This window comes from Serinus canaria, chromosome 1, assembly GCF_022539315.1.
Source record: "Serinus canaria isolate serCan28SL12 chromosome 1, serCan2020, whole genome shotgun sequence".
NCBI classification, from domain to species: domain Eukaryota; kingdom Metazoa; phylum Chordata; class Aves; order Passeriformes; family Fringillidae; genus Serinus; species Serinus canaria.
Window position 1 is genome coordinate 32,082,314 of NC_066313.1, and position 288,358 is coordinate 32,370,671.

Below are 288,358 nucleotides of genomic sequence, written 5' to 3' on the forward strand. Positions count from 1 at the left end.
TCATAAATATATCCATGGTCACCTCTTCAAACAAGGAATATAATATGAGTAGCCCCTAGATGACAATTTTACAGAAAATAATACAACTTGTTTTTCTTATTACATAAGCAAGAGTTTAGTTTCGGTAATTTTTTTTTTTTTTTGTATTGAAGTGTGTTTTATGATGCTCTTCCTTTGGAAGAGTCATGGTAAGTAATAAGAGCATTTGTTCTCTCCTTTAATCCTTCTCCCCAGAACAGATCTGGAGATAGAATTGCTTCTGGCATTTGTGTCAGAATAGGCAACACTGTCCCCACCATCACTGCCAAGCCTATATAACACATGATTTCAGGGGAAATGCTGTAGGTTACCAAGCTGCCAGGACTGGAGTGTTGCCTGCTATTTGGTATTGCCATGCTGAGTATTGCAGTTTCTACTCTAAACTTTTGGCTACTCTGTGTTAACTCTTGGCTGTGATGAACATGGGTGGAGTAATTACTGATTTTTCTCATCTCTGCCCTCTGATGGTATTTTACTTCTCTTGGACAGCTTAACTATTCAAAGGCTCATTCAAGTCCAACTTTCTGTCTCCTGATTCTTCCTGATTCATTTTATTGATGGATTTAGAGTACTATAAAGTAAGGCTGAGACATAAATTTCCATTTCAAAAGATGTCTAAGGGTTTGTCATATTGGTATCATCTTTCTAGCGTGTCATTCCACTTTGAATTATGGCTTAACCAGTGTCTCAGACACCAAAGCATGGTTTCACTATTAGCTATGTATATCAGCCCTCTCTGGGGGGCACAGTTTCAGGCTGTGAGCTGTTACCTTCCTCTAGATTCAGCTTGACGCTGGAAGAAGTTATCACTCCCAAATTTTCTCTGTTTCCTCTCCTCCATGTATTCCTGACCCCTCACATCTGTCAGATGAGTTGTCTATGTAGGCAAACCCATCCAAACCCATCTCTCTGGCAAAGTGACCTAGATTTTGAAAATGAATTATTTAAACTTTTTAAGCTAAATTGTCCCTTTTTCACTTAAGTGAGTCAGAGAGTATTCCCACTGCTTCATCCGGAGAAACCCAAGGAGTTGGTATTTTAAAAGAGAAGAAAGAATAGCCAGTTTGGTGGAGAGACGTGATGACACAGGCAGCAGTGGCCGCTTCTTCCACCACCAGCTGGCTCTGGCAGAGAATATTTTTCTACTTCTGCTTTCAGCATGCAGAGCATCTGCTCCAGAAAGATTACAGTGGATAAGACTGGGAACATCTCTATGTGGATTTGCCAGTATGAATCAGCACTTCCTAAAGGATGATCTACACTGTGCTCATCTGCACGATACAGACATTCAGGAGGGAGAGAGGGAGCTAGAAGAGCTTCATCTAAATCCAGCCAGGATCTTCCACTAGAGCAACCACTGGGCTGTTTTACACCTAAGAGAGCACTGAAAGTTAAATGAAGAACATACTGCTGATGTTCCTTTTCAGAGACCAGCACTGAAGTTTCCAGACATAAAATAAACTTTAATTCCCCTGTCCTCTCAATACTAAAACACTGGATGAGCATTCAAGTGTGCTATATAGTTTTATTGGTGTTTCACTGAATCTTAAACTCTTTCAAATCTCTGCGGTGACTATACACAGTTTTTCAGTCATGCTACCATTTATTCTACGTTCCTGTAACTTCCTTCCTTAACCTGTGCTGATAACCTCATTTTTTATCCCATTCTCTGCATTTCCCAGCATATTTTCAGAAGGAAACTGATGCTAAAAAATAACCTTCTTTCTCTGCACTGTCTTCTCATCCTTTAACATTCCACCCATTCCCTAACTGAGCCATGAACAGGATTCACAGGCAATTTACCATTACATTTCCTATATGTCCTATGCAAAACATATCTATGTAGGCTGAAAAGCTAAGCAGATGCTTGATGGAAGGTTGTCCTAATTTCTTCTCCCTGTATATTGCACATGTAGAACCATTGTGAAACTTCACCTATCTGCTTGACTGCTCAGGCTGCTTGAGCTATAGGGACAAACTATATTCATTGGCAGTACAAAGAGGCAATTGTCCTACAGCAACTGTCATCATGCATACTCTGTGCTGGAACACAGTAACTTGAGTGCTTTCAGGTATTTTCAGGCAAGTTAGATTCTCCCCAGTGCCCCATGTCCACAGCAGAGGTGACTGTCTCAGCTCATCCCCTTAGGGTCCATGTGCAGTCAGTGGAGGAGGCAGCACCATCTATCCACTCTGGTTTAGACATTTAATTTAGGATGGCCTGATTTTGGTCCTATGTGCCTGGCTATGAATGTTGTAAAGGGATGCAATGCAATCCAAGACTAATCTAAAAATTGTAAAAGGAAAAAAAAGAGAAAAGGTTAACTGAGGGCTCAATATTACAGTCTTTAGCATCTCTCAGGCTACTTTCATACTTGATGTGAACAGACCCCTGTTGAGTGGATCCTATTAAATAAAGATTGAAAGTTTCAAGTATAAATTGAAAAAGATTTGCCTTTTGGAACACTGCTGTGTTACATAAAGGTGGCAAATTTAATAGTGTTGCACAGACACTGTATCAAATCAAGACCTTGTTGTAGAGAAGGGAAGTGGCAGTCCTGGAGCTGTAATAGAGAAAGACATGCACAGATGTTGCCAAAATGTCAGGATCAACAGACTTGAAGCAGCAGCAATCTCTGCAACCAGGGTCTCCTCACAGACAAAATAATGGGTAGAGCTGGTGCTGAGCACTATTAAACACTTACCTTGTCCGTGAGAAAAGGAGGGTTATTTCCACTGCACTAGATACTCTCCTCCCTTTTTCTTGAGAATTGATATTCTTGCATCTGCAGCCCTTTCTTTATCAGAACAAAACATTCCTGCCCATCTGCAAAACCTTTCAGGCACCATGCCAGATCAACAGCATTTCCCAGCACACAAGGCATGTTTAGCACAGAGCAGAAAACAGTTATCCAGAGGAACAGGACACACAAGATAAGGCAAAGTTGTTGAGGTGCCTCAGAAAGCTTGGCAGGTTTCAGAAGGACTGCTGACTGATTCCACTGAGACAGCGCCTTGCACAATCTTTTATTCCTGATGAAACACCCATAGCCATCTATATTCTATTCTGGGCAGCTCCCTTCAGCCAGCCTGTGTGGCCAAAGGCATAAATTAGTGCTTAATGGTGACAGGCACATGAGATAGTTCCCCACATGAATGGTCTTTCATCCTGACAGTGACTAGCTTTCATACATTTTGGAAAAACAAGTTCAATGAATTCATAATTCTTGTGTCTCAGGGATTTACATTATTATTAATTACTGACATGCAGTAGTTTAATTCTTCCACCTGTTATCACCTGACTGAGATTTCACTGGCGATAACACAGAAAGGAGACACCACACAAAGCAGAAGACCTGAAGAAACTGTATCTCTGTTAATGACACTCTGGTTTCAAAGGAGAGGGCTGTTTGAGGGAAGGATAGGAGGTCTAGAAGAACATTTTCAAAGAAGGATATTTATGTCCTAAGACTGCAATCACAGCTGTAACTGCTCTCTGTGGATTCCAGGCAAGGATAGCTCTTGTCAGCTACTCCACAGAACCATTGGAGGTTTTCTTTCTGTTCTGAAGTAATTTCTTATTAGATGTTTAAACACCTATTTTCAAACACTCCATCTATTTAAATAAAATGGTATCCTTTGGTTAAAAAAAAAATACAGCATTATTGATATAGCATTGATTTTGCTCTTTCTAGATCAAGTGAGATGGTATCTCAGGTCTTGGCTGTATATTACAGCCTCTCTTACTGTGTTTTACCTGTTTCTTGTTTCTATGGCATGAGGTATATTAGACATTTTATATACATTAAGTTTTGGGACATACAAAGGGTTTATATTTTTGAAAACTGTCTAACTTTTCAAACTATACCAGCTGATCCAACAAAAGACTATCAATAAATCTTGTGTCACCAATGTTCACTTGAAGCACAACCCTTTCTGTCTCAGCAGCAGATGGTAGAAACCTGCTACAGCCTGGAATTTTTTTGCCTTACTTGAGCAAAATTATGGTGATCTTTTAATCTAAAGCATGGTATTTTACAGACAAAAACAAAATACAAGAACTTTGCCAAAGAACTGCATGCATGCAACAGTGCTGGCTTCAGAACCTAGCTGAAGATTTTTAACTTAAAAGTATGAAAGAATCAAAACAAGAAGAATAAAGTTTTTCTAACAAAGGAAGCACAGTGTTAGTGTTTGTGAAAGAGGATAGTGCAAATCTCCACTGGAAAGCTTTTGTGAAATTTTATTTACCCTTAAGTTTTCAAATTTTTTTCTCAGTGTTATTATTTTCTTTACTAATACCTTAATATTTCTATGCTATGGTGGCTCAGCAGAAGTTGAGGTCAGCACTGTATACATATGGGCAAATAGCTTTAGAATCTAAATCCAAGACAAAATACAAAAGACCTAGATGGAGAGTGAGGAAGCGATGCAAGTGCATTAGCCAGCCAGACAGCATGGATTGCCAAGAATTTTCTAGGCATGATGGCCAAGGAGAGCTGCAAGAAGGAATCTGAATTAGAACAATGAATGGGTCTGAGAGATCATTAATAGGAATACTTTTTTTTTTTTGACATGGCAAATATGTGGCAGAAGCAGGAGTCACTCTCTCAGAATGCATTATAGAAAGAGAGGATAGAGAAGCTGTTAACCTGAGAGAAGAGATACAGCTGAGTTTTGATGAACACAGAAGGGGAAATCAGTAAAATCATACAGATGTGGCAATACAAGTAGAGTATGGATTGTACATAAGAACTGCACAGCTAAGAGTTATCCATATTCTGAGTAAAATTTCATACTCTTTAAGTAGTTTAATTTTAGACAATTTCTGCATCCTGATCATGCATAAGACCTAAAACTTGCACACAATTTTTGCTGATGAGATGTGTAGGAAGGGCTTTATCTTAGGGGAACCTAAACAATTGAATCTGTATTCAAATGAATTCAAAAGAGATTAAAGTCAAAACTGATATCCAGCATATGGGTCTGACTGAAAAGGTCATGTACAGTACACAGTTATGAAAAGAGTGAAAATCAGCTTTTGGTAGTGAAGGCTGGAACATCTTCCTTGGTCAGATGGAATATAAACCCATTACACATCACTGAAGATGTCAAATCAAGATGAGGTTTTAATTTGAACAGAAAGGACAAGGCTCTGATGCCTCTATAACATATATATATATATATATATATATATATAAAAATCCAGGCCAGTCACCCAAGCTTCCTTCATGGATGGTAAAAATCTACTAAATGGATTTTAAGACAAAATCCATTTCATCTAGGTTAAATATCTAACACAGGCTAGTTTTGAATAAAAAGATCCCTAATGTTGGTCCCTGGAAGTGCCTTTTTCTGTCCAGTGACTACGAAAAGCAATTCAGATGCCTGGTTTAGCTGTAGACATCTATGCTACAGATGCCTAATGTTAGGTGAGATGACTCAGCCATGGAGGCAGATGTGGAGTAGTGACTGTAAGCCTCAAGAACAGAGATGGTAGATTATTATACATGTGAGTGTGAGGCTTCTCAGGCATAAAGTGCAAAGAGAACAAAACTCTGTGTTTTTGTATATAAGTGCTGCTCATCAATCTATTATGTATGGAATTGTCGCTTTCAGAAGTGACAGCAGGAAACCTTCCTGCTCTGGAGGAGGAGGAGGCTAGAGGTTCAAACTGCATAGCACATTGGCTATGCTAGCATAAGGAAAGCAACAAAGTGATCTCTCTCCCTAATGATTACAGTTAAGTCTAGTTCCAAGAATACTGTCTGTGTATCCAGCAAACTCTCTTGGACATGTACATTTCCTCTGGCTCTAAAGTACTAGGCTACAAAATACCATATAAGTGCATGAAATTTCCAGACTTTTTTTTTCCATGAAAAGAAAGCTTTCAGCATTGCAAAGCCAAGTGCAGACATTACTATACATCTTTTTTACTGCTGGCAAAGACCAGGTGGGAATTCTGTGCACATGGCATATCTGCAAATAAAGCAGGTCTGGCATGCACTTCTAAGTTGTCTCTTATTTCCCACCGAGATATCTTGCAGCTGCAAATGAAGGATATTTGGTGATAAGCATGTTTGGAAAATAATTCTTTGATAAAGAAAGCCAAAGCTCAGCATTTGAATTAGAATCTCACCACTGCAACAAACTGAATTGTGCCAGGATGATCCTTTGAATGGATAAATAGGAATTCTGTGGATAAATAAAATAATAAATGCTGCAAGGCAATGAATTTAAACTCTGTGGTCACATGGTAAATCACTGTATTGTGCCTATATGCAGGGAAATGATAGAAAACACTTTGTGACATGACATTTGGCCTCCACAAATAAATATTCATAAGTTACAAGCACAGGGGAGAAACAAGAAACAAACAAACAAAAAAGAGATTGTAGCTGCTCTAATTCCTGTGGTTAGAAAGTATTTGGATAATGATGGGAAGTCAATAATAACCAGGAAGCAGAACAACAAACAACATAAAAAAGCAAACTCAAAGGCAGTCAGCCCAGAGTTTTCCATCACAGTCAGCTCAAAAAAAAAAAAAAAAAAAAAAGACAGATTTTAAATAACTATTGTGGATGAACTCACCACTGTGTTTCTACAGGCTGATGACATGATGACTGCTTTGATTTCAATGTGATGTAAAGCCAAACCAGCACACTGTTGACATAGACCCATTGTCTCATACTAACAGAAACACTGTTCAGTTAATGGGTCAGGTCCTGACTGATTCAGACCAGAATCTGAGACTGGAATAAACCAATTGAAGCAGATTATTTGATCCTAGTGGAGAACTTTTATCCTCTCTCATCCCCAGGCCATAGATAAAACAATTGTCAAGCAGCCCAGTGAAGGACCAGAGCAATGAGTGGCACATGAAGGTTGTAGTGAAATCCCTGAGGTCCACAGAATTTTCCCTTGTGCAGGGTCCATATATGTAAGTCCTGCAGGATCTGTCCTGTAAGGTCATAAGGTTAAATTTGTGCTGATGACAATGTGGGGCCAGGGTGAAGAAATGTGCTATAGCAGTTGAATGTGCAGATCATGTAGCTCCTGTGGGGATGGCAACACATGATAATGCGGACAGAGACAATAGATGGTATCTGGGCAAGAGATCCCCTGTGCCAAGACTCATGTCAGTGATGTCACACCCTTGGCAGAGAGAGCTATGCAGCATCTCTCAAATGTCTGTTTGGGAATGCAGACCACAGCTTTGGCCTGAATCGCCTTCAGTTTCACAGGGTCATGAAAATGCCTTCAGACAAAAGAGGTGTTTCATTGCAGCACAGGAGCTGCCCATCTCCACCCAAGAGGGTGCTGTATAGCAGTAGCCCTTCTTATGTCACATCCCTTCATCAGCTTCTTGAAACAGAAAAGCCCCACATACTCACAAATTAATGTATTTATTCTGTTAGAATAGCAGATCCTCCTCTGGCTTATACTTTAGCAACTACCTATGAATTTGGAAAAATCATAGCAATCTGCCTATACATGAAATCCTACCAAACAAGGGTTTCTTGTTGCATTACTATTGGTCATCTCTGCCCCTAGGCAGGAAGCTTGAAGACATTCAATTCAATACAACAATTTGTCTACTCTTCTTCTATCAAGGCCATTAGCAGGCTCTATAAGTACCCAAGTGAAGCTCATGAGCAGTTTTAGCATATTACTGAATTAAAATTAAGTAAAGTATATTTTGCCTTTGACTGCAATAGCCCGACATCAGAAATAGGATGTTTCTCCCTGTGAATACTAGGAAAGTGCTAGGTCCCTTTCAGAAAGGAAATCTAAATTCATCCTGAGCATCATTTGGACGTCTGAGAAAAGGTTTAGTAACATGTCTAGCCAAGCCACAGAACTTTTTCACATCTGGATGTGTCCCATGTGCTAAACTGCTTCAGTCTGTGAACAATTCCAAAATACACTTGGCTTTATTATTGTAAAAGAATGTAATGTTATATAACCAAACGTGAAAGCACATATTGTGGAATATTTCAGAAAGAACAACATGTTAAAATTGCACTTTTAAAACAAGGTTTGAATTTAATGGAGAAAATGGCCTCAACTGGTCTGCATATGTCAATAGTTTACTTTACGTAATCGGCTGAAGGCAGAGAAGCCTGCCAGGAAAACTGCTTTTAAAAATAAAATCACACTGGTGAAATGGGCTTTCTTCAGAGCACAGGTGGGCCTCAGCTGCAAATATCATATCTGGCTTGTTCAGAAGTTTGAAGCACTTAAATTCCAAGGTATTGCCCCATATGTCTTTGAAACATATTAAGAAGTTATCTTCAATTAAGAATTAAGAATTAAAAATGTGCCTCTTTTTATACTATGCAAAGAAATTCTGAAAGGTTATAAAAATAAGATTTTGGGATGAGGTGGTTTTCCTATTAAATATTAGCAATATCAAGATGGACATTTTCCTGGTTTTACTGAATGGCCCTTTAGGGTCAGAAAATTATCCCAAGTTCTTCTTCATCTTTTATTTAGTTGTGGACTGCCAAAGTAACAACCAAGCTCATTCCAGGCCCAGAGATGTAGCTGTGCTAAGAAGGAGACTGTGGTACAGTGGAAAAATGCCAGCCCAGACTTTCTAGAGACCCTTAGGAAAGGCCTGTCTCAGATTCCTGCCTATAAAAGAGTAAACTTCAGAACAGCCTGTGGGAATATGTGAGAAATATGCCTTTGCTTGCAAATGGCACCACCACAAGGCACTATAGCAGAGAAAGATGTTAAAGATATTTTTACTTGTGGATACACAAAAGGTTTAATGTAAAAGAGAGGAGTGGAACTCCAGAGTGGATTTCTTTTTAATTCTTCAAGATTACTTTTACATATCATAAAGATGGGTCACCTACAGTTTGTTTGTTCCTCTGGAGTTTTTTGTCTTTTATTATGCTGCAGAATTGCTGAGTTTCATCAGCTAATCATGATCCTCTCTGTCACTTCTAAGGCTTGATAAAAATAACCTGTGTTTTCTGGGTAAGGAATGGACAATGAACAATGCTCAGGATAACACCACTCCCTATTTGTGCACTGCTGTCATCCAAGGAGGGCAACAGCATGCTTAATAAACTGGGGGCAAAGTCTGCCTCCTGGATATGCAGCTTCTCTTGAGTGCCTCCAAGAGTGTGGATGCAGTTCACCTTGTGCACATATCCCTCACTAGCTGCATTTTAGCAGCAGGCGATCTCTGTAGGGGAAACACAGCAGTCTTTTCCATTCTGTGCCACCAGGATTACACAAAGGAAGGGAAGTGAGGAATACGTCATCCAGCTGAAACTACAGAGAAAATCCAGGAAGAAAGAAAAACATCTGAGCTGGAACATTGCCACGTCTCAGAGGTTAACACCCTACTTCTGTGAAAAGAGCCGTAGTCATAACGATAAAAAAGTGGTCATGTCCTCATGTTTCATACAAAGGGAGGTTTTACAATTCAATTTCCATTTTAAAGACCCAAAATTCAGAGCAATGCTATTCTTTCTAGGCACTCTAAAGTTCTGGGTAAAATCTGCCACAAATAGGATGCCTTTTTTGTTAGGAAATCTTAAAAAATGTGGTGTGTGTCAGAATCCAGTGAGTAAAACAATTAATAACTCTCAGTCTATGGCTTATTTGTGAATCATTTCTTTGCATACTTTACTTATCCATTACTCATACTGTGTGGTCGATTCCTTAAGGCTTTATCTTTACTGCAAAAGGGATTCATTCTTCACTACAGGCTACCTGGGCCAGATCAGCTTGTCTGTCTGCAGCTGTATTTTTCTTTGAGTTGACAGAGACAGAAACTGCTGAACTTCACTTCCATTAGGATTTAAACTGGGATAGCCAGTTGGAGAAAGACAGCAATTTTAATGGAAAAAAACCACTGAGCTTGTTTTGGGGTTTGTTTGCTTTGCAGCAAACATGTCATTTTTGTCCAAGACATTGTTTCAGCTCCCTAATTGAATGACGGAAATTTTTTAAGCAGAACAATGAAATGGCCTTCTTGTGAAAAAAATTCTGGTTGCCATCCAACTACTTGCGAATAATTCCAATTGTAGAAGTCAGAGTAAAACAAACTCTTTAACTTATTTGTGAATACATTTGTATTTTGTATTTTTTCAATAGATTCTGCTTACTGCCACACTTGGGCATTGCTTTGTGAAGAGAAGAGGATCTTATTTCCTGTCCAGCATCACCAATTTCTCACCCATTGGATCCTACTCAGTATATAAAGTCATGCACCACAGCAGCTCAGCTTTTCTTCACCTTATGCTCCATGAAGCTTTAACTCATTCCGATAAGAAACAAGATATCTAGAAATAATCAGGAGGGCCTAGTTAAAAATATAACTGAATTAAAAGCTTGCTTTATGAATGCCTTTTTTGTTGCTTAAGATCTGCCTGTCAAGTGAGGTGACATTCAGCATGAACTGGATCTCAGAATCTCAGCCTTAGTCATTTCTGCTTAATGCAATAACATTTTGAATGAAATAGTTTATTTCCTGGCAAAGGGCTTAACAGCAAAATTAGACTGTGTTCTGGCATGGCACTTAAATTGGCTTCCAGAAAGCTTGTGATTATCTTCTGAAGCTGGCTGAGCCAAGGGTCTGTTCTTTATCAGTGCTTCTTGGTCTGTTCTGTCCTTTTCATTCAAGGTACAGCCTCACCAGTGCTAAGTAGAGGAGGACAATCCCTGCCCTGCTCCTGCTGGCCACACTGTTGCTGATACAGGCCAGGATGCCATTGGCCTTCTTGGCCACCCGGGCACACTCTGGTTCAGGGTCAGCTGCTGCTGACAAACACCCCCAGGTCCTTTTCTGCTAGGCAGCTTTCCAGCCATTCTTCCCCAAGGAAGTAGCACTGCCTGGGGTTGTTGTGACCCAAGGGCAGGACTGAGCACTTTGTTTTATTGAACCTCTTACAACTGGCCTTGGCCCATCAATCCAGCCTGTCCAGATCCCTCTGCAGAGCTTTCCTGCCCTCCAGCAAATCAACACTCCCACCCAACTTGGTGTCTGCAAACTGACTGAGGGTGCACTCAATCCCCATGTCTATCTAGATCATTGATAAAGATGTTAAAAAGGACTGGCCCCAACACTGAGCCCTGGGGAACACAACTGGTGACTGGCTGCCAACTGCATGTAACTCCATTCCCCACCACTCTCTGGGCCATCCAGACAGTTTTTAACCTACAGTGCACCTATCCAAGCCATTTCTCCAGGAGATTGCTGTGGGAAAGGGTGTCAAAGGCCTTACTAAAGTATCAGTGCGATGGAAGAGATGTTAAATCTTCTGTTGCTGCAGTCCTTGTTTCTACAATGCCAAAAAAGACTCATTCTGTAAACATGAGCTTACGAGATCGACATCTTAAAAAATCTGAGTTTACAGGTCCACAGATGTAAAAGAGAAGACAACTTTCATTATCAAGATAATAAATCAGTCACAAAGACCTATAAAATGACTTTCTTCTGCCTTGAGACAAATCCTCCACACGTAAAAGGGTAGGTCATCTCCACACCATTCATTCTTTAGTCCATTATCTTGGAAATGTGCATAGAAATGTTTATAGAAAACACCATGTGGTCTGAGGTTTGTGACAGACATTCCCATGTAGGTCAATGGGAATACAAATGTGAAACATTCTTCAGTGTGCCACTGGCCAGTCTTGAAATCATTACAACCTGCAGCCTAGAAGTGAATCCTTAGGAGGTGAATAACTTCAAATCCCTTTTTATTATTCCTTTGAGATGATCATGCCCTTTTCTCTCTTGGGTATGAATGAAAAAATTAATTTTCCAGAATGCTCTAAACAACATCAAAGTATTTTGTATACACAGGCTAAACCTGTAAAACCATTAAAGAAAGAACAGAGAGGTCCAGAAGTATGTGAGCTATTTAAACGTAGGAAGTTTGCTAGAGAACCTTTCTCTGCTTTGTTCCACACTCCTGGTGATCTCTACAACAAGAATACCAAGCTGTTTCATTCTGGGGAATGATCAATATGGGACAAAGTTCATACAAAATTTTGTTCAGTTGATTAGAATAATGGAATTGTCTAGGTTGGAAAAGACCTCTAAAATCGTGGTATCCAACCATTAACCCACTATCACCATGTTCACCATGAAATGTTGTCCCCAGTGCCACATCCACATGCCTTTTGAATACTTCCAGGGACAGATATTCCACCACTTCCCTGGGCAGCCTGTTTAAATGGATTAACACAGGATTAACAACAGGCTACTGAGTTAAGGGAAGAAAATGTCAGGAACTGCTGCTCGTATGGTGTCATAAGAAAGACGCTTCAATTTTGATCTGAATTGCTGACAACTCTGAAAACATTCATGCATCGCTGGTTCCAAAGCTGAAGTTGACAGAGAAGTTACTGGCAGTGTGCCAGGAACTTGATCTCCTTTCCCTTGCTCTCCAGCCACTAAATTGCTTTAAAGGAGAACATAACAATACATCAAATTCTTCCTGATAAATTATATTCCACATACACCATTTCTGTATTTGCTATAGGACTGTTATGAGAGTGAAATGCTCTACCAGCCACTCACTCTCTGCTAAGGTGCCTAGCACATAATGACTGTGTTTGAGAGTCTGGGATTTAAATGTCAGTACATCCAAAGCAGAGGAAACCCATAGAACTTCATAGCTCTAACTGGGATGTGGGAAAGCTTCCTGGTTTAAAAAAGTAATAATAATAAAAAAGCCTGTGAAAACTGGTAGCTTTATGCCTGGTGTTATGTGATCCTTCCTCCCTTTGAGGTACAGAGGATACCTTGTTCTACCTTTGGAAAATATCCGGCTCAGTGGAAGGAGGATGTTTGTTCTGTTCTTCTGAAGAAGTTGGACACAGAGGCCAGTCTGGGGCCCCTGATGAAAGGTTTCATGATGCCACACTCCCCTGAGGAGATTTTGAAGGAACCTAATTTGCTGTGAGATACAAATGAAACCGTTTACAACGAACAAGTTTTTCCCTTTTATGTGTAATGCAATACTCCTTTTAAGCTGGTGGATTCCTGTCATCCAGTTTTGCTGAGGCACACACTGACTTGTTATGCATATCCAGTTATAATGCTAAAAATATTGAGAGCCCCAACTAGCATGGCTGGGTTATTTGCAATTACAAATGACCACAATTCTCAAATCTGGTGGGGAAAATTTTGGTTTTAGGAAGATGTTTCTCAGGTGATAATCTAGGAAGAGATTTTTAAGCCTGATGCCATTATTTGTTTCTTCATGATAACTGCAAAAGATTTAAAAAGAGTTTGTCTGGTTTGCATTTATCCTGGAAAAGGGATTGGAGAATTTGCATAAGTCTTAAACGAAGTCTTAAACAAAAAATGGGTCTTAACCCATTTTTAAAGCATTTTGTCCACCATTTAAGGTAGAATTTTCATTTATTTCTGTTGTTGCTACACATTAACTCCAACTTCTGACACAATCCTGAAGAAAATCATATCTGTTCAAGATGCCATGCCATATATTTATTTTGATGAAACTGATGAAAAATTCTCTGCTGCAAGAAAGAAGAAAGCTGATTTCCAGATTTTTAAAAGATAAAAACAATCAAACAAATTCCCAAACAAATAGAATGTGATGCCTCTAAAAATACACAAGTTAAACCATCTCTGTCTCAGATGCCAGGTTCCTGTACTGTTATAACCATGACAGTTTGTCTTTCTATGCTGCACCACTGTGAGAAGCAAGCGGTGCTGTGTGTGTATCAAATTCCTCCAAAACCGCAACCTTGTCTTCTTTATCTAATAACCAGAGAGCTGAGGCCATGCTTGGCTGCTGTTGACAATAGTGATTCTGCTGAAGGAACTAAATAAACAGTTAAATGCCAAAAAGTGCTCACCCATGGAAAATCACCCAACAGTCAGAACTACTTCAGCTTTACCACAGCAGAAACAGGGTCAGAAACTTTTCCCATATCATTCTCATCCTGCTAATGATGAGTTCACTGAAGATGACAGCTTCTGACTCTAAATGAAGAATAGAAATAAAACAGATATGTAGACTCCCAAGGTTTTTGCAGACTGTGTTTGGTTTGTAGTGATGGTTCTCATATCTGTACTCCACTGTGCTAAGACCACACCTGGAGTACTGTGCCCAGCCCTGGCGTCATCAGTGGAGGAAAGGCACGGACTTGTTGGAGCAGGTCAAGAGAAAGGCCACAAAAGTTGTCAGAGGGCTGGAGTACATCTCCTGTGAGGAAAGGCTGAGAGAAGAGGTTTTTCAGCCTGGATAAGACAAGACTTCAAAAAGACCTTATTACAGCCTTCCAGTAAAAGGGGGCTTATGAGAAAGCTTGAGAGAGACTTTTGACAAGGGCATTTAGTACAGCACAAGAAGAAATGGAGTTTCTGAAGTAGGGCAGGCTTAGTTTAGATATTAGGAAGAAATAATTTACTGTGAGGGTGTTGAGACACTGGCACAGAGAAGTGGTAGATTTCCTATCCCTAGAAACTTTCAAGGGCAGGCTGGGTGGGGCTGGAAGCTGGAGGGAAAGAAGGACAGGAGGATGTCCCTGCTCATGGCAGGGAGGCTGGAATAAGGTGATCTTTGAAGGTCCCTTCCCACCCATTCTATGATTCCATGTTTCCATACATGATCAGCAGGCGCCAGACTCACTGCCTAGAAAAAAGTCAAACTGTTAACATGCTCCACCAGCACAGCCTGCTCCTGTAAAGCCACTTTAGAGCAATATTGTATTTACCACACAGCTAAAAAGGCTTAAGAGCATTTTTATCAACCAAAATCCTTGTTTGTGAACTAGAAAATGAAGTGGACCAGATTGTTTTGATTCCAGCTCCAGTGGGTACAGCGGTTGTTTGAGCTTGGCATGTTCTTTTCAAGCCTGGCTGTGTCAGGGTGGTGACTTCTTTTTGTTTATTTGCAAAGAGCACTTTTGAATATCCACTGCTTTATATGTGTGTAATTTCACAATGTTTTAACACCTTAGTTTTTTATCCTTCTCTCACTGCAGAATGGGAAGCTACAGAAAGCTAGCTTCACTACTGGCATATCAAGCAGGAACGGTTCACATCTGGGTCTGACTTCTTTTGATGACATTCAAGAAATTCCATTGCTCAGGGAGTTCTGTGAGGAAGACAAAAGTCATCATTTCACAATGCCTTTGTCTGGATGTCTTGGACCAGGGGACCTATTCAAAAACACTGCCCTTGATACACACAACATACTCAGAGCCCCTGAGCTCCACTGAATTTTGGACTGATAAGGGTGACACAGGTGCATCTCCTCTAAAAATCTCAAGCCCAAAAGCAATTACAGCCAGTTTGGCTTTAAAAATAGTATAAATCAAAGCAAACTCAGAGAGACATCAGCTCTGCTGGTTATTACTGCATCAATACAACCTTAGAAGCAAATTTCAATTTAAAAGAGTATTTATAAAGAGCTTAATCGCATTCAAGTGGTGTAAGAACATCTTGATAATAGCCTCTATACATTCTATAGGATGAAAACACCTTACATAAACATGCTCCTGGCTTTGTGGCTTATCCATTGCAGTACTGAAAGAAATGCTATGCAAAAATTCACTTTAAATATTTCATTAACCTTCTTAACCTGACCCAGAATCATGATACATGCTGAGAAACTAACAATGTATTTTACATAGCAAATGTATGTCTCTGTACCAGTAATTTCTGAGCAGAGAATAAATAAATGTCGATTTTCCAGCTGTACCAGCTGAGGAAATTATAGACCCTCCTCAGTAAAACACTTAGCATCTTGTTAATTTGAATAGTTCTGAAGGAAAGCTTTAAGCAGAATAAATGACCCTTTCCCTTAACAAGAAGTAAGGGGCAGCAAATGAGCAAATTTGCATATGGAAAATACTTACTATTCACCAGCATTAAATGTTTTCTGTTCAAACTGGCAACAGAGAAGAATCTAATTCTCTAGAACATTTTATTGAGGAACTAGAAAGTTAATGGAAGGGGGAAGATACTACTCATGTTTACCTCAGGAAATAAGCTAAAGTCAGCATTGATAATTCTGCTGAAGTGCTCCCAATTTCCATATTAAAGAGGTTCTTATTTGCTTGCTTAAATCCACATCTAAATAAGATAGGTCTGTTGAGGCTTCAGGATTAATGCTCATAGATTCTAATAATTCAAACAAATTTTCAGGGTCTTTTAAACATGCATAATAACTATAAGGTCAAAGAATAACTCAGCCAAGATTTTTAAGTGTCTGTGATTTTTGTTACTGCCCATTTACCTTGTGACAACTGAGAAAGGGTCAATTTCACAGAAGAGAAGCACAGTTTTTCCAACAACAGACTTTCTGTGATATTTTGTGGTGGCCACTCAGATATTAGAGATATTAGTGCATTCACGTAATCTGTATCTTTGGAAAATCTTAGCCACAAGGGAACTGGCTTCTCAGCAATGTTGCAAGCTGCATGAGATAACCAGCTTGGCTTTAGTTTTCTGGCTAGCTCATAATCCAGCCCCTTCTGAAAACAAGCTATGAAAACACAGTCTGCTTGAAGTATTGCAAGAGGCTGTACCATTGGGGAAGCAGAAAAACCTTATATTCCCCTCACTGCATGACAAATTCCAACTGATAATGCTCAGATGTCCTTTATAAGTTACCTAAGAGAAGCTGCCTCACCATTTTGGCAGCCATCCAGAGTGTGTATTTTGTGTCCAGAGTTGGGGGGGAAAAAAGACATAGAGGCAAATGATTTTGCAGGAAGACTGACACACAAAAAAAGCAGTTGGAGTATTTTTAACAGAAGCAAATGTTTCACACTGTTTTACCTTCAAAGGCCTGACTGTGGCTCTTGTTTTGTTTCTTTTGTACTTGGCTGGATCCCAATGTATGATTTGCAGAACATAATCTGCCTTTTCTGTACCTATGGGTTTTTTGGTAGCTCCAGATTAGCATCGACTGAAAAAAGCATTTTGGAGATCTCAAGGCACCATATTTAACTGCACTCACCAAAATCTATGTTAACAAGATCAATAGCAGTGTGGGGGTTGTATGACCCAGGGAACAGCTCATCTTGGGCACCTCATCAGTCATTAGCAGTCACTGGAAAAGTCATAGGATTCCAACAGTGACTGCAGGTAGATATCAAATTTAATTGCAGACAGAATCAAGTGTTTCAGGTTGGCAGGCTTTTCTCTAAACATCTCTGTAAATGGCATAAGACTGGCCCATTACAGCTACATAGCTGTTTCACATGGAGCACTGCATGTAAAAAATACCATAAAGGAAACCTTATCACTCTCTACAACTGAAAAAAAGTTGTAGTGAGGTAGGGACAAGTCCCTTCTCCCAGGTAGCAAGTGACAGGATGAAATGGCCTCAAGTTGTCCCAGAGGAGGGTTAGGATTATTATTATTATCGGATATTAGGAATTTTTTTTTAATCTAAAGGTTTAAAAAGACATATAGTTGGCAAGTGGCAAGTGGCACTTGTGGATGTGGTTTAGTGTTGGGCTTGGCAGTTCTGGGTTAATGGGTGGACTCATTGATTTTCCCCACCCTAGTGACTCTATGATTCTGTAAAAGTAAATTCTCTTCCTCTCAGCTGCTCACGTTCCCTCCAGACTGCATGTTGGCTGCCCTATTCCAGTGATGCACAGCAGCCACAAATCTGCTGGAATGACCAATGCAACATGAACAGCAAGCACAAGGCAGCAAGAATGTTTTGTCTGAAAGCATGACTCAGAAAAAGAGGACATATATGCATGTATAAGGGATGTGAAGAGAGTTTGTGTAAATGCTGTGCATTTAAATATGCAGAGAAAACATCTCTGCGTATTTACATGCAGAGTTGTGTAAGGAGCTGGAAATTCCACTATCACTACATCATCACTGTTCCATCTGCGTCAGCAGAAGCATCCCACTGCACTGGACAGACAGTAAGGCCTTGGTGGGTAGAGAGGTGGAGAAGAACAAAACTGTGAATGGAGTGCAGAGACAAAGAAAATATCTTCTGCAGAGACAAAGAAAATATCTTCATGTCATCCACACCTCTGATTTTTATTTGAGTATTGTTTTTATCCCCTTCCTGCATTCCACAAAATCTTCATATTTTTGTGCTCTCAGCAAGGGAGCTGTTCTACACTGACTATCCAGCCTAAATCCAACAAGGCCTGACAGTTCCCCAAAGCCTGCCTACAGTTTCTGTGTGACACCAAACAGACAAACTCTTTAGGCCACTGTCCCTTTGAGTGCAAGAGCATGGGCCATGAGATGAAGTTAGGAGAGGCCAAGTGTGAAACAAACAACAGGAGATGGATCTTCATTTAATAGTGTGGCCACTGTCCCTTTTGTCCCTGTGTCTTAGGGATGGGGATTAGTCCAACTCTGAAACACCATCAAAGCACTCCCTCAGAAACTAAGAAGGGATGAAAAAAGAGAGAAGTCAGAGAAAAGGAGAAGCCAAAGGAGTGGAGGAAACAGTGGCTGAAAAGAAAGACAAATGGTTAAAAACTTAAAAATAAGGAACTGCAGAGTGACAAAGAGCAAACAACTCCCAACACTTCCAGCACTCTGGTGAGCTGCTGGAATAGCAGTGCTGTTCTGTCTATGGTCAGAAGGACAAATGAAAAGAAGCTGCATGAATTTAGAGATCAGTGAAGCTCAACCTGTTAATGCAACTGACTGACTTGGCCAAGGCCAGAAGGAGGTAGGTGAGGAGGTCCAACACTGTGGTGGGAGTCTCATTTGAGACAAAGGTAAATAAAAGCTGAGAGGAAAAGTACAGCCGCAGGGAGAAATTCTATGGGAGCAAAAAGAAGGAATACCAATTGACAAGCCTTATCTGTGTCATCTTACAGAAAAGATATAATTCTTCTTATGAGCTGCTCTATAAACTTATTTCTGTAATAGAACCATAGAATAATAAAATGGTTTGTGTTGGAAGGGACCTTTGAAGAATCTCTAGTCTAAACCACCTGCCATGGGCAGGGACATGTCCCACTAGACCAGGTTGCTAAAAGCCCTGTCCCACCTGGCCTTAAACACTTCCAGAGATGGGGCATCCACAGACTCTCTGAACAATCTGTTCCAGTGCCTCACCACACTTACTGTAAAAAATGCACTGCCTGAGTGGGATTTTTCCACTTTTTGTCCACAGTGATCAGAGACCTTAGATCAGAATATAAACTGAAAGATTGGATACCAGGTTAAATAAAATCAGTGAAGAAAACAGGAAGAGAGAAAGAAATATCATTCTCAGGACAGAACATTTGGGCTAATGACTCTCCTGCATATATGGAGTGGAGGCACAGAACTGCGTGAATGATGACTGGACTCTCTTTGCATCTGTTTTCAACAGAGCTTGACACTGTTACCATTACAATTCTGGGAGTGCTGAGAATTCAGGGATCAGGGTTGGGATCAGGGCTGTCTGTGCTGTATATGCCAGCAGGTTTTATTTCTCTAGTCTGAACAAAAGAAACAAGAAGAGACAGAAAGAGACAGCAGCACTTTAAAAGAAAATGGTAGGTTAAGAAGGAACACCAATCTATCTTGTCACTGACATTTAGAAGACATCTATCACCCTTTTTTCTAAATTCCAAACAAATTTACAGAATTAGAGAGTTCAGAGGAACCACGTATTTCTCTCTGCTCTTCTGGAATTACAGTGGTAGGTCAACTGAGTCTTAAATAGATAATATATAGAGGCATCTACTTCCTTTTCCAGAATTTAGAGCCCTTACTGAGACAGTCAGCTGGATGGAGGAACACTAGTTCATGGCATAAATTGAAGTGCAAGAACACAGACTTTCTCCCATGTATCAGTTAGACGCTTTTTCAGTTGTTTTTTTAAGTACAGGAGTTCCTCATCTAACATAGAATTCACAATTCTCCTGGGGACTCCTGTCCAGATCTCATACGGAATGTATTGTCCTAAGTGGGTGGGGACAATACCTCTCTATTGCTCTGACATTCCCACTAGGATAAAAGTTAGAGGTCCTGTTTTGGCCCCCACCATATTTGAATAGCATATCTTATTCACTGGGAGTTGGAGTCTTTGCAAATGCATTCCAAATTCTCCTTGATTTAATCAGTGAAATTTTCTCTTTCCTAATGGATTGGCCTTTCCCTCTGCAAGCAAGGAAAAATTTAGCTGTAGCAAGAGCAGGAAGGGCTCACTGGTATCACAGCAAACCTCCCACCATCCTGCTTTTCATGATGTTTGTTCCCAATATCTTAACAGCAGCCCCTCCTCTCAAGGTCCACTCGAGCTCAGTGAACTTGATGCCCTGTCACTTCTCACAGCCTCCTCACAGTTCTTGTAAATACAGGCTCCTTATAAACTTTCTGCCTCTGCAGTGACAAACTGCAACCTTCAACTCAGACTGATGGAAAATTTATATCATCACAAAGCTCCCTCTTACCTCTTTTTGTCATCTCCAGGACCTCCCAGAGACCTCGTCTTCAAAGGTTGTGGCAGAACTGCTTTTCAAAGGCTTCAAGGAATGGGAGGAGTTTGTCCCAGACCAGTCCCCACATTGACTTTCTGCCCTCATTCTCAGCTAGAATTTAATAAATTTGGCTCTTTTCCAAGAACAAAAACAGAAGAGAGAATATTGCCTTTAATCTCCATGTCTTGCTTTCATTGTCAGTAAAGGAAGGATAATAAAACACATTTGCATGGCTCTGAGGGGGATTGTGAGGGATAAATTAGTCTGTAACGTATCTGTAATTGCTCAAAATGCTATAACGAAAAGTGTGAACAGCATGTGAAAAAGGGATCACCTTTAGAGCCCAAGTGATGCTGAGCTGAAGCCTTGCAGCAAGAATCATTTTAAGAATAAGAGTGCTGTGTACTGAGCTCACTTCTAATGCTGATGAGAACACTGCATTGAGAAAAGAAGGGAAAAGCCACTCCTGTGAAGTGTGCCATTCACATTGGCCTAAAGGTCTTCCTTTACTTGGAAGGAAAATAACTAATTGTGGAGGTGCAAGCATGCCTACCTGACATGGCTTTTGAGATGTAAGCAGGTATCAGGGAACCTGTTGTACTACTATTAAACAACACAAATTGTGCACTGGGTCTATGACCAGATGTGAAAGAGTCTGTGGGACTATGCAAAAGACATTAAAATAGGACTATCAGCAGCCCAGATCTTAAAATAACATGACTCATATTTCATTACCATGAAATTTGCTTAAAAATATCACCATTTCCTATAGGTAGCAATTATGGACAGGGGTTCCCCTTCCTCCTAACTTCTGAGCCCTGAAGTCCTTTCTTCACAAATCTGAACACTAGAAACCTTCCAAAGAAATAAACAAAATTTGAATTTCTCACATAACCACTAAATTCCAGAAGCTGGGCTTTAATGTAAAATGCAAAGAATTAAAAATGTTAACAACAGAGCTATCAGCTTGGCAAACTATCCTCTGTTCTTGGCAAAGGCTTCCTACAGGTGGCAAGTTTGAACTCTGCTCTGTCTGTGTCTCACAAGGCACAGAAAAGGACAGGTTGAGGGAAGGGCACCTGTCACAACATGATCCTTCAGGTTCACCAAGGATTATTGCTAAGGTATAAAGGCTGCATCAACCTGTACTGATTTGCTGAGCAAGTGACTTCAGAAATGGGTATGGCTTCTATCTATCCTCACATTTTTGAGTCATTACACTGTAAGGCTGTGAATCAGTTACTTTTGTGCTACTTGGAGAGCAATATTTACAGCACCCAGAAAGAGACTGAGGAGGGGAGACACCCCATCAGTATGAAAGGCAAAGAGCTTAGCTACTTCCATAACTATAGTTTTAAGTACAGTCACATCTGGAGAGCAAAGAAGGATATGTATTCTCCTCCCCCTTCCTCCTCCTTTCCATGTGAAAGGTATGGCACTATGATGTACTGTCCAAGGGCTAAGGTCATGTTTGCTTTGATCTGATAACAAATTGTATAATAACAGCTGATTGGCATTCAAGGAAAAACCTGCTTGTTTTAACTTGTGGTTTATCATCAGAAGTGGAAACAAGGATTACTTCTTTCAGGGAAACACCAAATGAAGGACAGTTTGCAGGAGACAAATTCCAGAGAACTGGTCCATTGTGCAGACACAACTTAATAAACTCCAGCTTTTTATACAGCTTCCAGCTACCTCTCAGACAGGAAATTCTGATAGTTGTGAGGTGGCATGGGCTTGAATGCCAGCAAGACTCAGTATCTATTCTTACTTCTGCTACAAATTTGCTTCTCAATGGCTTACTAGTTTCTAGAGGGAAACTGAAGAGCTTAAGCATACTTAGAATAAATTCCAGTGCATATCACCTTTAGCAAGCTTCTTTATGGAGATAATAGTGTTTACTCCTTAGCTTTATGAGGGTATTTGAGATGCTATTACAACTGCAGTACTTTGACCATGTAAATGCTACGTTGTCATAATATTCTCTCCTTCGCTCTGTTATGTCTAGAACAGGACTTTGAGATTTATAGGTGTCTCACTCATCCTTCTTTCCTGGGTGTCAAAGACATCAGGAAATCATGCTCGCCTGTGACAAAGGCTTGTGAGTCAATGTTAAATACAGCTAAGAGTTTGACTCCTTGTTATTACATCACTAGGAGAACAGGTAATGTAGCTAGAAGCCATAGATCAAGTGTACATAATATATCACCTGCTCTTTGGGTACCAATGGCACTCACAGAATCATCTTCTTGGAAAAGCTGGCCCTCTGACACTGTTGAGTATATTTCAAAGCCAATGTTATGAACAAACCATTATTTCCTCTTTCAAATGCAGATTTTTACTGCAAATAAATATGCTTTGAATTGTGTCATCTTCAGATTGTAACTCATATTTTACTGCTTGGGGAAAAAAAGGGTTATTTTCAGCATTAATAACTTAACTAAGTCAAAGTGTTCATTTATGTTTTGACTAAAAAATCTCTCCAATGCCATTATATAGAACTATGCAACCCCTTGGATATGGTCAGAAATTCTGATATATATATAAAAAAATTCAATTAAAAGCTTGCTTAGGAATCCTGGTTTTTAAATGTTTCAAGTCTTTCTCACTGTTTGAAATTTTCTAAAGCCTTAAATCTAGATCACTCTCCTTCTTCCTGAGCAGAAGTCCTGCTACCATTTTTAGTAATTTTGAAAGGATGAATTCTCACAATTCCATTTTAAATGGAGGAAAAAGCAGTGGAGTATTCTGTTTTGCATTTTTGAAATATGTAAGTGATATTTCAGCCACTGGGGATGAAGGAGGGCTGGCAGATAAATTGTAGTGGAAATTCAGTAACTGTGTTTCCCTTTTAAAATAGGTTTGCTATAGTTTCAAAAGTCATTGTTTATAGAGTACCATATGCAGTAAGAGTTTAACAGGCAAGGCAGACAGAAGGTATCAGTCCAAAAATAGGGTTTGATATTCAGTCACTGGACACCAAAGACCCATGGTTTTCATATCCCTGAACTCCCACTCTCACCTGAACATTCCCACCTCTCATTGCCTTTACTCTGCTGAAAGACTTTGGAGCCACATCACAAACTGGAACAGGGAACTCTGATCCAACTGAAAAAGTAACACTGCAAAAAAGGCCAGATAAACATCAGCCATATTTTTCAGTCAGGTAAGTTCCCTGGTCAGATTCATTGCCCAGCAGCACAAGAGCTGCAAGAGCAAGGGTGGTGTAGGAGGATGAGGTGGCGATAGTGGGAGAAGAAGAGGAGGCTCACAGTGTCTGTTTAAGCAATGCAAACAGGATAATTACTAAACTGGTCCTCTGGTGCCTTCACCCTAGTGGTTTGAAGGCAGGCTTCACTTTGGATATCCCAAATCACTCCCTTTGCTAAATGGCACTATTCACAGCAAAGACAGTCTAAGGTTGTCCCCTGTTCTTGTGATCTTGTGGGAGCCTGGAGTCATGTTAGCCATGTGAGAATCTCAGCATCCCTTTGGAAAGGTCAATTTAACTTGAATACCTCCTGACTGTGGAGGAAAAAGGCATGAAAGTCATATCATAACAGCTTAAAATGTTGAAAGCAAAGAGAAGAATCTCAGACCCATAACAGCAAAAATGTAAGGGCTCCATAGCCCTTGTTATGCCAAATTATATGATAATGCTCAGATATCTTCTTTAAGTAACCTAAGGGAAGCTGCCTTACCATTTTGGAATCATAGCTAGATATTTACATGTTCCACATAATCAGTGGAACTGTTTAATTACACAGAGTTGCTTCACCATGATGCTGTGCAAACTTCACTTACAATCATCAAAGCTTGTTCTGTTCCTGCGCTACAGCAAATGCCCTTGCTGCTTCTTAGTACTCAGAGAAGTGTCAGCAGAGCTCTAAGGCAGAGCATGTGACTCCTGAGACTTGTGTCCTGCATGGAATCAAAGTTCTGTCAAAAGCCCTTGTACTCATGGGAAATCCTCTTCATAATTAACATTTATGTAATGACCCTTTGAGAGCCAAACATGTGTTTACATTCCTCCAGTCTGTTTTTTTTAAGAGACAGTGTTGGCCAGATGTTTTTGCTAGAGCACTGGAATTATGTCTTTGTTTTTAGATCTGCTTCATCTACCCATGCAATGTCTCTAAGTCTCTAAGGGGACAAATGCTCCCACACATCCCTTTGTTTACCAAAGAGCATGGATGCCTTCTGCTTTTCTTGAGAATATGTATCAGGGAGAAGTGACAGAGAGCCTGTGGAGTGAGTGAGTCATCCTAACTCCCCCACCAAAGGAGTATGGGTTTGGTGTAGAAAAGAGATCCAAGGATCTTTGAGGAACGATGCCCAAAAATCGTGTCTCACCTAAAGAGGTCTCAGCTCTTTGGAGGGTACTGCAAAGTGAATCAGTGGCCCTGACTTGAGGAAAAGCAAGATTTCTGCCTCACCCTCTAATCTGCAGGACCTTTCTTGTCTTTGTGCCTCCTGTCTTGGTGTTTATTGTCTGTAAAATGGATGAGCCATTATAATCCTCACCCATTGTGACTATAGAATACATCTCACAGACATCTGAAAGATGGAAGCTGGTAAAAGAGTAAGGTGCAGTCCAATTGGCTTTTGAGTAACTCTTCATTGCAAGTTCTCCTTCAGACTGGCTCACAGCCCCAGGACGATAACTTAATTTTGGTCAGAACTTTTTTGGGAACTGTTGCCTAAGGGAGCTCATGGTATATTGTGGTTTCTGAACGCAGGTTTTTTAACAGGCAAACCACCCATGCAAGGGAAACTCAGTCCTCTGAGAGGATGAGCTGTATTTTCTAGGAAACAAAGTGATCTGGACTAGAGAAACACCAAGGGATGTAGCAATTTAGACAATTCTGCAGGTAGATGTTTCTTCCAAAACCATGAAATGTTATATCTGGGAATGAGGCAGTCTTCAAAATAAAATTCTTGAAGAAAAATAAAATTTCTAAAGACAGAAAATGCCACTAAAAGTAAATTTGGTAGCTGTCTGCACACAGTCCTCTCATACAGGGGCCAGTGTTACCCAAGTTGAGCTGGGCTGTCTACAGAAAAGTGAATGGAGAGAGCAGCTGCCACATGAACTAATTTAATGAATATCCCCCTAACCTTACCAGCAGGAATTTGAACTGCAATTTAAAACACTAAAGCTTTGCAGGGAGAGTAGCAATGTCCTTCCTTAAGAAATTTCTCTGGATTCAGTCCTCACTGCCGCAGAGAAACTGAAAAATCAGTTTTACCTTTCTGTAATAGGACTGTTTCAGAAGCCACATATGATTTCATCAGAGGTTTTCTAATTGGGCTTTTCATAAGTTTTTCATGAGAGTTTTTTTGCTTAAGGATGCACATCTGAGAACGACAGAATTCTGCTCTAAAATTTCGACAAGGAAGTATCTGCTTAGGAAGACACTGAAGTTCATTCACAGACAGCTACTACATCTAGTCTAGACTTTGTAAGCACTAATGATGTTTACTCAGTTGATGTTTGCTTCTGTTTAATAAAGAATTTATCCCCATCATAACACCTCTAACCTAATCAAAACCTTTTTTTAGACAACTGAGCACACAGAAATTAAAAGCTGGTGGCTTTTAACATCTTGAAAATGGAAAATGTTCACTCCAGTTGAAACACTTGAGATTGTATTTGCCATAAAATACTGAATTCCCAAATGAACAGAACTGTTCATAGGGGATGATATTAATCTCTGTCAGTAAGAACACCAGAGTTTGGCTGAAGGACCTCACTGATTTCAATATGTAAGCAGTATTCTTCAAAATTTTCATGTCACTGATAATCACTTTCTCTAGATTTTGTTTCTTTCAGTAACCTACAACTTTAAAATTGTGCTCTTCTGTTCTGTTAAAACATGTGTGCTAATCTCTGGTAAACCACCATATTTGATTTAGTTGAATATGTTTTGGTAACATTTTAAGTTAGCACAGTTAGTTCATGTGCCAAGTATTACATTTTTTCATTCCCCACAAAATCAGGACAAACTGTACGTCTCCTGCTGTGTCCGAAGCTGATTTGGCTAACTTTCAGCTATGTTAATTAAAGAATTCAGCAATCCTATTTTTATCTGATTTTAAAATACTACAGATACCCTGCTGGCAATTTTGCTTGTTTTGATGCAAAATTCCTTCAAAACAAAAAAAGTTCAGTAGTTCATTTTATGCTATTCATTTTCACATCCATGCACAGATACCTGCTATAATGCTATAATCAATGACAAAGATTAATCAAACCCACTTTCAGGATAAGGTTTAAGAATATAGATTTGGATAAACTTCCATAAAGCCAATATCATACAACAGAGGAGGAGGTAAAAAGAAAGAGAATACAAATGAGAAGGTTCAAAGGTCTTTCTTGAGCAAAACTGGCTGCAATATCAAAACGCTCTGGCTTGAAAAGAATGTTTCTAATGCTTTTGAAAATATGGGTTAGCTATGTAAAAAACTATTTACCAAATAAAGTTTATTAGCAGTAATCACTTCAACCGATGGACTGTAAAATACTGTGGACCAAAAACCCCAATCATTGATATAATATTCCAAGAGTAAAAGGCTTTTGTCAATTTAAAAATAAAAGGATTAAGATCAGGCAGGCACTAAATTTCCAGGACCAATTCCCTACTCTTCACCTATTCTGCATTAGTGTTGCTGGCCATACTCATAGCTTAGAGGGACAAAACTTATTCTGGTTGAAGTCAGCAGGCATTTTGCCATAGATTCAATAGGAACAGAATATGGCATCAGAAAGTATACTGCCATGTGATGAAATATGGACCTGCAAAGTATTTGATTTGTGGCTTTAACTCCCCATGTTACTGTTTTCTTTACAACTGTTCTTAGCAAAATATTCTTTTAGGCATCTGATCTTTCAGGTCAACAAGATGTCGCACAAACTACTTATTCTCTCCCCTTTCCTCCAACTGTGTTATCATCTAATCTGAAAAAGTTCAATTCATGTGCTATCCATTTTTGCTCTTTATCATTCACTGCTTTTTTGGTTATGAGGGTTAAAAAACACAGGTGCCCAGAATCATCAGCATCTTGCTTTTGTTGTTATTCCTAGGTTTCAGCTGCTATTGCAATGCACAAAGTCTTTAGCAATGCACAGGCTCTCTTGAAGAATATTAGAAGTGAATACCAACACATGCAGGGCTACTGTTTGACTTGAGAATATCCCAGTGCTATTTGAGAGACTGTAATACTTTCTTTTGGATCATTATTCCTTCTTTACTCCTCTGGTAGTAAGTGCTGCCAACATGTCTGGATTTCCATTGAAAAGGGATGTTACATGAAAGGCAAAGGCAGGCTTAACTGATTACTGAAAGCATATGGAAGTGGTACAAAGAGAAGAACCAGGAAGGTGGATGCACCAAAACCACAGATCCTCTACTACCCTTTATTCCTGCCTTCAGAAAAAAAAGTGACCAGTAAAAACTGTGGCGATTTTGTGATCCATAGAAAGTGAGTTTGTTGGCCTGCAGCCAGTTGCCAGGGGAGAGATCCACATCAAACAGCTTTCAACACAGTGGGTGACTTATGATCTGAAGTCATAGAAGTTTGTTGCCAGATTCACTTGTAGCTTTAAACTGATACGGATTTATTGGGAGGTTACCAAGGAAATTTTACCCTTCTTGTAGCCCCTCTACTACTGCACTGGAGTAGTGCTAGCAATTCCCTTGTTCCCAGAGGGGATATCATCTCATCCCCTCTCTGGCACCTCAACACTAGCCACAAGTAGTGGGAAGTTGTAGAGAAAGCACAGCTTGAGTCAGGACTGTGACTATGCATTCTCCTTCATTTGGCCCTCCATTGTGGGATCTCCTCAAGGCCACTGAGCTGTCAGAAATGCGGGTGCCTAACACAGAGTTGTGAAGGGAGTGCTGTGTCCCTGATATTAACATCTGGCCTGCATCTGTCCCTGGCTTCAGTGGAGAAGACAAGCAAAACATATAAACCAATCACTTCTAGACAAGGCTCATGGCTGAAGCATGTTATCTAGACAAACCTGCTGTGCCACTACTACTAAGAAAGAATTTCTTTTTGAGTTCTAAGAAACAAATCTAGGAAACACAGGATGACAGAGAATGTGAGAACATTCATTCCGATATTACTCACAATTCTTTGCTTCTCAGATCTTGAAAAAGAAAGCAATTTTAAATTGCCATTAACTTTTTTTTAATGCATTTCCTCCAATTTACTAAACAGAAAGCACTTTCATTTATGTACTTGTGTTTACTGGAATGAATTAGGACAAATCCTCTATGGATTTTAAGATTTAGAATAGCTTATAAACCATCAGAATGTTAGGAGGCATTTAGTTAATGTTCTTTTCAGTGCAGTAGTTTGATTTAATCAGCATGAAGTCTTGCCCATGTGTAAATGCAGTCACTGACCCCTGAAGCACAGAGCCAAACACCGATAGCCTGACTCAGTCCAGTGGGCAAGACTCGGATCTCACATAAAGACCAGAGAGTGGAACCTACTCACACAGGGCTTGAAACCAACTCATTGGCATAAATGAATTTATTTGCTTGAGGAAGAAAATCAGGATTCACTTTTACTGCACAGACCTGATAATGAGAATACTTTTCACATGTAGGTTTTCTTCTGGGTGAGAAGCCCCATTCAAGTCAGCATTGGCAGGCCCCAGCTATTTACTCTCTATAGTTGGCATTGCCAGCATCAACATTTTTGTTTCAGCTCCACATCAAAATTCATGTGGGTGTAAAGCTTTCCCAGACACAGAGCGTGAGCACATGATCCTCAACATTAATGAGGGAATTGATTAAGCTCTGCTGCACGTATATGTGTGCAAGAGTGTGAGCATAAGTACCAATTTTAACTTGGCAGCAGTGGCTGTTCCATTGATACCCTGCCTGTTTGTTTGCTTATATCTTTCCTTAAAAACATTCCTTTGGGGCTGAAGTATGTTCTGCTTGCTTTTGGCACAAAGGTGACTGAAGGAAATGATAGGGGCTGCTTCCAAGTTACAGGAGCCCAAAAGGAATGCAGTTCCTCCTGTACTTGCCCTGCTGGCTTGGTGTTTGTGAACTGGCAGGGGAGTGAAATGAATGACAGTGCCCTCTCAGAAGTGCCCAGAGAAGGATTCTTATCAAATGCTGTCTCCTGCCAAGTCTCACAAACACTGCCAGCCTGCAATGATGGGGAGAAGCATTTGGCAGTAAGGCCCTAGGTTTTCAACATCAAACTAGGAAGAAGTGATGAGGACAAGTGTCACTAGCAGGGACAGGGCCACTTTTATTTTTCCTGTATGACAGATGGTCTACAGAAATTTTTGGTAAGTGTATAGGTGCACTTACCAGACTGGTGAGGCTGTGTTGTAAGGTTTGCTTTTCCTTGTTCAGTATCTGAGTGAGTTACTGTGAGAGTGCCCGCTGCCAAGAAAGGATGTGTAAAAAACCACAGTAGGAAAGAGAGCAGCAGGAGTGCATTAGCAATGTTTGCTGATGGGCAATGCATGGCAGGTGCAGAGGACAGTAAGCCTCTTGCTCTTCAGAGGTGTCAGTGTTTGACACATCCACTGGGAAGTGTGAACAAAATGTAAGGGAGCTTGTTTCCTTTCTCTCTCACACTCAAATACATTTACTATGTGCATTTGTCAGCCAGGTAGGAATCCTACTTACAGCGTTAATGACATGATCAATCTTGCAGTGTGCAAGTTTCATGTCAGGACAAGGAGAGAAGGGTGTTAGAACACACAAGAGGATTCAGAAGCATCATATTTGTTGTCGGCCTCTACTTAGATACTCTCATGAGGGCCAGGAGCTCCTACACAGATATCCTGCTCCTAAGTGAAAAAAATTAGTTCTGATTGCTCCCCTCCTGTGCAATGGTACTGACTCACTTTTGTCCCTTTCTACGTGCTTTTATCATGTCAAAATCACATTAGCTTTTGGACAGCTGCTTTCTTTATTGACAAAGTCAGCTTCTTTTCAGGGAGAAGCACTGCAAGGGACATTGACTACTAGATAACTGGAGCTGCATGAGAAGATGCCACAAGCTGCAGAGGTTAGAATACTGTGTATGAGGAAGGAAGTTGGATATTTGCCTTACAGAGAGGCACAAAAGAGGAAATGTAAAAGGAACAAAATAAACATGAAAGCTGTCACTATTTCCAGAAAGAGGGAAGAGAATTGGGAAAGAGATCTCTGATTCACTATGCACTTGAGGAAGTTTTCTTTGCAAGGAGTGAGCTGGAATAGATTTGAGGATTGATAGATTTGGAATAGATGTGAGGACAGTGTGGAGCTTGAAGAAACACAGGTGATACAAGAGGAATGCAGAGCAAGAGCTGAATGTCACTGTCAGCAGGAAAATTCTGGATAGACTCACGGTGGGCATTTGGACAGATAAGGGTGATGTATTTGAAACAGGAATTAACACAAAATAATGATCATTATGAAAGGAAGGAGCTGAGTACTAAAAATATGAAGGACCAGAAACTGGACACAAGTGAAGCAAAAGGAAAACCTGTGGACACTTTGAGTAGTGAAGAGGCATATCACTTTAAAAAATATCCTAACTCCACTGTGTTTCATGACTATTTTAAAATATTCCAGATTGCACTGATAAAGGATCTTGTTGCCTCCTTCCCTCCTAGCAAAGCAACGTGGCCACCTTGCCTACCACTGTTGGCTTCTGGTCTTGATGGCAGCATGAATGAGTAACAAGAACCATACTCCTGGACTACTTCATTTCATCGTTCCACTAACAAGCATTATTTTAACCATAATTTTTCTTTACTCCAGTTTAATTTTCTTTATCTTCTTAGAGGCATTGATGGAAAAAAGTTTAATATTGTCCATAAAATTATTTGCTAAGTTGCTATGGTGATGCAAGTTATATTGAATTCTTGCTATAGTCACAGAAAAACAACATTGCGTAAATCTTTGCCAAATTCTTTGAACATGGTTTTGAAATTAATACACTGGAGTTAAACTGGCACAGTTCTACTAGGCTGGGCAAAATTAGGCTACTCAAAAGTACATCACTAACTAGATTTCTGCATATGGTCAGTGAGTGGCCTGGTTCTAGCTGTGCAGCTGCTCTGGAGTTCTCTGTTGCCAGAGGTGTACAAGAAGTGGGACCACATAGTGGCCACAGACATGGACAAATATCATAGAGAGCTACATTTGGGAAGCTGATGTTTTCTATTTCTTTCAGTCTATTCTACATATTATGTCTGCTCAAATGGATGCTGAATTCCTGGAGCTGACATCAAAATCACCTTCCCTGAAAAGCTGGGGAAAATACTATAACCCTTAACAGCAAATGAAACTGCAGTGAACCCTAAATGGGTCATGCGAAACGTCTGGATAGTAACTTATTTCCAAATAGTTTATACAACACTGATATGGCATTTCCCAACCTTACACAGGTGGCTCTGCTGCCTTTGCTTTTCCTCCCCATTGCTTCCTTGCCCCATCACTCTCACCATTTCCCTTCAGTTGTTCCAATGCCCAAGCCTATTTCAAACTCATTCCCTCTCTTTAACTTCTCTTTACTAGACCCCTTAGCTTCCCGAATTATGGTTGATAGGGGTTTTTTGTTGCTGTTAGCAGATATGGCCTCAAATCCTTGGTAATGAGCCTGCAACAGTTTATCAGCATATGCTTAGCTTTGCTCCTCACTAGTTTTGTGGCTCAGATGGGCTGATTTCTGATAGACCTGAAATTCAGCCAAAACACCTGGCTTAGATCTGAAGCTAATTAATAGTGCCCCCAACCCATGGGTCTCCTAATAGTGCTTTCATGAAGCAAGGAGGAAGAGCATGGATGCCAGCAGCACTGGGAACAGCAAATCACCCTTGTGGACTGCAGGCATTACAGCGTGACAGGCACCTCACCGAGTGGAAATGACATTGTTGCAAGAATATGATATACATAATAAATTGCAGAGGTCATGCTGAGGTTCGGTTTTCTGTACTATACAATACATATGGGAAGAAGAAGATCTGTTAGCTTGTTTGTCCTTTCAGGATAGCTGAATACCAGCTAAATACCATCAGTTTTGGGGAGCTTGTGAATGCATGATACAGCACTTTCACAAGCACTAGATCCAGATTCTGGAAGAACTTTTCACAAGAGAAAAGAATGTTGTTTAGGTTAGCTGCTTCACTAAACACAGGACTCCTATCTCTGGAGTAGTTTCTCTTTAGATATGTACTCCTTCCTCCTTTCAATCTCAAGCACACCCAGGCACACAAACAAAAACAAATGAGTTACAAGCTAATCAAACTTGTTTTCTCCTGGTTGAAAAGGAAAAGAGATAGTATTTTGATTTCAATTTCCAAATCTTTGGGAGGTGCTCAGATATTATCTATCATAGTGCTTCAAGCTTCTTGCTGTAATGGCATCAAGTGTCTCCCAAGCAATTAAAAAGCAACGAACAATTATCAAAATACATTTTGCCATCAGTTCTCTCATCCATTTCTGCTTATGAACAAGCAGAATTTTTAACTGTGGAGTAAAACTGTGAGCTTTCTGTGAACGAGAAGAACTGTAAAAAAGGCAAAATTTATTTTTAGTTTTGGACCTTTAAGATCGAGGTCACTTTTTGTTCCCTTAGGAATGAGATATTTTGTCCAAATCTGGTCTCAGTAACTCCTAGAATCACAAGCCTTCTCTGTTTGGATAGTTTCACTGCTGCTGGAGAAAGTGACAGGCATCATCTAAGAAGAACTGATGAAGCCTTATTTACTCAGGTCAATTCCATGGAATTTCTCCAATAAGCAGCTTGAAATGGGGTGTTGAAATCCAGGTCCTAGCTGAAGTTAGCATAAAAAATACCAATGTGCATTGGTGTATCAGTAGCCTATAGCAGCCCCTGTGCTTCCACAGTGCGAAGCTTTATGCTAAAGCTGTCTTATGCCAGAGTCTGCTGCTGTATACATCAGTGATTAATTTCCCCCGGCTTGGATGTTTGAGAGTCCTAAAGCAGTTCAGGAGGAGCTAAGAAACACAAATACAGCAATATCCTCAAAGAGCTGGGCATTATGATGAAAGCAAGTTCTACATGTTGCCAGCCTTCCTTACACACACACAGACACAAATGGCATTATTTGGGTTCAGCTTTCACCAGATGTTCTTCCTCTGACACCAGTTTTCCTTTTGCATTATAAACAGATAATCCTACTTACACATCCTGTCAAGCAGACAGAGCTGAGTATCGTTTGTATACTGCTTCTCTTTAAGTTGCCCAATAAATATTTCAGTGGCTTCATGGATGGGGGACACTTACAAGACAGCTCCTCAGGAGGCACTTCTGGGAGAGGAAGAACTTTGTCTGCTGGAATCCTGTGGTTTTGCCTTGTTATTCACGGCTGTGTGTTTGGGGACGAGGAGAGGAGCGCTGTTGCAAGGAGCAATGGAAGCTGCAGGGAGCTGGGAGGCTGGATCGGCACTTGGGCAAGGGGAGGTGGGAGCTAAGGACGACAAGCAGCTGCTCCTCACTGTCACTGCCTGTCACACAGTTTTCTGTAGCCAGGTTTACAGCTGTAGGTACCAGGCTGGGAGAAGGCACCTTAAGGATTTTTTCTGATTTTTATGAACAGAAACCGACTAACTTCGTACAAAATCCCAGGCTGACAAGGACAGAGCCACCGAATAGGTGAAGCATTAGCTGACTAGCAGAACAGTGGGAGGCTAATAATGAAAGACTTGAAGACCACCAGTGTTTTTATGCTAGCCGTGATGTTCATTCGAGAAATTTTTGGCGAGCTTTCAAGTAAAAATAACTACGAAGAGAAGTCCGATCGCAGCAACCAGCCGGCTCCGAACCCTTCGCTGCCTAAGAAGAGATTTTTTTCCCTTTGAGCTTTCCCTAGCCTAAGGTGACACCAAAGGAGTTCCCACAAAAACTTTGCAGGCTGAGAAATACAAAACGACTTCCTTCAGGGACGGAGACACCCCCTACTCGCTCCACGGAGACTTTACCCGGCGCTGAACCCGAACAGGGGCTCACCGAATCTCCCGAGGGCAGCCTGCCCAGAGGCACGGGAGCCTCCCTAAGGGGAAGGGCGGCCAGGGGCAGAGGAGGCTACCCAGGACCCGGGGCTCCCGGGAGAAGCGATCCCGGCCCGAGGAGCGGCTCCCGCCCCCTGCCCCCGCCCGCGGCGCTGAGGGGGGCGGTGCGTGTCACGCGGGCGGGGCGCCGGGCGGTCACGTGACGCGGGAGAGGCCCGGCAAGGCCCGAGGAGGAGCTCGGCCGCCGCCATTTTCCTGCGGCGCCCAGTGCGTGTCCCTGTCCCCGGCCGGGCGGGCGCGCAGGGGGAGGGGACGGCGGCCGGGGGAGGGGGGTGGGAGGAGGAGGAGGAGGGGTCCCTGCTCGGGTGACAGGTCCGTCCCTGAGGGCGGAGCGGGGGCCGCCTGCGGCACGGCGGGGTGAGGAGCCCGCGCAGCTCCGTCCCCCCGGCGACTCCTCCCGTCCCGGCCCCTGAGGAGGGAGCGGAGCCGCGCTCGGTTCCAGCGCCGCCAACGAACCCGCCATGTCCGGCCAAAGCCTCACCGACCGCATCACGGCGGCGCAGCACAGCGTGACCGGCTCGGCCGTCTCGAAAACCGTGTGCAAGGCCACGACCCACGAGGTCATGGGCCCCAAGAAGAAGCACCTGGACTGTGAGTACCGGCAGGGGACGGCGGCCCGAGGGATCTCTCCGAGCGTCCCTCCGAGGAGCGGGATTGCCCGGCCTGTCCCGGGGTCCCCCTGCGGGGCTGCCGCCCATCCCACCGGCCTCGTGGGGACGAGAAGCCTCCTCAGGCGGAGGAGCTCGGGGCTTCAGCATAGGGCATAGCCCGAGGGCGGGGGCGTAGGGTCGGGGACGTGGCGATGGAAAGCCTGGGAGAGGCTGTTCAGTATATCTGTTCTCCAAAAGGGGCCTTGTCAGTCTTCCTTATGCATAGGGCCCCGGACAATGTGACTCCTGAAGGGCAGGACCTGCCCCATACCCCTTTCTTAGGGAGAGAGAGAACCACGGAGGCCAGGCAGAGGAATGGGCTGCAATTTCCTTTCTAATTGATCTCATTTGCGTCGTGCTAGGGCAGCACTCCCCCATTCTCTAGAGGAGGTGCAGGAGTTTCAGGAAGGAATAGCTCATCAGTTACCTTAATTATTTTCCAGGTAATCTACCAGGGGAAAAAAAATTCCTTCTGTAACAATCACGTAAATCTTCCATCTAGGAAAATATGTGAAACGACTGTTTGAGGGGCAAATCTCTCTCAGTGAGGATGTTCTTAGTCTTCTTTCTACTCTGTCTCATTCACTTGGACAGATGTATGTAAGAGGAGTTCTTTGGAACTTCAGTACCTGGTCTTAACATACCATACAGGGTCTGGCCATTTTTCAGCTTCTGTTAAGAACAGATCAAAGGTGGGAAGTCTCAAAAGGTTTTCTGTCAACTGTGATCCGTCCAGGTGATTATTAAGAGAATGATGAGCACCAAAGTTCACATTAGTGTTTCTCCACTAAGCTGTAAGGTCACAGGACTGAGGAAGTTCTTGGTCTGAATATCTGATTGTCTTGCATCTGTTTATTCTAGGCCTTTTAAGGACAGCCTCCCCCCCTACCCCTTTCACTTTCCCAAATATATAATAAACTGAAGGATTTGTGTGTCTATGCCTTCTCTATGTCTGCTTTCTCCCTTCCTCCCACCCACGTCTGCAGGAGAAGGTTGAGTCTTCACGAGTCTTGAATTTCCTTCAAATTCAAGTGCCTTCTGAATTGCTCTGTATCCAAATGAGAACACCAGATGATAGTAGTAGGATTAATTGTACTGTAGTTCTTTCTTCTTTCCACCAAAACGTGTGTGTTAAAGGTTTAAGAAATTCTTGTTCTGCAAGTACCTGAGAGCAGTGTGATTAATTTTTTAGGGTAGTCCCAGAACAGCTGCGTCTGACTCTTTTTAGTGTGCCCTCATCCATTTCATCTTTTGGCTGAACATGATAGTAACTGGGTGGTCTTGTTATATTTGGTTAGCTTAGGGTGTCAGAACACTGAGGAAATCTTTGGGCTTTGAGTAACTTATTGGCAGGTAGAGAAAACACCTTGTTATATGGCATATGTCTGAAATTGTGGTGTTACTGGATTTCATACAGCAGAAGTGAGGCTTTCTGGAAAACAAACTTTGTCAGGTTTAGCCTGTAATTGTGCTAAAAGTATGGTTTCCATAATGAGGCATTTAGGAGCTGAATTATTTTGTGGTATAAGCTTTGTTGAAAAGAATATAAAGCAGGCCAGAAAACTGCTCTTCAGGTGGAGCTATGTGTGTGTAAAAGGGTGATGTTCTGGATAGGGCTGCTAGGCAACAACCTAATGGAGACTTCCAGGGTGCTGCTTCAGAAGGTTGCGTGGACTTCCTTAGAAAGCTGTCTGGTAGTTGCTGGATGAGAAGACCAATTCTGTGTTTCCTTTTTCTACTCTAGACTGTCAGGGGTTTTAGTTTCTGCATCTCTGTGAGTTTTTATTAAAGTAAAGAAAACTTGGTTTTTTAATTAGTCCCTCTTTTTAGTGGTTAAAGTAGAGCGTGGCTAGATGTTTTGTACCCTAATATATTTATTAGGAGTCTCTGTTCCTGAGGAAATGACACACGGTCTTGTATTTTGAACTTTTTCTTTGTTCATACCCTTTATGGTTGTATGCTTTAAAATAAATATTTTTAACACAAGCTGTGACTCAAGCCCCACTTCTGAACAATTTGTACATATCTTCCTTTTACAACAAACAGTTTAACTTGGTAAGGCCTATGAACTGACTTCTCATTGTAAATGACAGTATTATATATCTGTCTTCATAGGCAGCATGCTGCCTTAATATTGTTCTGATTATTGATTATTATGATAATACAGGTAAAACTTACTATAGGTTGTATCCTGGTGAGCGGATAAGTTGAGTTTTCCTATACTGTCCTGTAATGAAGTCTTAGTTTTGTAGCATGTTCTGTGACCATGACATACATTCTTGTTACTGTATTTCTTGTGCAGATCTTGAGATTTCTGGCTGTCCTGTTAGTGAAATTCTTTTTTCATTAAGCTTGAGCTGTCACTAACAGATTTAACTAGCTCAGCCTCATGTTAACTCATAAAAATGGGGGGAAGTCCAACATAGATACTCGTGAACTTAATTATTCCTATTCTTATTTATCTTGCTTCTGACAGTGTGTGGAGTTTGAAAACTGAAGCGCTCTCCATCCTAGGTTACCTCTATTTCCCTGAGTGATGGTTATCTTTATCAAGGAAATTAAAAAGGAATTTTTTCCTTAGCTCATGGTGGTTAAAATGTAATATACTTCAAAGAATGCTTTCTCTCCCATTACAAAGCTTAGTTGTTTGGTTTGAGGGAGAAAGACTTCTAATTTACAAGTGGACATGGCTTGTGATAGGGAGTAACATCATCTTGAGGCTGTATACTTGAATCCATGATACTGTTTTTTATTTCTGTTTTGAAGGTCCAGCCTTAGAGCTGGGTTAAGGATTCTGTTTGGTAATCTGAATGCTGCTTTTGTTGTGATGGATTACTTGTTTTACAAAAATCAGTTTTAATAGCCTTGGAACCTTCAAAGCTTAGTTCATTAATTTCTTTTATGGAAAACCTAGTTTCACTAGGACTTTATCTCCATTTTTACACCTATCTGAGCAGTGGGAGCTCTAAACTGGTTTGTGGGTTTAACTTGCACACAGAGATTGGTACAACCCTTTCTTTCTAGGTACCTTTTTGGTCCCCACGTTGAGTATTGGATAGTGATGCTAAGAATAAGTGTTTAAGGTTGTTTGAGTATAAATGGTGCTGGGAAACTTGTTGCCAGATTTCACTCTTTCTTTATGTGATTCTGAGAGGGAGGTGTACTTGTGTTGTATGTGTGATGGACAATTAATATTAGGAATACCTGAAGTTAATGCCTAGTAAATTTCACTGGGTTGGTTCAGTGAAGCTGCCATAGCAGCGATAGCTCAGTAGCATAGAAATGTTGTGTACATGTGTGTGTTGTGGAGTGTACTTAAAACAGCTTTGTTGTGATACACATTTAGGGTTGGCCTCATGAATGAGTGTGGCATAGTAACTCTATCTGCTTGTAGCTAATGGAGTAGCCCTCTTTAAATGAGAATGTGGAAGGATGACTTGGAAGGAAGTTGTGATACTGTAATTACCCATTCTTAACAGGAAATATCTCTATAATTAAGCCAGAGTGTAATTTCCTTGATTTCTTATTGTGAAAGAAAACATGTGTTTTTAAGGAAGACAGTAAACCAGAACCCTGCCCTGTGTTGAGTAGATGTCTATGAGAAGCTGTGTAAGGGAAAGTAAACTTGAAGGAGCTTGTTGGGAACTTAATTCCTAAGTCGCTAGAGTCGGCTGCTTTGGTTTTATCTAGAGGCTACTACTGGGATAGAGAGAAGCCCAGCAAAAGACTTGCTTCATGTCTGTACTGGGGACAGCTTCTATTTCAAACTGAGATGGTATAGAAAGGGTAACTTGGAGAACTGAGGAACAAGGATCATTGCTTTTCACTGGATCACCCAAGAGATTTGTAGAAAAGCTGGGAAAACCAGCATTGTAAGGGTTCACTTGGCTTTATATGCTAAAGTGTAACTGGGTGATGAGGTGAATTAACTCCTAGTTCCATGAATACTTCTGTGTTCTCGAGTAGACGCAGATTATCCTTTTACAGTATTTTAGTGCTTCAACTAACTCATATTTTGTCTCTGGTTTTGGCAGAATCACCTGAGGTTTCTTGCAGCTTTGCTTCCCTTTCTGTAATTGACTTAAATTTCTGGAGGCAATCTGTTGTTATTTTTGCTTAGAAATGTTCTTTGTTACTGTAATTATTTCAAATACAGATAATTGCATTATTACAACTTTCTTTTGAAGTATTCAGTTTCTTTCTGAGTTTTTTCTTTGATTCCTTCATAGTTTCTTTCTTTAGCCAAATTACTTACTTTTTACTGGAATTCCTTTGGAATATTTGTTCGTGCCTTTTAGTAGAGTATGAGAACTATCATGCTCCTCCTGGCTGCCAGAGGGACAATTTTCTACTACAGCTGCTCATTTGCAGAAAGAATAGCTGTGTAGTTGTGCAGCTGTTGTTTTATTTTACTTAGCCTGAAGCAGTATTCTGCTTCAGATGAAGTAAGAGGCAAGAGCTAAGGAGGAGAAGCTGTAGGACACCTGCAATCAGCTTCCTGTGAATCTTCATACCACCATTGTTTCCCAGTAGCAGTGATTATTCAGGTCTCATGTAACTTTAGGCTATAGCTCTCGTTGAGATTTTTCTTAATTATTTTTTTAATGGTGCTGTCATATCTTGCATTTTCTAAAAGGGACACTTGGGAGAAAAACAAGAAACATTCTTTTGCTGTTCAGCCTGTGACCTAATGATCTATTACAGTCTTCAGTTCCTAATCCTAAAATCAGTTTTTGATTTATAGATGTGAAAATTTTAAGTTGTCCCTAATGACTTGTCTCACAAAGTAATGGTAGTTTGCATAATAATACAAGAGATGACTTATCCAGTGTGGAATTCAAAGCTTCCTGACTTTTGCATTTGTTGCCTCATGTATAAGTACATGATTTGTTGTTAATGGTAGAATTCTGGGAAAGTTTACTTAAAAAACATTACTAGTTTCTCACTCCCTCTGGAAAATCCAACATTATTTCTGAAGTCGAGATACCTTTTGTATTTGAAAGCTTAATTTATTCAACAACTTTCTTAAATTGAAATTTCTCACTACTGTTAAAACTTTTCCACTCAAAACATCTCCCACATCAATTAATGCTTTAAAAATAACACATAGTAGCTTTGCTGCTGGTGGTAGAATATGTCCACTTCTCGTTATACTGAAGATGCTGTTTCTCAACCATGATAGTAGAAATCAGGTAAGAATTGTAAATGACTTATGTATAAATTCTTGAAGCCCTCTACTGGGGCAGTTATTTCATATTTTCAAGTAGTTTCCAATACAAGTTTAAAGCAATAATCTCAAGTATGTGTCCTTTTGAGTATTTTAGCAAACTCCTCTGCTGCAAACTTTGCTTTTTATTCATGACTATGTGAATTTAACCATTTAGATTTCCTGCGGGTCAAAGTCTTAACTCTGGAAGTAGTTGCAATTTGGAGCTTAATGTTATCTTGCAAAGACTTGGGTATAAGAGAGATTTTATTGCTGATTGTATCTGCAGCTGAATAAAAGTACCAAGAATTAACTAACAGAAAAGAATGCAATAGAGTGGAAAGAAGCTTGTGTTGCTATGAAGTTATTTGACTTGGTGTTTTCCTTGCTCTTCTGGCCATTTTCTCCATTGTGAAGTATGATCATGAATGGGCAGATTATGAACTCTTAGTAAATTCAAAGTAATAATATCCCTCAAAACGTGAAGGAGAAATATTGTTCTACTTTGTATTTTACCCCTAGTTTATATCAGAGCTTTATCAATTGACTGGTACTTTCTAAACTTAAAAATAATGTTAGTAAATTCAGTGCTAAGGTGTGGTAGTGTCAAATCTACTAACAGTAAATCCAAGTTATAAGTAATATGTCACAAATCGGGTATTGGGATTTTAGAAATTAGGGAACTAAACTGTATTTAACTGTGTGAGAATAACTTAATGAAGGTAAGAATTTCATACAGATTTAGCAAATAAGCTGGATTTTCTGATTGTGACTAAAAATCTCCTGTGTTATTTTGCTAAAGGAGCTTTATTAAAGTAATGCTTATCTGGATCATTTGCAATATTATACAAGGGTAAATTAGAATTTTATAAGTTTTACCTCAGAAGAGAGGGTGAAAATGAACAAGATCTACATCAAAATTTGACTTGGGCATGTTAATTCACAGAATGAAGCGTAAGAGAATTTACTGGAGTGAGCAGTGGTGGCATAAAGGGAAATCTTGAGACTTTTATGCAGGTCATGACATAAGTAGTCTAAATTAAAATAAATTTTAAAAACCTCCAAAAGTGGGGATTATACTCCTTCTGAGCTCTCCTATATACTTTCATTAATACTGATGTTAATTTGCTGAGCTCTCCTAATCAACTCCTTTTTGCCTTTTCTCCTGAAAAGACACTTTTGAAATCTTTACTTGCTGTCCTTTATTGCTTCCTCCTAAACAAGCAGGTCTTCAGTCACAACATTCATATGCTCCAGCAGCGGTGCCATTCTAGCAGGAGTGATTCTTTTGCTGATGTGGGAAGTGAGAAGTTTGCATGGGTTGAAACTGCTCTGGCATTTCACATATTTACTCTAAATATGGTGCTTGCAGTAGCTCAGCTATTCCAGTTGCTGGCTGTGTGTTATGACATCGACAAAGTGCCTGTATTGTTTGTAACGTTTCTTGATTTTTTGAATATTTAAGTTAATAAAATTTAAAGCATAAATTAAGAATCCTTAATAACACTGTGTCCTAGTTAAATAATTAGTATATAAACAAATTGTCCATGTTAACAACTTTAAAAAAATACATTCTTTTATCCATTTACAAAAAGGTGATAATGAGGTTCATACCATTCCTTAATTACTTTTGGCCCAAAAAAAAGAAAAATAAACCCAACAGAACCAAGCCAACCCGCTTGTATTCATCTGCAAAACATAAGTTTCTAAAGTTGCCACAGTCAACTAGATTTCTGACTCAAAGTGTATAGCATAGAAAGTTTTAAATTAAACTCAGGCTACAAAGCTGTAGGCCAAGTTAAGCATGTTTTAAATACTTATTTTTAATTAAAAAAAAAAGTTTTTGCCTTCACCTGGCAGTAAATCCACTCAGAGCAGCGCTGGTTGTTTGCAATTTGTTACTCTGCCAGATGAGAAGGTTGAATGTCCAAAGGTAGACATTGGTGTCTTCGTGTTCCTAGGTCTTCTTAAGGGCTGCTTGTAACTTGCTTTGCTGTTGGTAGTATTTGGGCTTTTCTGGAGTGGATGCTGATCTGTAAAGTGACCTGAAGTGTTTCTGTACCTCTCTTTTGCAGTTCAAGTGTGCGCTTTTTATCTTGGGTTTAGTTTTGTTATGTAGCACGTCCCTCTCTTCCCCACTTCTACATTTGCCTGCAGTTGCACTTGGTTTATTTGGCTGGTACCTCCACTCTTGCTGACCAATGGATCCATATTTAATTGGAAATGGGGTCATGTCGCCCTGGTTTTCTAGGATTTTCTAAGCCTTCTGATGTTTACCTCCTTGTGGAGAACTTTATCACACACTGTCTGGAGATAACACATTGTTTTGCACTCCTTTATGGAGGAGGAGAGACTTGATGGACTGTTGGTTTGCCCAGTGGCATTGGAGAGGTGGCACTGTCACCCTCCAATCCACTGTCACTTTTGGAAAACTATAAATGTTGGAGTCAGAAAATAAACTTCCTTTTTTTGTTCTTCACCTTGGAGCAGCGGTGTGCGTCTGGTTCTTTTGTGTTCGCTAGCGACAGGGTCACACTTGAATTTGCTTTATCTCCTTTCCTTGTCTCTCTGCCCAGTATTATCATAGTAGTTTCAGCTATCATTGCAGCCTGTTTCAAACATTATGAATTTTTCTGATCAGTGACTCTGTATTCTGGATCTGACCTTATTTTTTATATGAAGTGTAAAACCTTGTTTGAGCTGTTATGATGGTTAAGTCTCCACACAGGGGAATTGTGGTGTTATTTGATCAGGTTTAATTCTGTCCCCTTTTCGATTTGCCAGAAGCCATTGGTGTTCATAATTTGGCATGTATACTGTTATGGAGAGATTAAAAATAACTTTCAGTTAAAAATCAGTTTGTTAGGAGTATTTACTTGATTATGTATTGCAGCCTCATGCAGTTGTAGTTCCTAAAGCAAATTCTTCATTTCTGGGTTGATGTAAATCTGGTTTCATCGAGTCTTGCTTACTCATAAAATGCCTCATTCTTCTGTCTCACAAGGGGCACTTGAATTTAATATTTATGTAAGCAGTTAAGCCAGTTTGTAAGTTTTAGGCCCGAACTTCAGGTATTTTACTTGCAATTACTTTTTATTCATCACGAACCGTAACTAGTTCAAATCCTAGTTGCAGATAAAAAAGAAAAAGGTATTTTTGAAAAACATCCTTGTGTTCTTTTATTCTCTTGAGAAGTGAAGTTTCTTTACTGTTTAGAAATATACTGGAATCCTTAGGTAGATTTCAGTTTTGAATTAATTCTCTGAATGTCCATGTCCCTTAGCTTTCATTGATATAGCCATGATCGGATCAGCTGGATTTTATTCAAATGACTGAATTTGGATTTATTATCCTTTAAATCAGTTTTTCTGTAATATATTAATGACCTAATGTCTTAACTTCATTGGAGATTATTTCTCCCTAGAGTGTTTGCATTTCAATCAGGAGTGTTACAGTGCAGCAATGCAGAATAAGATTTAGAGTATCAAAAATAATGTGAAGTGAATTTTAATCATAGGAAAAAAAGAACCCAAATATGAACACCTCTGCATTTGTGGACTGTAGTTATTTCTAATAATGATATTTTATGCTTAGTAAGTTGTCACATTTGATTAGCAGATGAATGGAAAAGCGCAGGATGCGTAACTCTTAGCTGTAAGCTGTTTGATACACAGGGACTAGTACATTATTTGTTGGGCTTTGAGGAAAAAATGTTTGTCTGGATACAGACTTTTATTTTTAGCTTCTTGGTAGTTAATAAGGAGATAGCTGAAGCTTTTTTCCTGATCTGTTCAGTTGCCACTATGTAGCATCATTTAAGCCTATCAAATGTAACATAAATTAAGTCAATTTCCAAGCAGGTTACTTTGCATTAAAAGTCTGAAATATATGAAGATCGTTTCAGTGCTGAATTTGGTGTGTAAGCGGATGGAAATCCAAAGAAGTTTTTGTGTTAGTTCTCAAATATTAGAGAGCAGCACAGTTAGTACAACTTCTGAAATTTGGAATTTCATTGTTATGAATTTGAATTTAATATGCTTGGGATTTCATTGTTATGTGTTTGAAGCCGGATTTTTCTAGGGCCTGATTTTTCTCTCTTGTTTTGCTGGTTTTTTTTTGCTTTTTGTTTACACATAGTTTATGAGGAGATTTGCTTTATATTTAGTGATCTGTAAGTAAAATACAGTGAGTTGGTGGAGATGCTTTTGTCCTTATTTTAAACTTAATGAGGAGTCTTTGTAGACAGGAATGTGGTCAGTCTCTTGGTATATACTAGAGGTGACACAAGATGTCTTAACACATAGTTTTACCAGAGCTGCATATTTGTTTTAGCTCTGAGGTTTTAACCAATGAACAACCTTACTTTGAAGTAAATGGAATAACTAATACTTTTATTTTTTGAACTTTTCTTACGAAACAGTTTAATTTTAAGGATAGAATCTGGCTGAAGGTTTCTTTCCTTTTACTGAAAACCAAAAGACAGATGTTATTTACTACTTCTCTTGGCTTTAGTTTATCTTAGAGGCTGTTTGTGATAGGGACATGTCTTTGTTCATGGTAAACAGAGAAATTCCCAGCTGAAAGCTGTAGATTCTGAGGAGCTCTTTCTATATACAATTTCCTTTACCCAACCAGTTTCAGACTAAAAGTTTGAAACTCTGTATTCGCTCTGAAGCTTTGTGAAATTTGATGACACCGTGGTCACTAATGAAGGGCTCAGGACCAGTCTCTAAAAGTGAGGTGTGAGGGAAAGAACTGATTTGGATTTATGAAACTCAGACATAACAGTGTTGCTGTAAAGAGGATATGTTCCCCTTGGTAATATCCTCTGCTTTATCTACTGAGAATTGGTAAAGCTTAGTGTATGGTCCTGGAAAAACTCAGCTTCCTTTTTACTCTGCATGTTAAATGAAGTTTGTTCCTGCACCATCCTAACCTCTTATCACAGTATGTTCTGAAATTTTTACTCTGAGCAGCTTGGACATGCTCTGTAAGGGATGGTTTTGTTGTGCCCTTATAAAAAAGAGTGCTATTCAAATGTGCATTGAAGATGTGCTTGGGACAAGCCAGGGTGAGTCTTGTTTGGCCAGAGAGCTCCAAATTTCTCGTGGGAGATGTTAGTCTAAATTGGAAAAGGAAGTAAAAGCTAAATTAGGCAGGCATTTCCAACATCTCTATTAATAGAATGGAAGAATTTAGCTGTACTTTTGCTTGACTGCCTCCCTTCATGGAAGAGCTTCACAGTCACAGTAGATGAGTTGAAAAAATTTTGTTGTGATACCTCTGTTTTTATAGGCAGAGTAGAGAGGTTGTTTTGGGTTGTTGTGGTGGTTTTTCTCCAGTTCTTGTGCCCTGCTTCATCCAGTTTTCTAACAGTTCATGTCCAAGTCTGATCTGGTTTTAGTCAAAAGAAAAGGTATGAAAGTGGCTGCCAGTAACAGATCTCCTTTAATGAGTTCACCTACTTTTAAGTGCAAAATGTGAAGTAGATTGTATGGAATTGATGGAGCTTGTGTTAAAGTGACTGCAGAAGTGCTCTAAATCCATGTATTATGAACTTTCCTTGTTGCTTAAAAAATGGTAGTTTTTCAAATAGTGACAGTTTTTTAACCAAAATGACAGAATTTTGCACGTCACCAAATATATTGACATGGAAGGAGTAGTTTCTTGGGTTTTGTTATGCTTCTTTTTCTTATTCCTAATGGGAAAAATTAAGATTAGTCCCACTTAGGAATTAGACAGAAGTCATATAAAAATGTCAGATGTGCAGAGTTTGTGTTTTTTTTTTTTTTAGTATAGAGAAAGATAAATCTCAGCCACATTCTGCACAAAGTTTTCATATAACACCAGGGAGTACAACATTTGGCCTATTTGATCTCTGAGACACCAGCTCAAGTACCCAACTGTGTAAACCTTTGCTGGCCTGTGCGATTTTCTGCTAGTCTCTTTGTAGGAGAAGGATGATGCTTGATTTTCACTGAATAATAAATACTTGAAGTTTGAGAATTTGCTGCTTTGATCATTCAGATAATTCAGATACTTTGTCAGGAGGTTTTTTTTTTTTTTTCTTTAAGAAAATTCATTATATGATATAATAGGCAACTAGTCTAAACTGATTTCCTCCTTAGTCTGTTAACTGAAATTTGTGGGGACATTTTTACAGCAAATGCAAAAAAAGTGCACTTCGGCAAGTGTTTATAATCTTGAGGGTTACTATTTTGAGCTTGACCAGCTTCTTCTATTGAAACTTCAATAAAAAAGTATTCCTCATCAAACCTCCTTCATGAAATCTGTTTTGTTTGTCACTTATTAGCCCCATGATTCAATTGTCTTCGCCTTATTTTCCCCTCTTTTCAGGTTTTTCCACATTTGTTGGGATGCTTAGGTTATTGTTTATAAGCCTTTAAATCAGAGCAGCATTGAGACCTGTTAAGCTTTGTTTAGTCAGCTAAAAGAGTAAGTGATTATCTGGCAGGACAGTGCTCTATGTATTTCCTGAGAGACCCACAGAAAAGTAAGATACGTACGTTATCCATAAAATAGGAAATACTGCATAGCTGGATTGTGGTATGATATTCATACCACAAGTTTATTCATAGTAAAAATCTGTTTTAGAGCTATCATCTGAGGAGGTTTTCTCCAGTAGCTGGGCATTGTGCTCTTTATAAGGAAAATAATTTGCACTGTTTTGTATTAAATAGTACTAATTTTTAAAATCTAAGTAATTTGTACTGCTTCTATTTATTTTATGCTAGAAAAGCACCATTTGCAGTAATTTTATATATCGGGCTTTTGATGCCTACTGTATTAAAACAAATCCAAATGAGTAATTTTTGCATCTCTGTGATGTTGAAGAACATGATGTAGTAATCAAACCATATTAGAATATGGCTTAAACCTTTTTGGTCTTGGATGCAAGAATTTCCCAGGTTTTTTTTCCCTTTATCAGGCTAATTTTGAAAATCTGTGTAAATATATGAAAAGCAATAAAATGTGGAATGTCGTTTTTTAACCAGTATACTACAGTGGCAAAAGAGCCTGTAATAGATGCTGATACACCTTTAGACTCCCTTGACAGCATAACTGTTTTGTACAACATATTAGCACGGACTCTTGACAAAAGGAAACCTATTTCCACACAAGTTGAAGGTTTTTTCCAGTGGTTAACCAGGAAGCCCAGTTTTTTCCACGAGTTAACCAGAAGCTGTAGAGGGTGGTATCTACCAAGAGATGCATCCTACCATGCATCAGATACACACATCTTCACTGGCAGTTTCAGCACTGATGGAGGAAGGCAAATACAGAGGCATAACTCCTTTAACTTACATACATGCTTCCTGACAGCTCCCAAAGGCATTCAGGAAAAAAATGTGCTATTCATGCTCAGAGTTAGATTTTGTCCAGAAGGAAATCTAATTTCCAAAATCTTGGTTTAAATGGGAGAGAATGACACATATTCCAAACAACTTTGCTCGAGTAAGACCTTTGAGCTTCTGAAACGAGGCAAGTATTGAAGTAAGAAAACCTCAGGTCAGATGGATTTGGTTTTCTCTTATCTTTGGTTTTGTCTATTAAACTGTCTAATTAAAGATGGTGCACTGCTGATCAAAGAGAAAAGAATGTGAATTAGATGTGTGTGATTGATTACAAAGCAGCAAAGGTCTTTGGATTTCTTTGGCTTGAAGATCCATTCAGTGGAATGTGGTGGCAGGAGGTCAGGTTGGTGTTAGCACTCACTGGTTTCAGTTTCACTGTACTCTACTGTGATGGTACATCAATACTACAAAATTGCTTTCTGCTGCATCTTTTAGAATAAAGGGATGTGTAAGGTAAGCATCCATAAAACACCTAAATTGCACTTGTGTGGATACTCTATATTTAGAAGATACATATATTTAGATTCAGAAAGTGTGCTAGCAGTGTTTACTGCCAAAACATGCTGTGTGCGAAGTCTGCCTTTTTCTGTTTGCTCCTCGGTAATGCAGGACTAAGGAAGTCACAGATGATGGAAGCTGGCATGGGCTGAGAAAGCTGGAGTTGTTCAGTATGGATACAAGAAGGCTTTGGGGAGACCTCTCTGTAGCCTTCCAGTAGCTGGAGGGGGCTTGTAAAGAGGAGGGAGACTTTTCATATGGGTCGGTAATGACAGGACAAGGTGAAATGGCTTTAAACTGACAGAGGGAGAAATTCTTTACTAAGAGGCTTGTGGATCACTGGAACACATTGTCCAGGGAAGTTCTAGATGCCCCATCCCTTCAAGTATTCTATGCCAGATTTGATGGAGCTTTCAGCAGCCTGATCATCAGTGACATCCCTGCTGTGGTGGGGGTGTTGGAACTAGATGACCTTTAAGGTTCTTTCCAACGTAAACCAATCTATGGTTCTGTGATAGGTACTTTGACAGTCTTTGGGTATATTTTTTGACAGATATCATCAGAATGCCATGTAACCAGGTGAGCTAAAATTGAGATTAGGGGTTCCTTGCAGGATTGAGGAGGGTTAGATACTGAAGCAAACCCTTGTTACATTAAAGGCTTACCTTCTTGAAAAGATAGAAGTTGTCTTGCTGCAGAACTACTGTAGAGTTGTGCTCACTGAGGATTTTTTGTTCAGTGGTGTCTGCTATTAACAAAATTGTTTCCCTGTTCCAGTGGGCTGGGCTACGGTAATGTCACTGTACCACTGCTAGCAAGCTGCCAGGTAAGGCATTTGTTGGTACTATGCCTGTATCCAGGAGGTATCTGCAATATGAAAGGATTGGTTATGAACTATTGGCAGTACAACAGCAGCTTGTACATGTGTTTACAGGCCTTGTTCTAAAAACATGTCTGTTAGCACAACTTGTTTTTTATTGTATGGAGGTGCAATAGCTGTAGAACATTTGCCAGTTCTTTGGAGCAGAAAGAGAGGGCTGTAAGTACAAAAATTTACTGTATGCAAAGGCCGATGGCTTGGGCACTATTCCTGTCAGGGACAGAGAACAGTGTGGTAACATTCAGTGTGTACGTGCTGATGAAGGACCTGAGGATTAGTATCTCTGGCATCACATACTGATCTCTCAGCTATCTATAAACCATGTTATGTGCCTTCTCTATGTATCTTAAGGTGAAATCATAGGATAAACTCAAATATATGCGGGCTGCTTGAAATACCTTCATGTTTTTAGTAGGATATAAAAGCAGTGTTTAAGCTATGCAATTTTCAAAGTAATTAGTCTTCATCAAAGTTAATGTAGTTCATCGTGCTTCCATTCATCACACTGTGTGACCATTCACCCTGTAAATATTATATTGGATGCTTAAGTATTATTATAAATTATCCTAATATTTAATATAGTAATTTAATATTAGACGCTAATATAGTAAATATTGATTTCAATATAAAATCAATGTCTGTCATTCAAAATCAAAGCCTGCCCAACTACCTGTCCTAATGTATTCTTAATCAGCTGTGCTCATATGGAACCCTTAGGGTACATACCTGCTTTCTTACTAATCAGAACCTGAAATGGGTGCATCCTCAAGTGTTTGCAGCCATGCACTCTGGAAATACTGACAATCTTGAACAAAGAACATAATTTTATTCATGAATGCATTGAAATTAGCATGTGATTAGTGAAAAAGAATATTGATTTTTCCCTGGTTTAATTAGGCCAGTGGGTTAAATATTCAAATTGAATTTACAGCTTATGCAAGAATTGTCATGTTAGTTGGCTGATAGATACAGACATTTTTCATCTTTTTATCAAGAAGCATCTTTAGAATATGATTCACAGGTTTGTTATTAAGCATGTTTGTAAAGCTAGGATCAAGGCTCTAAGTTTACAGATACTTTTCAGTGGGAATAACGTACTAGTGTAGTGTGGGAGCTTATAATTATTTTGAACTAGATTTCATGATGAAATGCTTTTAAAGGGTATGTAGGAACTGAATGCAGAGCAAAAGTTTTCAGTAGTTTTGGTATGTCTTGCATATTTCTTAGTATTAGGGAGCTGAAACAATTGTTGATCTGTTTTGAGGAAGAATTTAGTCTTAAGAATGGGTGGCAGCTGGAAAATTAATCCTTAGAAAGGTAACTAATATATTTTAGATACTTTTGTACTGAATAGTATTTTAAGATTTTAACAAAGATAGTTTTCTCCTGTTATAACAACTGATAGGTACAGGAAACAGCCATGGGTTGTAGTTTGTTTTTTCTTTGATTTTCAAACTTAGTGGACCCAGAGAGTGCTGCTTTAGTACAGACTACTTACATCACTTTGCCCACAACTGGAGAATACTTAAAGTCTATATCTAGTTCTAATGATGTTTATTGTTAGTAACTGTATATTGGTACACATTGTGTATCAACAGAGAATTACATTGTCCTGGGGATGTGTGCAGAAGCTCTTCAGGCCGAGATTAGAAGATGAAATTGCACTGATAAATTGGTGTAGTGCTCTATGAATGGTTGCAGAGGTCTAAACGTGTAAGGAAGGTGAAAAACTTAAGTCTAGAAGGATTATCTGAACGTACAGGAACGGTGCAAGAAGGTTTGGCTCACTTAATTTTCATTATAAACCACCAACATAAAAATGTAGGAAAGATGGGCATCCTTGGAACTGTAGAGATGTACAGTAACCACAGAAGGCCAAGGCAGACATTTTGGAAGAACAGAGGATGACTCTAGTGGGGTGGTTGAGTAGCAGTCACTCACTGGTGCCAAAAGTGGAAAGACTTGTCCACTTCCCTTTTTCCTCTTTCTTCTTACCTTTGCATGTCATCATCTCCTGTTCTTGTTGTGGCTTTCATCTGTTTTGGTATTTTGTGAGCCATTTTTTTATCTGGTAGGATAAAGAAAAAACTGTGCTGTGTTGTGTCACCTCATGTGTCATCCCCATGATACCATCCAACCCCACTGAGGTCAGGGGTTTTGTGTGGTTAGCTTGGTTCAGAGAAGCACACTAACGCTGACATGACATAAGCAGTGGAAGTGTGTCAATGTTTGCAGGTAGAGACAGGAATGGGACCACCCGGATTTGTCATGAGTTATCATGGAAACATATCCTGTGAGTTATATATCTTATGCATTTGTGTTGGTCTAAAATAATGAACTTCTGCCATGTGTTAAACTTGGATGAAGATCTAGGTGAGTTAAGCTGTGGTTTGTGTTCAGCTTGAATGTATTTGAGATGAGAGTGTTATATTTACAATCTGTGGCTGGAGCTGTTGAGGTAATATTGAGCAGTATTTTCATGTTAGTCTTTAAAATGTGATGGGGGTATTTGGCAAGTTTAGATGAAAGTGATGTTTAAGTCTGTCTTGAGAAATCAATTCTCCAAAGGAAACATAGCCACACTTGTCTTTTCCACAATATTCATAACTGTAGAAGTTTGAATAATCATTATGAATATTAAATGAAGTGTTAATGTGGTACATTATATATTTAGGAATTGAGATAAAGAAAAGATAAAGGAAGATTGTGTACATAATGGTTTTAATTGTTCTTCCCTTATTTTTAACTTTTTGGTGTTTCATTTACCAATGCTTTGTTTGTTGAGGAGTTTTGTTAGACACTACAAATGTTTTTCTGAGACTTCTTCATTGAAACTAGTTGTTCAACTGAAGAAATTTTTACTCTATTTTTTGCAGAAAGTATATTAATTAGTTTTTGCAGTTCTCAAACAGAAGTACTAAGTTGCTCGAAGTGTTTCCATATGATAAAAATGCAGAGTTTAAAGATACCTGAGGCAGTAATGCTGAGTTCACAGGGTTACTGATAGAGATTTAAAGTAATTTCTAAGAATTCCAATTAGAAACAGTGCTTTTAAGTAGGAGAGAGAACATGATAGTCTCATTTGAGTTGGAAGAAAAAGGCAAGATGTAGCTTGATGAAATGAAAATATAAACCTGTGGCTATAGAGCAAGTTATTCAACATTATAATAAATCTTCTTTATGCATTTTTTATCCTGCTTATCTAATATAAATTAGATTAAATCATAGTTCTTTTTAAACATGGAAAGCTCAGAATAGAATGAGACTTCTCAGATTTCTTTAACTCTTTCGTAAATTGTTCCCCGAGTCAGTGCATGTAGCTGTTAAGATGCTGTTTATATGCAGAGAAAGAATTCTCAGTGGGAATTTTAATTCTTAATTTAAAAATGTGTGGTCCAGATTTCCCTGTCCACTTTCTCAAGGGGACTTTGAAGACATGGGGCAATCTGATGTAGTAAACTACTTCTACTAAAGTGGTTTGGTACAAATGGGTTTATTCAGAAGATAAACCTAAATTTAGGACAAATAGTGTTTATGGCATATTTTATTTTAAACTGAAAACGTAGGTATTTTCTGTTAATTAGGAAAATGCTGAAATATTCATTCAGTTTTCAAATACATGCTTGTTATATAATATTCTTCATATTAAATTCAGCAGATTAAATTTCCTTTTGTGTGTGGCTTAGAATGAAATTTACTGTCGCTATGTTCATTTGATCACTCCAGTATGTCATTTGGGGTAAACTACTTTTTGTGCAAGCTAAATTGTTGGTTACAAATGTATTGTTTAAAAATTACAATTTTACCTGTTTGCATTAATGTTCAGAATTATTCTGAGTATTATTTTTAGACAAATTGCTTGCTTCTCTAATGAAAGTACTTATTTACTTCCAGGAACATTCTAATCCTATTTCCCAAATTTAAATAAGGACATCACCTGTGGAAGAAATGGGAAATTATTTAGAAAGTTACCATATACTTACATTAAGTTATTTAAATAAGGATATCACCTGTGGAAGAAATGGGAAGATATTTAGAAAGTTACCGTATACTTACATGAAGTTACCTACTTTTAAAATGTCAGTTGGAACGTGTAGAATCAGGTCTGAATGTGTCAGGGTTTGTAGTTATCAGAACTGTTAATCTGTAGAAGTAGATTTTAATTATAGATTTTACAGAAAACCTTTTTCTTTTGTTCTTATTTTTGTATTTCTGATTTCTTGAAGTTTTTATAAGTGTCCTTTCATGGTGCAGTTAAGTCCTCCAAGTATTTAAATATTAGAGAACCCTGTCTGTATATGTTCTAGAAATGTTTTCAAAACACTTTGCTAGAATAAAACTGCTATGTATTTGAGAAGTCATTTAAATTTTTTTAATTTTGTAACTGCATAAAATTAGAGCACACTCTTCACAGTCATTATGTCAAGGTGAATGGAAAAAATAACCTCCATAATCCAAAAGATCTGCTGTCATCTGTGGCCAGTTGAAAAACTCTAGTTGATACTTTTTATTGAATTTTTAAAAATAAGCGACTACCTTGACTTGCCAGTTATTCAACAAATGAAGTTGATCTGTTTTAGAAATTTGAAGAAAAAAAAAATAGAACTGGGAAGAATATCTACTATTCAGATATTAGTTATTTCTAATATTTTATGTTACATTTCATGCAAACCACTCTGGTTAAAAAGAGACCCCTAGTTCAGTAAATAACAAAATAAAAATGGACGGTGAAAAACTTTGTTGCTGCTAATTCAGTTTCTCCTTCATTTAAAATCTGCTGACAAATGTTACTTTACTGTAATTGGAACATGCTTATTTCTTTAATTCCCCCCCCTCAATAAACCATATTATTTAAAATCTATATTGCCACATAGATCATGAACTCTTGAGGGGTAAGCTGGGGAATGTTGATCTTAAACCTATAAAATTTGTTTAGAAATAGTAAAAGCTTGGTATAACTGTATTCCAAACAAAAAATCAAAGGAAGTAATTTTTTTCTAGTGGCTGATTTCTCAATGGCATAAACCGAATCATTTTTCATATCATTAATCAATTTGATGTGAACTTGCTGGCTTCTGATCTTTGAAATTTTTCACCAAGAGTTCCTGAAGTTGTCAGTGTTTGCTGCTGCTGCTGCTACACAGTGTGTCATTGCGTGGGAAATAGTCACATTGCTGCTTTCTCACCTATCCTTTGGAAATATTTTAGTTTTAGCTGTTTAATGGACTTTTAGATTAAGCCATTTGCATTTTGGTTAAGATTTCTGACCAAATGAGGGAGCAGCTCTGTTCTAGTGATCAAATATTTGTGTAGAACAAGAAGAAAATGAGGCCCTGACATAGAGGAAACTGGTATAATTTGAAAATCATTATAGGAATTGAAATCTAGGTAGCCAGGAAAGGAATTTTACTTGAGTATTGACAGTGTAGATAACCATGTTTTTTCATTAGTATTTTATTTTTGTTTCAGCATTTGTGTTGAGACACCAATATTTTTCCCACTCAATTCCAAAAGTATGATAAAATGAAAGTGTGTCAGCTTTGAAGGTTTTGTCTTGTTTAGAAAATGGTCCCTTAGAGGAAAGCAAAATAGCCCTATATCAATAATTATTAAATTTTTTGCTCAAATCTAAGAATTACTTTGTATGGCCTTGGGTGAAAGAGGAATTGATCATAAGCAGGTGCACACTCTTAAATAAAGTTATCTTAAGGATAGAAACTGTCCTATATTCCAACATTGTGAGTAGCCACAAGTGTTCCCTCGAGAGTAGAGTGTCAGTCACCAGCATGTTTTCTCTTCAGTTTGAAAATTAAATGTGTTCTGTTGAACTATGTGGGCATAAGTTGTGTGAATATTAATTCATGCAATAAACGTTTTATATTTCCTTTTGTATTTAAAAAAAGAAACAAGTTTGCTGTGTTGACTTCAATTTTAAATTTACCAGTTGAGTAAACGTAATCTGATGTGTACTGGCTTGTGCTTTGGATCCACCAATATGCATTTAAATATTCTTTTATTATTCTTGTATTTTTTAACTGACGAATGTAATGTGTTTAGCTCTTGGCACTATCTGTCTACTCATGTTGGATGATCAATAGTTCAATTTCTTGCTGAAAGGATACTGTCTCTCCCATTATATATATATTTTTAAATGGTCCAACTATCCATAGCTTGCAGGATATAACCAATTACTTGCTTATTCTAGGTAGTGTCTGTGGTGTAAAAGATGAAAAAGCAATAGCTAACAAGATGGAGATCTGTCACAGTTGCTTGACCTGTTTTGAAGTAACTGGGGTGTGGGGCCTACTTTCTGGCCTGGAAGATCTTACTCTCGTACGTTTTTTCAGACTGATACTTTACAAATAAAAATATTGTTCAAAATGAGAGATACAGGTGAACCATTGGAAATAATCAAGTACCGCATGTACATGGAGGATGCAAATCTGGCTTATGTTCAGTCTGCCTGTCAAGTTACAAATGACACAGTAAACTGAAACTGTAGCTGAAACTAAAACCGTTAACAAAAGCTATTCTCAACCCGGTTCTTTATAATCTTACTGTGAATTCATGAGTAAGATTCTGGGAAAAGAAATCATAAACACTCATTGAGGATACCTTGTGGTTCTTTCTTTGTGTGGAAGGAAACCAGTTTTTTATAATTTTGTCTTAGCTGGCTGCCTGGTGCAGAATGAGGTGCTGCACAAAGAGTTAGGTCATGGGCACATTCTGAAAGCACATGCATTCTCTGGGGTAATTTTGGACAGGTGCCTTTGCTTTATTATCCAGCCTGACTTCCTCATGTTTGCCTTGGGTCAAGACTCATGATCTCTTGCCATGAGTTGGCTAATCCTCATCTACATGCCTAGTGTGGAGCAGACAGCATACTTTATCATCATAGCCTTGTAATCACTGCTTTGTGTAGGTGTTTGCTTCTTCTTTCTTGCGTAGGAATCTTCAGTCTTGCTCTGCTTTTACTCTACTTCGCACCTTTATACTTCTTTCACCTGGTAACCATGAATAGCATAAGGCAATGAATCAGTTGGCTTTCCTGTAATGAAGGCTGAACAGTTGAAAGGCAGTAGAACTCTTGGTTGGGAGTTGCAAGTATATTATTTTTCTAAGTCTGAGTATTGTACAGTATGGTACTGTATGTTTTGCAGTAGTTAAACTTGAACAGGGTTAGGCAATATGCTTACTTTGGTACAGGTGCAATTGCAAATCTTCAGGTGTTGCTGAAATGTCTGTTGGCCAGACCTCTGTTATGATTCCTTGCAAAACCCTTGCTTTGGTGGAAAGAGACCCAAACAGAACTGAATTATGTGAAAGTTGCTTGGTGGTGAAAGCTTTAACTGTTACAACAAAAATAAAATCTAAAGGCTATTTAAAAACAAGCTACAAGTGTTTTCTTGGAAAATCTAGTTTTGCCTCTGAAAACTCTGCCGAGGAAAGAGTTTTCCTTTCTGTAGCTAGGAAAGTGGTGTTCTCAAAACATGTTTTGTCAGTCACAAAAATCTAAGGTTTTTGATCTTAGACCTGTTGGCCTACTCTTTCTGACTTCAGCATACTTTGTAAGTCACTTCTCTGTTTTTGCCTGCCTATATTCTCTCTCTCTGTATATGTTGCATAGATTTGTAAATTGCTTTAGATTAGAAGGGATCTCAGGTTTTGGAATGAACTCAGCATGGTTTAAAAGCCATGCTGAACATTAATAGGTCTGGCTGTTTACAGGCTCTGGTGCCTGACTGTTTTCTTTTGCTTTTTATCCTTTTTCTGTGAACCTCCAAGAAATACCCGATTGAAGGTAGTCTTTTTATTCTCCCTCTCTGCCTCCAGCCTTCTGTTTTGCTGGTGGAATAAACCCACCTCCTTCAACCCCTTCTTGTGCATTGTGTGCTTTACACCCTGGGCAACCTGGTAGCGTTTCCCTTGGCTGTCCCAGCCACATCCATGGATATGACTGTGCATTTCTTGCTGTCTAAGCTTCCCTCATATAAGTCTCCCAGCCAGCTGCAAGCTTAAGATTCTTGTTGCTAACTGCTGACTTTGAAACAAGGAATGATATTTGTTATCTAACACCTGTATGCTGTGGGTCTCATGCTGTGAAAGTTTTAACAGATTTTAGAATTGCGGAATTCTATGATTTTTGGTGGTTTATTTCCCAGGAGAGTATTTCCTTTTCTGCTTTGAGGTATTCTTTGAGGGGCTTAATGCAGAAGGTTGACGCATTAAGTGATTTTCCTTTCTGTAGTGTTGATGGTCGTAGCTATTAAATCTTTCTCCTTAACTCCCATGACAAGATGATCTCCTTAACTCCCATGACAAGATGATCTATCTTTCACCAAGGGTTATCCTTTGTTTTCTTGATTATTTTGTTTGTTTCTATTTTTGCTCTAAGATGAAAGCTGTTCTCGTTAGTGCTGTACCCTTTGGTTATACACCTGCCTGTGGTACTGCTCATAGCATTTCCAGTAAGTAGCAGTCTAGAGATATGTTGCTTTGGGGCCCTTAGGTTTCCAAACACATAGCTAGTATTTTCATAGGTGGGTGTGAGACAAGTTGTGTTAAGCGTAGGATGTGAAAATAACTATATATTTGTTCCTCTCATTTAATGAAGGGTGTTTGTGTGAATAGGATAAATAAGAACACTGTATATGTAGTGTGGGATGTAGTGCAGGAGTGTGGGAGGAAGGATACCATCTTCTGCTGTCTCTACTACACTGCCTTTAGTATAGTTAGCACCAAAATTGCTGTTCTAATTTGGGTGTAACTCTGCAAATATTTCTTTACCTATTTAGCATTGCTTATGAAAATACTTTGAAAAGAACTTTCAGAGAGATGTGACTTTTCTGAAATGTGTATTAATACATACCAGATTGTTGTGCATCTGTTCAATCAGGATTTTGGAGAGAGAGAAATTTCATGTTTTAGTAAATTTAGTTTGTAGTAACTGTAGTATTGTAGTGACTCCCGTGTTTGCATTTGCAAATTTACTTCCACTGGAGTTGCCTCTGTACTTTGCTTCTTGCCTGTGTTCTCTCCCAGTTGGTCACTGGTTCCTCATAATGTTCTGGCAATCTCTGCTCTGCCCCTCCCCACCTCCAGGTTCATTCATGTGCTTTTCACAGAAACTCATCAGTCCTGTGAGGGATGATTTTCTGAGGGTTACAGAGCCTGTTTTCTTTTATACGCTGCAACAGATGATGATTTCAAAGTTCAGTGGCATTTCAGAAACCATTTCTCCCAGCACAAAATATCATCCACACTGGATATTTATTTGGGGTAGGGTTTTTTAATGTTTTTGGATAGTGAATTTTCAAGTCCCACCCCTTTTGTATTTTTATTACTGTTGATTTGCTGGCAGATGTTGCACTTAAGAATAGAAATTCTCACTTTCTAATATGCACTTCCACCTCTTATGCCAAAATTTATGACTTGACATCCAGTGATGTGTGTACCTTTGTATTTAATGTATGTTCCTGCCGGATAGCTTTGCACAAAACTGCTTGTGTTATTATTTAGGAGGGAAGACCTGAAGGTGAAGAAGCTGCAGGGCTTGGTTTTGATGATCCAGTTCAGAGCACATCTCTTGCTGAGTAATATCCTGGCATTGTCTTAACAGCTCCAAATCATCATCCAGTAATAGATAACCGTGACTTAAAAATGAGGTCATGAATGCCTGTAGTCATCACAATTTTACTTGTAGATAAAAGAATGTTTATCTCTTCATCTCATTGCATTTATGAATGTGGAAATCATTTCCTGCTCGCTTCCTTCAATACTTAAGCATGTAAATGCCAGCTTTTTCAGCTCTGACCATACTAGTTCAGAGTGTGTGGTAGCTGTGCTTACCTGCTGCTCTGGCTGAAGGAAGGTCCTGTCTTTCAGGAGTCCTTCAAGGTGGATGATTGTTCATAGGAAGATATAAAACTGTCTTCAAAAGTGAAATGTTTGCTTTCAGATTAAATGGGTGTTTCCAGTATGCCTTAGTAGTCCTTAGACAGGAAGGCATAGGACATTCTGAAGTCTTGATTTTTATTGAGCTACAGCTACAGCCCTTTGGCGGGGCTGCCAGTTTGAGTGAAAATTGCTGTTTTGTTTTTGGAGTGCTAATAATAAAATTTCATCACTACTATGTTGCATTAAGCTTTGTATTAAATATTTGCAAGCTGTATTATCATATAGTTGTTTCTGTTGTATTTGTCAACATAGTGTCATGATCTTAAGTCATCCCTTCCTTCATTGGCCTTTGGAAATAAATTACTGGATGATGAGACATTGTTCTGTTGGTTCTACTTGAAAGTATAGCTCCCCATGTTTACACAGGTGGGACAGTAGTCCAGGCTGAACAGAGATTGGAAAACTTTGTTTTAGCTAGCCAACTCAGGTCTTGTGCTCCTAACCATCTTTTTGGTTAATGATCCAACTTTGTTTGAACTAAATTAATCTGTCAGCTTCTGGCATTGTTGCTTGAGGCTCCGTTTTCCACTCAACATTTCCTCTGTCCTTTTGAAGGTGCTGATTGCATTGTATCAAGACTAAGTAGTATTTGAATGTTTTATTACTCATTTTGAACCAGTGCTGGAAAGTATTTACTGATCCATTAAGAGGCCAGAAATCTGAGATTACAGTTAATTCTAGTCATAATCTTCCAGTAAAACTTAATTAAGTGGTACCATGTAATAATTATTTTGCTATTTAATGGTTTAGGTGTTTGAAAGCTGAGAGTTGTTAGTCAGAGGTAGTTTAAGTCATTATGGTACTTCTGTTCCAGGGCCTTCTAAGGCAGCTGCAAAAGCAGTTGAATCTTGGCAGTGAGCAGAGTGAGCTTTGTATTATTAAGTTCTGATAGACCAGAGCCATGCTGCTTTTTGATATTTATTTTGCTGGAAAGCCCCTCAGTTTTCATCAAAACTATTACTACATAAAATGAATGTACTGATTTTTTTGGGGAGCATTATTGATCTTCCTTTACGGAACTGATATTAACAACAGAAATTTTTGTATTGCAGATTTAATCCAGTGCACGAATGAGATGAATGTGAACATCCCACAACTGGCAGATAGTTTATTTGAAAGAACTACCAACAGTAGCTGGGTAGTGGTCTTCAAATCTCTTATCACAACCCATCATCTAATGGTGTATGGAAATGAGGTAATACAAAAATGATGTATTATTTTGAGTTGCAGTCCATCATTCCTGTAAATGTCATCTAAATGCTTCCAGTAATTCTTTTGGTAAGACAATCTTCGGGGTTTGCCTCTTTGGATCCTACTCTGAATGAACACAGGCCTCATTTTCTGTTTGTTTGCATTGTTTCTACTTCAAAGTGTGCAATTCCAGTGTAAAAAGTAAATGTCCCAAATGCTGAGGGTACTTTTTTCCTATGTTCATATTCTAATGATGAAAGAAAAAAACCCAAGGAAAACTAACTCGCATGGGATTCTACAAGCTGAAAATAGAAGCATTTTTGCCTTCATGCTGTAGCTAACCCTCTGGTCTTTTCTCCTAGATAACTTCATTCTAAATTAATTTCTACCATCACACCCTAATCTTTTACAGTGCAAACAAATGTGTGCCTATGAGTTGGCTTTAAAGGTTACCCTAGGAAAGGGTGAAATAACACCAAAATGTTAACAGTTGAACAATTTAACAAACATAACCCCAGGTTACACAAAAAGGAATAAACCTGTTTTGTCTCAAAATTTTAATTCCTATGGGGCCTTATTGTTTGGAATACGAAGCCAAGCATAGCAGCAGCTTGAATGTTTTGCCTTTAAAAAAACCAAAAAAATATGTTTCTAAGGCTTTCATAGGAAATGTTTGTAAGCATTCCTTTTTACTGCAGAATAAGGTAAACCATATGAACTTTGGAACTGAGATAGTTTTAGCAAATTACCAAACTTTTCATTTGAGTTTGCATTCAGAGGAATTGCTTACTCTGACTTGTGTGGGTTGGAGGGGGAGGTTAAGTTTTTAAACATATACTGGTTTCACTTGCAGGTTATTGCTGGTCTGGGTGAAAATCTATTCTGTGAAGCTAACTAAGCCACAAGAGGGCAAACTTCTGTTCTTGGCTTGAAGCTTAACCTTTTACATTGGGACAATTGACACTTTTCAAAACACAATCTATACACATTGCACTTTGAGTCATATGATACCAAAATAGTTCATAGCAATTAAAAATATTTCATGGGACCACTGTCTGAAATACTTTCCATTGAGAATATAGTTTACAAACAAATTTTGCTTGACAAATATATTACAGGGGTATGAGGGTAAGATTGCTGCTCAAAATGACATTTTTCACAATTGGAAATATTACTTGAACAATGAGAGTGCAAACTGATTGTAGCACCATTTAGATTGCAAAGGACCTTTAAAATCAAATCCAGCTGCTAACCCAGCACTGCAAGCCCACCACTAGCCCATATCCTCAGATGCCATATTTGTGTGTCTTTTAAATACCTCCGGGGACGGTGCCTCCAACTTTGGCTTAATTCCTTTATAACTAGGTAATGAGTGCCTTTACTCTTCCCCAGTCTTTTTTCTTTGTAACCTCTGTAAGCTAATGAAAGTAATGAAGTAGTACACATTACACTAATCAACACTGGTTTTGTCTTTTGTTAAAATGTTTCTTGCAACTGAATGATTGGCTTATTTTTGTAGCAGTTCTGTACAAGTTTTTTTCCTGTTGTGTCAACAATCTTAAATATGTCTTTACAAGATGAAAATAGCATCATTCACCTTGTGAAATATAATTTGAAATTAAGTATAATTAGAAGAATTGTGATACAGTGTTAATGCTTTATATGAATTCTTATGTTTTATATTTGTTTTATAAGCAAACTAACATTTCCATCACCTATTTTCATATTTAAGCTAAGTACCATTACAATTGTATGCTGAACAAAGATGACTTGGCTAATTAGGAATATTAAATCAGTTGTTATAAAATTGAAGTCAGTGGAACGACTATGAGCATGTAAAATGAGAATGTATTTGAAGGGATTTTTTCAGAAGTTCAGAGTTCCATATTCTGGTTTAAAATAAACTCTGACTAAATGAGGCCTTCATACAAAATGCTACTTGTATTTTCTCACAGATTTATGCATTAAAAAAAATTAGCTTATTTGGTAGCTTAGCTGGTTTTGCAATAGTTTCCAGATTTGAAGTCAGTCTTAAGGCATAAAAGCTGAATTTTGTAACCTGGATAAAAAGTTTCTAGTGTTGTTACTGCAATTCCTTCTCCTTGGTAACACAGTGAAAGTATTCAATTTTTTTCTCTTTCATCTAGCGTTTTATCCAGTATCTGGCGTCCAGAAATACATTGTTTAATTTGAGCAACTTCCTAGACAAAAGTGGATTGCAAGGTAAGGTGTCTTTTATTCATTTCAAGTTAGTAATGTGCTGAGGAACAGCAAAGACAACTTGGTTACTCTAATGAACCCTGTCATTTAGGAAGTAACTTTTCTGTCCATTTTACCCCAGGCTGCATTTCTTTTATAAAATGTTTTAATGGTGTGACAGGAGCTGTCTGCTGGAGGACCATGTTGAATCTTTTCTAACAGGCCTACTTAAAGGCTTCTGACTTCCTTAGACATACAGATCTCAGTATCCCTCTATTTCTATAGAGATAGACCTCTCCAAATGAGGCAATTTTTAATATTAATTTTTTAAAAATGCATCATATGTACATACATCATGTCAGTGAGAAAAGAACCATATCTAAAAAAAATTAAATTCCTTTTTTTGGAAATTGATCAAAGACCATTCCATTTATCTTTGAGACTAATTCAGTGGGCAAATAACTGTTTCCCTGGTTCAGATTTTTCAACTGAAATAGTCTTCCAAACTGTTATGCTGCAGTTCAGTGCAGTTCTGATGATACCTGTAGCTGTGGCATTATATACTTCTGATCTTTGCCATAAGGGTACTTAGAAAGAAAGAACAGGCAGCCAAAATGGTTGCCTGAGGACAGAAACCTTCTCAGTTATAAGCAAGGCTCTACCAAATTGTCATTTTTTTGAGTTTTAACTTCTGTGGTCTCAGCATAGACTATGAACAGATCTTCTTAGTCTATACCCTTAGATTGACAGTTAATCAAAATATTTCCTATCACTGCTATCTTAACAGAGAAGAACTTCTGTCATTTTGTGGTGTTTCCATCAAAGCCTTTTTTTTCTGTTCAGTTGCAAACGAGACAATGTGTTGCTGAGCTGATGTGAATGCCTTTGTGAATGCATCATTTAATTTTTTTGATAGTAATTTCTATTGTAGTATAAAAGAACTTGAATAAAAATTACTTCATTTTGCTTGTGGAAGTGATTCCCTTAGGAAGTGAAGTGTAAACTTTTACATACTTGAGGTTGTCTAGATATTTGTGGTATTGTCTGTTTGATTTACATGGTGAATACAATGACGTGCAGAGTTATTTTCAGATTGTATTTTTGCACAATTTTTTATAGTCAATGGAGCTGTCTTGTGCTAATATTTTACACTTTATTTTGAATAACATTCTTGTTCTTTGATTAGGTAAGTAATAAACCCCTGAAACTTATTTTTTAGGTTATGACATGTCAACGTTTATCAGGCGGTATAGCAGGTATTTGAATGAAAAGGCAGTTTCCTATAGACAAGTGGCTTTTGACTTCACAAAAGTAAAAAGAGGGTAAGGACTGCATTTTGTTCTACTGATCTTGAGGTGTTGTCATATGTCCTGTAATTCTAGTGAAAAATATTGATGTTAGCTGAGGCTTAATACAGAGAATAATGACTCCTTGTCTCTTCTGAATATCTCCCATGACACACCAAGGCCCAACTGTCTGATAGCGTATAGCAAAAGGTTTTTTATTTCAGTTGTTGTAATTTTTTATCTTTAAGCATTAACAGTTTAATATAAAGAAATGAAAGATGGTATGCATAGAAGTATATATAAAAAAGTAGACGTTTGAACAAATCTTTCACAATAGATTATATACTTTGCCTTTTATGTAATATAGTGGACCATGCAATTTATTTGTGCTTGTAGCTCTGGAAGGCTTAAATGACAGGTGAAACAACCTTGCAGTCCTTCTTGGTGTTTCTCTGTTCTTGTCACAAAATAGCTGTGTGAAGTTTGCTACCTTTGTGAAAGTAGTGTAAATTTGTACTTAGAATAGTAGGTTGCAGCAGATGCTATCCTGATTTGGTCAGCAGGAATTAAAATTTTCCCTGGAAGGTGTGCTCATTTAAGACAAGTGAGCTATTTTGAGGCTAGGTACCTGTTTACATGTAAAATAGCCCAGTGCAGAGCACCAGTAGTTTGGTAAATTACATGTTATAGTGAATGATGGAATTAATCTGGAGCTCTTCTTTGGGAAGACTAGAGAGAAGGTACCAATCACTGGAGTCTTTCCATCTTTGTCCATTATCTTATTTTATAGTGCTTTTTAAGGTTTAAAAACATAATAGTAGTTTTACATTTGGGTGTCTTATATCATCCATATGGGTGAATTTATATTGAAACTAAAAACTTAATGTTTAATCCACAGAAATCTGAATTTAATACTATTGAATGAATTCATTGTAGTAAAGGGCTTCTAATGATATTTTGCATTAATGTTGTAAAGGCATTTGGAGTAGGCCTCAGAACACTGTCCAAATCCCTTCTGCCTCCTTGCTAAGACTGTAGAGTCCATTTTGGTTTGAGCTGTGACAGTAGAGTGAAAGGAGGATGCCTGGGCTCCTTTTGCTCATTCTACCTTTGAAGTTGCTTGGATTGCCAACAACACAAGTATTTTCCACACCTAAGATCTATGTGTGGTAAGGTGACTGCAACTGCTCTAGAGAGATATACAGTTGTTTTATCAGGTTTTTTAGGTCTAATGAGGTGAATTATTTAGCCTGCACCATGTGCCTGGAGATCCTTCTGTGAGCCAATAGGAATAACTGTTCTGATGGCAGCAATCTGCCTTTTCTACTCCATTTATCTCAGCCCTCACACCCATGCTCTGCCCCATTCAGTTTCTTGCATTTTCTGTTTGCTGTTAGGAGTAAACATACAGCACAAGTAGAGAGCTGGAAGCAGCATGCTCCCCACTGCTTTCCAACCTGGAGAACAGCCACAAACTGTTCTGTGAAGATGGACTATGAGATCTGCACTTGCAGGAAGCATTTGGTTTGCTCTGTGCATGCTGATGAACTGCAAGGCTGTCTGATTTCTCTTACAGAAAGCAGTTGTTTCATGTCACTGAGGGGGTTTAGTGTCTTCCTCAGCTGTTGCTTTTCTTGGATATTTTTGGCATTCATTTGATGGGTTTTTCAAATGTGCAGCCAATCTTAGTCTATTCAAACTGAGCAATAAATAACCAAATATTGGTGGTCAACCATTAAAAGGAAATTTCATGTAGTTTCTAGAATCTTTCTGAAAAAGCTTGAAAAAACATACTGCTGCATGTTTTTATTCTTTCTTACCTCTTTAAGTTGAAAAGAATCTAAACTGACACAAAATAATAATTGGGTTATTGGAAAAAGAATACATTAAAAATTGCTTAAAAAATCATTTTTGGAGCTTTTTTTTGTTACCCGATACATCATAGCTCTTCTATATTTCTAAACACTATCAGTTTCATTTTCTCTGAGTAAAAATTCATCTTGAAGTCATATTTTAACCAAATAAGTTGTTGTCTTTCTGCGCTGCAGTTATTATGGTTATATTGGCTAGACACCATTCCTAAACACCACGAAGGATGGCTTTGTATGGCAAAGACTTAAATGGTTTCTCTAAAGACCTGATATATTTTCTGTTGTTTCTTACTAACAATTGCCTTCAAAATTCTTGTGAAGAATTTTCTTTGTTTTTTTTTCTCCCAACAGGGCTGATGGAGTGATGAGAACAATGAGCACAGAAAAACTCTTAAAAACTGTACCAATTATACAAAATCAAATGGATGCGCTTCTTGACTTTAATGTAAGTTTAGCAGCATGTACATTTCTAACATACTGTCATCTTGTTGTATAAACACATAAAATGGGTCAAGATTAAATGTCTTGCACTTGGTTCCATGTTATCTGCATAGCTTAAAGAGCATAAATCATTTTGTTCATTGGTATACCTCCAAGAAATCAGAAAAAATAGATGCAATGCTCACTGGAGAGAATGCTTAGTGCTAAATTACTGTGGTTTTATTGTGTACCTTATGTAAGAATTGCTTGCTTGTTGAAAAGCTGATTATTTATGCCCTCTGTCTTTTAGTTATGTTGGTTAGCATTAGCATTGGTTAACAAAAATGTCTGCCAAAATGATTTAATTCTGAGATGAGAGAAACTGTTGGTTAGTTCTGGTGCTGCTTCTGCTAATAGCCAGTGAGATGAGTGGACAGCATGCCATGAGATAGCGTGCTGAAGATTAACTAGAAGTTTTCCAGTAAGAGATCAATCCAGTTCAATTAACTTTTTCTCTGATCTTCCTAGGTTAATAGCAATGAACTTACAAATGGTGTAATTAATGCTGCCTTCATGCTCCTCTTCAAAGATGCCATTAGACTGTTTGCGGCATATAACGAAGGGATTATTAACCTCTTGGGTAAATACAACTTTGCTTTCTGCAATGCTCAGCTCTGGGGGGGAACTCAGTGAATGATTCACAAGAGCTGCTCTCTTGAGAAACTGAAACAGTCTTACTGTAAAACATCAAAATTTTATTATTTCCAGTGTCTGTCTCTGCAGTTGCATTTGACATTGCTTTGTACCCAAGGATAGGTAAAATCTGAAAGCAAAGTCCATCCAAGATTTTATTTGCCTAATTTTTTTTCTTGCACTGCTTTGTTGGCAATTTTAGTGTGCCTTGGTTTTGGGTTTGCTTTTTTTTATTTTGTCTTATTGAGCTGCATGGCAGACCTGAATTATAATATTGATGTTGGTTGGGGATTTTCTTTAGAAACAGTTTGTGTTTCCTAGTAAGGGAATCAGTTATGGTCAGTTGCAAATCTTCAGTCACAACATCAGTGATCGCTTGGCTATTGAAACTTCAGTGTTGCTTTGTTTCCATGATTGGTTGTCTTATGTTCCTGGAGCATATCTTAATAAATAAGGAGAATTAAAAATTCAGGGATAAGGCCCTTTCACTTGCACATACTGGAGACGACTTTTCCTAATTTAGGAAAGAATTAAGTTGAAAGTAATCAGTTGACTTCCTTGATTTTGTTGTATGCTGTGATTAGATGAAGTTACCTGATTGCTGTCATTACCTAGTGCTTACAAAATGAAAAGTAAAATCCAGAATAAGTCAGTAAGTGACAATCTGAAGTCAGTCAGTCTTCCAGTGTGACACCTCTGTCAGCTTCCTTTCCCTTGGTAAGAAGTAATATGCACTTGCTTTCAACTTACGCTTTGAGTGAAATTTAATAAAAAAGAAGAAACAGGCCTTGAAAGGGCTTTTTGAAAGAGGAGTGGCACCCTCTTGCTTTCAGCACTGGTGTGTTCTAATCAGTTGTACTTCACTGCCCCAGACCATAGTAAGAGGCATAGTAGTGTCAGTTTATCAGAGAAGATCAAAATCTTGCCTGATATCTGGCCACTGGAATAGAGTAGATATTTGACTGTCAGATTGTAAAACTGCCCCTTTTTTGTTTGTTTGTTCTTCTTCTTCCCAAGAGGATGAATTTACATTTGTTTGAATGACCTGTTCTTAAACTTGATTGTCCTCTTCAAGGTGGTTATACTTTTGTGGTATCTAATACCTGCAAGGTAAGGTGTAATTTCATGCGTGGAAACAATAGCTCACATTTGACACAGCTTTTGTCATTTGGTGCGAGTTAGGCATAGTGACTTCTGCAGTTATCATAATAACAGATCTGCAGGTTTTTTCTGTTTGTCTTGTCCTTAATTGATGTCCTTACTTTGCATATCCTTTGCAAATCTTCATTTCTTATTTAATGCAAATATCCTTACTGTTTCTAGAAAAATACTTCGATATGAAAAAGAACCAATGCAAAGAAGGCCTTGATATATATAAGAAGTTCCTCACTAGAATGACACGGATCTCAGAGTTCCTTAAAGTTGCAGAGGTAAACTTAAGCCAGTCAACTTAGCTGTTTATTTGAAAGAGCTTGTAAAGTGCTTATTTTATCATAAAAAAGATGCTTCTTCCTTCTTGCTTATTTGCCATTCTCTCAAGGGTCATCTTGTTCATCTCTATCCTGATGATTAGTTCATTTGAGAACAATATTGGAAAACCTGACTGTGGAGTACTTATTGATTTATCTTTTACTTGAGGAGAGTGTATTAATGTGCGTTTTAGAATTTCCTTGGTTATGGAATACTTTTGAGCTTTCTTTAAAGAATAGGATTGCTTTAAACAAAAAAAAGGAACCTCATGATGATCTGCTTTCTATGATTCTAGCTGTATTCTAGTTTGAAACCCACAATTCTACCAGAAGTTTTAGATGAAATAACAGCTTCAGAAATAAGCAAATGAGACAAACATATGAACATGGGTTTTCTTTAAGAATTTTTGCTGTAGGTGTGCTCATAGAGGGAAAAGCAAATTACCTTGCAAAATGTTAGTTTGTGGGGTTTTAAAATAAATGCTTAGTCTGTTGCCTTCTTATTTCTAGAGCACTGCTAAATTGATGTCCTAATATTATGGAATTCCTCAGTTGAGGTGTGCTCCTCTTCTTGTTTTTATTTCCTTGGTATTCATACCTCTCTTAACAAAATAATTCAAGCTTGGCTTGCTGTCTGTCCTGACAGTGTCTCTGTCAGAGATACTGTCTTCAGCTGATAAGACCATCAATTGAAGTTGAGAGTATTGATCTTTGCTGTAACAGTATATGTCCTGCTGCAAACATCCTAAATTTCATCTGCATTTTAGAAAAATGTTTCTTTACAAAAGTTCATTGATGCTTTGTTTCATCAAATATATCCTGTGTATCAGTAGGTCTGAGAGTTTGCCACGTAAATTGTGAGATAGGCAAACTTCTTCAGGTTATAAAACACTCTTACTCTCTTGTTTCTAAGGTTCTATCTCGTGAAATGTCTGTGTAACACACCTACTTCAATGTGTATGCATTTAACAAGAATTTATTACAACCAACCATTACAGAGTACAGACGCTGGAGATGTAGAATTTATATTGAACAGGTTTTTGCTTTTTGCATTACTTCATGTTAACATTGTTTACTTTCTGAGCATCTCTGCCTTCAGCAAAAGCAAACAGGTTCTAAAGCTCATTTGTTTTCTTACAGCAAGTTGGAATTGACAGAGGAGACATACCAGATCTCTCACAGGTAGATAAACCTATTATGTGTTTGCCAGTGCACGTATCTGTATTTTTAGGGTTGCATGATCAGAAATGCCATTATGGTACTCACTTAGGCATTATTGTATACGTTGTCACCAAGTTATTTCTAAGTTTGTGATTAAATCCAAGCTCTGTCAGAGTCTGGCTTTTATATTCAGTGATCCTGTTGTAAAATATTTATAACATTTCTGTCATTCTGTAATTGAATTTTAAGATAGCCTTATTTCCATCATGCTTGAAGACACACTTTTTATCTGTGAGGTCATATAATGAAAGTCTTAAATGATATTATGAAGCTGTGGTTTTTAGCAGCCTTGCTTTTGGCCATATGCCTATTGAAGTTAATGTGAAGGCTTGCAGAACATGCACAGAGAAATTACTTTAGGTACAATTTCCTTCTTAGTGTCTCTTAAAACACTGACTGCTTCTGATTATATGCCTGCTGTTTCCTAATGGTTAAAATTAACATTTCTTGACTTATTTAATTCCTTGCTGATAAATCATTGTGATGGAATAATGTAGTGAGTAGAATACATCACCTTATACTTGAAGTCATTAAATGTGTACAGAATGCCAAGAGGGGGTAAAAGTATTCAGAGCTGTTGTACCAGTTGCCCTACAGTTGCATTCTGTGAAAATATTGAAACTGTTGGTTTCTTCAGATGTATTCCCCAATGTCTCTCTTTGCAGGCACCGAGTAGCCTTCTTGATGCTTTGGAACAGCATTTAGCTTCTCTAGAGGGGAAGAAAATCAAAGATTCCACAGCTGCAAGCAGGTGCTTACATGCTTGTCCTTTTGGACAATTGTCAAATTGAGTGTTAAATCAGTTTTTTTTCAATTTCATTGTAAATTAAGATTTGAAGAGGCTTCCTTAAAGGTGCTGTATGCGCAATAATGGATTAGCAAGTTGTCATATCTTAAAAAAGCTTCTTCCAGGTCAGTAGAACTAGAATCTAAGGACCTGTGAGGATGTCCTCTAGCATCCTTACTTGCACTTTTAGCATTTGATCCTAAACTTCGGAAGAGAAACTAAGTTTTTTTCACATACTACCTGCAAATGTTCATTTTATATTAATTAGAATTCTGCAAGGTATGCAGCATGAATAAATACATGTCCTTAGACTTTTATATCTCAGCTTTAGTTCTTGGTTTGTCAAAAGCAAGGAAATGCTTCCAGGAAGTCCTTACATTAAGAATGAAATTTGAAAGTAATTGCAAATGAAAGCCATAATGCTTATGGTGCAAGGCATTAAATTATTGTGAGTGCTTTCCAAAATACAACAATATAGAGAAGTCCCCTCTACATGACAAATTTCATTGTTCAAATTTAACAAAGCATAATCTTGGGGGTAAGACTTGTAAAATTAAATAGCATTTCTTTATTGCATGTTCAAAAACTGAGGCAATAATATTTTATGAGTTCATTATGGCAGTGACTGTTAGGGCACTGTTTTGTTAGGGCACTAATTTTAGTATATTTGCTTTCTTTTGTAAGATTACTCTGTTAAAATTTAAGTATTTGTTTTAAATCTTTTTGCATATTGTTAAACATAATGATAAATTAAAAAATTCCTTTGGGATATATTAAAAGTATTGATAGTTTGTTTACTAAGCCTGTTAAATTAACAACAATTTGAAGTGGAGGCCAGATGATGGGAGATTGCTGTGTGCCTACAAATAATGTCATTTTAGGCAAACAGGAAAAGAGCAAAGGCTTCAAATGTGAGTTTTGTGATGCAGTTTGGACGGGAAGCATTTAAGGTGGAAAATCCAAAAGCCAGTAGAGTAAGGCTGCAAGATTTCTGGGCATTTTTAATTTTGCATTTCATATGATGTATTTTATGTAAACTTTTCATTTGTTCAGTGTAAGATTTAGCCAGTGTTACGGAGAGCTGAGAAGGAGACTGGGTGGAGGAAGGAAGTGTTCTTCAGACACTGCTATCACGTGTTGTCTGTTAACAGCCAGCTTTTCTCCTGTCCAATTACTTTAGGGCTACCACCCTTTCCAATGCAGTCTCTTCCCTTGCAAGCACTGGCCTGTCCCTCACTAAAGTGGATGAAAGGGAAAAACAAGCTGCATTAGAGGAAGAGCAGGCTCTCTTAAAAGCTTTAAAGGTAGGCATACATAATTTTTAATTGAAAATACTTTTCCTGTGTTCTTTTTGATAGCTTATTAGGATTCTTAAAGAAGCAAAGGGGGAAACAGGCTTATTAATACTGAACATGTACTGTTGGCAAAGTGCTGGAAGTAGAATTATGTGTACTTTGGTGGTACAGCTTGTGGAGGGTTTGTTAAAATAGTTTTCTGAAGCATTTGTGGCACACTGACTCTTGTAATTACAAGTGGCTAACCCTAGTGTGTGGAATAAATAATTTAGTTCTGCTTTATTTACCTCCAGTGTCATATGCACAAATGTTCAGATTTTTTATACCAGCTCATTTTCCCAACAGGAGCAACGTCTAAAAGAACTTGCAAAGAAGCCTCATACCTCTTTAACCACAGCAGCTTCTCCTGTGTCAACTGCAGCAGGAAGCATAATGACTACACCAGCCATTGATATTTTTTCTACCCCTAGCTCCTCTAACAGGTATGCTGAATCCTCCACTGGGAGATGTGCTGCAGCAAGGGCTTCCTCTAAACTTCTGCCACAGAGTGTATATTGCACTAGATTGTTTGGGTGTAGAGTACATTAGCAATGTGATAAGAAATTATAGTGAAGCTGTTGGGAAAATAGCCTATTGTAATAAATAACATAAAGCTGTGTTCTCATCTGTTTGCAGAAGTTTCTGGTATAAACTGGCTGCTGACAGCCCTTGTAGCTGTTATTAGTCCATAAGCCAGACAGCTGGAACTGTAAAACACACAGACATGCTTTGTCCCCAAGGAACATTACAAGTAAATTTGAGAAAAGTCAAATAAAAATTCTGTTTGAGAAGTCATAAAGAAAATGCATTTCTAGATCTTTAAAGGTAGAGTGGCAAATATTCTGGCTAGTTTTTTTCAGAAAAAGAAAACCCTGAAACACAGCTTGAAATGAGAGGCAGGTTTTGCAGTCTTGTGTTGCATCTGGAACATTTCTGCAAGGACCTGTGAAGAAAGTGCAAGAGTGCTCACTGCCTGCTAATCCTGGTCTTTGACTAACAGGAGCTGTTGATATGAGCCAGTGTGTGATCTTCATTCTGTAAAATACATGTCAAACTAAGCAGCAGCAGAAGGTACAGTGCTTTTATCAGTACAGAAGGAATCCACACTCTGAAGTCATATTTTTTGCTTTGAGCCTGATCGTAAACCTGAAGGGATTGCTTAGTTGTTCTGTTAGAGTTCACATAAGAATCTATTGCTCTTTTGACAGCTTTCTTTCCCATCAGAAAGCTCTTGTAGGAAATTACTTGACACCAAATATGCGGTAAATAGCTGAGTCACGTATAAGAAGCTAGAGAATCTGTCAGTGTTAGTAACTGAAAGACTTCCTGGTAAAGAGATTTTTTTCAAATTGATTTTTAGAGGGCAGAAAACTTGAAATGGGTGTGTGCTTTGAACTTGAGTATCTGATCTTCCTTCTTAAGAGGTCTGAAACATAGAAACATCTGATAAATCTTGTTTAAAAAGACAGAAGTGTTGCATAGTGAGGACAAGAGTTTTCTTGTAAAAAACCCCCAAATCCTAGTTTTTCTTGTTCAAATTTCCTTGCTGGCAGAATGAATGCTATGAGCAAAGAACAGATTTTAAAGCAGGAGTTGTCATGAAGGGGATATGAAGTCGCTGGGTCAGAAGTTCAGCGCCTTGCTATTGTGTCTGGTTAATCCCTGTCATTATCTTGAACAAGCTTTACCTTGAAAATTATCTTTGTTCAGCTGCTCACATTACAGGGCAGTGCCAGACCATGCTGCTTTTTAATAGAAGCAATAGTGGCAAAATGTGTTTTCAATCACTGCTGAAATGAATTATGCAATACCGAAAACTGTGAATTATACAAGTGATTGGGTGAGCAAGAAAATATACAGAGATCTAGGATGTCACTACTAGCCATTAAACTCTTGTGCTGGTCTCATTTAGAGAGGTGTTTGGATGTCACAGTGATTCAGCTTCTATGTGTAGTAGAAGACGTGCAGATTTGGTTTCATTTCATGTCCTCAAAGTTTCTGGGAGAAGTCCAGTACTCTTTTTATTTTTTTTTTCTTTTCTTTTTTCCCTAAGGCTTATTTAAAGTGTGAAATGAACTCTCTGCAAGAGGATGAATTTTACTGTTCTTGTCTGACTCTTTAACAGAAGTTGTATATAAGCCTTCACTCTTAATTTCCATGTGATGTTATAAGATCTCAATTTGGTTTTGAATGGTCTAAAATGTGCATTTAAATATGTTTTCTTTCACATGCCTGATGTGTGATCAAGTGTTTCAAGGCCTCTGACGTTTTGCTTTCCCCAAAGGTCTTTAATAGCTCATTGTGACATAGTTTCTCAGCAGTGATTATAGTGGAAAGATCGGAGTTGTGGAATTTAGAGTAATACTTTGGTGGTGCAGCCCATTAGAGTTCATTTTGTCAGTCTTTTTTTGTTGTATCATAGAGTTTTCATGAGGTGAACTTTAAAAGTTGATGAGGAGTTCTGAATGTAAGATCTCCTAGCTTGACATTGGACTGTGAGGACACCTGTCTTTATCTTGGACACCTTTGACAAAAGTCCCTTGGCATAACATACAACTTACCTTGCTATATTAACATTTTTTTACAGAATTGAAAATATGGAGCTCACCAGCGCTTCTGATTTTGGCTCAATTTTATCCATTTTGTAATAACCATTTTGTAACAAAGCTTTCGTTACTGTTGACAGTGGCTATTATTTGCCTATATTGAAAACTGTGATGTAGTTCAAACAGTTGTATTAATTTATCTTTGTAGCACTTCAAAGCTGCCAAATGATCTGCTTGATTTGCAGCCAACTTTTCATCCGTCTGTACATCCTATATCAGCTGCTCCACAAGTAGGAAATACCTGGGGAGGTAAGAATTCTGAGTTGGATTAAGGTTCTAATTGCTATGGCCATGTTCCTGTACATGTCGCCCCTAGTCTGGGGGCTATTTCTTCCTTAAAGAGAGAGATCTTAAGACATTACAAGTGAATAAAAGGATGTGAAAAAGGAAAATATGTATATAGATTAAAATAATGTAGCAGTGTGTGGTGATTCTAAATTTTTTAAATGTTTTCTTATTAGCAAAGCTACTTTAATTGTTGATGCGATCTGCCAGCCTCAGAACTGCTCTCTTCAAGATTCACATAGCCAGCGGCAGAAACTTAGCTGTTTAGAAGTCAGTTCAGTGAAGATGTCTAAGAGGTAGACTGTGCTGCAAACACAGGAACCTGAATGCAAAATAATTTTAATACATATTCCATATTTTGTCTAATATTAAATCAAATTTGCTGGTGATGATAATGCAGAACTTGGATGAAGCCTGAGAGGAGACACTTGTGACAGCTGTGCATAGAAAGAAAGGCCAGAGTTAGTTATTGAAATAATAATAAGGCTTCTCTGCCTTATTACATTCTCTGCTGTATTTCATTTAACTATAACAGCAAATCAGCAAAAAGCTGTGGTTGGACCTCTTAAGTGAAGAGACAAAATTTATATTCTTCCCTCTGAAATGTGCTCCAGAACACCCAAATTTTCACTCTGCCCAGTTTCTAGGATGGAATGAATAAGTTGAAATGACCTTATTAGTCAAGTCCTCAAACAAGGGGTCAAGAAAGAGAGTTTTAGAAAATAATGAATTTTCCTTCAAGTTTGGTTTGAGTGCTGGAGTATTTTGATATTTACTCAAAGTTCTTGGCTGCTTTGCAGTGTTCCAGAATAATTCAGATACAGTATTGCCAATATAACTGTTGGTTATACTGGTGGAAGATTAAAGAGCTTTATGACAGAGGGAGAGGGAGGTAGTGTTGGTTTATTTTTCTACATAAATGATGCTTAATGAAATAGTAAACTCCTGAACTATGTGGCTATTTCCAGATTATTTTTTTCTAAACTAGATGCTTGCAAAAATGTTTTATTTTATGATGTGAAAAATTGGGAATTGCTGCTTCAGGAAGTTCATAGGCATGAGAACAACCCTGTTCTAAATTTTTACTTCCCCGTTTATTTTTATGAGCTATAGCTCTTCTTAACATCTTTCCAGCTATCTAATGTATCTTCTTAATAAGCTGTGCATGTATTCTGCCTTCCTATTTACTTTTTGCTGTGTACTTTGTTTTCTATACCTTCTCACATTTGTTTGTAGGGAAATTTTTGAGTGAGGAAGGCACTACTAATATATGTGGCAGTTTCTAAAATAAATGAGTAGTTTACTTGTTCTTTAGTTCTGCTGAGCAAAGCATCTTTTGAGAAAGATGTAGTGAGGAGTGTATGGAGTTAGGCATACAAATTCCAGTGCTATAATAGGCTTAGAGTTTAGAAATGGAGAAAAATGGTTTGGCTCATCTTGGTTGCTTTCTGCACAGTACCTTCTGTTTCAGCTTGTCCTGTTTGTTTCATGTGTGACATATAAAAGGGGAACTGTTTGCCTCTCAAAGGTCACATCACAATTTAGCATTTCTTCATGAACCTGAAAGTTGAGCCTGAAAGTCTGTGTTTGTTCAATGTTGTGTTGCTCGTGGTATGAGTCTTCAGTACTAGTCATTGATATTTCTGCTTACTATTGACACATTTCTAAATACTTATAAGACTTAATTAACTGTGAAGATTTTGGATTGTCTGCTAAAGTTTTAGGCTATAATTCTGGGATCACCATTTTTTGTGTTACCTTTCATCAAAAAGTCCCCAACTCTTCAGCTTTACAGACATAAACACTCACTTCACACAGGTGAGGTAGATAAGAAGTGCTTTCCACATTTTACAGATGGGGAAATCTGAGCAGTTAACTGACTTGTCTGAAGTCATACGGCAAGTCAGTGGCAGAGCCAAGAATGGAACCTGAACTATTTCCAGTCCTGTGCTCTAATCACTGCACAGCATCCCTCCCTTAGGTAATTGTCTGACATGATGATCTTTGTATTTGGTGTATATGGTGGCTTTGAGAAGAGAACCAGGTCAGCTAAAATCATTTACTGTTAAAAATTTTATGCAGAAGCTCTTAGGTGTGTAATAAAACAATAAATTGTTACAGAAGTGTTGTATTTGGGTCGCTGCCTCTAGTTTTGTGCTTCCAAAAATATAAAAACTAACAAGGGTAAACTCTGGGGAATGGGTTCTGTGATTGTATGTTTTCAGTTTACTTATTTCAGACTGTAAAAGATGCCATTAAAAATCCTTTGTCACTGTTTTTTTTGGACAAAATGCTTCTAATTGGAAAACTTAAAGGTAGAAATTTGCAAATTTCAAACTACTCTTTTAAATGCACTTAAATCATTAATACCTAATGATAGCATGCAGGTGCAGAATGATTCCATTGACATAAACAGATGTCATTTGTATTCAAGGATGAAATTGGGCTTTAGAAACATTGAGGTGTTGCTGTCAGAACTGACAGCAATTTTAAAAACTTGAATATACAGGGATATAAATTAGGATATAAAACCCAATTAATTTTTGGTTACTTCTGTTACTAGTATTTGCAAGTTCTGAGACTTGGACAAGACTGGACATGCTGGATAGAGTTAGAATGGCGTCACCAAGCAGAGAGTCTGAGAAAGGGTTAAATTTCTGAGCAAATCTTGATAATCTAAAGTTGGATTATATTGTCTTAACTAGTCAAAACACAGGAAGTTCCATATACAACCTTGGGAATTGGGAACAGAAGGTAGTTTTTTGGTTATTTTCTGGATGAGTGCATGTGTAAAATAATTTTAGTGGATGGTAGATTCACACAAATACAGTTAAAAACTTGTGCTTCTTAATTTCTTCCATATTCTTTTATCTGCACTATTTATTGGGGTTCTTTGGAGATGATTCCAGCTGTTTCTGGTATATTTGCCAGCTATCAATTTGTACCTAAACTTCAAAAGCAAAACAAATGTATCAGTGTGGAATTGAACATTTTGACCCATCTGTTTGATTTTTTTCTGCTTATATAATTATATATAAAGAGGACCAAAAAATAAGCAGAACATGAAGCAGCATCAGAAATAGCGAGGAGGAACCGATGAACAGATAATCTGCCCCATTTTTATTGACAGATTTGTTTGTTCTACATCTTTTAAAATGACATTCAAAGCAGAAAGCAGTTTTAAGGAGTAGCTGCAACAAGGACTCTGCTTCGGGCAACTGGCTGATTGGCTTGTCCTGTATATAAAACATACCTGAGACAATATGTAATTTTGTAATCGTGTTACATATTACAAATATTTGCTTATTCAGTGTTGGACACTGTAATTTTGCTGACTGAATGATTTAGGAAAAGGTCTTTTAAGGTATTTCACTCATTCTTGCAACATAGCCAAGCAATTTGGGGAAAAGTCAGGTCTTACCTAATAACATATCTTGAGCTTGCAGCAAATCAGAGCATGCATTAAGCTTGCAAAGAATAATGTAGTTATTTTGCTTCCATTAGGGCTTTTGTACAACTGAGCATATTATGAAGCTGTGTGGGACTTAGAGCAAAGAATCAGGAGGTCATATTCAGGGAGAGAAAATAATTTCCACTTCAAAACTGCTTCATGCAGCACGATAGTATTTACAAGAGTTATGGATAAATGCATAAACTGGCCAGATTAAAAAAAAAAAAGGCCAAGAACTGAAGTATTTAACACATCTTTCCTGTAATTATTACTCAGAAATTTCTCTGTAGTGGTGTTGTCTAGAGGAGTAAGCTGCAGTTCTAGGCACAATAATAAGTAGGACTAGATACAACCCTCGCTGATCTTACCTAGTGAGTTCTTGAGTTTTCCATCAAGTGTTCATGGGCTCTGAAACCAGACAGCTAAATCACAATTCCTTCAGACAACAAGTGTTATAGCTGCCTTCTCTATCCTGTTCAGGATCTGTCTCTGTCAGATTCTGAACTAGAGGAATACTTGAGCTTGGCAACTGCATCCATTCTCAGGAAACTTTGAAACTATGTGCCTTGGGAAGTCGCTTGTTTAGATCCATGTTTCCTTCATTGCAATAAAGTCTGACAGTTTTTTTTTTTTTTTTAGTAAGGAACATTTTCCTCATTATGGCTTAGTGTCTGTTGTCTGTAAAAGCAGAGCAGTCCTTTGCTTGCTTTCAGGTAACAGCATACCCACAACAAGCTGCTGTTCCTGATGCCCCAGGTACCAAGGAAAGTGCTTATGTGCTGTTATGTTACCTTGGTATAATCATAGCTCTTGAAAATTTTGTGATGCTCAGTAAGAGAAAAATCCATAAACACACTTTGGAGAAAGAGAATTTCAGCTTAGTTGGTTTTGTTCAGGTTTTTAAAGTTGTCTTGGGGATGTTATTGCGTTGAATCCTCTCATAGCGCCTTGGGTTCTGTAGTGCTGACAGGCATCCTCTGCTCCAGAGACTTTGTTGCGAATGTCAGGACATGACTGTGACAAACAAAAAGTGATTGTGTTTAAAGAGGAATAACATAGTTTCAGTCTAAAACACGTTCAGGAAGAAGCACGTTTTATAAGGTGATGTTATTAATTTAAAAATCAAAAAAGAGGAAATTAGTAGCTAGTATCTGCAGTCCTGGACAACTTGAAAATGAGATAAATAGCTAGGTCATCCCAAGCTTTAGAGATGTCAGGAGAAAACTAAATCCGTCTCCCTTTTCTTCTTTCTCTCACTCTCTGGAATTGAACAGATCCTTTTTCTGCTACTGTTGATAGTGTTGATGATGCCATTCCAAACCTAAATCCTTTCCTTACAAAAACTAACGATGCTGCTCATCTGTCTGTGTCTTCTGATGTATCTACTTTCACCAGTAGGACACCCACACATGAAATATTTGTTGGTAAAGTACCATTTTAAACTAATTTCCTATAAATTCTAACATTATTTTAGTTTCAAAAATATATTTTTGCAGCTTTTAGAAAATAAAAGCTGGTCATTTGGGGCTGGTTTTGTGCTATGTTAGAATTTGATTTAGTAGCTCTACAATAAAATGGTGTTAAAATCCTTTCTTGCCTAGATGGGATTCTAACCTGATATAAAGAGACAGAGTAGTTGCTTGAGTGCAGTTTTACAGTCTCTTGTACTTGGAAATTTTAAGGTAAAATGCTGCATATGCCTTAGAAGGAAAAGCAAATGCTGTTACTTTCTTCCTCAAGTTGAAATGCTCCTTTTAAACAAAGGAGTCTAATCTGATTGCTTTTAATAGTTAATGTTTTTGCCCCAGTCATGTAGTCATTAACAAAGCTGATAATGTCGTGCACATATTGATGGATAATCTACTCCGACTATGGGGCAATACCTATGGGGCAGTAAATTAATAACTCGCCTGTTAAAAGCTGTTCATATTTTACTTTGGAGATGGTGCAGCATGGTTGTCTCACTAGAAATCCTTCCAACATTTGTGTTGGTGCAGCTCTAGAGTAATTATTTTTCAGTATGAAGATTTAGTTTGTTTTCATAGATGAAAAAATCACTTAACTACATTTCAGTTCTGTTAAACAAAGCAAGTTTAAAGACAGCTGTACACCACAGGCTGTATTTATGCTGGTTGAACCTCACTAGAATTGGTCAAAGAAAAATGCAGACTATTAGAGCAAAGAGGGGTTTTTAATACCTTTGCTACTTGTTAACAGAGGTAAAACAAAGGGATTATAGGTAGTATGAGTATCTTTAAAGATAGTCATACTACCTATATTTTGTCAACTTAACTAACTAGTTTCCTAGCCTGTCTTTAATGGAAAGACAAAACAGGAAAGATAAATATATCTTTAAATATATATAAAATACCCTTAGTTGGTACTGCTGTGTGATAATCTGTCTTTTCCATGCTTCAATGAAATTGTTATGGTTCATGTAAATATAGAATGATTATTTCAAATACAGCTTTTTTTTTTTTTTTTTTTTTTTTAATGGGATGGTTATTTAGTCAGGTTAGTTTTCTCTGTCTAACTTGTTCTGCAGTCACATGAAAAGTTTCAGCAATGCAGAGCTGTGAACAAGGACCCTGGTGGGCTTTTGTGGCTCTTGCTGGTCTTTGCAGTATTTATTACATGACTGCTCTGAAGTCACTGGAAATGGATGGCATTACATGTAATGGATATTACATTCCATTCCAGTGTCTCATGCTCTAAGGATATATCTAGAACCAGAGGGTGGCCTCCTTACAGATTGATGTGGGACATGTAGATGCAGTTTTAGATGTAGCGTGATCAAGGTGCTACGATAATGTGAATGTGGATTTAAAATAACTCTTTCTGGTTCTTTAGATCATTACAATCCATTTACTCAACTAAATCCATTTGTGGCAAGCAAATATGAATATACTTCAGGTATAAGAAAAATGCCTTGAAGCTTTTACACTCATTTCCTCTGAAGGTGTAAAACATGGCATTTGATTGAAAAAAAAAGATCCTAACATAGCTGTTCCTTGGAAACTGTGCTTTCCCCTTTTGTGTTAGAGATTGTGTAAACTTGTTTCTTACAGTCTGTCTGATGTGTATTGATTTCATTCCATTGGTTCTATGTTATTAGACTATATGTGGATTTATAGACTGATGTGAAATTAAAGTTTTGAATAGCAGTGTATCTTGGTTCTCTTTCTGTAACTCTCCCTCTTCTCCTTTCCTGGCTTTCTCTCTTGTGTGATACTCCTTATCAGATTCTTTTTGTGGTCCTCAAGCTTATCCTAACGCTTCTCATTTCCGCAATGAGCCTTCTTCTGTAGCTGGTCTATTTGGAGGTAGGTAATGGGATACAGCCTTACCACACACACAGAAATTTGAATGTGTTGTGTGCCTAGAACTAGTAGGCATGTTGCTGACTACAGAAGTGCCTTGCTGTAGTGGCTCCAACTATAATTCATGTGCTTGTGCCAGATGTGTGGTCACGAATGGTATGAATTTTTTCAGTTTCTGCCAAACTAAGGCTTATTTAGTCTAAACATGAAATGAGTATCTCCCCATTTCAGGATCTCTCGTAGTTTACTTGTTGCTACATACCACACAAAAGACATGCATGTTTTTAAGTAGCTTCTCATCTTGCTCTACCTCATTTTTTTTAAGATAAAGGGATTGGGATGTTCGTGCTGCTTATGGCAGTTTTGTTGATATATTACTCTTAAACAGTGCACTAAACTAGTGTTAAGCTTTGCAACAGAACAGGAGAAAGACGTCTCTGCTGCACTGAAGTACTGGCTAATCATTTGTGCAGCTGTGTTACATTTGTGTAGTAACTCCATACTGGTGCTGATTCTGGAACACCATCCTGATAGTTGCTAGAGAGACTGTGGGCTGTGACAGGTTATAATCTGTCCAAACCAGGTTGAGCAGGGTGTGTAAACATTGCTGCAGTGCAAGTCTTAGGAATACCTTCAGTAAATGGCTTGTGAAAGGCTTAGTTCTTAAAAGCCCAATAAAGTCACATTTTGGTTTAGTATCTTTGCATAAAAATCAGTGAGCGTCATTTAACAGAAGTTAAATGCTACAAATTATTGTGTTCCCTTTGTTCCCTATTAAAAAGCAGGATTATTAGTTTCTTTCAAGTCTTGATGCTCAAATAAGATCCATTAAAATACAGACCTTTGCACCTTTCAAAATATCCTTGTTAAACAAACTGTCCTGAGTTGGTGGTTGATATCAAGAGTAGGATTTGATCTTTCTCAGGGGCTGATTCAAAGGAGTCCTGTGTATTGTTTTGTCTTGGAGATGGTCTTATCTTAGTTTCATAAAACTTGAAACTTCTAATGTGAGAGAAGGAAACTCAGTTTCTTTTGGTTGAGGCTGATTTCTAAAGCAAAATATGAGCTATTGTAAGTCAAGTTTTCTATTGGTACAGGCACGGTTTTAAGAGTTGCAGGACATCCCATCAAAGGAATTCCTATCTGAAGTTCAGAGTCTCTGAAATGGCTTGTTACAACTTGATGGTATACATGTCATAAAGATACTCATTTTGGTTTGTTGATTATTTACTCTCTTTTCCCACATTACTGCTTCCCGTGTTTTGCTGTATGCAGTTTACTTTATTATAAATGAAAATTACATTGTCTAAATTTTAGTAATGAAGTTAGGAGTCTTATGCTCCTTTAAGACAAAAGAAACAGATAATCCAAATTTGCTTTTTTTTTCTCTGAAGCTTATGTTCAAAAATAACAACCTGTAGTTACTAATGTTTTTAGGTGAAATGTGACTTATTTTAGAAAAACAGTAAGATTGAAATGAGGTGCTGTCCCAGCAAGCAAAATGAAATCCAAGAAGTTTTTTCTTTGTCAGTTATTTTTACCCACTGCGGTGTTTTACTGCTGAAGTAGTTGAGATCCTTTCATTTCTCCATGTCATGCTACTTTTTTAGAAACCAGAAGAGCTAATTTTCAAGGTGGCATTGCTTTTTCTTTTTTGGTGCTTTTCATGTAAAGCAATGATTACTTCTGTTATTGGCTGAATACCAAGGTGTTGCACATGCATGTGCTTCTGTGTGATCATCTATAACATTAAAAAATACAACAAACAAGTGGCTATTACGTTCTGTATTACTGATTTACTGACTTAATGCTGCTGAACATCATATGCAATGCTTCATGCTGCAATAAATTTTCAGTGTTGTAAAATAATTGTGTATTTGTAGAACACTACAGACACAAGGAAGACAAATGAAGTAAGTTTAGACAGCACTAGGAGTTGAAATGTGCCTGTACCTCCCCATATCTTTCCATAATTTCTAGAAGTTTGACTGAAGAACATGGCCAACTGCAAAATGTGTGTCCACAAGTAACTAAGAGCTATGAAAATAATTTGTATTAAGTGTGTCTAATCAAAGGCATTACCAGTTTAGGCACCTTGGGATGATTTGGATCTTGTTCCAGTTGTATCTGCAAGAATTACTGGATGAATATAAACCACAGAGGAATAATCTTCAGTCAAAAAATCTTGAAACAAATTCCACGCTAGCCAGCTTCTTTTCCTGGAGAAGCATGGTGACTTTTTCCTCAGTAATTTTATTGTAGAATAATAAAGAAGGTGTGCAGAGATTAAGCAATTGCAGGGAGACTGTCTTTTATGGCCTGTCTGCTCAGTTTTTTAGACAAAATCTTTCTTTGGAGGAGTAACTTATAATAAAGACCAAATAAACTGCTCAGTGTCAGGGTGTAATCTGGACTTTTGAGGTATTCCTGGTCTTTCTGCAGTGCTAAAATATTTATTTGGCTTGCATAAAGGTAGATTTATGGGAAATGCTGTATAAAAACATAAAAATTCTTTCTTTTTTTCCCCACAGGGTTCACTCCATCTCCTGTTGCTCAACCACAGCCATCAGCTGGCCTTAATGTTGACTTTGAGTCTGTGTTTGGAAACAAATCTTCTAATGTTGTCCCAGATTCTGGTGGTAAGACACTTGCTAAAATAAATAACATATGTCCTTTCCTTTAATTTATTTTATTCTTGAGGTATAAATCTCTTAATATGTATTTACTTAGACTACTGGGACAGAGTTTCAGATGAAGAAAAGAAAGCTGATTCTAAAAGGTCAATAACAGCATTAATCAAATAATTTTTCTTTACAGACTATTTCTACAATCTGCTGAAATGTTTACACTGATTTCCCTCACTTAAATATTTTGCACATTAAAACTTCACACAGTGAACAGCCTTCATTTTTATAAGTTGTAAGCTGAAATTAAGTCTGTATTTGTAGAGTATGGTTGGAAGAGGTAAAATTTCATCTTCTTTTTATGTATCAGCAACATGGTTTTTGGCACTCCTTTGCCTCCTCTTGACATTAAGATTGCTTCAGAAAATGATCAGTCAATACAGTTAATTTGGATTGAGATCTTTTGCATTAGACTCTTGACATCAGATTTTTTTTTCTAAGCCATTGATTTGCTAAAACCAAATAGATATTTTTGTAAGATTGAAACACTTTCTATATTTTTTCTATGTTTTACGTTTTGACTGCTTTACAGTCACTGTGAATCCATTCCATGTAAAATTGTCCCAAAGGTTAAGCCACTGAACTGAAATCTTATTTCCATAATAAATATCTTTTTTATCAGGAGGCATAATAAGTTTTGTCCTTCCTGTATAGGGTAGCATCACCAGGTTAAATTTTGTATTTTAGCCGTTGTGTTGACTTTGCTGTCTAATTGAATGTCATGACATTTGTGGGAGGCCTGTGATTCAAATCACTTATGTTTCTCATTCCAAGGCTTTGATGAACTAGGTGGTCTCCTAAAACCAACAGTGGCCTCTCAAAACCAGAGTCTTCCAGTTGCCAAAGTACCGCCTAATAAATTAGTGTCAGATGATCTGGATTCATCTTTAGCCAATCTTGTAGGCAGTAAGTATGGAACCACTAATGTGTAAATACTTACTGATTTCTTTTAAACAAACAGAATTTCAGTAGTTTCTTTTTCTCCCTTGTGACAGATTTGGGCATTGGAAATGGAACTACTAAAAAGTGAGTATGTTTAAACAGAAGTTGAGCATTTGGATTTTCATGATAGTAAATTTCCGTGTATGTACATGTTGAAACCTGTGCATACCAACGTATAATGTTAGCCTTCAGGGCACATGTGGGATTGTACAAGGTGTAATGAATTGTTGAGAGCTATTGGAAGGTGACTGTGAGAATGATAGCAGCAGGCAAGGTGTCCTGTCTCTGATTCCTTTCAGACTTAAGGAATATATTAAAAAACAAATAGTTTATCAAAATGTTTCTTTGTAGTTGTTGCTGGTAGTCATAGCACTTCTGAAATACTTGGTGTCACCTGAGTGTGAGCAGAGCAGTTTTAAAGATTATGAAACTGCAACCTTGGTCTTGAGGCTGACCTTTAGACAAGTGAATTCTGAAGCAGGGTGTGTGTATTCAAGGGTAGTGAACATCTGCTCTAGCAGCAAAGCTGAGAAATGGAATTGGCAAATTTCAAGTTTATTGGGACCATCTGTGCCAACTCTGAAATAATTCAGAAATCTAATATGCTGTCTTGAAATCTTACTCAAATGTCTTGCCCTGAGTCAGATACACTAACTTACCTATTCTGGGAAACTTGACTGAGATGCTGAGGGGGCTCATGCTGAGCATCTTTTCTTACTTTTCTGAGCCAAAACATGTTGTCACAAAATTTTTTATCAACTCCTTTGCTAAATCAGCTTCATTAATAAAAGAAGCCTCATTCTCGAGTGGAAATGGTGTTTACCTGAGAAAGTTTTATAAGGAAGTCCAATGTTTTCTAACAATTTTAAAAAAAATTTATTTGAAGTGATGTAAACTGGACTCAGCCAGGTGAAAAGAAACTAACAGGTGGTTCCAACTGGCAACCCAAGATTGCACCTACAACTGCGTGGAACGCTCCGACGTTGGTAAGCAAATGCTCATTTTAAAATAGTGAGTTTCCTGCAATTTAGGTCTGCAGGGTGATGTATAATGGATGAATTTGAAAATGGTCTATAGTTGCAGTAAAAGGGTAATAGAAAATTGAAAAAGTGGTCAGCTGGAGCTGTCTGCTACTGGGATTTGTTTTTCTTGGGTGTATGATTCTAGTAAACAGTTTATGATGTGACATGCAGGTTTAGCAAACACTTCAGTAGGGTTTGAGAGCCTCTCTCTTGGGAGGTAGGGCTTTCTGGGTTTTGTTCAGTGGACTTTCAAGTGCATATGGAGAAAGGACAAGGGGCAGTGGCTGTGAACTGACAGAGGTCAGGTTTAGATTAGATACTAGGAAGAAATTCTTTACTGTGAAGGTGCTGAGGCACTGGCACAGGTTTCCCAGAGAAGCTGTGAATGCCCCAATCCCTGGAAGTGTTCAAGGCCAGGCTGGATGGGGCTTTGAAAAGCCTGGTCTAATGGAAGGTGTCCCTGTCCACAGCAAGGGGGTTCAAACTAGGTCATCATCAAAGTACTTTCCAATGCAAAGCATTCTATGAGTTTATGACATAAAACTCTGAATTCCAAGGATTGAGGAGGCATTTGGCAGTCCAGGAAAATGTGTGAAAGTGTCCTTCGGGTGCACTTACAGGTCGTGCATCATTACATTGTAACTTGGCCTGCTCTGGGGGTGGGAACTGGCCTCATGATACTTGCACAGGTGTCTGTGGCTACAGCTTTATTAATACAGTACATAACTACTGCTTTCCTGGCCTGGTGTGTGCACTTGCTTTTAATCCATGTCAGTTTTAATGAGCAAGTTCATGTCTGTTTTAACAGGTAGTATTGGCAAGGATTTTGGGGTATCAGTGTAGGGGGAGGGCTTTTAATTTCATGTTAAGGCTTTACAGAAGTAGTTTTCACAATGTTCACAGAACATTTTTGCATGTGAATCCTACTCACCCTTTCACCAATGACCTGGAGAGCTGTACATGGACAGAGCAGGTAACAAACTGCCCCCAAGGATTTATTGCATCTGACTCTGACAGGGGGAGGTTGAATCTGCAGTGCAGTAATGCAGCATTGTGGACTTGGAAAGGTGGAACCTGTAGAAATATGTTTGTGGGTCTTACTGGAGGATGTGCAGATATTGAAGAAATTGTAACTACTTACCTGCATTAATGACTGGTGGTTTGAGTTTACCTGTGTGCTTGAATCTATTTAATAACTCATGTCTTATATCTACATCTTGTGATGATAAGTCATTACATTCAACAGCTTTTATTATTGAGAGATACTGTTGAGACACTTCTTGTGAAACTGTTCTATAAACATAAAAAACTTGAAATAACATGGGGGGAAAAAAAGCTTTGTTTTCCTCTGCTGGTCCATTTATTGTGGAGTTGCTGCTGCTTGCTAAATAAATATGCTTTTAAAAATCTTTGGTGAAAAAGGCATATACCAAATAAATGGGCTATGCAAACCAATGTGAAACCTAATACCAAAGACAGTATCACAGGTGTGTTGTCTCAGTGAATGACTTGAATTACAAGAATGTGTTGGAGTAAACATTTAATGTATTTGTGAACTAAAATGCTATCTGTGTATATTCTGTTGTGTAAGTATTTGCTTCTAATCCAGTGTTATTGCATTATGTAATTGTTCTCCCTGGGAAATACAGAATGGCATGCATTTTCCACAATACGTAAGTGAAAAAACCCACAGCCTTTTTGCAATCAACTGGCATGCTGATATTAACCACTGCTGTTGCAGAATCTCATAACCTCCTCGCTATTTACACATTTCTCATTTGAAAATCTTTGGTGTGCCAAAAATTCAGCTTTTCCTAGCATACACAAACTTCATAGGTGGTGTGCAGGCTCTTGAATCGAATGATGGCATGGGAAATACCAAGATTATTTTTCCTTGCTTTAAACTGTACCATCTGCTGCCAGAGAGCTGGGGTGTGTGTCTGTGCTGCCTTTAATGCATTTGGTGAATTCTGAATGAAGATAAAAATATTGTGTTTGAATAACTGCATGAAACCTCACAGGCTTCTGTTATATGTGGCACTTGATCCACATTTATGGTAGATTTTGATTTTTAATTTTTTTTATGTGGGGAGAGACCAATATGTCATGAATACTCATATGAAGAAAGAAAATGAATGCAGATAGTTTACAGAGGGCAAGAAATAACCTGTGCTTGCTGTCTGAGGAATGCAGGCTTTCATTTCAAAGGACTTTTTTCTTTATGTCAAAAGTAATATTGGTCTTTCCCTGTAATTTGTTTTAATTCCAGGGTAACTAAAGGGTGGTAGGTCCATATTTGAGCACTCAACAATAAGTTTATTCAGCATGTTTGTGTAGGTATGTGTACACAAGCAAAACAAAACAAAAAAAACCTTGTAGTTTTCAGGATAGCTTTGCCTGCTGTGTGAACTATATGGCAGATATGCTGTCCAGATGATTTTCTGTCTGTTCTCATGGCAATTGAAATGCCAGTTGCACTGGCTCTACTATATAAGAAAAAGCAGCTGATACCTTAGAACTGAATTCAGAAACAGCTTTCCTGATGTTCTATTCCTGATGAAACAATTTATCTGCTTTAATTAATCCAGTATGATTAATGGTTTATGATTTGCCTCTTTTCTGTAGCAGTAATGTCTGTGTACCAAGAAATGCTTATGGTGTTTGTCTTGAACAGAAATCCTCACAGCAAAAACATGAAAATTACTGATTTTTTTTCTAAAAGGGTAGACTAACAGGAGGTGGAGTGGATAGACAGCAAGCTATCTAAATATCTGTGAGCACCAGTTTAGTCTGAAAAAAATCCAACTTTTTTGTCCTTATAATAGTAAATGCTAATTTCGAAAATGGATAAAAAAACTGTAGAATAAAGAATATGGCTAAGAGATGAAGAACTGTCTTTATTTAAATTTCTAAGAGTTATCAGCTGTTTTTCTACATATATATTGCCAAGCTGTTTACAAAACAGAAGTTTGCTGCAGTTTTGACAGCAGTTGGGCTGTACCTTCATAAAAGTACAGGAAGCGTATCAGGGTAATATAAATGTATCTGCCATATGAAAGTACTAAGAGGACTTTTAGCAAGTTCAAAGTCAATGAATGGAATAAGTGAGGGAGAGGGAGTGCAAACTGTCTATTCCTGTGAGAGTCTAATTTATATCAGAGCCTGCTAGGAGAATCCCCATAATGTGTTCAACCTGGCTAAAGAGAATTCCTGTTAAGTGTCAGCAGAAGCAAGGGTAATTTGGTCTTTTGGTCTTTCAGTTTCTCTCTTAAGACTTTGTGTGTACCATTACTTTTCATACTGAAATATAATTATATACTTCATGGGATTAAAAAAGTGCTTCTGCTTTGTAAATATTTTCTCTCAAACTTCTCTGAGTCTTGTACTGTGTTCTCTAAACAGGATGTTGAGAGAGTGGTACTTGCAGTTTAGTTCAAACAGCCAGAATCCTAACATAATAGAAGCAAGTACATTATTAGAGATTAGCCAAGGTGGCCCATAAACTTTAGCTAAGGTATTGTACTCCATCTGAAATAATTAGGAATACACTCTTAACACCGGACTGCAAATCCTATTTATTCTTTGCTATGTTCATAATAAGCTGAATGCTGCAGTTGATCCTTAGAAAGCAATGTTTTAGAGTATGCAGCTGATCTCTTTTCCTCTCAGCTCACCACTGTTTCTCACACCAGGCACCCCCTGTAATGGCCTATCCTGCCACAACACCAACAGGAATGATGGGCTATGTGATGGTGAGTGGAATTCCTACAACTCCAACCAGGCACATGTTGTATGTTGTTTGATTGCTTATAGTTTGGTAGATCTTGTTTTCCTGAACTATTCTACTGAAGACTGAATTTCAACTCTCATTCATTTATTCCTCAAGAGATTATTAACTTTTGTTTTTCTGAACCACTTTCATGCTGTTTGTCTGAACTTAAGTCTTTCCTTCCTTACTTCACTTGTTTAATTCATAAACTTCTTAAAATGGAACTAGATCATGTTTAAGGTCCCTTCCATCCAAACCATTCTGTGATTCTATGAAAATTACACAGTGTCCGTTCTTGGTGATCTTAATTGGTACGGAAATAAGCTTAGCATAGAAGTAAGTTTATTGCATCAACATAAATACCTGCTTTCAGAACAGAAACGTTTTCTTGGTGAAGTGAAGCCTTCCTTAAATACCTTCTGCTGAGGTTTGGGAGCAAGCATATGTGATGATTAATGCTACAGAAGTGCAAGTTTGTGACACTGCAATATGGTGTGGATTCAGTTGAGAATTGGATCTGTTAGTGACACGCCAGCGCCTCAAGGCTTTTGACATAAACCTGACCTTCCTGCTTTTTGCTTTAAAAATTTTTGTTCTTATCTTAAATTTTAAAATATTTCTGAAATTATATGCCTTAGCTCTTTTTAATATGATTTTAATGCAGCACAGATTTCCTGGGTGAATGAAAGGCAAGAAAACTTCCTTCAAGCAGTTATTCTATTAAATGCCTCACAGATTAAAGGAAAAAAAATTGAAACATTTCATCATACACCCAAATTAGTTTAATGACTTATAGCTTATATACACTCGGTAAGTGAACTGCAGAAGTGTCCAACTATATTTTTGAGGGCCTCTTGGGAGAGTATCATATATCGTCATATTCCCTATTATCTATCCATGAACTCCCATATTCTTGGTCAAAGCTGTTATGCTTAAACTAAGATTAGTATGGATTCAAACTTGATCTACACAACTTTTCTCTTATGGTACCAGCAGCATTTTTGTAGTTCTTTTGAGTCAGCAGCAGGGGAAGGCAACATATGTAGTGTATGAGAAGGAATCTTGCTTGTTAGGTTATGTTTAATTGTGGGGTTTAAATGCCAGTATGAAATTAAGGAGACATAACTCTGTTACCCTGAGTTGCTGCTGCTTGTTCAAACATGTCCAGAATCTGAGCAGGTGGGTGAGGTGGGCCATTACAGAATGACCAGTGGGCTCCATAGCACATCCTGAAATCTGCCCTGGCTCATTCAGACTTTACTCAGGACATTTACCATCAGGAATCTCTGAAATGTTGACTCAATTTACAGCCCTTGCTGTTAAACTTTGTAGTTTTTCATAAAAGAAATAGTGAGGACCAGAGTTCTGAGGATGGTCCTGTCTAAGTGCAGGCTTTTCCCTTATGTTCCCATATGTTGCAAGCTTGCTGGGACAGGCAGCTTGTTTAGTCCTGTAGCACTGTGCCTGGGCGTTCCCTTACTGCTGCTTCCTGTGTCTTGGGCCAGCAGTTGTTCTTATATTTTTTTATAGGGTGTTTTCATTAGGGTCAGTTTATTGAATGGGTCCACCCTATATGCCAACAGCTGGTTGGCATGTAGGAAGAGTTCCACCACCACCAGGATTAGTCAGGGAAAAGCTGCTTAGTGTGGGCATTGCTTCAGTAACTGCTGGCTGTCAACCCAAGCCTGAGGGGAATGCCAAAAGCAGTACCAGAGATGGGCATCTGTGTTAAATATAACCTGACTTGTAAGACCATTAATACCCATTAAACTTGTAATTTGGCTCAGCTGGAGTGTCGGTAACACTTTGACTCTGATTGCATAATGACTTAACATTAATTGCACATACAGCTCTCAGTTTTCAGTTTTGTCCTGAGCTCTGTCAGTTCTGCACTGCTGTCTGCAAAACTGTGCTTGTGCTGTCAGAGGCAGGTCAGGGAGGTGCTGTCAGGCCTCGCGTTTGGGAGGAGAAGGACCAGCACAAATGCTTGTCTAACAAGTGTTTTAGTGGCTCAGATCTTTGCAAAAAGAGATTGAATGGGCTCAGCTGTTATTGAGAAAAATTCCTTGGAAAGGCTCTAATGTTCCTTTCTGGTAACCTTTATTTGCAGAATATTGTAGAAGGATCTCACATGGTTGCATATCTCAAATAAGACCAAGACTTTACACCCATTTGCCATTTTCCTTTATCTCCTTAAATACTTGAAATGTAATAATGTTGTGTGTGATTTGATGCTGTCTGGGTTTTTTCAGCCATCACAGATGGGAGGCATACCAGTAATGACCCAGCCAACTTTGATATACAGTCAGCCAGTCATGAGACCACCAAACCCCTTTGGCCCTGTACCGGGAGCACAGGTGTGTATATTCAAATTGTTGGTGCTGGGAATGAATTACATGAGACAGTTTCTTTAGAAGTATATACATAGATATAATTAATATTTCTTATTTGTATTGGGCAAATTATTGTACAAGTTCATGGAAAGTTCATGGAAGGCTTGCTTCCTATCTGCTTGTATCCATGTTGACAGCAGCAGGTTTGTGTTACCAAACCAAAGAGGATAGGTCTTTTTCAGGCATTGTTTTTCTGGGAACGTGACAATGACAAAGAATAGCAAAAGCTGATGTCTGTGTCCTTTGCTGAAGATGAGCTTTTTCCCCAAAGTCATATTCCATGCTGCTTTACCCTCAGAGGATGTTTGTAATATTGGCTATTACAGCTTTTTCCTGAGTATATGTGTCACTGTTCTTTCCCCTGTTACATTTGAAAGTATTAGATTGTAAAGTACCCAAAGTGCAAGGTGTGTGCTTGTATCACAGCATTTTGCACGGGCCAGACAGGGTGTGTGTAGCCTTTTGTGCCCATGACTGCATTAGATGGGTTTGAAAGAATTGTGGCATCAAACTTGGTGAAAACTCAACCCACCACCCCATTGTTGGTCCTGACCACCTCAGTGGGAGGCATGTGGCACATCCATCTAGTTTGAACCATGGTAGTCCTCAGTGGGTTTTGTGTTCCTTCATGGTTTTGCAGGAGACTGCATTTGCAGCATAGTGAAGATGTGCAATAGCAATACTGATCTACCTGGCCTTTCCCTGTTAAATGCCATCTTAGGTGGTGCCATCTTAAATCCCCTGGTTACCTGTTTCTCAGGATGTGTTGTGTCCAGATTAATCATCTAACAAAGGGCTACTCTAAACTAACTGCATCAATACTGGAGTTTAAATACATACCTGTTATTTATTTGTTTTACTGTTTGTTTTACAAGTGTCTGTCACTGGGAAATTTCTATCTGAACTCACTTTTATAACCCAATAGGTATCTTAAGAGAGGGGTTTTTTTTATAGTAAGAAAACATTTTAAAAAGTAAAGGAAGAGGGGATGGATAACCCTGACCACCTTCATACTATTTTTGGAAAATTGTGCTATCATTAAGACTTTGTATTTGTGAACTGCAGTTAGAGGCAGAGCCAAGTTTAACTGGCATATTGAAGCTCCAGGATTAAGTGTGGTTTTACTCACCTCTCAGATGTCTCTTTTTCCAAGTTCACTCTGTACATCAGACTTCTGTTAGAAAAATGAAATATATTGTGCCTGTATTTTGATCTTACTATAAAGAGCTCTGTTTCTATAGATGAATGTTTAAAAGCATTTATGTATAACTTCACCCAGGTATAGGTTGGTGTAACTGCAGTGTTTGGACTTGACTGTGGAGGGAAGAGAATTCACCAGTAAACTGGAACTAAAAAGAGCCTCAAACATTTTCCAGTGACTCAGTCTGATTCTTTTATAAGAAGGGTTCTGCTGTGTACTCCCAGTGGGCTGTATGCCCATTGTCTTCTTCAAAATACAGCCTTATGAATAGGGTTTTTTTCTAAATGTTTTATTTTAAATGCTTTATCTGAAAGGGATGCTGTTAGATTTCTTTAGCTAGAAATGCAGTTCTCAACTGGCTTTGTCTTAGACTTCTGAGAGCTGCTTTGCACCTTCACTGTCACATAAGTGATCTGGTATTTTTCACATGGATTTTATACCATTTCAAAAGGACAAATAATGTTTATGACAATTTTTAAATATTGACCAAGTAAAAGGATCCTCAAGGATAGGAGTTTTCTCTACATTAAAAAACAAAATCGAAATGATCCTTAAACCCCAAAACTGCCTACCTGCCTGATTCAGTTATGAACAGGTAGATGGGCCTGAATAGTTCAGTGAGCCTTTCTGCTTCATTTGACATTGCGGGACATGGCCTAGGTTGAATCCCAGCTGGCTGCCCGGGCAGGAGAAAGAGGAATTAGTCACAAGTGAGGTGTGTGGAACTATATTTATTCTCTTACCTGACAGTGTTTGGCTCCTGTGAGAATTAATTTCATTGAAAACACACCCTTTGAGTCAGCATTTGCTGTGACCAAGAAAGGTTTTCCCTGAGACACACAATCTTTGTTGCTGAAAGCTGTCAAGTTTTCAGAAGCCTGATATCAGTAAAGCATCTTAAAAGAAACAAGGGCTGCATGTGAGAGCTTCCCCATACACAGCAGAGTTTATTAATGTATAGCCACAGAGGGGAATTACACTTTTATCACACTGAATTTACTGTGTGCTGAGTTCTGAGGCTCTTCTGAGAGCATATTTTGCACTTCAAATTTAATTAATGCTTTGTTGTGCCAGAAATAGAAAAAGGAAAGTAAAAGAAACAGAAACTTGTGTTCTTGGGGTCAGTAAACAGATCTTAAAGAATAAATAATGGTTATCTGAAAGGCACACAGCTCAAACTGCCTGCATGGATCACTGTAAACACCATTATTCTAATACTGGTTTTGTCCATGGCATCACCACTTGCCAAAAACTAAATTGTTTTTCATATTTAATTTAAAGCACCAGATTATATCACCTCCAGTCTCCTGATAGATCTTGGGTGTTGTCTACAGTAAAGAAAGCTAAAGGTACTTAAAAGCATGATGACAGATATGAAGTTGTTGCCAAAAATTTTATTGCCAAGTTGTAGTGAGTTGAGAACACACTGGGAAAATAGGCATTTTAATGTTGTGTAGTTTCCATATAAATTAAGCTGTTGTTCAGAACTTGATACTCTCAAGGATTAGTCTTAATACATAAGTTTTTTCTATCTCTAGACATACATTTTTTGCTTCTCTTCCAAGTGTTCTCTTTACATGCTCGCAACTTTTTTCCTAATTATTGCAGTCAAAAGCAAAGGTAGTTTGGTTTTTAAGGGCAAAATAATTTTAAATAATTGAGAATGAAACTAGAACAGTCACTTCCTTGGAAGTCTGAGCGCAGAAGGCATTTATAGTTTTGAAAGGTGTGTAATTTTTCTTTGAAAATATTTATCTTGCAGTATTTCCCACCTGAGAAAGAAAATAAGTTTTCATCATTATAAAATAGTGGGCATTAACCACTGCAACTTTATTACATTGTGCTACCCAGAACAGTGAGAATGGTTGGAGTTGTTTGATGACATTGTAGCTGGTGAGGGGTGTGTGCGTGTGTGCGTGTGTGTGTGTGTGTTGTGTCTGAGGAGGGGGCAGGTTGGATCAGTGCTTCAAGCAGAGGGTTGGCAGATGTGATGCAGTGCAGCAAATGCCAAATGTCCCAAACAAGCTAGATCTGACTGATGGACAGGGGCTGGAATGTGTCTGCCCATCACAAGGCCAGAGTATCCCAATGGTTGTTAAACCAACAATGTGTTGTGTTGGCCAATATAAAATGGTACAATTAGGACAAATCCGTGTGCCTTCACACATCATGTGTTCTGGTGTGATGTCCCCCGAAAGACATAGCCTTAGGAGGGGGAAGCAGATGGGTAGTGCAAAATTTAAGATTTAAAATAGAATAAAGAAATTACTCCACCCACTGCCAACATCTATGTAAATTGTAACACACAGCCAATTGTACATGGCAAGTAGCAGGAGTGATCACCTGGGTGATCAAAAGAGTAAATTGGTTTGGTGGATCTGTTATGTTGTTGGTTTTTGGCTGGGTGTAGGGGAGGGGGTTTTGAGGGGTGTTTGAAACTGTAAGAACAGGGTAGGAAGTTAAGGACAGACTTAAACCAGAAAGTAGACCTTAGAGATGCTTGCTTTGGCACATTACCCCTAAAATATATGGTAAAACAGCCGGACAGACTTGTTTCATGAATGTAGCTAATGGTGGCAATCAGCCCGGTCCTCGCTTTTGGACAGGTTCTTAGGTTTTACTGTGACTCCAGGGAGCTTTGTCTTTGTTGGAGGCAGTGAGAGTTGCTGGCTGATGCTGGAGGTGAGACTAAGATGTCTGAGCAGTGCAGGGTGGGGCATTTCACATCACACTAGCTCTGGGCAGCAGGGGCACTAAATCCACAGCTCCAGTTAGATCAGCTGCAGAGAAACTGATGGCCAGCACTGTTGTTTTAAATGCTTCTCCTTAGAAACTGCTAGAAGTGGTCCTGATGTTCAGATCTATTTATAAACTGGAGTAATCTGCAGAGGCACAACATAGGAAACTGACTATACTTCCCATGTATTTTTTTTTGTCTCCTTTTAATAATTAGAGGAGTTTTGTTAAAATGCATATTTATTGCAAGTCTTGTCTGAATTTAATTATGGCATCTAGGTAATTTAGGTTTTTTCCTCAGATTTTAACCTGAACAGGCTTCCTGAAATTTCTTGTGTTTTGTTATGTGCTGATGTTGCACAACTGGCCCAAACCTACCAGTCTTCCACACTGCTTTCAAACTGGGATGTTCCTTTGGACTTGATATGGGCTGGAGATTTGCCAGCTTAGTTTGATAGAAAGGTATGTGACTTCAAAGCATTTGACCATGAAGAAGAATGTTTCCTGAAATGAAGTGGCAGCAGGCATTCCTTGCTGAAGTTAGGACTCTGTTGGACCATATCACTAGTTTGCCTATGGCTTTCCAAAGGAAAGAACCAAGTTTAAGAGGGGAAATTTTGACATCCTGAAACTGCTTCTCAAGCATTTCCCATTCTCTCTCATGACTTTTGCATAATTTATTTACGGTTACTGGATCTGAGTACCCCATTGGGAGTGGGGTTTCAGGAGGAGGTGAAGATTCCAATGCAGATTAAGTGTGTACTGATCCTGAAGGAAGTCCTCCTTCTCATATGGTTTCAGAGATAGACATTAATGTGAAAAATTTAAATGTGCAGTGGCAATATTTACACTCAGCACTTCTGCAAGCAATTCCCAGAAGCAGATTTCCTGTCATGCATAGGTTGGAAGGTGCCTGGCATTTCCAGTGGAAAAGGTCTTCATGCAATGTTTTGTGCCATGGGCACGGAGTGCAAGTGACTCGGTTCTGAACAAACTGTTCCAGTGAGGAACCCAAATTGGAGGATGCTGACTTTGATTTATAACTGCAGAAACATGCATTTTCTACCCAGGGGGAGGGAAAATAGGATTTAATAAAACACCATTTGTAACAGGAAAAGTACTAACACAGAAGGAAAAATAAATCAACAAATAGCAGATACTCCTGCAAGTACAGCCTGCAGATTATTGGTCCTTCCCAGCAGCAGCAGTTGGAATGCCAATATTACCCACCTCTAAGTTATGTGCTTTATATGACTGAGTTTGTGGTGTGCTGCTTTAGGTACATAACTGTAGGATGCAATTTTTGAGTGTACAGACTATCAGTCACAGTCTTCACTTCTCACCTAAAATGGCCACAGTAGCAGTTGAAACTCTCATCTTTTTTCCTTTTTTTATTTTTTCTCCTATTCACAGAATATATCTCGTGTTCTCCTTCTAGGTCCCAAATTGAGAAATTAAAAATTATCTATTCTCTGCTATCCAACTTCTTTTTATATGCATCTTATTTTGACAAGAAAAGATGCTGAGAGCTTTTCCTTCTGGAGAAACCATCTGGAAAGCTGCCATACTCTGGCCAAACCCCAGCATCATCTCTCCCTGCCAGGCTGTAGTTTTCCCAGTAAAGCAGGGAGAGGACTAACCTGTTTCACAGAAGTCAGGCTGAATGTTTTGTATCTTCCTTTGAAGAAAACTGCTGTGAAAGTGTGTATCTGCTTGTTTGGCAAATGCCACTGGCGTTTCCTTCCTGGAGAGTCATGTCCGGCTTGTTCCTACATTACACCAATCATTGAAGAGGCTTTGTTTTCCATATGACCAAACACCTTATTTTAATAGTTGCCTTCTGCCAAGTGTGCCTCTTAACCTCCCCTTGTCCTTTCATTACACGTTTAGCTTTCATATTCTGTCATTCTGAGACCTTGTTTTCTTTTTCTTTCCCTTTCTCTGTCGTCTTTCTTACTAGCTGTCTGCAGCATCCAGCCCTTCCAGTCAGAGTCCTCACAGAGCCTCAGGAAAGGATCCCTTTGCAGAGCTCTCTCTCCAGGATTTCTTGTAGAACAACTTAGGTATTGTCTGTAATTCTGGGGAGATGCTGGTGTTTGTGATATGAAACAAAAAAGTTCTAATTCGAGTTTTATTAACATGGCTAGAACTGTTTCTGAAGGAAATGAAACCAAATCTTGTAGAGTTGGAAGCACTGTGGAAGTGACTTGGAAACTCTTTGTATCTAATTTCAGCAGTTCGCAGGCTGATTGAGTGCTTTTGCCTCAGTCCATTGGAAATAGAACCAGCTCATGTGGTCCTTGCAGCAGTTAGGTGCTACCTGGTATTTACCATCTCATCAGGAAAATGTTCAGAGTTGCCCATTAGCAGCAGAGCCCTGAGTGCTCCTGGCAGAGTGCTCATGTGCTTCCCTGTGGCTTGACCAGAGAGTTCCCTTCGTGCAGGAGGAGGTGCTTGTTTCACATGTGCCAAGGATCCATTTTGGTACAGAGGTACAGCGGAGGAGTTGTGTTGTTTTTGACCAGTCAGGGGCAGGTGGGAACTAAATAGTAAAATGAGTGAAAACGTGAAAAAGAAATTTGAGAATTCATAGTATAAAGAGAGAGTAGGCTTATTGCACACAGCAGCTGCTTTTCTTTGTGCAATTCCTCTGGTTCAACATGAAAAATGGCCCTGACTTCTCTTCATAATGGTGTTGGTCTGTGTTATGCTGCCACTGGTGACAATATTGCATGGATAACTAGGTGGGTTTTATTTTTAATGCAGAGCTATTCCAAAGGCTGGTGTCGTTGGAAGAACATCCTGATGGCTTTTGGTTGTTTCCTGGCCCTGATTTTTTAAAAATATTTTATTTCTGTTCAAAACTTCAGATCACGGGGTAGCTTGGGCATCAGAAGAATGGAAATTTTTGAAGAAAAAAGGTTTAGAGTGAAGTCCTACTTCTGTTGCATGTTAACCCAAAGGTTTTTCATCTTTCTAGATTCAGTTTATGTAACTGTGTTAAATGGAAGAGAAAGGAACGTTTCCAAAAAGATGTGCTCAGCAGTAAACTCCCACTTCCAGGAAAAAAATGAACTTCAGTCCCTCAAACTCTCCTCTTCCATTAAGTGATGCAGTGAAATGATGAAGACCAATGAAGGAAGCTGGGACACCTCTATAGGAAGACATCAGTACACAACACAAAGCCAAGAATTGCCATGAATTAAGACCAAGACCTATTTTTGTCCTGGTGACTAACACATCAATACTCTCAGCTTCTAATAATATCCTTAATTGGTAACGTACGCAGAGAAGCCTTTATTCTGGAAATTGATATTGGTGTTTGGAAATGCTGTCTGGATTGGAGATGTGTCCTTTACCGTAACTCAAAACAAGATTCTGGGCAGGGGAGGGTCAAATCCTAACTCTTAATTCTGCAGTTACCTTTTCAGTCCTCACAAATGTAGGCACAGCAGTAATGGAAATTAACTTTTTTTAAAAATTATATATTCAGTTTGCAGTAGACATTCCTTATGTATTATTGTTTGTATTTATTTATGATTATCAATTTAACGTTAATATTGTATCAAAAAAAAAACTCCTTATGAAAATGAGTATGGATGTATACAGTATGTCTGATTTTTATCCTCAAAGAATGAATCTGATTCAGAATGCTTTTCAGCTGACATACAGAGCACTAAATATTTTAAAGGTCTGAATCTAATGAATTCTCAGTATAAATGGGAATTAGGGAAGAGCTGTAAAACGCATAAATCCTTATAGTCAATTCTGTGCCTAGGATTTTGCAAGGGAACAGTTAACTGACTAGAAGAAGCACTACATTTTTAATTCAGCATTAGTGCATTGGGAAGGAACTTTATTGCTTTGTGCTTGGCATGTCATTATTTTTACATTTGACATTATAAGGCCTTTCCAAGATGAATGTGAGGAATTGCTTTCATTTTTAAGACTTTCCTTCTTTTCTGTAAAAAAAAATAAATTGAAGTGTTGTGTGTTGGGAGGGGGGAAAGCCTTTTCATTGGGCTCGTTCATGATCATGTACCTTTTAAAAGTAAAAAAGGGGAAGTAGCTTCCTTACATATGTCTAGTGGGTATTTAGTTCACGAGGAATTAAAGTAGCGCTGTTGATCGGTGCTTTGTGTAAATACACCATAACTTTTGGGTGGAGTGGGGCCTTCAGAAGGATAGTCAATGATACGAAAGCAATTCTGTACATGAATTAAGCATACTTGCTGCATTGTCTCTGCAGATTCTATTTTTGTTTAAAATATTAAAATGTATGTTAGCAAAAATGGGTGGATTTTCAAATAAAATGCAGCTTCCACAGAACTTTTGTTACGGTATGAAAGTCTGAGATGCTTCTTTTCTTTTTGCTGCTTAAAATGTGCACTGATAATTGCGTTGTTTACTTAATAAAATACAAATGTATTTCATATGTGCATATTGTATTGCAGGAAGTGCAGCACTCTGAACCTGTGGCTGATGTGATCCATGCAGCCTCTTCCCTGGGCTGGCATCACAGACAGCCTCAGTGGACACCTCAGTGACAAGGTGTCTCCTTCTTCCTGACCTAATGTAATATTTCACCACCCTCTTAATTTTTCAAACTATTCATGGCAATAAACCCGTACTGTTTATAACTGAGCAAGAAGCATAAATATGTCCCCAAAAATTGTTATTATCTTCCCTAATCTTACAGCAGAAGGTAGTGCTGGGAAAGCTATGAACAGTTTGCTGAGACCATCTTCTGTAATTAGACACAGGAAGAGTTGATAGAAGTGGAACTTTCCTCCTGACAACAACTTGAGGCTTGTCCTGGTGGCCAGGGTATCATAAACTGAGCAGTACAGGTCAGTAGATTTAAAATTTCTTTCTCAAAGCATGAATTTTAAAAAACCCTGAACCTTTTACAGAGTATGTAATACACACACCCAGATCTGGGGAGTTTCTTACACATTTACTAAAATTTTGCCTTCCTACCACTGGGCTTTCAGTGTGGGTCAGTTTGCTTGTGGTCAGAATATAAAAAATATGAGTTGTTTGAATTGGGGGCCAGCTGGAAAAAGGGTGCACATCTGTGACCTGTTACCTACCTCAGTAAGTACTAGGGTACAGATTATTCAGACCTTGTGTGAAGGAAGAGAGTTGACCTTCATCCTCCTCCAGAGCCTGATGAGCTGGGTTATGATAAAACAGATGCTAACCTTCTTCTTAGACTCTGCAGAGAGCAGCAGAGACCTAACTTGAGGCTTTTGGCTGAGGATAGATGTGTTCCTAAATCTCTTTGATCCCTTGGACTCTTTGTGTGGCTGTGGACTTAAGGCTCCAAATCATGAAAGTACCAAAGAATTGTGAACACCCAAACCAAGTCTTCTGCAGGATGCTGAATTCCTGTTTCCCTTTACTGCTCGCTCCTTGTTGCTCTGTGGTCCTTGAAACAGCTGCTGTGCAGATTAGGCCTTCTTGCTGAAGGCTTTGCTAGAAACCCTTGCTCTTCGGTTTACTCTTCAGAGACAAACTGGCTTGAGAATTTTCCTGAGTAGTATTTTTCATGTGCTTTGTTCCCGTGTTTGCTTTCAGTATCACTGAAATAACACTCAATTTAGCTTAATTTAAAAAGCACAGCACGCAGACATATTTTGTTTTTTAATTACTGGCATTTTTCAATAATGGGGGCAGTGAAAACCTGATTCTCTTCAGGATTGAGTTGAAAGGCTGTTTAATCTACAGGAGCGAACTGTGTAGAGAAGCTGCCTGCCCTTACCAAGCAGAGGATGATGGAGTGCTTTGTTAAAGGGATGCGGTTCCTCTTGAAGCTTTGTGTAGGGAACTGGTGTGTCAGAATAACCACAATCTTTTTATTTTTTTTAGATCAGGGAATTATATAATGAAAACAACTGGATTTACCTCTTGAGACAATTATTTTTGCCAGAACAAGAACTTGAACAGCTCCTGAGTTTTCCAACAGCACAAATGTGGAGTCTTCATGTGAAGAGAGATCTAAATTCCTTTGCTGCTTCTCTTCTTTGTTTCAAAGTCACAAACTAAACTGAGCTGGTACCTCAGGACATGTTTAAAGTCTGTCTTTGCATGACATTTTGACATCAGAGGTTCCATTCAGCCAAATAGTCACAGAGTAAGTCACAGACGTTCCCAGCTGCCAAACAGCCCTTCAGCAAGAAAAAGGGAAAGGGTGAAACCCTGCATCTTTCATTAGACAAAAAGTGCCCATTTCCAGAGCCTGACACAAATTTTATAGCAACATAAATGAATTGCAACTTAAAGGCCATGACATAATTGAGATAAAGATTGTGGCAGAGAAATGAGAATTAAGTGCTAAAAACGCTGGGAATGATAGTAAATGCTGATGGGAGCAGAAGATTGACAAGATAATGTGAGGGGCAGTGAAAAAATGTGCTGAATACAGACAAAAGAGCAGTGCTAATGGCAGCATATGTAAACTGAACAAGAGCTTGCTCCTTGGCCTGTTGTCAATTGCTTGACTTGACCTTTGGAGCTCTCACATGACAGTGGAGAGAGCAGAAACAAGCTTGACATCTTCCACTGAGTTTGCCCAACAAGAAAAATCTGTGAGATGCTGCTGTTTTCCAAGTTCAAACTGGAGAGCAAAGGGACTTAGCTGATTGTTCAGCTGCATCCTGGCTGGATCAGGAGAATTTAGTGAGGAGGAAAAAACCCTGGGCAGCTTCCCTGAAGCAGTAACATTGCTGCCACCTACTCAGCACCTTTTGTACCAGAAGGTTGGGTAATATGATGAGATGGCCTCCCCAAGATAACTGATCAGTCTAGGAGTGAGTAAAACACATTTAATTATTTTCTTGCTTCTCTGATGATGAAATTTCCTGAAGCAAAGATCAAAAAGCCTTGGAACAAAGAGCCATCTTGCTCAAATTTCTATGTGAGGTGATAATGGGTTCAGAGAATGTGTTGGATGCAAGCATAGTGCTTTGGATAGCCAGCAGCTGCAGTACACAAGGAGCACTGGGGTCTTGGGTTTATTTTCATAGCATGGATCTCTGCTTTGTTCTTGGCAGTAACTGCTGAACTTCCTTGTGCCAGCTACAGCAATTGCCCAAGTGCTGGAGTTTTTTAGAAAAGCAGTATTTGATACAATTTTAGCTTCTTGTTTTACTTTAATCACTAAGTGAGCAAAGATCCAGCACCACGTTACATCCTAGTTTTCAGTATGGCTCAGTGTTCAGTTGTCAACATATGGGAACAGTTGTTGGCATCTTGTTGCCATATCCTAAAACAATATGGTGTTTGTGGGAGACTGCAGAACACGAGCTCTGAAATGTAGTATTGCAAAATACATCCTTACTTTCACAGTTGACTCAAAATCCAAGGAAAAGCCTTTTTTTGGAGGAACATCCAGCTTCAAAACATCAGTGGCTAAAGATGCTAACACCAATAGATTCTCTGTTCTGTGCTTGTCACTATAGTGTAACTTTTCAGCCCATTACCTTCTGACTTGACCTTATTCTGGCAAACTCCTTTTAGCCCACAGAAGCAGAGTGTTTAATAACTTCTCTCTCAGAAAGCAGCCAAACAAGAACAAATGCTGTAGAACAAGTCTCTTAACCCCCCTTTCCCAAAACATGCAGGTCTGAACCTGTGGAAAGATTGCCTTGTTATATAACCTCGCTGCAGTGGAGGCTGCAAACCTCGTAAAAACCAGACCAACAGTGAAATCACCCACATTCCCTACAGCTCAGGCTCAGGGAGATCATACTAGCACAGCCAGACTATAAAGCAGTACAAGCTAGTCACTCAGAGATGGTTCAAGCCAGCAGACTACTGAGGTAAGCAGCTCCTTTCATCACTGGAATGGATACAGGCTCTCAGCACACCTCTCCCCATTGTGCTTTTTAAACATTCCATGGATTGATGTTTCTCACTTCCAGCTCATGGACCTCAGTTCTATTAAAATAGTTTTTATTTCCACGCAACTTGAGTGATGCTTGTATTTCTTTAATTTTGAATCCCAAGGAATACTTGTTGGGTTTTTTCTTCCTGTTGAAACTTCAAATTTCTTTGAGCTTTGTTGTAGCTAAACATGTAACTCCAGCTCAGCTGAACCTTAGATTGGATTATAACTGGGGAGACAGCAGGACCCTTGCTTGCATGCTAGAGTTGTCTTGTGCAGCAGTAACACAGTAAAGGTATTTCATAATGCTGGGAATACAAGGGTGAATCCCATAAGTTTGGTCCTAACTGGAGTAGTAAACTCCAAGTGGGGTTTGGAAGCACTGTCTGTGCTGCCAGAAAGTGACTGATCAGCCCCCATTTTACAACATGCTGCTCATTTCTCAGATTTTGCTAGTAACAAATTTATCAAATCCAGATGCCTTGGGCTGAAGACCCAGCTTTCTCCATATGAAAGCCCTGCAGTGGCCTTAATGCTAATCCTGTAAAATCAAGGGGATTTGGGACACTTCACTAAATATGTTTTCCTGAAGGCTGTTGCTTCTGGCTTGTGCAGGCTGCCTGTGGCTTATACCCTAATTAGCATGTTTGGGATTTCTTTTTAACTCCATTTTACCCACACAGGCTGTTATGGGAAAAGGGCAAACTGACTGGAGGAAGCAAGGGTTCTTTTTTCCAAGGTGCAGGTTGATGTTGTCTTGCCATATGTCCTGCACATGGTGTTATGCATTATGGGCATAAGCCAAGAGAAGCCTAAAGATGGGACCTACATTTACAGCACTAGAAAATGTAAATCCCCTCTCGGAAGTGGTGGGAAAAAGGAGAGGCCTTTCTTTAACAGAAAAGCCATTCACCATAAGCCACATTGTAATTCTGCATCTAAAGGAGAAGCTAAACTAATCACTGAGCAGAACTAATCTCTCTTTCAAGTCAGCCATTTCATGAGGCCTGCACTGCAGTCAAAGCAAGGCAGGGGAGCCGAGGGGAGGTGTCTCTTGGGCTGCAGACACAGCCCAAGTGCAGATCCCCATTCCATGGACACTCAAGAGATAGGAATCACCTCAGCCTTCACAAGTCACTCCAATGGGTTACAGCAGGGGCACATCCAAACTGGCTTTACTATCATGTGGCAGTGAAGTGAGAGTCATTGTGAGAGTCTACCTTTACCTGGAGTCTGCCACCTTTACGTGTCTGCTTGTGATCCCAGCCTCAGAGGAGCTTGGTCAGTGGAGCCCAGAGACCAGTGGAACTCACCTGCAGCCCAAGGAGACACCTGCTGGCAAGGAACAGCTGAGCGTGCTTGGAAAACCAAAAGTGTTTGCACTGAAGTACAGATACACTGAGATACAGAGGTACTGCACAGAGATACAGGTTGTTTAAAAAGTAAGTTTTTAAAAAAGCTTTATTCCAAACAGCTGATTAACCTGTCAAGGATTTAAACTGATTATTCAATGCTGTCATAAGTTTCTAATGAGGAAATTATGGGTCAGAGCCTACGTGTGGGAAGGACCTGTTGTGTGCTGCTGAGAGGGTGTCCAGAGGGAGCCCCCCCTCCCAATTGCATCAATGCACTGAGATAAATGTTCAAAGGGACCACCCACAAACCAAGGATAAGGGCTTACACAATATATTTGGCCAAGCCAATTCTAAACAAAGTATTTCACACCTTAGAGATTTTTATGCTGGTTTTAAATTGGTTTTAAATTAACTTTTGTTTATTTCAGTGTATTTAAGTAGGGGTCTTGTGAAGGCAGATAAAAAAGCATTCAGACACTCAATTTATAGCAGTAGTTGAATTATGCTTGCAAAAATTAATTCTGCTTTAGCAGAGCATTATGTATTTTGTAACAGTTCTGTGTTTTATGGCAGCGTGCATTTACCCATTCACTGTCTGATCAAGAGGGAATTCCACATCTACAAGTGGAGACCACAGAAACTAAATATTAGCTCAGACCTTTTAGTAGATATATGTGCTGCTATGTGGACTGAATACCCCAAAGAGTGCACAAAACCTCTCTCAGCAGTAAGGAAAGGAACCTTTCAATTAGCCTCTGCACACAGACATACCTCTCATGAAACTTATAATCATGATTCAGGCTCTAAAATAGTTTCCTGGAAGCCCCATGCCACACAGAAGAGATCAAATATTTAATGAACTGAGAATGTTACATTTCTGTGTAAACAGCACAGCTTGTCTAGTTTTCATCAACATTTTCCTTAAATAAGGCCTTGATCATCTCAGCTGTGATATGCCCATCTGATTTACCAACAGTGCCCTCTTCTCTGTAGCTCCCACTTGGCATTTCTTCTGTTTCCTTACAAGTAGGTACACCTTTTCCAACCACAAGCAGCTTTCTCTTCAGAGGTCCCAGTTTTGAGTATGCCTTAAGAAGAAAAAGAATATGGTTCCTTTGCAATTTCAAAGAAAAGCAATCATTCTTCAAAAAAACAAAACAAAACAAACAAAAAAAAAAAAAAACAAACAAACAAACAAAAAAAAAAACCCACCAAAACCAGCAACTTTTATTTTTAAAGCAACTGTAGAGGTGCTTCTCTGGGGCTGTGTTTGATAATGTCAGTAATAATGGACTTCTTTTGCAAGCCAACTCATTTTAGGAGGCTACAGCCCTGTTGCCCTCTTCTCTCTGTTTTCACCAGTATCATCTTCTCCATAAACCAACTTCTAATCTCAAATTCAGTTCTGTGAGAAGAATTTAACTGATGCAACAGCTTGCTCCTTCCAAAAAGAGAGAGGTCCAAGCCCAGCCATGTGCTTCTGCCACATCTGCACTGGCTCTGGTCTTCTCCAAACCTCTGAGTCTGCTGGGCTAGAGTCCATCAGCTACAGCAAAGACCAATGTGCACTGTTTCCTCAACCCCATAGTTTGCACCCAGGAACACCTTCATCTTGGCTTTCTGTTGAAGGAATATTGATCCTTTAATGCTACTGTGCAACACAGATTCTAAAGAACCTCTTCACTGCCATCCAAGCCAAGTAATCTCTCATTAGGTGACATTCAGAATTCTTTCTAGGGGAATTTCATCCTGACACTCCATGGGATGATTCCTAGGACACCATTCAATTGCCAGTGCACATGCCTCATGGTATCAGAGATGCCTGAAAGCATCCAAAACTTCCACATGAGGCTGGTCCTTAGAAGAGAGAACCTGTGCTCTTTTGGCCTAGCATCTGAATGGCCTGGACCTAACTGTCCCAAACAGCACCAGAAGACTACAGTCCATCTGAATTGCCCAGCAGGTAAAGGACAGTGGATGCCATAACCATTGGATATAGAAGGGTCCTTGACAGTAGCTCATGCTCCCCACTGGAAGTGTGAAAGTGTGTTTGGGTCAGTGGAAGACCTGATAACTCTCATACCTGGTACTCTTCTTCATCTTCACACAACAGTCTGTCCAGGGCTGGAGTGAAGAATTTTTTCTGCAATTTTTCATCACTGTCTGGAGGCTTCTTATCCTTTGTTTTAGACCGAATCTTTGGAAAGGCACTTCTGAGGCTCTTTCCATCTGTCTTTGCTTTTTAAAGAGAAGAAAAAGGAAGTGTATGTAATAGTCAAGCCTTATGGAAGTCAGAATCAGTACTTGATATGAGCATTGCCTCCAATCTTTAATATGGCTTAGCCCCTGCAATGCAAAGAACAGCTTGGTAGCATTTTTAATTGGCAATTCAAGCCAAATGCTCATTTACATTGGGGTTTTTTATGTGTTTTTTGTTCACAATTTCTGATAAAGACCCAGGGACTGAAATTGACTGGAAGTTAGAAGCTATGGATCTGTAGGAGGGGGCGAGGAAAAAATGATCAGTTCAACTTAAATCCTGCAGAGCTCTGAAGTTAAAAAGAATAAGAAAGGCAGCAAAACCAAGTATAAACTTCTTCTATACCCATGTTTGTGTATCTATAGGTACATAACTACAAGTTCCTGAAACACAGTCTACTTATAACTCTCCTAAAGAGATCACATCGGTAGCTGACTCATTCTCAGGATGATAGAGGATTTTGGACATGGGCTGCCAAGTTACAGGTTAGCCTGTGACTGTGAGCCAGCTTACTGGAACAAAGCCTTCTCCACCAGGTATCTATTGCAAAAGTCTAGCAAAGGTGTTCAAAGTAAACGTGTGTTTAATACAGAAGTCTTTGTCAACATGTTTGCTGGTGCCTGATGATTTCAAAAGGCCCACCTATGGCTGGGACAGATCAGAACTTCAACAAACTTCTTCATGTATCTATAACTGTATGACTTCCATTTTTCTAACGTATCTCTTTAATTTTAATTAAAGAGCTGTGTTAGAATCATCTTCTACTTTTTCCATCCTCTTTCTTCTACTCACACAAAGATGTAAAATAACATTTGTGATACTGAGGAATCCACAGAGATTGTCCAAAACAGATAAGCACATGCTCATGCTCCTTCTTGCTTAATGATATATCCTTTCCCTGGCCACACCTACCAGAAGGGATGGAGATTCAGCCCAAAATTCAGTACTGCTTACCAAAATTTTCAGTTCGGGTTGAGCTCCATGTAGCTTCATCTGCTCTTGCTAGGGATTTAGTTATAATTGAACTCTGGTGTACTGGATGAATGACTGCCAAGTGCATGTACACTTAAAGTGAAAGTGTACATGGAGTTTAAGAGTGCTCTCTCAGGGACAAGCTATAATGAAGTTACGATATGGATCAGTAAGAACTGCTTAAGATATGATTCATATCTTCTTAAGAGATGGCCAATCCTGTAAACTGTATCCCAGGGCAGCTCTAGATGAGTAATCATATTCCACAATCTAAAACCAATTTAAATTTAAAAACTGTATTTCAGATAGATTGCGATTTTGTCTCCTTATGCAAATTACAATCTATCATGGCTGTGGTGGCTGCAATCAAGAGGGAAAATAAGGTGTTCTCCATGTCAAACAGGTGGTTTGAATAAAAAGTTTCAGATATAAAAAGTCTGTAAATGTTCAGTAACTTAGCACTTATGAGCTTCTGACATTTGCATTACCTGCATATTTTCTGTTTTCCCTTTTCATTTCATCCTTAGGAAGTTCTTGCAAGCCAGCTCCCTTTGTAGGAAACAAATGCCTATGGAGTAAAAAATATAAAGTGAAACCCATAACAGGGGTCTGAATTTTCTCTCTAAATTGTCCTGTGCAATGATTTGGGGTGAGGGGGAGGCCACCCTTTCTGAGAGCCACTGCTGCTTAACCACAGAGGCAGAATAGCGCAATGGTTCAAAAATGCAATGAAGGCAGCCAGGTAGCTTAGTGGCTAATAAGCTGCTCTTTTTTTATTCTTAGTGCCTTAGTTCAACTATGTCCATGAGACTAAAAGAAAACAAATGTTATAGTCTCCAGTCAGTCCAAGATTTAGACCACAGCTGGCAGCTCACATTTCAAAGAAATCCAAAGTTTGGAAAGGAGAGAAAAATGGTCACTTTTTAGGACTTGAACTTTTTGTGCAATATGGCTAAAATCACTGAGCTGGGACTGGAAACTGAAGATGGAGCTCTCAACATTGTTGGACTGTGTTTTTGATACCATTGGTGTTGACAATTTGTAGCTAAATTAATCTTTCTCCAGGGAAAAAGTTAAATTATTTCAACACAAAAGAAGCCAATACTACAGACACCTCTGCAGACAGACATTTCCCAAGGTCTCTTCCTCTCTCAGTGTCAGATCATTTGTTTCACTCGAGATTGCAAACCCCCTATATATTTGCAAATTAATCTTCACATCCTTAAACATTTTACAAACAGTAAAGAAAAAAAATCTATTATTCAGCACTTAGTCTCAGCCCCAGCTTTTCAGACTATCTAATTGCAACACAAAGAAATTATTTCCAAGCCTAAGTGATATACCAAGTGAGTAGTGTTAGGTCTTAGTAGGATTAATTAAGGACCCAGTTTCTTCCCTGAAATTCAGTACTTGAGGAGTCAAAATCTTATTGTCATCCTTCAGAGATACTGCTCTCATGTATACTCAGTCAAAGCCTGTCTTTCCTCAACTAGGAAACTACTAGAGGCAGACAGTAGCATTATCTTAAAAAAAAAATAAACCACTTTTGAGTCCATGAAAGCATTATTTTACCCTGATACTCTGAGATGCTGAACTTTGATATCAATCAGTTTTGCCACTAAACTGGTATTTTCTTCTTCCAGGAGCTGGACAGAAGCTTTCAAATCCCTTTCTTCCTTTCGGTAGATCTTAACCTTTTGACAATTAAAAAAAAGAATAAAAGAAAGTCTTAGAATTTTGGAAAGCTTTGATAGCAACTATCTTACCTGCACATACCTAGGAAAAATGCAGCTGTATCAGCAAGATTGCACATTTGGAGGGGAAACATAATGACACATCTTCAAACAAAAGTAAGGACTCTCTGGTTCTTTCACACCTTTCTTAGAACCCTTTTAACTGTCACAGCACACGTGTGTCAATCACAGCCACACATTTGGGCTATGCAACCCTGACAGCAAAACCTTCTTGTATAGTCAAACAAGTCTGCTAGACAGCTCTGGATTTTTCCTTTTTGCTTTCACATCAGAGCTTTGAGAGAGGAAAAGCTTCTTTGCAGAGGTAAAGTCAGAGTCTTACTCAGCAAGTGTTGTTTTTTTAATTCCTTCCTATACGCGAAACCTTCTTACCCAAAATTAGTGAAGTTTTCAATCTAAGTTACCACAACACTTCTTCCCTCAGAGGGTGGTGGTGGGGCTCTGGAACAGGCTCCGCTGGGTCACAGCCCCAAGTCTGACAGAGCTCAAGGTGCCTTTGGACAACACTCTCAATGGGGCTTGTCAGGACCAGGACTTGGACTCAATGATCCTTGTGGGCCCTTTCCAGCTCAGGATGTTCTATGGTTCTGTGACATTGGCTAAGCCCCAGGTACTATTTTCTTTCAGACTGGTAATTGCCCCTTATCACTGTGGAGATATACTCACCAAAGGATGCTGGTTATTCAGTTCCCACAATTCCTCTCACTTCTGCTTAAATACCAGCAAGTTCTTACCCCCTTCACAGGGGAGGGGAATGTACTATGGAAAGATTTTCCCAGAAAGCTTAGGCATATGCACATGTTGAAGAGAAGTACCAAGCAATCTGAAAGCATCCATTCTCACCAAAACCAAATTAACCCAGCTATAATCATCCAAATTTGCAGTTAAAACTAGTTCCAACTTCTCCCAAGGATTACAAAGGTGAAAATGACTGGAAATTAACCAGTAACAGGATGTGGCTTGGCACAGTGAGGTGATGTAGCTTTGCACTATCTTGGTGTGACACAGTAACCATGGAAAAATGTGACTGAAGTCTCCAAATCTGTTTTAATTTTGGAGGTAACTAATCTAGAGCTATTTTGGGAAGTCATTTTTCAGTTCAGTGGCCAAACTTGGAAAAAAAAAAGAACTGAGACAAAACTAAAGTTTCTGGTTTATCATCCCCAAAGGAAATACTGAAACAGTCTGTCAGCTACATATAAACATTAGTCTGAGACAAAATATTTCATCCATGTAAGAAAAGCAGGGAAAATGAATGGGTGAATTCAGAGGACTGGAGAAGTTAGTGATAATAGTTTTGTTTTCCCCCAAAATTCAAAGCAGTAATTCATAACATAGGAAAGTAGCAACACAGGAAAGTAACTCATAACATAGGAAACTTCTACTTGAGAGGAAAGAAATCCAAATCCCTCAGCTAAGAGGTGAAGGCCTGTCAGGACATAAGAGTACTCCAAAGTGCTCTCCTGTTGGCACTGCTAATGTGTGTAAAAGCTGTAGGTGTTCAGTGAGACAGGGAGAAGGGGAGTATCTATACATACTCAATCAGTATGTATAGATTTGAGCTCCTGTTTGTTTATACAGAATAAAACATTAATTCTTTCCCATTTATTTTCCTTACCCTCACTGCTTCAGAAGTTGTGGTTTGGACACCTTCCCTGGAAAGTTAAAGATGCATGCTCAGAGCTCATTAAGGGGAAGAAGGAAAGCTGTGTCCCTGCATACTGGCAAGTACCTTAAATTAGTAACTAAAATTAAGAATCTCTGCCAGGTTTGTTGATGTGGCATGGAAAAGTAAGAAGAACATTTATTAACTTTCCAAAAAGCTCTGCTCAGTTCTCAGCTGTGAGGCTGTAAAAGTGAGGAAAGGCATTTCACCCACCAATCTCATGCTCAGATTTGATTGAAACAAAGAACCTATATTGACTGGAATAAACAAAATCAAACTTTGACTATGGAAAAAGTTAGTTTCCTAAATCTGGCACACAAAAATATTTTCTTTTCAAGAAAATTACGGCTATTTAATATATAGCTCTAAATTGTCATTAAAGGTCAGTATAAAAGCTCTCAAGCAATTGATTACAACCATATATGATTTTGATTTTCCTCTCTTCAGTGTAGAGTCCCCATGGTTTCTTTATGGTCTTCCATTTAATGTAATCTCAAGCCATTTCTCAGAACATCTTTCTAACATTTATATCCATTTTCTTTCAATACAACAGCACTAGAACTTTAATGCAATTCAAACCTCCCCTCTTCAGCTACTTACCTGGTTGATCCTTTATAGCATCCCAGTCTCCACAGATAAAAATCCTTAATTCTATGGAACATTGTAGTCCTTCCTGTAACAGCTTGGGCAGGAAAGGGGGTCCTCCATTTGTGAAAGCAGATGTTCACCTCTTACCTTTATTCACCACATTGCACTGCTTTCTGCTCAGGATTAGAGATTAATTACTGGAAAATTGCTCTCCTTTGCCAACAGAAGTCTCCTGAGGCCCATGACTGGAAACAGTTCTGACCACAGGCCACCATATTTCAAACATAAATTGCCATGATAAACTGCAGGCAAGCGATTCTCTTACCTCTTCTTTTAGCCACTCGTTCTCTTCAACCTCTCTGCGACAGTTTTTGTCTAAGTATCCCACAGCATTCTGAGAAAACACAATTTAAAATAATCTCATCGGAGAGCAACACTTTGACAGTCCTGCACACTATAAAGAACTGTCTGCTCTTTAGCAGGAAATAATTAAGATACATCCACACAACAGACTGCAGCATCCCCTGAGGGATTACAAGGGGATTTACTTCACAAGGCCAGATGTTTCTCCTCTATCATCCTGCCTAAAGCAGATTATATGTCAAGCAATTTACCAATATTTCTTGATTTCCCATATTAAAATAGGACATTTTCCTTTTTGCCTAATAAATTCTTCTGTGTTCCAATACTGCTCAAGTCTTACTGCTTTCAGAAAATCAAACCTTCAGCTATTAAGAACCCCAAGTAAAATGCCAAATGAGGCAGTACTGCTCTACAACAAGTGACCTAAGCATGTAGAGGTCTGTGCTAATGACCCAAGGCCACAATTTAATTATTGATATCAGTGAAGTGGAAAGGAAGAAGTGGGGGGGAAGATGCCCCAGTAGATCACCATAAACACAGTCCTCTGGATTATGTTCTCACATGACTGGAAATTCCAGCACTGAAGTCAGGGAATTTAAACACCTAATAGGCCTAGTGGTTTATACTGAAGTATACTTTGTATTTTGTGAAAGTAAGAAGTTGTCACTAGAACTATTTGTAAACCATGTTTTCAAATCAGAGCTGGCAGAGATGACAAAATCATAGTAAATCAATAAAACTGTATTTTCCTGAGACTGCACTATTGTGACATTTTAAAAATATTGTACTTTACAAGTACAATGAAACCCTTTTTTTTCAAATTGATGTTTATTTTCATGCAAATTTTTTGTATGTTACTGCTTTTTGAAATCTGTGTAAATGTCAAAATCAAGGCCATAGCAAAAGCAACGTGTTCTCAAACAAGCCTTGTCAGTGCATGGTGCCCCAGTTTCCCGTGCATTTTTGTAAAATGCCCTCACAACTGCCCATTTTTATTCTGGTGAAAAGAAAAAAAAAAAGGTACATGTATGTATAGCAGTAACAAAATCCATATGTACCAGGATTTGCATGGTTATTTTACTTGTAACTTATTAAAAAAGTTTGAAGTCTTAATATGAGTTAAAATAATTAATAATGCAGAGTACATGTATCCCAACTGTAACACAGTTGGGAGTTTTTAAAAAAAGCAAAAGAATACCTTAAGAGCTTCTTCACTGAGTAATTTCATGTGCCTGTCAAACATTTTCTGATTTTCTTCTCTCACAACTTTCAAAGCTTCGCTATAATATTCTTCAAAACAAAAAGCCAGGGAAATCAGAAATCATTATTTGCCATCAATTTTTCCTGATAACAGATAGATAACTGACATGTCATTACTAAACTGCAACTTATCAGTGAGTGTCACCTGCACAGATGCTCCACAGGAAAGGATTCAAATATCCTTTTCCAAAGAAATTGTCCTTCTAAACCCAAAGAACAGTAGTGTTAATGACAAAACTAGAAATTGGAAGTGGAACAGAAATTACATGTTTCTGTTCACTACTGCAACAGCTGAGCAATTCACTGCTAACTGAGCAGTGATCTAAGCAATTCTCTGCTAAAATATTGGCATCTTAACATTAAATTTTGTCTCTATCAATAGCAGAGCTCCTGGAGCCATATGAGAGATTTGCTTAGAAAATTTATTTTTTTTACATAGAATCATACTGGATCTCCTTATACACATGACATTTTTTCAGATAGTTATTATAATGTGCCTAATAAATTTTCTGACTTATTTAAGACTCTGAGGTTCTAATTTGACAGCAGGACAAAATGGAGAATGTGATTTGCTTCTACCATTACTTGTGGTCCTTATTTAGAAGAGGTGTCTTACATTGAACTGAATAGGTTTGGCTTCATGTTCTAGTCACTTGCTATTTAATTATTTCATCCTTCCCTTTAGTTCTTTTTTTGCTCTTCTAAATATCTCATGTCTGCTTCATATTTCCTCCTTCTAAAGGAATGAATGAGATTATAGTAATTTTCTATCAAGGAAGGCACAGCACACTTATTCCAAAGGGGTGAAATTCAGTCTTTCACTGCACTTGTGTTGCAGACAGCCTGTTTCTGATTTAGCTGTAAACAAATATCTGCTCATGGAGAGAGAGTGGAGTCAAAGGCCATCAAGTACGAAAGGTGTATTAGAAGTGCATTAATTATTCATTTAAAACTGTGGAAGCTGGACTCCACCATCTCGACTCAGCAGAATGAAAAGGAAGTACTTCCATACTATAATGAACTTACTCCTCCATTATTTCAAATAGCTAAATACTTGGAGAATGAAAAAGGAGAAACTGTGTGTCTGAACAGTTCCTAAAGAGGCTATCTTCCCTAATCCTCTCACTGCAACACTGTTTTCCCCACACATCACCTGAATGTGTGGCTCTCTTTTGCTTCCTCTCCTCTCCAGCTGTTTTGCTTAAAATGTCACCACCAGAAAACATGAATTGTGCCAGTTCCAAGCCCTTCAGTGGTACACACAGAGACAGAAACCTGTTCACCTATGCTTATTCTCTAAGCCTGTTACACATTCAAGGTGTGAACAAGCCAAATTTGTTGCTGCCTTGCTCTGAAAGCTTGATAGACTGAAAGATTTCTGCTGGAAGGCTGTACTCTCCAGGCACTTTCTAGGTTCAGTTTTAGGGAGTTAAGCAAAATAGTATGATAAACATCCAGTACTGTCAGCATCATTTTCCAGTATGTTATGCAGGTCACTTACATGACCTGCATAACATGACATATATGTACCACTATAACATGACTTTCAATAAATACACTTCTGTTGGACCATGATTTTTTGTTAAACCACGACATTCTGCACCCTGTGGCATGTAGGAGATGAGACTGCCTGTCCCTGCTGGCATTCTATATAACAGCCCATTCTCTTTTTCATTTCATATTTCAGCAGCAATATAGAGAAGTTTTAAATCAATTAAGAACACGGAAAATGCGTAATGAAAAAACCCCAACCTCTCCTGAATACAGACATGGATATCTGACAAGCTATCTGGACATGCAGAAATCACAGAGCAGATCTTAATGGTGGTAAAATATGTTTTGAGAGACAAAAAGATAGCTTATTCACAGTAGCTGATGCCTGGTAATGGCTGGCACAGAATATACAGAGACCCTTAGAGCAGTGTCACTGCCTGTTACTACCAGCTGCTTGGCTGCGGTCACGCATACTGAGAGGGACATAAAGAAAGAAAACCAGGACATCCTTCTCCTGGATTATATAACAGCAAAATATTTAAATTATTTTAAAATAATGCAGTAATAAAGAAATCTTTGTAAAGCACTGAGCACTACAAAATATAAGCTCTCAAATGAATTCTACTGCTGTGACAGTGGTGAAACAGTTCTCAGTATGTGTCTGTGTGTCTATGGGTGACTTTGCAGGGCCTCACACTGTGTAACGAGGAGGAAAGGCCCAGACCACTGGCTAAAGAGCTCCCTCTAGTCCTGCATGGAAACCAGTGCGCTCCACAGAAAAGACTGTTCAAGAATGAGCTCATACTACTTTCCTGTCAAAGGAGCCTTCAATATGTGAAGTGCTTGTAGATGATAAGAACTAACAGCAGCAGAGTCAGCATTTTCAAGTGTGACTGCTAAGGGAGCCCTCTGAGTAGGTGACCTAAATATGTGTAGACTTATTTTTACAAAAAACTGCTATCCTTCTCAGTAACATTTTTTTAAAATGGGTTACCTGTATTTTACAAGAAAACTATCAGAAGACCAGCTTATCAGTTTCCTGAGGTGTCATCACTTCGGGAAACTTTGTCAATTTCTTTAATAAAGGAACTTTTACAGAGAGAGAAATAAGAAAAGGGAGTCCTAATATTTTTCAGGATTATGCAGCCCATCTTAGGTGCACTTAGAAAAGTTCATGCAAATTACTAGAAAAGTTGATATAAGTTACTAGAACTTGATCTAAAATTAATTTTATCATTTAATTCCTGCAGGCAATATGCAAAGACCCTGTAAAACTTGCATCACACCAGCTGTAAACTGACCTTCAGTTCTTTCAAGTTCATATTTGACATCTGCAATGTCTTTTTCCAGACTGCTAATCCTCGCAGCATGTATTTTACTTCCGACATTTTTGTACTCCAACCAATAATCTCTCTCACGCTGCTTTTCTACAATTTTTTTCTTTGTTTCTTCAATTTGGGAGCGCAGATCTATGAAAATAAGAATGTCAAAAGACAAGTTCATTAGTGATTTATTGAATTGATAATTCTTACAATGTCAGCTTGTTTAAGAAAGGTCCTTTCTCAGGGAATGGAAAAGGAAGGGGGATTCTTCCACACTATAGTACATTGCAACCTGATGGCCTTACATAGTTTCAAGGGCCACCATCATTGCTGAAAACAGCTTGATCTTATTCTTCCAAAGAGAGACAACTGTTCTCACCAAAATGTTGTAACCAAGGCCACGTGTCTCCCACAGAAAATCACAGGGATGACAGCTGGAACTTTCAACACTCAAAACTGGTCTTTTTTCCTGCCATCAATAATTTTTTATTTTTAATCTTCAGTAGAGGCAGTGCTTAGGACTTGCATGAGTTTCATAGAAGAGGAAGCCTCTGTACTGGCACAATACATCACTTGATTTATAAGCCCTCCACAATCTCACACTAAACTGAGAGAGCCCAATTTTGGGAGAGGAATAGTTTTATACTTTTTATACAACAAAGAAGTTGAATCTCTACCTAAATTGCAAAACAACAACAACATGTACTTAACCCCAAGTGTGTAAACTGCAAACCACACTAACCCAGCACACAACATACCTTGAAGAAGTTGTTCTTTGTCCTTCACAAACTGAAAAACTGCTTTCAGTGACTCTTCCACATCATCCCTGGTTACAACCTCCTTCTCATCTCTTTTTTTCTCCTTTTCTTCTATTTGCCTTACTAAGCGCCTGATAAGCACCTTCTGTTCTTCATTCAGAACAACATTCTAAGATAGAAGACACAGATGATATTAAAATGCTTTCAGAATGACAAATTTAAGCAAAAAAGGAACATTGGCCTAGTGACAGATGAAATGAAAGAATACCCAGCTGAACACCTGGTCTTCATATTCTGAAAGGTTAGAGCAGAGGGGAGAATTTGTAAGGCTCAGATATTTCCTCAGTAACTTCAAGATCACTGGAAAGAAATGAGAGACAAATGACAGCTGTACTTGGTACATCCCACCAATAATCCTCCATTACCTGGAAATAAAGGTGCTTGTAGATAATTTAATAACAGCGTTTCTATGTAGGAGCTATTTGCTTCATGTCGACATTCCACATGAAAATGTACTATCTTCATATAGAAAAATCATGAGACAATCAGGTCACGTACATATGACCACAGCAAAGAGTCTTGTCACAGCTGAAGTTAGTAACACATCCTGATTCCACAACTGTGATCATTACCTTTGGCCATCACCCTCTCTGGTGACACTCAGACTGTTTGAAATTACTGATTGTGTATGTTTGTTCCCAAAGGGTACCATACAGGAGCAAACAAGTAGTAAGTAAGTAACAGTGAGTAGGCAGTAGAAAGAGTCTCAAGCATTCCTCACTTCTAGTATTAACTCTAAACTGCTCAGAAACATTAAGCATGAAATAAAGAATGGAGCTCAAAGCACTGTTAAAACATTATTAAATTAAAACAATAGCACTTCACCCATGCCTTAAAATACCCTGCTCAATCGAAAATAAGGAGTCCTTGAAAGACCATGAACTAGTAGCAAATTGGGGGAATAACTGTAGAAAGATAGCTGGGGGTAAAATTAGAGGAAACTGGGAAGTTGTACTCACATCCTAACAGAAGTTGTAGTAGTATGGAAGTTATAGAGTAAAATGCAGCTGCTACTGTCTGAATGGAATGTAGTTTGCATGCTCAAAACCAATTCCATGACACCCTAAAATCTGCAACCACAGCCCCTGCTAAGGGGAATGGAACAGAGGGTGGAACAGAATGAAGACACTGGCCAGGCTGCATAGAAATCTTTGCAGGGAGGGGAGCTCAATGGCGCTCTGTAGCTGACAAACTGCACAGCACCTGTCAGCCAGGGGAGAGCGGAGAAGATGAATGACTAGAGTCACTCAAGCTCCACCTAAACATAAAGAAATAGTATGAAAGTAAGTTAGGAATGGGGAGAAGTTTGGGAAATCCATCATAACTGCTGGGATCAGTCATGAGGCTGAACCTGTCTCTCTCCTATAGGAACACCTGTTGGGTTAGAACCATGCTCTGTGAGCACTGAATACTTGGGATTAGAGCTTGTCTGTGTGTTACTTTGAATATGCTTTTGCAGAGAGATACTATCACTGAAAATCCTCAAAACTTAATCTGTCACAACTTTATGTTAATTAAGTGCATTATTCCATAAACTTTATTAAGTGAACATTCCATAAACAAAGGGCCAGTGTGAGTCCTTCACTTGCACTGGCTGTCAGTAACACACTCAAACAAACTAGGGAGACTCACTGAGGGGTCACAAAGTGGGGAGACCCACTGAGGGTCTCCCCCTATGCTGTTGCTCTGTGTCTCTGAACAAGGCAGTCAAACCGCCCTTCGATCCAGCAGTATAACCACAAGAGACATAAGACCCAACAATAATCATAAAAGCCTTCAGATGCCTGCACAAAGAAGAGCAATTGCCACTTCAAGTGATAGTCAAGCCACCAATCAAACACCATCCAGGCTTCAAGACTGAAAGAAGTACCACAGAAAGCCAAACAGATGGATGCTTATAAAAGCAGGGCAAGCATCAGCATAGGAAAGAAAAAGAGGTGTTGTTTTAATGTTTCACTGCTATGAAGTGCAGGCTGCAACATGATGCAGAATCAGGATTTTTTGAGCATTTTCAATTTATTTCAATATGTGACTCTCTAATATCTATTTTCAATGTTCACTGCTCACAGTATGGCTGTTTATATACAGCTCATATGCACCGTTCTTTAAAGTGTCACTCAGGTGAGATCAGTAGCTACACAACCTTCTTCTAAAAATTACCCAAAACAATTCTTAATCCATGAGAACGTGTCCTCATCAATCAGTGCTAGAAATCACAGCTAGCAAATAGCGTGATGATCTTTCTCCTTTATTAAAATTTTATTGTAACTAAGCTTGCAGTAATAATTAGATTCTCACAGAAACCTGTGCAATTCCATTACTTCAGAAGCGATTCAAAGAAGCTCAGCAATTCTAAGTGCTTGGTTAGGTCTGCTAATACTACTAAAAAATTAAATTTATACCATTTATTCTTCCTGCATTGAAATACTGAGGAATATTTGTAAGACTGGTTAAAAGGTATATCTGAATGTACTGCAGGAAAAGGGGCTTGCTGTCCTGCGCTTGCTGCAGAGAAAAATGCCAAAGAACGGAAACAAAGTCAATAAAAGGACTAAAGCACAAGTCTGATGTGGAGCAGCTGAGGATGTTTAGTCTGGAGAAAAGGAAGCTCAGGTGGCACCTTATCTCTCTCTACAACCACCTGGAATGACTTTGTAGCCAGGTAGAGGTTGGTCTCTCCTCTGATGTAACAAGTAACAGGGCAAGATGAAAAGGAAGTTGTGCCAAGTTTAGACTGGATATTAGGGAAAATTTCTTTACTGAAAGGGTGGTGAGATATTGGAACAGATTGCCCAGGAAAGTGGTGGAATCACTATCCCTGGAAGTGTTCAAAAGACACATGGATGTGGCACTTGTTGACCTGGTTTAGTGATGAACACAGTGGTGCTGGGTTAAACAGCTGGACTTGATAATCTGAGAAGTCTTTCCTATCCTTAACAATTCTGTGATTCCATTAAACATGTAGGTGGTTATACGGATCTCTTGTGCATTGGAAAGCACCTGCACTGAACTCACTTTACCTTAATGCTCTGTCCTATTCTGTAATGTTCTGCTCCTGCAGCTTCTTTTTAGCATGTTATATTTAGGACATTTATGCTATATGTCACATTTAATTCAGATAACACTTTAACTGTCAGCACATAAAGTGACTCACTAACTCTAGTTTCATTGACTGTAACAAATTCACTGAAATAACTAATTTTAAAGTATGTAGTATTCAAATGGAAAGAATAAAACTTAATCTATGAGTAAGAATACCACAAATGAAATTTGCTGCATAGTCACTTACCTTTTTAATATTTTCTTTGATCTTTTCTTCCAATTCTTCCAGATGAAACAAAACCCGTGCAATTGCTGCTTCTTTTGCTGCAATGCTATGAAGAGAGAGTAAAGAAATAGACATTCTTACAAAAACATTAGAGAAAGGATTGCTATTTAAGCTAGATTAGATGTAAATACTACCAAAATGTTTATTTTCATATCATATTGCTAGACTCATTTGGGTAAATACCACTGTCTGCTTATTACTCATAAAGAAATTACTTCCCACATATATCGGGGCCTGCATGTTAGTCTGGATTTCATACCCCTACAGAGCAGCAGACTCCCTGGTTAAATTGTTCCTGTGTAGCCTCCTGAGAAGCTGGAGCTGGTTTCTTCATTCTCCATGAGGTTTAGCTGAGCTCTTACACAAGTCACTTTCAGCATAAGATAATTTGTGCTCAAAAAAATATTACTGTAGTATTCTGCACCTGTTCCCAACATTCATTCATCACATGGTGCAATAGAGATGAGTATTACAATTATCACAAAGTCTTTTATTCTTTTAACAGTTCTTCTTCCTTCAGTTTTTAGTTTTGGAGTTTGAGGTGCTTTTTTGTGGTTTTGGGAGTTTTTCCCTTCTCTATTGCTTTCAGCTGTTTCAAAAGATGATAATATATTTCCTAGTTAATTTGCTAAGTTTGGATCACTGAATCATGCAAATTGCAGGTTACTAAATTTGCATCCTCTGGTGTCATTGTGCTCCAAGGTATTCTTCAAGTTTTCTATTAAGTAGAAGGATATTAGTTAGAGACTAGACCAGAGATATGGGGGTACAGTGGTCATGGCCACAGCAAAAGCACATCATAAGATTGTTGTTTCTAGGAAATGCTGAAATTGAGAACATTAATGAAAATGCAAAATAACAAACTCCCTAGGAACAGTGACCATTCTTCAATGAAAGGAAATAAAAAACAGGAATGGAAGTTAAATAAATACTACACACTTGATAAATCCTAAAGTGGAATGTGACAGCTATTCACTTGTATGATTATCCACCTTTGATCAGTCAAGTAGTACAGAGAAGTTACAGACTGCAGAGGTGAAAAGAAAGAACAGGAGAGCAAGAGGGACAGAGAGTGGGAGAAAGATAAAAACAGCAAGATGAATACTTTTGTTCCCTTTTCCCCCTACTGTTGCTGTAGAAACTACATATTCAATTTCAGTGAAGTACCTATTTCAGTGGAAAACTCTCCAGACAAATGAGTCATTTGCTTAGATATTAGCATATGCATAACAATAATTTTATCAGAAAGTGGTAGTTTTCTTCTCAGCCCAGTAATACAGTTTCCTTATTCCTTCACAAAATAGGTGAGTTAGTTTTGGACTTTTCAGAAGGTATTTGTTTGTGATATGATTCAGCTAAATCTAGGCTACTGCACTATGGAAAACTGTACTCTGTGCTCTGTAAAATGAAACAGGAAAATCCCGCATAAACCCTGTGAACTCATACAGCTGTCACTACAACTATAGGAGCATACTTTTTAGTTTGCTTCTTTCACTTGTCTTTTCCACACCAAGGCATTACTCCGTGCTCCTTAAATGCTGATAATTGTTGGATATTGGGTGTTCCTGATGTACTTCCCTTTCAATTTCTGTCTCTTAGATAAAATTCATGAAGCTTACTTTTTCTCCTTTTAATCATTTACTCAAGAGACTAGAAATCAAATAAGTTGGACAGAAATATCTGAAGCAGTATCTAAATGCTTCAGATATTTCCCCCTTGGCTCTTATTTTCCTCTGCTTGATTTTAAGAGACCTTTCATTTATCCATCTCTTACTTTCAAAATAAAACACTTTGGGCTCTGCTCTCAGCTGCACCAAGGAAGACAGCAAACTGTAGGTCTTGAGATTCTGGCTAGTGACAACAAACCTCCACAAACACCAAGGAATCCTAAAAAATACAGTCAAATGTGATCTTGCAACTTCAGCATATGCTGATCAAAAGCTTGCTACCAACAGAAAAAAAATGTCAGGGTTTTTTGGTTTAAAATTTTTTTCCCAAGTTATAGGCTAATGGCATAAACTTTCTGACCCATTTAATTGCTTTCTTACAGCTACAGTTTAAAAAGTGTACCTTTCTTAAACAGCCTCAAAGCCTCAAAACAATCAGCTCAGGCTCTAAATTGTGTAAGTTGTCTTTGTTATCTGCTTTCTTTATTCACATATTCTGTATGAGTGAAAAGTTAAAATATTTTAAACCTACTGATATTCTAGTAAGGCTTCTGGTAAATCAGATTCAGGGTCTTGAATTTGCTCTTCTGGTTTCTTCTTTTTCTTACTCTCTTCCATTTTTTTTTTTTTTTGGGTTTTTTTTTTTTTTAATACTTGTGCTAGAAGTGAAAAAAAAAAGTTTAGAGATGAATAATTTACAAAACATTGTGTATTCACTGGCATTTGTCACTTGTGACAAGCTTGTAACAGTTCTGAAATAAAAAAAAAACAAGCTGGGTTTTTGGCAGCAACAATCCGGCCTGGGGTAGCACTCAGGCCCGCATCTACACATACATATGTGTGTGTATATATACATATATATATGTAATGTATATATATATGTAATGTATACTTGGGTAGATACAATGGCCTCTATCACCATTACTGACTGCATCCCTTGCTACAGGTTGTCTTTTACATTCTTGCAAATCAAACCAGAAGTTGCTCCTTTTCCAGTCCTTTGTTTCTTTATGATGCTTGTTTTATCAAGTCCACTTGTTCACATGCCTCTCTTTCCCTGTCCTTCTGTTCTCCTAGCACTATGAATAATCTCCCTTTCACCACAACTCTGATACCAGTTTTCACTGTCAGAGCTGGAAAAAAAAGCACTTTCTGAAGGGATATGCATGTCAGCAATATTCCCTGGGCATGCTGTCACAACCACCAACCTCAGAATTTGACTGACAATGAATAGTTCTGCAATGGAACTGGTAGCATATATTATACAAAATTAAAAATATCACAAGAAAGGGCACTTATTCCTTGCTTTTAGCAGTCCCATAATCAAATTTTCCAAACCAAAATAGTTTATATAATATGGAATGTTTTATTACTGAATGAGTAGAGACATTGTATATAACCTGGTTTTGTATAAAACTGCTTCTCTGAATTTAAATTCTGAATTTTACAATAATATGTGAACTTGATTAAAACTTGTTCTGTGACTAAATAGAGCAGGCTGGATACTTTTTCCTGTTAAAATCAGCACAAGTAAACAGGAAAAAATCTCAGTAAAAAGCCACATAAGCAAGACTGTAAAATCAATGGAATGAAGTGAAACTAACTTATTGACAGATAGACTGCAATCCCAACACTGTCCTATGCCTTCTCACCACACTCCCCATACCCTGAAGCAAGGCCATGTCAGCTTTCTGTATACAAAATAACTTTCTATCCTATTTCACATACAACCTTTGCAGTTTCCAATTCAGTACAATATTTTTTCATGAAACTTATGAAACTTCCAAAAATCCTAAAGACATGGCTGTTGTATGACTTGAGATTTAAAAGAAACCCAAATAAACAAGTGAATTAAGAAAAAAATCTCACTGAGGCTGGGAGTTAGGTACTTTGCTCCTCCTTGACCCCTCTGATGTTTCCAAAACAAATGCACAAGTGCAGGATACACTTGTTAAGCATAAAAAAGAATCCATCACACTTCTTCATTGCAGAATTAACTGGACTGCTATTGATTCCATTTCCACTTGAACATTTATTTGACTGGTTTTCCTCAGAAAGTGAAGATCACCAGAGCACTCCCTAAGGTTTTCTTTAAATTGTTTCTGTCCCTTTCACTAAATGGAGAATCAAATTCCCTGCTTAAAACTGGATATAAACCAGAAAATTTTAGAAGTACTTTGAAAAGGCTTAAGGTGTTTTTTTTTTAACTACAGACCCAGATGATCTCCAGTGATATATTTATGAAATTGTTCCCAAGTAGAGAGGAACAAGAAAGCCTCCAAGGCTTAAGAGGTGAAAAAACACATACTACAATAAAGGATTTTGCAAACCATAGAAAATACTCACACATGAGAGAAAGAGGAACATATTTAAGGGGACTGAGGACTGACTGCACATTTGAAATGCACAGGAGAACATTTACAGAAGGAAATATCTATTTCTTCTCCCAAATAAAATTGGCCAACCCCCTTTATAAGCACCAGCACTGTCTCAAGCAAGAACTTCACTGCCATTGCATCCTTAAAAGGGCAGGCAGTTTCCTGACACAGCAACCCAACTACGGTGACTTTCCAGACACTTTTTACAGAGACTACCTGTACACAGCTCACCAGCTCACCACTCTCATGAGTCCAATCATTATCATTAAAAGCATCCAAACTAGCATTTGCACTCACATAATTATCCCCATTTATTGAGCAGCTGCACTACCAGAAGCCTCCACTCCCTCAGTCCCCAGCATTTATAGACTCATAGAATACACTGAGTTTGAAGGGACCTGTCAAAATCATTGAGTCCAACTTCTGGCCCTATCCAAGACATTCCAAGAATCACACCATGTGCCTGACAGCATTGTCCAAACATGCCTTGAACTCAGCTTTAGGCCATCCATCCCCTCAGGTCCTCTCACTGTTTACTAGAGAGGAGATTGGTACCAGCCCCCCTCATGAGGAAGCTGCAGACTTCGATAAGGTCTCCCCTCAAGTCTCCTTTTCTCCAGGCTGAACAGACCGATGACCTTTAGCCACTCCTCATATGGCTTCCTCTTAGGACCCTTCACCATGGTTGTGGCCCTCCGTAGGAGGCTCTCCAATAGCTTGATCTCTTTCCTGTGACACACAAAACTGCACAGAATATCCAAGGTGAGGCTGCCCCAGTGCAGAGCAGAGCAGAGGGGACAATCCTCTCCCTTGCCCGGCTGGCCATGCTGTGCCTGATGCACCCCAGAACCCACTTGGCCCTCCTGGCTGCCAGGGCACTACTGACACATGCTCAGCTTGCCATCGACCAAGACCCCGAGGTCCCTTTCCACTGCCTGCTGTCCATCCTCTCACTCCCCATTCTGTCCGTACACCCGGGCTTGCCATGTCCCAGGGGCAGAATATGGAAAATCTATTACCTCAGTCACGCTACAACATCACGCACACTGTAACCCCTTCCCAATCTCCAAAGCAGCCTAACAATTCCCTTTGCCCTCAATCCGTCCCTGGCTAACACTTTCCCCATACCTCTTACACTATTCCTCCCAGCCCTCTGCACATCGCAGCGGACAAAGCTGGGCCACCCTCACCGAGGCCAGCGCCTCGCTGCCCGCAGGCACCAAATCCCGCTGGCACTGTCACCCTGTACCTCAGCCCCCGCCACCCTTCCCTCCACGGCCGGAGAGCCCCCTGAGGCACCTCCCCCGGCCCTGCCCGCACCCCGACCCGCGTCCCCCCTCACGGTGCCCGCGCCCCGGCACCCGGCCCGCACCGCGCGCTGTCTCGGCCCCGGCCCCGCCGCGGGCCCACGGGCACGGCCGGGCCCTGCCGCGCGCGCGCCCCGCCCGCCGGTCGCCATCGCGACGGGGCCGGGCGCCGTGGGGGCCGCCGGCGCCCGCTGCCCCGGGAAACGAGAAGTACGGGAAAGAAAGGCTGGTGGGACGGGCTGGGTTTCGCCCAAATGCGGTGCCAGGCTGAAATCCTCAAGTTGTAGCTCTCGTCAAGAAAGAGAGCGTGTCCCAGCTCCGTACTGCGACAGTCCCACAGCGAATGTGAGCAGGCCACCCAACACCGCCGAGCTGCTTTCTCAGGAACCGGCTCCCTCAGTGCGACTGAGCCTTGGGGGGCTCCTGTACTGCAGTAACAACAGCCAAACTCTGTGGCCTGTGTCCCCTTTGCTCCACATCAGAGCAAAAGGCCATGGCCAGCATGGGGACAGGGCTCATGAAGGTGGAAAGGAAGGCTGGAGTCTGAGCCTAAATACTTCTGCTTCTCTCCTCCTGGCCAGTGGACTGCAGTAGATTTTGGATAGGCTCTGGTCATTTCCTTCCTTCATAGGATATCAGTGCCTGAGCCACGTAACCCTGGGAGCCATACTCAACCACAGAAATAAATTATCAATCACTAAAGTGCTGCTGTCTGCATTCATGGGCAACATAGAATCATAGAAAGGCTTGTTGGAAGGGACCTTAAAAATCATCTCACCTCCCCTGCCATGGGCAGAGATATCATGACTAGTTCAGTTTGCTCAGGGCCCCATCCATCCTGCCCTTGAAAACTTTTAGGGATAGGACATCCACAACTTCTCTGGGCTCTCCTCTCTTAGTTTAAAACCATTCACCCTCATCCCATAACTATCTGCCTGTATAAAAAAAAGTCACTCTCCCTCTTTTTGATAAGCCCCCTCTATGGACTGGAAGGCTGCAGTGAGGTCTCTCCATAGCTGCTTTTTCTCCATGATGAACATTCACATTTACTTACTTTGTTAATAATTCTTGGCCATCCTGTGGGAATTTGTGTTTTCCTTTGACAAGTCCCATTTGACATAGTAGAGTAGTCTCTGTAATTAAGGCATGTTCATTAAAGTAAGAGCAAAATGCTTTTAGTCCTACAGGCAGCGATCTGTAGCCATACTGCATAAGACAGTAAATTTAAAGATGCCCTGGTCACTGGCAGAAGGATTAAATTTGTTTTGTTTGGGAGCAAAATAGAAGGAAAATGATCAGGCCCTAGTAATGCACATTTGATCTTTGAAGCCATTCCTTTCATGAAAATTATTATCAAGCCAGTCTTTTTCTTACCACAGAGAGCACCATATAGAGTAATATAAATTATTCACACTCTTTCCTTTTGCAGTTTGCACTTCTGGTATATATTTTGTTGTAATATTTAAAAATAAATTCTAAATAATTATAAAATATTTTTAAGGCTTACTTTTTTAAGACGATGCATTCCTTCATGTGTGAAGAGAGGGACCTTTGATGGGCTGAGAGTTCCTGCGGTGGACTTGGGGGCAGCCAGGCAGGGTATTTCTCAAGCTACTCCACTCACCATTATTACTCTGCCTTCCTTTGTGCATGTAGAGAACTTTTAATGGCATAACCTAAGAGCATGGAAGATTTTAAAAGAAAAAAAGTTACCTTGATGCCCAGGAACCAACTGAAGGATGAAAAGCAAGGGATGATGTGGTCAAAGCCACCTGGGAAATGTCACTACAGCCATTAAATGAACAACATCAGAGTTAGCTGTGATTTGCATTAGTTCATCACTGTCAAAGGCAGTTGAGTGACAGGAGGAAACTGGAGGAAGGAAAGCATTATCAGCTCAGTTTGCTTCAATGGAAGCTACTATCTCTTCAACTAATACCTGTCATTTTGTAACCACACTAATTTTTGCATTATTGGAAAAAGATGGCATGACTTCCTTTTTACTTTCGGAAATCACTAGAGAGACATGCTGAATAAAGGGGTGAAGGAAGAAAGGTGATCTGCCTTCTGAATGTGATAGCAATACTACTATGCAAGGATACCTGCAGTCTTCACTAGTTTGGGACTTTTTCCTGAAGGTGCTATAACACTCTTTGTTGCTCTGCAATCATGCTTAAATCTTTTGATTGTGCTGAGAACTTAACAACTCTGTGACTGTGTCTGGGGAACAAGAGAGGAAGGTCGGCAGAGTATACCCTTCTGTGACTAATTTTTGTTCTCTTGCTGCCACCTTGAGAGTGTTCAGGCGCAATTCACTTGAAAAAACAGCTGTTCTGCACTTACATAAAATGAGTAGATTCTTCAAATCTGCTGAACAGCTGCAGAGTAGCTGTGGGAACAGGCTGGTCACTGGGTGCAGACTTTTTCCATCTGCTGTTACTGAGGAATGAGTCTGAGGGTCCTTCAGGTATTCCATGTTCTGAAGGTCATCCAGATATTTTCAGTTTCTTCTTTATGAAGATATCAACTGGCAACTGGTCTGAGCTGGGACAGTCCTTAGACACATAATCCCACAGATTTAATCTGAATCCATTTTAAGAACACATCACTAAATTAAATTTGAGCAGGAGAGCTCACCTATGTATTTTAACAGACACAGCACACACCACCATACACAGTTTCTCAGCAGTCACTTCTCACGGTGCTGGAGACCTCTGCCATTTAGCAGCAAGGAGCTGCTTTTTCCTAAGTTTAGGTCCAAAGTCCTTGATTAGAGGGGGAATTGTTGTGGGCAGTAGGTGCACCAGACCCATCAGTTCCAAGTCCATCCAGCAGGGGTCAAGCGCACTCACAGCTGCCAGCTGATACAGCGTGCCTGGTCCTGAACCACTGTTATATCCTCCTTCTTCTTCGGGACTGCTGCGAGAGGGGGGAAAGAGGTATTTAACACGCGAGAAAAGTATGCTCCATCTAGGAAGACTGTCAAAAGAGCTTGGCATCACTTCGATCTGCACTGAAAAACACTTTAGTGTGGGTTTGAAGAGACAGAGCTTAGTATGCTGCATTGGGGTGAGTAAACAGGATATGTAGATGAGAGGTGATTGAATGAAAATTATTGAGGGGAGCAAACGACTTTTAGTCTTTCACAAGGTCTCCGATTCACTCTGATCCTTGTGAGCTGAATGTAAGCCTTACTAAAGGCTTATAAAGCCAGAATTTTACTGCATAGTGCATGAAAAGCATGTTCTAGTCCCTTATTTTGTCATCGAAAAGGAAGAGCCGCGTATCAAATGAAATTGAAAAGACATATAACTGACCAAGACTTTACACCAATGCTATGAACACTAAATTTTCTCTAAAAATTGGTTCACCATATCTAAGTTTGAGAAGGAAGTGAAACATAAGAATTTATTGTTAGCAGGAAGCCTGGGCTGATGGTGTAGGATTTGGGGAGTGAATGGACTCAGGCTGGGAACACAGTGGGGGTATAATTTAAACCAGAGCTGCTGCGAGCGAGAGCCGAGCCAGCGCTCCGGGCGGCAGACGTGGGCAGGTGGCAACGGGCTGCCCTCAGGGCACAGGGTCCCACTACCGGACACTCCAGAGGCTGAAATCCTTCAACTGCCCCAAACTAGAATTAAACCAGTTAGATCAAGCATTATGAGAAGTACGTGCGTAAGAGGAAAATACCAGCACACCAGCTCTCCCCATGCCAGGGTCGGTGCTTTCACCCTGCTCGCAGAGGCACTCCCGCTTCAGAAATAGCCGTGGTGCCTGGGGGCTGAGGGGAAGGTCCTGCTGAAACACCCCATGAAATGGCGGCATGTGTATTTTGTGCCCCTAATTAAACAGAAAACCACTTAGAGCGCCTTCCTGAACAAACAGATGACTGCAACCTCTGTTATCGCGGCCCGTATCTTTACTCAAACAAGGGCGTGTGTTCACACTTCTCGGGCCAGGTAAAGTGAAATACTGATCATTGTCCCTCAAGGCAGCTCGTCAAGTCAAGCCGACGCTGCCTGCGTGGGCTTCTTGGGAAGCAGGCACTGTCCGCTGTGGAGCCTCAGAGCAGTGCCCGCTGACACCGACCCGAGGCTACCCCGGCCCGCGGGCAGTGCCACCGCCCACCCGGTCAGGGCCCCGCCGGGCACACCCGGGGCTGCCACAGGTGACACGGGCGGGAGGGCGGGGAGAGCCGCCCTGCTCAGAGGGGCGGGCGCCGGCATTGGCCCAGGGCGGCGGGACGGGCTCGGCCTCGCCCCGCTCCTCCGTCTCGCTGCCCTCAGACAAGCGGGGCGGAGGCGCGGAACAGCGGCTACCCTCCGGGACCGGCGAGCCGGTGCTGTCTCTGGCCAGAGGGAACGAAGGGGGAGCCGCGGAGGGGACGGAAGGAGAGGTGAGGCTGACCTAGAAAGGGCTCTGGGGTTGGGGAAGGGGGGGGGGGTCTTATTAATGGAGTGACTCGGAGTCAAAAAGTGTTGTAGAAGTCACCCGCGCTCGCAGTGCTGGGACAGCGTGCGAGCGAGCCCGCTGGCCGCTGAGGAGCCCGGGCTGCCAGCCTTGGCCAGCCGGGCTGCTCCGCAGGGCTCGGCCGGGTGGGCTGCGCTGGCAGGGCCCGCTGCCCTGAGCACGGCACAGCGCTCACAGGTGTCTCGCCGGCCCGGCCCCTGTTGTTGAGGCCGCAGGGAAGCGGCGCTTGTCAGCGCCTTTCCTCAGAAGCGCTCTCGAGAGCACCGTGCCCGGGGAGCCGAACGCCGGGACATCCCCGCTGCTGCCGCCTCTGTCCGGGGTGAGAGCTGCGTATCTGCCAGAACTTTGCTGCACAGAGCTCTTGAGTCCGCGGGGATGGGAGAACACTCTTCATTTAAATGAGGTGCTTAGATCTCAGCTGAGAGATGTTAATGACCTTTTCGTAAACACTTTTAATCTCAAAACAGTGAATTAGTCTCATTATCCACGCCGTCTCTGGAATGACTGGCAAGATTGGACCTGGCCCTAAAATCTAATGCAGCCAGTTGTGTCTTTCCTGTGTGAGCGGGAAAATCTGTGCGAGCAGAAGACTCTGCTTAGAAGATCGCCAGGATGAAGGTCACTTAAATCTGGGGACAGATTGTTAAATGACGAGTATTTTTGAACTTTTTGAGAAAGTGTAAAGGGAAAGGACTTAGAACATGTTGTGGTGATGCGTCCCCCCGCACTCATTCACAACATATGCTTAACAGGATGTTGTGAGAAGAAACTTGATCTTATTAGCTGAAAGAACTGATCAAAGTGTTGCACCAAAACATTTGCATGTTTCCTCACAGATTGAAGCTCTCAGTGATGGATTGTTTAAAAGACTAATGAATCAAAGCACTTTATTAAATTTGTATACAGCAACAATGCAGCTTTCCGGTCATTAGTTCTTAATTACCATTAGTCGTTATTATCTCTTTTCCAAACGGTTCTTAACAATCACATATGTAAGTGGTAATAAACCTGGAGTATACAAGCCCTGGAGCTGGTGCCCTGTATCTAGCACTGATGTCTGTGCCTCTTGATGGCTTGTTTCAGTTGCAGGAGTCACAGTAAAGTGCTTGAGAGCTCCTTGGCAAGAGAAGTTGGAATCAAAGTAAGATTTCTTGTGATTTTCAGAAGTCATCATCCTTCTTTTCTAGTTGTTAATGTATTGTTCACCTTGCTTCCTCCCTGGAAGAAAAGGGGGTGATCTCAGATGATGTAGTCCGTATTATTTGAGGGAATAAGCATACCGTAATGTTACTCGGCATTTTATTTGTTTTGCAGGATTATTCTGGTTCCATCAGACACGTCTCCTCTTTGTTCTGCAATCTTATTTTAGTTTCATCTGGCACCTTTCCTGACCACTCTACATGCTCTGTTCTTATCTTGCAGATTTTACTATTTGCCTATGCTTTCCTGTGCCGTGTTTGGGCAAGTATACTGCAAGTCTCTGTTCATTTGCAGTTGTGTGTTATTCATACTAAGTTATAAAATACTACTAAAACTGTTGCTGTGTTACAAAATGCTTATAGACTGCTACCAATTACATACCTTAGTGTGTTTATGTCTAGGTCTAAGGCAAGGAAATAATAAGCATCCTAGGCTGCTTCTACCTTACATGTGCAGCCGTTCTCTGCTTTGGTTGTAAGGCATGTTTTTGAATTTCTTGAAGCTGTCATTGGGCCTGTCTCTTGTTAAACAAATTTCCTTCCAGCATTTCTTGCATCCCAAAATAGTATATTATCAGTTTCACTGTCAGACTTTTAAAATTCAGTGAAATAGGTCTTCATGTTCTTGTTTTCCAATTCTGACAAAGGCCAGAATAAACAAGATTCTCTTGCCCCCCAAAAATGGATGACAGAAAAATGAATTTGTCATTTCCATTAGGAGCCAGTGCTTTAGAACACTGGGTAGCACTCCAGGAGTACTCTGGAGACCATGTGCAGGTATTCTCTGGAGTAAATTCCTCTTATTCTGCAGGATATGCTTGCCAGATTCTCAAGTGAAAATACTGCTTCAGTTTAGTATATGGAAAAAATCTCTGATAGTTTCATCTGGAAAAAAGGCTTAACCAGGAAAGCTCTTGGATGAGGTTGAAGAAATGACTTCTTTTCTATTCTGTATTGTTTCCTGTGCTCATGAGAGAAAGGGATGAAACAGACTTAAATGAAAAATCTAATAAGAAAACATTATTTACAAGGAAATATAAAGATCTTTTGTAGTCTTTCACTAGGAAAAAGTGTTTATTTTTCTTTTTCTTTTGTTAAAAGTGATGCTCCTGTCCTTTGGAATTCACCCTTTATTCAAGAGTGACTTGTTTTAAACCATAGTAAAGAATTCTTTCCTCTGCACAGAAAGTGCTTTTCACCTGGGATTGCTGACTAATGGATGACTGCTAAAAGTAGTAGGTACCTTTCTAGTGCTTGAAGTCCATCACCTGTTGCATTTAAAGGCAGCTTATTTAGGTTGATCACAAGTCAATTTAAGGAGGATTCATAGTTTGATCTTCCAATTCCAAAACACTTATGCCAAAATGTGTACGATCAGTGATGTTGCATTTGCATCAGCAGTCTCCAATTTTTTAACTTATTTGGGCATAACTTGAGAGTGACAGTTGATTTCAGCAGATTTATTTATGATTCATTCTTGTGGTAGGGAGTCATTCCAATTCATCAGGGTACAGCAACTGGCTATGCTAGATTCTTACTTCATGTTATAAGGTTTCCTTGCTATATGTAATTTGACTCTGCTTATTACATCAAGAGGGCAGAGGGAAGAGATGTAATGTACGTGTGAGGAGGAGGAAAAGATTACTTCTTCCCCTTCTTTATTTTATAGCTCCTTTTCTGGGTGATAATGCCATAGTATTTTTGACCTGAAAGCCACTCAGTGTCCTGTGACTATACATCAAATTAATGAGCAACTTAACAATTTGTTGCCCAGAGAGGCTGGAGACTTGCCATCCCTGAAAGTGTTCTAGGCCAGGCTGGATGTGGCTCTGAGTAACCTGGACAAGTGGAAGGTGTCCCTGCCCATGGGGTTGGATCTAGATGGTCTTTAAGGTCTCTTCCAACCCAAACCATGCTATGATCCCATTTTTTCCCTTACATCTTGGTATGTTCTTTTTTTTTTCCTGAAATATTAATCTTCTAAAAATAATTTTTTCTATTTCTTTGTCCCAGTCAAGGAAATTTTGCATTTCATCTCTGTTTAAATGTATTTGAGTATAAGTAAGAAGAAAGGTGAGAAGAAAGGGGATACTTATCTGTGGAGTAATTAGCAGAACGATATCCTAGATTCACTGCAAAATGGTTTTGTTCTACAAAAGCATCAAACAATACAGGTAAATTCTGTATAAAATTTCCTGCCCAGTGTGTAATTCTGGCTGACTGATAAATGACAGAGATTTTGCTGTGTACGGACTGGATGGACTACAGTCAGACTATGTGATCTCAGCCATGTAGCAAGAGCTCCAAAACTAGATCAGTGTATTTGAGAATGCCTGGGTTAGGAATTATTTCTATGCCATTAGCTTGTAGATGTTAAGACCTGCCACCATGCTTTTCTTCTCTAATGAATTTAAATGGCTAATGTGATTTAAAAATAGCATTTAAAAATAGAGCATCTGTTATGAAAAATTAAGGGTGAGGTCTGAAAACTCTCTGGAATTGCACTTGAAGCACTGTAAGCAAAAGGTATGTATCTAGGTCCTGGGCAAAAATCTGTCAAACAAGCAGAAGCAGCAAGCCCTTAACCTTCTATTCTGGTCCTGCCTACATAACTTGTTTTTTAATCCTAGGGTGGCTTATGTTAGTGTAAATGTCATTAATTTAACCTTGCTTCATAGTGATTACATTAATCCAAGTCTCTTAACCTCCAGAGAAGTAAAAATGAATGTCCTCAGGTTACTGTCCTGTTCCCTCTGCTCTGTTAGAACTGGACTCCTCTTTAGCCCAGAATGCAGGTCTGTCTGGATCAGGAGAGAAGTTAGGACAGACCTTGATTTTTTTTTACAGTGGCCTGACTGAGCAAAAGTGTACCTGGCTTCCTCTTTCTGCCTGCAAGGTTGTGGTATCACTTTAGTAATGATTCTGTGAGGTTTAATCCTTGGTAGTTCAGGCCTGAGCTGGGGGGGGGGGGTGTCAAGAGAGAGCCAAGCAAACCCTTCAGAGATTATAATATGTTTTGGTGAACAATGGGATGTGCATTTGAATCTTCTTGGGTTAAGTGGTCATGGGGGTCTGGATTTGGCTGCTTCCTGGGTATGTAGCTGTAGCTATTGGGCAAGTGAGCTAACACCTTGCATAGCTATGTTTGTAAAGAATGAGCCACTCCTGCAAGACTAAATACCTGTTCAGGGACAGGCCTGACACTCCAAAGCCCAGCCTCACAAACTCTGAACTCCTGATTTAGCTGCCTGTGTGTGAGAAACAATTCCTGTCACAGTCTTTTGCTCCTTCTTTCCTGTTCCTGGGCTATTAAGCAGCATTTGTAGGGCAAATCTTTTTCACGCAGTGCAAATTTACACCTCACCTCATCCAGTGCAACTGATGGCTGCTCCAGAAACTGTTCCCTGCTACATGCTTCTCATGAGTAGCAGTTTGGTTTAGCTCTTGCCATGGCTTTTTATCTTTCTTTCACCACAGCACACCTCATTTTTCAATGTCAGAGTTCTCTGCTCACATCTGGCCATAAGTGTTCAGGGAAACTGGTACCAGTCAGGGAGAAGACAATTTTGCATGACACAGCCCAGCAATACAATCTCGTGAGTGAAGTTTTCATGGCTGATAGGCTTCCTGTTTTTCTTGCAATTCAATATCAGTGTTAAGGAAGATACCATTGCTGCTGGCTGGTTTCAACTTAGCCAGAACGACCCCAATAGCATACAAAATTTTCATGTAATGGGGCTGTCTGTTAAAACATTATGCTTGGGAGGGCAAGTTATTTTCCTCTAAATAGGGAGCTATCATGGGCTTTTAAAATGTATCTATTAAAAAAAGATAACAACGAAACAAGTAAACAAAAACCCAATAACCCTGAAATAAAAACTTCATTGCGAAGTTTAAGTTAATTTTGGTGACTGAGAAGGGACCTGTGGTCTATGTGCAGACTGCATGGTAGCTTTTTTAACCATTCTGAATGCTACCTTTTTAAACCATTTTGATTTTTAACTTACCAGGGAACTTTGATGTAATGCATTTTCTTGCAACTCGTTCTTTGGCTTACTTATTGTTTCTGTGACTGCTGGACTCCTAAAGAATATTTTCTTTCGTCTAGCACCTGATTTGTGTGAGGCCCTGTTTTCAAGTAGGTGTGGGCTTTAGTTATGGTAGCAAGGACCTGATTAGTTGACATAAACTTTCTTAGTATCCTTCAGGTTATGTAATTTATTAGGTAGATAATTTTAACCTTCAAAACTTGCACTACTGAGTGTCTAAGGTAGTGCAAGTGAGTGTCTAGGTGAGTGGTTAGTCTGTCAGCCTGTGAGAAAGGACAGACAAAGGTCTTGTTCTGTTTGCTGGCTCTTTGTCCAATTAAATAGAGCTGTGGTTACAAGAAAAAGGCTGGTAGCTGAAAAGCAGGGAGATTGCAGTGACAAATTAAGTGGTTCAGGTGAGTTATAGATTCTTTTGATTCCCACAGGTACTTATGCAGTTAATTGTCTAAGAATGATGGAGTGCATTTTGCAATGTTCTATGTGATCCCAGATTTCTGTTGGGCTGCAGGCAAAGGTGCTCTGAGGAAACTGAGATCAGTGGCCTCTGTCAGGGAAAGCAAAGATGATGTAAAATGTTGCTGTCTGGGCTAGGCAATTTTATGCTTAATATGTACCACATTGTCTCTGCAGGAGGGTGTTGTGCACCCTCCTGCAGAGACAATGTGCTACTTAACAGTGACCTGAGCAGCTGGCTGTTGACAGTGCTTTAGAGAAGATCCAAGTGGTACATGGGAGGAGAAACCTGGGAACCCACAGGTTCCAAGTTTTACAAAAGTAGTGGAGCAAAATCAGTCTGCCAGTGATGGTAGCTGTCCTTGCTCAACTAGCTCATCACCTCAGATGAGGAGTAATAGCAAGACTCTGGAAGTCACAGGGATGCAACAGATACTGACTGAAGGATTTCGATAATGAGATAAAAAATCATCTGAGAAGTCATGTCCATGGACTTTGAAATAAAACTTTGAAAAGATTTCTTCAGAAACTGTGTGCTCCAGTCTTCCGGTTGGTGTTTAGGACTGAAACTGCTCTATAAAGTTACTGTCAGCTCAGTTTAGCATTACTCTTAAGTATTTGAATGCAAGTTCTTGTCTGCTCTTCGGAACATAGAGTTCTTCACATCAGTGCTGCTGGCCCTTTAATAAGCCCATTTGTTGGATTGTCTTCTCTAGGAAAGAGTCAAAACTACCCAGTGACTGTAAACTGCAGCTCAGTTTGTTTTCATATAAGAAAGAATATCTTAACAAAGTGTAGGAAGTGTGTCACTTCCCAGTAGCCACTGATAGGAAATACTTGTTAATTAGTCACATTGTTCTGCACTCTTCCATTCTCTAATAGTACAAACCCTACAATAAAACAGAATTCTAGCTAAAATGCAGACAATGCTTGCTGGAGAGCAAGGAAGGAGGGTAGAAGTCAGATAATTCCGCTAAAGTCTTCAGTATCTAAACTTGTCAAGGCCTCTACTTTAGCTTTTTTGATAACTTTTTTTTTTTTTTTAAGGAATTCCTGGTACACAATAGATGTTTTTATTTGGCTTGCATCAGTGCAATGTTCATTAGCCTAATCTGGGTAATGCTAAATCCCAAACTAGAGTACATATATTTTTTTGGAAGAATGGGGAAATGGAAGAAAAGGAAAAGGGTTTGGCAGCTCCTGCTTATAGATTAATGTCCTCTGTGGGACAGTACAAGTGGGAGAAATAGCAGGTGTGTTTTCCATTCTGCAATAAAAGTTTGTGAGAAGGGATAGAGGTCCTGTTGTTCCATTCTCATTGTTATCTTCCATGCTAGATCCATATGTTTAAGATGACAAGTCTCCAGAAGAAGAGGGTAAGCACTTCTTTCCTGTAAAATGAAAGGAAGGTCATGTCTTAACAAAAACTTCTTAAGAAATTAATCAGTTAGTTGCATTATGAGTTTCAGGGTTGCTTGTTCCTGGGATATTTTTTGGAAGGGAGAGGTGGGGCAACGTTTTGGCTTTTCTTGTGTAACCTCCTTGCTAGAATTTGAATCTGTCTCCTATTTATGTTGGGAAAACATTCAGAAATAGCTAGCCATTACATACAGAAATGTATCAGATATATAGGGCCAGGAGATGCTTCCCACCAAGTAATTGGTTTGCTTCTGATCTCTCTAAAGGTTTTAGTATTTTGCTTAAATCTATTTTCAAATAAGATACAAAAACACTCCCTCTGATCAGACCCTTTTCAAATAAGATATAAAAACACTCCCTCTGACCAGACCCTATCTGAGTTTAATGCCAGTGTTGACATGAAGAGTGAGAAAGTGGCAATTGGATCTTTAGTCCTGTGAGCCTCACTTCTGTTGTCAAAATGGAGATGAGAATAATTGTTACGCAACTGACAGTGCTCTGCCTTCAGAAATCTGCAGGACTGAGTCACCTCCATTATTATATTTCAAGTCCATTATGCTGAGAAGATATTCTTTGTTTTGTAATTCTTGATGAATAGAATTAGCTAGAAGAATTAAGTTCTTTCAAACGAACTGTTACTAATTCAAGCAGTGTGCCTACTGGGATTAAACCACAGTCAAGTACAAATGGTACAATGTGCAAAGAAATATAACTAGATTTAAAAATATGCTGATGTTAGTATCACTAACTTGGTGGAATTTCTGTAATTTTGAAGATTCTTCAAATTATATATTTTTAGTAGATTTAGACTTATTGCAACATGAAATAAATAGCATGGCATCTACAGTTAGTCTGACAGTGGTCACTGGGAGAAGGAATGTTTAGGTGTGCTTTCCTAAGGCTTCTCTTTAATTTATGAGCCTCTTTCTCCAGAGACCACATCCTCTTAATACCTCTGGCCTAATGGTTTTACACCATAACAGGTATAGAGATTTACATTCTTGGCAGTGCTGCCAATATCCAAGCTCTGTGAAAGAAGTGGCAAGCTGCCATATGTGATTAGAGGGATTAGGACAAAACCAAAGCAAATTATTCTTTTCTGTTCCAGTATTAAGTTGTTAACTTTTATCCTCTTTGTTATTAGCTCTTCTTCAGAGTAAATTGCCTTAATAGTCTTCAGAGTGGTGAAGGTCTTAATATCTTGCCAAATAAGAATAAAATTAAACCACAGGCACAGTCATGTGGACCAACAAATCAGATGTTCCAGGAGAAAATGCGAATTTTTCTGACGTGCTTGTGCCAGCTGAACTTCTTCCTCTTTCAGCTGGTTGAATGTCATTATATTAGGCTGTCAGTGAAAGTATCTTGAGACATGCAACTATTTTAGAGGTTAAAACCACCAAGGATTACTTTGACACTTTTGAGAAAGGGTAAGGTGTGAGCAAAGCTTGTGTGTAACTTTTCAGTATTTTCCCCTTTGTGGCTGTTTGGAGCAGTTATCTGGTCCTGTTCTTTCCCTTAACCATGTTGTAAGGAGTACTGCATAGGAGAACAAATAGGCTTATTATTGCAATAAAATGAAGCATTGCTGTATTAACAATGTAACTCTGAAACTGCTCTTAAAATAGATATCCCTCACTTCTGCAAAAGTCCTTGTTCTACCAACACTCTTCACATCTAGCTAGATAAGAACCTCCCTGCCTCCCACTGACTAAGCATATATAAGCAAACACTCTTTTCTAAATTAATCTCTGGGACTGTTGGACATATGATATGCTAATATAATTTTGAAAATATTCTGATAGCACGTCTTGTAAGAGCAGCTGGATTGGCTGCAGATATGCATATCTTACTGGGTGATCTTTTCCTTTCTGCCCCTTCAGGAATAAAAATGACAACAGGCCTTCTTGTGCGTAAATTCTTGTCCTGATAATTGCAGGCAACAGCTTATAAAACTCCTGTGAATTGTGACTTAAGTTCCTCTTCAAAGTTAATAGCTTTTCTTTCTCCACTGCTCAAAATGAAATCCATAATCCTCTGATCTTCTGAGCAAATGTGTTCATGACCATTTGTGCTTGTGCCAACAGTGGCGTTTAGCTTAATTAGCTGTTCTGCCTTCATGGGATTTGCCTTATGTATTTATAGAAAAATTATCTCTAAGCCTAGCTGGTGCTGAGTTACCTGTGACTGCACTGCTTAAATATCACTGGAGAATGAAATTTTTTCATTTGTTTGTTGCTGCTGCAAAGCTGTAGCTTGTGGGGCTGGCAGTCAGAGGTACTGTTACTGCCTAATGCCACTTCTCAGGGCCACAGAGGCCAGCTCTCCAAGGCTTTTATTGCTCTTAGTATTCTTCTTGGCCTCCCTGCTTCAAAATAAAGGTCTGTTATTTCCTGATCATGAGTGTAGGCCAAACTTACTTAATTTTGAGAATAAGTTCCTCTGTACCTGGAAATTGTTGTAGTGCACAATTGCATTTATCTGTCTTCCTCAGCTTCCTGTTGCCTTATGTGTGGACTTCCAACTCATCCTGGTTGCTAGTGCTGGTATGTTCTAGCAGTGGAGAAATATAGTTAGAAAAAATTGTGGCTTTCAAGCACATAAATCCAGACCCTCTTATTTTTAAGAGCCAGTAGGTTACGTGTAAGTGGATGCTTTCTGGGATGAAGATGTGTGCAGATAGCAGTTGCTGATCAGCCGGGCCTGCAGGGTGGCTGTTCAGCTGAAGGAGTTGGCACAGAGAGCTGTGTGAAGCAGCCAGAAGTAGGATTGGCTGTCACCTTCTTCCTCTTGTTAGAAGGCATTGGCTGCAAGACAAATTCTCTGGATCAAAGCTTTAGCAGCTTAGGTCTACTCTACAAGGAGCACTTGAAAAGTAGTTTTGCAATGTAAATTTAGGACATTATGAGGTTTCTGCATGCAAAAGGAGATCTTGTTGGTTTGAATGGAACAGCTGACTGGGGTTTTGCTGTTTGTCTTCTGACTCTGTTGGTAAACTCAATGTCAGCCATGGCAAAGTACTCCAACCTTTTCCTTGCCTCCCTCATTTGCATCCCATAGGTATGCACTGAGTAAAAACTTGGAAACTTGAACTATTATTGTAGTACCACTTAATGTAATATCCCATAGTGTTCGTAATGCAGTATTGAAATGAACAGTCCCCTTTTGTAATTGGGGGAAAGCAGTGTCTGGAGGTAAGCAGAGCCCTATGTGGGGTTAGTTAGTTTGTAGACAAAGTTGTCTTTCTTTTGTGGTTCCTGTATTAGAAAAATGTGAATTCTGACTTAAAGAAAATAAGGTGTACAGCTGTCTGAGAGGTGCTAAGAAATTTTACAAGATAAAATTCTTGGACAAGCGCCTGGCCTAAACCAGTTGAAAACCAAGAGCAGCTTAAGAGTGTGTGTGGGGGCAAAACTATATTTTGAGTTGCCTTTGTGTTTCTTTTATTTCCAAAACATAGAAGCTTTCATGCATGAGTTGGATAAAACATAATTTCAGATTCCTGTTTATTACTACGAGTCTTTCATTAAAGAGAAGATTTTTTGTGTGGTTTTACCTGAATTTAATGTTTAAAAAAAAATCATGCCAAATATGCCTTGACTCACTAATGTTAGTATGTAGCAAATGAGACCCCTCCTTTGGAAGTCAGTCAATGTGGTATCAATTTCCATGAGTCAATCCGTTTGATAAGGATCTTTCAGTCTTACTTGAAACTCTGAAAACTTTCCTGACAAAAAAATGCTTGCCATTGAACTTGCAGTGGCACGAAACAAACTATTCAAACCTCTCAGTTCTTCCTGACATGTATAGGGGTTTTTAAAAGGAAGAAACTGCCAAAAGAATTCAAAATAATTGAGGCTGGAGTGATGTTAGAGTGTGAGTTGAACAGGGGGAAGACATTGTATGCCTTTTTTTTTTTTCACTTTTTATTTTTAAAATAATTTTAAGTTTTATAAGAGGTTCTATACTCTAAGCTAGCAGTTTTTACCATCTGTGTTTGGAATCAGTGCTGATAATCTTTCGCAGAAAGCCAGCCTTGCAGTTACTTGTATCAGACAATCTCATGAGATTGGCCATACACCACACACACAGAAAGAGGTTTTCTTGTTTATGAAGAACTGTGGAATCATGGGTGAAGAGCCTGCCAGGGTGGGTGGTGGTATCTTGCCATCTCGTCTCTGACTGAAAAAGAAGTGGGGACACACCCCTAGCTGAAGAAACTGCTCTACCAATTTTGCCCAGAATGATGGTATCTGGGAAGCTCAGTAGCAGTGCTGCTTGCTGTGAGCTCTCACAGCCTGTGTGGATGTGCCCTTGCAAACTGTTGTTCAGCTGGGGAGGACCAAAGCTCTATTTCCACTTATGTTATTGATTTGAGTGCTGAGAGACATCAGTGAAGTCTGCAGATTGTTTTGTAAATGCTGTCCAACTATTTCCTTTAGTTTAAAATTAATATAATAAGACATTATAACACATCTTCCCTTAGTCTTTAAAAAAAAAAAAAAGACCAAAGATGTGGTAAGATATTATTCCTTGCAAAAGTTTCTTGCAGACTGGACTGGTCTTGGGCAAGAAACAAAACAAAATCTTTGATTATTCCAGTTCACAGCTGTCCAGGTTCTGTAGTTGCCACATGAGCTTCTGTGCCTGTTGGCTGGGCACTTGCCATTCAACCAGCATCCAGGGCTTTGGATAAGCAGTGTGGATACTGCTTGCTGTGTCAGATGGTGTAGAAAGTTTCCACGTGACAGCTGAAACCAATATCCATACCTGTTCCTAAGGTGAAGGAGTACTGTCATAGATACTCAACAAATTTAGGATTGTTCTATTTGTTGGTAGTCCTATAGGAAGCACTTTTCCCTTTTGCCTAGTTATAAACCCATAATTTTATAAATGCAAATGAAGTTACACCTGGCAGGTTGTTTGAGATGCTGTTGTATCAACCTCATGCAACAAAATCACAATGAGAATCATAGAGAAAAAGATGGCAGCCAAACAAAACATGCAGAAGGTTGTTGGGTGTTGGAGTTTCTGGGGGGATAATCAGTAATATGGCTACAGCTCCCTACCAAATCTAAAACAAATGCTGTTATTTTTAGAATGAAGTTTCCCTTTTGAGTTCTGCCAGTGTCAATATCTTGTTTTAATGGCCTGGTTGCACTCTTCTGGCCAGGGGAGCAAATGCAGTGACTCATTGCAGGATTGTAGTGCTTGGTAAATTGATTGAGTTCAGCATCCTGTCAGCCACATCACAGTGTCAGTGATGGGCCAAAGGAGGACACCCACAACCTTGAAGGGCTGTGATAGAGCTGCCTGGTACAGAGATATGTCCAGTGAAAACATCTGCTTCTCTTCTGTCTCTTACCAGGTTTGGTACTAGGCATGCTTCTGAACATTAAATTTGAGCCATTTATTTCTTTTTTCTCAGGCTTTGACATCCACATCTCTGGAATCCTGAGGCACTAAGATAACCTAACCACAGACACAACTAACTCCTCCCCATGCCACTGTCTCTATTTCCTTAAAGGTTTTTTTGAAGAAGAGGTTTTTGTCTTTTACAGTTGGAATTATCTCTAAGTGGATAGTCCTCTGAAACCATGGCCTATGAAACAGACAAAACAGTATTTCAAATTACTACTTGTAAATGCAGTTTGGCTTGTATAAAGCAGTGAGGTTCATGTTACCACATGACTTGTAATTACACATACTCAATATGGTTATGTATAAATTGTTTCACATTTATTCCATACTGTCTGTAGAACAGTGATTTGGCCTTTTTTTTTTTGTCTTCCTTTAAATCATTGTGATAAGTGCTCTTTATTTATTTTTGGGGGGGTGGTTATCTCCCCTTTGCTTCAAATTGTTCTGCTAACTGTAAGGGTGGATTAAAATACTTGTATAATAAAAGTGTCCCAATTGTATGACACTCATTTCTATGTTTTAGGGTGTGAGTTGTCCTATTGGGGAGGAATATATTTTCATGGCCACCTTGTTCAAGAGGCTTGTAAAACAGGTTTGACTTGAAGTGACCATTTGAACTTCATAAAGTCATTTAATCATACTGAAAAACTTGTTTCTTTTAATTAAAAATGAATACATAATCTACTTCCCTGATCCCTGATATTGCAACTTGTTCTTCCTTGTCTCTTTTTTAGGGAATGTTTTGTTTGTTCTCAAACACTGGATATGCTGAATCAATGAACTGTTACTCCCGGAAGGAGAGCTGAGAGGACAAACTGAGAAGACATTATTGTGATGGCAAGCAGGAATGCAACACTCTCCCAGAAGTCTCTCATCTAAGGAAACATGCAAGAAAGCAATCTTTGTGACTCTTTAAACCACTGACTGTAACCTGGTCCAGGTTTGTCAGTGCCTGCTGAAAAAGACTTCTAGAACTTTAAAGCAGGCTACAAGACTGTCCTCAGCAGGATCCAAGATCTTCCCAGACTCTTTACCAGCCCTACACACAAAACAAGATGATTGACCTAAGCTTCCTAACAGAGGAGGAACAAGAGGCAATAATGAAGGTGCTGCAACGGGATGCAGAGCTTAAAAGAACTGAAGAAGAGAGAGTCAGGTAAGGGATGTAGTGCCCCACTTTTCCTGGGAAGACCCACACAGTTCCTGTGCTCTGTTACTCAGGAGCAGATTAAAACAGTTGTTGCTGAGGGCCCCATATTCCTCAGTATATGTGGTTTGGAGATTTTTGACTCTGGACTAGATTTACCATAGTCTCTGGATGGAATGCCTCTTCCACACAAATGATTCATTAGTGGCCATATTTGTTATGGACCTTTGCAATTCCCTAAGGGGCCAAGAGCACCCTGTACACATCTGCCTGGATACACATCTGCCTTGGTTTCCTCAGAACAGGATTTGGTTTGCAAGTGTCAAAACCACTGCAGACTGGACTAATGCATAGTGAGGGACTTGGCTCAAAAGGAGTGCAAGCACCCCCAACAAACCAAAATATGGTTGCAAATATGTCTGAATGCTGAAGTTGTAGCAAAAATATTTAGAGCTGCAGTCCAGAAGAAATACCAACACTGTGTCCCACTGCCACAAAAAGTCCTTGCAATCCACGGATAAAGCAGAAAATTGCTCTTTAATTTCTTTGTGGTGTCACAGATGGAGCAATGTGTTGTTATTCTGGACTGTTTTATGTGCTGGGAGGTTTTACTGGAGCTACTATTAGGGTAACTGCCATGACTTGAAATGCATGCATGGAAAGTAGTGTTTCCCAGATGGTTCTGTCTATCTACACAGATAGCAGTCAAATATTTGCTTCATAGATATCTATATCAGCAAATAGTTGCTGATATCTGCCTGCTCAAGAGTGAGGATTTTTGTAGGCATTGGGGTTTTTTTTCCAGTGTGAAGCAAATTATCCATTACAAGGTACACAAAATAATATGTGGACAAATTGTGAAAAATGGAGAAACAAATGAAAAATTTGTTTCTATTATAGCCCTTGGTGCTGAGAGCTCCAAGGGCTATAAGAGAAATAAATTTTTACAGGCCTCAGTGAAGGCAGGCTTTTCTCTCACTGATTTGGTAGTCTTCTCTAAGATTCCTTCTCATTGTGATGAATGAGAAGGAATCTTGGAGAAGACTACCAAATGTAGTTCCTCATGAAGTAATGCATTTCCAGTTTAAATGTTTTGAAATTATTCCAACCATGATGCATCTCTGATGCTTCTTTGCTACTGAGAAAGGTTTATTTTTTTTTTAATAAATGTCTTTGGTGTAGGCATACTTTATATCCTGCAAAGGAAAAGGCAGCCTGCCTCTTGCCCTAGGAGCAGCATTCCTTTTGCTGAGTATGCTTATGCAGCCCTGAGGTTCTTTGATCAGCATGTGATCAGCATTTTGTTGAGTTATTCTACTTGCTTCTTTCAAGAGCAATAAAGTGTAGACCAGTAGCTTCTCCTTGTTAAAAAGACTTTTCCTCTCAAAGCATATTCTTTGGTGAAGGTAAAATCATTACAGGCATTGTTCCAAGTTCCTGCCCCCATCTTAAGGCAGCCTAAGTAAATATTTCCACTACAAAGTTTTGTCTTCTGCTTCAAAAAACAGTAAACTGACTTTTCTGTAATAGAATAGGCATTTTATTTACTGAAGGTAGAAAAACACTGTATTTAGTCTTGGAATGTTACATCAGTGCCAGCTCTGAAAGCATTCAGGGTAAGTAATTGTAGATGAATTTGAAAAGAGCATCTAGGGAAAAGAACCCTTCTTGGAACAGAAATTCAAAAAAGCCATTCTCAGTAGTGGTCTGAAAGAACTGTCAGAAAGTATTTTTGTCCCTGTAGCTTTACTTTTGCCATTTATAATTCTAGTTCAAGAGGGTGTGGTGGAAAATGCAAGAGACTGCAGGTTGTAGCAGCCTGTAATCATGTTTTGCAGCAGCATGTTGGCTGCTACAATAAAAAGTCTCTTCTAGTTTCAAAATATTATAACTTGAGAAGCTGGAAGCTTGCATATGAAATTGATTTTTCTGCTTAATTTTGGCACATGGAGCTTGCTTTTCGTATCTTATTCATTAAAACACTACTTGAATTATATCTCCAGCCAAGGAGATGCAGTACTTTAATTTAGCTTCTATAGCTTTGCACAGCTGGAAGAATCCAAGAGCTGGGATCAACTGTCATACAAACATCAGACAGTGTGTTATTTATATGTGTATATAATGGAAGCCTTTCAATGTGATGTTTTTTCCTCTCCAGAAGAAATTCTGAGGTTTGAAGGGTGTTCTAATAATCTGTGCCTTGTTCTTGGAGCATGGACAAATTGGTAACATGACAAAAATCCTCTTTGAGCCACTTCCTAGTGGAATTTTACAAATCACCTGATAGAGTCTCTTCCCTGCTAACAGTTGCTAATATTGCTAATCTAATAAAACTCCTTTGATTAGGCTGGCCTATGCAGCTTCCTTAAGGTAGTTTTCTTTAATTCTCTGTTGAGGGTTGTAATAGGTGTTTCCCCATGTTGTGGGTCCTTTTGTGTTGGTTTGGATCAGCATGATTAGTTTTAGGTACAGCAGTGCTTTGGGAACAGCATGTCTGCTTCCTCCTTCACCTCTGCTGAGGTTTGTCTCAAAGGAAAGAGGATACTGATGTTCTCTTTGGCAAAAGGGTGATGAAGAAATCTTAGGTGACAAGAGGGTGTGATGCATGGAAAGCAAAAGACATTGTATGCTTTTTTTATTCCTGGTGCAAGAAGATGCCTCTCTTTGTTTCCTTACCTTAGGAGCTGCAGCAGTTCACTCAATGGCAGTGCTGCTGTGGATGGGGCAAAGGCATGAAACAAGAGTCAGGTGTGAGCTTGTCAATACCAGAAGCTATTTTTCAGCATATTGCTAACTTAATTATTTTGGTTTTTTTGTCATCATTCCTGTCCAGGAATCTCTGATATACCCTACTCCAGCATTGAATAAAATGAGTGGGCTATGTGCATAACTGAATGTCCTGGCAGTAGCTTCAACATAACCCCTAACTCCTTTTACAGATGCATAGTTCAGAATTAACTTGACTTTGAGCCCTTTCTGGAGACAGTAACATGAGCAGAAATATATTTGTCTGTGAAGTTGTGGAGTGTGGCTGGTGACTCTTCTGTGGTTTGAGTAGCTGGCCCCTGGCACCAGTGTGTCTAAGGCAGAAAGCTGTTGTGGTCACCTTTGAGACAGGGTTCCCTGCTGTGGTGATCAGCCCTTCCCAGCAGAACCTCCTAGCACTGCTCTTGTGGGCTGTGTTTGGAATTGTTTGCTCCTTATGTAAACTGAAGGAGGTTAATGATAGGGGAAATTCTGATATGGAGTTGTTTCTGTGGAGGGTGGGGACTGCTGTGTGCCAAACCCCTTTGATACATTAATTGGTGGGGTATTGCAAAAAGAGAGAAAGCTTCAGGAGTCTGATTCTGCTGGGAGTGTGTGGCTGTTGAAAGCCTATTGTAAATGTTATTTTGGCTCTGGCTATTTCTAACAGATATCCTCTCCAGTTACTTTTCAAGGCAGTTTTCCTTATATTGTTGACTGTCTTTTGTGAGGTGGGATATATTTAAAATATCGTGGTGAGGTTAATATTGGCATTGGGGAAACCAGACTTACTCTTCTAATGTGAAAATAACTACATCAGAATATGTACTTAAAATTGTCATAAAATATTTTTTTGTTACATGAAACTGTTTTGAGAGTGTGCTTAGCAGAGTAAAGGAGGTTCTTAGTGCACCTGTTGTGGCAGAAAAGGATCAGCTCATGTCTTCTGGATGAATTCCCCATCATGGATACTGTTTAGCAACACATGATTTTTCATGTCATTATTTATCCTTTTTACCTAGGCCAGGTGACATAAGAACAAAGGTGGGGAGAATGGTCCAGCCCACCTTGTAAAATGCCAGTAAGATAAACAGGACTGTTTTCATCTTCATCAAGTCATATGACTGGGCTTAGGGAAGAAACATTACTTATTGGGCTTTGTAAGAGATACAGCATTGGACTACACTTAGAAAAGAGCTGATACCATTTCTTCCCAGTATTGATTACTACTTTGTCTACTAGTAGCAGATAAATTGTTTGACATGATGATGATTGTTTGGGAGTGCTAGTGAAGCAGGGGAGATGGGACTTATTCTGTATGGTAAAAGAATGTACTGAAGGGAAAAAAGTGGATACTGATAACAATTTTAACCTGTATATTGAGTACTCCCTCTGTGAGCAAGGTTTTTGCTACAGTTCAAAAACTTTCTTGGGAAGACTCATCACATGTTTGTACCTGACACTGTGTTGTATTAAGTGCCAAACTGAAGCCTTTGTCTTCAGATTGGATCAGTCTTGATTTGTAGTTCACCTGAAATCCTAAATGCAACCTTTTCTTTTGCACAGCAGGAAAGATGTCCTTGCTGATACTGTGAAGCAAGCTGTGATACAGGCTCTTCTGCTCGCTTATATTTGCTCTTCTGTGTCATTTGGTGGGGCTGGTTTTATGCTATATATGCCTACTTTTAAAGCCTGTGAAGAGCTGGGGACACTGTGTGAGCAGAACCTGCCAGTTACATATTTTCTAACAACCTTTCCAGCCCTTGTTCAGGATGTCCTGTGCTGCTGTCCAGGCAGGCTCTCATACCAAAGGTGTATTGTCACAGGACAGCTGTGCCTTCATTGTGAGGGTTGGGTTTTCATTGTGAGGGTTGGTTTAGTTTTCCCCGTCAGGTTTACTTGGGTTGCATCAGAAGAGGGAGGGGAGGCCTTTGGGGAGTTTCAATGAAAATCCTTTGAAATAAGCAGAGAAACTAAACACTGTAAGTCTGTTCTAGAAATAAAACAATTGGAAGATAATAGAAGCTGCTAATACTGGCAGACCTTGAAGACTCCTGCCTCCTGTATCAAGACTCAAGAGTCTTGATACTGATTTCCTGAATGGAAAAAAGTGAAGCTTCTATATGCTAAGAAATGTTTCAACAAATTCACATATTCTTTGTGTCTGCCTAGGGAGTATCTAAATACATGATCTATATAATTCATTGCATAAAAGGAAGTTTGCTTCAAACTTGACAGAGCAACTACTAATAGGAGAGTAACTCTGAGGGCTAAGTGCAGATGACATAGTAAAAAGGCACATAGGCATTAAGGCCACTATCTGTAGTGCAGAATATGCATATATTTTAAATTAAACAGGGGGAAAATGTGCTGGTCTGAGACCCCATGTGTGGCCATTTGCTAGGAGAGAAATGTACATCAAGGTTAATATGGTCAGTGTTTCACAGCCACTTGTTAGCAAAACATTGGTATAGTAGATTTGGTTCCAGATTCTGATGGAGACCATATTTCAGTGGCCAGCAGAGCTTCATGTTTTTAATTCCTTCTCTCCAAAATCAATTGACTTCTCACACCTCTGAGTGTAACTCATTCATTCTTTCATTCTGATGCTCCAGGCTTGGATGTGTCTGTCTCCCCTCTGTCTTGAGAGACAATGTCAAGTCTGTCTTGTCATCAAGACTTGTGCTGACTACAGCCTGGTCAGTTCTCCAAGGACACAAAAGCAAGATGATACCTGAGATTTTCTCATCAGGGTACTGTTAGTAGACTTAACACACAAAGACTTCTGAATAAGCATAAAAGGGAAGAACATGCATTACTACAAACAGAATTGGCTTCCTTTTTCATGTATCCAGCTACTTCTAACTATCAGAAATCTCACTGTCTAGGGAGACACCAAAGGCAAGAATTAGAGGTGTTGCTAATGAGGAATTGTGATGGCAAGGATGGGGAAAGGTTGCATAACCCACAGGTCTGCTTTGTTCTTTCTAGTATAGCCCTCAAAGACTTTGAAATTATACTGCTCTATTGTTTAAACCAATTAAATAGTAACTGATGGGGTTTTTTTGGTTTTTAGGGTTTTGTAATGTCATGTGCAGCTACCATGCAAAAGATAGCTTACTTGCAATTTGTGACTGCCCACTATAAATATTTTGGGCGTAGTTCTCGAACAAATGTCAGAACAAACTTTCTTCCTATACCTTATATAGATATTTAAAGACAAAAGAGGCATGCTCATACAAGGTGGAATGTTTGAATAATTACTGCATTGTCCTGTAAACTTTTTGTAGTTCTTTCCTACTCTGAAAGAAGAAAAGAAAGCCTAATCAACAACTCTTAAAATACCTGGTATAATTTTTCTCCTGTTCTTGCATGAGTGATAGTACAAAAAGTTTGTCTTTTCTGTGTTCAGAATATGACCCAGAACCTAAATCTTTTGTCTTTTTGTTGGTTTGCGATTTGTTGTTATGCTTGCAGCAAATAGAATTGAGATAAAATTCATCAAATTTCTCTTTCCTTTCAACTTCTCCACTTATTTGGTATTCCATTTACAAAAAAGAGACTTTGGAAGTTAATTTGTAGATATGGTGTGGTAATATCAGGATTTTTAAAGGCTTTATTTTGTTATTGAACTCTAAGGTGCTTTTTCCAAATGCTCAGATTAGGGTGTGTGGGACAATAATGAATCTATCTTTGAGGCAAGCACAGACCTTGATCTAAATCCTCCTTCATTCATCACAAGGAGAATATGCCGGCACCACACAGATTCTCCTGTCTGAAAAGCTCAGCTTAAGCTGTCAGTTGGGGTATATGGTAATCAAATAAGGTGTCAGTAGTCACATCTTGCAAATTCTATGGTGATTTGTAATGTAGACTGTTAATAAGGCAGGTGCAGGGGAGGGAATTGAGACACTGAGGAGGTGTAGATGAAAAATTTTAGGTACAGGTATGTATTGCTAGATACTCTTTTTTCAAAAACAGGGATGAGTTGTTACCTCTTTGCTCATGCAATGACCTATTACAGTGGCCTACAAAGCATAGGATAAACCATTCTGGATTTGGTGATAAGAAGGTTGTCAGGGTCTGATTATATCAGAGCAGATTTCCTGCCTTACAGTGATACCATATGATCTGGCCCATTATCAGATGTTCCAGAGGGGAAGAGGAACAACCCAATTAATCCATACTAGATTTTCTGTTTGCCTGCAGAGTAATGGACAGTTGGTTTGTATTCCTGTTCAGTGCAATCTGCAAGTACTTACTGCCCTAGGGGAGGTGACAAATTTTCCATCTTGCCATAAAACGTGTTTCACCTTGGCATAGTGGAAGCATCATATTAAATAATAGGAACAAAATCTTATTCAGTCCAAAATCCTCTTTTAAATTTTCTTTAACTATGTACCTTTACTTTCTTGAGTTTAAAGTTCCTATTGGAGAAATGGGCACGAGCTTCATTATAACTTCAGGCTGTTTCCTCTTGAAAAACTGCAGCATAGACTAACTGGCATTTTAACAGAGCACAGAGGGACTCCAGAATACATACCTGCATCATACATAAAGGTCTTGCTGCACTTTCTCCTAATTGCAAACTTGGCAATTGAGCCCGCAATCTGATTCTTAATCTGGATGTCTACTGGTTCTTTGATCACCAAGAGAAAAATTTAATGGCAACTTAGTCAGCCTCTTTGTTAACTGGGGAGCTGGTGTAGAATCAGTTGTTGGCTTCTAGTCCTGTTGTGGTTTGCTGGGAGGCTGAAGTAGCTGTGGAAAACCATGGCTGCAGTCTGATTCTCCACAGTTGCTTTCAAGGTAAACCACAATCTATGTCTAATTCCTAGCAGTCAAACAAGCCCACATAGTTCAAGCAATTTGATGTTACTGCTAAGACCTCCTCCTAGCAAATCTTGGAGCATTTTAAAAATTATCATTTTTTGCAAAAGCAGCTGCAGGCATTATAAATCTATGATGTATTGGTGAGCACAGGAGGCTTAAAAACTTTTTTGATGTCAAGACCTAGAACTAATTGTCTTTCTGATAATGGAAATCTGCTTCTTTTTTTGTGGCTGGAGAGTGCCTAGAAATAGCTTTGATACTTATGTTGTTCTTAGTTCCTCAAAAACAATGGGACTGACAGGCCTAACACCTCTCTTGAAAAGGCAAGTAAGACAAGCTTACTTAGAGGTGCGGTAGTAAAAATCTGTTTAAGTCAGCTGCTGTCAGTTCTCACCCTACAAACCCTGTCAGGCAGGCAGGTCATTTGTAAAGGAAGTGCTGTGAAAATTGAAAGCACTTTTATACCTGTGTTTGCAAGTATAACTAATTAATTCCCAAAGTCTATAAGGCCTGTTGAGCTGGTGGAGTTAAGGTACATTAACTCTCACAGGCAGCAAGCAGAGGTGGGAGCAGGGTGCTTTCACTTCTAGACAAAATGAGAACTGCATTGGCCAGGCGACATTTATTGAGTCTAGAGCTGTGACAAATCCATGCCTCTGTCCCTGTCTGGTTATATTAACTGGTCACAGATCTGAGAGTCCTGCAGGCAGGTAAGCAGGCTGCAACAGCTGAGAGGCCTGGGATCCCGTCCCCTTCCACAGCCCAGCTGAGCTTCCTCTGCTCTGAGCTGACTTGTAAAGGTTTCCAACCACACCCCACAGTTTCAGGGGCTAAATACCAAGGGGAGAGGGGTGAGCAATGTCTGGGGTAAAAGGATTGAATCAAACAGGGTGAGGACACTGAATACTTGTTCTGTGACTCAGTACCCTCCATAGAGAACCTCCCTTGGCATATGTTGTCATACTGTCCCAGAGCACTTGGTGCCCTGCAGGCTGTACAAACAGCTGAAAAGACAGTCCCTTGCCCTAAGGGGCATCACTTCTGAGAAGACAAATAACACGTGTGAAAGAAGGTGAAAGGGAGAAGCAGCCACCTGTAGAAAAAAATTTGTGTGTTCTACATTTCCATTCTTCCTGCTGGCTGCATTTATAAACTGAGTAATATATTTGCTGGAGGACAAAGGGAAGATACTCCTGTGTTCCTGCTTCAACTTAGAACACTTGCTTGGGAAGGGTATTTAGTTTGGCCCTTGGAGAAGCACAGAGGGAGGGAGAAATTTTAAATTACCCCCTAATACTATGGACTGTTGAATCTTGGCGTTAAAAACATTAATTGGGACCTCAATATCTGGCAGCCTAAACTGCATGTAGTAGGTTTGAGGCACCCCTAGTAGGGACTGATTTTTGGCAGTACTTTCAAAATGAAGTTTTAAGTATTCAAATTGTAATATACCTGATGCATTCAAATAAGGCTTTTCATATCTGGCCATACAACAATAAAAGAGAAGTTGATTGACAGATGAGAATGGTCTCTCTTAGTTTGAGGGTTGGGACTAGCCCAGTGTCCTTTCTCTGCTCTGAATGACTGTCTGTATGTGACAATCAAATCTACAAACTCTAATTAAAGGGCTGTCATCAGAGTTAATTGATTGTACCAGAAGATCTGTCCCCTAAACCCATGAGGAATGTCATACTCTGAACTTCCTTGGGGTTAGGCTAGATGATCTTTAAAGGTCCCTCCCAACCCAAACCATTCATTGTCCATCAGGCCTGTGAAAGACACCACCATTCCATGGCAATGTGGACTGTGCTTAGCCTTCAAGTCTCAGTAAATGGACCTGATTTGTTTTCTCTCTTGAGCTCTGTTGTTAGCTTATTTTGCTGAAGGGAAGGACATAAATGGAGAAGGAAGATGAAGTATGACTTGACTTTTTATTGTTTAAGTGCTCTCTAAATCTGTGTGGTAACTTCCCTGATCTGCAGGTAAGTCTCCAGGCCATGTGTAAGCATATGCCTAATATGTTACATGCCTAACAAAGAAAAAAAACAACCCCTCAAACTGCTCACAGCAACTACTTATTCTGTTAAAGCATGCCTTATAAAAGCAGGAAAACCCTGTAGCCTGAAAACAAAATATTAAAAATTTGTCTCCCAGTTTTTAAAATGACTGTTTTTCACATGATGGAGATATATATATAGATTAATAAAACAAATAGCATAAATTTATTTTGTTGTTTCTTGCATGTGATGATGGTTTTCTTTGTAACTCATTGTATTCATATAAGGATTTTTGTGTAATTTATATAAAAAATTGCACCATGCTTCCAGTACACATTTGGACTCTGTGTGTATAAAAGCAGTGCCAATAAATCCTGAAGAAGCATCTTCTGAGCCTCAAAATAGCCATGCTCTTAATTTTGCTAGAGACTTCTTATACTGTTCTACTAGCTTATCTCAATTTTAATATTAGAAAACTGGCCTTTGAAGGCAGGAAGTCAAAATCTGCAGTTACTGGAGACTTCTCTAGTGCTTGAGTGTTTATCATAGCAAAGCTGGTTTTTTTTTTTTTAAGAGTTACCATCAGAGCATAGGTTGAAGTAATAAGGCTGAGGCTCTTCCCTTTCCAGCTCATTGTCATCATTCAAAATTAGATAAGGAGCATAACAAGTGAGAAGATGGAAATACAGTGTGGAGACTGTTAAAAAAAATCAACAAACAAAACACAGCCCTGCTCTCCAAAACAACAAAAAAAAGGCAACCAAAAAAATCTGACTCTTTTTCCTGTTCACATAGGTAAGTAGGTAAGTATGTGAAGTATGTTTATATCTCATTTATCCGTTTTTCTCTTCCTCAGGCATTTACCAGAAAAAGTCAAAGACCATGTTCAGCTGAAGAATATGAGTGGGCAGTGGTTTTATGAGGCCAAGTCGAAGCGGCACAGGGATAAGATCCACGGAGCAGATATTATCAGAGCTTCCATGCGCAGGAAACCTGCCACCATTGGTAAGCATTTGGAAATTTGTTTTGGTACTTTGTTTTGGAAAGGCTGCCTCTTACTTTGCTAACCTCAGACAATGTTGTCTGCGAAATACAGGAATACTGGTCTCTCTAGAAGTGGAAAGTAATGCAAAAAAGAGACTTCCCATGTAATTTACATTGGAAGCTTTCCTCTCCCACAGTGCTGTATATGAAAGAGCGGTGACTGCTAACAGAAGGGGCTGGCTTGGGTTTATGTGTAGGATTAAAAGCACTCTGCCCTCCTAGACTCATTCTCATTTCCATTTCTGAGGCCCTATGAGTTATTTAGGCACATGCAAAGAATCCGAGATTGAGAAAATTGCTCTTTAACATGAATTTCCAAGATTTTGGTGCTTGGTTTAAGACCTTTGAGGCTTAATGGCAGGCATCACAAGCTAGAGATAGTGGTTATAACTAATTGAAATACATGTGCTGAAAGCTCTGGCAGCTGTGGCTGGCATCCTGTGTGTAGGTGAACTTTAAGTGCACCTATAATCCCCGTGCCATGGTGGTGTCCTGGTCACCATTAACTTTACCCCCTGGAGGGAGGGAGTGAGCAGTCAATCTGTATTCACAAAAACATATTATGTAATATCCAGGATTTTACAGACCCCCATTATAAATCTCTCAGCATCTGACTTTTAATCTAAAGTGTCCTGGTCTGTTTTATCATTCTTTGTATAGAAAATGATTTTTTTTTTTTAATTACTGAAACTGAACTACATCCCCTTTTAACTTCCTCAACTTCTACTAAGTCCTGTTGATTTAGAAGGGCAAGACTTACATTATTCTTACCAAATTATACTGATACTTGTACTATGTAGTTTTTTTAGTTCTGTCAAGGGATTTCGCTATGTGCTAGTAAAGCAAGTAAGATACTTCCTTCCATTCTGTGAATGGACTACAGTTTGTTGCTGTGTATGAGTTGTGTTACTACAAGTTAGCCTTGTTTTCCTCTGTTTAACCCTGTAGTATTGCACCTTCTCAATTTCTATATTTTTAGAGATGATTTTGAATAATGTCAGTTTAGTCAGTTTGAGGTTACTGCTTTGAGTTTTTAAGTTAAAAAGAAAAGGCCTGAAACAGAAAAGAATGCAGAAAAAGAAAACCCTTGGTGTTTAGTGTGGTATATTTGTCATTTTGGCTGGTTTTGTACTTGAAGTCTATGAAAATCAGCTGTAAAATTCTAGCTAAATTTCACAGTAACTTGTATTTTAAAGGGAAGTACTAAAAGCCATGCTATCTTAAGGGAAAGTTAATTAATCCCAATCTTGTTACTTAAACAAAGGGACATGTTGGCACATTCAGAACTATGTACAATTGCTTGGTTTTAATGATTCATGAGATGGCAAGATATTTTTCTTTGCAGTTACAGATAGCAAAAATGTGAATAAAAATTTTGCTTATTTTTGCACACTAAGAAATTCTTCACTTCTAAACTGTTGGTGAAGTGGAAAAAGCATTAGAGGAAATAATGGAGTGTTTTTGCTCTGAAAGGGATTATCGGAATAGGATTTTGTCCCACCCTAAAAAAAAATGCAAATGTATTTGCATTGCTGAGTGAGGTGAGGCTTTTTGTTTGTTTGGGTTTTTCATGTTACCTTTTTAACATCTTGTGGCAATTCTGTTCATAAAGGATTGGCCTAAGTGAGTTATCACCAACTTCCAGTTTACTGTTTAAGAAAGGAAAAAATGAATTGATTTCAACATATTTTCAGTTTTCTCTGGTTTAATAATTTTTTCCTTTCTCAGGAGGCTGAGGATGAACTTTCAGTATTTGTATAACTGCAAGAAATGCGGGATTAGTCTTCACCAGGGTTCTTGTAGAAAACTTTTTCATTTAGGATTACTGTAAGGTTTAAACCAGATAAGTCTGGTACAGTAAAATGAAGTACTCAGTACAGTATTTGACATTTCTAGTAGCATTAAAAAGGTGTTCTTTAGAAGGTGCCAGATCTGCTCCTGAAAACAATTGAAGTGTAGTGGGCTTTAGAAATAGCTGTAGGCCTAAATGCAAATACCTGTTTGTCTTTTTTAAGAAAACCTGTATGAGCATGTGGGAAATAACAATATTCCTGCATCATGTTTTAGCTGAAGTGGGTCAGAACAAAATGAGCAAAGCAAAGATCAGCTGGGTGAACAATGTTAATAAAGAAGTCTTCGAGCCACCAGATCTACACGGCATTGAGGAACATCAAGAAGAAGAGCAACAGAAAACTAATTGGAGGTAAACTCTGTTTATCATGCTTAGAATATATATATATATATATTATGTATACATATATATGGACTAGTGAAACCTGGGAGCTGTAAGTTCCACCCAAAATGTTGTACTTATCTTTTTTTTCTACGGTCTCCAAATGTTCCCTTAGAATTTTACAAGAAAACTGTGCATGTGACAGACTCATAGTCATGTACTGTTCTGCATTTGAATATAGAACAATTAACAATCTTCAGCTTGCCTTTCTCAGAAAAAGTTGACAATCAAGCATAGAATGGTTTCACACATGTTCTCATGTCACAATTTATTTTGGTTCCTCAAAGTGAGACCTGGATTTTCTAGTTAGAATGGCTGGCCATGATCAGCCCCCTGCAGCCAGTAATAAGGGGACTACAACTTCTGCATGTCTTCATTCAGTTGTTTACTGAAACCATTCTGTCAATTCAGCCTGAAATTTAAACTTGGATTACAGCATTATTGAGGTTAGAAAAACCAATAGAATTATCAAGTCCAGCCATTAACCCAGCACTGCCAAGGCCACCACTAAAGGTGGTGTGCGCCACTAAAGGTGCACATTCTCAAGTGCAACTTCCACGTGTTTTGAGCACTTCATATCACATGAAGAATTGGAAGCTAAGAAATTGCTGTTTAAAATTTTCCATTTGATTTGGCACACAATTTAAGACCTCTGAGACTTTTTAAGAAGACCAAACATATTTCAGATGGAAAGAACTAGAATCTTTAGATAGCTGCAAAAAATCAGTCAGATTCTACCAAGAAAAAAAAATGTCTTTCTGGAATGGGGAAGCTTCCTTTCAGAGTAAAATAAGACAATCATCTTTGGTATGCCTGAATTACTACAGTTGTACAGTTGGCTGGATGATAAGTAGCTTCTGAACTAAAAAGGATTTAATATTAAATTACTTTATCTCTGGCCCATAAACATCCCAAACAGCTTTATTTTGTTTTGAAATATCCTGAGTTGATTTCGACACAGACATGTCTTCCTTTAAAATACCTATGTGTAATTCATTGGCTGTGTTAAAAACTTCCAAAAAACCTGTATTTGAGAAGAAAAGTGCTGAAACAGTTGGAGTCAGTGCAGGTAAAAGTGAAATATCTTAAAGTGGCCAGATTCCTCAACACACTGAGGAAACAAGAGCCAGGGTGTAACCCAGATAGCCACTGTTTGTGCTTATAGTGAACAGAGTGAGGTAAGAGCCAGAGTTACTTCTTAGGGGAACTGCTTTATTTGTGCCATTGATCAGCTCTTTAACCTATCACTTTCTTGTCTGTCTTCTATGTCCTTCTCTGTACATCATCTGTTCTTTCTTTGCAGTAAGGCTTCTCCTACTATGCATTTATACAATACCTAGTAGCAATTGAACCTTTCACTTTCATGGCCTGCAGTGTGGGCACACATATTCATGGTGAATGGCAGCAAAGGTTGGTGTGAGTCTTAACAATTCTGGCTTGTCTTTCTTATATTTTATCACTATCAGTGAACTCAGAGGTGTTTGTTTTGACCACATCTGAAATTGTGCTAAAAGAGGTCAAATCAACTGCTTTGTTATAGACTTGCCAAAAATGAAGTTGTCCAAAAAGAATGATGAAGGTTGCTTATCATAAGGCAGAGCTCTGTTTTCCTTCCCAGCTGAAGTTAACTGATGTAATAACAGAGTTAGTTGTTATTAAAAGTAGGTTTTTTTACAGGTGGCTTTTACATTCAGGGGATTGCTATGAAGTTATTTCCTTAAGAAAAGCCAAAGACATGTTGCTGTTTAATATATCTTTTAGAATATTTTACATATCATCTTGCACATCAGGAACAGATGATGATATTTTTGAAGTATAGTCTTATAATGCTATTCTTATAATTAGAACTCTCCACAAACTGTGTGTGATTGATAAGGTATAATAGATTTCATCCAGGGCAGCCTCTTCAAAAATACATAACATAGCAAGGTTTAAGAATATGTAGACAATTTTTTTTCAAACAAGACCAACTTGATAGTGGTCTTCAACTTGAAGTGATTTGATGACTTATTTCAGATCACAGCCTTGCAAAGCTTGATAATTATTTTCCAGGACTCTCTAGTGCCTTCTGCTCCAAATTATACCAGAAGTTGATCAGCCTCTGTGCCTTGTTCATGTGTACTTATACTTTAATCAATAGCTCAAGATCTTCTCTCTAAAGCAAGCCCACACAGTCCAGTGATTTATGAGGCAACTGGAAATGGACCTTAGAAAGTGGTCTATATATGTGGGCTGGATGCTTCCTTACACTGACTTTGCATAAATAACTTGATTAGATGCCTTAGGTCATTTGTTTCAAAAATGTCAAAACCTATGGCAAGAAAATGTGGCAGGACTGTGAAATTCATTGCTTATGATTTTAATGTGGGCTTAATTCACCATAACTGAGGATAATCTACACAATATTGTATGTGAGAAATTACAGTAGGCACCATATGCTTTTAAAATACTCTTCCTTTCTGTTCCCTTGATACTAGAATTTGAAAGAGACTGGTCTGGCATAACTGTGGGTCTGTCTCTAATGGCAGAAGGAAACACAATGGTGCAAAAGCAATAACCCCAGTAGCTGGGGTGGGAAGGGAAAGTCTACAAATATTTAATTTGGCTTCTAGGATAGTGGACCCACAAGGAATTAATGGGCTCTTCCTCTCACAATGGAATAGTCTTAACACAGCTCAAATGATGAAACAGTATCATTCTGGAATTTGAGATTGCATTAAAGGCAGCGCACAGTTTACAGTGTCCAAATGCTATCTATCTTCAAGCACTTGGACTTCTAAAGCATTTTAAAGTGCTACTTTAAGAATAAGTTTGTGGGTGTTGTGGGGTTTATGGTGTTTTTCTGTTTGTTTTTTTCCCCCCTTTCTCTAAGAGTGTGGCTTAGGCCAGCACTGACTTACAGGCTTTGCATAAACTTACACAGCTGCTAACCTGAGAATTGGGTCCAGAAGCTATATGATGACAAATTACTCAGAGTACTTTTGTTCTGGATCCTGTTCTTAAAGCAAAACAATTCTTACTGAGTGTAAAGGAAGTTCAGTTCTGCTAGATCTGTTTGTAAACTGATAAAGATAAAATCCAGGCCTGGGGCCAGTTCAACTACTGTTGAATTAGGGTGCTGCTATATTAGGTAGAGCAACAGTATTCTTAAAATTAGCAGTGACATTTATTCCCACACCCCAAATATCTAAATGCTATGAATTATTTCTTTTTTGAGTTTTATATTGTTGTAATAATTTTCTTGCATACCAGAGCCTTTACAGGCCAGGTGTGTAAAGTGTCTTTAAAGGTGTAACCTTGAACAGAATGAGTTTTCAGAGGTGAGTCACACTGTAAATATTACATCTGTCCAGTGATGCCATATGTCTATATGCTGAATCTCAAAAAAGGAGGGTTGTCTTTCAAATTAAGATTCACAGGTCATGTATGAATCCATGTATTGACAATGCCTGCAAATCTGTAACCCCTTTCTCTAGCTTTGCTCCTGCCTTTGCCTTGTTGCTTCAGTCTGTATGGGACTTGGGCCTTCATTGTGGTTCTCGGCACATCATTTTTCCAAGTTGAAGTGTAGAATTTTTAAAGCCTTTTTTAATCTATCAGTTTGGCCTTATACACTTTTAGATTACCCTTGTGAATGCAACATATCTGGGAACAGTTTGTTCAGTTTTCTTATCTATGTGGGTTGTGGGTAAACTCATTTTCAGACCTATTGTTGTAAAACGTAGTTATAGGATCCTGGCTGTTGTTTTTTCTCTGCTTTGCTTTATTTAGGCCAGGATTTTCAGTATGTAATGCCAAGTTGTTAATCTTTAATTATTCTGTGGTAAGTCTAAAGAAACATTGCATTAAAGATTATAAGATTACATTTCACTGAACACACACACAAAGTTACCTCTCCACCTGTAAAGCCTTCACTGAAGAATGTCTTATCAGTTTCTTGCAGCCTAGGGTGTTTAACAGTATTTTTCTTACTTAAAATGAGAGGGGGATTGAAGTATTTGGGACCTAAACCTGAAAGACAAAAATTATGATTTTCCTATTCAGTAGTAGATGTTGCAGAGAAGACACAAAATGCGGGAGCATATGAGTGTGGTGCTCTCAAAAACAAACCCACAAGTGCTTTATAAAAGCAAGAGCACAAACTCCATTTTCTGTAGTTTCTATAATACGTATGTCTATTTTCACACTTAAAAAAATATATGAGAACTAAGGTTAAAAACAATAATGTGGAAGGATATTTTGAAAAAGAAACTAGAAGTTGCAACATTTAGCTCTTTGAGAACAAGATTTTTTTTTCTTACTTGGGATCAGCAAATAGTAGGAAGAACAATAGTAATCTGTAAGTAATCTGGTGCATGCAAATAAGAGGCCACAAGAGTTACTGTCCTACAAAAATGTAAGAACAGTTAATTTTTCACCCTTGAGATCAATTTCATTACAAGATCAGCTCATGCCTTAACCTCTATCACTGTGCATGCTGGTATGTTTCTTAAAGGCAGTGTTGAATCAAAAGAGCAAGGAAGGGATATAGAAATTTATAGTTCAGATTGCACCTAGTATTTTTTTGCTTGCCTTATGTTTACACTGCTCACTGTGGTCATTTTATCTTCTCCATAATTATGTTTTTCCTTCTGCAAAATGTAAGTGATGTCACTGCTCAGACACACTTAGCAGTCCAGAGAAAAATAGACTTTCAAGGGTAGTTTATCAGTGTTTTGGGGTTTTTTCCTCCCCTAAAGTTTGAGCTTAACTGTGCACCTTGAAGATGGGAGAGTTGTCCTCCACTCAGGAAGGCAGACTGGCATCAATTACCAGATTGGAGAGATATTTGTTAATGCAAGGAGATGAATCTGGAACTTGATGAGAGGTGACTGCTGTTTCTGTCCTAAGACACTTTGTGGCTCTTCTACTTACCACCCTTAAGCCTTTTCACACATGACAAAGATCACTGAACAAAGAAATACTCAGTTTTGGAATCTCTTTGTATCTCTGTATCGGAAAAACCATAGGAGTTACTTTCCTTCTAGCCTGATATATATTTCCTCTCTGGAAATAGAAGTCTTTTCTGCTTCATATCATTCCCCCACCCCAAAATCATAAGCCTGTTTCTTGATTAATGTTAGTGTTTTCCATATAAAATTAGGATACTCAATATGGTTGTTCTGTGAAGACCATATTGAAATCCATGTCTAGCTTCCATCTTCAAAAATCAAATACTTTTTCATATCTGAGATGTTTAGGTAAATTAAAATAGTAAAAATCTGATTGGGAATAAAACCTTGCATCATTCTGCAAGTAGATTAAATATTTCTAGAGATAATATAGGAGCTGTCTCTTCTAGCTATTTTAATTTCTCCACATCTGGGCTATACATATTATCACAAGCAATAACTTACTTCACTTATGCAACCATTAAAAAAAAAATACATCTCAATTGAAAGAATAGCTTAAAAACTGTACCTCTGAGGGGATGTGTTGCTATCTGTGAGATGTCACATCTTTACTACAGTGGTGATGGGGTTCCTCTATTTTTTTCTGACTTTGACATTTTGAAAAACTCAATTTTTCAGTCAGATTTTGACACTTTCCTCCAGTTTGGTTTCAGTCCTAGAAGTACAAATGTAGGACAAGGATGGAGATGACAACACTGATATTGTTTGGAGAGTAGCAATATTTACAGAATTTATACAGTATTTACTGTAAATGTAAAATATATATTTATGTTTATGTTTGTTTTTATAAAGCTTAGTCAGACATCTAAAATGTATCAAAAATATGGTTTCTGTCATGCCACAAAGAAGTTGTATTGAATTCTTTAATGAGTAAATACATTTTTATGATGAAACAAAGCAGCAAGAATATCCCCTTTCCTATAGGAATGAGGATAGGCTAAATAGAAAAACTCAGGCGTCAAGTGTTTATGTTTGAGTATATATAAGTGAATCTTTGTTTTGGTTTTTCAAAAAGGCTTAAAGTAATGTCCTGTTTGCTGAAGCTGTTATGTAATTTTCCTTTACAGTTCTAAAGAAGTAACCCCTGTGTTCAACAAGTCAGAGGAAAGACCTGTGAAGGCAGCAGTCTCATCAGTAAGGGTATGACTGGTACTGAATATGGTAGAAGTTATTTGCTTCAGTGGGAAACATAAGTAAAACTTTGAGGAGGAAAGACAATAATTTGTAAAAAAAGAGGTTGTTTGGTTTTTTTTTTTGTTTGTTTTTTGTTTTAGAGGGAGCTAATGAAAGCCACTAAAGGTTCAGCACTAAAATGCTGCTACACCTATAATTGGTGGCTGGTTTTTCTAAACATTATTTCCAATCTGTTCAACTATTGAAAGTGATTGTCCTGCTCTGTTCTAATATCACAGAATTAGAGATAAAATTATTTATCTTGCAAAAAATTTGGAATTTTCAAGTGTCTTTAAGTGGTGGCTTATCTCTGTTGTTGGTGAGTTTAGAAGAACAATATGAGATTATAACTGTCACTTCTGATAATTTCCTGTTCATATTGTTTAGGTTTTTTTGTCATGTATCCAATTTAAGAGGTATGCCTTCAGACTCCTTACTGATGGGTTAGTGGCGAAGAGAAAATCACTGCACTTGTGTCAATTTTGTGATGTAAGAATTTGACTGCAATAGTAATGTTTGTTCCTTTTTTAGCAAAGGAGAAATCCCTTTAATTCCACTGTATCAGAGGATGACTTGAACAATGTGGAATCAGAAGACAGACCAGTCATTGTACCTCAGCTATCAAAGAAGGGTAAATGAACTTGTTTTGCAGATGACTGTGAATTTCCTGTGGGTTTATGTGGAAATTATTTTTACTTCCCTTGCTTCCTTCTGTAAGAGATCAAAACCTTTTTTGTCTTTAAGTATAGAGAGTTCTCAACTAGCTTGTTTCAAACCTCATCTAAAGCCTATACATATACTCAGGAAATGGCTATAGACATGAGTAAATTGATTTTGCTTCCTCTCTTTTACTCATAGTTTTAGTCAGTACCAAGCACTCCATCTGGGAGGGCTGCTTGTCCTGAATTGACAAGAGGACAGTGAACTTTCCTTGAATTTGGCATAGCTGTCTTTATGACCTTTCAATCATTGCTGCTAATCAGCTTGACAGAAGCAGCCTAGCTCTCTTTGGTCCATACTTTTCTCCTTTGTTTCCTTAGTCCTGTTTATTATCCTCTCTTTCCAGCAGTATTTTCTACAAGCAAGTTGGTGAGTGATTATATATCGTAATACAAGCATTTGAAGTTTTAATTTAGAGTCATATGTGGCTATTGCCCTCTTGTCTCTGCTGTGAAGCATGCTAAGAGGAAAAAGAAAGATTTGCATAATAGGAATAGAAAGGCCTTCATCTCCCTGCCAGGAGATGATTTCTGCATTTGCCTTGTTCCACATGACTGTGGAAATAGCCAGTTTCCATTTTTGTAGGTGTCTGTTCACATTCTGATACTGAAGAGGTGTATGTGTATTCAAAAGCTCCCCTTCCTTGCAAACTTTGTCCCTTGCAGGAATAATGCTGATAAAAACCTTGGTGTGCTCTATTTGGTGCCATCAAATAGTTAGTGTTTCTAAAATAAGAAATAACTGCAAGCTTTTAATTTGCTAAAAATTTCTGTTACATAAAAATGAAATCAACACCTATGTAAAATTACTGGCTGTGTTTTTGCTGCAGGTTTTTTTTTTTTAACAAACCGGTATAATCACTGCATTTTAGATCTGCACTGTCATATCTTTCTGTTTATACTGACAAATGTCACATATACTCATGAGCTCTTCTATGTCTTACAGAAATTTGGTCACTCTCAGAAAACAGCCCACCTAAATCAAGCTTACAAAATGATGAAACAGAAAAACCTGAGAAGCCTTCTGTAGAACTTAGTGATGAACCACAGAAGGACCTAGTTAAGCGTCCTGTCCCAAAAGCTAGGAAACTAATTCACAAAGCAGCAGATTCTGTATCTCAAAGAGAAGACCTTGTTCCCAAGCCAACCAAGAAGGTTGAGAGGGTAAATGGCATTGGTACCCCACCCAGGGGCATCCTGAAGCGCAGCTCAAGCTCAAGTTCCACCGACTCAGAAGTTCGGGTCAGTCAGACCTTAGATGTTCAGAAAAAGAATGGTCTTGCTACTGCAACTATTTTTGAAGGAGAAGGTGAGAAGAACTCTTTTACAGAAGAAGCAGAAAACTCCACACAGAATTCATTGGAAAAGCTGAAACAAGTGAGGTTTTCATCTAGCTCAGGTAAAGGAAAACCTCTGCAAAGCCCACAGCTACACCATGGTAAAGAAAAAGGAGAGAATGATACCTTAAAACCTGAGAAAAAAAAGAATGGTGGAAATTATGCTGTTCAATCAGATTCATTTGGGGATAAGCAAATTCCTGCAGCAAAGCCTTTGGGAACCTATTCATCAACTTTGAAAATTAAAACAATAGATGGCTTACAAGAAGACACATCTGCATCCAGCCCTTGTGACAGTAACAGATCAGACATCCCAGTTAATGAAAGCTTCCAGACAGGTACAGTTATTCCCAAGAAACTTGAAACTCCACAGAAGACCTCCAGCAATATCCTGTCAATCAGCAATAATGAGCGGAGTGTTGATAAGACACATGAAAAAAAATCCAACCAGATCTTGAGCCATGAATCAGAGTCACACAAAAACTTTACTGGTAAGAGTCTAAAAGAAGTGAAGAATGGAATGAGATAGGAGATAACACATACTCATTAATGTGGATCACTTGTAGCTAACAATTAACAACTAGGAAACAGTAGTAGTAGCAATGTGCTACTGCAGAATTAAATAATATTTTAATATACTTTTATGATCTCCTACTGGTCATCTTATCAGAGCCAGTATAGGCGCCTCTGTTGTGGATGGTATTTTAGTGTAGCGCTGTCAGTTGTCAGTGTGGGAATAATTCAGATGTGATTTAGGGATTTGCTCCGGGACTAAACACAAATACGCTGGATTGTCATCCTCTGTGTGTGTGTCACACGCAGCCTTCCTTCAATGAAGGCATTTCCTTTAAGAATGGGTTTAACTCATCTTCTTGGCTTATACCCTCAAAAGCAATGATTCCAGTAGGATGTCTCAGAACAGAAATTTTCTTCACTCCATTGCTCATGGTATGGTTCTTTCCAAAATCACAGGGACAGAGAACTCTTTTCTCCACTAACAGTTAAAAAAATTGAGAATTTTCTAGGTAGACCAAACATTTTAGTCATGTGTCTATTCATAACTGATAAGTTTGTTTACATTGTAGATGGACATCAACTTTCTGCTGAAACAGAAGCACATGAGGCATCCAATACCAATTCTACAAGTCTTCAACAAGGTAAGCCTGATCTTGTTGAGGAGAGAGATGCTAAAACCATTTTCAAGCCTGGCAAGCATGCTGATGAACTCATGAAAGTGGATGATGAATCTGTGTCAAAAGTTTTAGACTGGTTTAAAAGAAGCTCTAGTACTGAAGATGAGGAAGTTGTATCAACAAAGTCCCAAGGCAGGGAGCCCAGAGAGGAAGTGGATGTGTCAATCAGATCAGCAGTTCTTCCTACAGAGCACAGTGGGCCTGGCATGCATGGAAAAACAGAACATACAGAAGAGCGACCATTTGGAAAGATTAAACAACAGAGCAGAATTTCATCTGCATCCTTTACTTCAGAAAACATACAGCTGATAAAGGAGAGGGTGAAGCCTAAGACAGGGGAAGCAAATGAGAAGCAAAATGATAAATTGCTGAATGAATTTGATTGTACAAGAGTTGAAGAAAAAGAACATGATCAAGAAATCAAACAACAAAATAAAAAATCAAATCTCTTGGACCATCAAGGGCACAAGCTACCAGGTCAGAAATTTGAATCGGAGAGGGCAATACAAGAAAAAAGAAGAATAAGGGAGATCAGAGCATTCTGGGAAAGGGATAAAACTATCCCCAGTCATGGAGAGAAAGAAGTTAGTATCAATGCTGATGCGTCAGGTGGCCGTGCATTTACAGGTCTCGGAGAAAGCGACCAACTAAAACGAACTGCAGTGTATCTACCTAAGGCAGTGCATGATCAAAGCAGGAATACATCAAGAAGTCCTGAACTAAGTTGTGCAAGCCAGGCTTCAAGAAGCAAAAGTTACCATTCTTTTGAATCAGGACCAGGCCATGCATTTGGAAAACCAGAAGTGACACTTCAATCTGATGACCTCCCAAAAGCCAGTAACTTGCATCCCAGAACCGGTGTTACTTCAGCTTCCTCAAAGAGCAAAGATGAAGATGAGAAGGAAACTCTTAAAGGGAAAGTTGCTGCTTCTTCCCAACAGAAGCCCAGCTTCCAGGTTTTGTCTTTAAAAGAAAAGATGAATGAAAAGTCCAAGAATCAAATTTTAGATCCTTCACACTTCCAGAGTCTGAGAAACTTCTGGGATACTGGAGTTATATTCCAGAGTAGCCTTGACAGGGAAGATGATTCTTTTCCAAATAATACTAGATCAATAAGCTGTGTAAGAAAATCAAAGGAAGATAAAAAAGGCAGAGATAATGTGAACAAACAAGGGTTAATTCAACAACAAACCCAAACATCTGAGAGAGAAAAACCACAGAAACTAGATTCTGTGGTATGCAAAAAGTCTCTAGGATCTCCTATCCTAAAAGGTCTGAATGTGTCACACACAAGGAATACAGACTCTCTCCAGCTGGACAGACAACCAGGTATCTCAAAATCCCAGGAAAAGATGGGTCTTCCAGAGCAAGAAGTTAGAGAGTGTACAGAAAAAAGCATTGTTTCATCAAAAGATCATCATGTATCCTTGCAGCTCGAGTCACCTGGTGATAAAGATGCTTTAAAGGACCCAGTAGTAGGTGATAAACTGTATTTACCTATAGAAAAAGGAGAAAACAAGACTACTCCTTTGGATAAAGAGGAGGTTGCAGAGACTGTGGATAAAGTTGTTCTACCTAAAGGTGAGCTTGATATATTTAAATCATGTCTAAAGAAGCTAGAAAAGGAAGCCTCTGAGATGTCATGTAGCTTAAACCTCAAAGAAAACCTTTTGAAAGGGACACATTTTCAGTCAAATCAGTGCAAGGTTTTTGAGAGAACAGGGGACAGCAGTCAGGATATTTCTCCTGTTGATCAAGGAGAAGAACTAGGCAAAAGTACAGGACAAGTGAATGTGTCATCAACAAATAAGCATGAGAACAGAAAAAGTCTCAGAAAACTGTTTAGGGAATTTGAACCTTTGTATCTACAGTATAAGGCAGCTGACAAGGATGATACTCTTGAGGGCTCTCAGAGACCTCAAGCTGGTTTGGAGAACCTTCTCAATGAAACCCTTGTGTCTCAACCTTCTGAATACAGAAGGGTGGAAATAGAAACATGTGATGACTCAAATAGTCTATCACAAACTACCTGCAGTGTACAGTCAGCACACCAAGAAGCTACAGGTCAGTCTGAAGAGGTCCATGAACCCATAGAGAAGTCTGTTGCTGGATCCGAGGTCAATGGCTTGAGTTCTGCTCTAGAGAAGTTACTGAAGGAGGCTTCTGAAACACCACCTCCTAAACCCAAACGTGCTGACAGCACAGCACAGAGAACTGCTGAGGTGCAAGTTAAAAGCACAACTTACGAGTCTGATGGGGAGTTGCTGCAGGAAATCCATGAGATAATAGAGAAGTCTGTTGCCCCATCTTCAGACAGTGGCTTGAGCTCTGCTTTAGAGAAGCTGCTAAGGGAGGCCTCTGAAACACCCCCTCCTAAACCAAAACGTGCTGACAGCACAGTACAGAGATTTCTGAAGGTGGAAGCTGAAAGCATGACCTATAAGCATGGTGGAGAGGTACTTCAGGAAATCAGTGAGAATATAGAAAAGTCTGTTGCCCCATCCAAGGCCAGTGGCTTGAGTTCTGCTTTAGAGAGGATGCTGAAGGAGGCCTCTGAAACACCCTCTCCTAAGCCCAAACGTGCTGACAGCACAGTACAGGGGACTGCTGAGGTGAAAGCTATGAGCACAAGCTGTGGGCATGATGGGGAGCTGGTGCAGGGAGTTGGTGAGACCACAGAAAGATCTGCACTGTCCAACACTGAATATAGAGGGTCTGATATTAATTTTCAGAATCCACCCAAAGAAGTCTCTGAAACACCAGCTTCTGTGCTGGAAAATATGGGTAAGAAAATGCATGCTAAAATACAGACTAATGTAAGTATACATGTTCCACATCAACAAGACAGAGATCACCCTCAAGAAATACAAGAAACAATAGAAAAAACTTCTGTTTCAAATATCACAAAATTTGGTGAATTCAGTCGCTCTTTAGAAAAACTTCTTCAAGAAGCATCTACAGTTTCATGTCCAATCTCCAAAGATTTATATCAGCAAGAAGAATTTGAGGATCATACATTTCCTTCAGAAAATGAGACTCTATTCATGACAAGTTCACAGCCATACAACACCCTAAGTAGCTGTGATACACAAATGAAGATAGTTCTCAAAGAGGGAGCTCCAGAAAAATGTTTCAAAGCCTCAGTTAATGATCTTGCAGTAAATGAAATTGAAGCTTCTTGTCTTAAAATAGATGGAGCTACTAATAAAATAGGAGAGAGAAACATGGTTTCAGTTGATCTTCATCCCTTGGAAGGCAAGACCAATGTGGTTGTAGTCAAACCATTTGAGATAAATGCAAAAGGGATGAATGAAAGCACATTCTTGGAGGCTTCTGAGCAGAATTCAGAATTTCAAGCACTCATGAATTTCAGAAGAACAAGTACACCACTTAAAGATGAGAGCAACTCCCCCCAGCCAGAAAAAACTCAGTTCTGCTTGATGTCGCAGCATGAGGATAACAATGAAGAGGAAGGCAACAACTTAAATTTGGGATCCAAGTTTTCAGATGAAAACTCTGATTCCCACTCTGGAACAGGAAGTACAGCTTGTGAGCTATCTGATTTCTAAAATTCATGGGGCTGAGTTAAACACAGCTACAATAATTTTTTTTTGTATCCAGCTTGAAATATGTAAATAGAAAGTCTGTGTAATACTTTCTTGAGAAATTTGGATATTTGCTTGGGAGGGGTGGGAAGAACTAATTAAGCTGTTTGATTGGAAAGCATTTAACAGACACTACATTTGGGTAAGCCTTTTTTGGTAAGGATAGTTTAGCAGCATGATTCAATTTAGTCTTTGAGATTTGTACTTTTCTTATCCCATGTGACATTGCCTTCAAATTAATAAATTTGTAACACTCCATCTAGTAATCCCTTCAAATATACCGGATTAAAAGAGGAAAAAAATATCAGTGGCTCACTGGGTTCATTCTTTAGTTTGACTGGCCGGTCTAAGAGATAAATGCTTATCAGTGGAATATCTGGATAAAAGGCTAATACCAATACTCTGTGCTATTTCAATTAGTATGCTGCCTGTTGCACTGAAAAATGGCCATATAAATGAAAAGGTCCATTTACTAAGATTCACATTCTTTGGTTGAATGGTGTTCTAGTCAATGTACAGTAGTATAGTCATCAACGACCTTAAGGCAGAGGAGATAATTTAACCTTTTTAGTCTCATACTGAGAAACTGGGAATATTTTCTTCTTTTGGAGAATCTGAGAAATATATGAAGTTCCCAGGGCCTGCCAACTTACATCTGAGCCTATTTTGAAAGCGGTTTTCCAAAGAGAGTCAGTGAAAACTCAAGATAAGTGAGGAAAATTCAAACGTAATTTGATTTCACCCATAATTACAGGCAGCAACACTGTGATAGGTTGGTGGAGGGGAAGGAAAGTGAGATAGGGAAGAAGGAAAGTCTGAAAGATTTCTGAAGGGGCTAGGTCTGTCTTGATTCTACCTTTGGAGACAATTGCATAACTTCAGGGTTCCAAATACATCCACAGCTCATTTTTTGTGGGGTTTGTTTGTTTATTGGGGTTTTTTCTGGGGTGTGTGGGGAGAATTGGTGTTTGGTTTTTTGTGGTTTTGGTCAGTTGGTTTTGTTTGGTTTTGTTGGTTTTTTTTGGTTACTCAAGCATTGAAACAACATTACTTTCACTGTGGAAAGACTATAACAGAGAAATTAGCACAAAGGAAAAAGCTAAATTTTTTTTGGTGCTGATTCATGAAAAGACGGTTACAAAACGGCTACAATCTGAGTTTATCCTATATTAATCTTAACCAATGGAGTGCAATAATTGCCCTAAATGCTGTTACTAGTCAGTAAAGATAGACCTATACCTACACAGGGCAAATCACTTGTCTGTCAAATCGCTTGTCAGTTGTCTGTCTCCGCTGATGACTGGGGGTGTTTAGGGAGAGCAAATGGACACTTAAAATTAGATGTTTATTTAATTTTGGTTTTTTCTTGTATTTTCATTGAATGTTCACTCTCTGCTAACTGTCAAAATAGATTTTCATGAGAAACTTGTGGTTGGTTCTTCATTGATTTGCTTTTAGTGGCCTGCCTGTGTGTGCAGTGTTCATGTGTTTTGTCTCGTAACAGGTTCTGAAGAAGAATTAAACCCTGTTTTGATGGCTTTGAAAAGGAGTGCAGATAGGAAAAAGCCTTCCAAAAGTCTAGAGGACATTCCATCAGCCACCTCAAGTGAGCACAAAGCTTGTGTGTGTCTCCCATGACCCCCAGTTTGGTTTAAATGTGTTCATGCTGGTCTTCCATACAGCCAAGTCATGGCTTTGTTTTTGTTTCTCAATAAGCTGTATGGAGGCTGTACTTTGGAAACAGATTCTTTTCTCATATGGTTTAATTTTCAGTTCTTGGTGTTAATTTTGGAACAAGGCATGAGATAATATTATGCTTAAAATGAATTCCCAGCTCCCCTCAGTAGCCTCCTTGGATTCCTTGTTTTTTTAAAAAATTATTATTCCTGTTTTACTTCACCCTGCCCGTGAGTTTTCATGCTTATGTCATGTCTAATGGGGAAGACACAAACTGAACTTAGGAATTTGTGAACTGAAGCATGGAGATGTAGATTTTTGAAAGACATTGGCAAGTTGTTCTTCTAATACTACTTATGCTATTGCTTGCTTCTAACCAGTTTCTAGGTTTTAGGTGTGCACTAACATTGTTGCAACAACATGCTGACAGAAAATATGTCACAATGAGACCCCTGCTTGGATGTAGGCTTTGAGGTAGAATGTCAAGTAAAAGCCTCTTGAATTTAACCCTTCCCATGGCTCTGCTGGTTTGTCTATGGTTTTGGTCCTCGTTACTCTTAATTTTGTGATTATCACTGCCATCCATTTTATACTGAATAACAAAGTTTCTAACTGTGTTATTTTTCCTGAACAGATAAAGAAAAACTAAATAAACCAAAGGAAGAATTAGTTCTTAGTGCTGAAGATGGTAAATATCATTTATGTCTGCATGGAAGTTTGTTGCCTTTTTAATGGCCTCTGTTTGCTAGTGAAGTTTTGGTTTTTGTTTTTGTTTTTTTTAACCAAGAAGTATATTGTGTTTTTAGATTTTGTTAACCTCAGCACGGCTGGAAAGCTTTTGTAGAATTCTGTTGTGGTGTTTATTCTTAAGAAATCTATTTATGTCTTCCTGTGCCATTATCAGGGTATTCTTTTGGCCTTCAGTCATTTAGTCTATGAGTTACTGAAATCAGTTGAAAGAAATTTGCCTCAGTAAATATTCAATTTACTGAGGCAAATTTGCCTCAGTAAATATTCAATTTCTGTTTATCTGCTGCATTGTAAAATCCAAGATGACTTTTGCTAGTGCAAGACACCTTTCAGAATACCTCAACTGGAAAGGAACCTCTTTTGATATCCCTGCCTTAGTCCTATAAAGTAGCATTATTCTAAGTAATAGATGAACTTCTAGATCAGCTACTGCTGATATCATCAGTCCATTACTGCATTATAGATGCCTTACAGTTAAATTTTTCTATATACCTTTAGAAATTCCAAATCTAAGAAAAACAAAAAGCAAACCTGCTCCAAGAACATGTCAAAATAAACAGAATTGAAAACCATCAAATAATGTTGAATATAGTGAATATAGCACACAATTCTTTATTTACTGCATTGGAGCACTACAGTTTTAAAAGAACAGTTGTGTGCAGTTGTATTTATTTCATGGTTTAGAGGCTTTAAAGCATTGTGTATGCCAGTGGCCTGTAGTAGCAATAGCATAATCATAGCATATTAGAATACCTACAACACCCAGTAAAACAACAGGACTTAAGCACCATCCTGCACTCTGCTTTCCAGTGGGAGAGAGCCCTACTGAAAGCCTGTTTAGGCATTCAGTGTGAATATGTAGAGACTAACCTGAAAAGAGCAGGGGGAATTTGAGTTTAATTTGTTAAGATTGTATTTATAAAAAAATTATACAAATGATACAGACCCAAACTGATGGCTATACAGGCAGAATAAGGCAAGTTCTTTTGAAAAGACTGTTGTTCTGGAACAGCAAAAAGACTGAATTTTTAGCTTGTACACTTATGTTACACTCATATTTTGTCATGATCTAGCTCCTCAAAGGAGAACAGCAATGCAAAATACAGAAAAAGAATCATAGAATTGTTTAGGTTGGAGAAAACCTTTAGGATCATCAAATGTAACCTTTAACCCTGCATAGGCAAATTCGCCACTGAGCCATGTCCCTATGAATTTATGTTTGCATAAACAGAAAGGCTCCACGGTGAGCTAAAATCAAACACACCTAATGCCCATACAGGCCTAATACCTAAATCACTACTAACTATTGGAAGGAAAAAAACCCACAATGTTCATGTGGCCTGGAGAAGTGAAAAAAAAAACCCAAACAAAACCACCAAAAAACCAGAAAAATCCCACATATAAAGTATATTGTTGCTATTTATAACCTTGCAAAACTATGGTTCTGAGTGACTGTTAATACTGCACTGAGCAGGTCTGAAACCTGATCAGCATCAAGAGAGGACTGAAAATGCAGCAGAAAGTGAGTAATAGGATTCTCCCAGCAGATACTGGAGGGACTTTTCCTCTGACAGCTGAACTAATACATTAACAATACTTTTTCATTTAACAAGTTACACATCTGGGCTAGATACTTGCTCTAAGTACTGCATCTAATTCCATACTGACAATAACTGATCTGTTGAGCACTGGCTGAGTTTTGACATCAAAAGCTTTGCAGAAGTTTCACTCACCTTGCAACCAATCCCACTGTGTGCAGTGTTTCATTTTATGCAATAAATATGTGCTCCTGTAGGTGGCTGTTTGTTGCCAAATAATTTTCTGTCACATCATATTGATGCATCTCACAGCATGCATCCAGTTCATCTTTGTGTATTATTAAATATAAGTGGGGCTAGAGCATGAAAAATTCTGAGGATCATGAGCTTACTGCAAACTGGATTTTTGCAAGCGTAGCTTGTGCAATTAGGATTTGTACAGTGAAAGAGCACAGAAGTGAGCTGCAGTAGAGGTATGAAGTATGGAAGAGAGAGAGTGCAAAAAAGTGCATCATTAATAAGATATGCATATTATAATTAAGTAGGAATACTGGCAACTTCCTTGGTCAGGTCTAGAATTTGCTTGATTTACACAAATTTGCCTATTGCAGTTAAATAGACTGAGTAAATAGAACAAAGTTTGGCTTCTTACTAAGAATATTATGATAATTCTAATGTCAGTGATGCTATTGTTAGTGCATGAGTGTGCTTATTCTTGTTCTAGGAAGAAAATCTAGAGGGTAATCTGTAATGTTTTCTTCATCACTTTTCTCAGAATTTGCTCGTAGCACCCAGGCTACCTCATATCAAGCAACATTTCTGGTCCTGTCAAAGTTTGTTGGTCACTGTCATAGACAATGCCAAAGTAGATTATTCTTCCTAATTGTAGCTTCTCTGAGTCTTATGGGGGAAAAAAACCCTTGCATCCAAGCTGGTTGTGCATGTGCATGTATTTCATCCAAAGTGGCTTGCTCCTAACTGTGTCCTGTTGTGGAATCTCACTGTTCTGATGTACAAACATGTTTTTGAAGCCTTTTGAATTCATGCTTTTCAGTTTCCACAGTGACTTCACAGCCTGATAAACCATTTTCCAACCCTGAAAAACTCAAAGGACTGAGCAAGTCAGTACCATCATTCTTACAGGAAGAGGTAAACTCCATCTCTGAAATGTTATTGTTTCAGGTACCCAACCATTAACTCTGTGCAAGTAAAATTTCAGAATTCTATCAGAAGAATCACAGAATGGCTTGGTTTGGTTTGGAAAGGACCTTAAAAGACTATCCAGTTCCAACCCTTCTACCATGGGCAGGGTTAGACCAGGTTGCTCAGGGCCCCATCCAACCTGGCCTTGAACACATCCACAACTTCTCTGGGCAACCTGTGCCAGTGCCTCACCACCCTTACAGTGGAAAAATTTCTTCCTAGTATATCTAAACCTATCATCAGTTAGTTTGAAGCCAATTCCCCCTTGTCTAATCACCATATGTCCTTCCCCTGTAGGAGGACTTAGGATTTTTCTGTCTTTCAAAGAGTTTGTGTAACCAGACTGATTATCCACACTGCTTAAGTGTTACTTCACTCTCTGGATTAATTTTGTGCCGTCCCAAACAGCACTCTCCAAAGCAATTTTCTCTCAAGAAGCTTTGTCCTAGGTAGGCTGGACATTATTCAGTCCTTATCATTGACCTCTGAAAAAAGAAAAAATCCTGGTCTGCTTTTACTTAACAGAGTAGACATAACCAGATTTTATAAGCAAAATGAAAAGGTCTTTATATGCTAAGTGTTTATATAAATATTTTCTTAATATGTGTGGAAACTGTTGTTTACTAACCTTGTATCTGTTATGAGAAGACCTATGACATCAGTTCAAAACTGTTTGAAGGAGTGGGGAGACCTTGTAAATTGTTCCTGGGTGGAATACAACAGGAAGATGAAGTTGTCCATAACAGCCTGCATAGGAAGGCACGTGTGGGAAGGGGATCAATCCTTTAGTGCAGCAGTGGCATTGAGAAAGAATGGGGTTGTGAGTAAATAACCTGATAATGACCAAGGAAACAAAAGCTGCAATTCCCTCATGGAAAAGCAAAGAGCCCTGCTTCCCTCTTGCAAGAAAGACTTTGCAAAAACCATTTGCTGTATCCAGTGCTGTTCTCTGAATGTTACCTTCTGGCCAGCCGCCCTTAAGAGACGGGCACAGAGCTGACAGCATTTACTATATAACAGAAAGGACTGCTAAAAGTCCTTTCTGTTATATAGTAAAATAACAAAAAATCTGAGCATTATCAATTGCATAGGTTATGCATGAGACAGTGACACAGAGAAGTTGAGTTTAATTATCCCAATAAACTTAGTTTTGTAATTTTTCTTTGCTACTTCAGATTTAAAACAGACAAACAAACAAACCTCCGAATCTAGTTGCATCGCTGCTTAAAAAATTATCAGTGTAGGGTGTTCATCAGAAAAACTCCCTTTCAACTTTAAATGCATGACCTAATTCTAGAAATATTATTCATGTTGCACTACAAGGGAATTTAAATTCAGACTTCCACTGAGTCTCAACCTGCATTAAAATTCTGTTTGTTTGTTTGTTTGTTTTACTTGTGACTATAAAGAACGTACACAGACTTTTTTTCTGTGATGTTTTTGTAGAGTGATGACAGAGAGACAGATACAACATCAGAAAGCAGTTATTCCTTTGGCAGAATCAAGAAGAGTCCCAGCTCTCTAACCAATCTTAGCAGCTCTTCTGGCATGGCCTCCTTATCTTCTGTATGTAAACCAAACCATTTTAAAGGCACTTTGCTTTTGCTAATTTCTCCAATATTGTTTTGGCTCTTTTCTTATTCTTTGTATCTTTCTTGCCTTGCCATCTCTGTCTCTTTCTTTCCACTTCTGTTTTATGAACATAACATGATTCCTTGCATGGAATTGCCTGAAGCAAGTAAAGTAAAATTAAATAGATTTCAATTTTTTTTTTCCTAGTAATATATTGGAGCTTGTTCAGGGCTCTGAACAGAGATATGGATTTTACCCTTGGAGCTTACATTTGTATCTGAAAATGAGGAACAATTAATATAGAACAAACATTTAGAAAGGGAGAAAGATAATTCAAAGTAGGAGATATTATTGGTATATCAGGTGTGTAGTTGAGTCAACTACTAGCTAACCAAAAGTCATTGGTTTATGTGGACTTGGAGTAAGAAAAACAGAATTTTGGGGAAGGATGTTGAGATAAAATATATATATATAGATATAGATATATATATACGCACACATCTTTCTTCTTCTCTGGATTTAGTATTTAATTTTCAGTGGTTTATTTAGTTACATATTTGCGTACATAATTCAGCCATATGGACTTTATCTATTAATTTTTTTGTTATTATTTTAAGAAGGTCTGTTTTCCTAAACTCTTAGGCTCTGCTTGCTGCAAGGAAGATCAGCTGAGTAGATCTAGACGTAATATTTCAAGGATCTGAGCACAGGCAATCTTTATATCTACAGCATCCTATAATTTAATTTCTTCTATCTCAATGCAGTAAACCCATTCAAATTTTTTTGTAAGAATCCTGGCCAAACACCTTTGATTTCCAAATATCTTTCTTTTATTAATCTGCTTGCTGAGAAGCTTGTATAATAGTGTCCATTGCATTTTATTGTTACATCTAAAGAGATGCAGTTGATTTCTTTGTTGTCTGAATCCTGAGCACAATTTCTACCCTGATCCTGAGGTACCTGGTGAAATGCAATGTCTGAAAAATATTTCTCCTCTCGTACACTGCAGGTGAGTGGCAGCCTAATGAGCATCTACAGTGCAGACTTTGGCAACGTGGATGTGAAGGGGAACATTCAGTTTGCCATTGATTATGTGGAACAGCTGGACGAGCTCCACATCTTTATTTGCCAGTGTAAAGACCTGGCAGTGGCAGATGTTAAGCGACAGCGTTCAGACCCGTAAGTACACAGAATGCATTTATTTTCTAAAGGAATTTTTTCTTTTAATGAGGAAATGAAAACTGCTGGGGTTTTCCAGTCTCTCTAACCTGCTGGAGTAAAGCACCAAGAAATAGATGAAGAGGCTATCCTGTGCTTTGTGGGTTTTTTTTTTTTTACTCTGATTGAGTATAGAGCTGCCCTTATAAATTGGTGTGTATTTGTATTAACATAGGAAATTAAAACTTTTAAGAATACCAAATTATGTTTTAAAATGCCACTTTTCAGATGGTAAATACCACTTTGATATGTTTTCAGTAGGATTAGCACCTATAAATATGATATTTAGGCCTGCTACAGGTATATATTCTGTATTTTCATGTGGAGGAGGCATTTCAACAGATTTTCCCCTGGAGAAGGATCTTATAATAAAGTGACATTTTATAAATCACCACTGCTTTTGTAATTCTTAAATATACAAGCTGAATAACATAATGTCTACTCAAGTGGATTTCTTTTACTTTGTGAGCAAATATTGTGTATTTTGGAAGATGAAGTTGGAGAGGGTTCTGGATTTTTTAGGTTTTGGGGGATTTTTTTAACTCTTCTAACAACCCTGTCTAAATTTTAGGTATGTGAAGACCTACCTGCTTCCAGAGAAATACAGACTGGGCAAACGGAAGACATCTATCAAAAAGAAAACTTTTAATCCAGTCTATAATGAAATACTGCGGGTATTTATCAAACTATTACTGGATATAATATAGTGTATGTATGATGTGTGAGGAACCTCAGCTTTTGGGCACATGGCACTCAAAAGGGACATTAGCATGAGACGGATTGCTCTGCAGAGCTGGCTGTGTGCTTCCATTGATAGGTTAACTCTGCAGTTGTCTCTGGATCCAGCATTAAGAACACTGGTGGTTTTATACTTCTTGTAAACAAACATGAGCCATGTATGACCTTAAGATGACAGAAATAAAAGGGAAATAGTTGGGTTTTATTGTGATTTTTTTGCTTTCTGAAATGTAGAAGTGGGCAGTTATGGATGAATAAACACAGACGCTTTTTTTTTTTCTGAGAGTATCATTTTCTGACATAACATTAGTAAAAATTCAGCTTAATTTTTTTTTTCTTACTTCTTCCTGGCAGTATAAAATTGAGAAGGAGCTCCTGAAGAATCAAAGCCTCAATATCTCTGTCTGGCACAATGATACCTTTGGTAGGAATAGCTTCCTTGGTGAAGTGGAGCTGGATTTAGGAGCTTGGGACTGGAATGACCCATCCAGTAAGCAGATCAACTGGTTTCCTCTCAAGCCAAGGGTAGGTTTGCTGTTTTGCATTTTCTGATGTGTAAGTGCAAAACCAAGTCATTATTTGGGCTTAGTTTTGTGTGTTCTGTGGGTTTTGTGCTGATTGTAATCATAAATTCTTATACACTGGTAAACAGAAATACAGTTCTGAGATGTCTTGTGGTCTAGCTAGCTTTTACAGTAGGAGAAACCTTCTCACAGCCTAAGGAGTAGGAATTTCAAAGTATTTCTCATTGTCATATTGCTGCAACAGAAATCTGAAGCCACTTTGTAACCAAATATGTAGTAAACCTTCTGAGGATATGAAGCAAGCATCATTTTAATATCAGATGCTTAGTTTAATTTAAATTTTTTTTTTTCATTTCAGACTTCAGCAATAACTCTTAATCTAGAAAACAGAGGGGAGATGAAACTAGCCCTCCAGTATGTCCCACATCCAATTGGAGGTAAGCATTGCTGCTTTGCTTGGGTTCATCAAGCCTTTGCTAGTTTTGTCCTTTTTTTTTTTTTTTTAATTTAAGAAAACCCAAACCTTGTTTAATGTTTGTCATTCACTTCAGACACCTTCTTTCAACATGAAAGTTTTCTGTTTTCTTCCTAGAAGAGTAAGTCACTCTGATTTGTGAATACAGTTTAGAACCCCAAAAACCATTTTGAGATATTTTGTTGTTTTTAATGTTACTGATGAAGAAATTACCTTATTGTCATAATCTAAGATTTGTTAATGCAATATGTACGTGTAACAAAAGTCTGTTTTCTCAATAATTTTAGAGATTATATATCATCAGGCAGATGCTGTGATGTGCTAAGCAATGACAACACACAGAATTTCAAGTGAAACTAGGTGTAAGAAGTAGCAGCAAGTATTTAGAAAGCAGAAATTTATAGTTTGGTTTAATCTTGTCTGGCAACAGATAGTGGACCAATCTGAGAGTGAAGCCAGGTCAGGTTTTTAATCCAGACAGACAGTCAGTAAGAACCAAATATATTAAGAGCATAAAAGAGCTTATTTGAAAATACAAGCAACAATAAATGCTAACATCACATAGACTGATGACAAGCTGATCTGTTTATCTAGGAGTCTTGGGAAGAGAAGACCAGTGGCATGTGTTTGCTTAGTTGTAACAGAAGAAAAGTTATTGTAGGAATGCAGACATGATGTGATCTTGCAGTACTTTGATGGGATGAAGATTTTAACTTCCAGAGTACAGAGAGCAATGTTGAATTAAGATGTGAGATAACAAGTCCAGGCTGAATATCAGCACATGGGCAAGAACTGCTGCATCAGTTCATCAGACAAAATACTTTTAAAAGCTATCTGCTTAAGCAGATGTTTTGTTGGTTAGGTTTTTTTTGGGTTGTTTTTTTTTTTTTTGCAGGAAAGAAGACTCTGTCTACTGGTGAGGTCCACATCTGGGTGAAGGAATGCCATAACCTCCCTCTTCTGAGAGGCAATAGGCTCAACTCTTTTATTAAATGGTAAGAATTGAGGTTGAAGTCATCAAACATGGTAGCCTAATAATGCTACCATTCTGCTTTCTAATTGTATCTTCTTTTTCTACATTCATATTAAAAGAACACTGAATTGCTTTCTGATTCTCCTTTATTGTAGTGAAAATTGTCCTGCTTAGTTTACAGCTTCCAGATGCTAAGCATGTACCACCAAGTAAAACTTACTGGGAGAGCTTTCTGTGTCATTATGACCCTTTGGTTTTGTCTCCTAGTCACTTGGTGGAAGGCCTAGTCAAACTGTTCTGGCTTTTCTTCACATTTAAGCAAAGCATGTTTGTGCAAAACATGGTTTAGCTTAGCAAATCTTGGGAGGAGACAGAAGCGTGAAATAGTGTAATAGTGTGAATACATAGTTGGATTTCTTCCCCCTTCCTTTCCACATACAGACTAAAAAAGTGAAGAGACAAGAATAACAAGATGGTTGGGGAAATCTCTGATAGCAACAAAATGTTTCAGCATCATCAGTGATAACACAGCAAATAAACTCACTTGTGCCTCTTCCCCACCTGACTTGCCCTTCCATCCTCTGAAGCACAAGGGTGGATATCTGCTGCCAGTATTTCCTGTAAGGGGCTGAGAATATCACCCTTCACTCCATCTCTGTAAAGCACTGTATCTTCAGTCCTATTTTACCATGCAAAACACCGTTAATCAGAAGCTTTTGCCTTTTCAGAATGTTAAATGTAGGCTGTGCTGTGCAAGTGCAAACTGACAGTGCTTTTTCTCTCTGAAGTACCATTCTTCCAGACACCAGCAGAAAAAGTCGCCAGAAAACAAGGACGGTTACAAAAACTACAAACCCGGTATTCAACCACACCATGGTCTATGATGGCTTTAGACCAGAAGATTTGAAAGAAGCCTGCATAGAACTCACAGTCTGGGATCACAACAAACTAGCAAACCACTTTCTGGGAGGCCTCCGGATAGGCCTTGGAACAGGTACTGGACAATCACCACATTAATACTTAATCTACAGCGTCATCTTTCCTTTTTTTTTTCCCTTTTCCGTTTCTTCTCTTTCAGTCTTTCTTTTCTCTTGAACAGTTTCATTCAGTAACGTACCTATTCTTCAGAACAGATCCTGAAATGTAAATAATAGTCATGTTAGAAGAGTTAGGATGACTGACAAGGAGAAATATTAGAAACAAACCTTTGTCTGGCCATACATTATATTTGGTACTGTTTAAAGTACAAGATTATGGTATTCCTGCACCTGAAATCTGATAATGTCATGCAGATTACTCATGCAAAAGCATAGTGTAAAGACAGCAGTGGGTGGAAATAAAAGGATAGATCAGGAATGCAGGATAAGATTGGAAGATACTGAATTGTAAAAATTATAAATGCAAACAAGTTTTTAGCATAAGGGCAATACAAGATGTGTAGATAAGCAACAGGAAATGTATACAGTTCTTCTATTTGTCCCTTTCATTCTGCTCTCTGATCTGAGGGGAGGATGTGTTTGGAGTCTTCTCAAGAAATGCAAAGTACAAGCTACTTTTCACAAATTAATTTCTCGCATGGTCACCAGAATAACCTAAATTACAAATTAGAATAATAAATCTTAATTTGCATTTTAGAGTACCCAAGGTTGCATTTCAGTACAACATCAGAACCCTGTTTTATTGTTAAATCTTCTCAGATGTATTGGAAAATTGGCATCTTTTTCCTTGGGATTGTGACAAAAAGACCAAGGATAAAAAGGAAAAAATCTGGACAAAGATGACAAAATTTATGTGAAACTGGTGTTAATTGTATTTGACATAATTGCTCAGGAGTAAAAATGTAGAACTGGATCTCCAAAGCTCTAGGTCAACTACCTGAGGAGGTGTAACCATTTTAGAGCAGGCAAATTTGATTGTCTGTGCTTAACTCTGCAGGAGATTAAGTAATTTTTCTCTTAAAACTGACATTTTTCTAGGCAAAAGCTATGGAACTACGGTAGATTGGATGGATTCTACTTCAGATGAAACTGCCCTTTGGGAGAAGATGATGAACTCTCCAAACACCTGGATAGAAGATACACTACCTCTCAGGATGCTTATGGTTGCAAAATTGACAAAATAAGGTGGATTTTTATTTGTAAGTGTCAAAAAGAAACCCTGGGCATTAAATTGAAAGCATGGGGGTGGAACTTGGAAGAGGAACACAATAGTAGCTTTTTTGACAGCTTCTGCTCTGTTACTGTTCTGGTTTTGTGCTGTCAGATGTCACTTCGTATTTCAAACATCTGCTTGCAGATCATTATGTAAATTGTAGGGATTTTTAAATTTCTTATTCACTGAAAACAAGAAAGAAGGTGCTTACAGAACCCAGTGTTAGAGGTAGCTGTGATACCTGGATGACTGTGTTGTCTAACTGAAGCATTTCTGATTCCTTAAATGATCCCAATAACCAGCAGAAATATTAGAGCAAGTCAACTGTTTCTGTACATTGCTTGGATTGTTCATGAAGTCTTACTGATGAGACAGCAACATTGGTGTTAAAGCTCATTGGTATGTATTTGTATCCTCATTATGCCGTGTTAGGTCTCACCAGCGTGAGGAATATGGGCGTGAAGAATTTAGTTTTTTGAAAGTTCTTCTAGTTGTAATTGTACATTTCTAGAACATGAAAATTGCTTTCCCAATGAAAGAAGTGTGGCATGAAGTGGTACTGTTGATGTCCTGTTCTGCAAGGTGCAGAGTACTTAGTTCCAATGTACTGTAAAAAATCAGGGTTATAAAAGGTTTGCTTTATATATGCGTTAATCATCTTGCTGGCGTACAATACTTAGTCTTAAGTGCTGAACATGTGAAGGTGAAACTTTTTTTATTCCAGCGCTACTCAAAAGGATCTAAATGTGCCAATTTTAGTGCTGACAAGGATGTTGGGTATTTATTCTCCAAAGTGTACTTGTTTGTACCTGTATCCATTAGTTTGGGGTTTTTTTGCAAGAAGTGAACTTACCTGTGCTTCAGCGCCACCGTTAGGAGACTGGGAGGACTGTGGTGGGCTTTGCTTAGTTTTGAGGCATAGGAAATAAGACTGGAGTTTTTAACTTGTAGAAATGCATGCTACTGGTAGATAAATACATAAAATACAAAATATATTCATTTTGTTTTCTTTTTTAAATAAATTCAGCCTATTTAAACTAAATAGGAGTTCAGTTTTTATTAAATTCTTGTGGTTTATGTTAGCCATTCAGCATGCAATATAACAAAATGCAGACAGAAAACATTTTTGAAAATAAATGTACAGTTATTTACTCCAGCTAAGTCTAAAAGCTGGTGAAATCTTTCACTTCAGTTAGAGTAAAGGGGAGAAGGGAGCTCTTCACAGCTCTAACACAATTGCTTGATTTAATAACAGAAATCTAAATGCTACTTGGTATTTATTATGCAGTATGAACAGAAAAAAAAAGGAAAGATGCTCTTCAACCTTCCAGGGAACCCACTTTCTCTCTCATCAGCCAGGCAATATGTGGAGTTTAAAAGTGTCAAAAGCAGTTTGCCACTCTCAGATATCTTCCTGCTTCAGGTGTTTTGCATGAGATTGGTAACTGCTACAGCTTTCACTCTGCCAGACATATACAAAACACTTTTTGACTAGGGAACACATGCACATGACATTTTAGAACAATGTCTTTTGACCAAAATACAGCTGCTGCTTTGATTCTATATTCTTGAAGAGTCACTCGAGAAAGGATGGTGATTCTGAAAAAGAAGAGGCACCTAATTTATTTGTATTCACTCCCTATATGAATCAATTTTTCTGAAAAACATAGGTTGCTGTGAACATGACCTACAGTTTCATAGAATTAATGGTTCTGTTGCAGTTTTATCTCCTGTGAAACTCCAAATACATTGCAAAGTCAAATCAGCTTTAGGTTCATTTGTAGAGATGGGGTCTTAAGGCTCCACATTTGCAGAACCCTCAAAGCCAGCAACTGACTCAGAAGTCACTACTGAAGGGCTTCTCAACAGTGGGCCACAAATGTCATGTAATCTGCTGTCTTCTATACTCTACCAAATTTTTATACCTAAACTTCAAAATATCAAAATAAAATGTTTATTTTGTGACAGTGACAATCCCCTTGTCTTCTGATCAAGTAGAAGACATTCTGTGTCTTGTTATTCTTTTAGTCCTCCTAGAGACTGACACAGAATTTTTCTGGTATCTCAAAAGACTCTGTGTATCACCTCACTAATAGACCAAACCTCAAATTTTTAAAAGATACCTGAACATGAATGCAAGATTTACTTGCATATTGCACTTGTAATTAACTAGTTTGATTAACTAATGACATAGGGGTACTAGGTACTCATCTCGGTTTACCAAGAAACTGAGACAAGTAACAAAAACTGTCCCTTAAGTACAAAACATCCTCTCCATTTTTAATACCTTTCATCATGTACAGAATCCCTAACTTCAGTAGTATGATAATATGCTGACAGAGAAATGTGAGTTGGGAAGTTAAGACAAAAAGTTTCGAGAAACTACTTACTTTGTTCTCAAGGCAAAGGGAAAGCCTTTAGTCATCCATAGCCAAAATTTTAAAGGTGCGTTATTAGCTACTCATTAAAGGGCAATTTGATAAATTAATAGCTAAGCTTTGTCATAAAGGTGAACTGGAATTAAGAATCAAAACAGACACACTCCTAAAATATCTTTATGTATTCATTCTTGTCTGGAGAAACACTACAACTCCTTCCTCTCTTCCCCTTCATGTTACAAGTTCATCTTTCTTTTAGCCCATGATTTATTTTTCTTTTTAGCACATATGTGTGTATATGTATATATACACGTGTGTATATCTTCTAAGTTACACTGTTTTCACTTGCTATAAACCAGGCTTCAAAGTCTCCTTTTGTTCTCTGTGTTCAGAAACCTCCCATCACTGCAAGTAAGGCTGCAAACCTGAGTTGGTTCAGCAACTCCCATTGCTTTGGTTTTACCCATTTTGAAACCTGTCCTGTGCCCTCCTTCTCTTGTGTGCTTCATGTTTTTACCCACAGCACTCTCTTCCTTCTCCTTTGTATCCCTTTCCAGAGGACTCAGCAAAGCCTGTGCTGACTTTTTTCTTCCAGTTGCATTTATTTTTCCTTCCCTATCCTGTTGGCCAGATTTTTATTAGCTGCTAAATAAAGTTGCAAGTTGTTCAGGGCAAGGTCTGTCTTTACTTTCCATAGACCTTCAGTGTGTTCTGAGGTCAGAGCCTGCTATTCTGATTCTGGCATGTGCAGGATGTAAGCTGAGAACGAGGAGTTCTTTAAGCTTGTGGAAATTTTCTTTCCTTTCCAAATCTGGGTGCTTTTGAGAGTGCCAGCAATGTTTGTTTGCTAAGAAACACTGCCAGCTCTTTTAGCCACCCTGGTGGGGCTGGCCTGGCTCCAAGCAGCCTGGATGAGGTCATGAGCTCTGGAGTGACTGGATTCAGCGTCTTACCTCTATGGAAACAGGAGCTCACAATAGGAGAGACAACAAACAGACAGCAGGAAGAAAATACCTGGTAAGAAAATAGTTTTCTCTTCTTAAACCCTGCTCTTCATTGTATTTCCACTGAATGGCCTAAACCTTTCAGTCCTTCCCCCTCTCCTCCATTATTTGCAAAGGATTCAAGGTAGCAACAGCAGTGAGAGAGTGCAGGATGGTGGAGGCAGAGCTGTTGTCTGTACTGCAGTTGCTACTACACAGCTCTGAAATTCTTTGTGCTTCACAGGTGTTTATTCATTTTTGCTGTACATTATCTTTCATCCTTACTTTAAGCTGGCTCCTTCCCACATCCTGTCTTTACCTCTAGTCAAAGCTCAGGAATCACAAAATGTGATTATCAGTGTGGTGTTTCAGGTGCTGTTTCAGGTCTGCATCCAAATGAAAAACTTGTAGATGAGTTGCAGGCTAATTTTTCAAATGTCTGGGTAGCGTGCTGTGTGATTCAGCACCAAGAATAATTTTGGTGCAGATGTTATAGAAATATTTTCCTTATTTTTAAATGAAGAACCAGATTTTTAAAAATCATGTCTAAATTAATCCAGCAGATCAGTGTGAAAACTCAGTTGAGGAACTGTTTCTCCAGGCACAGAGGCTTTGTATAACAAAGCATTCACTATTTATCAAGATACTATAGATCTTTTACTTGATTCATGAATCTCTAAGCACAGGATAAGGCTATTCAGTTATTTTTAGCTAGCAATGAAATCCTGTAAATCAATTAAAAGTTTGACGTAACCCTCTGTGTTTTATTTGCAGTTACAATACAGAGCTGTAGGAGAAAATAAAGGCAGAGGAAAAGGATTGCGTAAGGAATTATTTACAGCTTTATCACTTACAAGCTTTTTACCTAAATATAATAGTAGTTCTTGTAGCTACAACAGCAGTGCCTCGAGAAGGAATAATTAGCTAAGCTAGTCATCAGCAAATGAATAGGCTTGCATAAATACTAAGCCCACACTCTTTGCTTTTGCTTACGGAGTCTGGCATCCTTAAGTCTCAGCGTGCCTGACTCTGCACCAGAGGAGGGGGAGGGCAGCAGGCCTGTGTAGTTTCTGGCTAACATTGATTTTGGGAGGTCCTGTTCCCCCACATCAGTTTCTCTGGACTTCCAGAGAAACACCACCAGCTTATGGCAGCAGTGTTGGCCACACAACCACTGGGCACTGTTTAATTATGCTGAGTGTCACTAACAGAAGCAGCCACTATAAAATTTTATCTTGTCTTTGCATGAGACAGGTGCTCCATGGCTTAGGAGACAGGAGCAGGTATGGCCAACTCCACAGGTGATCCAGAGACAGGCAAAGATGTGGAAGATCTGACAAAAAGCTTGGAGGAACTCTGTGAGAGCTCTAAGGAGCAGAGTGAGGCAGTGCTACTGCTTTCACACCTAGAACAGCATCATCATCTTGTTTGCAGTTTTTTCTCTGTTCTCCTCTCAACAGGTGCCTCTGTGGTAACACACACCTGAATTTTGTTCCTCTCCATGGGACCATCCTCTGGCTTCTTTATACTGTCCTCACCAGCTAAAACCCTCCTCCACTGACAGTTCTGTAGCCTTTGTCATTATGCCTTTATGAAAGTAAATCACTACACTCTTAAATCTGAACATGGATCATTGAACCAGTCAAACCTATGACATGAATGATTAGGGTGAAAAACATAAAATATGAATTTGATTTATTTAGTACTAACTTCTGCTGAATCATAGGTTTTCTTTTTTTTTTTTTTTTTTTTTTTTTTAGTTAAAGCCATTTTATTTTTCAAGATGACCACAAGCTCAAACTCTTAGCTTTTTTTATTTGATTCTGCTTTGAAGTTCAACAGAGGCTGGGAACGTAAGAGGCTCTGAGGCTCCAAGAAAATCCTACCTTGCAATATCTCTGCAATTCTCTAAATTCAGGAACTTAAACAGTAATCCAATAATATAATACGACAAACTGATTCTCAAGAAAATTACTGTTGATAGTTTTCTAGTAGTCTTACAGATTTCTGCAGTCATTTAAACCCTATTTAATGCCAAAGTAGTATTTATATCCCCATTCAGCTCAGAATAAATTGTAAAGTCTTTTGGGTTATTTCAATCTGTTCTTTGGAACCAGACGATGTTCTAGATGTTCCACCAGGGTTTTTTTTCCTTTTTTTAGCTGTTTCATGCAGATAAATATTAGTGATACACTCTTCCATTTTGAGCATGTCTGGCAGCTTTTGACAAAAAAAAAATCTTTCCTGTCAACACTGTGGGAACCAGAGACCTCCCACTCTCTCTTGCTGGTCTCCTAGGCAAGAAGGAAGATTTTTGCTGCTGAATTTCAGCTCTGCTCTTTAAGTCTCCAACAAAAAAAAACTCAAAACAATCACCATGAGGAGCCAAACAGCATCACCCACATAGGCTGTAGGCAGCTGCCTCCAGAGTACCTCAAGTTCTTCGCTACATGCTTATGTCTTGGGATAACACAAGAATTTAGGAAAGATATTGAGTATTTCTTGGTCCTGAGTATCTATAAGCCGCAGCACGGTATCAGACTTGCTATCCATTGAGCTCATTTACAGAAATGACTGGAAGCAGCAGGTCTGGAGGCCAGTGACCAGCTCGTCTCAAGGACTGGCTGAACCAGATGTGGTTTCTGGCTCTGGCACAGAGGAGCTGTGGATGACCCCATAGCTGGAAGTGTTCAGTGTGAGGTTGATGGGGCTCTGAACAACCTGGTCTAGTGAAAGGTTTACCAGCCTAAGGCAGGGGGGTTGGAACTAGGTGATTTTTAGGGTCCAGTTAAACCCAAACCATTCTGTGATTCCGTGATTCTGACTCTACCCAAACAGCAGCTGCTAGCAGCCTTTTCTTCTGAACTTCTCTGGACTGCCCTTGAACCCAGGCGAAGCCAGGTGAGAAGTATTGTGTGATGAACCACAGCATTTCTTCTGATCCTGGCTCCTACAAGTGTCATTCCACAGGTGTTTTATAGACCACATTCTCCTACTTTTTATACTCCCCTGCTCTGAGGTCTCCACCCCCCCACACACTTCATTAATCTCAGTGCTGGCAGCTACAGTGTAAACCCCAACTGACTCACGTTACACACTATGCCCTTGGTCTGAGAGCTGGCTGCTCTGTTTGAATTAGTCCATTGACAATAAGGAGTACTTGTATCCCTCTGGTCACTGCAAGGCGCCCTGGAACCAGGTGCCTAAATGCTCTAAATCTGGGCAGAGGACACCCGCTCCCTTGTGTGACAGAACAGCCCCACAGGCCTCTGCCACAGCCATACGGTGTGGTGGGAAAGACCCCACATTCTGCACTCTTCAGGGACATCCCCTTCCACCCTTTGGCAATGGCTACGTGTGAAAGACCTTCCCCCCCTACTGCCTCACACACAAACCCCCTGTCACTGCCCCCCATTCCCTCCTTCACTCCCCATCACTCACACATGCTCCTCCTGGACTCCCACATTTCCTACACACCTCTCCTCACACCCCCAGCCTCCCACACTTGTCACCCTGCTGCCCACTAAAATTGGATTTGTTACCTGGTGTGCAACAAGCCAATAATTACACATGTGAGACATTCATTTATTTCGGAGTTGCATAAGCCTGGGTGCTTGGTGGTATTCCACAAATCAAACACACCGACTATCAAAACTTTTTACTATTTATACGTTTTAGCAAACAAGGGAATTGGTGTTACAAGCTCTAATTCTCTTATTAATTAGTATTCTATCAGCTAATGATTCTCTCTTGCTAATTAGTTTGCATGCTCAATCTTTCTTTTCTTTTGGGGTCGGTAGTCCATGAGTTGCTAGTTGGGATATCCCCCTGCTGGAATTATGTTTTACCCAGTTGGAACTGATTTAGCACAGTTGCCGAGTTGGGTTTATTAATTTATTCCTTATCGTGGGAGTTCTGCCTGATGTCCTTGTGGCCCGTAAATTCTGCATTCTTTGTGTCCACTATCAGCAGTACATCCTTCTTCCCAAGCTTTGTTAACCTCCCCCTAGGTCTGAGGTCATTGAAAAACGTTGAGCCCTAAACCTTAACAAGGCAATTCTAGTGACAATTCATTTGTCCTTCTAACACCTGGAGATCCCTTAGAGCTCGTTGGCTGCTTGCTGTTCCACGGATTTCCCTTCTCCTTTAGGCCTGAAAGTATACAAAGATCAAACCTCAAAAAACATCCTCTTTCAAGAAAATGTTTCCATATTCCACATTTGGGAACGGTACCTCCCCCCGCCCCCCATTCCCAGACGCCGCTTTCCCGCGCGCGGGCGCAGTCGTGAGGCACTTCCACCGCTCTCCCACCCACCCCCCGCCCCGCGCCGCTTCCCGGCAGGCCCCGCGGCGGGAGCGCCGGGCCGCAGCCTCGCACTGCCCGCTGCCCTCGGGCTCCGTCCCGTCCCACCGGGCCCTGCTCCCGCCGCTCCCGCCATGCGCCACAGCCTCACGCAGCTGCTGGCGGCCTCGGCCGGCGGGGCCAGCCCCTCGGGCGCCGTCTGGCCGCTGGCCGGAGCGGGGCAGGCCCCGAGAGGACGGGATGGCGGCGGGGAAGGCGACCCGGGCCCCGCGCGGCCCAAACCGCAGCCGCCGCCGCGGCGGGAGCCCCCGGGCGCCTCGGATCTGCGGCGGCAGGAGAAGGAGGCCGGGGCACCCGGCGGACCGCTGGAAGTGTGGGAGCAAGAGGACTGGTTCCCGGGGCTGGAGCTGGGAGACCTGCTGGAGGCGGCCCGGCCGGACTGGGACCTGGACGCGGAGCTGAGTGACTGCTTCTGTGGGGACCCGGAGCCGCTGCCCGCGCCGGGACAGGGCCCGCGCCCGGCGGCGCCCGGGCGGAGGAGCAGCGGGGCCGGGAGTCGGCTGAAGGCGGCGGCGGCAGCGCGGTTGAACCGGCTGAAGAAGAAGCAGTATGTGCTGGGGCTGGAGAGCCGCCTGCAGGGCCTGGCTGCCGAGAACCGGCAGCTGCGGGACCGCAACCGCGGCCTGAGCCGCCGCCTGCGAGAGCTGGAGCGGGAGAGCAGCTACCTGCGGGCTGTGCTGGCGAACCAGAGCGCCCTGGGGCAGCTCCTGAGCCGCCTGGCCGGGACTCGCGCCGGCGGGCTGCAGCTCAGCACCAGTCTCTTCAGGGACACGGGCAGCCCCCGCCGCCAGCACCAGCACCTCCAGCCCGCCGGCGAGAGCAGCGACCACGACTACGCCCTACCCAGCTCCCGGCTCCGCGGGCTGGAGGAGGCGGCGGCGGTGACTGAGACGGAGGAGGAGTGGGCGGCCCCCGGCGGGATCTGCCTGCACGTGGACCGGGATCAGGTGTCGGTGGAGTTCTGCTCCATCTGTGCTCGGCGGGCAGCGGCCTCCTTCAAAATGTAGGGTCAAGTACCTGCTGCAAGTACTCGTGGGGTTCTCACCCGTAAGGGCCTCGCGTCGCGGCGGAGGAAGCAGGCGATGGTGCGGAGGAAAAGAATCCATACAGTGGTGATGGGGTGGTATTGGGGGAGATGCAAAGGAGGGGAACCTGGCGCTTACTTAAGTGGCCAGGGTAACAAAAATTCTCTCGAACGGCACGTTGGGAGCCAGACGGTGGCCTTGGTTTAAGGTCCTGTAAATCTGGCGTGTGGACGGTAGTGGTGTGAGCCTGTTTGGCGATGGGAGTCGCGCAGAGCTGCGTGCAGCACTGCGACAGTGGTCGTGCAGACTGACACGCGCGTGGTGCCCACGCGGAGGTGCCGCCAGAGCCCGTTCGCAGCACTTGGGTGAAAAGATCATGCCGACTTGATGCATGAAGGTGTGCTCGGCTCCACTTCGCAGTAAAGATAATGCTGACTACCCGGTCTTAAATCAGATAATGTCTAGCCTGCTTACCCTGAGGAGCCGAAAATGCTTGCTTAGAAAACCAAACAAAAACTCCATTATGACATCGTCACTGGACAGACTTAAGAAAATAGTAATGATCAGCAAAAGAAAGCATGCATATAAAATTGTACTGCATCTCAGTTATACATTACTATTAAAACCTCTCTGACAGTTTCTCTTTTAGGTGGTTGCCCTGCCAGGCTCCGTTGTGTAGGGGTTAAAGAACAGTCGTTTTCCACCTCGCAACCTGGTAAGGATCAATATATTCCCATAATGTGGTATCAGACAGCTTGCTTTGCTTATCCCAGTCTCTTGTAGTGACTGGTTCAGAAGATTATTTCTCTGGTCCTTGGCCTACTCTGCCAAAATGTTTCTAGCTCTGGATGACAATTTATCGTAAAGGTTACAATCACATCAGTCTCATTAGCTGTTTTCCTTTTTTCCTTTTTGAAACAACTATATTGGCTACATAGTAGCCAATATTGGAACTACATTTTGAATTTTAAAAATCTGTTCATGCATTTGAAATAGAAATTTCCTATTAAATCGAGTATCTGAGTGGTAAAAGGAAAACATGCTAATAAGGGGGATGTGACATTTATAGCCTTTTATTACAGGGCACTGTCCCAAAAGTCTAAGTAAATTGCTTTTTGAATGAAAAAAAGGAAATTGTGACCTGTGTAAAATGCTGTCTAGTGTTAGGGAGGCACAGTACCATTCAAAAGCCCCTCTCTAGCTTGGTCTAATTCACACTGCAGAGTTTTACCTGATGAAACAGCCTGAGCACTGGTTAAATCACTGCAGAGGAATCCTCACATAGAGGAGTTGCTCTTGCATGGACCTCTGAGGAGAATTAGGTTTGAAGAATCAGTGCATCCAAGTAACTCATTATTTTACCTTCCCATGAGTAAATCTCTGTGCCCACGCACACTGAAATTCCTATGTTACTTCAGAGTAGCTTTAAATTTTAAAAATATTGCATGTGTATGCATGTGCTTAACCCTACAGTAGAGTTCTTAATTCAGCCTTTTATAGTGTCCAGAAATCTATAACCTGATATAATTAAGCACAGTTTGGAGATGAGCAAATATGTGTCTTAAGGCTAATGATATGAAAAATGCTCCATAATTGCTCCTGAGATAGGAGGAAAAATAGTTTGACAAAAAAATAGTGTGTGTTTTCTTGTAGTAGTCAGTGTTTCTCCCTATTGCAAAAGATGAGTGGGTTCTTTTTCAGTTGTATTATAATGTTTAGGTTGTTGTATGTCAGGTGGGGGAAGAAGGATTGTGAAAATGATTATATGTAAAGTGAGGTTTCACAAAGAATTCTTTTCTAAAACAGATTCATTTATAAATTTCTTTCTTTTTAAAATGATGCTATTTAGTGTTTCTGAAGTCTTGTTTCTTAAAGCCTTAAATTTTGCGTTTAAGGCTAAGTAGTGAGAGCATTTTCTCAGAGTCATTTGCTTTATTGGTGCTAGACCCTGTCACATGTTCATCAGTAGAAAAGGAGAGTGTATTTTCTTTGTGAAACATCACTGTGTGATAAAGTATATGTGTATTTAGCATCCTTGTTTTTCTTTATGCTAAAGTGGATTCAGCTGTGTTGGGGCAGAAGAGACGGGACCAGCTGCTGGCCACATTTCCTGCTTTATTTTAAAAGGTAGTATAAGAAATGAGAATAAAGAGGTAACAGGGCTTTTGCTGTCTTTGGTTCGAAAAAAGAAGTTGAATGCTGGGATTATTTACTGTCATCCAAGATGATTTTTTAAAAAAGGCAATAGTCTATCAAACAGGTTTTACTCCACTGTATGCAGAATTCCATCTGTTCAGGGGATACTGCCAGCACAAAAGAGACTTAGTGGGATATGTGTGACCTTACACCTCTGCGGTGGCATCAACAGGGCTGTTCAAAGTTTCAGTCTTAACTTGAGTAACTCTGCTGTAACTGATGGCTTGTACCAGTGCACAGGAGTCAGAGTTAACCACAAGGACCTGCACTGACTGATACGCAAAATGGAAATAATTTAGGTTCAACCTAATCTCAACCTGCCTAGCTCAGACTTCATGAACGTGCTTTATTTTTCAGTTTAGTGTGCTTGAGGAAAAGAGAAACACTAATGTAGCAAGCATGGGATGTTCCAGTGGCATTTTTATGGTTACTTCAGTGTAGGAGTGTTTTTTAAGTTAATTTAAATATGCATTCTTTCTTGTCACATCACTGCTGAATGGCAGGGTCAGGGACAGTTCTTCTGGCCTCTGCTGTGAACCTGCACAATGCTCTGTCATGACACGACCTGTGGCTGTGTCTGAGAGCAGCTGATTTTCTGACATGCAAAATGATGTATTGTGGTACAAGAACAAGGTCAAGTCCCAAGAAAGTCAGTGGCTGCAGGCATTTCTAGTGCCTACTGAATCATATTTAAACCAAATAGAAGGGAGGAAGTTATTTGAAACTAACCAGCTGTACTATCTGTATGGTGTATTATTAATGTAGCTTTTTGAAGTGAAAGCCTTGAAATGACATAACTTAATACTTGAAAATATATTGTAAACATTTCTTTGTAATTATGTGCCATTCAGATAAGAATACAATATCATAATAAAATCAGACTTGTTGATCTTTCAGTTTATGGGCTCAAATGTTTTTTTCATCTTTTTCTTTTCATGAATGACTTGGTTCATTAAACAAAGTGGTAAAACAGAAAGGGGAAAATGTTTTGCTGCTATCTCTGGGTCATCAACTGGAAAACAAGACATAATGGATCAGGGTATGCAGGAGAAATGTTCTTGCTCTTCTGTCTTTAGGTAAAGATAATTCTGTGGTGAGGACAACACAAAGGTATTATTCCTTGAACTGCAGACAGAGCTGTACTTCTGAGAATCAGCACTTCTTGTATTTTATAGTTCTTATTTTTTTTATTAAATGGATATGTTTGATCAATATACTACAGAGGACTAAAATACTTACATAAGCCTTTCTGTTGTTTATTGGCATCTTCCTCCTTTCTGTTCTGTTTTTAGGCTCTGAAGTTTTATGACTGGTTAATTACATGCTGTTGAATCAAAATCTTTGATCAGATTGCTATTTCCACACTAAACACCAGAGTGAGTGTTAAAAACAAAAGGTTTGACAATGCTGAAAGGACAGAACATTTTCATGGCTCTGGAGTGGGCCATGTACTGTATGTTCAGATTTCTGGTCATCCTAAATGCTTTATTTGTAGAGGACAGTTTGAAATAGTGCATTGGCTTCCTAGCATGAGGGCATTCTAGTGAAAGTGGTCTGCAGCTTGACAAAAAGTAGCATTTCACAAAAAATACTGCATAAAAATGTAAAAGCATACTGGCATGCTCTGCCTTTTTGGCCTCTAGCTGTAGAAAAAATCCTGTTTAGCACTGAAATGTGTTTGGTTAATTGTATGTACCACAGAATCAAGTGCTGCTAGTGGTCAGCTGCACAACTATGCTACCTGCATTTACCTTTTTTTTTCTTCTCAGAGTCATTTGAAGACTATTTAGTGCTTAAATAAGAAACAGTTTCATGCTCAGTTCTCCTTTAGTCCTTTGGAGTTAGATTCTGGTGCTGTGACTCTTGGTAGTGTTCTAAACTTCTCTTTCCTATGAAGAGCTTTGCAGCATCTGGGAGTTAAAAACAAATTGATGCTTCTGTAATCTGTAGCTGCCTGGAGAGATGATATCAAAGGAAATGCAGGGAGCCATGTTCCAGCACTTGGCATTTCCAGATAATCAGATTTCTCATGCCATTTGTCAAAATTGTAATCAGTTTTCCCTGTGAAACATGGGGATCTTTCCCAAAATCCAAAAGCCCTTTGTACATTTACTGATTTTTAAAATGCTGTGTTTTCTGGAGTTTGTAGCTAAGGAGGTTTTCTGGAACCAGCAATATTCCGGTTATAGGGCTGTATTACTATTAGTTACACTATAAAATGTCTGAAGGATATGCTAGGTATGGGAGCTGTTCAAATGGACTCTATTTAAAGAACACCCTGTGCAAAAATTGCATCTGTTACCAGCTACTGATTCTACATTTTTCCACCCAGTTTAAGTGGGATATGCAGATGTAGAGAAATAACTCTGCCTGTGCTCATTAGCAGGAGGATGCCAAGGGCAGGACTTGCACGTGTACCAGGAGGATTTGCAGGAGAAGTAGAATACATTGTAATGATGAGACAGCATTTAGAATGGTGCATCTACAAGAAAAAAGTGGAGCTTTTATAGTATTTCTATTTGCTCTTATCTGTAGCTATTCTTGGCATTCTTTTGGCCATAGTTCAGACTTGGAGTAGCCTGAAGTCCTTTCTGTGGGATATGGAGCCTGTGCCTGGCTCGTTTGTACTACAATGGTGGAAGGATCCAACTCAGTGTTTGTGGGGAGTTTATTACGGTTGTCAGAGGCCAAGGACTGTTCTTGGGGGTTGTAGGGTTGTAGGTGATAGGTCATATCCTGTGTATGAAACAGGGAATGGAAGGAAGATTCCCAGATTCCTGTATAGGCACTCCTCCACACGGATGCATGCCAGAACTGGGATAGTATCCTGCTGTCCTGTGGAATTCTGAAACAATTTCAGACTTTACTGATTGACTCTGAGAACACTTCTTCTCCTCAGTAGTTGAAGGAGAGGTACAGAAGGTATAACTGAAAAATTTCCTTGTTCATGAACACACCACCTTTCTAGTCTCAGTAGTGTTCAGCTGACCTTTGATGTGACTAATACAGAACATGTAAAGTACATGCCTACAATCTGTGCGTTCATCAGTGGTGCTGGAAACAACTATCAGTCCTTGCCACTTATTAAAATGTTCAGGAATGTAACTTTTCTTTTAAACATACAATCCTCACCTTTCACTTGAATATCTAAAAGGATGTGGTTTGTCCAGGTCAGACCACTAAAGATCAGAACAAGCATTTTGGTGACTGAGGATAATTATCACTTCCATTTATACCAAAATGAAAGTAGTATTTGGAAGGGAAGATCCTTTTAAATCTCACCCTTTAATAAGCACTGGAATCTGTTTACAGTATTTTAACTATATAATGTTAAACACTTGCAATAATCACTGAGCCAATCATTGTCATTCTTAAAAATACCATTGCACAATAACACCTTTATTTTATGTTTTTATTATCACAGGTAAGTGGTTCTGTTGGTTAAAGTCTGATGGCTTCTGGAGATATGACAATGCACTGTCATGTAAAATACTTGGTCCATGGGAATCTCCAGTCGGGGTGATTAAGGTAAGGCCAAGCTGTCTGGATGCAGACCAGGATGGGAACATCATCCTGGTGACACAACAACACTTTGAATCAAGAAAACTCAATGATCTCTACCTATCAACAACAGGGAGTCTGTAGTACTGCTGGGTATAGATAAAGAATGTGTCATGTTCCTGCTGTAAGGAACTATTTTTAAGGAAAAGGTAGATAAAGATTATGAAACTCCTTCAACAGATTTTCATTAGCATTACAGCATAAATTTTAACCCCTTTCAATTAAAGGTCTCAATGCTGAACTCTTAATCCTCATTAATAAGTATTTCCATGTGCATCAGGGAATGCTAGAATTTTACTGAAGTGACTGTTGACCAGTAACTGTACAGCTTTTACAGTTACAGAACCATTTAGGTTTGGAAAAGACCTCCAGGACCATCAAGTCCAGCCTTTCAGTCATCACCAGCTCTTCAACTAGACCATGTCACTAACTGCCACATGTGGTGGTTTCTTGAACACCTCCAGGGAGGGAGACTCCTGCCACCGCCTGGACAGTCCATTCCAATACTCAACAAGCCTTCCTGAAATGAAATTCCTCCTGATGTTCAACCTGAAACTGCCCTAGCACCACTTGAGGCCATTTCCTCTTGTCCTGTAACTTGTTGCCTGGGAGAAGCCGACCTCCACCTATGTCAGGTTAAGACCATTACATCAGATTGGGAGTATTGCTTCTGTAGAAGAATTCCTGAATTAGCTCTCAGACCGCAGAATACACTAAGGACACCTCATACAGTAGGAGAGCTGCAATTTATATTGCTCTAGAACATACAGCCACCAGTGTGAAGATACACGTGACTCATAAATGCATTACACTGATCTTAGACATCGCTGAGATACCCCAGTAATGGCACCGGCCCTCAAAGGCTTCTCACCACAGCCCCATCCTTCAGGAAAAGACTTCATTTCAAGGCAAAATGCTTACCAGGCCAAAGGCTGGTTTTTCTGATATGCTGGGAAGCCTGACAGGACTATCACTCCTGATTGCTCTTTGATACAAGTGTTCTCTACAGTGTGATCCATCTACAGTGTAAATGGGGTAATCTTGTGACAGGAGTTTTGTGCTAGCAGTATGAGGAAAAGGGAGAAAAGTACTCAGATTTTGAGTAGATCTCTAGTAAAACCTTGCCTTGATCTTCCCCCTTGTGGTTTTTTTTTTTTTTTAATAAATCTCTATGGTTTGCATTAAGAAGGAAAAAACCTCTTTTTCGGGAATACTCATTTTTTACATCTTCTAAAAGTTGTAGCATTACCTTAGAACCAAGCATTAAGCAGGGACTATAAATGCTTTCTTGCCTCCCATTTCCAAAGCAACACATCTGTCTTCTATTCAGGTGTATACACTAAATTTGCCATAATGAAAAGTTTAACCTGCATTTAAGTTCAAAACTTAAAAAATGCCAGTGCAGAGACTGTTTTTGTATTAAAAAGACAGCAACACTTCTTTTCTTGTTTATTATGGTTACTTATCCAAGGCAATTGAAAAGTTGCTTTACTTCATTCAGGTAGCTCTTCAGGATCCCTGCTACTGCTCATCTGCAGCAGCATTTTGATATATATTCCATGCTGTTTTGTGGCAAGATATAATCCCGTCAGAGCCTGTACCAGTATACCCAGACTCATCTTTCTAAAGACAGGCTGAGAAGTTGTGAGCCAGTAGCGTAACAGATTTTCTTTTCCTGGCAAAGGAGTTGACATATACCTAAACAACAGAAACAGTGGTAGAAACTTTTTTTTCCATGCAAGTGTCACGATTTAACATAAATATTTATGTAGATAGTAATTTTCTCTTCCTTCTCCTGTGTTAAGTTCACCTGGTGGTACTGAGCTCTCTGCATAGAGGCTTTAAACATCCTAACCATGCCCTGGGTCTCACCAAGCCTCGCCCTGCCATTGCTGTGCTCTGAACTACACAGAATGACACCTCTCAGGGACTTTGGCTGCTGGGCACTGCCCAGGCTCACTGAAGTCTCTTGGCTGTCCAGCCACCTTCAGTGGTGGCAGGATGGCAGCCACCACTGCACACAGCCAGGCACAGCCTGGGAGACTTGGAAGGCTCCTGCTAAACACAAGGCTTCCCAACAGATCACTTTGCAGATCTTATTTCACTTTGGTGTAGTTCTTACAAACTTCATTTTGTAATTAGATGACCTTAATGTATATCTCCTTCCACATCCTAAATGTCTACAAGAAAACCAGTGTGCACAGATCAAATATCTACAGAATTTACTGAGAGCTGAACATTTAACCCATAAATACATTTCAATAAATACATTGCAGATAAGACATACCTGGCTGCAAGGCTTCCATTCAAGGGGATAGCCAGGAAAATGGGATAGAAACCACCCACAACAGCACCTACTAATCCTCCTCTGATCACAGCACAGACCTCACAGTTCAGCTGACCTGCGTGGCAAACCGTATTTCACTGTCAACATCCGCACATGCTCCACCACATCAATTTATAAGCTGCGTGCAAGAACCTGAAAAGAGGCTCTTGACAGAAACTTCCAAGCTGTACAGGTATGCAAAAAAAATATAAAGGAGGACTCTTTAAAAAAAAACCAACAAAAAACCCAACCAACAACAAAAACAGTTCCAAAACAAAAACAGACAAAACAAAAAAAAAACCAATCACTCCCATTCCAACCTATGGGAAATTTATCATTTGAAAGCTGACCTTCAAATGAAATTGTAGAGATGGGGAAAAATTGAACTGCTTTGTTGCAGTCACTTTTACCTGTCTGTTTTACATGACTGGGTGAAAAATGCTGAAAATAAGTAATGTGTAAAAGAATTTTTTTAGATATCTATATATCTATATATATATATATATAAATATATAAACATATGTATCTCCTTTCCCACTCCACTTTGAGAACTCACTGCAGTCCTCCAATGCATTCTGCTTTCCAAACTCTGCTTTACAAACTGAGATTTTTCAAGACCACAACAGTTTAAGAGCACTGTTTAGCAGGGAGAAAAAGCTCCTCTAATGTTACATTGTGTACAGAAAGCAAAGCCCTTTCAAAAAAAAAAAGAAAAAAAAAAAAGGAATAAAGAGGTTTTTACCTGAAAATAAAGGGTCATGCACAAAAGCTTCATAAATTGCTGCTGTTGAAAGAAATGGAATAACAGCCATTGGAATAGCAGACACCAGGGAAGCCTTTCTGACATGTAGGATGCTCCTGAAGAAATTATTTGCTGCTAAACCACATAAGCTGGAATTTGCTGCTAGGAAGTACTGTCCATGATTACAAAGGTTCCTGTGAAAGAAGGGAAGTCGTTTCAGCAACTGAGAACTGTAAAAGAGTTTAGTTTCATCAACTCTACAATTCTCTTCTGAAAATCCTGCAACAAGGGGTAAGGGACATAAATCTCTCACTGATGCAAAATGGAGAGTAACTACTTTCAAAAGCAGCCAGTGCAGCATCCTTTGTTACATGCCTGAGTTTACACAAACTTCAAGAGTGAAGTGACAGATTGAGAAGCCATTGCTACAATTTTTTCCCTCCCATTATTATACTTAATGGAAACTTCATTAAAGCTCTCCTAGTAAGCATGTTTCTAAGGATAAAGTTTAAGGAAATATTATATACAATAAAACATATAAATTTAAAAAGTCAAGTCAATCTACTTACAATTCTTCTACATTTTAATGTTTTGAGTAAAATATTAAGCACTGTGGAAAAGATTTCAGAGATGTACTTGCTAATCTCGCAAAACTTTCAACACTAAAAATGTCAGACATCAAGGACACCAACTATGTCTTGTTTTGAATAGGAAAATTAAAATTTTACCTTTACAATCACAGGCAGTGAAACACAGGCAAACACATGAATAAATATGGAGGACTGAGATAACAATTTTAGCAGCATATTTAAGTACCCAAACCAGAGCAAATTAACATACTCAGGACGAGCAGAATCTACTTAGTGAGGTACAGAACTGCTACACTGCACAAAAGATAAGAAAAGGAGGATGGAAGAGTTGGGGTTTGTGGCTTTTTGTTTGTTTGAGCTCCCTAGTGTTAAAAACAAGTGCCTGGGTAAACAGGAACTCTCCGTTTGACTGCAGTGTGCTTGCTCTTCCTTTCCAGACATCAGTGAGCTCCCCTTTGGATACAAACTGGAAGTCCTGCCAGTGACTGGCAGCTACTTCTTTCCAAAGCCTAGCAATACATAAGCCCAGAGTTTCTATCTAGACATTACCACATCACTACTGAGTATCTGCCTCCCCTGCTCTCCTGGGGAAGGAGGAGTTTTGGAGGCTGAACACGAGGGCAGCAGATCCTACACAAAGTTGCAGCCTTTGCTTTCTCACCTGTCTGGGGAGGCCCTGTGTTACTACCAGCAGTTTGTTTAGCCAGCCATTTAGTCCTATTAAAAAATATAAATAAAATAAGCTTTTGATTACTCTTATTTCTAAAAAATGTATCCAAGCTGATAGACACATGCAAATGGCTGGTAACAGAACCAGCTCAGGTCCAGTAAGGTTTTGTAGTGACATGCAGTATCGCAAACGAAAAGGTCATTTGTGAGGCCCAGAAGGCAATTAGCTGGCTTTGTGCTGTACAGAACCCTGCTGGTGAGCCTGCAGGACTCCAGCTGACTCCTCCACCACCACCTGGATACCTCAGTCTCGCCTTCCTGAAACAGGGAGCTGTGCAGAATGAAATGCAGAAACCAGCAGGTTGATGCTCACTCAGTTCTGGCTGCAGGCCAGCCCTGCTGGACACAAGATGACTCCAGCAGAATCACATTTCAGTTTCCTAGAAAATTTTGTAGCTCTAGCACAAGACTGTGAGAATGCTCAAAGACAGTCAGGGCTGATCAGCCATCACAGAACTGGGGAGCACATGCCAGAAACCAGCGGAGCAGGACCAGAGCCAACACTCAAATAACCATATTGAAAAAGCATAAAACAAGTCTTCTGTTCTGGACAACAAGCATCTTCACAATTAACTAATTTCATAACTGCAAGAAGAATTTGTAATACAAGAATAAGGAAAAAGAAAAGCCTCCAAGACTTGAAATATTTGATGCACTTCTCTTCATTTATTTTACCAGCACTTACTGATCTGCTTTAGGAAGCTCATTGAACATCTTTTGTATGATTTCCATCCGCTTAAATCTTTCCAAAATTAGTCTTTGCTGTGGAGAATCTAGTTCAAGAAACTCTCTTCCTGTCATCTTGAAGTTCTGGATCATAAGGGAAAAAAACCCAGATGTAATTCAAGTTACATAGCCCCAGTATGAATCAAATAAGCATTTAGACTCTTTGCCACCATGAATCACAAATACATTCCCTATTTTGCATGGCAGTACTCCAGGTTTAAATTGACCTAACTGTCAAATAGACCTGTAAGAAAAAACCCCAGCCAAATAAATCAGAAAGCCTACAGTTGCAGTGGGTTTGTGTGGCAAGGTTTTGGTGCCTGGGGGGATGCAAGGGTGGCTTCTGAGATGCCAGGAGCTCCCCCATGTCTGACAGAGTCTGTTCCAGACAGCTCCAAGACAGATCTGCTGCTGGCCAAGTCTAAGCCCAACCACTACAGTGGTGGTGTGTGTGGGGAAGTTAAGAAAGAGTAAAAATTGCTGCAAAACAGTAGCTGGAAAAGAGGAGTGAGAACACATTTGAGCAGCAGCCCTGCAGACCCTGAGGTCAGTGCAGGAGGGGCAGGAGGCACTCCAGGTGCTGGAGCTGAGGTGCCCCTGCAGCCCATGGTGAGACAGCTGTGCTGCTGCAGCCGGTGGGGGACCACGGGGAGCAGAGATCCACCTGCAGCCCCTGGAGCATCCCATGCCAGAGCAGTTGGATGGCCAAAGGAGGCTGTGACCCAGGGGGAGGCCTGTGCTGCAGCAGGCTCCTGGCAGGATGTGTAGCCACATGGGGAGAGGAGCCCAAGCTGGAGTGGGTTCCTGGCAGGACCTGTGAGCCCATGGGGACCCACACTGGAAGAGCCACTGCTACTGAAGGACTGAGCCCTGTGGAATGGACCCACACTGGACTGCATAAGGAACTGCAGCCTGTGGGAACGACTGCTGTTGGAGAAGTCTGTGGAGAAGTGTCTCCCATGGAAGGGACCACACACTGGAAAAACAAAAGAGTGCAAGGAGGAACGAGTGGTAGAGACAACACGTGATGAACTGATTACAACCCCCATTCTCTGTCTCCCTGCACTTCTAAGAGGGAGGAGGACACAGAGAAAAACAACAGTGAAGGGAGGGGTGGAGGGAAGCTGTTTTAAGGATTTGGCTTTACTTCTCATTATCCTATTCTGATTTGATTGGCAGTATACTCAATTCCCCCAAAGTTTACTGTTTTGACTGCAATGGTAATTGGTGAACGATCTCCCCGTCCCTACCACAACCCCATAGCTTTTATTCATACTTTCTCCCTGTCCTGTTGAGGAGGGAAGAACTGATAAGAGCATGTTGGTGGCCACCTGAGGCCAACCCTTCACAACAGCTCTTGATTACACTTGGAGTTTAGTGATTCAAGTGGTTTTTCTTCCTACACGTTTTAGTGCAGAGAAAACTCTCCCAGACTTACTTTGCCAACCATACTTACCTTAAGTTGCTGCTACAACGTGAAGGCTGCGTCCTAAGTCCTACCTATGGGACCGAGCCTGCTTCGGTTCGGGCTTGGCAGGAAGCAGGAGCGGAGAAAGCGGGCCGAGCGGCAGGAGGATCTCCCCGGGATCGCTTCAGGCCGCCCGAGGAGGGACCCCAAACCCGTGCTTTGGGATGCCACAGACAGCACGTCACAGAGCTGTAAGCACCCCCCTCTCCCTGAGCCCTGCGCGCCGCTGGAGGCAGAGCGAGCCCTCCCAAAGCCCCGCGGCCCGGCTCAGGTCAGAACCGTCACGCCGGGAAATTGCGGCTCGACCCCGACCTTCAAGCCCCACCGCTACCAGTCGCTGCCTCCGCACCGCGCTGCCCCTCCCGGCCTCTCCGCCGGGCTCAGGTGCCGACCTTGAGCCGTACGAACGGACACCGCCCGACCGCCCTCACCGAGCCTCTCCCGCCGCCTACAACATGGCTCCTCCCACCTCACGCCCTCCTCGTGGGCGCCGCCATCTTGCTCGCTCACATGACCCAGTGCCCTCAAAGACCGCCTGTGATTGGGCCGTTGGCCGCCGGCCCAGCATGGCTGCCGCCGATTGGCCGCGGGCCGGCAGGCGGAGCCCGGCGCTGGTTGCCGGGGCGGCGGATGGCGGCGGCGGCTCCTCGATGGCGGCGGGGCTGAGCGCGGATCCTGCACCGGCGGCCGGGACGCGGGGACTCCCCCTTCGGTGCGGGGAGGCCCAGTCCTCGGGGTAACCCGCTGACCCCCTCCCCTCAGCCCGCGGCCCTTCCCCGCCTGCCCCCTCAGCCCTCGCGACGCCCGCTGCCCCCTTCGCTCGCCACCGGCTCCTTTGTGCTCCCTCCCCGTCCCGCCTCCTGCGAGCCCCCCTCGCTCCGGCTGCGTCCCGCTTCGCCCCACCTCCAAGCCCTCCCTCATCCCCTCAGCTCCTGCCTCTCGCTTGTCCTTCAGCAGCACCGGGGGGAATTGTCCTCGTCCGTAAACCCAGCCTGGCTCCGCCAGTTCCCCTGCATCCATCCCAGTCCCCCAGGCAGCCAGCCCTCTGTGTCCTGTTTCGGCTCGGAAAGCAGCAGGCGGACGGACCCCTTTGGGTTCGAGAGAACCGGGAGAGGGTGGAGAGGGGAGGGAATGAAAGGGGACATCCCTTGAGTCCCTGCCCGCGGGATGCGGGGCCGAACAGATCCCAGCTGCGAACATCAGAGAGCAGAGCAGAGCCGGCCCCTCACAAACCCCGGTCCCTTGTCCCCGAGAAGACGATGCACAGCAAAGCCCTGTCATGTGCACCGCAGCTCCTCGTCCTCGCGGCCAAGGGAAGCGTTCGGAGCTTGTCCGCCTTTCTCAGAATTCTCCTTAACGAAGTAGATGAAAATCTATCCCGTTTCTGTTTCTCTTTTTGTCTTTCCAGAAAAAGGGGGAGAGAGAGAGAGGCTGATACTGAAGCCAACCAGCTGCGCTTCTGAGTGGGAAACTCCGGACTGATCTCATGGCTTGCTTTTTATTTCATTAATACTTCATTGTCTCTGAAAATGAACCTTTTGTGAAGCTCTTCTCCTAACTCTCCTTATTCCTCTTTCACGAGGTGGCTGCTGTGCAAGGGAAGGAATGGCATGAAGTAAATTACTCCAGTATAAAGCAATCTGCTTTGCCCAAGCGCCCAGTGGGCAGCACTGTCACTTTAATAATTCCAGGTCAAGGGATTGCTTTCCTCGTTTTCAATCCTCTCTTTTAATACATGGGAGGATCAGAGGGACATTAAAGTCCGTAAGGCTGGGTGGCTTGCAGATAATAAAAATGAAAGTGTCTGCCCAGTGACTTCCGTTGGGTAAGAGGGTGATACTTGAAGGCTCTTGTCTGGTGAGGAAAAAGGGATCTTTTCAGTCTGCTGTGTAGTCACCTAATACATAGCTAGCAAAATTAATTCAAGAAGTGAAAGAGCTTAAAGAGGCGCTTTGGATTGTTTTTGTCTTCCTCCTTATTTGGATTACGTGGGCGTTTTTGTCCTGCAAATAATATGTTTTGGAGCATGTACAGGTGGAGTATTGAGACAGCTGCCTAGAGATGGACTGTGCCTTAATTGTATTGCATAAAATCTTTTAATTTTCAAACTTTGCTGCCAGAAGAGGAGTTATAATAAGATTTTATATTGCCAAGGAACGTTTGCTCTTGTATTTTTATAGAGTCAAATATATTTTAAAGAAATTGAAAGCATCTCTTTAAAAAGAATCAAAAAGCTTTTCTTTCCCTCCCTTTTTTTTTTCTTATTTGTGGAGAACGTCACAATTCCAATCCAAGGGAACAGCAAGTATTCATAGAAATGAAGATTGAAGCTGCATTTCCTTACTGAACTGTAAAAGAGTTCTGCAATAGATAGTCAGTTCCTGACCTTGCAGAGTGTTCCAGTAGTACTTCGTTAGTACCTGTAAATAAGTGCTTGCAACCAGATTCAGAAGTAGGAAGAAGAATGCCAGTCAAGAAGAAAGGTGGGCTATGAAGCTTCATATCTCATGTTGTGTCTTCATTGTGTTAGATTGCTGATTTCTAGTACTTTACCATTTCAAATTAAACATGCTTTAATCAGGAATGGAAATCGTTTTTCTTTTGCATTGAAAATGGGAGAAAAATCGGTGCAGTCACAATAATTATTTTTAAAAGTAACTTTATGCTGTGTTTTAAGATTTACATCAAATTTGGCCTCAAATTTTTTTTTTTGTAAAGATCAGCTGTCTGAGATTTTGAACAGGCACCAAGAGAAAAGCTTGATGTTTAATTTTGTGAGAAGCCTCTCTTACAAACACTAATAAATTTGAAAACCATAGTTTAATCTGTTATCTATTTGTGACATGTTTGGCGGATAAACATCAGCTATCAGTTGCAGCATAAATAAATAACAAAGTTTCAAGGCTGATTTTAAAAACAAGTTATGAGAGCTGTGTTTTGCAGCTAATGTAAGGTGATGTGAATGTGTTGTTTTTTTAAATGTGATTTTAATTAGCTTGAATTTCCATGCTTTAGTACAATATAAAACTACTGTCTTTAAGGCTGTAGTATGGCAGTGTTTAAGAAAAGACAAACAGTCGTACATTTGGCTTCTTCTCACCTCCAGTTTGTGTTTGCAGCTTTGGAAAATGTGACTTCCAGTGATCAAACAACAATAGGGAAGTATATGAAGGAAAATTCTTACTTTGAAAACACTTGCAGACCTTAGATTATTTCTGGTTTCTTGCAAATTGGACACCGACTTAAAGTTTCTGAATATGCTCATAGAGTAAGGGTCATGGGAACCTTGTTTTATTCAGCTCATCTATCCAGATGTGCCTGGGTCTAAAATATCCCTGGATGTGATGATACAAAATGTGGGGGAAAGGGCAAAAAGTGAATGTTACAAACAGAAATGAGGATGTAATCAATGTGACTTTGGATTCTCTTCTGTATAGGAATAATCCTTCATTAGTAATGAGTTAACATTTACTATATAAATTCTGATAAAACACACAGATTGTTAGAATCATTTTCATGAAAAAAAAAACCAAAAAATGGGATTTTGTGATTGTGTTTTAAAAATGACAGTTTAGAAATGAAATTTCAAACCTGAAATATTTTAATGAATGGCCTTGTCATTCATGGAATCACTTGGCATTATGTGTAGTAAAGGTGGAAACGTGTGTGGAAGAGTTCTGTTCTTAATAATTCATCCTGCTGTGCTGTAAAAGTGTCACCCTGATGTACTGGGGAGGCTTCTGTATTCTGCCTGTTTACAGAAGGAAAACTGAGGCTTTTCATTATTTAAGTTTTAATCCTGATTTAGGTGATTTACACTAAGGGTGTTTCTGTGCCAGATGTTCAGCTCTAATTCAGTTTCCGAATACTCGCTGCAGGACTTTAGGGGTGAAATCTTACAGGCTCCTTTGTGCAGAAGTGAGATTGGCGATCACAGCAATCCCTTCTGGCCTTAAAAATCTCTGAATTTCCTGTTTGTTTCCAGGCAGTTGGGCTCAGTCTTAGTGTACACCAAGGCTTGACTTTCTTCTTTGGTGTTACAAGGATGTATGTTTTGGCAACATTAAAATACAAAGTCAAGAGACCCAAGTGTCCCCCTTGAAATACTTTAAATTGTCACATCAATCAGTGTACTGAAGTTGCCAATGTGAATGTATCTGATTATTAAAAGGGTATTGTTAAGAATGTATTTAAGCATGTAAATTGCAGGATTAAAAATGTTGGCCAATCAGCAACTTCATTGTGCTTTTGAGCGACTTAATTTCTCTAGTTCATGCAATAGACTTCAACTTTCTAAATGTAATTAAAAGCATGCTAGCAACTCAAAACATGCTAGCGTTTTTAAAAAGATGGCTGTTTTTTCAAGTATTGTGTGTTAGTTCTATGAATATTAGGGAGATTGAGGGGATTCTTCCATGTTTGGTTTTTGGGGTTTCTTTCCCATTTATTTGCTTTACGATTTTGACAGCAGTTTGTGGCTAACTAGTTTAGTATTTCTGATGATGACTTATTTTCCTTTTTTGGGGAAAATTTGGGAGTTTGTGTCTACCATCCTGCCCATCGAGGGCATCTGTAGAAATCTCAGTGGGATACTCTCAGTAGGCTGTGCAGAAGTATTTCAGTATCAGCACTGAGGACAGGATTATCCCTCTCCTTGTCAGCACTTCTTTCTGCATTGCTATATTGGATTTGATTAAAATATTCTCCTAAAATCAGTATGGAGAAAGAGAAACCTGTGAAACAAGCTTTGAAGCATACTGATATTTATCACTGGAAGTTGTTATCAAGCACTGTTTTCTTTGGCACTGGCCGGTTGTGGGTCTTTCTAAAGAACAGTGGCAGCATTTTGGGAATTTACCTTTGAAATAGCTCTCACATCTAGTACCAGTCTTCACGTTTCACATAGCTTTGCACCTAATTTACACTTCACCTTACTGCTTGGTGTGATGCCTGCCATCTTGCCTTTAAAAGTCCAGGTCTGTATAGTTAGGAAAAAAATAGTTTGCTTAATAATAAAAATCATATAACTTATAGGAAGCTTTAATTTCTTATGGATGTGGAAAAAAAAAAAAAGGCTTGGTTCTGGTCATGTGTCAGTACCTGATTTCTATTGCCTGATGTGCTAGAGTGAAAATATTTTGTTTTTCTCACTTCTGTGTGGAGGGCAATGAGGCCCCACCTTCCCAGGAATGCTCACAGAGTTAACATGCTTGCTGGCAGTACCAGGAAAAAGTAAGGCTGGAAAAAGGACTATGGAGTATCCTGTGGTGTTGGATGTGCTCCCTCTAGGTATGGGGTGAGATAGTGTATGGATTGGGGCACTGTTGCTGCACAATTAAACACAGGGCTCTTCTACTTGGCTTTTGCTCATCTCTAATTTTGAAGTTCACTTAAAGTTTTAAATCAGACAAGACCAGTGTCTGACTGTAGTTACAAAATGATTGTTAGACAGTGCCATTGAGAGATGGAATGAGATGAACAATTTTGAGAAGTAAATAAATTTATTATTTTTGCTTAATTTTTACCTTTTGCAAACTAGGATGTTTCTAAATAGAACTATTAACGGAAATATTATGGAATTTCTTGAGGAAGGCTTTGCTTCAAAGTAAAATTGTACTACCATATAAAAGAAGGGAGGTTAGGTTTTTGCATGGGTTTAGATGTCTGCTCTCCCTCCTTCCCTCCCTTCCTCCCTCCCTCCCTGAGTTACTTAGCTTGATTTCTGTTAACTGTAAGGGACTATATTTAGATCTGTAATTGCACATATTTTGGATTCATCAACAGAACAGTTAATAGCAAAAATGTTACTGTAATTCATTCATGTCTTTCACAGTGATGGAAAGAACTAATTAAATCCATGCTCCTCTGTGATGAGGACCAGATTCCAGTTTTGGAGCCCTGCTTGTGATTCACACAGAGATGGCAGGAACTCACACATCTGGGTGCCTGGCTGCACATGTGCTTCTAGACTAACCCTGTCATCCTCCTTGCACATCTAGCATACCTTCCAGGACATGTTTTATTAAGTACATCAATGTCAAGAATTAAAATGTGTCAGTCTGAATCCATGTGGATGACTTCTGGGCCATTTAGAAGAATCTGACAGATGTGCTCTATGAAATCCTGGATTTTGTAGTGGTAATGCTGACTTTGTGGCTGGTGTGTTGAAAGGCTGGGGTCTAAAAACAACTCAGCAGGAACTTTTAAAGCAAAGTTCATAAAGGACCAGACAAAGCTAGCTCCCATTCATGCCCCAATTATCTTTCAAGGTGGAAGCTTCTTTTTAGCTAACAAAATTTAAATTTAGGATCATAACTTTTTGTGCTCAAAAATCTCGAATGTGGTTTCAGTCTTCTTACATTTTACAGCAGCAAATCTAACATATACTGGAAATTTTCTTTCTCATTTACTTGTAACAGGTAATTGGTATTACAAGATTTTTGTCCTTTCAATTGCTGAATAGGAATTCTCAAATAAGTATATGGCTAAAAGGCTACCTCCTTCACTCCAAGTTTTGTTCAGCTGCCTCTCAGTTTTTACAGTTATTTTCAGTATGGGAGCAGTGCAAATTTTAGTTATGTTTACAGACTGTGGAAAGCACAATTTTAGATTTCCAAGAGTTAAACAAACGAGTGTCAGAAAATGACTATCTAAACCGTGCCAATTTTCACCACAAAACTTTAATTTAAAGATGTCACTGCTTTTATGGCAGTGAGCTTTTCCCAGCCAGACATTGTTTCTGCTGTGAGAAACAGTGAAGTATTTTGTCTACAAAAGGACTAAAGGAGCAGGCATTATACAGAGCAAGCCTTTGTTATATGCATGCACACTGCAAAGCTAAGTGGACTCTGGACTGGGAATAGTGAAATTTATGCTCTTTTTCAGCCCTGCTGTTATTCTGGTACTTCTCAGATGTTTAATGTAGATCCATCTCATTTTAGTTGCTTCAGCTAGGTAGAGTGCCCAGTCTTTTGTCCTAGAGTGTTACTTTGGTCAGCAGAGGGAGAGATCCACCTCCAAAGGGCATTTTAACACGCTTAAGATCTGCATTGCCTTCTGGACAGTTGTCATTTTCTCAGGGTACAAAACACAGGGTAACTATAACTCCCTTACCTCAGTTTGATGATGTCTCATTCTCTCATAAAAATTTTAGTGGAAAAACATCTTCTTATCTTGAGATATTTATGAGAGCTGACACTGTGTGTTCTGTGAATTCTATAAATGAACACTATTCATTATTTTAGGGGAGGGGAAAAGTGTTATAAATTATTGTACTATTAGTCACTGGACTTGGAAGCAACCACAGTGTTGGTACAGGCACAAGAGGCAGCTGTGCATCCTCTCCTCCAGTCCTGTTAAGTGCGTATTGCACTCAGTAGGAAGCAATGGTGTCTTGCATTATAAGCATAATCTTTTTCCTGCTCATCCTCTCTTCTTTCCTTCTGAATTTGTTCCAGGTGGCCAAGCTAGATGTCAGAGGGTAACCATGGAGAAAAAGCCGAATTTGTAACTAGTGGCCAAATGTGATAAAAGATGATTTTGCAGTCCCTGCTTCAGCAAAATGAGAAAATCTGCCTTACTGAGATATGCTTATTTTTGTCAGGTCATACCAGGTTTCTGCTTCTTAGAAGTATTTAAGGTCTGTTTCACTGTGGTATCTTGAATTTACTGCAAATTAACACAGTGCTGAACAACAGCTCTATAAAAATAGAAATAAAGGTCATGTTTTCTCCTGCAATATTCATCCCAGAAAGAGCCAGCGAGGCTGCCCTGACCTAATGGGTGATGGCAGTAGTAATCAACAGAAATTATGTAAAGAAAACATTTGCTCTTTATTGGATGTGGTCCAGAAGAGTTTTTGGTGGCAGAAATTTGCCAGAACAAGTCAGTGCAATTGTCCCTAAGTCTGTCTTCACTTTTGGGCTGAAGAGGTTAATGCTTCCTTCAAAATGTATTTATCAGGGAATTGAATAGTGTAGAGTTCCCTGGAAAGAGGGAATCTGGACAGTTTACAGTTTCACAAGCAGAAATGAGGCTTTTCTGATTTCAGATGCTCCTCTCCCCTGACCCTATGGGCATATCTCACATTATGCTGTAGTGGAATAATTCCAGGCTCCTTCTGGTTCAGATCTAGGTGTTGAGCACTATGTTAACGCTGCCTTGCAGATAGATGTTTGCTAAGCTGTGCTTTTAACCAAAAAACCCCAACCAAACAACCCCAACCCAAGGTTTGCAAATCTACAGACCCAGTTGTTTAATGTCCAAAATGTAAAATTTATTTTATGTTGTTGCCTGAAGGTGCATGTTGGGTTTTTTTATTGACTCGGGGATTCTAGTATAATACAAAGGCTTTCAAATTAATAATTCCAACATGGATGTGAGAAAATGTAAGACCATAATGCCTATTTTGCTAATCAATAAAGGTAATTTGATCTCATTCCATTTTTTTTTTTGCATTGCTAGAAAGCATTTGTGTTACTGAATTGTTTTCTTCCATGTAATATAATGATTCTTTTGTATGAGTTTGGAAGTTATTTATTCCTGAACTGGCATCTTTTTCGTAGTTTTCTGTCTCACTCCGATTTTCACATTTATGTTAATTTTGATACTGAATGTTCTTCTAAAGGAAAAAAAAAAAACCTAGCTGCTGTACTAAGTGTGCAACTCCTGGTTTTTACTCTTGAAACTATACATCAAGTTCTACTAGTTTTGTCTTGCATTCAATTAGATTGTAAGCTCTTCAAAGCAGGGCACTCTGATAATTTTGCATTGTTAAGATGTCAATTTATATTTATTCAGCTGTATAAATAAGAGGTTTTTATTTGGTGCTATGTCATTTTGAGGGTTTGTGGCTTCATTTTACATTCTGTCTTCATATTTGCATTGTTGATTTAACATTAACATTTTTACACCTAGATTTTAACATTGTGACACTCGAAAGGCAGAAACAAGAAGGTCAGGTGAAGCTACTTGTAATTGCAGGGTGTCTGGTTTTGGAAGGAGTCTCAAGGCCTCAGAATCTGCTCATTCTGTTGTCTGAAATGCAAACAGGTCACCTGTGTAGCCAAGTCACCAAACTGGAGCAAGGATTGTTAATGAACAAGTCCCACATTGCCTTCAACATATCTGGGAAAAGAGAATTAATTGGAAAAAAGAAATGGCCCTGGTGTGATGAGCAGCTGATATCAGCACTTGCTAAAGCCCTTTTGTGGTCTCCTGAGGAGAAGTGATGTGGGAAGAATTTGGGTCCCAGAGTGAGCCCCTGATAAGCACTGGTCTCTTCCTTATGGTGAAGTGTAATACATAAGATGAACAGGTTATGCATTAAATACTGAGTGTTTTTCCAATATTTAATTGTGGTTTACAGGCAGGGATGAGTGGAGAAGACATATCAGTGGGATTGCAGGGGTCAGATAGTCATCTGGGGGCTCTGAAGCAGGAATGTAGCTTGGTTTTCAGGATGCTTTCTGATAAACAGAAATGCTGGAGTAAAGTTTGTGAGTTTATGCTGAGCCTCTTCCTGATCTTTATATAATTATCCTATTCCTTGTGTTTTTTCAGTTAGATAAGTTTAAAGAATTATATTTAAAACAAAAAAATGTGTAAAGGCAGCATTTTACCAGAACAGATGTGTGGTTGCATGTTGTAAAAACAAGTTTGAAGATACGTGGACAACAAGGTTACATTGAACTAATCAACACAGATATCTGAAATTTTTCTTGTTTTTCCTTATAGTAAGTTAGACAAAAAATCTGAATCTTAACAAATAGGCAAAAAAGAGAGCCCATCATGTCCCTGGTTGGTTGTGTGTGTTGTGTTTCATAAAGCTGTTGGTTTTTCTGTCCAGCTCCATCCATCAGTCAGTGTTCCTGTATCATTACTGGGTGTCCAGCCGGAGTTTATAGATTGTGTATTAAGATAAATTTAATTCCAGAAAAGAGAATAAGAGGCTTTGAGAAAGTCAAAAGTACACAAAAGTTGCAGAGGCTGGAACTGTGAAAAAGGACACAGAGCAGGGAAGGGACTTGACAAATCAAACAAGTGTAGAAGAGGCTGTAAAGGGAATAATGGTGGTTTGCTTTACACTTGGACATCTGGATGACAAGTAGTTGTCCTGATTTATAACAAAAAAAAAACCAAATAAAGATTGGTTTTATGTAGTAGGAAAAAACCACTAGAACCTTCAAGCACTGAAGTCAGATGGTGAGGGATCTTGTGGATGTTGTAGGAGGTTACCAGCGCAATTAGATGCCATCTGGGTGTAAGCTTGGGTCCTTCTGCACAGCAGGGAGGAAAACTGAAGACCTCATAGGGCTCCTTCAGGATCTCTGTACTGTCTGTTCTGTTTCTCAGAGTCCAGCTGACACATCATAACACAACTCCTGCCCTTCAAAGCAATCTGACTTGCAGGACATTTAGCCCTCTGTGTTGTATCAGCTGCTCAAATCAGTATTCTGGAACAAGAGACTGGTGAGCAGCTTCTGTGGCTCTGTGGCAGCTGTGTGGGGCACAGAGACCTGCAATAACACAACTGCATGGTAACACTGTTCAGTGCAAAGCTACCTGTCCTCCTTACTTCATATTTTCTTGGAATTTGGATATCTGGTTTCTCCTTAATATACCTGGGCATGTAATACTGCCTTGTTCTGAGAAATTGGTACTTGCATAGCAGTTCTTACAGTCTGTCTGGCCCATTTCTTGTCTGCTGGCAGCATCATGGTCTAGAGTAACACTGCTTTGCAATGAAACTGTTCCTAAATTGGTGTTCTGTGGGAAAGCAGTTTTGCAGAGAATTCACCAAGGCTACGGTTAGTTTAGGGATGTCACACTTTTTAGTTAATGGAGAACAAGGACAATTCAGAATGCAACCTCAACTTGAAATATCATTCCTTGAAAGACTCTCCACTTGTCCAAGGTTAATCTCCACAGGCCATGTGTTAGCACACAGAGGAGGCCAATCTGGTTGCTAAAAGCTGAAATCCTAGAAACAAGCCTGTCTGGTATTCCCTTCGATGATTACCTCCCTTCTTTTTCTGTCCCCTTGTTTTCCCTAGCAGGACAGAAGATGGGTTTATGTGCCATGCATATCCTGAGGAGCTGTTATTTTTAACCCTTTTCTTGTTTGCTGTGAGTGCTCTCCACACTGGGTGATTGTCACATAATGCTTCCTCAAGGTTGTATAACCCATATGCTGCATTTTCTGGATAGTTGTTTAAAGTCCTCTTAAAGAGATGAAGGGCCCAAGATGCTGGGAGCTTTCTGGTTTTTACACATATTCCCTGTCTGCTTTTCCTCTGTGCAGTCTTCTAGACTAATATGTGTCTCATATTAATGTTTATATGCAAATATTTTATGATTATCATTTGTCTAGTAGTTCTCAAGTCCTTTGAACCATGGGAGCTTAGAGCCTGTGTTTTTCCTCAAGCATCTTAGTGTACTGTTTCTTGAATTTCTTTCTAAAATTTAACTGCCTTTCTGCTCTTTGTCTCTGTGGGTACTGAGTATTGTGTATTAGCAGAATTTATTCCTTTGTGCTTGCTGTTCTGTGTGCAGATCAGGGAAGGTAAATGAGTTGCTGATAGGTTTGACTTGGATCAGTCCCAAGGCAGGTTGCCTGGAAGTTTCTTACTGCATTCCCTCCTGCTGATCTGTAACAACTCATTTTAATTTTTTGAGAATTCCAGACCAGAGAATCAAATCAAGACATCTTTAAATAACGGAGGCAGGGAACAGTGATTGCTCCTCTGTCTCTTATGGTCATCTAAATGAAGGTGTGAACTCTCTAAAATGAAAGTAGTTTTTGTGATCCTTTTTCTTCTAAAGTTATCAAAGATCCCTACCTTGCTCCCTTTTGGGGTGCTCTGGTTCCATTTCTCACCTCTATTTTGGCTCCTGTGTTTTTTCTCCACCATTCTTCATGCCTTTTCCTGCTTCAATGTCCTACATTTTCCCAATTCTGGTTCTCAAAGACCTGTAAAGTGTCTCCAGAAATGTGATGGCATTTTCTTCTTTTAAAATTCACCTCTACAACAGAATTGGCAAGTCAGAAGATAATTGAAATCCCTTTTAAGAAAAAGACAGATTAAAAAAATAGAAATTGAAATAAAAATACCCCTTCATCTTTTCAGTAAGGTAACAACCTTATTTTTCATTGAAATTGACATTTTTCCACCCTGTTAAATCCCAAAAATATTTTCATTCACAAACTTTGATGCCAGTGAAAATGATGCCAGTAAAATGATGCTAGGAAAAAAATGTACATGTGTTTCTAAACTTAGCAGGAGGCTGTGGTAGACTTGGTTCCCAGTGAGACAGGGGCTGCCTGATACTCCCTTGGGCTGGTGCAGGGTGCTGTTAACCAGCTGAGTCTGATTTCTTCCATGTGCAAGGCAGAACTTGCTGGGTTTGGAATTGTATTTTCATTTTTTTCTCTCCATCTTCTGAGCTACTTTGCTTCAGAGCAAGAGTTGAATGGCAGGATCATACTCCCAAGGAAAGCAGCAGCAGCTGTCAGCAGACTGGGGGTGTTCAAAGCACAATTTGAGTGCAAAATCAGTAACTGGCCCTGGCCAGTAGAGTTCAGCCTATATGACTTTACTGTGGCCAGAAGGAGCTCTGATGGCTTGAAAATACCCATATATTCATATATAGGGCCTTAGCAGCATCTGCTTGAGTTATGTGATGCCTCCATTATCTGCTCCTTTGGCTTAAGCCATCATCCTTCAACAAACCCTGGATTGAAAATGGAGCTCCTTGGAGAATGGTTTTTTAATCACTTTCACTTTCTCATATAGTTTCAATTAATCCTGTTAGTCAAACCTCTTCCTAATAATTTATTGTATTGAAGTTTAGGGATAAACCTAAATTGTCTTCAGGTGTAGTATATTTAGTTCATCTGAAGGATAAATGATGTGCATAAACACCTGGGAGATGTTTAGGAGACTTGTTTCTGGGGTCTGGCTTCTGGTGTGGTGTGTGACCTGCTATGTGCAGGTAGGGCTGTGTCATCTTCAGTCCCATACGATAGCACAAAAATTTTTTAATCAACTCAACTGTCCACACCAGCAGAGTTGCAGATGCTACCAGGACTCTACTGTAAATGCTGCAGTGAGTATAGTGTCTCCTTGCTTATATGGAGTTTCAAAGTGGTTCTAAAAACATGTTTGCAAAACATGAGAGCATAGAAAACCAATCAGCAGAGGAAGGGAAATCCTTTTGCTTCAAGGTACTGGTTAGTGTTGCAAGTGGCTTCCAGGTCTCTGATATGGACCCTGAGAAGTAGGTGGAATTGATTTTGACATAATTTTAGCAAAGTAGATGATAAAATTATTGCAGTATTTAAGTGTGCATAATTATCAAATTTAGTCTTTCATGTGTGTGGCTTACATTTTAAGAGCATTGCTTTAGGAAAACAATTTATTGGTGAGAATTTAATTTCTACTGATATATAGTGCACCTTCCTCTGTATGTGCTGGGATATATAGCTTCATTTCTTTTTGACAGTATCCCCAGAAAATTTTGTGTCTTTAAGATATACTGTGAAGTTATGTTTTGTTAAAATATCACTTGGGTTTTCTGTACAATTTTCTATACAATTTTTGTATTTGTTTTGTCAGATGTATGAGCATTGCCCCAACAGATTATTTTACTCCATAGCATAAGTGTCTACTGATTGAACTTTAAAAATCAACATCACAGAAAAATCTATGCAGTGGGGCTACTGTAAAGTGTGGTGTATTCTGTAAAGATCCCATCTAGTATAAATGCCCTGAGAAAAGAGTTTGTCTCTTCTTTGATTCTTACATAGATGAATACATGAAGCAGAGATTCATTCTGTAGAAGAAAAATTGAGTAATTCCTTGTGTGATAAAAACTTTAGCTTGATAGAGGAAGGAAAGTTTTCTGAGGGAGTCCAGTGAACAAAGTTTCTTGTAGTTTTGTGTCAATATTACATATCTCTGATTTGCTGGGTTGTAGCAATTACCTGTTCCCTGATCAGTAGCATAAACCACAAGCATTCCTGAGCTGCTCAAAAATTGTGGAGTGATAAAGCAATAAAATTTACAGAATTGTGAGTTAGTTTGGGTTAACTGATAACTACTTGGACAAGATCCTGTAGGACCTTAAAAGCTATTTTATTCCTTAAGATTTTTTCTTACAATTGTATTAAGATGTTTTGAGTATGATTTATTTAAACAAAACAATAATGCATTTACTGACTGTAAGAGTATAAGCATGTTTTTGTAGGACTCCATCTTCTGAATGGTTCTTATCGAAGTCCTCTTTCAAAGCCAATAGGATCAATTCAAAAATAGTGTCATAAAATACAAAGAAGCTGTAAAAAAAAATTAGCTCTATGTCCAGCAGGCCTCATGGGGCACAGCTGATGTCTGACTTTTCACTGGTCTTTTGTTCACAGACAAAGGACCTACTCAGGATCCACATAGAGGCTCACCTCTTGGGATATTAAATTGTGTGTTCAGTGGATTTGTTGTCTTGCTTGAATTTGGTTTTGGTATCAGTACTAGAGAATAGTGATCCAATAGGACAAAGATTTTTTTTGGTTGCATTTCTGATATACTCTGTGAGGTACAGGCTGCTATAAATTAACTGTGTGGTTTATTGAATACTGGAATGGATACAGTGATCCAGCCCCTTGTGAACGCCACCAATCTCTCATTCTTCTTGATGAAAATAATGTGTGGGAATTCAGATTCAGAAACTTCCACTTAATTGGGTGGCAGGGAATATGGTTCTTATTTGAGTATTGTCTGCAGTCCATTCTTGCAAACAGATAGTACTTAAGCTTTGTAGCTGCAAAATAAAAAAAACTGAATGTCCTTGTCTGTGTTGGGTATGACTGGGAGTTAACAATGGTTATTATTTTGGGGAGAGTACTCAGCATTTTTCAGCTGAGATGTTTTATTACATTATTTCCTATTGCTTTGTGTTGTGCAGAGGTTGGAATGTGCTGTGCTGGTGTTGAAAAGGATTGTGTCCCAGCATGCTAAATACTGTCAAATCCATATGGAGGTTTAGTTCTGAGTTATTTATAAACAGGAGAGTTCATTGAGAAGGGGGAAAGTTCTTTTTTGAAAGCCTAATCTGGTGAGGAATTAACAGGAGATTCAAATAGTCTCCATAATTCTCTTGGCCTTTTAGGAGTACTCCAGCAGTAGTAGTTGCACAGCCCCCCTCCCTGACATGCTGAAAAACCTCTTGGTCAGGATTGCTTGGGTATCCTGATTGAATCACCCAGCACATTGCAGGTTATTTAGAAAGCTAGATACACTGCTGCCAAGTGAGATTGTGTAGGAAAAGGATGCAACTCTATGCTGGAGCTTAGGGATGGAGTAAAAATTGATGTATCCTATTAAAGCTAGAGGGCAAAATTAGGCAGGAAAATCATTGCTTGATCTGGGATTTAGATTTAGCACTAGAGCTGTACTCTGTACTGGTTGTTCAGTTTGTAGAATTTAGGACTCTTCTGGGGGCAACAAAAAGTAGCAACAACAGAAATTAGCAACAAAAGTAGTCTTTGCATCTTCCTGAATTGAAAAATAGTATTTCAGTTGAAAATAAAAACTACTCATATCCTAAAAGGATGCTACTTTTTTTGTAGCATTGCACTTTTTAAAATACAAACTGTACACTTTAGGAAAGGAATAATTAAAGGAGGAGATGTCAGCATGCTTCACCAAGTCACTAAGAAACAGAGAGTGGTATCCCTGGTGTGGAAGAGCCATTCACATCCCATTTTTCTAGTTTCTCAGTCTACTCTTAAAATGTGTCCTCAGTACTGGATACTCTGCAGTGGTTTTCCACCACTCTGTGTCTTCTCTTTACTCTAAGTAACCATGGATTCATTAGATACGCATGTCTGTACTGGGGGGTAGGTGAATTCCTAATTCCAACCCATGCTTTTAGTTATGGACTAATTATTCTATTGAGGGTGGCCAGAAGGTTCACTGTACCAATGAATGTGCAAGTGTCTTAGGTGGGTCAGGCACGGTCATCATGAGGTCAGTAAATATATGATGTAATTGGGGTTTTAAAGCAAAAGAAGCTGAACTTACATGCAGAAGTAGTTCTTTGTACTTAACCATATCCCACTTGGATCCAGAGCTTTGTTTCAAGGCTGTGTTTTTGTTTGATGGAAGCCCAGCTGAGGTATTGTGATGTGGCCTTAAAAGAGCTGATATCTCTCTCTCTGCATGGGTTATAAGTGGTCCTAAGTGTAATTGCCTAATTTTACCTGCCCCAAGGACAGCTGTCATAGAAAAGAAGAGTTCCTCAGGAGGAGTTCCTCCTGGAGACCCCCTCAAGGTGGGATCAGAGCAGAGAATTGTGAGCTCCTCCATTATAATGGCTAAACTGCTATAAAATGTTCCCTAATTTTCCTGTCTATGTGATAGGTACATAAGGTTGGACTCAATGATCTTGGAGGTCTTTTCCATATACATAGTGTTTCTATGTATTTATATATATGTGTCTGTGCACATATAAAAACATGTAAATAAAATTCCTTTTTATTGATTATGTTTTTCATTTCTCTGATAAAATGCTTGTGACCAGGTAGAATTTCTGTGAGGAGAAAGAAAAAGCATTGCATCTTTTTAAGCTTTAGCGATTGACTGGAATTTCCCCCTTCTTTAATTTGAGAATGTGATCAGGTTACAGAATCCAAGTCATATCTCTGCCCCAATGTGAACTCATCTGGTTGTCACTTCCTAAGGTCTGTAATACAGGGAGTCATCAAGACCCTGAAAAAAGACAGTCAATCTTTATACAGTGAAAAAGAAGCTTTATTTTAGTTATTTAGTAAAAAAGAATTATAAAAGTGATCTTTATTGCCTTTCCAAGCATTTTACGTTACTTTGAGTTTAGTCTAACCAGAGGAATTTGACCCTCTCCTAGTAATGAAACTTGCATTGAACTCTAATGGAAGAATTTCAGATTGAGGCACTTGCTTTTAATTATTAATTGGGGGGGGGAGTTAAGTGTTTGGGAATCTTACTGAAAATTTGGTGGCAATACAATTACAAAAGCATGTGCAGGTATCTCGGTGTCATACATATGTTTGTGTGCATTTCTGGAATCTAACTAGGATGGGGAGAAGGACAGATGAGGTCTGATTCTCCATGTTCCTCTATTTTCTTCTCTGTAAGATGGTGGTGTTTGGATGTCATGCAATTCTACATGCCATTCATGCTCTTGGCAAGTGACTGCACAAAGATAATAGCAGCCGGAGGAACAGAGCGCTGCTCCTCTGGGCTCTTACAGAAAGGCTGGATTGCTCTCTTTGAGCCAGCACATGGATGAAAATCTGCTATCAAAGCCTCATTTACCAAAGAGGTAGATAGCAATTTTATGTATTGAGGGAATAGAAAAAAACAGCCTCACTCTTGGACACCTGCCTTTCAGATACACATTTGTCAGTCAGAGAACAGAGAACTGAGTGCTGCAGATGCAAAGCAAACACTTTCATGTCTTCTCTGAATATGTTTTAAGGCCAGTTTTCTTGCATGGGTTTCCATAATGGTTATTGTCTGCAATTTTGTAGCTTCTGCAAGTTGTAATTTAGTCCAGGCCCCATAGTTTCCAGATGGTTTTGGATAAATAGAAGTTGAGCACTTGTTATAGATGCTCTTCCAATGATCATTTTCCCATGTGCATATGTTGCTAGTGACATACAGCTAGTGACAGAAAGCAGTAACATCACCATTCCTGGAAGTGTTCCAAAGGCATGTGGATGTGGCACTTGGGGATGTGGTTTTCTGGGGAGCACCATGGTGCTGATTTAATAGTTGGACTCAATGATTTTGTAGATCTCTTCCAACCATAGTACTGTTATGATTCTATAAACCCTTCCTGTAAATGTTGCTTATATGTGTGAACAATGCCTCTCAAAATGTGTCGTTAACATTTGAACACTTAGATACTTTTCAGAGCCAATTAAGACATTGTTCTGCTTGGTTTGTTTTTTTATTTAGATACTGACCGAGCCTTAGTACTGCTGGAAGAATATTGCAAAAAACTGCGGAAGCCAGAAGAGCAACAACTGAAAAAAGCCATCAGAAAGGTGATGGGCATCTTTAAGAGCAGCTTGTTTCAGGCACTTCTAGGTAGGTACTAATGTTTAATACTAGGTGCACTCTCTTAGAGGCCAGAGCTAGGTCAGACCTAGTAACTTTCTTATTAATCACTATTTAATTTGTGTTTATGCTGAAAAGCATGTTGAGAAGATCCTTACAGGCTCTCTGAGCAGAAACTCATTGTACTGATATCTTAAAGGTATTTTCTTACTTACAGAGAAGGAAAAGTAACAGAAACCTAGTACAAGTTAAAGTATTGAATAATTACACCTAAACCTTGCTACTTTGTTTTATTTAATGGAAGATACGGAATCAGAGTAAGATATAACTGTTGATGCAAAGCTGAAGATGAAGCCATCTTCACAGGTAAATGGCCAAGTTTAATTGATTTCACTGGCACCAAGTAGTATTGAAAATCTTTGTGTCTTTTGAATAAGGTGTTTGTGAAAAGCGTCAGCAGAGAAACTCAAAAATGAGTTAAGAAAATTGCTCCAGGACAGTTTGGCAGAATGTTCCCATTCATGTGATGTTGCAGTGCTCAAATAGACTGAATGATACACCAACACATCTTTCTTCCACTTACTTGAAGATCCCCATTTCCTCTTGTAAATGATGTTAAAATCAAGTGCTTGTTGTTTTGGAGCTTTGTATAAAGCAACCTCCATGAGTTGTTATATATAATGTTATTAAGGTCATACATGTTTGCCTTGGTATTCCTTTGTTCCTTGTGCTGTGCCTCAGCTGCCAGCCATGGGAAGTGGTGACTGCAACTGTGCATCTCCCTTCCTCTACCTCCCTCTGCCCCCTTGCTCACATTGCATGCCCCTTCCTTCACAAACAACTGCATTTTGTGAGGAGCTCATCTCAAGGGTGCATTTCCTAACACAAATTATGTCTATGGAAGCACACATGCCTTCAGCTTATGGCTGTTTGAAGCCAGAGTATCAACTATGCTCCTTGCAGGGCTACAGTCAGGACCAGTAATGGAAAAATTTTGATTGTGTCATAAAAGTGGAGGCACATCAATAACACATTATTAATGTGTAGACAATGGAGGTCTGGGACTAGTTTCAGAAATTCCTGTAGCATTTTTAGAAAATGTGTATTACCAGTCTCTGACATTTCCTGCAAATGGAATTAATTAATGTTAGTGCTATTTTACTTGTAATTTTTCTTACCTTCCCTAAAGTTATTAGCTTTATTTTATAAACTCTACATAATTTTAATTGCTCTGTATGCGTTAAAAAGGAAGGGGATTCATAATTGAATTTACCAAATAGCTGTAAATAGATTTGAAGATAAGGAGAAAAAAAAAAGATTGGACCTTTCCATATTGCTTTTATGAAGGTGACTATGGATATAGAAATGTGTACTGAAGAAATACACTAGTCATAGAAGTGACATTAGCTGTACATTTACTTCTGTACTACTTTGAAGTAATTAGAGTACTTCAGAGTATTCTAACAACGTGTGCTTTGTGTTTCTACCCTACAATATCTGTTGATGTATTACAGATGTTAGAAATGAAAAAGTGATTATAGCTACAATAAGGTTGAATCCAAAGAAGAACTTACATCCTTTGATTGCTACAATAACAGATTGAGAAGCATGGTGTTACAGAAGTTAGCATTTTAATTTGTGGGCCTTCAGATGTCTTTCCCTTCTTCTTAAATGCTTCCTTTTATAGAAGAGATTTGGGAATTGCGAGACGCGTTCAAAGTCTCTCATTATTACATTTGGTTTGTTACTTGGTTGGTCTAGAGTCTGGAACAATACTAAAGAGGGATCTCTCCATGAGAGGAGACATCCCACGCATTTTAAGTGTGGCAGATGTTGTTATTACACAATCAATAATGAGATTCTTGCATAATTAGTATTTAAAAAGACCCTCACTTCCATAACATCTGTTTTAGCTTGATGGCATATTTTCTCTATTCACCTATAAATCAGACCACCACACAAAGGAATACCTAAGGGAGAGCTTCTGGTCTCTTCTTAAGTTCTGTCCTGCTAATCTTCCTTTGTCTTTTATATTTACAGAATGTCTAATGGTCCTGAAAGTGTCCAATTTTCTGTGCCTGATCTTAATGAGACCTAATTTCCAGACTGTGAAAGTTCATTGCTTTCCAAAACTCTCTCAATATATATAGCTGTCAAATAATGGTTTTATCCAGAATGATTGACCTTTCAAATATTTATGCTGTAACTACTAATGAAAAATGTGATTTTTGTACAGGACCATTAATCTGGATGCAGAGGTGCACATTCTTACCAGGAATAAAATTAACATAAAATTATGTGCCAAATTCAGTTTTTGTAGGTCCCACAGCTTCAGTGGACTTTGGTTCCTTTACAAATAAATTTATCCATTGTAACCACCTCTGCCCTTTTAAGTTTCACTCCTTGTTAACTTCCAAAAGGCTTTAAAAATCTGTTGGATGTCTTAAACTGAGTATAACAAGAACAGATAAAGAAAAATTATAGTCAATTTTCAAATCTTGTGTTGTCTAGTTCTTTTTATTCTCAAATTTATGCTTGTGTGATTATGCTGATTTGATTCAGCCATCTTTGAACTTGGCTTCTCAATGTGTGTCTGACTATTTTTATCTTCAATTTGTTTAATAAATATTAAATGTGGACTACTGAACAGTGAGTTAAAATGAGAGAAAGGAAGATTCAATATTTTTCTTGCAATATTCTACACATGGAAGAAGCCACTACAATCATGTAAGGAAAAGTTCTGTAAGTGATTTACAAAAGAATTATTGAAAGATTGTCTCTTTATATTTTAATTTGGTTTTAAAAGAATTCCCTTCTCCCTTTGTGCTGTTCTTGTTGCTGGACTTCTTGCTAGAGTGGCTGTGCTCAGTGACAGCCAGGTTAGTTGCTAAGAGGCACATTTTCAAAGTGACATGTGGAACTGCAGTCTCTGGAGTCCCACTTACACTCCAGTGCCCCAAATACAATGCTTTGAAAATCCAGCCCTAAGAGGAGGGAGGAGGAGCAACTCTTCAGAAGGAGAATGCTTTGAGGGGAAGAACATGAATTTAGATATTGACACTACTCTTCAGTTAATTCTAGATTTCATTCTCCAGAAGGATTTTATCCATTCTTCAATGGGCAGTGAGGAGTTATGCTGTTGTTAGGACCTTGGAAGGATTTTTGTTTTTGTAGGTTCATCTTTAGCGAGCTGATAGTAAAATCACAAGGTTCCCTTAAATTGTAGCACATGTGCTGATGTGAACCTTTTTAAAAGGAAGAGGAAATGAAACCTTCAAAAATCCAAATGTCTCATTTGTTGGGATTGTCTCACAATGGGGCATGTTGGAGACATCATGCTGAGATGATAAAAAAGGGAAATCATAAAAGAGAGTAATAATAGTCATTGGGATGTATTAGAACAACCAAAAATTTTGTTTCCAGTTCTGTTCTTTAGGAAACTTAATAAATTTTAATAATGCAGTACATAGTTTAGTAAAATTTATTCTGAGAAACCTCTGCTATATATTTGTCTACTCTTCATTTCATTAAGAAAAGTGCATGATTCCACAGCTTAGAGGGTGGTTCTGTGGAATGAGAATGGATAAAAGAGGTTTATGTCAGGGTTGTTTGGGTTTTTTTGTAGATACATCTCTATAAAACATCATTTTGTTTCTAGTAGGAATTAAAGTGCCACAAATAACTGTAATCATCTTATGCAGTATTAGGTAAAAACTAATCTCCATAGGTTTTTCTAAAATTTGGATAAACCCAATCTGCAGTCAGTGACGTATTTCCTGAGGACTTTGAAACCATGTCTTGTGGGTTTTTTCTCATGTTTGCATAACTTTGCCTGAATTCCAAAGTGCCATATTTCTAATTAAAATATGCATCACCTTTCTTTTTTTTGAAATGCTATTGTACATTTTTTTTGAAATGCTATTGTACAATTTTTGCAAAGTAGTGCAGATGTTGTGAAACTGCTCTTAAAAATGCTGTAGCAAACATTACTGTTACAGAATTTACTCATCGTCTGTGCCACAGCCCGGGATTAGAGACTTAGGATACAGTGTTACATTTCCAGTAGGCTGTTTGTTTTAGGTTCTGTTCCTCATCCAGCTCACTTTTGAATAAACCTTGTTATAACAATCCTTTTTAAAAGCATGATCATGTCTTTGAAAAGTCAAAAAGGAAGCCAGATGATTTTTCTGCGATCTCATATTACTCTTCTGTTAAAAGATTGTATAAATGAAGTGAAAGTATAATTCAATAGTATTACCTTAGTCTCAGAAATTCCAGAGATCTAGTTAAATCTTGTATTCTTCCATGCTACTGGAAGGTGCCTAGGACAGATAGAATATATAAAGAGGACAATTCAGAGATCCAAAGCAAGTTTCCCTTTGGTTTAATTATTTTAGGATAAAAGTATCTATTAAAAATAGCATTGTCTTTGAGAAATGCAAGTAGTTATTATAGCTAGCATGAAGAGCTTGATTTCCTATGGATTTGTCTTGGTTTGATTGACCTCAGTGTCTACAAAGTTGTGAGCTGGGAATGGCATTTCTTTTGCATTTAGGGCCATGGTTAAATTTCTGGATAGGTTCCTCTCCAGTTTTTTTCATATCTAAACTATCATAGGAGTAAGGCTGGAATGTTGGAACATGTCACTGTCATGAAGAGAAAACTGTAAGAATGAAAAATGAGGAAGATTTTTATAGGCATAGGCAGGCATGTCAGTTGAGAATAATGATGAAAAATGGCCCCCACATTATATAGGCTTTAATGCTGAGAAGAATAATGAGACTGTTGACCATATAGGGAGAAGAAGAAAATATGAGAGATTAGTGGCAAGGCAATTTGATTAGGCATGTTGTGTTTAAGGAGAAAGTTTTGAATAAAATTTGAGACAAGAGGGAAGGAGATGGGTCAGGACTTGGGAATAGATGTATGAAAAGCAGGATACAAGATAAGAAAAGACCTGCATCCAGTCCTGGGCTGGAGATGGGGCCTGTACCAAAGCAGTGTGAAGAAGAGTTTGAGAGGCCAAAAAATGCAAAAAATGGAGTGCTGGTCATACATGGTAGGGCTGAGATTTGCACAAAAGGCATAAGCTATTAAATACTGAAGGTTGTTACTGTCTGCTCCTGTGATCTGTCTTTAAGAAACATTGCTATCATATTTTCAGTCTTTTCTTCACAACCACCAAAACCTCTTTTGTACTTTTTTTTTGAGCAGACATTTAACATTCATAGCACCACAGAAAACAGGGCAATGTCCAATTCCACAAGGTTCCTGATAAAGCTGCTACTATTGAGGAAATCCAAATGGAGAACTTGTTTGACAGCCACCTTTCTGAGGCGAGGTGATGGTGACTGTCACCACTACCCATCTTTCTCAGTCCATAGGAGGAAGCAAGTTTCAGTACTCAGTGCTGTGTCAGTGTTTTAGGGACCAGAAATGAAATGAATTGCTGCGCTGGGAAGCATTTCAACAGGAAAGCACAACTGGGTGTTGCCTATTCATACTTGCCAGGCTTGCTTTCAATAGGTGTTTTTGTCCCACTTGTGTGTTCTGTGTGCTCAACTACTTGCAGTGCTCCTGTCTCCTATGTCATTCCTCTCTAGACTTAGTGGGTTGCTTTCTGGTCATGTCAGGCTGTTTGACCCACAGTAACAGCACTGGATTCCTCAGGTGTTAATCCAGTGCAGCCAAGCCTGTGTCCAGCCCGGGGACATCAGGCAATCCTCTTGCTGAGGGCCTGCATCCACTGTTCAAGAAGTCAAAGAATAAAACCCTTGTTGATTTTGCTTGCTTGGCATCTTGTGTTGGGGTGATTCTCTGAGATTTATATTCAGACCTTCCCTGACTGAGAAATACAGACTCTTCTACAGCTGTATCTAAAAATATTGAAACCCTCCCTGACTATTAAAAATGTCGAGGAGCAAAAGGAATGTGCAAAACCTCTTCAGTGCTGTCACATTTGAGAGATGCTCAAATGACATCTCTGACAATGGGGAAGCCTGTTATTACTCTGAACAGAGTCCTACTTTCCCAAACTGGCATCTTTCTTTGTTGCAGCATAAATTACAGCAGAACTGAAATTTAAATGCAAGGGCAGCTTTTGTTTTGCCTGAAGACAGCTGCAGCTGCTTTTATTCTTGAAGTCCAAATCTCTTAGTAAGCAAATTCTGTGCTTTCTCTCAAAAGAGCTAAAGGTAGTGCTTGATCTTTGGAATGGTTTGAAGCTGTGTGATTTTTCTTTTTTTATGAGCTGGGGGCTGAATTGAAGCCAGCTGGAGGAACAAACCTTTGCAGTTCTCCAGTGAAAGTCTGGTCACAAGGAGTGGACTACTTGGTAAAGAGAGAAAAAAAGGCAGATCTGTTGTATCTGGTTTCTAGTGGATTTTGGCCTGCTGCTGGTTTTGCTTCCATGGCAATGCAATTTTCCTGTGTTATTATAATTTCTCTCAATCTCTTACAATTCCTCCCAACTCATGGTGCCTGTGGATCCTTTAGAGGAAAGAAGTCTTCTTTGCTTCTGTCAGGTTGCATTGACCATGGGCAGAGGGTCCAAATCTAGCTGGTGAGAGCTGACAGGTGGATGCACATGGAGAAAGAAGATGGACAGACATTAAGTTGCTGTAAAGGAATTGGAGTGAAGATACCCAGAGAGGGGAGTTTCACAGACTGACAGAATGGGTCAGGTTGGAATGCACCACTGGTATCCTGAGTGGAGATCCCTAGCCCAACCTTCCTGCCTAAGCAGGGTTCCCTAGAGTACATCACTCAGAGTTGTGTTCAGATGGCTTTTGCATATCTCCAGGGGAGGAGACCAACAGCCTCTCTGGGCAGCCTTGTGTTTCACTGAAGTCTGAAATGTTACCCAGTTTTTCTTAGTTGTGTCTGTGATGGGGGCGCTGGGAAATTTCTCAGAATTGCTTCAGTCTTTGGGAGTTATTGGATGTTACTGTGATGTTCTTACTGGCTGGAGATGAGGAGCAAAGAGAGCCAGGGCATGGTGCTCCCTGTTCTTGCTGGCCAGCCTGGTGATGTGAGTAGCCAGCTTCTTAATATTAAAAATGTTTCCCACTTTGAGGGAATATGTGTGGGTACCCTAAATCAGTTTTTATTTGAAAGAATTGATTTATTAAAAGCTTGTGAAATACCAGGAACTGCTTCAACCCAAAAGCAAAGCTCTGCTGCATCTTACATTTATGGGAGTGAATGCTGATGAGCTCTGATAAACAGAAGATCCAGCCCAGGTCTGTGTCTGGATTCTCAGCCTAGCTGAGTACAAGAAGAAACCGATTACAGCACTGATACAACCTGGGTAATACATAATCACTTGTAATCCTGATGCAACCCTCTGCTTGTGTTTTGCTGCCTTTTAACCCGTGAATGATAACATTTACATCTCAGACAAGGAATTGGGAACCTTTGGGACTTTTGTGATTAGAAATGCAAAAGCTATTAGAAATAAATAATTTTTAACATGAGCTATGTGATAAGTGTTGAGGTTGTTGGTTTTCAATATCCAGCAAGGAATAAAAGTTGTTTTTTGTTTCTGCAGGGTTTGGTTTTTTGGCGTTTTTATTTTTTTTTAAGTGCATCTTGGCCATGTGAATTCTGTGTATAATTAGAATTAATAAAATGCAGTTGCAGCTGCTGTTACTGTGTGGCTGCTGTCCCAGTGTGAAGTTTTTCTTTCTCTTTGCATTAAATAGGGATAGCCCTTTATTGTTGGATTGTGATGAGAACTAGAGACCAATTATTAAGAGATTCATTTAGATAATTTGGTTTTATTTTGAATAATGCAGTTTCCTTTTTCAGGCTGACAGAATATAAAAGAACAATGGCATAGATGATTTTCTTTTGGTGCTAAAGAAAGAAAGACTGGATTTATATCTCGCTAATGTGGTTTGTACATCTACTAATAAAATGGAAGAAAATAATCTGGAGCAAGCTGTTCCATCACTAATCCCAATGTTTATTTTTGACTCTAAAATAGCAGAGCTGTTCTCTCTTGCTAATGTTTTGGTCTGCAGAGTTATTTTAGGCTAGACTGCGATGTGACTTTTGTTCAGTGACTATAACTTCTTAACAAATTGCATGATAATTTTAAAATCAAAGAAACATTTTAGCCTTGAAGTGTGTTATACCTTATGTTTCTCAAAGCTGTTATAAATGAGCCAAGTTTGTCTAGTGCCACCACTGTGGATCTTTTGGAAATCTCAGTACTCTTTTTACTTTACCCTGTGCTTCCAGTGTGCTGTGGGAGTCAGTGAAAAATACTGATGGGAGTGATTTAAGTGCAGTTGGGATTGAGCACTGAACAGTAAGATGCACCAAAGTAAACTGCTTTATCTTAGATACACATACTTGTATATATTTGTGAATATCTGTCTACATGTAGAGTACTTATAGGAGTTCATGTATACATATTGTGGCAGGTAACTGTGGATATTGTATTTATCTCAAACTTCTGCTGTAGTTTGCTCAGGTATTATTCTGTGCTTGGGAGCTCTGTTGAGTATTAAAGTGTGTCTTGACAAGAAATGCTGCAGACTGTGTTGCTCATTCCTGTTGCATGTTGATTCTGTCATGAGGTCTGTTTATTTCTTGTGTTTGTGTTCTGTCACCCTGATCTGCCTATGAAGTTATTAGGTGCTTTTTACAAAGAAGACTGAATTTGTCTTTAATTTGTTCTTTCCTGTCTTCATTTTGTAATCACAGTTGTGTGGCTTTAAATATCTGCTGATACAGGTGATTATGGCACCACTGCATAAAACCCCAGGCTTTAGAAATAGAAAATAGTTTTTATAGTAATTATCATTACATGTTATGTTATTTTGTGTTATGCAGAATGTTTGGAAAAACCACATCCTGTGTGAAAAGAGGAGAATTAGGTAAGTGATCAGAGGGCAGTGTTATAACTAAGCCAGTTTTGGTGAACTGAGTTCAATTCCTGTGCATACACACAGTGTGATAATTGTTATTTATTTGACCTCAAACTTGTTTTCTTCAAAAATCCCGCTTCATTCAGTGTGCAGAAGGGGCAGGACTCAGCTTATGAGCAAGTATTTCATTTATTTATTGCTTTCCTATCATTATTTACTCTGTGAGAGGTGCTACAGAGGTGGTACTGAAGCCCTGAGAAACAAAAGTAAAAATATTTTCCTCTTTTCAAGGCCTGATTGGAGACACCTCTGACCTGATACACCACCACATGCACCACTTCTCATGTCTGACCACAGCTCCAGCTGCAACAGGGAGTGTCACCATTCCAGCAAGACTGTCTCAGTGTCTCATTTTGGGTACTTTAAACATGAGGATCATCTGATGGGTGGTCATTTTTGAAAACTACTATGTATGTGACTTTCTGACCTCAGTGAGACTATCAGTAGGAGTCAGGGGTAGGATTTAATTCCCAGGGTGTCATTTAATGCTCTTAAGCTAAAGAACCCTCAAGAAATCTTCTTATTTCTCTCAGCCTTTCAGCTCCTCAGATAAATGATGCAAAGTTGCTCAGGCAGCTTTCCCAGAGCAGGCCCACTCTCTATACTAAATCAAGTGTCAGAGCAGAAGGACAGGTGATGTGTGACCATACACCTAAAGTGTGGCACTTTCTAACTTTGGAAGTACCTTGGCAACCTTATCAGTGTTTTGGAGTTAATTTTTCATAGTGATTTCCTAGACTTTAAGGGTAGTAAAGACAGTTTCTCTTCACAATTTCCATTGTGTGATGGTATTAATAACACATGTTTGAAAGCAAGGTCAAAGCTGTTAGCCTCTTCCATGTGAGCCTTCACTGCCTGAGCTTTTAGAGATGCTGCTGCTACTGAAAGTGCTGCTTCCTTTCTCTTAGAGCTGATTTTTATCCCAATAGTTAGATGGTTTAGATGAAATAGATGATTTCTACTGCAAAACAAATGGAGTATCTTTCTAAGGAGATCGTAATTAGATAGCAGGAGAAATCCACCATAATTGCAGTGAGACAGATGGATAGATAAAGGGTTGAAATATTAAGTGGCTATTTTCTCCCAAATCTTTCATTTTCTTGAGTTGTTTTTGATCTTCAGTGTTGAACTAAACTGTAACTTCATTCTTTTTCTTCTTTAACCCCTTAAGCCAAAAAGCTGTTCTGTTTTTATTCTTGTTATCATTTCATACCCAGCCTGCCTTTTGAGGATTTAAAAGTAAGTTTTGGTGTGGTAGACTGCCTTTCTCACATTTATTTAGTTGTGTTTAACATGTAACAATTAATTTTTGTTTTAAGTTTTGGAAATACAATATGGAAGATTATAAAAATAGTTCGAAAAAAGTATCTTTGAACTCTGTTAAAAGTTGAAGTAGCCTAACCCTTCCTTTAAGTAAAGTTTAGAGTGACATCTTGTGGTTACACTGATTTCAAATGTGTATATCTGTTGGCATTATTTTATTTTGTACACAGTAAGTCTGGTGTTTTCTGTTTCAAAATATTCTGGATTGCTCACCAGAAGTCTATGATGATTTCCATTAGGGCTTTTGGGAGATCAGAGAAAGCATTGTTATGTGTCAGGGCCCTGTAAGTATAGTTCATCTTCTACTACATGAAGTTCATCCCATGTGCTTGTGAGTTTCCTGTGTTTTGAACTCCAATTCAGAGTGTTTTAATGCTCTTCCAGCCATTTGGAATTTCTCAAGAAGTTTCAATTAGCCATAATGCCAAAGCAAGTGGGAGCACAACATCTCTCAGCAACATCTGTTTGTTCCAGTTCATTAGCTGTCCGAAGATTTCCTTGGTTTAGGTGAAGGTGAATATGTGCAGGAAGCTGGCATGGAGGCCAAGCCCATTCCAGATCCATACTGCAGGAGTGTATATGTGTGCTTCCTATGGATCAGCCTCCAAGGTGTTGGGTGGTCTAAATGCACCACCACCAAAGCATATCCAAATGCTTAGAAGGTGCTCAGACTACAGTTTTGTGCAGTTTATCCTAATGAAATACAAACCTTATCAGTTCCAGGTGGAGATATCCGGTAATTCTCTACTAGAAGCTTAAAGGACCTGGGGAAACATGAGATTGGCTTTCATTTTTGGGAAGCCCTCTGCAGAGATGCAGGAATAGGGCCCCTGCAGAGGGTTCAGGTTGGGGCCAGCAATGTATTGCCTGGTTCAGTCTGTCAAATTAACCATGCAAAAGTCTTTTCCCATTCCTCAGCATTGAAGAGGAGAAAGATGGTGATAATGTGCTAGGTCAAATTTTAACTATATAAAATGTTGATGTTACCATGGAGCCCATCTGGCAGATTGAGTACCTGATTGTAAAATTAACTGTTCAATAGAAGGCACTTGATCTCTCTAAGAAATAAATTCTCTTTAGGAGAAGAGATACATTAATGAATCCAAAATGAACACTGCTAGCACTGCTCCATGGCACATCTCTCATTACATGTGGCCCCAGGTCTGCTGTCAAGTCTTTTGATGTGAGAGGCTGGATTCAGGAAAGGGTTCTGTGCTTTTGGAACTCAGGTTTTTGTTGGAGCTACTTTGGTCACGTGAGGAGGATGCCAGCACTGATTGATGTGATGTGCTGGCAATGTTAAGGATTTTTAGTTCTGTGCTAAAGCACACAAGGAGCATAAAATCCAAGAAGCCCAGCTCAATGATCCTAAAAGAGCCATCTGGTGACCTCATTTATTAATTTGATGAAAAAACAAAGATGTGACGTTTTCAATTAAGATGAATGTTTGCCTGCCCTGGCCAGAATTGGGTTTTGTGGATAAGTAAGTACAAGTTAAGCTGTTAATATAATCCTAATACTGAGACTGTGAGTGCTGATGTAGATTGGGTGTAAAAGAGAGCATGTCATTTGGAGGGCCTCTGAGAGGGCTAGCCTGCAAAAATTATGTTTGAAGTACACAGAGCATGTTTAAATGACGTATTTACAGGGATAATTCCAGAGATTTCCTTGGCAAAGTGCCTCCACCCATTCCATCAGAGACTATTTAAATAGTAAAGAAATGTGTAGATGGTTAGGTACCAAACTAATGCTGATTTTTTTTTTTTTTAATGCCTTCTCCTTTTGTCACAGAGAGGAATGACTGGTGATGATGTTTCACAGGAAAAGAAAGCTGTCTGCTCTTTGCTTCACTTCTGTTGCACAGACAGTGATATCCTTGTTGCCCTTTTTGAATGGCTGCTTGATGGACTTTGTCCTGTTATGAATCATAATCTTCTCTAATAATCTTTGTCTGCCCAAGAAAGAATTTGGATATTACTAGGTTTTGCAATGGGAGGCTGTAAAGAGCTTTCCCCATAATGCAGGCCATAAGGCTGAGATGACACTGTGCAGATCACAGGGTTTTTTTTTCCAAATTGTGACTTCTATGTGGTGAATTCTTTGCACTGGCAGCAGATAACCCATTGAAGCCACCAACAGAAATCAGGCAGAAACCCTGTGCCAGCTGATGACCCTTGCTGTTCAGTGTGGTACCCTCTACTGGGTGGGATGTGTTGAAAATAAAGGCTCATCAGTTAGACAGTGTTTGGGTGGTGGAATAGCTCTTTAAAGGCTTAATTACTGAATCCTCTGAAATCTAAACAGCTACTCAGCCTCTTTCAGCAGCATAAATCTAAAATCTTACTGTGCTATGATCACTTAAGTCACCTCTTTCCTTTTTGTCAGAATGAAAAGAAGATTCTAGCAATTCTGGCCCTGATTTTGTGCCAGAGGTCTCCTCACTACAGTTCAGAGCTGACATGCTGCCTGCAAAGTGCTCCAGTATTATTAAAAGCCACAGCAAATTCAAATTTAACATGGAGGTGACTGAAGAACAAAACTACCTGCAAAGTTTGGGGGCTGTTACTTTAAGTAATTGCTATCTACCTGTGTAAATCCCTCTGGGCTGCCTTTTGGATTAAGTATTCCTTACTTCTTCTCTAAACCTCTTGTTTAATATTCATGTGTGTTGTTCAACAGCTGCTGCATCCTGCCAAAGCATAAAAAGGGGGATGCATTTCAGTAGCAAACCAAATGATTCTTAAATATATCCTTGCTTATTTCAGAGCAGCAGTATGTGACTTAATTAATATTTATCAGTGCACTAAAGTCCTAGAATGAGAAACACTATGGTTGTACAAAAGCATGGCTTCTTTATTTCAAACTCTTACCTGGCCATTTGGATCATTTGCTAAATGCACTTGAGAGCAAGCGCACAAAACTTGCTAAACTGCTGACTTGATTTCTTTTCTTTAACTGGGAGCAGAATCAGGACACACTTTCCAACATTAAAATAATTGCAGAAATGTAGGTGCTCTACTTAACCTGAGGAAAAAAACTCTTGCCTTAATTGCTGCCTGGCATTTTTCAATAGATGGTACTATAAAAAGGTTCTAATAACAGAGTTCAATATAGAAAGACCTTGTTAGATTTTATTTTATTTTCTGCTTGGTAATTTATTGCTATTAGAAAGCCTAATTCTTTTGCTTATCTTGTAATTATAGCTAGGTGTTTATAAGCAGAAGTTTCAGCTGTTTTTCTGTATAGTCTCATTAGATTTGAAGTTAGAAAGCTTTTTAGACTGTTAATTTTTGCTCATTACACAGGGTGCATAAAGCATTCTGAAATGCATGTTTTATGTGAGGTCAACATTATATTTTGAGAGTTGCTACATGAGTTTTCAGCTAGGATAATGAATCCCATAGATTTAGATGGTCTTCAGAGGAAGGCCTCTTTATTTTGAAAACCACCTTTTTAAAATCCTCCTCTGGAACAGGGAGTTAAGTAATTTTCCCCATTCCATCAAAAAGCAGTTTTAGGTGTCCGTGTGTACAGTACTCCCTATCCCTGCATCTGGCTATGGTTCATTGTCTCCATTTTACATCTAGGAGTGTCTGGTGACAATGTCCATGTCTGAATAACACAAAAGCCTCCTCAGGAGTCCCATCCTTGTGTGTGGTGCCCAGCTGACCATGGCTCTTCTGGGACTTCTTTATGGATTGCAAAACCCAGCTGATCTGAACAAAAGCTTTAGTGACTGACCCAAGACCTCACAGGACACTTGTGACTGAACACAGAGCTTAACTAAGGAATCCAAAGCTTACATCATATCATGAGGTAATCCTGATTTAGGCTGTCAGGCTCAAGTTATAATGCAAAGCATTGTCTGGTTTCATTGTCTTGGAGAGAATTGAGGCCAGTCAAGGGCCTGTTCTTACCCAGTTTTGTTATCTCTGCTGTGGAAGATGGGATAGGATATCTACCTAGAGCAAAAGTGGGCCACAAAATGGCAAGCAGTAATTAGAAATCAGAACATTTGCAAATAGGAGCAGACATTGAGCTATTACTGGTGTTAAAACTATTAATACTTACGTGTCTCTGTATGTTGCATTCTTCATGATAAATTATTAGTTTTACAAATCTGTTAATTATTGGAAATTATTTGTCTTACAGTTTTGACAAATGCATGTCTGTTGGAGGGTGGAACTGCCATCTGTGAGACTTTTCACTGGCAGTCTTGCTTTGGGAGGTACTTGCTCACAACAGGAAATGTGACTGATTATGCTGGAACAAACCAGCTGAATGAACTCTGATGCAGTAAGGATCAATATTTTCATGGGAATACAAAATCAAACCTGGATATTTTATTCATGTTCACTAAACTTGCCATTATTCTGACCCTTTGTGAGGGAGGGTCTACTGATTTTATTTGTTCCCAGTCCTCAGTGCCTCTTTGGAGAGGAATTTTATATAAGGGCATGAAGTATGGAGTAAGAGGACGAGGGGAAATAGCTTTTAACTGAAAAAGGGCATGTTGAATCACAGAATACACTGAGACAGAATGGACCCAGTAGGATCATCGAGTCCAGCTCCTGGACCTGCTCAGGACCATCCCCAAGAGTCACACCATGTGCTTGACAGCATTGTCCAAATGCTTCTTGAACTCTGTCAGGCTGATGCTGTGAGCACTTCCCTGGGGAGCCTGTTCCAGTGCCCAACCGCCCTCTGGGTGAAGAGGCTTTTCCTAATATCCAACCTGAACTTCTCCTGACACAACAGTAGGCCATGCCTTCTGGTTCTGTCACTAGAGGCAAGAGATCAATGCCTGCCCCTCCTCTTCCCCTCACAAGGAAGTCACAGGCTGCAATGAGGTCTCCCCTCAGTCTCCTTCAGGCTGAACAGAACAAGTGTCCCCAGGCTCTCCTCATAAGGCTTCCTCTCAAGGCCCTTCAACATCTTTGTGGCCCTCCCTTGGATGCGCTCTAATAGTTTAATATCTTCCTTATATTGTGGAGACCAAAACAGCACAAATTATTCAAGGTTAGATTAAATATAAGAAACAAATTACTTACTGTGAGGCTGATGAAGCACTGCAACAGGTTGCCCAGAGAAATTTTGGATGTCCCATCCCTTGCAGTATCCATGGTTAGGCTGAATGGGGCTTTGAACACCTTGGTCTAATGAGAGGTGGTTTTGCCCATAGCAGTAGGGTTGGATTAGATGATCTTTAAGGTCCCTTCCGAGACAAACCAATTTGTGAGCTGAGCTAGGAGCAGAGAAAAGCTTAGATAACAGTAACCAACACTTGTGCAGGCCCAGAGAAACTGAGAGTGAGATTCAATCCACATAATTTGTACCACAGAGGGGTTGGCTGTTAGAATATACTCCTAAATATAAGGGTATATCTCTTTAGGCACCAGAAAGAGATGGTGCCATTGAAAGCAGTTTGAGCTGAGATGGCCTGGTTAGATTGGTTGAATTCTAAGAATTCAGTCAAGTCAGAACAAAAATTGAAAACATACAAGAATAATGAAAACAGTGCTGCTTTAAAACATGTTCTAAAATTCTGTTTCTGGATTGAGGTGACTTTGTTTCTGAAAGGTGTTTGAAAGGTCTTTGTTTTTCAGAACAGAGAGTCCTGCAGGAGAAGGGACCGTTCTTAGTCTCGACATTCTATCTAGTTGTGCAATGGATTTTTTTTATACCAGTTTCAGTATCATTTACCTAAGGAGTCTGAGCTGGAGACATATGAAGCACCAAGCCAAGAAAATCTGTCCTGTGTGTGGTGGAAATGTTACATGTCAGAGGGAAGGACAAGATTGCTCAAAAGCTGTCTTGGTGATTCCTTGTGATTAAGTGAGGTGTGTGGGTGACAGCATAAGAATCCCAGTCAACACAACACAAATTAAAATACATCTTTTATTAACTGCTTGTCTGGGACTATAACAGTTGCTAGAGTAACCTAAAGGCAGGACTGTAAATATTGGATAAGTACATCCAGCACTTTAATGAGATAAAGTAACTACCAGGGCTCTTGGGAAGGTAAGGGACAAGCATTCTTTGTTCAGCTTTGCCAAGTGTATTGTTTATCATGAAGGGCTTTGGGGCTTGGGAATTACTACCAAGCCCCAGTTTCCCATTGGAGTGCCTTTGTGTTAGCTCTTGTGTTATTCATGACCTTTGCTGTCAAGATAATTTCTTCCTTTTAAAATTTTGGTCGAAGGAGAAAATCAAACAAACAAGTTAGTAAATTTACTCAAGAGATAGGTAGTTCACAATCTTCTTCACTACATTTTCAGCTTGGCCTCTGCAGTTAAGAGGAAAGGGTGGTATTTGCCTCTTTTTTGATATATTTCTCCTCAGCCCAGGATGTCAGCTGTCTCTTGAAGTACCAGAGTGCTGAGGGGTTTCCTTCAGCATTTGCTTACAGAGCTTGGTGTAGCACTAGGATATAAGGTGAAGGTTCCTGTAATGAGGCTGTGCTCTCTTTGTACCCTGTTTTTTGGCAAGGGGTCTTTCCTTTCACTAAAGAAAGGCCTAAGAACTGAACTGTAATGGCAGTTTGTCAAACACCAGATTTGTGTTTTGTGCTTGTAGCTTTGGGTGTTGGTTGTCATTTGGTGAGGAGCCGGATCTCTGGAGAAATGGGACAGGGTTGTGAGGTACAGTACAGTAATAATGCTGTAATAATGTTATGCCAGGTGCATTTTGCATTTAAATGAGGTGCTGGCATTAAATTGAGACAATCCTAAGGCACTGGAGGATGTCTGGGTAAAGAAAAGGGCCAGTGCCTTGAACTTGTGCTAAGCAGTGTGGGTGACGAGTAAAGGATTAGAGAGGAAGACAAAGGATAGCTAAGGCATGTATACACAGTTCTCAATGGGATAAATGCATCAATCCTGATTGGATTACAAAATTGAATAGACAACTTTAATACCTTCTAATAAGAATTGTGTTATATGGTTACACTAGGTTTGTGAGATAACCTGTGCTGGCAAAGTGCTCTCATCCCACACCATTTTTAGGATAAATACAAGAACTGCAAGATTTCTCAGTGCAGATTCATATTCTGCAAGATTTCCACTAAAAAAAATCAGATGTGAAAGTTTCTGGAAGAACCTTCCTTGAAACAGAGCTTGTTTCACTGTGTGAGGGAAATACATGCTAAACTATGCCAAAGGTTTGGAAATACGGATGTTCCCAAATAGAAGTCTCTTCACAGAACTCAAAAGCATTTTTGTAGGATTGTGATTCATTCAAATTGTCAACTTCCTCCAGTGTCTTCAGTGCCAGTCCTCATCATGTGTTTGAAAAAACAGTAGTATAAAAAACGTCATAATAAAAAGGAAAATATTATAATTTGACATAGTTGCTCCCCCAGTTATCATCTTTTTTTTTTTCCTGCAAGAGAGCCTCAGGGAATATTGCAATTCCTCTTCATCCCTTTCCCTGGAAGTCACTGGACATGAGAAGTATGGTAGCTGCATATCTCAAACCCACTGCTCATCATTTATTGCTATATACTAAAACTGTGCCACAAACTGCAATGCTTTTTCCCAGATCAAAAGATATTTGACAAGTGTTTTGCAAAGAAGAAAGTTTTGAGAAGTCCTTCACTAAACAATATATTTACAATAATTCCCAGCTAAGCCTTTTTTTTTTTTTTTTTTTTGCTTGGAAGTACAATTTCCATAGTGCAGTGAAAAGACCTAAAGAATTTGCTGTATACAGGTCATATCTTTAAGGCTCTCAATGGCACCAGAAGTGAATTCCAAACCTTTTGGGTGTGACTGCACAGCTGAGGGTGACTCTGAACTGGATAATGCTCTCATAAAGCAGGATCCAGTAAAGTGTGCAGATCTCATGTGGAAGCAATATACACAAGTGCTGGGACTGAACAGATGGCTCACAAATGCAGAAGAAGCTGCAGTCAGCAAATTCTTAGTAGTTTGCTCCAAGTGTGGTTACATGACAAAGTTACTGCAAGGCAAGCAGGAGTATAGATTTCCAGCAAGTTTATGAACTTCCCCTGTGCACACTCACTGTCCAACAAAGCACTCTGAAAGAATGTACTGACAGCTGAAATCTAGTTGGAAGTGTCTTTATTAGTGAACTAGCCTGGGAACACACATACTTCCTCATGGGAAACTCAATCATCTACATCTAAAATAGCTTGAATGGTTTCTGACAAGGTTTTTGGCATGTGACCAGGATTTTTTCCAACCATTCACAGCCCAGGGATCATCCCCATAAATCAGTGTACATGGCTGTTCTGTTCTGGAGGCTAAGAGAATTTTAAAGTACGAATCCAAGCTTAGCTCTCGAAGGTGATTCCAAGTGTGTGTAGTTGACGTGGCAGAGCTTGTGCACTGTGGGTATTGGGTAACATCTCACAAGCACTGTCACAATATGCCTTCAGACCCTTCTTCAGACATTGCAGGTTCTCCCCTTGGATCTTATGGAAGTGTATCATCTTTTGTCTAGCCTAAATTATATGCCTGATAGAAGTCACTCAACACCTTGTTCTTGTGACTGAATTTGACTTTACCACATCCAGGCAGATCCAGTGGCTTCTATAGCCTCTGTGGACTAATATGTTGTCTGTGAAGAGCCCTGGTTAGCTGCTAGTCAATGCATAAAAAATAAGGGTCATAGAGTTCATGATAATAGAAACCCTTGGAAAGTTTTTCATCATCTTACTAAAGGAAGGATGGTTCACAGTCTAGAGTGAAGCCTTCACATAGGCCAGAAAGCCAGCTGTGTTCTGGGATGCATCAAAAGCAGCATGACCAGCAAGGCAAGAGAGCTGTTTCTCCTGCTCTATTCTGCTTTGGTGAGAGCCCACCTGGAGTGCTGCATCCCTCTCTGGGATCGTCAGCACAGGAAAAACATGAACCTGTTACAACAGATCCAGAGGAGAGTTGTGAAAATGATCACAAGGATGGAACACCTCTCCAGTTAAGGAAGACTGAGGGAGTTGGAGCTGTTTGGTCTGGAGAAGAGAAGGCTCCAGGAAGACCATTGTGACTTTTTAATATTTGAAGGGGCTTATAAGAAGGATGGGAGGACAGACTTTTTAGTAAGACCTGTGGCAATAGGTCAAGGAGGAATGGTTTTAAGGTAAAGGGGGGTAGATTTTATAGATAAAAGGCAAAATATTTTTTATAATGAGGGTGGTGAGGCACTGGCACAGATTGCCCAGAGAGGTGGCAGCTGCCCCATCCCTGAAAACATTCAAGGTTAAGTTGAATGGGACTCTGAGCAAACTGATCTAGTGGAAGATGTCCCTGATCATTGTGGGGAGGTTGGCCTAGATGGCCTCTCAAAATCCTTTCCAACCCAAGTGATTCTGTGATATATTGGCCACATTCACCATGAGGAAAGCTCTTTGGATTGCTCTGGTTAATCCCCTGAGCTTGTGCAAACCCCTCCATACCTGTCAATCCAGTGGTGAATGTTTTTAACAGCCGCTGCTCTTTTCTGATCGAAGGCTGTAGGGACTGGCAGTATCATTACACATGGAACCTCATCTTGACTAAAGCTTCTTCTACATGACCACTTCAATATCATAGAAATCTTCATTTGGCCTAACAATCAAATCTCTACTGACTGCATTATCTCCAGTTCATTGATCCAAGAAACATCAATTATTTCTATTAAACACAAATATTTTCAAAAGGGATTTTCTACATACTATGCAAAACTTCAGCGTTTTACATATAATTTAGGTGTTCTATAATATTTTGATGATCTTTCCTCTGCTTACTTGCTCTGTTGAGACCAAGCATGAAAACTGCCTTTCTCACAGCATCTGCACCACTAGAAAACTCAAATTATTTTAAGGAAGTAAAATCTTCCCATCCCAAACAGCAGTAAAAGTCCGTCTTGTCACAGCAATATCCGAATGATGAATGTTCAAGGGCAAAGCTTTGATTAATGACAGCTGCAGTTTGGATTTCACTAATGGTGATTTTGTATCTCCTTCCAGACAGCTGCACACTTACTGCAAGTATCTAACTAGACATATTTATTATGCTAGTTTGGTTAAATAGTTGTATAAATGAAGCATATGGATACTTGTATAATTTGCATCTGCAGTGTGTGACTATTATGTGAAGTAGGCTTCTAGGAGAAGAGTATCCATCCTCCTGTTGAGTTAGTCCTATTTTGTTAAATTAAGGAGGTCTCTGATTAGGTTCCATAGAAAGGAAATACCAGTCTGTTAAAGGTCCTGGGGGGGGTGAAGGGATGCAGTTGTTTTCTATTCAAAAGCACATTAATACACTGAAAGTTGTCCAGTAATTTCAGATGCCCTTCCAATATGATGAGTTTACTAAAAAATTAGCAAATTTTGAGTGAGCATAGCAAACTGCAAAGCAAGTATACTGCCTTCTATTAAGTGTTCTCTTTTTTATAAATGTGAAAGACTAGTCAGCAGTTGTGCTGATGGAATTGTTGTGCAGGATTGCAACTGTAAATAGAATATTGTGACAACTGGGTGGGAGTAAAGCTGAGGTGAGACTGCTAAAATGACTAGTTTCACCTGTAAATTGTTACTGTAATGTAATTAAAGTGGTGGTTGTGCTGTGATTGTTGGGAATTTATATTTTGCAAGCAAAGCTGTAGAGAAACCATGAATATGATCCATAACACAAATTCTGGCTATTTTATTGTACAGATGTTATTTCAGTTTGTGTTACATGAAGTAAAGTGTGTCTTCCTCTACTTTATGCCCAGGCATCTCCTGCAAAATAGAAACTCCCATCTCCATTTCTATTACTCTCCTCTACCAATTTCTTTAAATATTAGGTTTTTGAAGCTATCAATTTTTAAACTATTTGTTATTTTATACACAAGACAGAAAGTAATATAATAAGGTTGATTATACACATTAGCAGATACTAAACAGGCTTCAGGTCCTTGATGTGCTACAGTCCCTGACATTGTCTCTGTCTGAGCAAGGATTCCAGCCTTTCTTGGCCTGTCCATGCTTGCCTCCTCCTTGCCCTGGGTGTTTTCCCCACCACGTACTGTTGCCTGCAGCATAAATCCCGATTTACCTTGAGGAAACAGGGCAAGAGTCTCACCATGCAGAAGGAACCTCCCATCAGTTGTTTTGTGATTGTAATCAGCAGTGTTGCAATGCAGAGAGAGATGCACAGACCAATTTATGGCTTCAGAATTAATTTCTCTAGTGAGTTGTTACTAGCAGGTAAGGTGCAAAAAAGCACATGCTCAAACACTCTTTTTTTTGTTAAGGGACTGCAGTCATGGGGATAGTAAAATCCTACAAGGTGGTGCTAGAGTTTTACACATCACTGCAGCAAACAAGAAAATGTTGAGCCAGAGAAAGCACTCTGTTCCCACATCTACAGCAGATTCCAACAAATTAGTGTTAATTCTCTCTTTTTCCTTCATGTAGTATTAAGTGCATTCTCTTCACAAGCTAATGAACCATAGTGGGTGATAGTGTCTAAAATGAAAGTATGTTAAGAAATGTTTTACTTCCTGTGGTTTATTACTCTTTGTGTACCATACACTGTGCTCCTTAGGACAGGTAATTAATGCAGGTGATGTGGTTTTTGGGGGGGTTACTCTTGATGCCATCGTTTGTACCATACAAATTTATTTTTTCTTGCTTGACAAGGGCTGGGAACAGAGAGTAAGTTGTCACCAGGTGGCACCATTAACCTAAGTTATGTTGCAGTGAGCTGAATGCAGTGAAGTTTGTGTTCAAAAGGAATTTAGTTAGAGAGATTGCTCTTTTCACCTTCCTTCAAAGGAAGCACACAGTACAGAGAACAGGCCAAATACTTCTGTTCACTGGCACATTTTAGATTATTTCATGCATTTGCAGTGCTATAATGCGGTGAAAATTCTTCCCTGCTTTGTGTATGGTAAGTAAAATGCATGCCTATATTTCTTCAGAAAACCCTTGCCTGCTTAAGAAATTTGCAATATATTTCACATCTGTACATCCAAAAGCGAAATTTCCCCGAGTGAAATCCCAGAACAAGACCAGGGAATTCTCAGATGAAAACGCTCGTGTCTAAATATTGTTTGAACATTTTAAGACTATTATTCTATGAAGCTAAGCAATAGAAAATCAGTTTTCCTTACTTACAGTGAGTAGCACCATGGCAGTGCAGGGGAGATGAGGAGCCCCATCCCTGGCTGCTGTTCAGAAGTGGTGCTGGTGGTGCTGACCCCTTCTGCATCAGAACTGCTGCAGCCTCCATCAGCTTGCGCTGTTTCTTGGCACTCACAGGGTGGTGTAGCTCTCTTTTGAAGCAAGGAACAAAACTTTTCCCCTTGCAACCATTTAAATAGCTTGAGCTGGAAAGTTAGAGTTTGTTTTGAAAGGGTCGGGTTGCTTTTTAAATGGCTTTCAGTGAATTTTATCAGCTTGATCCTAAGATGGTAAACATCATGGTGTTTTTTCTGAGCAGTGATATTAACCTGATGGAAGAAGACTAGGGTAGCCCTTGGGAAACAGAAAATTATTGTCTTCTGATCAGGTATTAAAGAAATGCAGACCACAAACCAGTTCCTTCTGAATATGCTGCAATATTTCAAGTCAGCAGCGTTTTAGCTAGCAACTCTGGGATGCTTTAAAGCAGTTGTAGGGTGCAGGTTGTAGTTCCTACTTAGCTCATAAAAGTAAGCAGGAAACCAGAGATTTATACTTTAAAGGATTATTTCATTACATTTTTATAAGAGTGAAACCATGAAATGGATATTGTTCATGTGAACTGTGAATTGTAAGGTCACATCAAAGCAGTAGGTTGATTGTACTGGGCCGTGTGCTCCCATTTCAGTGATTTCAAGGGCGTTACTGGCTAGCGTTTTATTGTACTAAACTGCAAGTCATGCTGTAATTTAAGTTATACATATTTTATGTGTTTTTTTTACCTTTGCTTGCTTCTCTGGTCAGCTGTGAAGGTCACTGATTGTGCAGTCTTTGTATCAGTGTCCAGTCTTTGTGTTGAACAGAGGCAGTGGAGTCTGTCCTTGGGGACACTGAAACCCTGAGTGGACTCAGCTCTCAGGAACTTGATCTAGTTACCCCTGCTTGAGCAGGGAGGTTGGACTAAGTGTTCTCCAGAACTGCCTTCCAATCTCTGCCCCTCTGGCTCTGTGTCTAGCAGAAGGAAGGTCTTGGCAAACAGAAATTTGGAATTTCTCTAACTAAGCATGTGAAATGTCCTGTGTGGAAACTGCAGAATTGTTCTCAGGTAGACTCCTTGCTCTTAAAGATAAGAGCAATATTCAGAGTGTTTGGAAAGAACAATTCTTAATGAGATTTACATTTTGCTGCAGATTTACATTTTGCTGCAGTTTTTTACTGATGTTTACCCATTACAATGCAGTAGACACTTAAATTCCAATTTGTCTTCATCCCCTAGCAAAGCAGAAAAGGTGCATGGTGAATCTTTCTATCAGCTGCTGATCAGTCATGGAATTTTCTTTTTCTTTTGGGGGGGTTAGTTAATTAGTTAATTAACACACTATCTTAAAGAAAAGTGCCATTAAGGATCTGGCAAAAATATTGTCAGTTCTATACCACCCTGTGTGTACACTCAAACCTTTTCAAGTTTCCATGTGCTGACTCAGAGGGCATTTTAAATAGCAGCAATAGAGTATTATTGCAACCATGATCTAAGGAAGAAAGTGATGCATGGCTTGTAGGGAAAACAAGAGCAGCCAAGTAGGACTTTTTTCACAAAAGAGGGTATTGCCTGGAAGGGTGTCTCCTTGATGTTGATTTTATTGGTTTATGTAATAAAAGGCAAATGGAAACCGTGGCATTATCAATGCATCTGTGGTCCAAAAAATGTTATCTTTTTTTTGCTGTTTGAAGCATCCAAATGGGTATCAGTAATATTACTCCTGAATCATGATAGGACTTGTTTATTGTTTTCCTGTTTCTCTCACTTTTAAATGGGGATGTGGATGTGGCAGCAAAAAGTAAATAAATCTGTTGTGTAGGTATCTTTATCTAGGATGCTGCTTTCAGTGGAATCCTCAGCACTATAAAGCCTGGTAATCATGCCATAACATAAATCCTAAATTTCTTGGTGTCATAAAACACTAGTAATACTTCAAACCATTTCTTTTCACTATTTTCCTTGGAGGGATGATTTTTGTATTACCTCTATGTATTTCTCCACATTATTTCACATTTCTGGTTTAAATTGCTTTGCCTTTTTTTTTTTTTTTTTTTTAATTTTCATTTTCTGTGGTCAGTAGGAAGTCATTGATTTTGTACAGGCATCATCTGAATTTCCAGCAAGTACTGCAAGGTCCCAAATGTTTTCTTGGGTGTGATGCTGCAGGCAGCTGGCTGTGCTTATAACTGATTCTGTTCCTGACAGCTTTAAATAATTGCTGTTTGCTTGCCTTCACTGAAACTGAAATTCTTGCACAAGCCCAGATATATCAGCAAAAATGTGGGCAAAGCATATGAAGAAAGCGATTTATCCATCACTGACAGTCTAGCAGTGCACAACAATCTTTCAGTGGCTGGTCAGTGGTGAACAGGGGCAGTTTCATAATGTGAGATTTGGGGTCAGAATGTCTATAGAACCTGTAGACCTCCTATTTGTTTTTTAGAAGTATATCTGCACTCACATGATGAATAGTTTATATTTCTTTTTCTGTTAAACATTTGCATTCAGGTTATTATTTATACAATGCTCATCCAAAGTGTAGCAGAACTGACAGGTGGTAGTTTGGACTGGAATGGAGTAGATCTGATTTCAACTAACCATAAACTTAAACAGGGGCTTTTCAGGATTCCTCACCAGGATGAAAGTTTTTGTGAGTGATTTTTCTTCTTAATTTCTTTTTTAAATGAATTGACAGTAACTAAAATTATTTATAAATTACATTCATATTTGGCAAGGACTACTGACTGAAAAATAATAATGGAATATATCAGATTGGAAGGGACACATAAGGCTTGTTGAGTTCAACATCTTGCTTCTCACAAGACTACCTAAAATAAACTGTATGACTAGGGGCAGAATCCAGACATTCTTTTAACTCTGACAGGCTTGGTGCTTTGGTCATAAAATCACAGAATCATAGAATGTTGAGGGTATGAAAAGGACCTTAAGGACCATCCAGTTCCAACACCCCTGCAATGGGCAGAGACAACTTCTACTAGACCAGAGGTGGCTCAAGGCCTTATCCAAACTGGATTGGAACTCTACAGCCTCCCTCGCCAACCTGTTCCAGTGCCTTGCCACCGTCTCAATAAAAAAACTTCCTCCTATTATCTAAACCCTTATTTCCCCTCTTTCAATTTGTAGATTTCAGTTGCTTTTCTGAATACTTATGGGAAAACATAAAGGCATTTTAGATACATATCTGGACTAGGCAGTAGCTGGCTATTAGTTTCCTATTTGGGGGAATGGAGATGCATGGTTCCACTTGCATGCAGTGCATGGTACTGACCAAACTACCAAGTAACTGGCACAGGTTTCCATTCTGGCATCGTTCTGAAATTTGACATTTCAATCATCTCCTCCTCTCTAGGTTAATTAATCCAATTTAACTGAATTCTGTCAACTGCTCTACTCTGTCTCCAAGTAAAGCAAAATGCAGCAGTGCCCAACTCATGCTTGTGTACCACATTTTTTGAAATAGGTGTAAATTTGTATATTTTTCGTTTTTTTTTTTTTTTACTGGCTATACATCAGATACCCAAGAACTTTCTGGAAGAACACACTCACAGGAACACATTCATTTTCACAGGAATCTCTGTGGTTCTAATATCATTGGCTTGATTAAGTCCAAAATCAAGCTCACAAAGGATGCTGATCACCCAAATGACAGTGAAATAATTTTTCCATGGCTACAGCTAAAGGAGCTTATAGTATAATGTAAGGAGAGATGGACAGTGTGGCAGAGGCAGGCTCTAAAGAAGACACACAGAAAGGTGGGCATAGTGGTGTTTGGACATGTTTTTATATGATCCAAATAAATTTAGGCTTATAAATATGCCAAAGAGCTGTATCTTTCTCGTAGAAGCTAATAATTAGTTTGAATGTTGAAAAATGAAATTCTAACTCAGTAGCACACAACTATTTTCACTGTAGTTGGGAAGCACTGACTGTGCACTGAGGGGACAGTGCAAAGTCAGTCTCTGCTCTGCTGCTGCTGTTCCTTTTACTCCTGAAAACTGTGTCATGGGGAACCCCTGGAGCTTGTTCTTCAGAAAACTACTCTGAATTGGATTCCTCCCTCTGCCAGCAGACATCCTTTCAAGCAAGGAAAATATTCTGCCGTCCTTGAACTGTTAACCTGTGAGATGGAATAGCCAGCTCAGTGTGTTTGCCTAAGTCCACTTCTCAAGAGTCAGTGGCTGTTTGCTGACCTCCTGGCCAGGGTGACTGCTTCTTATCTGCTCTTGACCTTATTTGTTCTCTTTTACTTGCAGCTCTGCTACAGCTGAAATTTTCCATGAGTTTAGCTCTGAATCACTTGAATACACAAACCTTTCTAGTCATAGTTCACAGGAATAAATTAAGTTGGCATAGATGCCTGTGTCTCTGCTGTGCTGCCCGGATGGGAGTCAGGGGTGGGTGAGCATGTTCATTAAAAGAGGTTCCTCCCCAAACTGGATTTGTTGGTGAAACCCTAACTGTGATGCTGTGCTTACCATGTAGGTAGCAAGTGGGTAATTCTGTAGAAGTTTGCTAACAATCACATCTGTACAGCTGTGGATGCTTCCTATGCCTAATGTTTATTTGACTGCTTTTTTCCTTCAGACATGTCTTCCCCTGTACCTCTGTACTCAATATTTGGGAAACTCAGACCTATCAAATGAGGAGGGGGGAATTTTTCTGGGGGTAGTTAGTTCTAGCATTCAAGATATCATTTGGTAATATGTCATCTAAGTGTCTCTGATTGTAAACAACCTGTCTTTAGCTGAAGAACGAGTTTCATGGAGAAAGCTAGAGAATGAAAACAGAAAAGCAGAATAGAAAAATTCTGGAAAATAAGAAGCAGTATTGCTCTTCCTTTTATGACTCTTGTCGGCTTCTGGGAATTAGTTAGATTAAGTAAACTTAAAAGACAGGACAGAAGAAAGAAAAGACATCCAAAATTCATACTTACATTAACAGAACAATACCCTGAAAGGCAAATCATGCCAAAAGTTGCATCTGTGCTTTTTGCAAGATGGTGATAAAAAAGCAAAAGAAATCTCTCCATTTTCAAGATATCTTCAAAAAGAAAGCAACGAGACATGGAACTACCTCCCACACTTCACTGCCAGTGGCTCTTGCATGTGATGTCCTTGGATGCCCAAAAGATTAGCCAGTCTCTTCCATCTGGCCCATGTCACAAGGATCAATGACATTTCTCCATCTACAGACTTAAGCTCATGGTAAGTACATCCTTTTACTAAGTTGCATAGTATTTTCATAATAAACAGTGTTACTATTTTTGATTTTGTAATTACACTGAAGCACAAAGTTATTTGTGTCTGCCAATTGTCATGAATTTATTAAATGAAGGAAGGCTGTAATACAGTCTAAGGAAGATAGCTTTGTGAAGGCTATCATGAAGTACAAGAGTTGATATTCCTTTCTTTTATTTTTCAGCTCTCTGAAAGTGAAGAGAACAAATTGAAAGTTAGAGTCTGAGAAGACTAATAGGGACATCTGACTCTTGATGGGGGCAACAGTCCTCTCATGTGGCAATGCATTATGAGCAACAAAAAAGGTATCCTTTAAAATTACTTTGTGTTCTCAGTATGAACAGACAGAACACATGCCATGGGAAATTTACATCCACTTTTTATTATCAAAGATTAGGAATCTGTTAAAAAAATCACACAAAAAGCAAAAAAAAAAAAAAAAAGCAGATTTAATCTGTGATTTGGTCATCTCATATATTCACCAATCTTGAAGTTTCTTCTTCTGTAATTTTATGGATTTACCCAAGTGGCAGTTTTTGCAGGGCAAGTGCATTTTCCTTCTCTGTTGAGGTGCAAGGTCTTTTCCTTCCAATTACTAGATCTCAGTTACAGTTCATTTACAGCAGGAATCCAGAAATTGGATGAAGTTTCAGCCTTTCAGTGGTCATTGACTCAGGACCAGATCGAGCAGAGAATAGGGTCACATTTTGATTGGAAAGGCATCAGATTGTCAGCTGCAACCTCTGAAAAATCAAGTCAAGGACCTAAAACCAAATAAGTGCTTTGCACTTGACTGATGTGAAATTCGTGTTTTCGTTTTGGTCTGGTTTCACAGACATTAAATGAGAGTCTACATTTCTGGTGGCATGTAGTCAAAATTGCTCTTGGCCAGCTGGATACCACATGCCTTTCTTGAATTCAGAGAATTATTACACTGGATCATTAAACTTCTAATTTAATGCTCATTATACCTGAAGAAATTATTTTCATCTCTTGGTGCTGTGTCCTTTTCTGGTTTTCTTACTGCAAGTTTAATAACTACCAAACCTTATCTTCCTCTTAAGAAGAAACAACTGCTTTTACTCTAACAGAAAAGATGTATTCTTGAGAAATCAATGATTCTGTCATCCTAAACATGCTGCTATCATTACTGATCTCATTTGGATTCTGAATTACTAAAGGTATAGGACATCAAAATGTTTTCCCTAGACGCCAAAGAAGGTGGAAAATTCTTCTCTGGTCTCTTCTTGTTGACTTCTCACAAGATTCTTTATGGCCAGGAAGCTGTTGTCCTTGAGATGTCTGTGCTGACACTTATCTACAAGTCACTTATCCAGTTATCCAGCAGCTGTTTCTTGAATTCTTTCCTGAAGTGTAAGGCTGGCATTTTTTGGATGTACCTTCATGTAGGCACATCTCCATCTTTACTGGTTTCCCAGCTGAATTTCTGCTCAGAGTGGGTTGAAAAGGTGAGTGTGAATCAAGCACACAGCTGGGCACTCCTCATACTCTTCTGTATTTCCAGATGTAGCTGACTGTCATTGTGGAGGGACTTCACTGCTCTTTGTAGACAATTTAGCCTGTGCAAGAGAAGGGTCCCGTTCTGAGTAATCAAGCAAAACCATCTGTGTGCAGTGGGAAGAGTAACATGAAGATTTCAGTGGCTCATCCAGGCTTTGCTAGAAAGTCATGGGAGTTTGGAAAGAGTCTTGAAATGGGACTGAGGTGCATGATGAGGAGGCTTGTGATGCAAAGCGTCTATAGGGACAGTTTTACAAAGTTCATATAAGACTCTTCTGTTTTAGCTGTGCTCTGTTACTGTCTTTTTACATGTCAAAGAGTCTTCCTGCTTACAATATAATTTTAAGATAAGTACTTGTTTCTTTCCTATAGCACTGAAGATATCCCAGTTCCTCAGGCTACATACTTAGGAGAAGAATGCTTTCTTGTGTGATGTGAAAATAAAACTGGTTACTGAAGACCAAATGGACTATATAGCAATGTCTTTTACAAACAGAGGTGAAGAAATGAAAACCAGACTTCCTCTTCTTACACCTAGATTAAATCAGAGAGGTCTCTGTCTGCCTTTATCTTGCAGAGAGGCTCTAAATGCTTTCCTGATGCACACCTTCTGAGGAATTCTTTTATCTGTGCATGTCTTACATTTCAGGTTTGCAGGCATCAAAGGGAGCCTATTCCTGGCAGAAAGCATTAGCTGATCTTTAGCAAGTCCCTCAAAGGATCTGAATGGGCTTAATCTTTACCCTCAACACATGTACTTCTTTTCTCCTAGTACTCATTCAATATATTTCAGCCATTTAGCGAAAATGAGGGGTCTTAATGTCTTAGACCAAGCATTAATCTCCTGCAGTACACTGGCTGTTCAGTAGCTCCTTGACTTAATGAATATTACCTTCTCTCTGGTTGAGTGTCTCCATCCATGTAAGCAAATATTTTATATTTGAGCAACCTGGGCTAATGGAAGGTGTCCCTGCCTATGGCAGGGGGGTATACTAGGTCATCTTTAAAGTACCTTCCCACCCAAACCATTCTGCCAACCTATGTTGAATATGCTTAGTATAAACACCTAAATGGTGCAGAGATTGCAGATCACTGAGACCATTTGGGCTGGTAATAAATAGCTTGGATACAATCATAGATTTGGGATAATGAAGCCTTACAAGCTTTCTTTCCCTATGTAATCGCAAAAGGCAGAAATAAGACTGGGGGAAGAGTCCTGGGGAAATATACTCAGAGGTACTGGGAAGGGTACTGGGAAATCACAGAAGGAAGGGGAGAGGAAGAACTCAAGGAAAAAAGCAGGGCAAAAAGGTAAAGGCAGTGGCCTGAGGAAATTGAATTCATAATCAGCCCACGGAGGAGCAGAAGGAAACATGGCAAAAAAATATGAAAAGGAGAAAAGCACAGAAAACAAAGGAGAGAAAAGTGATTTGATTACAACTTTGAAGAAAAATGTCCATGAGAAGAGGAGAAGTAAAGGAAACACATAGGTGAAAGGAGGCCATGAGAATGTATATAGCATCTCGACCTGATGATTTGTCTTTTTCAGATTTTTTCTTATTTTTATATAAAAGGAAGCACAATTTTGCAAAGTCAAGACTGAGAGGGAAGAGAGATACTGTATCTATGTGTGTCTAACCTCCTTTGGGTAGGGCAGAATAATGATGGATAGCGAAGGAGAATGTTATCAGCCAGTCACATTATGAGTTTTACTGATACCTGATGTATTTTGGAGTTATAATGGCAGGGTGAGCTTCAGTGATCCAGATTTTAGAGGTCCTCAGTGACCTACTCTGAGCTGGCTGTCTGAGGGTTCTTTTATTAACAGTGGGAAGAAATAGCCTCTTTTTAGGAGGTTGAACACTGCACTTACAGAAGTAGTTCCCTGCAGGGAGCTGAGTCCCATTTGAAAAGTGGGTCAATAATACATATTCTGTTTTACCAAGTGCTTAGAAATATTCATAATTTTCATTAAAATTGTTCCACATTGACTGTTTCAAATGTCAATACTGTATTCCCTCTGCTGAGACACTCCTCTTATCTTTCCTTCTGTCTTTTAACATGGGAGACAAGTTAGGGATTCCATTCTTGCAGCTTAGTTCAATGTAAAGTAGAATTAGAAAAACTACTGAGAACATCTTGGATACTGTTGTATTATTTCCTTGGCATTTAATAGCTGTTTAATCTGTCTGACTGCAGATGCTGCTGAAACCAGGGATACAAGACCTGTAAGCTCCTTTTTTGGGGAGGACTTTCTCAGTGAAAACATTTATTTAAAAATGCACAAATACTGTGATGGTTAAGTAATTTTGGGGGTCTCTATAGCTTGATATGCTTGATAATCTGCTTTGGATACTGCCAGAAACTGGCTGAGCTTCAGAAATGGTAGTTTCCTTTCTCAAAGGGTCTGAATGGGCACTGTCTCCTGGGAATACCATGAGACCTCCTGAGAAGGTCTTTGGGTCATTGCAGCTCTTGTTTGACTGGGCTGCTGGGATGTTTAAGAGCTTTGAACAAATAGTGAAGGTCAATGACAAAATAAAAAAGGAGTGGGAGAGCAGGAGTATAAGTTATTCCTCCTCAACAGCAGGGTAGACAAGGATGTGAACCAGACAGTATTTTATACATGGTTATTTCTGCTACAAATCCTTATATCCAGCCATTCAGAGAAAAATTCATCCTAGTTAGGCACAAGATAAGTGAAAGCCCAAGTTCTGCATTTGCTTGTGACAGAGTTCTTTCTGTAAATCATTCTGGCTTATACTCTCACTTGCTTTTAATACATCACTTCAGAGTTGTTACTTTTTGTGATGGGTAAAATACATTCAGAAGATGCCCTGGATTTTCCCCAGTGTAACGCAAGTTGTTTGCAACTGCAGAAAGAAATTCAATATTGCCTTCTCACAAGACAACTTCAAGTCAGTGTTACCATTTGTCACAGTCTGTACCGAGTAGCTGGAACATTCACAGCCATGAGAAGGAACCAGGCTGTCCCCTACATTTATATTCATTGATATCATACAGAATTGGGTGCCTGCAGTAAATTTGTAGATTCTTGCTTCTACCTGAGTCCATGGGTCAGACTGGATTCTGTCACAAACTTTCAGGCTGCCAAATCATTGACATGCATGCCTCAGTTTCCCTAACTGTGAAACAGGGATCATGACACCTGTCTGCCACAGGCAACGTTGTGGTGGTTGCCTGCAAGTAAGAAATTTTGACCTCTAGAATCACTTCTGGAAATTTTTTTGTGTCTGTGAGGAGATTAATTTTTGAAGAAAGCCATGTCTGAGGAGATAGAGTAACAGCCTGTGCTGCAGGAACAGTGAGGAGTGGGTTTGGGGAAGGGTATTATAGTAACAGGGCTCTGAACTTGGAATTCAGAGTTTTATCTTAGGCCTGAGGTGATATGAAAACCCACAATGAATCACAGCCATCTAATTTCAGAAGTGCTAATGTGGTTTTTTTTGTAACATTCATAAAGAAGAAATAAAATGCTGTATATAAAACTGGTGAAAACATTCTGTTTTATTCAACATAATAATGTAAAAGCATGAAAAGGATGAAATAGTTTCAATAGTAGCATTCAGTACATAGTTCAGGAGAGGTAAGGGAAGAGAAAGCAGTCAGGACTCTTGAAAAATTGGTGTGGTTCAATATAACAGAAAATGAAAGAAAAAATGAAGCAATTTGAAACAGAACAAAATCTAAAATATACCTAGTTCTTATTTCAATCAGGTGGCAAAATTTTGATGTTTTTTTAAATAACATAAAACAATAATAACTTGGACACATTCTTATAACTGTTTTTGTTTGCCTTTTTGATTAGCAGTTGAATTTGATGACCTTAGAGATCTTTTCCAACCTAAATGATTCTATAATTCCATGAATCACAGTAAAAATGACATTTCCTCCCAGCTTTCAAACCAGTTGTCAGCACTGATAGGCAGATTTCAGGGGTTTGGTTTGCTTGTGTTGTTACCTGAGATAAGGAACAGTTAAACACCAAGTTTGGGCTTATGTGGAGGGTTCCATGAAGGATTGCTGAGGGATCTCTCAGTATTGCTGGTGAAGCAAACAGTACTTCATGAGGACCTGACCCATCCCAGACCCTTCCCTTTTTTGTGATGATCCTGATAGCTTGGTTTGAGCCTGAGTTCCCACCAGACTTAGACCTTGGATCTCTGCTGACTTTCCATGGACAAAAAGATGTCCAACCCTATCCACCTCTTTGCTCCTCAGTCTCTGGGATGTGTGATCTACTTACATCAGGAGAAATCAGTCAGCTATAGTCCCCCAGCCCCTGTCCCTGCTTCCTGTGAGGGCCCACCCTGACCTTTGGTTAGGTGTCACCTCAGTGATTTTTGAGTAACTCCTTGATGCAGGTGCAATGGCTCATCTGTTGAGAGATCTGTCAGAGTAACCTCAAAGTCAGCCCTACATGTTGATGTAAGTACAGATGTCAGGTTTTACCTCTGTGCCTGTGTAGCCTATGAATATATTCTTTCCGTGCAAGTGTCTTTGGGCTGATATTTTCACTGTCTGGTTGTAACTGGAGATAGAACAACAAATTATTGTTTCCTCTTACGGTGATATAAATGTCCATCAACTTCCTTGAGTGCAGAATTACTCAGCAGAGATAACTCTGCAGCCTGCACTTGTATCAGTTCATACTGATGTGATCTGCTCCTGTGGTATGTGCTGTGCTCTTCCTACCACATATTCAACATTTGGCAGCAGCAGGGAATTCGATAATTTCTTTTTATTTGGCATCTATGTATGTGTGTGTGTTACAGATGCTTCAAATTGATGCAACCTTGACATTTTCAGTCATTTAGAGGACATTAAAAGTGTGAAAATGCTTTAATTATCTTTAAGGGCTTTCTGACTGAAGGTATTCCACTCGCATTATCGTGCTCCACAGAGATGCCAAGCTCCTTTCAAACCAGTTACTAGACTTTTGCTCTGCTATTGAATTTTGCTTTCTGTGATTGCTTTTTCTTCCCTTTAGCCATCCCTATCTTCAGTGAACCTATTAGTCTTGTACTTATAATTCTGAATGTATCCCTGTGCACATTGTAAGTCAAAGTGGCTGCGTTCTCACTCTTCAAATGCCCTTCAGTAAGATATTGTGCTCACATTCTCTCTGTGCCACGCAGTGCATTCACCGCAGACTCAAACAAAATACAATGAAGCCTGTGCCAGCATCCTCCACAAGAGATCTTGAATCTCTCTGATGAAATTTGCATGTGGGAAAATTTAATTCATCTGTTTAGTTTCTCCTAAAAGCAACTGAGAACACTATTAGCTGCTATTTAAAATGTCAGCACTTCCCATAACTACCACGCAGTAGTGCCTTGCACTGCCACAGTTTTCCATTGTATTCAATAATTAAAGCCTGTTAGTGGAAGAAAGATGTTTCTATTTGACATATGTTGACTTTTGCACACTTTCTTTCTTGTGTGTCCTGAGACAGAGCTGTTTGCCAGCTGATCATCACTGCCTGCCAGTGCCTGTCTTCAAATTACATTAGACAGATTTGTGCTTCTGTACCATGTCACAGAGAGTTTTTTTCATATCTCACCCTTGTCAGAGCATATGGCTTTGACCCTGAACCTGTTAAACTAGAGAAACTATGTTGAGTCAACAGTTCTCAAAGTTGTAATCAGGTTAACCAAACACAAGTTCAGTAAAAGAGATTTTGAGCAGCATCATTTACATCTGGGATGATGCTTTATTCTTTCAGAGTCAGCCTTTCATGAATGCTAATGGTCCTCTAGCTGGGAGTAGAGACACTGCTAGTAGTAGGCATATCCCATTGCTTCTTGGAGCATTCTGTAATCATTTGTTATTTCTATATCTCCTGAAAGACCCTGCTTTTACATGAGATTCACATTGGAAGTAATCTGTCCTTTTATGCCCCCAAGGATGCTGATTGCCCGTAGAAAGGTTCAGAAAAGATGGTTGCGCTACAGGGAAGACTTTCTGCTTATGAAGCTCCACTCTGTAATGAGCTATCAACAATGATGAGGCTTGACCAAATTCAGAAATTGTCATAATCCCATTAGTTTGCCTTTCTGGAAGCCCTTAGAAAGAAGAGGATAAAAATCTCGGATTAAATATTCTGGAAAAGCTTTGGTTACTTGGGTGAGGCACAGACCCAAGTCCTTTATGAAGTTCACTCTGGTCCAAACCAATAGATCACTGTTTCCATTCCACCTCTTATCTGAAAGTGTCATCTCTGATTGCCCTTGTCCCCTCAGGCAGCTCTTCTCTACTTCATTGTGTAGAAACCATCTCACCACTCCACGAGCATCTGGAACCAGTTATGGTGTGTCTCTGCTCAACCTTGTTCAGACTGGATTCCACACAGGGTCCCTATACCAGACACAGCATCAGCAGTTACTAACGCCCCTGATACACACATCTGAGAAACAAACTAAAAACTTTGTTAAACTTTGTTATGACAAAGAACTTTGGCATGAAATTTTTAGGCCAGATGTACAAGAATACATAGGTCCCCAGGTGCCACTAATTTCAGCTTAACTCAGGTGGATTTGTGGACCAAAGGCTTGACATCTTACGTATTTACAGCTTCCAGATGTTTTTGCATTACAAGAAATCATGGTGTGCTATGTGTTGTCTCACAGCAGCCTCATGGGGTTTCAGTGCAGATGACAAAGGTGTTTAGGCACTTGTATCTGCAGGAGGCCATCTCCTAAAATCTATAAAATATTTTTGCACATGCCCACTTTTAGTAAAATTTGAGTTCTTACAGTTTGCATGTGCTTTGGTAAATCCCACTTGCCACATTGCTGGATTATTTATGTACCTTCAAAAATCTTGCCCAAGGATTCCTGGTGTAGCAAGGGTTATAAATCTCTTCATGCATATAATTCCACACCTAGATATATAATAGCAAATATCACTGAGTCTTCCACTTTGTTCCAAGCAGATATCACACCCCATTCAACCTTGTAACTCAAGTCATCATTTGCATCAGTACAAAGAAGGCCAGCTTTTTTTGGTTCACAGGTATGATTTGTCTACTTAATGACATTAACAAAGAGAACTGGCTCTAAATTCAAATTAGTCAGCCAGTCAAGATGCCTGCTTTGTTTTTGGAAAGGCAAAAATGGTGAACGTTTTCTGACCTAATCATGTGACCATGAAATAGGTGAAAAATGCTACTTCTGGGACTGATATAATAGTGTCTGTCACTCACTGCACAGGCTCTATAGCACTGGACAATGAGTCAGCATTCCCTGGTAGGGAATGAAGAGCAAGGGCATAATAATTCTCTTTGACTAGAAGTGGGTCACACATCAAAAGACTTGCCTGAGCAGGGTAAGCCCTCTTTTATAGCCTTCTGGTAGAGATGTTGGACCAGTGGTCCTGGGCAAAATCCTGTGGTTTCATCCACTGTACTCTTTTTAAAATTAAATTTCCTGGCTTTTTTATGAAGGAAACATCTTGCCAGGATTTTTTTTTTTCTTTTCCTCTGTAACTGCAATGCTGTTAACGATTCTGGCAAATATTTCCTCTCTGTATTTTCATTGTTGTCAAATACTTGCAGAATTGCAATTTTGTAAGTATTAAATGACTTGCACTAGCATTTATGCAGCATTGCTGCCTGTCATCCTTTAAAGTCTCATTCCTGTACTCTTAATCATCATGTATTACTTTATTCTGTGAGTACTATTATTACCTGAGTATTACTGCCTGGCTTTTTGCTTTTTTCCAGTCAACTAATTTTTATCTTGAGTTTTAAAGCCTGTCCTGTCTACAGCTCAGTAAAATCAATATAACCATTTCCATTGCCACAAGGGCTGCACCATTTTACACTCTTAGAGTTATTGGTTCAGCAGTATGGGGGAGTCTTGTGCATGTGTGATGTGTGTGCTCTGTGTTTCTGTGTCACCCAGTACTCCTGTCCTAGTCCTAGGGAGTGGCTTAGAATGAAACAAATAATGTTAGGTTTAATTTTTTCTGGATCTAGGTTGTTTATTTTTTTTTTTAATTAAAACAAGCATGATTATGTGTTATCTTGTTTAAGTTTCAGCTTCTTTTATCAGATGCCCATGTAGAATACACAATACAATTAAGCAGAAACCTCATTTTCTCATTTTGTTCTCTCTCACTGTCTGGTAGCTGCTCTTCATTTGGGAACTTCTAAAAAATTTAATTAAGGTACAGGTGACATCTTTCAGTTCTTCTGGGAAAAAATAGTATGCCCTAGGAACATCCAATTTCATTCATCTGGCTGTACTGTTTCTATATTTTTTTTGCTTCTCAGTGTAGTGCTAGACCAACCAGCATTTCTTTGGACAAAGTGTATGGATAAATATTATATGCTTGTTGCAAGTCTTTCCAATTATTCTGTAGATCTGCTCTGCTGAAATGTCAAGTTTAAAATAAGGCTGTTGCCTTCCTTTCATTCCCTCTGCCTTGGAAATTTGGCTCAGAAAAGCAGCATTCGTCAATAGATTCAGCTGGAGCTGAAGTGCCAAGAGCTTGCAAAGTCTGCTCTTGGCACAGCCAGGTGTGCAGTTGTGAGCAGGGCCCTTCTTCTCCATGCTGAACTTTGAAGGAGCCTCTGCTGAAATTTGCAGATATGGCTTTGTCCTTTTACTTAATTGCCTCTGCATTTTGAAGTCTGGAGTGAATATTGCCTTGACTGGCAGCAGTAATCAAAGAGCAGAAAACTTCTCATTTGTGTCTGCATCTACAAAGCTACACCTGCAGAGGCCTCTATCCAGTGGGGGTTTTTTCAGTTTCCAGCATTTCATAAAAGAAAGAAATCCACTATTAAAAGTCTGCTATAAAAGATGTTTCTCTTGTGTAAATTGGGGGTACAAAGAAATGTCTATTTAATAGAGATATTGTGAAGATTAGGTAGTTAAATATTTAAAGATCTTTGAAAGTGTCTGTAATTATATTCAGTGAGTACAGCTTAAATATTTTCTTAGTTCTAACAGGAAACAGAAACTCAAAGTGGTTATGTGTAACCTTCTTACAAAGCCACTTTCACTGCTCCCATTCTGTTTTAGACATAATGCATTAATAGCTTTTCCCAGGAAGAATCCCTGTTTTTCTTTCATTATTTATGACTTATGAAGAGTAATTGATGTCAAATATGTCTGTTGGCTGCTGTCTATTACATTTACCAATTTGGCAGTGATTAATAAAATATATTTTACTTTAGTGAATAATACAGACTAAATAAAAGGAGAATATAACTAATATTATAAAAAATATGTATTTTTTAAAATTCCCTAGAGCTCTGCATTATTCTTTGGTCCCTGATTAAGCTAAATTGTTATCCTTTACTTCTTAGAGCAATGATTTCAATACATGCGTGGGTCAGAGGGTGTTGCCATCATATTGTATTTGTATTTTCAGTCTCCTCACAAGTCAGAAATTTCAAGTCTTACATTTTTTACATTCATCTCTCACTCTTGCAACTTTTTATCTTTTCATTCTTCCCTTGTGAAAGCAGATTGGAAATACATTTTTTGCCTTGGTCCCTTATTAGTTTGTGCCCTGCAGTGTCCCTTTTTTTTCTTGTCTGTTCTTAGTAGGTTGCATTAACAGTTCAGTACAAACAGCTCTGAGATTATTTTGTGAGTGGCTCTTCTGCGATCATTCTTTCAATGTTTCTCATCATCCAGACCATGCACACATAAAGCCTTGGGGTTATTTCTTTCCTATAGTGTCTCTTGATTTTTCTTTCTTTTGATGTTTCCTGATAGAAATTGCACACTATCCTTTTCCCTTAGGTCTTTGTTTTAAAATCCACCTCCTAGGTGGCTTTATTCTACATTCATTCAGTAAAAGCTGTTAACTCTGGGTCTTCTTTTTCCCTCTCTCCATGCAAAATGAGAAAATTAGTGAATTCAGATGTAACTCTCCAAGAGGCAGTGATACATCACAATTAAGTGAAATCTGGGAAATATTAATCTTTATAGAATTATAAAAATCTGCTCCAAGAAATCATATTCTTTCATTTTGTCTCATTATTTGTTTACTGATGTGGCATCTTGCTACAGATCTTGAACACTTAGTGGAACGGTCATAGGGTTTACAAGCTAAATTTACATCTTTCTATTTCACTGAAGAGGAGAGAGAAGGTGGGATACACTTCTTCAGGGATGATGGGCAAAACTGTCATGGGCACCTTTAGAAAAGTCGTGATCTCATGACCACTGATCAAAGACACTGCCTTATGGTGGTTTTCTTGTGACTGATTTGTAATTTTTAGTGGTTTTATGTCTGCACCACTCAATCCAAACTGGCAATAATTGGGCAAATGCAGGCAGAGAAATCAAAGGTGAAATTGTCTTATAAAGTGCTGCTGTTTCAAATCTTTTCCTCTTAATCAATGCTGAGAGACAGATCAGTGAGGCAGAATGTGGAAACTTAACCCACTTACTGTCTGTTATATTTTGTGGCCATTAGTAATAAACAAGATTAGTAGTAAATTTGTCCTGGATTCTTAGAGTACTGAGAAAGTACATTTGTATCACAGGGTAAGAACAGCTGGATAATGAGAAACACAGAGATGGGAGCAAATGAGGTGAAGTGTTTTAGGACCCTACTACTGTGTGAAAGAGATGCAAAAAAGGTCACTTGAAAAAAACCTCAACTTTTCTGTTGCTAGTGCTTGATCCTGAGCTGTTGCTCAAGAATGCTTGTTATTCAGTGTAATTTGAATAAGGAAAAAATCTTGCTTTGTCTCACCTGTTTGATTACCTTTTTTTAAAATTCTTGGCATTCTTAGTGGAATCATAAACTCCTAGGGTGAAAAGCTTCCTTTTAACTTGCATTTGTTATGCTTTCCTCTGGAAGGTACTGTGGTGTGAATTTGGCAGCTTAGATATTTTATTTGTGGTGCTGTCTTGGGTTTTTTGATCATTGACATTGATTACATCAATGGCATTTGTGAGGGTGCTCGGTGCTGATCAATTTGTCAGTAACAGAGTGTTAATGATGTTATTGTAAAACTCTTTGTTAATTTGGTCAAGATTTCTCCACATATCCCACAGGAGCAGCAGAGGTCTCTGGTTGTTCTCATGGTTTTGTGGGAAGCTCTGCTTAGAAGAGTTGTTCTGGAGTAAGATGGCTGTATATGTTGTGCGTGTGGCTGTAGTCCTAGAATAAAAGGATGTTTTCCAACAGGTTGGTTTGATGGTTTTTCCAAAAAGCAGCCATGTTGGTGTCACCCAATCTCCTCCACCTTTCTAGGATTTGTCAGGTTTGCAGAGCAGGTGTTGAGTGTGCAGGATGGGATGGCTACAGGTGTGTGAAACTACATTGCACAGAACTTTCATTCATCTTGGGTCAAATACACTCAGTCTCAGAGCCAGGTGCTTAAATTCTTACAAGCTGAGAGAGACAATACATGTTCCCTCCTCCATCAATTTATTTGCCTTTCTTAGGGCAGAAATACCCTTTTCCCATGGCACAAGTGCCGTGCAGATACCTCAGTTGGCTGACTTGTAAAACCAAACTTCATTTAGGAGGCAGAGAAGAGATGAGATTGTAATCCTTCTCCTCCATCAAAGGAGGTGCAAGTAGAATGGGAGAAAGTAATGGCTGCCATCCTTTTCTCTCACAGCCTTGCAGGAGCTTCCCAGGGCTCAGTCCCATTCCTGAGGTTGCCAAATGGGCTTTCACGTGTCCACGGGCTTGGCAGTAACTGTAACCTTGCTCTTTAAGTGAGGATGAGAAATGAATATTCTAAATGGGAAGAACTTTCACAATCAATAACAAAAAGTAAGGGTGTTCTCTCTTTTCTGCTGATGCCATTGATTTGAAAGTCTACTGGTTAGAGGAGAATATGCAGAAAATTGTATCTGGCTTTCCAAATGATTGCTGGAGGTCTAAAAAGGAGGGAGAAGGATCCGCTTCTCATAAGAGCTGGTTTAAAATGGCAAAAATTTTCATTTAATGAAAATGAACACTATTCATCTATTTAAATATGAAATTGATTAGCTAGATCATGTTTCCTATTTTAATTGAGTGATTGTGAATGTGGCCAGTAAGGAGGGAATACTGGTTCAGTTATCTGCAAAGTCATCTTTGAAGTAAATTCAGACTTTTACCCCTTCAGTTTTCAGGAAGAATTACTATGTTCCCACTTATCTTTCTCATTTGCACCGCCATGGTTTTATTCCAAATTGGGCTGTGACAAAGTATCACATAATTTGAGGTTTTTTTCCCCAGCCTTCTCAAGTTAATGTAGTTGTGGTTTCTTTGGAAGGTGAGATGTAGGAATCTGGCTGTGGTGTTTCCAACACATATTAAAGAAAATCAAAAAAAGAAGATTAATTAGGAAACATTTAATATTCTTTGGCTGCCTAAGTCAAGACAACTGTTTAAAAAAGGAATGATTAAATCCTCTCAAATCCTATTGCAGCTAGTAGGATAACAGAGGGTCACAATAGCATCAGGCAAGATCATCTCAGTATCTTCTGAAGTTTAGTGGCCAGGAATAAGTACAGAGTGTGCATGGGTTTGACAAGGTCCTTATTTAGCATTTTTAGGATGTTGAATTCCTAATGAATAGCTTTATTTACATAAAATAATAAAATAGTATGCTTAATTTTGAATGACCCTTACCATATTCATTCTTTGACAGGTTCTTCTACTCTGGTATTTTTCAGAGTTGAACTTCAGCTATCAGCCCGCATCCTAGGACCATGACTGACCACTACAGCTGCATCACTTGCACCCTGGCACATTTTGACATCCAGGAGAACTCAATACTTCTGCTATAAAGAATGTGGACATGAAGACCAGCTTGAATATTTGTGTCCCTGAATGTCTTCCACTTGAGGAAAAACCTATATGCTATTGGATAAGGTCCTGAAATATACTTTAAAAGTATCACCAGCAGGAAAAACCCATCATGAAGTGGGAGACAGTCTTCTTGAACATTACTCATTTGAATGATGGAGCTGTGTAGAAGCAGATATTGAGACGATGCAGCTGACATGTGACAGAGTACCAAATGGATGTCCTGAGAGAAGTCAGTTCTAACTTCCCTAAGTCATCACTACTCTCTTAGTAGGCCATATTTTTTAGGGAATCACTCAGCCTGTGTATCAGCTTTCCCAGTTCTAAATTCTTTTAAGCTGCATATTTCTTTCAGAGTGAAAATTTGAGACTGTGTAGCCCATGAATTGCTGTGAAGACATCAAAGCCACATTTCTCACTTTTAAGGGACTGGTGTGGTGGCATACAGGAGTCTAATGTTCCATGCAATTTATGATTTTCCACTTTATTGAAGAAATAATTCTGTTTGTAGTTTTATGAACAGGCAGTCTTGAATATACAGTACTGCAGGTCACAATTTTATCTATAGGCTGTTCCATCTTATGTGAAGAAACACTGTATGTTGTTAAAACCCTGATCTCCAAGAGTTTGTAAAAAAAAACCAAACTAATGATGTTTGACTTAAAACGTAATTTTTAATAGTTGAACATTTAATATTAAAATTACTTAAAAAAAAAAGGTATAATTTTTGTGCATTAGTGCTTGTCTGACAGACACTGGAAGTATTTCTCCTGAAAGAAGAATACCTTTAGTCACAAATCTGAGGAAGTGGCTCGCACTGTAGATGGATGGAGACTTTGAGCTTATTTGCACATATTGAAGCTTTTCCAGGTGAAAAGTCCTGACTGAAATCTAGGGGGGTCTGTATGTAGAGATTACACCTGTGCCTACCTGCTCATACTAGCAGGAAAAGTGCCCTGTTGATATGTTTGTGTCCACAGGGTAACTCTGAAACTTTCATCCTCCTTTGTTGCTGATACTGTAGTGGCTGGAGCAGGAGCCTGTAATTCCTAGGTCAGTTCTCAGAGCCCTTGTTGACTTGTTTTGAGCCCTCAGCAGGACATGTGACTGTTGTGTGTGATTTTCCAGTGTGCCATAGGAGGCGAATTGCATCTAATGTTTGCACTGTGGGACTTCATCCAGTCATGTTTGTGCACTGCTTGGAGGTTTTTCTGCTGAAGGTGGTAGTACTGTTTCTTCCAATTCCCAGTTCATCTGTGCTGCAAAGTAAGTAAGAGCCTCTTGAGGTCACAGTTACTTCCCTAAAATGGTTATTCATCTCCTGGTTGAGATTTAGTGACTCATTTACTGATAGAAGTTTTTGTGAGTGGGTTGTCTTAATAACCTACAGGCCTAGAAAAATCCTTTTGCATCTTTGCCAGCCAGTGGTAGATGATATGCATTCCATGTATTTCTATTCAGGTTTTCGCAGGAGAATTCAAAGCTTAGAAGTGAAACTCCCTTTATTTTCACTCAGCTTTGAAAGACAAGCTGCTACTCTTGGGGAGGTAGGCTGCTCTCCTTGGCCTAGAGAAAGAGCTGTTTGGTTTCACACTGTACCATAGCAACTGCTTTATTTATGGCAGTGAAGGAGGGACAGAATTTAGAAATGTAAAAAGCTTTGGTTAAATAGGAACACCATTATTTCTGTTAATTTTTACAGCACTGTAATATCTGTATAAGAACTAGGCTTTGGGACTGTTTCTTTAGAGGAAGAAGAGACTATTTTTTAAAAATGCATGTTTTTAACCTTCCTCTCTGCCACTCAAATGAAAGCATACATAATGGCAATGTACAGAAATGAATTATCTGTATTTCAACTTGTGCAATAATTTCCACTGAGACCCTGTAATGGACTATTTTGAATTTGTAGCAAGGCAATTAGACAAGCACAGTCAATACCCCTAATCATAAAGATGGTTTATGCCTTTATTAGTTTCTAGTCCCATGCTGAATGTATAGAAATCCTGATAACTTCAGAGGAGAGGCAATGAAGTGAGACTTCTCTCCCTGTTGCTGTCATCCTTGGGGCTGATGAACTGGTCTGAATCCTTGTGGGAGCTTGGAAAAACAGCCTCTATCAGGGGTGGGAAAATGAGATGGATACCTTGCTTTTCTTTGTACAGAAATGCTCCATTAGTCCTTTTTGGTCAGGATTCTGTGTGTGAAGGGATAAATCATAATCATAAAAGGCAAAAGCCATTTGTAACTGAGTACTGTTGAAAAAAAACCAACTGAGTAATGTTGAAATAATTAATGTGACTAATCTAGCCCGTCTTAAATCTTCTCCTTATAACAGTAAGGATACCTCAGATGACCCTGTCCAGCAATCCTATAGGTAGGCTCAATCCTTTAGCCTCAGTGGGTCTCTGCAATGGATGATGCAGATTCCTAGTATCTGTTTCCTCCCAAAGGAATGGACTGGAGGGCAGTATTTAATGTTTGGGTTATTATGCTCAAAATCTTGTGCAATGGCCAGAAGCAAGCATGTGATGAATGGAAGTAAAGGCATTGCTAGTATAACTGAAGTCATAAAAGTTCCATTTTTATTAGGCTGGATGCAACTGTTTTGTAAAAAATAATCAGTTCCAATAGCTGTGCTTACACTTTTTAGTTTCTACCCCTTTTCCTGGTGTTGTGCTTGCTCTTCATCAGCACTAGGGTTTGTGGTTTCAGTCTGGTCATGGTGCTGAGGAGTGCTGCATTTTATGACACATCATTAGCATCTGGAATGGTTTGTTGGGAGGAATATGATGTTTATGTTGATGGTTTCTTCTTATTCCCCTTAGGGTCCACTTCTGGTGTTTTTGTGTTTTATAAGACACTTTTATGCCTTTGCTCATTCTTCGTTAGCCTGCAGCTCCACGTTGCATCCAAGCAGTCTATATTTGATGTTCTTTTTTTCTGATAGATATTGTTCCTTTGTTTTTTATAAACCCATGTTTGTCCAGTATTTCCTTTAATTGCCCATGAATGAGTTATTTATGGTGATGGAGTCTCCAGTGCTGGGCTGTGCCCCATTTCTTATCACCCCTGACTGTAATCCTGGATGCAATGTCCTGTGTCTCCCTCTCTGAAAGTCTCTGATGTTGTTCCAGGCTTGTATAACTCTATACCACATCCCTGCATAACAGCCATAAATATCTCATTCCAGATGGACAGTTTGCTTGTTAGTTCTCTCTCTCTGAAACTATAGCTGTACCACATGATGATAAACCTAAGTAAAATAAATCAGCCATGGGCAACCTGGCCAATTAAATCGCTGTGTCAGCTAAGCCAAATTAAAGTAAAGCTGTAGGCAAGCCAAGAAAAGTTCAGATGGCAAAAGAGACAAAGCTCTGTCCTGAGGCCTTGAAAACTCAAGACAAAACTAAAGGAATGCTGCTAACGATGGTGGTACCATATTATTACAGGCCTAGATAGTCATGGGTGAATTAAAACTCAGAGCTTGGGATAAATCTTTCCTTTCTTTAGAGAACTAGAGCCAGGAATTTTGTGGAAAAGGCTGTGGCACACAGGGTTACCTGCAGGAAGAGTGTGTTGTCTCGTTGGATTGAAGGGCACTTATTTGTCATCTGCCTGTATTTGTCAGTTGTTTCCTCCCCTCTTTCCCACACCAACATTTCCCTCCTGTTGATTAATTTTTTCTAGATCTGCTCTAAGTGTTGATGTGTTGAAGATCATGGAATCACAGAAAGTTTTGTGTTGGAAGAAACTTGAAAGCTCATCTTGTCCCAACCTTTCTGTTGTGAACAGGGACACCTTTCACTAGACCAGGTTGCTCAGAGCCCCATCCAGCCTGGTTTGAATATTGGCAGGAGTGGGGCAAGATGTCTGTGATGGACAAGATGTCTACAAACATTGAAATCTGGTGGCTGGGTAGAGAAGAAAGGTTGACAATAATTCCCTTCTGCTCCACCATCTCTCCTTTCCAGGAAAGTAGGAACTCTATACTTATCCATATTGGCTATGCTACTGCAGTCCAATTGCAGTGGCTAGTCAGAACATTTGTAACTACAGCTTCTTTCTCTGCCAGCAGTTTGGGAATGCAGCACAGACCAAACATTGCTGGAGAGGAAAAAGTAGTAAAAAAAAAAGTGGGAAAACAGCTGGAGCTGTTGATTGCTGTAGACCTCTGAAGGAAGCCAGGTCTGGATAGCTCTGTGCCCATAGCACTGTGTGTTTGTGGGTTATAACATGGGGAGCCCCAAAAGGAACTGCTCCATTCAACTACTGCAATGAGAAGTACCCATCAGTATTAACACTCATCTTTGAACCAAGCTGAGGGTGCTTTGCATTGATCCCTAGATGCTCTCCCACCTCTGCATATTGGTTTCTTTTCCTGTGTTTCCCAGCCATCTTTATTTCTTCTGTTTCCATATGGGACCTCTTGTCCACCCTGCTGAGATCTGTCACCTGCTTTTCCTGGCCATCTAGAAGAGGCCAATTTTTGAAGCACCCAGGGCACAAAACAGACTTTGGGAACATAACGGGATTGGTGGTAGAGCTGCCATTATTCATGGCACTGGTAGAGGTGGGTCAGCAAGGAGAACACACAGTCAGCATTTTGAAGCCTATTAAACAGTGATATTCCATGACATATGATGATACTCACATGAGAGCTCTAAACACCTAGGACCTGGATTTTGCTCTGTCTACTAATGTCTCTGTCTATAATAATGTGAAATTTTGTCCAGGTTTTTTGGAGATGAACAAACCTGTGGGCTGTTTCTTTATGTCTGCTGCATTTTAAGCACTAAAGGAAAATCAAAGTTTACAGGCAAATTCTCCCTGAGAGTTGGCATTTAAGGCAGATGTTAGGACATTTTAAAAATGTTTTTTACAGTGAGGGTAATTGATGGGTCAGCAATGCAGTTCCACTTCCTGAGAGTGGTTTCCCTTTGATTAGGTTAAGCTTTCCAAATAAAATGTTCTGTAAGGTAACATGAGACATGTTAAACTTCATGTTATTTGCTTTTGTTAGAAATAGAACAGAAAGTGAAAAGTAGGTTTAAACTTGTCAGAGCTCAGGCTTATGCAGTGCTTAGTATATTTCTTGCTATTTCACAGCAGGCTGGTGTGAAGGTCTCTGTTTCTGTCCAGGCAACTGCCATTGAGACTGAATTCTCTAAATGCTACCAAAGAAATAAATTCCTAAGTATTTATAGATGTAACAACCAACAAATGCTGTTTCACCCCTTCAGCCTCCTCACTTGCATTTATAAAAGCCTTTTCCCTTTGTGATTGGTGGGAACTATTGCTCATACCGTGGAATTTTTGCCAACAATTTCAAAAGGAACATGATAGAATCCACGGGAACTGGTTGTACAACCTCAATCACAGTTGTTCCTCTGGCCCACTACTCTATAAATCCCAAATTCTAGTTAATAGATTTATAAAGCAGAGTGCCACAAGGGACCATTAGCTCATCTGGCTTGATGGCCCATACATCACAAGCAATTGCACTTTCTTCAGTACCCTTTACCAAGCCCAGCAGAGTTTACATTTGGATAAAGAATCCTTGCCAAAAAGGCATTCAAGTCTTGGCTTCAATACATCAAGGTAGAAAGAATCAGCAAATTTTACAGTAGTCTCTATCATTAATGTCTTGGTTAATTACTTTCCTGGGTAAAAGGTATGGCTTATTTCTGATTTAAAGTTGCCCAGTTACACCTTCCAGACATTGTTTTTTGTCGTGCCTTTGGTAAATTAGAATTTGTTAACACGACCTTATTGTTACCAGGGTCCTTGCCAAAGAAAAAGCAGTGTTAGAGGAATGACTGTTTAATAGAGTAAATTCTCCTGGTGCCTCTCAGTGTGGCATTTCCATGACAGTCAGTGGTTGTTCTGGTAAACCTGTGAAAGTTAAAGTAATCCACATGTGGCTGCTGCTTTGCCAGTGGAATACCCAGTATGACATGAAAAAATTGTGTACTCTCAGTTACACATCTAGAAGGGTTATTTTGCAGAAGAATGAATCCAAATCCTCTGCTGGCTTACTAACGGAATTATTTCAGAAAAGATAATTTCAATTTTCCTGATCTATGATCCCTGAACTCTGCATACTTTAGTTTTAGCTAGTTTTGTATTTTATACTTCTAGACGAGTCAATGGACTTGCTGAGAATTGGATAATGATTTAGAATGTCCATCCAGACTAAGTTGGCCTTCTGCTTCTTTTTGTCAACCTGTTAAAACATCACCATTCCAGTTTCTTCAGTTTCTGCTCTCTTTAGTTCTTGTGAGTCTATGACACCAGCCTCTGAGTATGCTTGTTCAGGAAATCTTTGCTAAAATATACGGAATGCAGCGTGAAATTATAATTTTCTTCCCAGGTGGTGATGCATTAATATCAGTGCACCACTGTGGGATTGAGCACTTTAGGTATTTCAAGCAGGATCATTTTAGTGTTTTTAGTCTGTGGTCCTGCTGTTCATCAAATAAATGGCTGTCACATATAAAGTAAGTTAGACTTTCCTCAGAAGAACTGAATTACTAATCATAAGCTATTACAAATAAAGAGGAACAGTTTATCTCCCAGTGGAGAGAAACCACAGATGGGAGGAAATGTAGTTGTTAATATAGCAACAATTCTTGGAATAGCTGAATTGAGAAAAAAAAATAAATGTGGAAAGTAAAACCATTTGCACAGATTTAAAAGAGTAATCAAACAAAATGGAAGAGAAAAGCAAAGCAAGTATGAAATCAGGAATGATGGGGAAGTGTTACCTACTATCTATTAGAGATGCACTGATCTATTTAGACATGTTCTTTTCAGAATCCAGTGAACAAGAACTTTTTAAAAAGTTGTCTAATTTTTAATTTCCTATTTAATTTTTTTTTTATATTATTTTTCTTATTCTGTGTTAATTACTTGGGTGCGAGAGTGGTGTAATTTACAAGATAGCAGGATGATTATGTATTCTTCAGTAAGAACACAGATTGCTGAGTAAACTTATTCTTGGAAACCAAAATCTATCCTGCTGATCTAATGATGAGGCACTTGTGCTCAAGAATTGTATTTGTATTATTGCCAATGTTATCTTACACAGGATTATAAGAGCTGCCATGCTGAATCAGTGCAATGTCCTGTGCAGTTCAGTCCTGTACTGAAAAATCAAACAAATAACAATCCTGAGGGAATTGTTTTAAACAAAAATCTTCTGCTTTGTTTTCCCGAGCCAAGATCTAGATCTCAGCAGTGTCTTGTAGCAGTGAGTTTCACAATCCAGTTCTACCCTGTTTAGATATTTTTTGCTCCATTTTGAAAGAACCCACTTCCATTGGCTGAACCTGTGAGAGGCCCATGTGAGTCAAAGAAATCTGACCATGGCTATGTCCACAGACAAAAGAATATAGTTTTAATTTCAATGAAGTTTCCAGAGGAATTGGGGAACTTACAAAGATATGAATGAACAAAACTTGTATGACTGCTGTCCTTAGTGCTTACAGGTTTGCCTTGTAGAACAGCACCAGTGGTAGAGGGTTCCCTTCCCTGGAACTGTGAAGTTGTGGTGTTGCTTTCTCTGTGGGATATTTCCTTTTTGGAGTCAAACAGGAAGTTCTGTCTTTTTGCAGTCTGCTAGGAGAAAGGTGTAGATGTTCTCAAGTCTGTTTCTTTTTTGAGAACCAGCCAATTTAAGGATTTTACATTTGCTCAAAATACCGGCAGCATTCTGAGAAGAGAAGTTGAAATGGGATATCATGACTGATTCAGCCACCATAACATGTGCTGTTGTTGAGCTGGGGGCTTGCAAATACCCAAACCATATCCCTGTCCCCTCTCCTCTTGGCAGTTCAGCCTGGATAGCTGTGCAGGCAGGTAGTCTGATCCCCAGAAAGGGGAGGAAGGAAGGGGCAGGGAAAGGGGGAGAGAGAAGGGATGTCCTTGAGAACCGCTAGTCCTTGTTTCCATAAACTGGTCTCCAGCAATCGCCTCTCTCAGACCTATCGTACGAATTGAAGTGGACGGAGTGACCTCTTCTCCATCTCAGTCATTATCTTATATATTTCTTCATGTGTCTTGTTTTTTCCCTCACAGAGATGCACAGTCCAAATATTTTCATCCTCACTAACCTTGCTGCCCTTCTTTGAATATTCCCTTCTATAGTTCTGCAATGTGCTTCTCATGACTGAGTGATCAGAGTTGCACACAGTGTTCTAGAGAAAAGTGTAACAGTGATTTATATAAGGGCACTGCAGTACCTTTGGTAATATTCAGGGTGTCCTGTGTCTGCATCCAAAGGACTGTCCCTCCTATCTCAGAGTCCCTGAGAAGTTCTCAGGATTTAATGATGCAGTTCACATATTGCCTGATTAAATGCACTGGAGCCCACAGATGAAAGACAGCTTTGGGTGAGTATTTTCTCTTCCCTTCCTCCTGCTCTCTTCTGGCTGATAGTGATACAGGGCTGGAAGACATCTCCTGCTTGGTTCTCAAGTTCCCAGCCTCATCACTATGCTCCCTTAGCCCTGCCCCATAAGTGGCTGCTACTCACAACATGGTACAACTCTGATCAGTCCTGAATGATCCAGGGGCAAGTGCCCTGCTCTGCTGATAAGGCCCTGTGCTATCATTGAATGTAGGGGGATACAGTATGGGTAAATGAAGGTGGTATAAAAGGTGATCTTATCCCCCAACGAGTTGCAGCTGGACCAATTACTAAAGATTAGAAGCAGGGCTAATCTTAACAGGCCACACCTGTAGCCAATAAGAACAAGTGGTATAAAAGAATGGATTGGTGGGATGAGGAGTGAGATGACTGCTGGGAGGACCAGGAACAGTCAGTGCTTGGAGGGGCTGCCTGTGAGAAACATGGAGGAGGTATGAAGCTCTGGCGATAGGAAATCCTTGCACTATAATGATGTTAGAACTCATGCTATCTAAGACAACAATTGAATTATAAGGAATCTATACTAATTCTGCCCAGCTTTAGACTTCTGCGGAATAGATCAACACATTGAGGAGGAACCCTTTTTATTGACATTGTGGAAAACGAGGCATTTCCAAGGTGAGAGGCGTACCCTATTTCAGATGCAGAGTTCAGAATAAGAGCAGTTGTGCCTTTGAAGTGCTTCTCCTGGACAGACCACATTGTAGGTGTCTGCAACCTGGTAAGTCAAGCACTGCCCTGACTCACAATCTCCATCTGAATTATTACAGTTCTCTGTCTCCTTTTAGAGTGCAGATCTTTTATCCCTGCCCAGCTCTGGTGTTAAGGTTCATTGGTTTTCATTGGGCATATCAGATCTAATGCAGCACCAAATAAGAAACCAAACCTGACCACCTTCTGTTAATCTTTTCCTTCATGACATCAGGAAAAAGATAAATGGGCACTGTTCTCTCTCTTTTCATCCACTTTCTAATTGATGCTGGCAGATTTCATTAACCTTCCCTTTTTGAAGATTACAATCTTTTTAATAAATTACATTTATTATAAAAGCTAACAATTAAAGTAGCATCTGGTATTTTGTATAGATAAATATGTGTACAAAACATGCATATTTTCCTTTGCATTGTTGTCACAAAAAAGATGTATTTTATATTATGTGGCTTTCTTAGGGCATTACCAGCATACTTATTATCCTCATTTGCCTGACACTGGAGGGTTTCGCTGGCTATTTACATTCTCTTTCTCCCAAGGGGTATGAAAGGCTGTTCCAAAGACCTCATGCTAGCTACATTCATCCATCACATTTGTCTGCAGAAGTAGTTGCTATTTCTCTTTATAGCTTTAGCCCTTCAAGAAGTCTTACGCTGTTAACTCTCACTTCAGAGCAGTTTTGTGTCTGGAAAAAGGAACCAGAAATACCTGAAGTGCAGAGGAACAAACACATCGGGGTACTTGGTCTGAGCCTGTAGTGCTCACAGATATTTGCTCAGTGAGGTATTGAGTGCCCTAGCACATTTCTTGATTTCAGACTTTTCCTTCCTTCCCTCAGCTTCTTCATGCTTTGCTCCAGCTCCTCCTCACCCCTTCATTAGCAAGGATGGTTCCCAGCGTTGCAGTGGAGCTGTACTTTTTTTTCTAATCAAGAAATGGAGTTTGTTCTCATAATTCATTGAGTGTACATTCAGGAAGTTTGGAGATGACACCAAGTTGGGTGGCGATGTCGATTTCTTGGAGGGCTGTAAATGAAATTCAGTCATGAGTCCTGCACTTGGGTCACAACAACCCCATGCAAGGCCTGGAGGCTGGGGACAGAGTGGCTGGAAAGCTGTCCAGAAGAAAAGGACCTGGTAGTGCTGGCTGACAGCAGCTGAACATGAGCCAAGGTGGCCAAGAAGGCCAATGGCATCCTGGCCTGGATCAGCACTGGTGTGGCCAGCAGGAGCAGGGGTGACTGTCCCCTGTACTGGGCACTGGGGAGGCCACACCTCAAACCCTGTGTTCAGTTCTGGGCCAGAAGGACATTGAGGGGCTGGAACATTTCCAGATGCCATGGTTTAGGAATGGTATTTCCCAATTTAGTACTCCCACTAAAAGAAAAGCACAAGCAGCTCCTCTCCTCACTCCAGTGGGAGGTACAAAAGGCAGAGATAATGGGTTAAGATAAGAACAATTTACTGGAAACAGCCATGAGAAAAGAAAACAAATAGTAGCAACAACAATATCAATAACAAAAGTGTATAAAGAGAGGGTGATTTCCATGCAAAATCTGATTAAGCCCAACTCTACATCCCTTGACCCTAAGACAGTGAACAATGGCTGACAAGTCTGATGAGAATCAGCTGAAGGAGCTGCAGGTGTTTAGCCTGGGAAAAGGGGGAATGTTTTGCTGTCCACAATTACGTAAAAGAAGATTGCAGTGAGGTAGGTGTTGGTCTCTTCTCCGAAGTAGTAAGTGACAAAATGAAGGGAGATGGCCTCAAGTTGCATCAGGGGAGATTTAATAGTAAGATTGTTTTTTTTCATTGAATGTGTTGTAAAACATTGGAACAGATTGTCCAGAGAAGTGATGGATCACTGTCCTTGGAAGTGTTCCAAACCTGTTTGGATATGAAACTTGAAGACATGGTGGTGGTACTATGGTGACTGTTGAACTTGATGATCTTAAATGTCTTTTCCAAACTTAAAGATTGTGAATATAATTTTAAGAACAGTGGCAGTAACACGTGCAGAGACACATTTGCTTTTAGTGGCATCCCCTAAGATCCCCTCAAATGCCTTGGGCTAATTTTGGGAACTGGGATCTCCCACTGCCTCTGCAGAAACCATAGGGTAGAAAACCTCTATAGCCTTTCACATCAGATTTGAAGGACTCTTATGTTTGGTACCAACAGTAATTAACAGTCTCTAGAAAAATGTTAATTGCTAATCCATCTTGGGAAAATTCAAAAAATGCCTCTGACAGCATCTGGGGACAACTGAAAGGGGACATTTTAAATAGGAATTTTGATATTTCTTGTGCTTCTGTGTGTTCTCCTTAGGTGTAGGGTGGGGATGGTCATCTACTTCCACTCTTGAGTGATGTGAGATTAAAAAGTAGAGATAAATGTTTAGTACGTGTTACTTTAAATCAATGTTGTACTTGAAGGATTTAAACTCTATAACTTTTTCTGTCCACACATCTTTATTTATATTGCTCTGAGTACCAATTGCTGCCTGAACTATCTATCCTGAGAGCAGCTGGTAAGAAAAACCGTTTTCTTGCTAGGGAACATATGGAGCAAGAGAATGAAAACATAAGAATAGCACTTCAAATCAGTGCATCCAGCCCGTCTGGCCATCAGTGCTGATGGGAGTTAGAGCTAGAGAAAGATTAGAAAACATCTGAACCCTCATTAGCTCCAGTGGGAGGTTGTGTAGAAATTGTATTTCTAGGAAAAAACTGTCTCACAAAGGAGAGCTTTTGATTCACTGAATTACAAAAACAGCTTTAGGAGTTCTTTTTGTCTGAGAGTACTTTTACACTGCCTGAGACCATCAAGGAAGGTGATAAACAGAGAAAGAAATAATAAATGGGAAGGAGTCACAGAGAGAGAGACTGTGGGATTTGTCTTTCATTTTTGTGGAGTTGCTTCCTTGCTGAGCTACAAGGAACTGTATGCAGAATGAGAGGGGCAAGATCATCTCTTCTCCCATGAAGATGATGTGAGTGAGCATCTACAGTTAGGGGGAGAAGAAGGAATCTTGAAAAAGCATGTAAATATCTTAGGGGTGGTTGTCAAGAGGATGGGGCCAGACTCTTGTTAGGGATGTCAAGTAACAGGACAAGGGACACCTGAAACAAACTGAAGGTCACAAACTGAAACCCATGAGTATCCATCTGAATGGGGGGGGAAACTTTACTTTGAGGGTGACAGAGCACTGGAATAGGTTGCGCAGAGAGGTTGTAGAGTCTCCTTCCATGGAGATATTAAACACATGCCCCTATCCATGTGATCCTGTTCAGCCTGTTCTAGCTGGACCTGCTTTAATAGTGGGGATAAGGTGATCTCCAGAGGCCCATTCCAACCCCAACCATCCAGTAATTGTGTGTGATTCACTTCTCCCGGGCAGCTCTGTTTCCTTCACACAGTTGGGTTGGCAGCCATGGGAAGAAGGGGTGGAAGAGGGACCCCCAGCCTTAGCCCATTGTTTCTCTCTAGCATGCCAAGCAGAAGCAAGGAGAAAGCATGGAGGGAAAAATAATTTGCCATGTATCTGTAGATGCTAACAGATGCATCTCAGGAGGGAACAAATTGTCAACTGAAGTCACAGTGTGTTCCTGGGTTTGCTTTCTGCTCAAGTTATACTGTATCCTTAAGCGAGCAGAGGATGTTGCCTTGCAAGGAGCTGGGAAGATTAACAAGGGTAAAAGTGGTAGAAAGGATATTAAATGTTAGAAATATAGAATAATATTAAAAGAAAAGTTCCGGCTTGAAAAATTCAGTTTCTTACATCCGGGAAAAATAATCAGAGATTCAGCTGTTCTGCGGGAGAGAGATACTTATAGAGCACTAGAAATGAAAAAAAAAAACCCAAACCCTAGAGAAAACAGTGGGAAACCATTTAGTGGACTTATATTGCCACTGAAGAATATGATTTTGGGGCTACACACAGAGGCAAAAACATTATCTTCTGGGGAGGTGATGATCCAGCTGTATGTAGCACAGGTGGAACAGTATTGCTGGTTCTGGCATATCAATGCCAGACTGATGTGGATGAACTGGAGAAATGTGTCATTAGAAAAAAAAGGAACGGAGAAAATATTTTTTATATATATGCAAGAAAGATCATGTATTTCATATGGCTTGCAGTGATTTGAGTTAGGATAACATTCTACAAAACCTGAGGGCAGTAAAAAGCAAAGAGGAAGAAATACATTTAAGGTGGCAGAATAAGTGTGTGTATACAGGGTAAAAAGGATCAAGGAGCACACAGTCAAGAAAAAAACTGAGGACAAGACAGATACAATTGTGAAATAGCTCTAAGGGGGATGTGGTGAATGTCTGATATGGGCACATTTCAGCATCATCAGGAACATGGAGAGATGCCCAGGGTAATTCAGGTGCCAGAGTAAGTCTGTCCCAGCAGTACAGAGCTTCAAGCAGATCTCTCCAAGCAAGACATCTCTGTTGGTGAGCAACAGATGTGCTATTTAGCCCCTAAACATCTCCCAGGTGTGACTCATTCACTGTTCCTTACATAAATACAGATCAACCAGATCAACATAATTCATTACATAAATACAGGTCAACCTCTCCTGAGTTTCCCAGAGGAAACCTGGTTTGAAAGAGAGCCTAGAGGATGAGGGTGTCCTCCTAGCAAAGCTACCTGCCTTCTCTCCTCTGCGTTCTCTGGTCATATTGAGATCCTTTCTGAGTTGTGCCTGGTGTCTTGTGTGGCTACAGAGAGCAATCCTTCCTTCTCTCTCTTGTGCTCTCACTCCTGGTCATACTAAAGCCCACAGAGATCCCCTGGTTTTCCTAGGATGTGACCAATCTTCTCCTTCCAGAATAAACAAGCAGGACAGCAGACCTGGTCACTGCTGCTGCTGTCTTTGCCCTGATGGGAGCTGTGCCTTTTCCCCACCTGCCTCCTCAAAAACACGTGGGTGTGAAGACCTGCTCACGCCATTCAGGGCTCTGCTTTCCCTGCACTGATGCTTTTCAGCTGTGATATTTCTGTTTCCCTCAGAAACACTGCAAGACTCAGTGTCTGTTTATCACCATGGCACAAGTTCTCATCTCCTGACTTTGCCGCTGGGGTGATACTGGAGTCCAGTATCCTATGGCATCACTTGGGACAGGACTGGTGGACCCAGGCTGGGCTGAAATTGGGTCCTGGGTTATGGGGAGGATGAGGGAAGGCTCTGGGCTGTACCCACAATTTAAGATTTCCAACCAGAGCCCTTTATTTTATTTGTGATGGTATGGAGATTTTTTTTTCCTGTTACTATGGAGACTATCATGCCTTCTTTGATTGCAACTTTTACAGGGAGTTTAATAAGACAATGTGGCCTTTCACTGCAGCTCAGGGGTTGAGCTCCAGTGCTGCCTGGTAAGCAAAGGTCATTAATGTCTGATAGCTATGCAGGGACCTTTGTATTATTCAGCAATTATTCTTCACTGATACCAAACCCACAAAGAACAGTAGAGCATCACTTGAGGATGAGCAAATTAACATTGCACAGACTTTAAACAGTGCACTGTTTATCAATGAATGGCAACACAGGTACTTGGGTCTGTTACTCCCCTGCTGCTTTCAGTTTTATTTTATAACCAAAAACCACTCAACATCTGACCCAAAAAAAGATGTGACTTTGGCTGTGATCTTGTGAGGGCTTCTGAGCTGAAGCTGTTAAAGGTGATGTGTCCAATTTCTTCGAAGCATGAGCTGGGTAGAGGGCTTAGCTGCAGCAAACATACTGAGCCCCATTTTGAGGTAAATTGCACCCCAAACCTGAATGCAGCATCACAAAGCCCTGTGTGTTCACTGTCAGCAGTGATGGAGCTGCTCTTGACTATGGAAAAGTATGAGCTAGGAAATGGTCAGAAGGTACTTCTCAGTAGGAAAAAACCCCCAAAACCTCTGGGGTACATGTAATGTTTGTTTCAGAAAGTGTTGCCTGGCTACTACCAAAGACTGTTGCCCTCCCCAAATCCACAGAGTGAAATTTGTCTGTTAAATTTTAACTGTGTGACACATCCTGTAAGGCACAAATGAGCAGCACAATTATTTCAACACATTAAATGCTGAAGACCAGTGAATCAAAAAGTCAGAGCTGTCTTCCTTTTCTTTTATTTCTGCTTGTTTAAACTCCAGTTCTTCATCAGTGCAAAGTCCTGTACCACTGCAGCCTGCTGTGGATGTGTGGTACAGAGAAGACAAGGTAACATGAGAGCATGACACATCACCAGGATGTCCCCCGTGAGCCAGCCAGGAAGGAGCCTCTGGCACAGCTTGAGGAGGCACAGAGGGAAAGGTGAAGGTTATATCCACTTTGTCCTATCACACAAATAGCATCTACTGGTGGTGGGCTACAGCATCCACACCACAAGGATGGGGTCAGAGCATCGTGGCTGGCACTGATCTGCACCAGCCTCCTGAGGCAGTGCTTGGCTTGGCTCCCTGTGGCACAAACAGCACACACATGAGAGCCTGGTCTGTGCTGCAGCACCTTCAACAGCCCCTCATCTGCCAGAAGCACTGTGTACCACTGGATTTGTGGAACCCTGAGTAGGTCATGCCTGTTGTTGCTGCTGTTTTTAATTGCAGTTCAGAGCTTGACCAGAAAAACAACATTTTCTGCTGCACATGGGGAACCAGCTGTTGTGGTGGGTTGATTTTGGCTGGACATCAGGTGTCCTACCAAAGCTGCCCTATCCCTCTTCTCCTCAGCTGGGCAGGGAAGAGGAAATCTAACAAAAGTCTTCTCATGGTCAATCTATGCACAAGAAGAGATCACTCACCAGTTACTGTTATGGGCAAAACAGACTTGACTTGGGGAAAGTTAATGTAATTTATTGCTAATGAAATCACAGTACAGTAATGAGAAATTAACCCAAATCTTAAAAACATCTTTGTTCTCGCTCCTTCCTTCTTCCTGGGGTCAAGTCATTCCCTATTTTCTCTCCGTTTCCCTCCAGTGATGCAAGGGGAGAGGGAATAGGGGCTGCAGTCAGTTCAGCTCAAGTAGTCTCTGCTATTCCTTCATCCTTGCTTTCTTTTGCTGCTCCACAATGGGATTCCTCCCATGGGACACAGTCCTTCACAAACTTGTCCAGCATGGGTCCTCCCCAAAGGCTGCAGTTCTTCATGACCTGCTTCAGCATGGGTGCCTTCCAGAGGGCATGGGGAGACCTCTGTCCCAATACCTGGAGCACTTCCACTTCCTTCCCCTCCTTCTTCACTGACCTTGAGGTCCACAGGGCTGTTTCTTTCACACCTTTCCCTTTCTCCCCTTCCCGTCCTTCTCAACAGTTATATCTCAGAGGTGCCACCATCATCACTGATGGGCTTGGCCTTGGGCAGCATTGGGTCCATCCTGCAGCTGGCCGGGATAAGCTCTGTTGGACACAGGGGAAGCTTCTTGCAGTTTCTCACAGAAGCCACCTGATAGCATCCTTGCTGTCAAAAGCCTTGCCACACAAACCCAATACAGCTGTCAAAAGCAAATGTGTTTTGGAAAATATGATTTTAGGTGTTTCTGTCAAGGTAGTAGCTGGGCAGATCCTAAAACTTGTGATGATGTGATAGACCTTCTTTAGTCAGTGTTGTGGGATAAATTGTAAATTGCTTAGGGTATGTTTGGTTTTTCTTCTTTTAAGTATTAGTGCATATTAGAGACTTGTTGAAATGTGAGGTGTGTGCTGCAAAGGATGGAAATCATAAACTAGAGATAAAAAGTAATTATTTAGACAAGTAAAATCCCATACTTGCAATTGTAGCCATTATTTGGCACAAAACTCAGCTGGTGGTCATTAAATAGCAGCTTGTGTAACATTTCAGACAGATGGAAAAACCTCTTTCATCTAAATTATTGAAGGAGGTGTTGCTTAGGTCTGTGGTATCAGAATAAGCAAACCACAGATTGATACTGCCCTGTAGAGCAGTGAGGTTTAGAAGTAGCAGAAAAGGAGGATCTGCTACAAACCAAATGCTGTTCTGAGAGATGCTTGCAGCAGCCTGAAGGTCAAGGGGATGTGGATATGGGTTCCCTGTGTGCAGGCTGCCAGTTCCCACTATCTGCTCCAGGCAATATGCAGGCAGCCTGCTCCGTGCTTGTAAGCATAGTATAAAACTTTTGGATTAATGAAGAGGAGGGTAAGGAAGAGCATCTAGAGTTTGATATTTTCTGGAAAACACTAACCAGACTTCTTGATCTTTAAAAGCACAATGTTGTCCAGCATTTTAAAGAAAAAAAGTTTAAAAGCTTAGATTTGTAATGAACAAAGATAAAATTTTGTTATGTCAATAGTGACCTTTGCATTGGAATAGCAAAAAAATATTTTCTTAGTCACCGGAACTGATGATTTTGGTGACAGGCAGCTTAGCATTCTTTTTGTTTGGTTTGCAATGTAGCCTGAGGCAGCTGACCTATGAGCTATTTTTTTCTTTGATAAATCCTATCTCTGTGTTCCCTTGTTTTGAAAATAGATATAAAAAGAGATAAGCAGTAATTTAATAAATAGGAGCTACAAAGCAGAGGTAACAGAAGGAATGACTTGAAAGGTATTATTGATGGCATCCCTGTGTCCAAAGTGCCAAAAAGGTTCAGTCAGGATTACAGCTGTCAAAGCAATGGGCAGGACAGACTTGCCTTCCCACAGCCTTTGCATTCAGGGGCTGCTGAAGTTGCCAGCTTTTTCTTTCCTTTTCTCAATCATCCTTCAGACTCCAAAAGAGCTGCATATTATTTTAGAGATATTTTGTTTTGTCTGTTGCTGGTAGAGCAGTTCTGGGTACAAATTGTCTATTGTGTAGTGCCCAAGGTGCATAAATTAGCATGGGAAGAGTGGCATTGCTAGGGATCTTTCAGCAACAGCATCCATGTAAGGACCAATGGATTGACACTACTTATGCAATGATGGCAAATTTATATCTATGTTAGGGTTTACTTTATGGAGTAACACTAAACATTGGCATAAAATAGAACAAGACATAAATATTTCTAATTTAAATTCCATCCAATAAGGTAATTCCCCTGAACCTCCAAATGATCCTAAATTATATGGGTTTTGGAGAAGCTAGGAACTGTGTTGAAACCAAACCTTTCAGTAGAAGATTGTTCTGCTTACTTTCTAATACCTGACTGAATAAATATTTCTACATCCAGCACTGGATCTTCTTTTTAATTTTCATAAAATTTTGGGGAAGTAATTTAAATGTTTTATGGCTCCTTCTAGAAAAATCAATGGAAAATACATCATATTGGATCAAATATGCTTAAACCCTCTTAGTGTGGATTGGGATCTTGCTCCAGGCTATGGTTTGAAAATGTTGGTCAGTAATAAAAGTGATTAATAATACTTTTTATTATGGATTCCAGTAATTCCTGGGTACACAATCATCAAGTAAATTGATTATTTTCTTCCCATTTTCTTAATCTGAAAGAAGACTGAGCCCATAAACCCAGCCTAAATGATAACTAAACATCTAACACTCCCCATGAAAGTGTTTGCAGCTGTGTTCTCCCATCACACATACTGTGAGAATTCTGTTATAGTAAATTGAAGCTCTTAGTGTCACAATATTGCCATCATTATGTGTTCAAAATATGAGTCAGATCCCCAGCACTCCTTGATGTTCTAATATCACAAATGTGTCTAGTGTTTTACTTTCAATTCTGATTTTATAAGACTTTAGAGGAGAATCTACCTCTCCCAATAGAGTGTAAAATTTTAAGTGGCTGCTGATGCACAAATGATACAGCCACTTTCCTCCTTCCTCATGGCCACTTGCAGGAACTCCATTTATCTGCTTCCAGGGTTAAATGGTTTTCCTCTGACCTCATCTGTCTGCCAGGCTCATCAGCATAGCCTGCTGCCCTTTACCACTTCCTCATCCTTCACAGTCTTTTCTCCCATCTCCTAACCATGACTCCACTCAATTTCCTGTGTGCATCTCTTCTGCCTGTGGCCCTGATTTGATGTGAGAGGCAGTGGTATTCTGTATTCTCTTCCTGTATTCTCTTCTGGTGGACTCTAGAGAATGGCAGCTCCCTTTCCTGCTTCAGCTGTTTTAATGAAAAGGAGGATTGGTGGTCTTGAAGAAGAAGAAGAAAGTAATGAATTGATAGCCCTTTGTGATGGTACATGGTGAGGCATGTTTGAAAATCACAGAAATATGCAACTTCTGTGGAAGTGAACAAATGTAATGCTTCATTTTGTATTAAAAGACTTGACAAATAGGACTATGTATAGAAAAAACATGTTTTAACAGGTACTTTTACATGTCCTCCTGACTTCAGCTTCCTATTACAACTACCTTCTCTGCTGCTTCCCTAGTTAACAAGTAAATTGATACCTTTTAGTTCTCTGAAGCAAGGGCAAGTCTTTTTTGTTTTCCTGTTTGCTTTCCCGTTGAAGGAATTTCTGTGCCATTTCTTAGCCAATATCAATTAGATATATTGCACACACACACACATATATATATATACACAAACACATATACATTTGATTAGATGTATAAACTAGACATCAAATTTTTCCCTGCAATAATGTATCAGGGTATATAAATTTACCAAAAGATGGATCAATCAATTACTGTCCACTCTGGAACCATGTCATAACCATATCTGTATCTGAAATGTGAGCTGAACAAAGTGGGAGGATTTTCACCATTACGACTGCAATGTGCAACTGATTTAGTGTCAAATGTGCTGTGCAGAGAATATCCGAGGGTGACATGGCAGTCATGGATAGCTGTGTGCAGAGGGCCAGAGAAGAAGGAATTGGAGCAATGAGCTCATGTTGGTGCTTCCAGGAATCCTGTGCTGATGGTTTCCTTCATACATCCTTTCAAGTCATTTAACTACCAGGCCTGTCATCCACTTTGGAAAAGGAAAGGACATAAAGCAATGGGAGGGGATGCAGAAGATACTGGGATGGCTACTGAGATTAAATCACAGCATTTGCAAGCATTATTTTGTTTCTAATGAAAATTGTCAATTCCTCCATTACTAGCACATGAGAAATTAATTTCCTGGTTATCTCTCTGACCACTCCATTAAACAGAGATAGATGTGGGAATGGCCTCCATAGACTTGGGCAATAAAATTTAGCTTTTTATAAAGTACAATAAACTTTAAAAGACCTTACAAATCCTACAGATCCCAGGCTCATTCATCTGTTGGGTCTTGTTCTTTTGTCAATGAAATCTCATCTCTATCTCATAGAAGTTTCCACAGCCCACTAAATGAGTTTTTAATGGTTTTATTATGGCAGGGCTGTCCCACTTAGGGGCTTGTCATATTTAAGAAAGAAGTTTTAATTACCTATTTGTCTTTGCAATATTTTCCCTTTATTATTTAATTTTTTTTCTTTCTCTGAAAAACATTTGTTTCTGTCAGCTGTGAGTGCCCACGCTGTTTTAAGAGTGCAGTGAAATGATGAACATTTATTTCTGTGCACCATTAAACTCTCATGATGAGAATGGGACCATAGGATTGCATGGCATTCCCTGCTGGATCAAATTAGTCCCCAGGGCCTCGATGCATGATCCCCTCAGGTGCAGGTAGGATGCTGATGTGATTCCTCCCTCCAGGTTGCAGCTGCTGGAGGAATGGCAGAACATACATATGGATGGAGTACATAAGCTGCAGGCTTGATTACTCCAGATAGTTTGCACTGGTCCTTAATTATGTAAGGGAAGGGTCTGAGAAGTGATATCCATGCAGTTTCTGACCACCTCTGCTCAGGGGTTTTAACCCTCTACAACTGCTGGAAAGGAGATTATAGCCAGGTGGGATTCAGTCTCTTCTCCCAGATAATAACTGACAGGAAAATGAGAAAATGGCCTCAAATTGAGTCTGGGGAGGTTTAGATTGAATATTAGGGAAAAACTCTTCACCAAAAGGATTGTCAAGTACTGGAGTAGGCTGTCCAGGGAAGCAGTGGAGTCACCATCATCTCTGGAGGTATGTAGATGTCGCACTTAGGCATGTGGTTTAGTGATGGTCTCTGTAGTATCAGGCTAATAGTTGAATGAACCTAATGATATTAAAGGTCTTTTCCAACCTCAACAATTCTACATTTCTAACTTATGAGAGAAGGAAGAGACCTGTTGTCCCACTCCTCACTCCACCTCTATCTACCTGTGATCATTAGTAAGACCCCTTACAGTTTTCACCTTGAGCTTTTTTCCTTTAATCATAACAGTGCACTCTCCAGTGCATCTGCATACCAGACACTTGCTACCTTTTCATCTCCTTAGGATCTAAGGCTCCAGATTCATTATCCCTAATAAGGTCTTGTAAAGTAAGCAGCAGATCTTTGCATTGAATATGCATAACAGGTGGGCCTGTGTGTGTATCAGCAGGATAGATGTATTGGGTGCTCTCTCTTGTCCTTTTTGCATCTACACTTCTCCAGAGACTTCACTGAATCCTCTCTAGGCTTACATCCATGCAAACAGCATGCCTACCATTGCAAACTGTGGGGCTGATTAATGGAAAACCAGCTAAGAACCATAAGAAAGCTCTGTTAGACTGGGGGCTAATTCTCAGTGTTTCAGTCAAGCGTAGCACACAATTAAATCTCCCAGTTGTGCAGACCTTAAAGGAGTGGTGCTTAAAAGGGATGCTAATATAGCAAGGAATCCAAGCTCTGTATTAAATTGCAGCCATGCCAGCCTGTAGTAGCCTTAATTGAGGTCACCTGTGCCAGATTTACATTGCCAGAGCTGGAGCAGGATCTGACCTTATCTGAGCAAGGTGTGGTGCACATCAGTGATGTTGGTATAAAGGCAATTGAAAAAGTGATTTGAATATAGCAAGAAGTATTTAAAAAAGAAGTTTCTGAGGTGCAAAGGTTGAAGTAAAACTCAAAAGTCAGAAATATTATGTTTACAGTCCAGGAGTGTTTTATAGTATAATAGGAAGCTGCAAATACTTTCCTTTTAATGTTTGAAAAATTTGTGTACTTTCTAATACTTCTTTTCCACTTTAATTAAAAAATGCATTGTTTGGAAAACACTGTGCACCACAGCAATATATGAAAAATGAATTATATGAAAAATGAATATATGTCAAAGCTGTTTGGAAAACTTTGGCAAAGCACTCATATTTTTTTTTTTCTTTAACAACTACAACATTAGTTTTCAACATGGACTGAAATGCAAGCATATTCTAAATAGGTGTCATTACTTTAGATAACTGTGTAACTGCTGCTGGAGTTTTTTCACCCCTTTTTGATGCAAGTTTTAGATAGGAAAGGACGAAAATTCAGGCTGAGCACATAATCATGCAGAGAGCTCAGGGCAGGGTTTGGATCGAGATTTAATTGCCATCAGCTTTGCTTTTACTTTTTTGAATCCACTGTAAGAGAATATGTTAATCAAAAGGAATTATAAGATAGTGAAAATACAGAGCCAGTTTTGGCAAGCAGGTTTTTTTTTCCTCTAGACTGCTATAGTTACCTTAGGGAATTTGCTTTTCTAAGATAGTTATTGAACATCCTGTTGTGTCTTAATCTGCTTCTGAAGCATATAAAGCAGCTGTGCTTCATTAGCTTCAAGTTATTCTGAAGGTAGAATATTTGTGAGTAGGAATACTGAATGTTCAACAAAATGTGGTGCCTGTAATTTGCTTTATTTTTTTTCTTCTTTTAGTGTAAAATGATATTCTCGTTCTGCCTCTAGACCTTGCTGTGAAAAATGAATACATGAGACCTGTAAAAGTTGCTGTGCTTTCAAATGGGCCTTTTCCAACATCTGCTAACTGGCTGCACTTCCTTTGCACTTCTGCATTGTAAATTTTAAGCTTGTCTATTAAGGGAGCCTCCATGTCCTGAAAAATAGGCATATATTTCAAAGAAGCTCAGGTTTTTAAGCACAACTCCAGTGCACTGTGAGGCAGTCAGACCCCAGGGCTGGCGGTGAGGGACAGTTTTGCTCAGAGTGGCAGCAGGTAATGGCCAGCACGGGCAGCTTGTGCCCTTTGTGTCTCACCCCTGAATTAAACAGGGGCAGGGGCTGTAGAGGAGCACACTGGGGGCAGCTGTACCGGTGAGCAGCTCAGTTCGGGCTCAGGGGGCCGGGGCCGAGGCAGGAGGCCGAGAGCAGCCGCCCGGCCCCGTAACAAGGGGCACTGTGGGCCCTCAGAGACCGGGCAGGCCGCCCTGCGCCCAGGTGTGACGGGCTCTTATTTTTTTATCTAATTAGTGCACCAAGGTAAAATTATTTTAGGCATCTGGACGTCTGAGACTTTGCCATGGGAACCCTGGTAGCAGGTGAGGAATGCTGGTGTGACTGAGAGAGTGGGGTGTGGCTGCGAAGGGGCTTCGGTCCCAGCTCAGGTGGGTGAGTGCGACTGCCAGAGCAGCTCCTGGTGGCCAGAAGGGCAAGTGTCCTTAATAGGGTACATCTGCGTTGTGGCTTGCAAGCTGCTGCTTAGATGTGGAGGTACAGTGCTCATCATGCACTACAATTCTGTCAAAAAGAGGTGAAAAACAGCCCAGAGCGGCGTGACCGCTCCCCAAAGTCACTCAGTGTATGGGGATAGAATATAGTAAAATAAAGATAGTGTAGAAAGTAATCTTACCCCTAAGGAGCTGTAGCTGGGCCAATTATCAAAGATGAGGAACAGGCCTGACTTTACCAGGCCACAGCTGTGACCAATGAGAAGAAGAATGCTATAAAAGAGTGGGTTGGGTGGTTGGGAGGGGAACTGGAGTCAGTTGGCGGCTTTGTGTCAGAGTCAGTGCTTGAAGGAGCAGCTACAAGAAACATCAAGAAGGTATGAATATTTTGTAATAACGAGACAACAGTATGGAACCCATGCAGTAAGGTGACAACAACTCAGTGCTGTTTCTACTGT

At 39.5% G+C, this 288,358-nt stretch overlaps 6 protein-coding genes across 23 annotated transcripts; 4 read left to right on the forward strand and 2 right to left on the reverse strand.

Moving 5' to 3' along the window:
* The first annotated feature begins 34,780 nt into the window (after positions 1-34,780).
* On the forward strand, positions 34,781-100,290 carry PICALM (phosphatidylinositol binding clathrin assembly protein). Of its 4 annotated transcripts, XM_050979561.1 has the most exons (21): positions 34,781-35,105; positions 60,134-60,276; positions 62,420-62,495; positions 63,691-63,793; positions 65,980-66,073; positions 66,577-66,688; positions 68,065-68,171; positions 69,351-69,392; positions 70,097-70,182; positions 71,399-71,522; positions 71,859-71,995; positions 74,307-74,407; positions 83,746-83,853; positions 84,673-84,804; positions 84,894-84,924; positions 85,727-85,826; positions 87,512-87,535; positions 89,555-89,614; positions 91,884-91,988; positions 97,922-98,024; positions 98,942-100,290. In XM_050979561.1, exons 1-20 carry the CDS (start codon positions 34,976-34,978, stop codon positions 98,012-98,014), a joined length of 1,908 nt encoding a protein of 635 aa, XP_050835518.1. In that variant the 5' UTR covers positions 34,781-34,975; the 3' UTR covers positions 98,015-98,024; positions 98,942-100,290. The 4 variants fall into 4 exon arrangements, with proteins under 4 accessions (XP_050835518.1, XP_050835519.1, XP_050835524.1 ...); XM_050979562.1 differs by lacking the exon at positions 87,512-87,535; XM_050979566.1 differs by lacking the exon at positions 97,922-98,024 and having other exon boundaries at positions 34,782-35,105.
* Positions 100,291-105,317: 5,027 nt separating this feature from the next.
* Positions 105,318-123,341, reverse strand: CCDC83 (coiled-coil domain containing 83). Its single transcript, XM_009102720.4, has 10 exons — positions 123,229-123,341; positions 120,991-121,075; positions 117,642-117,810; positions 116,863-117,030; positions 114,006-114,097; positions 112,770-112,838; positions 110,009-110,130; positions 108,925-109,004; positions 107,288-107,442; positions 105,318-106,292 (listed from the first exon to the last, which is right to left on the reverse strand). Exons 1-10 carry the CDS (start codon positions 123,312-123,314, stop codon positions 106,104-106,106), a joined length of 1,215 nt encoding a protein of 404 aa, XP_009100968.1. The 5' UTR covers positions 123,315-123,341; the 3' UTR covers positions 105,318-106,103.
* A 7,263-nt stretch (positions 123,342-130,604) lies between these two features.
* On the forward strand, positions 130,605-184,221 carry SYTL2 (synaptotagmin like 2). Of its 7 annotated transcripts, none has more exons than XM_050977059.1 (20): positions 130,605-130,777; positions 144,127-144,548; positions 154,971-155,119; positions 157,226-157,361; positions 163,411-163,483; positions 164,048-164,147; positions 165,182-166,063; positions 166,658-170,314; positions 171,875-171,976; positions 172,682-172,735; positions 174,272-174,319; positions 175,390-175,484; positions 176,985-177,104; positions 178,120-178,289; positions 178,900-179,002; positions 179,421-179,591; positions 179,949-180,027; positions 180,961-181,060; positions 181,827-182,032; positions 183,015-184,221. In XM_050977059.1, the coding sequence occupies exons 2-20, from the start codon at positions 144,448-144,450 to the stop codon at positions 183,158-183,160; spliced, it is 6,492 nt and encodes a 2,163-aa protein (XP_050833016.1). In that variant the 5' UTR covers positions 130,605-130,777; positions 144,127-144,447; the 3' UTR covers positions 183,161-184,221. The 7 variants fall into 7 exon arrangements, with proteins under 7 accessions (XP_050833016.1, XP_030090726.2, XP_009100971.1 ...); XM_030234866.2 differs by having other exon boundaries at positions 166,658-168,346; XM_009102723.4 differs by having other exon boundaries at positions 166,658-166,729.
* Positions 184,222-190,913: 6,692 nt separating this feature from the next.
* CREBZF (CREB/ATF bZIP transcription factor) lies at positions 190,914-198,830 on the forward strand. 7 transcript variants are annotated; one of them, XR_007778470.1, is made up of 4 exons: positions 190,914-191,916; positions 192,576-194,065; positions 197,559-197,662; positions 198,033-198,830. XR_007778470.1 is itself a non-coding variant. In XM_050978702.1 (3 exons), the coding sequence occupies exons 1-2, from the start codon at positions 190,988-190,990 to the stop codon at positions 192,622-192,624; spliced, it is 978 nt and encodes a 325-aa protein (XP_050834659.1). In that variant the 5' UTR covers positions 190,914-190,987; the 3' UTR covers positions 192,625-192,653; positions 193,995-195,030. The 7 variants fall into 7 exon arrangements, 2 of the variants coding, with proteins under 2 accessions (XP_050834659.1, XP_050834653.1); XR_007778486.1 differs by lacking the exon at positions 197,559-197,662 and having other exon boundaries at positions 192,576-192,653; positions 193,995-194,065; XR_007778475.1 differs by lacking the exon at positions 198,033-198,830 and having other exon boundaries at positions 192,576-192,653; positions 193,995-194,065; positions 197,559-198,026.
* A 301-nt stretch (positions 198,831-199,131) lies between these two features.
* LOC103827237 (transmembrane protein 126A-like) lies at positions 199,132-204,802 on the reverse strand. 3 transcript variants are annotated; one of them, XM_009102727.4, is made up of 5 exons: positions 204,669-204,802; positions 202,768-202,892; positions 200,764-200,957; positions 199,983-200,097; positions 199,132-199,393 (listed from the first exon to the last, which is right to left on the reverse strand). In XM_009102727.4, the coding sequence occupies exons 2-5, from the start codon at positions 202,881-202,883 to the stop codon at positions 199,189-199,191; spliced, it is 630 nt and encodes a 209-aa protein (XP_009100975.1). In that variant the 5' UTR covers positions 202,884-202,892; positions 204,669-204,802; the 3' UTR covers positions 199,132-199,188. The 3 variants fall into 3 exon arrangements, with proteins under 3 accessions (XP_009100975.1, XP_018763931.1, XP_030090159.1); XM_018908386.3 differs by having other exon boundaries at positions 204,708-204,796; XM_030234299.2 differs by lacking the exon at positions 204,669-204,802 and adding an exon at positions 204,265-204,595.
* LOC127059768 (serine/arginine repetitive matrix protein 1-like) lies at positions 204,441-206,860 on the forward strand. The gene is made up of 2 exons (XM_050976414.1): positions 204,441-205,012; positions 205,685-206,860. Exons 1-2 carry the CDS (start codon positions 204,441-204,443, stop codon positions 205,737-205,739), a joined length of 627 nt encoding a protein of 208 aa, XP_050832371.1. The 3' UTR covers positions 205,740-206,860.
* The last annotated feature ends 81,498 nt before the right edge of the window (positions 206,861-288,358 follow it).

Excerpts from the sequence above, each read along its gene's own strand:
- PICALM (XM_050979561.1), top strand. The coding sequence starts at position 34,976 with ATGTCCGGCCAAAGCCTCACCGACCGCATCACGGCGGCGCAGCACAGC. Across the intron at positions 71,996-74,306 it reads ACCCCTAGCTCCTCTAACAG|CACTTCAAAGCTGCCAAATG; the intron begins GTATGCTGAATC and ends TTATCTTTGTAG. Across the intron at positions 83,854-84,672 it reads TGTTGTCCCAGATTCTGGTG|GCTTTGATGAACTAGGTGGT; the intron begins GTAAGACACTTG and ends TCTCATTCCAAG.
- CCDC83 (XM_009102720.4), bottom strand. The coding sequence starts at position 123,314 with ATGGAAGAGAGTAAGAAAAAGAAGAAACCAGAAGAGCAAATTCAAGAC. Across the intron at positions 112,839-114,005 it reads TCAGTGAAGAAGCTCTTAAG|AATGCTGTGGGATACTTAGA; the intron begins GTATTCTTTTGC and ends GTGTTTTCTCAG. Across the intron at positions 107,443-108,924 it reads GGAAAACAGAAAATATGCAG|CAAAGACAGATGGAAAGAGC; the intron begins GTAATGCAAATG and ends CTCTTTAAAAAG.
- SYTL2 (XM_050977059.1), top strand. The coding sequence starts at position 144,448 with ATGATTGACCTAAGCTTCCTAACAGAGGAGGAACAAGAGGCAATAATG. Across the intron at positions 179,003-179,420 it reads TCTATAATGAAATACTGCGG|TATAAAATTGAGAAGGAGCT; the intron begins GTATTTATCAAA and ends TCTTCCTGGCAG. Across the intron at positions 180,028-180,960 it reads TGTCCCACATCCAATTGGAG|GAAAGAAGACTCTGTCTACT; the intron begins GTAAGCATTGCT and ends TTTTTTTTGCAG.
- CREBZF (XM_050978696.1), top strand. The coding sequence starts at position 190,988 with ATGCGCCACAGCCTCACGCAGCTGCTGGCGGCCTCGGCCGGCGGGGCC. Across the intron at positions 191,917-192,575 it reads GCAGCGGCCTCCTTCAAAAT|TTTCTCTTTTAGGTGGTTGC; the intron begins GTAGGGTCAAGT and ends CCTCTCTGACAG.
- LOC103827237 (XM_009102727.4), bottom strand. The coding sequence starts at position 202,883 with ATGACAGGAAGAGAGTTTCTTGAACTAGATTCTCCACAGCAAAGACTA. Across the intron at positions 200,098-200,763 it reads GCATGACCCTTTATTTTCAG|GTCAGCTGAACTGTGAGGTC; the intron begins GTAAAAACCTCT and ends TTTGCCACGCAG. Across the intron at positions 199,394-199,982 it reads AATGGAAGCCTTGCAGCCAG|GTATATGTCAACTCCTTTGC; the intron begins GTATGTCTTATC and ends TCTGTTGTTTAG.
- LOC127059768 (XM_050976414.1), top strand. The coding sequence starts at position 204,441 with ATGCCACAGACAGCACGTCACAGAGCTGTAAGCACCCCCCTCTCCCTG. Across the intron at positions 205,013-205,684 it reads GGGGAGGCCCAGTCCTCGGG|AAAAAGGGGGAGAGAGAGAG; the intron begins GTAACCCGCTGA and ends TTGTCTTTCCAG.